The 260,400-nt window shown below is 43.5% G+C and overlaps 1 protein-coding gene, 1 long non-coding RNA gene and 1 pseudogene across 4 annotated transcripts; 2 read left to right on the top strand and 1 right to left on the bottom strand.

Annotated features, from left to right (window-relative positions):
* Positions 1-16,979: 16,979 nt before the first annotated feature.
* FAM120A (family with sequence similarity 120 member A) lies at positions 16,980-136,915 on the bottom strand. Of its 3 annotated transcripts, XM_048858011.2 has the most exons (18): positions 135,900-136,911; positions 127,859-128,105; positions 114,881-114,963; positions 97,454-97,582; positions 96,820-96,916; positions 94,926-95,023; positions 94,335-94,618; positions 88,772-88,859; positions 80,719-80,943; positions 66,101-66,275; positions 50,289-50,538; positions 44,195-44,309; positions 36,325-36,534; positions 35,076-35,259; positions 33,181-33,318; positions 31,206-31,347; positions 22,650-22,746; positions 16,980-18,878 (listed from the first exon to the last, which is right to left on the bottom strand). In XM_048858011.2, the coding sequence occupies exons 1-18, from the start codon at positions 136,371-136,373 to the stop codon at positions 18,567-18,569; spliced, it is 3,348 nt and encodes a 1,115-aa protein (XP_048713968.2). In that variant the 5' UTR covers positions 136,374-136,911; the 3' UTR covers positions 16,980-18,566. The 3 variants fall into 3 exon arrangements, with proteins under 3 accessions (XP_048713968.2, XP_048713969.1, XP_048713970.2); XM_048858012.2 differs by lacking the exon at positions 33,181-33,318 and having other exon boundaries at positions 135,900-136,915; XM_048858013.2 differs by lacking the exon at positions 22,650-22,746 and having other exon boundaries at positions 18,618-18,878; positions 135,900-136,914.
* Positions 136,916-137,105: 190 nt separating this feature from the next.
* On the top strand, positions 137,106-139,043 carry LOC142072731 (uncharacterized). Its single transcript, XR_012669270.1, has 2 exons — positions 137,106-137,956; positions 138,891-139,043. It is a non-coding gene; the product is annotated as an uncharacterized LOC142072731 (long non-coding RNA).
* A 108,683-nt stretch (positions 139,044-247,726) lies between these two features.
* Positions 247,727-247,844, top strand: LOC125640705 (U2 spliceosomal RNA; annotated as a pseudogene).
* Positions 247,845-260,400: the final 12,556 nt, after the last annotated feature.

Raw genomic sequence — 260,400 nt, 5'->3', positions numbered from 1 at the left:
ACCTTCCTCACCACATCTTCCTAGGCTTCTTGGCTGGAGCCATGGAAGGAAACCGGTGCCAGCTTGTGGACGGTACCGTTGGGGCACTGTGCACTGAGGTCACGATGCTAGGAGCCAAATCGGAGCACTAATCCGGCATCGGAGTAAGGGCAGACTCCATCAGGAGTGCCTTCAAATGAATGTCACTGTCATAAAAATAAAGGGGAGGGTAACCACTTGTCTGTATACAGTACTATAAAATCCCTCCTGGCCAGAGGCACAAAAATCTCTTACCTGTGAAGGGTTAAGAAGCTCAAGTAACCTGGCTGGCACCTGACCAAAAGGACCACTAAGGGGACAAGATACTTTCAAATCCAGCCGGGGGGCTGGGCGGGGAAGGTTTTCTCTGTTCTGTGTGGCTTTTGCCAGAGACAGAACAAGAAAGCAAGCACTCCAATTCCTTAGTAAGTATTTAGCAAGGAAATGTGTTAGATTATCCATTGTTTTGGCTTGTGATTTTCTCTGTGCTGAGAGGAAGGTGTATTCCTGTTTTTTCTTTTTGTAGCTTTAAGGTTTTGCCTAGAGGGAAATTCTCTGTGTTTTGAATCTAATTGCCCTGTGAGATTATCTCCCATTCTAATTTCACAGAGGTGCTTCTTTTACTGTTTTTCTTTCTAATAAAGTTCTGAGTTTTTTAAGAATCTGATTGGTTTTTTTAGTGTCCTAAAAATCCCAAGGCTGGTCTGTGCTCATCTTGTTTATTCTCAAGCCTCTCCAGGAAAGGGGGGTGTAGGGCTTGGGGGGATATTTTGGGGGAATAGGACTCCAAGTGGTCCCTTCCCAGATTCTTTGTTAAACCACTTGGTGGTGGCAGCGTTTAACTAATCCACAGTACAAGGGAGAATTTGTGCCTTGGGGAAGGTTTAACCTAAGCTGGTAGAAATAATCTTAGGGGGTCTTTCATGTGGGTCCCCACATCTGTACCCTAAAGTTCAGAGTGGGGAGGGAACCCTGACAGTCACATTCCTTCTTTGTCCTGGGCTTGAAGGACTTACAGATTTTGCACTTATCACTAATGTGACCTTCCCCCAAGCACCGTAAACAACTATTATGTGGATCGCTAATGGGCATGGGCCTTTCACACCGATTGAAGGATTTAAAGCCTGGGGACTGGGGCATGCCCCATCCCAAGGCAAAGTCCCTTTAGGGACCGACTAAGTCTCTAACTTAACAAAGAGGTTGAACAAAACTAGAGGGAAACTATATACAGTAATATTTGCAAGAGGCAAATGAGTTTGAACAAACAAAAAGCAACAGCTCTAGCTGAAGCAGCACCAGTTCCATGCACTGTCGCTGCGGCAAGAAGGAACTGAGGGTGGAGGGGGCCGGCGGCACCCTATATGCTGTGGCATACATGTGCCATTCCAGGGGGTGCCAGAGCCGGTCTCCTATGGATACTGCTGAGGGAAAAACTTCCGGCACCGGTGCATGTGGCGAGCACACACATGTAGGTTGAATGGACATGAGCAATCACTCGAAGAAGAATCATGGCTGAATTGTCCTAGGTGCAATGACATTTATTTCAGCAGTAGAAATAGTTCCAGATTATTGTTTTGTGGAGAATATCATGCTGGCTGCATGCCATTTGCCAAGGCAACTCACACATATTCTAGATCTCAAAGGAAACTGAAATGCAGAATCCAGATTTTCTGCCCAGGGTGGGGCTGGGGGATCTGGGTGATTGCTTCCACTCCAACTAAAGCCAAGACCCAGGCTTTCTGCTGAGTGGTCTAAAGGTCTGGGTACTTAGAGCCGTTCAGGCTAGGACGTGAATAGCACGGGAGGCTGCTGGTTTGAATGTTCAGGCTACAAAGGGATAGCACCTCCAGTTCTCAATGCATATAATGGAAGAAAACCCTAGTTAATTTTAGCTCAGAACATATCATTACAACTCCGTATAAGTTTAGTTCAGTATTCTTGTATACTGAAGCAAATGATTCAGGGTGTGTTCTTACAGGGCTCTCTCATGACGATTATGATATTCTTTCAAGCCTGGCTCACCTTTCCTTTTCTATGTGTGTATTTAACCCATTGTTTTTGTTAGATTATGTGAATCATTTTGTATCAGATTTCCTCTACCTTGAGGAGATTACATAAAGAAATCCAGTGCGTGCAGGAGACAGACAGACTAGGGTCTAGTCTTGTAGCATGCTATTTAGGATTGAGAGGGCTTCGGAGACATGACCTTTACCCTGGAAAATGTAAACACCTACAACAGGTTTTTCCAGCCACCAGATTCTGACTGTGCAGGTTGCCCTGATGGCATCTGGGAATTTTCAGAAATACACACAACAGCTACCCCAGTGCAAGACTAGATTTCCTTTACAGAATTCTCATCCTCCAGTTAGAAACATATTTCTACATGCTAAAAAACTGTTTATTTTCATGCTATTTGAAAGGTGAAAGTGAACAGCAGCCATGTCAGAGGCTGGTTAACATAGCTGGATTTCAGTCTCCCATGAAAAGCTATTAATCTCCACAGATGCCTTGTCAGTAGCTCCCACAGTGCTCTCCATGAATTTCTGGTAGTGCATGGGCCAACGTGTTGATCGTCCACGGATGGGTGGTTGGTGTCACGGTGCTGGTTTCCTTCATGCATTGACCCTACCTGCCTGAGATCACTTCTCTCTCTGTATACTTGACCTACCATGATAGCTGTGTTCCACTGGAGTAATACAACGGTCGGCCCCAGAGGCAGGCTCAGGAATGAAGGAGACAGGACTTTCACCGGAGGTGGACCTAGACTCTGGAACTCATGCCCGAAAGAGACAAAAAGGGACCAGGGACCTCACTACCATCAGAACTAAAGTTAAAAATCCATCAGTTTGGCTTAGCTTTCCCTCAATGTTCCTTTGCACAGACACCCAACCCACACAACTCACTCTCACACAGACAAGCAAGCAGGCAATCTACAAACTAATCAAGTTACTTCTCCTAGGAAGACAGAGAGATTGTTATATTCATTTTTAAATACTTGGAAGGGACTCCAATGCTAGAGCGATGGGGACCAGAGAAGTATCTAAGCCAGTGGTGACCAAACTTTTCCTGCCACACCTCCCCTTACCAGTAATGGAATTTGTCCATGTCCCTCCTTCCTCCATACTGCACATTTGGCTCAGCAGAGGAGTTTAGGCTGAAAGTGGAGCTGGGGGCAGAACTGGGGATGGGGAGGAGCTTGGGGCAGAGAGGGAATGAGGGCAGAGCTGAGCTGGGGGTGGAGTGGGGCTTGGCTGGGGACAGAGCAGGGGGTGGAGTGGAGCTGGGGGCAGAGCTGGTCTGGGGCAGAGTGGGGTGCTCCTTCCCCACTCCCTGTGGGTGCTGGTCTAGGCCCCACTGCGCACCCCTGGAACGTTGCTTGGTGCCCCACTAAGCGGGAGCACTCCACAGTTTGTGGACCACTGATCTCAATGGACGGTTTCCAGCTGCAAATTTCGCTGGAAGCAAAAATGCTCAGATGGAAAAATAATAATAGGACAGTAATTACTGTAGGCCCCACAAGGATGTTATGTGCTCATGATTTGGAGGGAAGGGGACCTGCCCAGTGGAGGCCCCCATAATTTACCAGAGGGGTCATCACAGAGTTAAGCTTGCACAGAAGGTATAACCATGCTGAGTTCCTTCTTTCCTATCTTTTAGGCCTGGCCTTTTTACAACCCGTTTCCAGGCTGCGTTACTATTAACTGACTGAAGTAATTGTCATCAAGTGGGAAACAGTCAGTCATACCATAAGCAATCATGAGAATCACGTTCACAAAAGCATAGTTCCTTTGCTTCATCTATATCCTATGCACCCCTTTCCCAGGCAATGTGAAGTGTTCACATACCACAGTTACCATAAACAGTCTCAAAGTGGGTAGTTGTGTCATTTCATAACAACTGCATCATGCCACTCATATAACATATTCAACGTCTGAGTCTGACTCTTATTAAAATAGCCACCGTGCTTGGGAAATGCTCCTAAGAGCAGCTACAGTTGTGGTGGAACGAAGGGTTTGTCTGCGTGATCCCTTTTCCGCAATAGTTTCTTCGTCACCGAGATTCTCTTTGTCAGCATTAATGCCAATAACGCGTCCTTGTAAAACAATCCAGTTGTGCTAGGCAGCCCTCTTCAGGCTTTGCAAGCAAATGTAACATCTAAAGGACCGTTTTTCAAGATTCACTTTGCTTTGAATATTAAAACCTAAGGCTCAACATTCCAGCATATCCCTTCTCTTTCCTCCTTCCCCGACCTCATGCATCACCTCTTTTGGTAAGTGCCCGTCAGACTGGGGTTCTATCTTCTATAGCAACAGCCAGCCCAGACAAAAGACACATAACATCTGAGAGTCCAGATTAGCAGATACAATAACCCCCTTGGGAAAACATAATGACCTCCCCTACAACCGTGAGTGAGCTCACACGAAGCGAAGCGAGGAAAGCTGCAGCATTCCCTCAAACAACAATAGCCAGTGAAATACAGTTAGGGTTGCCACCTACATAGAGGTGGAAACAGCACAAACCAGAGGATCTCCCTCAGAATTAATCTGCTAGATGAAAGAGAGAAATCCGTTCTCCTCTTTCATCTCCTTTCCCACAAAGATCTCACATGATCTGCTACACAGTACAGGGCAATGCCATCCCCTAGCCACATCTACAGTCATTCATGAGCCTGGTGAACAATGACCTAAATAGAGGAAAGCGTAAATGCAGTTTGAAAAATAGAACAAGCCCACTATTACTGAACAAATATCCAGGAGAATGATACAGGTAGAAACCATCAATTATGTGCACAAGGAAAGGAGAATTGAGTGGAGAAATACACTTCTCCTCAATAACCCTCTGTTGTTGCTGTTGTCGATCCTGGAACCACAAGGATAGAATCTGCCTATTCCACTCATCATGGGCTCGGTAGATGCTGAACTGCAGAAGTGATAGAGAAGGAAAGCTCTCCTGAGATGTACTGGAGCAGGAACTAGTGAGTACAGAAGCTTCTGGACTCAACCCCATTTCTGGAAAGGAAACCATAATCCCAAAAGGTTATTTTCCAGAATCTTATGTTTCCAGTGAGAATCTGCCCCACTTCCAGACTGCGCTGCCCTCAACAGCACACAGACGGATTTCCTCTGGCATATGCTTTGTCTGATGGCTACCTCAACATGCGAGTCTCCATCTTGGTTTGGCCATTAAGGCTCTCTCTGCACCCCAGAGATGGCCATGGCAGGGAACCGTTCAGGAAAATGCTTTTTTAAAAATGATTCCCATTAAAAGGCTTGCGCAATCAGCATAGACAGAGTGGAATTTGTGGAAAGCCGTTTATATAAACGGCATTTTAAACCATTAGCAAACTGCATTTCCTAACACAGCAGTCCCAGGGTTTCATTTTTGCTAAAAGCACAGTGCAATAAGAGCTTCCTGTCTGTTCCCTTCAGGAACATTAGCAGGGAGATCACAGTTGAAGAACTGAAGCTATTTTTCTATGCTTTGCTTCGGTATTTTTCACCTCTCTTTGTAAAGCCCAACCACTTGGGACAGCTCACATGGAGTAGACAGGATGTGTCCATTTTCTGAGAAGCCATTGCCTTCTGCTGGAACTATTCTGCACAGATGACGATCCAGGTTTACTGGTAGATCCATACATCTGTTTATTTGTTAGATGACAGCACGCTAGCCTCATTCAGATCACAACCTTCTCTGCTACCCAGAAATATAAGGCACCAGGAGGACAACCTCCTCAGGAAAGCACTTCCCGTATCTCTGAAACATGTCTGCATTGCCTCACGAGAGCTTGTAAGGCTTTTCAGAAAGCTGGGAGAACAAGATGGTTTTGTTACATAATCTGTCTTTGCAGAGAAACAAATCTAAATGGAGGGTGCAGAGAAGAAGAGAAACATCACGAACACAAGCTGGCAGCCTTAGTGACATTCTTGCCTTATGCAAAGACGCCAAGTAGTGAATGGCCATAGAAATGAAACTACCCTCCCAGCCATGGAGATGCTTGTCAGGATCAGGACTGAGCTGCATTGGAGAGGCAGTGGCGGGGATGTCTTCGCTGCTACTGTTGCTGTACCTGGTCTTTGGATAAACAGACGACTTCTGTTTCCAGTGCTATTCATGCCTACCACGTTCCCATATACACTATTCTCTGAGAATATAATGCAACAGGGCTCCAGAAACGAATCTTTCCAGGACCTCCTTGGGCCTCAGAGAAGTACTTCAGCCGGGGTTAGCAATTCACCCCATTTATCTAATGCAATAACCAATATGGCCAATTCCAAGTGTTTTTTAAACACAAGTCAGGGCTACCAAAAATGAGATTGGCAAAAGTGTAACATTTTGAGCCTTGGGGTTCTTTTTTCCTCCATTGGTTTTGGATCTTTTCAGGTTCACATTTTCAAGCTTTTCTCGGCAGCCATGAGGGCTAGAAACGGGGCTTTCCTTATAAAAGGGAACATTTTTGCATAACAACGTGACTGTAGGAACTGGGGCTTTGAACACCAAAATATCACAAGAATCCTGATGGAACTGGAGTAACTGCTGTTTCATAGGTCTTATCAGTAACTGTCTCCCCCAAGCAGGCGTGAAGTAACAAATCTAGCTAGCTGGGTAAAAAGTGGAACGCTAGACTTAATCTAATGGCTAGATTACAAGAAACAAATCAGAACTTCCTAAACACGTCAGATGGGTTATTCTGAAAATGAACTGAACTGGGACCAGGATCCTTTACATTCCTTGTCGCTTGCAACTTAACAATGGGGGAGGAGGCAGAAAGAGGGTGGGAGTCAGCCTCTGCCATTAGTCTAACTGGTATTCATTTAACCTCCTCCTGTTTTTATTAGGGGTTCCTGTGAAGCAATGAGAGGCTCCTTCCCTACAAAGCAAAGGAAGCCAGAAGTTCACCTTAAAGAGGTTTCAAAGTGTTGGAAGTTCCACTATTATAACGTGTTTGTTTTCCTCTTTGCTGAGTGCACACAACTTACATACAGGATTGCTAAATGAATACTGGTTTGTACACCAAAGCAAAACAACACCCCTCCCCTTCCCCCACTTAAATCACTATTTATGGGAACAGGATATAGGGATATACCTGTTAAAAGAAAAAGCTGCTGGGGGGGGAATCCTGGCTCCACTGAAATCAATGGCAAATCTCCCACTGATTGATGCTGGTGGAATCAGGATTTCACCTTGATACACAAGGTAAACCTGCAAAGGACGCTGATCTATTGGAAAACTAGGTTTGTGCCACCCCCCGACACCATGCTTAGTCAAGTGGTCTGAACAGGGGAGTGGGAACCAGGAGCTCCTGTCTAGCTCTATTTCAGACACTGAGGTGAGGCAACTTACCCAGGTCACCCAGCAGGTCATTTGCAGCGTGAGGCACTGAACGCAGGCCTCCTGAGTCCCTTTCCAGGGCTCTATCCACTGGATCAGGCTGCCTCTCCTGACACTCTTAATTTGGAATAAGGTGTTTGTCCACTTTCACAAATCAAGAAAAGTCAGCCCTAGCAGCAGAGACGCTTAGTGGGAGCAGGATCACCTCCTACGCACAAACCCGTCAAAGGTGGCACCACTTTACAAATGTATTTAGACAGCCATAGCTGCTCCCCTTCCATTTTAGAGGCGATCTGGAGTAAGAGGCATAAGAACATAAGAACAGCCATAATGAGTCAGACCAAAGGTCCATTTAGCCCAGTGTCCTGTCTTCCGACAGTCGCCAATGCCATGTGCCCCAGAGGGAATGACTAGAACAGTGATCCATCCTGTGTCACCCATTCCCAGCTTCTGGCAAACAGAGGTTAGGGACGCCATTGATGGACCTATCCTCCATGAATTTAACTAGCTCTTTTTTGAACCGTTATAGTCTTGGCCTTCACAACATCCTCTGGCAAAGAGTTCCACAGATTGACTGTGCGTTGTGTGAAAAATATACTTCCTTTTGTTTTAAACCTGCTGCCCATTAATTTCCTTTGGTACCCCCTAGTTCTTGTGTTATGAGGAGTAAATAACACTTCCTTATTTACTTTCTCCACACCAGTCATGATTTCATAGACCGCAATCATATCCCTCTTAGTCGTCTCTTTTCCAAGCTGAAAAGTCCCAGTCTTATTAATCTCTCCTCATACGGAAGCTGTTCTATACCCCTAATAATTTTTGTGGGCCTTTTCTGAACCTTTTTCAATTCCAATATATGGTTTTTGAGATGGGGCGACCACACCTGCATGCAGTATTCAAGATGTGGGCATACCATCGATTTATAAAGAGGCAATATGATATTTTCTGTCTGAGAAATGGCACCAATGCAACGTCACGGGAGTGGGGGGAGACGTTCCATATTTGTTGTTCCTCAGTCTATTAAGGCCATCTAGATTTCAATGCTAAGTAACCTAAACTTCTTCAGTGAGATCCAGCAGGTTGTCTGGACAGTCGGAAAGACTTAGGAGTGAAAAGAAAAGGAGTACTTGTGGCACCTTAGAGACTAACCAATTTATTTGAGCATGAGCAGTGAGCTGTAGCTCACGAAAGCTCATGCTCAAATAAATTGGTTAGTCTCTAAGGTGCCACAAGTACTCCTTTTCTTTTTGCGAATACAGACTAACACGGCTTACACTCTGAAACTTAGGAGTGACTGTCATTTAAGGAGATTTCCTTGAAAAGAGAGACCTGCATGTATAATTAGGTGGAAATGCAAGTCTGAAGCCTTAACTCTCCTCCAATCCTGGCTGGCATGAGCTAGGCAAGTTCCAGAGGCACTCTACTTAGTCCAGTGGGAGAGGTGAGGGGAATCCATCTATCCTCAGCTGGAAAGATGGTTGCCCCAGAGGAAATAACATATAAATGGGAAAGTGGTGGCAGAATCCTCTGGGGGACTTCCAAAAGGAACTTAAAGGACCCCTTGTAGGGCAAAGAAAAAAGATCTGTTCTAGAAATATATTTTTTCTATGCCCAAATCTATTCCCCTAAAATAGCAATGCCCACCTAAACAAATGGGAACATTGACAACTAACATGTAGGTTATGAATCTCTTACTCCTCCAACAGGTTTTTGCTACACTTGAACATTTGACTGCAACGGAGCTGATGGCTGAACTGCTGTACGTCATTCAGTGCCAGTTTTGATCAGTGGAGTTACCCAAGGCAGCAAATCCTCTAGCCAGGGTCTACTCACTGTGGGGAACAGAATCATCATGAAGCCTCCCACAACCCTTAGGACTGCAGAGATCACTGCAGAAGGCACGGGAGGCAGGGCTAGCACAAAGGGGCCAAATATTGGCATAATGCTTAAGGGTGTGAGTGAGACTTTAGCCCAAGGCCATCGCCCCTGCCGAAGCCAATCATTTCCTAGGCCTGGACATCAGTGCAACCTCTTGGGAGTTGCCTCTGTTTTTACAGAGCTGTCCTGGAAGAAGGCCAAGATTATCACTCCCTCTCCACAGAGATCTGCAGGAGAAACTCCTCTTTGGTATGCAAGGTTGGGTCCCAGGGACAGGCAAGCAGGGCAGGCAGGATGGTCTGGAGGGCGAGCTCTGTCCTTCAGGATAATCATAGAGAGGTTGGGTCATTGCCTGCCATGACTGTAGTGGGGCTACGAGGTTCAGGTCCCAGGATGTTCCCACCAATTCCTCTAACCCCAGAGCTATTTCCTGGACGGGGGCAAGTGTAGGGCATGCCACAAGAGGAGCCAGTGAATCATCTGAAATTTTAATGAAGCCAGCTACTGCTGCGGTGCTAAACCTGTGAGAGAGTAATAAATGCACAGACACCATCCCGGCTAATCTGCTGCTTCACTGAGGAGCATGTAAGCTGGCTGTGCCCATATACACATACAGGCACTGCGGCTTGTTACACAATGGCAGCCCAGATGGGTCCTGACCTTCTGTGCATCTCAGGCAAGTCTGTCCAAACAGGGAAGGGACCAACATTTACTCCCCAGCAACAAACTTCTCCCAGCGTGCTGAGGTCTGCAGGCTGCTAGGCCTTGGGGATCTGTGGGAGCCGTTTAATGGATTTTAGGCAGTTCTATGAATGTCTGAAATAACTCTTCAGTCCCCAGAACAGAGATGGTTTCCAAGTTGTTCTGAATCCCATCCTCCAGAAAGCTACCGTGCCTTTCAGTCTGTACCCCATACACTGCATCAGGATGTAAAGAGGCTTCATCACTGCAAACGGCACGGACAACCTACCACATTCACAACCACTGACTAGTGACAGAAGAACACCAAGAGGGCTGGAATTAGGGGATCTGATCAGATCCACCTCCCATCTCTGCAGCCACCGCCCTCCTCAAAGGCACTCTTCTAGAGTACAAAGTTCACTTGGCGTAGGCAACCTTGTGGGAGTGTTGCTGAGTTACCCCTACAAGCCAGCCAGCACTCACCCTCCCCTCCACTCTCCTCTCATTTCTGCCACGTGACTCAGCCAAAGCACTGCTGGTTCTGGGTTCTCTGGGGTCAGGCTCACCTATGGAAAAGCAAAAACGAAATGAACTCCATGTGCTGAGTTCAGCACAGAAGTGTCTCAATCCCCTTCCCTCCTCAGCCTGCACCCTTATCTCATCTGAATTCTTTCCCCATGTCACTGAGACTCTGGACTCTAACATTCCATCCTGCAGCGTCCCAGAGACACAGATCCATCCTTTTGCCCCCTTTAGCTTTTTCACACTGGCAGTGAATGAAGGGGCAAAGGACACGTGGCCATTCAGAAATTCTGCACAGAAGCCCATGTAAGTGCTCTCCATCTACCAGATTGCAAGGCAGACTTTGATGGCATCTATTTAGTGCCATAAGGAGTCAGATTTTTATCATAAAATATCTATACAATGACATAATTAAAATGTTGACAGTTTAATATGTCCGTTTTCTACAGTATATTCACTGGCCTTTGCTTAACCGTTGTATCATTCTTTCACCACTCCTGAACTGGGCTGCAAAACCCCACATGTACTGTAAGTATTTCATATGACAAGTGGGCCTACACATTCACCACCTTTATCATCTTATACAGGATTTAGCTGGGTCTCTAGAAACAAGCCCAAAACGATTTCTGATCTTGCTGGTTAACATCCTGTAGTATTATCTTCAGAACCAGACACCTTTGCTCGTCACTTACTCTTTTCCTTATCAGGACTATAGAAATCCCCAGTGAACTGGCATTAAAGGAGACTTCAAAACAAACCTCTCTATCTGCACATGTCTGTTAACAACAACAAAAATGCTTACCTCTTGTGTATCCATCCAATGTGCCTTCTCAGTTTGCCATAGAGTGGTTGCTTCCACCCTCTCCACTTCATTGTAAATTCTCTCCTGTGAAGTAGTCAGAAATAATTGATTTCTTTGCAGAGACAGGGGTTTTAAAGTTAAAAATCAATAAAGGGTGCCTCTGTTCAGTGAAAAGTGGCAACTGAAATATACTATCCAGTGAAACCTACTGACGTGTACTTATTCCTTCTGCTCCTGACATCTAATCTAAGCTAGGCTGTCACACTACTGTCAGCATGGGAAGCAGTTCCTCTGCACCAGTCATCTCTCTCAGTATCTTCAGACACCCCCTCTCCTCTTGTGCCAAACTTCATTCCATCATCCCTCTAGTTCCTGGACAGTCAGCCAATATAGGCTGCCCAAGTCCTGTTCTAGCAGAATCTCTCTACTTCTAATGCACTGTAATCTGTCAGAGGTCTTCCATGAAGCACCAGTTAGTAAAGCTTGATCCTTTTGTTTCTTTCTTGTTTAAGCCACATTTTCACTGCCCCAGTGTTTCAGAGTTAGCTAGACACATCTGTGTCCAACATGGATGGAGAGCAGGGCAATCTATCCACCCAAAGAGGTTTTACTGTCGTCGTGTTCTCAGGTTGGTGAAGCAAACTGCTTTGCTGCTAGGTTTCAGCTGAACTCAGCAACAAAGTGACATCTCCACAGTAATCAAACAAGAAGGTTTCTTCCTGTGAGGTTCTTAAGATCAAAACAAAGATGCTCCGATTTCAGGACGACAAGGCAGCAAAGAGGGAAGTGGGTTCTGTGGACTCCATGAGCAGAATGTTTCCTTGCTGATGGGAACAAAAGGCTGCCTCTGGTAGAAAAGCTCTCTCTTTCCCTTCCGTCTCATTAAACTCTCCTGTCAACTTTTTTCTTTAACTTCCCTTCCAGCTGTCATACCTTCTGCAACTATACATCACCACACTGATTTAATAAGGATTTAGCCCTCAGAACAGATTAAGTAGCATCATGTATCAGATAAGGAGGACAAAAAAAGGGGGCGGGGGCATAGAAACCTCTTGGGAGCAACACTGCATCCAGAAGGGAGAAGAGCAACGCACACAATAAAAAAACCAAGAAAAAGAAAGAATTAAGCAAACATAGTTACCAGTAAAAAGAAAAGGAATACTTGTGGCACCTTAGGGACTAACAAATTTATTTGAGCATAAGCTTTCGTGAGCTACAGCCTACTTCTGAGTTTATGCTCAAATAAATTTGTTAGTCCCTAAGGTGCCACAAGTACTCCTTTTCTTTTTGGGAATACAGACTAACACGGCTGCTACTCTGAAACCAATAGTTACCAGTGAGCATATCAAAGGCACCAGGCAGACTTAACCAATATCTATTATTTGAGGAACTGTCTTTTAAGGATGTATAGTGCACATTTAATGCAAAAAGCTCTTCCTTTCTCTAATTATTAATTCACATTACAGTAGCACCTAGAGGCCACAGCCACAACTGGGGTCCCATTACACTAGCTGCTGTACAAAAACACGGAATGAGGCAGTCCCTGTCACAATCTGACAATCTACATGCACAAAACAGACAAAGGTCAGAAGGGAGAGACAGGCACCAAGAGGGGAAGAGGCTTGCCCTAGGTCACACAGCAGGTCAGTGACAGAGTCCGGAACAGAATCCAGGGCCTTACTGAAATCAATAGCAAAATGCCCATTGACTTCAATAGGGCCAAGATTTCACCGCGGGCCTCCCGATTCCCAGTCCAGGGACCGGTTCCCTACACCTTGCTCCTCTCCGTCTTCCATCAGCAAAGCACCAGCAGTGGAGCTCAAGGGTTCTGTCACAGCAAACGCATCATGAAGTACTATCAACTCCTTTTACCCCAAGAGCTGGGATTTAGCTTATGCCTTAGTAACCATGATCACTAGCAGTGGAAAAACTTGCATACAATTTTCTCACTGTACTTATCAAGAAGGCCATATGGATATACATACAGGTATGTGTAAAACAGTGCCCATCACTACAGCAGCAAGACTTCCCTGCTTCTCCAAAAAGTTTATCACCCACATCGCACATATTAAATGAAACTAAAATACACCCATGAGACTCTTTACTACGACCTTGGAGAGCGAACAAACCCTGCCCACCAGGGAAAGTATGTTCTACAGCCAAGGGCTCTCTGCCGACAGAATTCTAGGAACAGTTGCAGAGCGTTATCTGATGAACTGATAACGGAAGCATCCCCCAAGCTGATCACTGCGTTAGCACTACAATGACCCTATAATATATTGCAAACCATTACAGAAATCCACTTTTATTATAAGGGGGCAGGGGCAGTAGTACAATATAGCTAAGGCTGAGACAAGCTAATATCTTCATAATCTAATCAAATGATGTAATTTAAAACACAACTATGAGCAGTGGGAGAAAAGAGAGGATTTTCCTGAATACCCTAGTGCATTAGACTGGGAGTCAGATGGGGTAGAGACTACTCACAGCTCTGCCACTCACTCTCTGCATCACGTGCCAAGTCACTTAGCCTCTCTGTTCCTGAGTTTTGCCATCTGTAAAATGGAAATAATAAAGCTTACCTTGTACTGTACGAGCTCTATGGATGAAAACTGCCATGATATACAAGTGGTAGGTATCAGTATTATCCTTCCTGAATCAGCTCTCTCTACAAATTTGTGACTCCCGCAAACTCGCCCATTTAAGCCTCTGAGCCCTTCAGTACACAACGCAGTTTACAGAAGGCCCTAAATCTGCCCGATTGTCAGTAATTATCCACGTGGCTCATGAAACATTGGATAGAACAATGCATTAACCGGAACCTGGACAGATCATTATTAGAAAATTAACATCACAGTTAAAATGATTAGCAACTAATTCTACAAATAAAGAACAGACAGACAGAGGGGCAGCTAAGGCAACAAAGTTCATTCCAGTCATTTAAGGACCCCTGTTGCTTTATTGCTTCTTATAGACAGGCTCCATCACTTGCTACAGCTTAACACTTCCAAGAGAAACATTTTACATGCTAGCAGTAGTGTTGTTGCAGCCATGGTGATCCCAGGATATTAGGACCAACTTCTGTTGAACAAGACAAAGTGACCTGAAGAAGAGCTCTCTCTAGCTCCAAAGCTGGTCTCTTTCACCCACAGTTGTTCTAATAACAGGTATTACCTCACCCACCTTGTCTCATTTTATGTTAGTTGCTTGAAAAGTAGAGTCGTTAGGGCTCTGACCTTACTGAAAGAATAAAATCAAAGGTGTGTTTTAAAAATGGAGTTAGCTACATGAGCGTATAATCTGTAGTTTCTTCCTCAACTTTGCCTTTGAAGTCAACCCCAGGCAGGAATTACAGGGGGTTCACCTCGACCAGCTCTTTCAAGGTAGAAGCTACGTGTGCCTTGTCTCCACTAGGATTGTGCATTGGGAGAGCTAATTCAGGACAGTTATCTCTGTGTATAAATCTCTGTGTATAAATCACACTGTTGTGCAGGGAAGACACAGCCTAGAACTCTCTCACTTTGACTCCCATTCTGAAGGGGGATAATGTCTTAATTTTGCCCTTAAAAACAAGATGGGTTACACAGACAGAGCACACACACACACTAAAGAACATCTATTCCTGCTTTTGGACAGGGACAGTCTTCATCTTCCTAATCTCACCACTCACCATGGAGAAGAAAGAAAATCTCCAGCCTGACCACACACCCCACAAGCCCTTCCATTGTCCATGGACACATTCCCATTGGGTTTTTTCTGCTCTCTGCTGGGACTTGACTGGTTACTCACCAACGACAGCCACACATGGCAAGGAGCTGGCTTCAGCCCCTTCACTCTGAGACACGGGGTGGCCTATATTTTTGGTTAAGATAGCGCACCTTTACCCAGGGTGCAGTATTCTGGTTGCAGTACAGATTGCTAGCAGAGAGAAATAAGGAGGGACAGGACAATGGAGAAGGGAGGATTGCCAATAAAATCCAACAGTCAGTACTTGAGCTCAGAGCAGAGCTGCTGGGAAGAGTTGTTTGCGGTAGTACAGATACGGCACAACATGCCTATGATACAGTTCCAGGTCTGACATAGACCCTGTCTAGACTAGGAAAATGGCTGACATTTTAAAACTGTTAGCTAAGTGCTTTAATTAACACAGTTTAAAAACATCACTTAGGCTTTGTCTACATGAGCACTTCTGCTGGCAAAATTTGTCGGGGGTGTGAAAAAAACCCACACCGCCAACCGACATGTTTCATTGACAGAAGCACCGGTGTGGACAGCCCTATGTTGGCGGGAGATGCTCTCCTGTCGACATCGCTACCGCCGCTCGTTGGGGATGGTTGAATTATGCCTGGCAGAAGAGAGCTCTCCGGCCAGTAGAGCGGCTACACGGGAGACCTTACAGCGATGCAGCTGCAGCAGTACAGCTGTGCCGCTACAAGGTCCGTAGTGTAGACATAGCCTTAGTTTTAAGACCGGATTTAACACCTATGTGTGTGTAAGCTAGGCATGGTCACCTCTAAACCTGGGGGAATACTTCCCTTCTCTCACCCTGCATAAAAGTGTTGTCTATTCCGACTGTGAACTCAAGGCAGGGCCTGTCACCTACAATGTGTATCGAGCTCTATCAGGGCCTCTAAGCGCTCATATAAGACAATAAAACAATAGATATGTTTTGGACAAAAGCAGCAGCCACTAAGGGTTTGTCTATGCTGGAAAATTTTCGTGGTATAAGTTAAGGCGTCAATTTATGGTTATACCAGTGTAAGCCCATGTAGATGTTCTTATTCCAGAATTAGGGTGCCTTTTTTGGGTTAGTTTATGTTGCTTGGTCAGGGGGTTAAGCTAAACCAAGAAGAGCCTCTCATTCTGGAATATAAGTACCTGCACAGGGAGTTATAGTGGTATAACTATACCACGTAACTGGAAACATTTCCTGTGTAGGCAAGCCCTAACAAGCACTTGGCGAATATCCAGGGTAGTGCTTTCACCCTAACATTGGCTTGGCAGTGGCTGCTGCTCATCGTGAGCCTCTCCATAAGGCAATAACCACAGCTAGTGAGGCATCCTAAAGGTCAAGAAACCCAGAATCTGTTCTGAGGACTGAGAGAAGGGATTATGTGTGCCAGAGAAGCCACATTAATTTGTTTTTCCTTGGTTATTTGTTCAATTTGCAGAGAACCAGAACAGGGCACAGGGTACCATTTCTTTTGGGAATAAAAGCTTCTCCTTAGGAAGATTCTAGCATCTTAGCTTCTGAAATTCTGCTTTTCAGTGTTTCATCCAGTTTTGCTAATACAAAAATACGGTAGTTTCTGAAGTAACCACAACAATAATTATTTTGCTTCTCAATTTGCTATTTACTGCATTTTTAATTCTCTCTGCCAGCAGGGCCTTGAATTGGAGGCTTTGGTGACTAACTTATGTCATATTTCAGAAAAAATATACCTTCCCCCACTCAAATTTCAGACCAATTATATTTTGTAGCAGCCCTCAAGAGTTAAGTTGAACACTTGCAACTTACTAACCAAGTCAAGAAACCTGCGTTATTCAACAAAATGAATAGGACTGAGCATTATTCTCATCAAGGGCAACATCCCCCTACATAAGGATGATGACAAAGTGCTTTGCTTCCGTTCTCTACATGCCAGTAGGAGATCATGTCATTCACTAACAACCAGCTTATTTGTGCACAGGAAAACTTATTCACAGTATGTTTAATTAAAGGTCTACATGACAATAAAAAAGGCATACATTATTTTATACTAAAAGAATAAAGATTTTTATTAAGCATTGTAAGTTGCATTCAATAGCCTTCAAATACACCACACCACAATCCATCTACAACCAATCAAACCCAACAGTAGTTCATTCTTGCACAATCCATGAGTTGGGGCAGAACTCCCTTCAACTTACATTAAGATACCTACTTAGCTCTTGCGGGCAGGGAATGGGGAATTACACCTCATTTCTGATCACTAATGTGTGATGAAGAGCATCAGGAGAATTATATGAAAACGAATATAAAGAAATGATTCTGATTTTGAAGTACATTAAGTTTGGAAACACTAACAAAAACATCAAAATGATACAGGTATATTTGCTTATACTAAATTCTTGATGGGAAAGTTCTCAAGAACAAGCCATTTGTTTCCTGCTACAGAAGGGGGTATTTTTTGAAGATCAAAGCTTTTTTTGTTTTTTTTGTTTTTCACAGAATTTCATATTTGCTAATATGAAGGCATAAAACAGCAACAGAGAACAATAATGCATACAGCAATGAGTACACCAGGGTAACGTTGATATTCAAAAAACGGCTAGATAATTTTTTTTAAAGTTTTAGAATAAATGCAACAGAGGTCAATAATCACAAAATTTTAAGGTTAGAGCAAGATCAGTCAATGACTAAACATAGTTAACATCTTTTATAGGACTATTACTGATTATTAGCTTTTTGTTTTGCAAATGGGCACAGTACTTGTAAGAATGGAAGAAAGAGGACAATAACATGCATAATATTAACTACACACTTTAAAAATCATGAACCATGCAGAAGTTTAGCTCAAATAGTAGTACTAATGGTCTACGTCTGATTCAAAACCACATAGTTCATTGATCACGGATGCATGGTATTAGTCACAAAAAGTTTCAGAACACATTGTGTTTATTTTGAAAGGTCATTTGTATCTTCTATGATTTCAAGTTTATCTCCATTTAACTTTCTTGTAAAGTATGTATGATGTATATTTAAAATCAGCAGAACTGCAATATTACTCTATAATTTTTAGTTTCGATAGTTTGCACATTTTAAACACAAAAGAACCACATCAACAGTGATGAAATTTGAGAAAGAAAAACTGTGGTTGTGCCTTTTTTCCCCCAAAATCATGAAATCAAAGCCTTAAAGAAAGCTTTATTGTGACACAGTAATGCAAAATCAAATATAATGGCATACATATGGTGCCAAGTACTAAAAATTATATTTTAAGCTATATATACTTAAAGACTGCCAAAATTTGTTTTCCTTATATTTCAAGAAACAAAACTACAAGCTTTTGTCATAACCAGTTTAAACTTTATGTATACTTCATTTTAAGTGCGGGAGTCAAATGCTCTTCATTCTCTTTCTTTTTTGTTTTATTGTAGCATTTTGACTACAACTGGTTAAAACTAAAAATGTGTTGTTTAAATCTCTGACATCAAAGAGGGATCCGAATTTCCAAAGTCCTCATTTTTCTCTTACGGAAAGGAAAAAATGTACGTAACTGTAGGCTCTCTTTCTTTCCAGATATTCCTAATCCTGACCCTTCCCAACATCCTTCACCCTCTATAAAAAATAAGTTTACTCTTCTTTTTTTAAGACAGCAGCCTCAAGAGTATCATCTTTATGGCAAACACTGTCTGCATTTAGTGCATTTAAGTGAGGATTTGTATTGCACATTTTAGAGTCATTACTCAAGGCACTTTCAGACTGGTTGGAACCCCGGACGTCTCCTGTATTCCCATTCATCTGGGAAGCTGGCTTCTCCTCATTCACTACTCCATTTTCAGCCAGGGATCCATCTGAAGACACAATTGAGGATTTAGATTCCTCTGATTTTGACTTAAGTTCTTTGGCCACTTCTTCTGCTGAAGCAGCATAAGGAGGTTTGCCCTATTTTAAAAAAAGAGAAGACATTATTAAAGAAGCTACCATTGTATATTTGTAACTGATTATCTTGACATCACTTCCGATAGCGTGCTGCAGAACACAGACAGAAGTATTACATGTTAACTTGGAATATTCCAAACATGATCTACTGTTGTAAGAAGAGTTTGCATACCATACTAAATTCCCAGATTAGCACGGATTTAAAGACTGAACATATCAATCTACAGACATGGAAAATTTACCTCACTGTGGAAGGGGTGCACAAGGTCAAACAAAGCATCTAATGCCAATTTCATCTTTGGGGAACAACAGACAATATATCTGGGCTTCCCCTGGCTTATGCAGTCAAGAAACCAACTTTTTTTTTTTTTCCTTCAGTTAACCAGTTACAGAATTAGCTTTTTATGACCAAGAGCCAAAAATGGCAGAGCTGGCTACCATAATTATGATTACCATAATTCAAAGAATTTCAGTCCTTAAAGGAAAATTAATGTGAACACCTTTTAGCTCAGCCCAGTTTTCTGACATGCCCGTGGGAAGTTGCACTTTGCACCAGGTGCAATAATTACACTGTTTAGACTGTACAATTAAGTAAACAAGAGTCAGGAAATGCCAAAATTAAGATTCAGCACATGATGTTAACTCTGTGTCCTCATTTGCACGCAGTGTAGTCTAATGATATGATTACATACTGTTTCTCAGATACAATATAAAACATTTTTTAACAAAGGTACAAGTAGTGTCATGTAATACCATGTACTGTGCATATGTAAGAGACAGCCCATGAAAGTGACTTATATTCAAAATGCACAATAAATACTCAGAAAACATACCACAGATGAAATAAAGCCATAAAGCTAATATTGAAAATGTAGACTTACAGGGCTTGAGAATTAAAACTACATTTAACTTTTCATCAGTTGCAATAATAAATCATACAATTCCAAAACACACAACAATCAACATCGTTGTTTCTTTTTAATTTAGATTGCTAAGTGACAACTTATCACATTGTTACAAACACAAAACACTTAAGGCTTGTATACATGTACATGCTCCAGCTTGTGGCAAGATGGAGCATAAATCTACCCTTAGTAGTTTTAGTAGCTTGCCAGGCACTAAATGTCCATGTGGACCCTGCTAAAGCACACTAGCTGTTCTCCCCAGTGTCCTCAGATAAAGGAGTAGATTAAAGCAAAAAAGCAAAGAAATGAATACATTAAGGACATGGTGTAAATCTTACAATTTCACAACAACAATCTTAACTGTAACCATGGGAAATATTAGTTAAGGTATTTCTGAATTGCTGGGTTTTTTTGTTTTGGTAAAATATTCAAATTGCTGTCCCTTTGTATTAGTGTTGCATAGGTGGCTTGCTAGGAAAGTGTATAATATCAATATGAAGCATTTGAGGCTGATCAATATTGTGGCACCAGTGCTCACATATTCTTTTTAGGTGTCCTATTCAGGTTGTTTTTTGCTGTGTTAATATTTTGAAACTACTAAGAAAGCACAGCATATATTCTGAGTCAGAGTTAAGGGTGTTATCCTGTGACAAAATATATATTTCTTTATACGTCGTAAGAACATATTAATTATAGACCAGCCACTTGTCCCCTCCACTCCTGCTGAGTAGCACCTTACTTTACAAGTCGTCTCAATGAAGTCATTGAAACTCTTTGAGGGTTAAGATGCTACTTATTCTGGGTACTTGCTCTGCTTTGTGCTGTCTGTTTGCTCTAACCTTCCCCCTCCTCTCTTAGGGCTTGTCTACACTACCTGAAGCATCAGCAGGCAGCGATCGATCCAGCAGGGGTCGATTTATCATGTCTAGTACAGACGCGATAATCGACCGCTGAGCGCTCTCCCACCGACTCAGTTCTCCACCAGAATGAGACACGCAAGCGGAGTCGATGGGAGTGCGTCAGCTGTCAACTTACTGCAGTGAAGACACCATGGAAAGTAGATCTAAGTACATCGACTTCAGCTATGCTATTCATGTAGCGGAAGTTGTGTATCTTAGATCGACCCCAAGCGGTAGTGTACACAAGCCCGCAGTCTTCACATCTCAGCTTCACTGCACACCTGCCCCCTTACCCTCTGCTCCCCTGCCCTGTTCCTATCCCCTTTTTCCTTTTTCTTTTCATTTAGCTGAACCCCTCCTAACTATACCTACCCCTCAAAAAATAACTGGAACTAACATGACATTTGCAGCCATCACATTGTTCATTCTGCTTGCGTGTGCTACCTCTTTCCCCATCCTGTGTCTGTCTTGTCTACTTAGACTGTAAAGTCTTAGGGGTAGGGATCACCTACTACAGTATTTGTGTGGTGCCTAGTACAATGCGGCTCCATTCTTGGTTGGCCCTTACACACTACCATAATAAACATAATTAATGACAAGAAAGGGTATCAAAATCTGGCCGTGTATCTGCAGTGGAAGAGTTACAATATTCATTTCCTTACGATATCCATTTCCTTGCTTTTAAGTGCTGTCTGATACCCAAAGACTGAAATACCATGGAGACTGGTCTACCCTCTCAATCTCAAAGGTACTCCCTGTGAAAGAGACTTATGACTCTAGCAAACTTGGACTGCTGTGCACATACTATATTGGTTCTATGGGTAAACAGAGGCCCCCTGTTTCCAGGCCTGTGAATTCAATACAGAATTCCAGCAGAATACTTTACACTGGGGTGCTGGTAATGAGAATTAAAGCTTTAAAAATACAGAAATTAACACCAGATACACATACACACTGAAATTTAGATCCATTTCCACAGACGTTGACAAGGAAGATAGGATGCAATAACTACAAAGAAGTAAATAGAACAAGCTTGAATTTTTACATCCAGAAAACATTGAGTTTTACTTGAAATTAAGAGTTCCCTCATCTCTCACAAGAGAGCACTCCTCTCGCTGTTAGCACCCCACCCCGCCAACTCCTATCTGCTACTATCCATGTGACACAATGCAGAGCCACATGATACATTTATCATGTACTTTTATCCACATCGTCTACTAGCTGCCCACTAATCCATCTCCCCCGGGACTCATTTAACTTGCAAAAGTGCTGAGTAGCTGGAATAAAAGACTGAACAAAACTGGGGGAAATGTGAAGCTGAAACAAATATGCTTCAGTTACACGGTTTCAAAGAACCATGGAAAAGGTAGAAGCTATGATTTATGGACTCTTTGTACCATTACCAAAAGATGGGACTGTGTAACCACATGGCACAGAGGTTGTTCCATAATTTCCTATTAATATTTACAGTGAGTACTCTAGAGGTAGAATCCTAGCACTACCTGTTGGTTTTTTGTTTTTTTTAAAGGAATTGGGGGGCCAGAATGAAAGTGAACAAAAACTGGGGGAGTTGGCCGTGGGGAATATAAAATACCAATTTGTTTCAACTTCATATTTCTCCTTAGTGTTTGCTCACTGATTTCAGTTAAGGTCCCACATCCCTCCCCTACAGCTGATCAGGATTGTCCATATGGGACCCATATTCTTCATTGCAGGGTGCATTTTTCTCCTCTAATCAGATAACTAAAGCTTGCTTCTGAATGAGATGGAACAACACTGGGAGAACTGTCATCACTGTCCATATGGTTTACTGTTTCAGTGACCAGTATATACTGTGGTAGCTACAAGAAGCACTCTATCCTGCCCTTCTCCCACGAGCTGTCAGCAGCAAGTCCTACTGGCCTAGGGAGCCTGTGACCACACTAGCCTGTAAACCAGAGTTATGGAAGTAAATCACACCACTTTATTACCTGAATTGCTCCCTGGTTTTTATAACCTCTCCCATAGTACCTTCCACCTCTTCCAAATGTTCTTATCACTGGAGTGGAAATAACTCCTCTAGGACGCCTATGTGTATTAAAGAAAAACAAACAACAAATGCATTTAAATTTTGTTTAAAAATACCTTAAACTAAATAGAATAAAGGGTTTTTTTGCTAATGCCATCTAATTATTATAGAAAAGTTTCACTCCCTCCCCATCCCAAGAAACAACCTGATTAATCATTCAGTGTTTTAAGATTTTTACTACTTGTGAGAGTGCAAAGTCTATGATTTGTGTTTCTAAAATCTTGTTTTCCTAGCAATAAAATGGCTATTTCACAATTTCACTTCAGAACAAGCAATGGAGAAGTACTTTCAAACTCTATGGAAATGCTTTAAATTCTTATCTAGTTATCCTTAAAATTCCTTTAAAATACGTATCAAATTTTCCATCAGTGGCTAGCATACATACTAAAAGCCTGGCAAAAGACAGCCATTCTGGACTATTTATTTATATTCATAAGACCATTCTTTCCACTGAATAATACTTCCCACCCACAATGTGCAAATATGATTCAACAATGCAAAGCTACTGCAATATTAAAGCTGGTCAGTGATTTAAGTGCTTATGAAATGGAAGGAGTGGCTTGAACCATGCCTAGTCCAGGCAGACACCGTACAAGCTTATCAACACAGTTCTGCTACACTCTCTTAATTATGACTTATCGTTTTGGAACACTCTTGAGCAGAGCTCCAGTCACACCAAATCATATAGCAGGGTTTCAAGTTATCTAAATGAGGATTAGATGAGAGCCCACAGATTTTAATTTGCCCTTCATTACAAATTTTGAACCCAGGTTCCAAGGGTGGAAGACCCACCTACAACCCACATTTATGCTTTACAGTAAGCAATTACATAAAAAAACCTTAATGTACTCTACCGCGATGTCAGGACTTTCATTTTCAGTATTGGATCTAACAGCAACAGGACTGCTCTGACTTTACTCCAAGTACATATATCAAAACCAATGGGCCAGAGCCTTAGGCCTGGCCCAGAACAGGAATGAGAAATAGGATAGCCAAGTCAGGTCCACAGGAGCAACTTAGAATCAAAGAATTATAGGGTTAGAAGGGACCACAAGGGTCATCTTGTCAAACCCCCTGCCAAGATGCAGCATCTGTTGGGTCTAACTCATCTAAGACAGATGGCTTTCTAAGCCTCCTTTAGAAAACCTCCAGCGAAGGAGCTTCCACAATGTCCCTAGTAGGTTAGAGCAGTCTCAGGGCTGTTCTATGCTGTGCTGGCTGCACCAGCCCCCACTGAGCCATTCCAGCAACTAGTGATTTCTGCAGCTCGGCATCCATGCCTCCTTTCCCGCATAGCTGGCTCTACACAACCTGAGGATTCCCCTATGCCAGGAGGGTCTCAAAGTAGCTGATTTTGCTAGCTTTAAGGCTGCTTTGCGCTGCCAGACTGGGACAAAGCAGTCAAAGGAGGAGCCAAGTTCCGATCCAATGTTTCCACTTATTCCACTCCTACAATTTGTTGTCATCTTTGCTGTGTTATGTCTAATTTAGATTGAATCACCTCAAGTGCCAACCCCAGTCTCTGTATGCACATCCACAATGCAATAAGAAGTAATAAATAATGAAATTAGAAGGAAACCGAAAGAGGAAATGAATACTTTACACATCTGACCACTCTTATTTTAATCTGGTATGCATTTTTAAACCAATTTACAAAGAAAACAAGACAGACCCATCCCATTTACTAATTATATTTAGGATGAAGTGACTGTGACCTCTAGATAGTTCAAAAATAGGTTTTTGCAATTCAGATTTCACATCTCACTGGATACTGATGGATCAAAGTTAATGAAAGTGAGTTGGTCACACTTAACGGTATGGAGAAGACTGAAAATCAGTAGATTGCGTAGATAAGCCATTTGAGAATTAAGTTGCAAGGAGTCAAGAGAGAACAATGAAGGTAAGCCTGGACTTGAACTGCCCTCTGTTAAGAGGGAGGAGATGAGAAAGTGAGGTGAATTAAGTGACAAAGCATGGACAATGTTGTCCCTGTCCCCTGTTTTCAGTGCAGAGTAACTTTTCCTCTTTGGTACCAAATCAAATCCACAGATGAAGTCCTCAATCATTCACACACCTGTTTTGAGAGGACTCTGACACCAGGGTGTATTTCCTGTCAGCCTTTATGTGGACTGCCACTTTCCGGTGAATGACAGTTTTCCCCCCCTCTGAATGATCCATTTTTAGTAGCTCTACATACAGAGAGGTGAGCTTCCATTATGATTTGGCTGGAAAAGAGCGCGTCTGACATTGCAAAGAATTTTGGTTTTTGGAGGTGGTAACAAGTCTCCCAAAATAAACTGCCTACCCAAACATAGCATCTTTAGTTCATCCTCTCTCTGGCAAGCTATTACCAGAGAGTGTCTTTACATCTCTTTTCCATCTAGGTACTGCTGGAAATGACTACATCCTTGCAGCAATTCGACTGCTCCCCCCGACACAGTGAGATCCCTATTAAGGATGTCAGTTTAGCATCCTGATTATAGGTGTCTGGGTGCTAGTGATTGTGCATTTGCTTTGCTTCTTCTAGTACCCAGAATATGGAAGGGCTCCTCTCCAATGCAAACGAGTGAAGTGAATTACTTAGACGAGCAGACGCACAGTGGGTATGTGAGGGTGCCTTCAAAGAACTAATGGTAATGCCCTAGCCACTACATATCATAATTATATGCACAGATATTCTGATCTTGGACCCCGCCACCTTGACTGTGGCAATATACATCACCAGAACTCTTCCACAAGCAGTGTTGTCATCAAAAGTACTATATTTAGCTTACACCAGGGTATTGAACTCATTCTATGGATAGGGCCAGATTCCCCTTTTAATTAATGCCCATTATTGCCTGCACTAGCCAAGAAACGGGGAAACACCCAGGGAACCATTTACAACGGACAAGAGAAGCCTGGAATATAAGATGAGGGAAAAAGTAAATTGTACATGGACAGTGCATGATCAGAGGATGGTGTACAGGGATTGGTTCCTACAACATAACCAAGCCAATCCCAAAACATGTGATACAGTGTATAGTAAATGCAACATAACATATAAATGTATACAAAGAAAGAGGTTTTCTGTGTAACTTTGGATATGTAGTATGCCCTATACCTACTCCTTATGCCTGAGTCTGATCAACTCAGTATTGCTTTGCTGCATGAAAAATAAAAATACCTAAGTGATAAAATCTGGAGTCAAATGGCGTTCTTGGGAAGCCAAGTGGAAAGAAGTCTCAGGGGAAATCTCAACATATAAAGTTGGATGACACTTGTCTGGAATAGGTAAAACTAACCTCAGCGACAAGACTGAAATAAACCCAAAATCCATACTTCTGGAGTAGATTAAGTAGATATCCCTAACTGTAAGGGTCACTATCTAACCGTAAGGAAAATAATATTTAAACCCTTTTAATGCCAAGTATGAAATTAAGTCAATGTATTCTAAAAAAGTGTGTAGTATGTAAAAGAATACATGCTATACCAAGTAAAAGCAGCCTTATGTGATACGGAGCAAGAAAACCTGCTCTCCTATCACCACAAAAAAGTGATATATTTAGTGCAGAAAAGGTAACACCAGAGGGTGCAGGCTAAAAAAATTAACAAGGGTCCAATAACAAAGATAAATGTAAAAGCATTGCAACCCACGCAATGTTTTTCCTACTCAAATACTGCTTCAAGGCAATACAAGGTCTGAAAAGTCCCAAATGTGTAGGGCTCTTTGCACCTGGGGGACACTTACATGGGTAGGTGTAAGATCTTACAGACAAAGTTGCCAGCATCTGGGTTCACTCTGGGGGAATAGTATCCAAATTGCACAGTACGACTGAAATACTGAGACTTTGATAAAGTAAAAACTGCCTATGCTGGTAATAACAAGTATTGTGTAACAGCTGAAATGGATTACTTCTGGTAGGACCCAGGGAATGTTATTTAAATTGGACTATGTTCTGTTTCACATCTAAATTTCCTGTGGTAATAAATGAAAAAAAAATATATTTTGTACCAGTTTTTTATAATGTAATTAAAATAAAAGCAAAGTTAAAATTACAAAAGAATGTTTTAAAGGCAGAGCAAGCTTATAATGTAAAATTACACCCTGATAGGCTATACTATAAAAGGGAAGCTTGCACTCACTCCCTGGTTCATACTTTAGTTTAATGATAGTCCAAATAATTACAACTACTCTGGTCTTAATATGTTGCTGAGTAATAAACTTACAAAAAAGCACAAAAAACAGGAATATAATGCAAATAAAACAAAGAAGAAAAGGAAAAGAAGTGGAATATACACCTAGCCTGACATGAGTAACTGGACATAGATGAGGCCTTATTTCTTGGGAGACAGTATTAGGGAGGTAAATGGCTCAGCAGGCTGGAAACTGAATGTCTGTGCTAACTATACTCCTGGGGGAATTCTGCGCCACTGTGCACGCACAGCATTTATGTCCCCTGCAGATTTTTTTGCTTCCCTACGGAAAAATGACTTTCTGACAGGGAAGCAAAGGGAAGCCACAAGAGCAGTCATGTAACCCTCCCCAGCAGTATATTTTGGGTGCCTGGGGCAGACGGCGGAGAGGTAAATCACTGTGGGGCAGGACCGGGGAAGACCCGGCTAGTGGCTCCTACCCTGCGCCAGGATCAGCTGCTAGTCTCGGCTAGGCTGGAGAGGACGGGACTTCCTCTTCTCCTGTATGGCATCCTGGGCCAGGTCAGACTCACCCCCAGATTTCTCCCCCAGCTGCAGTAATCTCTGCGAACTCCTTCCCCCCAAATACCCTTCCTGCACCCCTCACTCCTCAGCTGCAGGGGGAGGGATCTCGGTACTGAATCATAGAATATCAGGGTTGGAAGGGACCCCAGAAGGTCATCTAGTCCAACCCCCTGCTCAAAGCAGGACCAATTCCCAGTTAAATCATCCCAGCCAGGGCTTTGTCAAGCCTGACCTTAAAAACCTCTAAGGAAGGAGATTCTACCACCTCCCTAGGTAACGCATTCCAGTGTTTCACCACCCTCTTAGTGAAAAAGTTTTTCCTAATATCCAATCTAAACCTCCCCCACTGCAACTTGAGACCATTACTCCTCGTTCTGTCATCTGCTACCATTGAGAACAGTCTAGAGCCATCCTCTTTGGAACCCCCTTTCAGGTAGTTGAAAGCAGCTATCAAATCCCCCCTCATTCTTCTCTTCTGCAGGCTAAACAATCCCAGCTCCCTCAGCCTCTCCTCATAACTCATGTGTTCCAGTCCCCTAATCATTTTTGTTGCCCTTTGCTGGACTCTCTCCAATTTATCCACATCCTTCTTGAAGTGTGGGGCCCAAAACTGGACACAGTACTCCAGATGAGGCCTCACCAATGTCGAATAGAGGGGAACGATCACGTCCCTCGATCTGCTCGCTATGCCCCTACTTATACATCCCAAAATGCCATTGGCCTTCTTGGCAACAAGGGCACACTGCTGACTCATATCCAGTTTCTCGTCCACTGTCACCCCTAGGTCCTTTTCCGCAGAACTGCTGCCTAGCCATTCGGTCCCTAGTCTGTAGCTGTGCATTGGGTTCTTCCGTCCTAAGTGCAGGACCCTGCACTTATCCTTATTGAACCTCATCAGATTTCTTTTGGCCCAATCCTCCAATTTGTCTAGGTCTTTCTGTATCCTATCCCTCCCCTCCAGCATATCTACCACTCCTCCCAGTTTAGTATCAACTGGGAGGAGTGTATACTGAGTATACTGGGAGCTGCTCCCCCATCTGCCCAACCCCTGGGCATCCAGACCCCCTCATATCCAGACCCTCCCGCCAAGCCTCACCTCCTCCCCCAATGAGCCCCACTCCCTATTTGCCTGGACCATTCCGACGAGTCACATGCACCCGGATCCGACCCCCACTGAGCTCCATTCCCCCAGCATATGGACCCCCCACACCCAGACCTCCCTGCCAAGCTCTATCCCCCCCACACCCAGGTCGTAACCCCCGTGCTGAGCCCCAACCAACTTGACTTGGACCTCCATTACTGTTGCACCCAGAACTCCCCAATAAGCCCCTGTGCATCCAGATCCCCACTGAGACGCCTGCACCCAGATTGCCCCACACAGAACACTCTCAACCCACACCTGAATCCCCCCGCACTAAGTCCCTCCACACTCGGATCCTGACTTGCTGAGCCTGCCTGCCTGCACCTGGCACAGAGGGGCTGGGCCCTGGGTGTTTCTGGGGCAGGTCCGGTCCTTGCGCAGTGTAAGGGTTGGGTGCAGCCTCACTGCTGAATCCGTGTCCCAGGGTGAGAGAGCTGCACAGGGATCTCCCACTTCTGTGCAGCCAGTGGCCTGTGCTCCCCAATGCCATGCTGGAGCCTCCACATTTATTTGACAAATAAAATTTGCAGAATTTTAAAATATTGTCTGCAGAATTTTAAATTTTTTGGCACGACATTTTTTAATTTTTGGCACAGATTGTATAGGAGTATAACTAAGACAGGTAAATGGGTCAATAAACTAAGAGACAGAAAGCCTCCACTAGCCAACAAAGGGGGAACACCCAGGGAACCATTTACGATGGACAAGATAGGCCTGGAATGTAAGATAAGGTAAAAAGTAAGTAGTGTGCGGACAGAGCATGGTGTACAGGGATTAATTCCTACAAAGTAACCCAGCCAATCTCAAAACATGATGCAGTGTATAGTAAATGTAATGTGTAAATGTATATAAAGGAAGAGGTTTTCTGTGCAACTTCGGATGTGTGGTACGCTCTACGCTTGAGTCTGGTCAACTCAGCATCACTTTGCTGCATGCCACATAAAAATACCTGAAGTGTCAATACCCAGCGTTGAACTGAGTTCTTGGGAAGCCACGTGGAAAGAGGTGTCGGAGGGAGTCTCAATTACTGTGAGATAAATTTATATCTACATACTGTCCTCATTTTAAAGCTCAACTCCCACTGAAGCCCATGGGATTGTTTGTACAAAGAAGCAGCGTAGAACACATCTTTATGTATATCTAAATCTGCTCCCTTTAGTACCACTATTATTTCTGCCCTTTATTTTTCTTCCTTCCTTCCCCAACTTCTTTTCTGTTTGCCTCCCTCTTGCCTGTCACTGTTTCTCTTCTTGTCTTCCCCTCTGCATTTCCCTCCCTGCATCAACTTCCAGTTCTTTCTTTATCTATTCAAGGGCTTCACTTCCACCCACTTCCCTATTCTGGCCAATAAAATGATCAGCAATGAAATAGTCAATGATGACATTAAAAAGTTAGCATTGAGATTTATAGCTTATATCGCAACTAGATTAATGCGGAGGAAATCATGGGAAATCATGCCTCCCAGACTCATTGTTTCTGGCTACCCGCAGACCCAGGAAGACATGGCAGTATTTTCATTCACTTCACATTTGGGGGGCTACCTTCAAAACCTATGAGGCTATGAACTTTTCTTTAAAAATGAAAGCTTAGATTTTGCATGATCTAATAACGTCATGCAGGCCACAAACACATCAAGTGAGGCCAGATGTGTCCTACATGCTAGGTGTTTGATATTGTTTTGTAAACGGTGGAGAAGAGTGAGGATGAGGTTACTATATAAGAAATATATTAATACACCTATTTTACTCTGCTCCTTTGAAGCTACACCTGATTGCAAGTAATTATAGACACAAAATATATTAATTTCCTGTTAACTTTTGGGGTTTAAAGTGTTTGTGTAGTGCCTAGCACAATGGAGCTGAATCCCAATTAAGTTTGCTAAACGCTACTATAACACAAACAATGATCATAAATCTCTGGGAACAAATATCAGCCTTTTTTTTTTTCAAATCAAGCCATATCAAGCCTATTTTGCAAAGGTCCTGGTTTTCAGAACTGCAGCATATCCATAGCACCAGATGAAATCAATAGGAACTGAGGGTGCTTAATGTTCTCTTAACCTAGTTTTTTGTGTGTAATAATCATGTATTTTCCCACATCACCGTAGTGTCTGGGCATCATTAAGCCTTTTAAACTCCACATTGAGGTGTTTCCCCCTCCTCCTCTAGTACTACATAATAAAATTACTCATCAATTTATCAGACCAGTAAGTAAATATTTTACTATTATAAAAAAATATAGAATGCGGGAATGGATTTGGTTGGCTCAAATAAGTTCCTCATGTTCTTCTAACTGAAATGCTATTGAGTCATATCCTGGTACAGTACCCGTGAAATGTATGTAATTAGATTCAGAATGAGAGATTTTTGTGCACAGAAACGTTTTAATTTATCTGAACTACTGAGAAAGAACATGTTAAAATTAACATACAAGTGCTCTTGAACTCCTGAGTAATGGCATTACTGTTACCTAGTCCACTCCACACACAAGTCCGAAAGAAATGTAATCATAATACTTTATGCAAGGTCTCTGTCACCTCATTTCCCCATCCTGGATTCTCTAGTGCATTGAATCACTGAATTATGTTAAGAACAGTTTCTGCAGTATTGCACTTACCCTCTTGCTGGTCCTCCAACAGAAACCACCTGTAGAGGAAATGGCCCTCTACCGCCACGTCCACGTCTGCTTCCAGCCCAATGGCCGACGACAGTGCCAGCTATTTCAAGTTTCCCTCCCTGAGAAGGAATAGGTTGGACTCCTGCACATAAACGCAAAACCAAAAATTGTTCTTTACAGTCATAAAATCTAAGTTATTAGTGAATGGAAAAATACGCTCCGTCAATCTTCATTACACAAAGAACTTCCTTTTCTGATACTGTGAAACTAATTTTCATGATGATGTGAACGTTTAAAGAAATTAGAGCTAAAATTGGAATCTAGAAGTCCTTTATTAAAATAAACGAATTATGAATTAAAAAATAAATACTCTTATGTGACTTCTTCAGTTTCAGTAATTTAAAACAATGTTTAGATAGATACTGAGAGTCTGAAGAGAAATTTTGAAAAATATGTAAGGATTTTTTTTAAACAAGGTAGTAACATGAGTAACAGAGAAGGAATTATTTTTAGATTCTCTTGACCTAGATTTACTACTGTACTTTCATCAGCATGATACACAAGAAAGGGCATTAAAAAATTACTAACGTTGGACTATGTTATAGAAATAGCATTTGAGTTGACTTAATTGTAAACACTACTTTTACCCTCCTTTTACAGAAGCAAAAACCTTAGTATCCAAACAACAGAGAATATCAGTGTCACTGACATTCAAAATTTGCATTTTTATACCTAATGGCCTTAAAAATTAATGCTAGATCAGGGCATAACATATTTCCAGAAATCAAGGTAAGCACACTAGAGCTAGATGTTACTGGTAAGACCATCAGCAATGAAAGGGTTAAAAATGATGGCACTTATGCAGATGATGTTTGTTTTTAAAAGGTTAATACGCTTAAAAACGACAGCCCTGGTTAATGCAGATGGTTCATACTTCTCTGTACAATTCTCTCAGCTTTAATTGTGTACTGTGTACACTGGCAAGGTTGTTTTTGCCATAGAGTGTTAGAAATATTTGCTTGTTTTTTTTAAATAGAAGCGTAGATGCTAGAGCAGTGGTTCCTGAACTTGTTCCGCCGCTTGTGCAGGGAAAGCCCCTAGCAGGCCACGCCAGTTTGTTTACCTGCCGCGTCCATAGGTTCGGCCGATCCCGGCTCCCAGTGGCTGCAGTTCAATGCTCCAGGCCAATAGGAGCTGCTGGAAGTGGCGACCAGTACGTCCCTCAGCCTGCGCCGCTTCCAGCGGCTCCCATTGGCCTGGAGCAGCGAACCGCGGCCACTGGGAAACGCGATCAGCCGAACCTGTGGATGTGGCAGGTAAACAAACCGACGCAGTCAGCCAGAGGCTTTCCCTGCACAAGCGGAGGAACAAGTTTGGGAACCACAGTGCTAGAGAATACAGCTAGGTATATAGGAAACCTGTAGCCCAAGTAACTGGAATTCATGGATTTCTACTGTCACCTTTTACAGAAGAGAAAAACAATGGACAAAGAAATCTAACACTTTTATTAACTTAGGCCAGAAATCCAGACTTTGACATGAGGCACCAATGAAGGATGGATTAACAGTAACACAAATACAAGAACTTCTACTGTGTCACTTTTTCAAGATGCCTTTTTGCTCTCCAATTTTAGAAAATCTTTAACGTATCCAAGCAAAGCTGAGTTTGTTATAACATATCCTAACATTATGAAGCACAAAAGACAGAATTTCTACTTAAATGTTAAAGCATTTTTATATTTGAACAAGAATGTAACAGGCAGACTGGCACAGAGACCAGGTTGCCACAGGGTCTTAGGGAAAAGATTGCAGTAGAGTACAGCAGTCAATGAGTGAGTTCACATCAACCTAGAAAAGTGACAGCTGGAGACAGTTAGGGAGACAGGAAAATTGCAGCCAGTGGAAAGCCCGAGACCAGACTGTGAAGTGAAAAGCTGTTGCCAGAAGCTCTAAGAAAAGGGGTTTGGTATAATTACCGCCCTGAAACTTGCTAGTCCTGTTGTTGTCATTGCCAGAGAAGGCTCCGGAGTGTCCTGTTGCTGCTGCCACCCGGAAGGCCCGGTAAGCGCCTGTTGCTACTGTTTCCCCATAAGGGCCTCCAAAGCCACAGACTCCTGTTAGACCCAGGGTAAAGAAAGACAGGGGAAAAGCTGTGAGGGGGCCGGGTATATGGGAATTCCCTGAAAGATAAGCTGCTGCCATGTTCCTTTTAGAGCCACAGTGACTACTGCCATTCAACACATAAGGCAGGAGAAAGGCTGCTGCTTCAGCAGCCAGAGGGATTAGAGCCACATGGGAGACCTACTGCGCAGCCAGATCAGAGGCTGATGAAACGCAGGAGCAACTCGCCATCAGTTAGAGCAGAGGTGGGCAAACTGTGGCCCACGGGCCACATCCTGCCCGGCCTTTGAGCTTCCGGCCGGGGAGGCTAGCCCCTGGCCCCTTCTCTGCTGTCCCTCCTTCCCCGCAATCTCAGCTTGCCGTGCTGCCAGCGCTCTGGGTGGGGGCTGCGAGCTCCTGCCAGGCAGCGCAGCGGCGTGGCTGGCTCCAGCCGGGTGGTGCGGCTGCCAGACATGCTGATCTGAGAGGCACGGTAAGGGGGCAGGGAGGTTGGATAAGGGGCGGGGGTCCCTGGGTGCAGTCGGGGGACAGTTGGGTGGGGCGGAGGTTTGGGGGGGAGGGATGGATAGGTGTGGGAGTCCCGGGGGGCCTGTCAGGGGACAGAGGTGTGGCTAGGGGTCGGGGCAGTCAGGGGACAGGGAGGGTTGGATAGGGGGTGGGGTCCGGGGGGGCAGTTAGGGGCAGGGGGTTCCGGGAGGGGGTGGTCAGGGGACAAGGAGCAGGGGGGGTTGGATGGGTCAGGGGTTCTGAGGGGGGCAGTCAGGGGGCGAGAACTGAGAGGGGGCGGATAGGGGACAGGCTGTTTGGGGAGGCACAGCCTTCCCTACCCGGCCCTCCATTCAGTTTTGGAACCCCAATATGGCTCTCAGGCCAAAAAGTTCACCCACCCCTGAGTTAGAGGGTCCTATCCAGAGTAACTTCAACCTTGGCCTATGTGTCTCCTAGCTACTAAGTATAACCCTTTATTTGGGTAGGAAATATACTTGTGAATCTGGAGGTCTGAACCTCCAGTGCATAAGTTAACATGCTTACAAGTTTTGAGGCAGCAAGCCTTCATGATAACACTTGCCACACACACACACAAAAAAACAAAAAACCCAACAACAAAAAAACCAAAACCTATTAAACTTCCTGACTATTAAATATAAATTTGTATGTAGCCCTTTGTGTGTGGGGCTGCTGCTATGAGGAAGGGAAACAAATCGAGAATGGCGTGATCATTCAGTCATCTCCTGTGCTTACCCTAGGACATGCCTCTGTTTAAATGAAAGTACCAAAAATTAAATTTAAAAAGTGGGTGGAGGTGTGGTCTTCAGCCCTAACAGCTACCTTGTTCCCTTCATAAATTAAGCCATTCATTCATACTCTACACTTACAAATGTGAACATTTTAAAGTAAGGCAGTTTTATCATTTGTACTTTTCCTATCCTCTTATGCTGATTTATTCCTCTTTTTCCCTCCACATACAAACAATAGCCTCTAAGGCATTTTGCACTGGCACAGCTACTTACAATCTTGAAGGAAACAAGTGGTATTACTACAGGCTCCTCAGTTACTAGGGCACAGCCAATAAAAATTATGTTTCCAGCAACAGACATGCTGGACCATAATCTGACCATTTATTTTACTGCACTACTGCTATGAAGTTGGGCTGATGATCAGAACACAATCTTGGAATGTGAATGACATGGCAGTATTTATTTCATACCAGTTTGAATCCATGTACATGTACTGTCAACTACTCACTTACCAGAAAAGCCTCTCCCCCTGCCCTGAGGTGGTGGGACTGGCCCAAAGTGCCGAGGATACATAGAAGCTGGATAGAAAGGCATGGCAGGTGGAGGTGGGAAAGGGAGTGGATGATTCTGCCTGGAGAAATTTAATCCTTCTAGGATGCTCTGACGCATCTTTTCAACCTTGGCAGCCTGCTCAGCCTGCAAGTAAACAAAAGTGCACAAAATAAATGTTAAAATCTTGTATTTGTGCTATGCAAATTCTGCTTATCAACCTGACTGTAGGAATACTAAATTTAGACTGGTGTTGGGACACACCCATATTTCTTAATAAAGCTAGCTTTTAATGGATAAATCACAATTTGCTATAGTGGGTAACAATCTACTATCACATTTCACTGATTCACAAGAAATCCCCATATTCAAGTTAATACAGTAGTGTAGAATCAATTTTCCAAGTGTCAGAAACAAATACAGCCAAATGGTAGTCTTACCAACTCTTCCCTCTCAGGATCGCCCAGGAAGTCAAAAAAGGGGATGAGCATTTATTATACTATGCACTCTACTGCAATATTTCCTCTTCCTAGAAAAGGAAATACTGAAGTAAAATTAACAACCATGAGCAGTCACTTGGTGATATTTTGTAATACTCATATATTGTTTATTTTTTAAACTTCTGTTTTCTGTAAGAAATTAAGGGTTTTTGAAAGTAGGCGTTGTAAGCCCAACTTCACTCTTTTCAATTCTGTGTCAAATAAATCAGGTACTGGATTTTGTTTGTTTGCAAAAGCAGTGTTAGCATAGCCCTTTTTGACAGCATTGCCATCTTGATGCAAAACAAGATGCTACCGCTGAGAAGAAACAAGAGATAGCTGCCAGCTCTGCTTGATTTGCTCATTACCTGGAGAATGTACAAGATTTCAATTTCCGGATATGTATCTTACATATGTATGCATAATAGTCTTTTGATAATTTGAATTCATGTACATCCTCAAAGTAACTAGTGAATCCTTGAGTTTGTTTACTGAGATTACAGGACAGAGGAAAAATGAAGTCATTCTACTTCCTTCAAAGTCTATTAAAATAAAAATGCCATTTCTCCCCAAGAGAAGCCCTAATAATTAAGGTCCATTTCCCATCCCCAAAGATATCTACAGTCCAGATAGAAAGACCACTCTCTTAAAACAACAACTGCCAGATAAACTGCATTAGACACTAAAGAAAACTCAGAACACATGAAAAAACTGCATTTCAGAAACTACCTACCTGACCATCACAGAGGTCAATGAGAGGAACTTTCTCCCGGCTTGCTTTGATGAGCTTGGTCTGAAACAGTTTCCCATCAAAATACATCCATGGACAGCAGTGCTCCCATGGGATTGGCTGTCCACAAGCATCATTTGCAAAGAGTGCCATATCCACACCACTCATAAACAAAGCGGACAGCTGAATTCCTCGGGGATCCAGATTCTCAATCTTTAAGGAAAATGAAATTTCAGTTGAACATAGGGAAAGTACCAGATAGAATTCCAGGTTATTAATTTATGCCAATTATTTTCACGTCTACTTTGACAAGAGACTTGTTAAGAGCCTGATTTTCAATAAGTGGACTTATTTGTGAGCAACTTTGTGTATAAAACCATCTGTGTGTGCAGGTACTGGAGTCTGCTACCTGTACATCCAAATTAACAATGCTCAAGGAGGCTGGGTTGTCACCCCTATAAAAATAAAGACACAAAGGCATACAAACACAAGCAAAGAAAGGAATTAAAATTATTAGATTTTTTTGGTTATGGACCAGTGCCAAATCTCACTACGAAGTCAGGGAGCCAGTGAAAATTTAAAGGAAATCATATGAATCACCCTAGAAACTAACGTGTACTGCTGGGAATCTTTTACCTTTCTAACTATATATAGCAAGTGACTCCAGATCTAGGAGCTCATGAGCTACTAAACCTTAAATTCACATCATTCTGATTAACAGCTTGCTTTCCTATCACACGAACTTAAAATATGACATGATTTTTTGCAGCCATTGCGTTAAGCACTCCTAGAGAACTGCTTTAAAATCCACGCAAAACCATTTAGTTGTAAGCTTGGCATTCGGCTTCCAAATGGCATAAAGCAGTGGTTTTCAACCTTTTTTTTTTGAGACCTCCTACAAATTTTTGAATGCAAGTGTGGACCCCTTTGGAAATCCTAGACATAATCTGCAGACCCCAAGGGTCCACGGAGCCCAGGTAAAAAATCACTGGCATAAAGCACAAAATCTTCAGCTCTAGTGATTACTGAGATATTTCTCACTAAAATCATGCTGGAAACAGCCAGGAAGAAAAACAAGAATAGCAAGAACAACAGTTTTCATGTCCAATGACCTGCCAGTTCCAAAGCTAGAAATACTTTGACAGACCGCTACAAATGTTCCAGAACAAGTAAGGATTGCTTCCAGATCAGCACTCCAAAAGAAAACATGTGATCTCAAATAATGCAAGTTTATATTTCATATTTTAATATTTATTCATGAGTCATGACAAGTACATGAGCTACAGAAATGGCATTTAACGAAGAGAAGAATAAAAACTCATGTTTGTTGTAGTGTGATAGCTGTGTTGGTCCCAGGATATGAGATACACAAGGTAGGTGAAGGTTAACCAATAAAAGATATTACATCACCTACCTTATGTCTCTAATAAAATTCATGCCAAAGTAAAACCCAAATCTTGGTGGGAGAGGGAAGGGGTCATGTGACTGAAATTAGAAGAAGGCAGCCTTAAATATGCTCTGTGCTGATTTAATGATTGGTAGCAATCATATAATTTTTTATTTTTTTTCACAGTAGGACAAAGACAGCACTGTTCACTTATGCTGTCAAGGAAGGATCTCCACTGTGAGATTTAAAGTAATGTTTCCATGCTACCGACAACTGAGAAGCTGCTCTCTGAATTCACCACATCCCTGGGAGAAAAGTTACATCTTCAAATAGCGTTGGGCTTGCTTAACTAGAAGTATTTAAAAGAGCTAGAAGTCAAGCACAGGTTAAGAAATATCAGTGCTATTCTCCTATCTTCTCCCAAAATGAGAAGAAATTAACAATGATTTTTTAAATTTCCTATGGTGATTGTAATTATTTGGACAGTCATGTAGGAGACCTCCCCCGACCCCACATACACACTAAAGAAACGTTTTTGTTTAAAGAACTGAATTTTGAAGTGAGCACATAGATCAGAATCCAGCTTCCATTTACCTACTCTTCGTGCTCTGGTGTTAAAAGAAGTTGACAGTTAAGTCGACAACAAAAGCGAATGTACTGAACTCTACCATAATTTCCTGTTTAACAAAGTATGTCATTTGGTGATTGTGATTATCCATGTGTGATCAAGCCCCATACCACTTACATGTAGTGTAATTCTAAACCCATTTTGACAGAAGTTATGGTAGTTTGAATTAGATTACAGTGGTTTCTAATGAAACTCTGAAAATACTCATACTGCTATAAATTGCACCGGAGCTGAACTAGCCAATGGATTGAGGAAAGAGGAATAAAACCATCCGTGTCTCCCTCACCTCCCCAGATCCTGTGCTAAGAGCATCTCAGCTGAACCCCTAGGTTTGGGGCTTAAGTGTATAAATCTTACAAGGCACACACTACAGTTTACTGCTGCGTTAAGAGCACCCAAAACAACATGCATTATGCAGCCAATTACATAAATTTTTCAGACAGTCTTGGAACATGTTACAACAAACAAAGGTTAAGAGATTTTCCTGACATTCTCTGCTCTGATTATGTTTGCACTTAATATTGTTTAAACTGTAGATAGCAAAAAAATATTTTGATGTTTTCGGTGTATCTTCTGTGGTTTACTGCTGGAAACTCTCAGGAGTGCTCAACTTTTAAGATTTCATTTTTTAATGTTTCGGTTCTGAAACATTGCATTTTTCCCCCTCTGTCCTACTTCCATTGCAAAAGAATTTCTATTAGCTCTAGGTTGCCATCTTAGAAAAATTGTGTCAGCATCTGTAGCATTTGGAAAAGCAGTCTTGTATCATTAGAAAAACAAATTTTATTAATGAAGAGTTGGAGCTATAATGGGTTTCTGACAGTGAAATAACAGACTGGTTGAGGGATAAGAGGAGATAATGGAAAGAAAATAAGGAGCATTTATTTTCAGTATGTAAACAAGAGAACTCTTACTCCTGGGAGAATTCTGTGCCACTGCGCGTGCATGGAATTCATGTCCCCTGCAGATTTCTTCGCTTCCCTGCAGAAAAATGACTTTCTAACATGGATGCAAAGGGAAGCTGCAAGAGTAACTATGCACCACTCCCTAGCTGTGCAGGTACATCATTTCAGACACCCAGAGCAACCAGCAGAGAGGTAAATCACTGCAGGGCTGGGGACACCCCAGCCAGTGGCTCCTCCCCTGAGCTGGGATCAGCTGCTAGTCCTGGCTGGACTAGAAGCAGGAGAGGACGGGACTTCCTCTTCCCCTGCAAGGAGTGGCTGGCGCTGTGTCAGATCCACCCCCAGAAACCTCCCCCAGCTGCAGGAAGCTCAGCGTCCTCCCCGCTTCCTGCCCCCATCGCTCCTCAGCTACAAGGGAAGGGGTCTCTGCACAGGGAGCTGCTCCCCCATCTGCCCAACCCCTGTGCATCCGGACCTCCGATACCCCGACGCCCCTGCCAAGCCTCACCCTGTACACCCAACCCCGCCCCATCCCTCCATACCCAAACCCCACCCCATGGAACTTCAACCCCTGCATCAGAAGCCCCCCTGCACCCAGACCCCTGCCTTTGGACCCCCACCCCTGCACCCAGGCCACCCCCCACTGAGCTCCCTGTACTCAAACCCCAACCCTGACAAGCCCCACTCCCTTGAGCCCCCCAGATCTAGACCCTCACGCCACTGATCCCCAACTAGCTGCACCCTGACCCCCATCAAGCCCCACTCCCTCCACCCAGACCCCTCTGCTGAGCCCCAACCATTCACCTGGAAGCCCCTACAGAGTCCCATTGTCCCTGCACCTGGAACCCCCCCACACTCCAAATGAGACTTGGTGCATCCAGATCCATCCACACTTACACCCCCCACTGAGAGTTGCCTGCACACAGATTGTCCCACACAGAATCCTCTCACCCCACACCTGGATCCCCCGACACCAAGCCCCTCCATACTTGGATCCTGCCTGGTTGAGCCTGCCTGCCCCTGGCACAGAGGGACAGGGCCCCAGGGTGCTTCTGAGGTAGGCCCAGGCCTTGTGCTGTGTCAGGGTCGGGTGCAGCCTCACCACTGAATCCGTGCCTTGGGGCTGGGGAGGCTGCAGGGTGATTTCCCATTTTCGTGCAGCCAGTGGCTTGTGCCATGCTGGAGCCTCTGCATTTATTTATTGACAAATAAAGCTTGCAGAATTTTGCAGAATTTAAAAATACTGTGTGCAGAATTTTTAATTTTTTGGCACAGAATGCCCTCAGGAGTAAACTCTGTCTGTTCAGTTGACACGTGAAGATGTCAATCCTTTCCTGGAAATATTTGCCTGGTCTCTGCCAATCATTTTTCTCAGACATGAAAAAATGTATTCTCTTCTGGAATTCTTTTGCTGAAACCTTTGTGTCCTTCACAGTGTGGTTTCCTCCTCTACCCACTGAAATTGGAGACAACAGCAAGACTGTTTACTTTGTTAACACACGCAAAACAAAATCTGCAGAGGACTTTATGTCTACATTGTTGGGTTATGAGAATGTGAGGAATGAAGACCAAGTTATTGCCTTGCAGATTTCCTCATATGCCACATCCCACCTTTTGGCCATAAAGTTGCCTTTTGAGTTTTCATCAATACCTACAAGTAAGGTTGCCCAGTTAGCTTTGTGAGACCCCTGATCCATCCTACCACTGAGACTTTGTATAGCTTTCCCCCCGCAGCCTGCTGCAGGATAAAGTACTTGTGTTGACTTCTGTAGGCCTCAGACATGTGCAAATATATTTTGACCGTACTTCTAAACATGTAGGGTTTCTCGCTCAAGGGATGTTCTTGATTTGGACAAAAGCTATCTATGTGTTTTCCTGGAGAGATGTGTACTGCCTCTCTGATGTTGCAAAAGATAGTTATCCTTTGGTCTGACTACTGAGTCAGCACCGTTAACCACCTTATCCTGAAGGAAGGTGACATACTATACTTGAATGGTTAAAGCATTTATTTAAAAACTTTCCTTAAAAAGACGACAACCACAACTGAATGTGAGAAAATACAGAGACACTGATCTCAGCAACAGTCCTGAATTAATCAGTTCAGGCTCCACATGGGCAACTGTGAATGATAGGAGGACTTAGTGATGCTGCTTTCAGGAATCTAGTATGTTGCTTTTTAGCAATCAGTGAAGAACTTCTGCAAATGATCCCATTTGCAATGGCTGAAACAGGATTCTTGAGAACTTGTGCTTTGAGAGCGACCGATGAGCTGTCCTGTAAGAACCCAGCATGTGCTCATTTTGGCTGACTGCATTCTGTCCTAGGTCTCATTATCTCCTTTCTTCTGGTAATTAAAAGTTTACGAGAAAAATGACAATGAAGAATCTCTCTTCCTCATTTCCTTTTGGATATATATACACTATATATATTTTTAGTCTAGGCTTTTCAGGCATCCTTGGGCTGCAAGGATCCTGGAAAGTGATTTATTCTCTCCATCTGCTGAATAACAATCCAAATAAGATTCTGATCTAGACTCAGGATTATTTTCTTCCACATTATCGTTTATGGGATTTATTAGCTCTTTTATGCTTAAAATGTGGGATTCACTGGGGTCAACTGATTTGGTTTTCTTGTATGCATCTCCTTAAGCAACTTCTTTTTACGGCTGGATGATAGCTAGAGGATCCTTCCTGAAACGAGTGGGAGAAATAGGAGATGTCATCTTTAAGATGACATCTGACTTGCTTAAAGGATCGGACAGAGAGAATACACAGCTGGGGGCTACCAGTAAACACAGGCAGGTAAGGCTGTAGCAAGATATAGCCTGCTTGACACCATAGGAAAACATACAGACAATGCATGATCTCTGCAGCACTCCCACTGGCTGGATCCTGGTGGCAGGAGGAAACACGATGCATCTACCTTTCTGAGCCTAGACAGTTGAAATCTAGGTGAGCTGCATCTGCTCCAGCTACTAGGGAGAGCAATGCCACAGGCTGCTGCTTCTCCCTGCTCTCTGCAGTGTCTTCTTCTAACTGTGGATCTCAGCTTGGGAAAAATAGATGTTTTTGCTGTCTGTCCATTCAGTTCAGTACAGCACATGCTCACACACTGGCTTGGAGCAATCATCTTCAAGTAGGAAGACACAGTCCTCTCTGGCTTGGTTGGGCTCTACTTCTTATACGGGGACTCTGGAAGACTACATACAACTATTACTTTAGTGTGAGGCCGCAGAAGTGGAACCCTTCCTGTTCCTTCTCCCCATCGGCCATCTTCCAACAACATAAAGAAGACTAAGTGAGTTGCTTCAGGTCACCAACTCCCTGCCCCATGCTAAAGTTTTCTTTCGTTTTCATTAAGCAGAGTGCTGGATGGGCTCAGGATCCAGCTGTCTGTTATGAATACAGGACTAAACCCTGCCATTTTCTCCATTCTGGGGCACAGAATTCTGGAGAGGGGTTCTAGGAGGGTGCCACTGTGAAGACAGACGGACTTACAAAGGTCTCTCCCACGCCTTAACTCCCTCCCCACACCCACACCTGCACCCCAACTCCCTGCCCCAGGTCAGAACCCCCTCCTTCACCCAAACTCCCTCCCGGAGGCCGCACCCCAAACCTCCTCCCGCACTCCAACCCCCTGCCTCAGCCCTGAGCCTGCTCCCGCACTCCAAATCCCTTGACCCCATCCTGGATCCCTCTTTTGCATCCCAAACCCCCCAGCCCCTCCCAGAGCCTGCACCCCCAGCTGGAGCCCTCAACCCCTCCCACACCCCAACCCCCGGCCCCAGTCTGGAGCCCTCTCCCGCACCCTGAACCCCTCATTTCTGGCCGCACCCTGGAGCCTAGAGGAAGCCATGAGCCTCCGTGCCCCCTGCGGGGCTGGAGCTGCGAGTGCCGGCTCGCCTTGCTGCGGGGTAAAGCCCCAAGCCTCCACACTCCCCCACAGGGCTGTGTGTGGCCTGCGACTGACTGATTTTTCTGTGGGTCAGTGGCCCCTGACAGAAAAAAGGCTTCCCACCCCTGGGATAGTTAGCTATGTTTACTTCATAATATATAATTGTATCTAGAAAGATAAGCATCTTTGCTAAAGTCTTTTAAAAGTATGCAAGTTAATATTTATGGAACACAATCAATGCTGGAAGACTGCTTCCCCCACCTCTTTATTTATGCTTTTAAGTCTAATTAAACTTCTTTGTGTTTCTCCACTCAAAATAAATGCTACAAGGATCTTTTGGCCCTAAACAAAGAAATCCATTTATTTAAATCAACAAGATGATGATTCAAGAGCAACCTCACCAGAAGGAAAATAGGTCTGTTCAGAAATAGATTTGTGGTTTAAGCTTTCAAAGGGCTATCATAAAATAGTAAGAATAAAATCTCACCAAAAAAAACCCCTCTAAAATTTTATTTTCATAACATAAACAATACACTATAACTGAGCGAGTACCAGTCTTTGCTGCACTTAAAAAGTTTGCATTTCACAGACTACGTGACCTATATACATTGAATGGACATCCCAGATTTTTAAAGATATTTAGGCATTACGGTGCTCAGTGTTGCAACACCTGTTTTAGGAGCCTAAAATCCCACTGACTTTCAGGTGCCTAAATCCTTTTTGAAAATGAGAAATAGGCTCCTAAATCGGTTAGACATTGTCACTTCCCAGTGCCTTTTTCTTCTTCATCTTTCTATCAAGATATTTGCTACTTCTAAGAACTGAATAAGCGATGGAAAGAATACTTTAAAGAGCCGTACAATATTCAGAACACAGTAGATGAAATGATCCTGGAGAAGCTTCCCAGCACAAACAAGGCACAGTGGATACCTAAATCACTTTTTAAAAAGTGGGCCTTAATGCTTAATGTCTTTAGAGACAAACATCACTTGCTCAACGTTAATATTATGGATCAGTTGGGTAGATTTCTCTAATGAAGGAAGTTGGATTAAGAATTACCTTAAGTTCCTGTAGCTGGTCAGGTTCATAGAGTTTTGGAGACAACGCTTGAGAAAGGAACGCATCAAGTTCCTGGCGACGAAGTATACGGATCCCTGGCCACTGCACCATATACCTACAGCAAAGGCAAACAAAGAACAGTTAATAACCTTTCTGTAACTGCTGTTCTTCACAATATGTTGCATATGTCCATTCCATGTAGGTGTCTGTGGACTCCAATGCACAGTTGGAGAGTTTTTATCCTTTTATCCTGAGTGCCCTCTGCTGTCTTGTGCACATTACACAGGCATAAAGGACTGAGCCATCCCAAGATCCCCTCAACTCCTTCCTACCGGAATGACTCTGATAGAAATGGGAATGAACAAGTGCAAGGCATCTTAAAGAACTACTGAAAGATTAGTAATCTTTTTTCCTTCTTTGAGGGATTGCACATGTCCACTCCACTGTAGGTGGGATCAGAATCCATTTGAACAAAAAGACTGGTGGAGCACTTGTCCAAATTTAGCTTTGCCTCTAGATTGCTAAGATTGTATAGTGAGAGGCAAACATGTGACACTCTGACCAGGTTGCTGCCTTGCAAATGTCCAATATTGGCACGAGCCAGAAGAAATGCCTCAAAGGCCACTTGGGATCTAGTTGAATGACCCAATACTCTATCCAGCAGCTCTGCATTAACCCATTGCTAACATAAGCGAATACAACTGGATATCCATGCCTAAATCCTCTGTGTAGAAACTCTGTCTGCAAATGCAACAAACAATTGAGATGAAAATCTAAATGGCTTAGTCCACTCCACATAAAGCACTAATCTCTTCTGCCTTCTGGAGTGAGCAGTGACTTCTCTCTCTCATTACTGTGAGGCTTTGGGAAGAAGGACGGCAAGTAAAACTGCCTAGTTGATGTGAAAAGAGGAGACCACTTGTGCAAGGAACCTTGGATAGGGATGAAAGTAGACATTCTCTGCATAAAAAAATCATATATAGAAGATGTGATACTAACACCCTCAACTCCCCTACTCTCCTGGCCAACGTAATGGCTACTCAAAATGCTACTTTCACTGAAAGGTGTAATATAGACTAGCAGGTCACTAAAGGCTGAAAGTGGGGATCCATCAACTTCAAGACTAAATTCAGGCTTCACGGCGGAATAGGGCTCTGTACATGTGGAAACATCCTGTCCAAGCCCTTTAAAAATCTTACAACCATCGGTCTGGAAAAAAGAGAACGGTTATCCACAGGAGAGTGAAACACAGATACAGCTGCTAGGTGTACCCTAATTGAGCTAATCCTTGATGTTTCAGATACAAAAGACAATCCAGCACTTGCTGAATAGAAGCAAGAACTGGGGAGACTCCTTTCAGCCTCAACCAGACAGAAAACCTCTTCTACTTAGCTAGTTGTCATCCTCGATGGTTTTCTACTATTCAGCAGTACCTCCTGCACCTCTCTGGAGCAGGACTCCTTGGCTGACATTGGTAGAGAAGTCTCCAGACCATCACGTGAAGATCCTGGAGGTTGGGGTGAAGGAGGCAACCACAATTCTGCAAGGCTAGGGCAGCATGAAGCGGGAGTAACGGACGGGGACTGACAGAGGTCCGAGAGCTGTGAAAGCCAGTGTTGACAGGACCACACTAACACAATGAGTGTAAGACTGGCCTTGTCCTGTTTCACCTTGCACAGAACTCTGGCAGAACAGGGACGGGGCAAAAGCATATAACAGACCATCTGACCACAGCAGCGGAAAAGCATCAGTCAGTGAACGTGGGGTTCGACCTGCTCTGGTGACATTTTGTGTTGCCCTTTGTTGCAAACAGATCCACTTAAGGAGTTCCCCAGACCTGGAAAATGGACCTTGCTATGTCTGGGCGAAGGGACCACTGCTGGTGATTGATGAACAACCTGCTTAGGCAGCCTGCCAGTGTGTTCTGAGCCTCTTGGAGGTGGGCCTCCTTCAGAAGTAGAGAGTTGCTGACACAGAAGTCCCAGAGTAGTAGACAGCTCTCAACCTGCCCATGAAAAATTAGTTCTTGGAAGATGCTGCCTGCCTTGAACCAGTGGCTGCAGACACAAAGGGCAGTGATGGGCGTCACCATTTGTAATCTCTGCTCCTTCTCTATGGTAGGTCTTGGACTTAAGGAGTAAATCACTGAAAACGCTGAGACTGATGAAGACAGCCTGTAGAGCTGTTCTGGCAACCAACTTGCCCTATCCAAGTGAGGAATTCCTGTTTTGCCTCACATGAGCGCTTGTCTTTCAATTTCAAACCTGTCCCCCTCAGAGTGAAATCAAAGCATCGCAGCACAGCTTGCTGGTTCACAGTGTGAAGCTGTAATCCACCTGTGGAATAAAGCTGCCTCCCAAGTAAGTCCAACTTCTTGTCCTCTTTATTCTTTGGTGCTGAAGTCTGGTATCCCTATCGTTCCTTTTCACTGGCTGCTGCAACTTCAAGGGACATTGGAGGAGGATGGTTATACAGTGCTCAAACCCCTGGGGAGAGGAGGTAGTACCTTCTCTCTACTCTTTCAACAGTCAAAGGCAGGGAAGTTGGGGTCTGCCAGAGAATCTTGGTGGGCTCTAAGCCTCATATATTCGCAGAGCTATTCTAGCTGGGGCTAGATTAGAACTTCCACTAGCTTGTGGAGTTTTTCCCACTCCTTCGGGTGGATATCATGCGCCATAATCATCCTCCTCATAGCTCCTGATGAGTCTTAAAATAAATCACCCAGAAGTGGAGATTTAGGCTCCATCATGACTGCCTCATCAGGAGAGGCGGAAGAGGATACTAATGGTTCCGTTCCTACAGTTGCTCGTGTGAGAGATCCCAAGCCTGCTCAGTACCAAGATGTTTGGGGGGACAATGCTCCTGGCACACAGCAGATGGAGCCAGCTGAGATGGCTGTAGGGATGCTCTTGACTGGGGTGGGGAACCTACGGGTCCCAAAAGGGCCACTACTATGTCCCTGGACTCCAGCTTTACACTGCCCAAGGACCCCTCCTGTAAACTCCCTGCTGGTATTGTGGCAGAAACCCGGGTGGGCAGGTGGCATCTCTCCCCCAGTGGGACCAGCTAGGTTGGGAAACATAGGAACCCACTTCAGAGTCTGATAAGGATGAAACTTTTTCTTGAGACCAAGATGGTACTGTACCCATTGATACTGCAGAGGAAGGCTGACTCTGAAGCGGAGACAGAGATATCATCTGTGCCTTTCCCTTAGATGATACCGGCCTCACTGGTACCCTGATGCCACATCTGGTGGAGCTGCTTAGTTGGAGGGGAAGGCCCTGGAGGTGGTGCCAGCAGCACTGGTGCCAGGTGAGACTCTTGAACCGCTGGTGGAAAGGTTCCACAACCCTTTCGCAGCCTCCAACACCTCAGGAGTAGGCGGGGTGCCAGAAAGATACTGTGTGGTACAATGTGGCAAGGAGATGCCAATGAAGATGCTTAGAGAACCAGTCTTGACAGGCCCACATTGGCCTCTGGAGTCAATGAACTTCCCTGTTTAGAGGTGTGCTCTGGGAATTGCTTCCTTTTTGATCATCCTCCTGAGTTTTTATTAGAGCTCATCCTCTTTGATTTCTTTGAGGTCCTCATACGGAGTCCAATTTCTTATGCCTCTTGGTACCAGTAGCATGGCAGGTGTACTCCTGACCAAGACAAGGTGCTCTGTACCCAGAGCAACGTAGAGGGCTCAGATGGAGGCCACAGAGGCAATTCGATGACCAGATATTTTAACCTTACTGCCCTGTCTTTTTTCTGAAGAGGATTAAAGCCCTTACAAATGCTGCACTTGTCCCTCACATGAGCTTCCTCCAGGCACTTAAGGCCGCCGGGGTGAGGGTCCCTATTCAGCATAGCCTTGCCACAACAGTGGCAGGGCTTGAAATCCAGAGTATGTGGGGGATACCTCCGGTACTGGGGGTGGTTCATGCTCAAACAATAAAAACAATTTTTTTAAACTAGCGAATTGAGTAACTACTAGACTACACTAACTACACATAGGTACAATATATAGGTATTGAGAAAGACTTGCAGAAGCAAGAACAGGGAGCTTCAATGACTGTAACAGGTGGTAGAAAGTTACTGAGGTGGGTGTGGGGCGCTCAGCCCTTTATGCCTTTCCAATGTGTATGAGACAGCAGAGGGTGCTCAGGCTGCCCTGACAGGTACGACCAAGGGAAAAACTCTTCAACAACCGTGCACCGGAGAGCACAAATACCTACAGTGGAATGGACATGTGCAATCACTCAAAGAAGATTTACTCAGAGTCCTCACTTTAACAGCTAAAGTAAAAGGTATTATTGTGTGAACAGAAAAGCCACCAGAACGAAGCCAAAAACTTTTTGTTCAGCTTCAAATTAAAGATAAGACATAGCGAAAAAAATAGAAGTGATTTCTTAGGGTTTAATGCCAGACTAATATTTTGGTAATGCTGCTAATTATAAATGACAAATTAATTATTGTCTGCAGTACTGTTACAGCCCTGTTGATCCCATGAGAGAGACACGGTAGGTGAGTTCTGTATAGTTTGATAGCTTGTCTCTTTCGCCAACAGAAGTCGGTCCAATAAAAGATTACCACACCCACCTTGTCTAAATTAATTATTGTAGTTTGTGCTGATCCAAATACTTTTGCATAGCATAAAAATATGTATTTGGTCAAAAGTTACTCAAAGAAAACCAGTAATGTTGTTTGACAATATTTTTACATTATACCCCTTGAGCTGGCTCCTCAGAGTAGATGAATTAGGAAAATATCCATTATTTGATGCAAATGTCCAAGCAAAACATACTGATAAGACACTGCCTGTGAACTCACCCCACAGCACACATGATCATCAGAACCCCACGCTGCTGTCAATAACAAAAAGAGTAGGATAGGCCATAAAAATATTACCTAAAGCAGAAGTGCGTGATGATACACATAAAAGTAATGGTGTAGTATAAAGGTTTCATCAACATGAGTCTGAGATGAACACATTACTCAGAAGTGAAGTCACAGCAAGTTTTATGCATTCCAAACAAGTGTCAATAAAATTTTATACCTCACATAAACTATTCATGTCACATCACAGAAAAACTATTTTACAAATGTGTTACGGGTTTTAATAAAATATTATTGGAACTATTTGTATTCTACTCCTACAAAGCCAAGTGCCTTATTTATAATTCCGCCCCGCCCTTTATCGCCTTGGTCGAAACCATGAGGCAGTAACAAGGGCGCGTGCGCGGACCAACAGACACTACTACTTTTAAAAGCTCCAGGTGCATGCTCACTACTCTCAGTGGAATACAATAAGGACCACTGCTTGAAGAAAAACTATACGTGGCTCAAAAGGCAAGAGAAATTAATATTAAATTGGAGGCAAACTTACATTTATCATCTCAAAAATTTACCCAAGACCTCTCTCCCATTCATACAAATCTCTCCTTTCAACCTGAGATCTTGGGTCCTGCCAGATCAAGAAGCAAGAGCTGGGTCTTACTAGGTGACTAGGGATTCCCCGCCCCCCCAAGGTACAGGAGCACTCATTCCTAATTCAGTTCTGAAACTGAAGGTTAGTCTCTTCCTTCTTAATTCTGCACCTCTCATGTGGGCCAGTCAAATCAAGTAAGGGAACCAGCAAGCCTAGTACTAGTACTAGTACCTAGTAAATGGGAAATCAATCCCAAAAAGCTACTAAGCAATTATTTTCTGCAGCACCTTTTGGTTTTTCTTTGGGAATATACAGTGCCAGTTTCTGTGACCCAAAAGGCAATGTTTGTGTCTGGCTACTTAGAAGCCTTAAATATAACAAGTCTAAATCACAGTTCAAATATAACAATTCAAATGCAAAGAAGCAACTGTGACAAAAAAGCCAATTTTTCTTCTTTCAACTCTCTATGGAATTAGCTGAAAAACGGACAAGTAGCGAGCATACTTTTAAGAATCACAGAAGTGAGGAAGTCATTTCTTCCAAAAATACTTGCAATGTGAATTATTAATATTCAAAGTCATGGTTTAATGCAGGATTAGAGAAAGACTTGATAGAGCAATATATTATACAACGTAGTAACACATTTCTTTCATGCTATTTTAACTTATGATAAACCCTCACCTTAATACACAACAGAGCACCATAAGATGAGTGGGCACATTAGCTGGATTGAGCATTGCTGGTGTATCTGATCTCATACAGGCCAAAAACGCCCTCATTCTTCGGTTCTTGTCCTCTACTGCTTTTCCCAGCCAAAGCTTCTTCAGATTGGGACAGGTCCATTCCCTGAACGCAAGCGCTTCCACCAGTTCAGGAGTCTGGGGAGATTTTCCTTTGTAAGCAGCCCATTCTTTAATTATCACTGGGGAAACTATGGAACAAAAACAATTGAGAAAAAAAATTCAAAGTCTTGTATATTTTAAACTTCATATCCAGATAGCCTCCCCATTTAAATCAATAGGTCATTTTAACCCAGGTGGTGTTTAGATATTATATTGGCTGTACTGATTCTGTATCATGTATGCTAATTTGCATGACTAGTAACCAACCAGCAAGGTCCTGAAGGACTATTTGTTTCACATGCACTCACTTCAACACATTCTCTAATATGCAAGAGTATTCATCAAAACACAAATATATTGCAGGAACATTACTGTCAATTTATTTTTAACTTAATTAGTTTATTATCCAAAGTATTTTTCTCTATCATAATGGAAGATAAGCTACTTAATTTCTCTTTTTACCCAGATATTCTCCTAATTAGGTTTTACATGTTTGATTAAAGAGTTGGAGGGATGTAAAATGAATATTTCCCAAAACAGCACATAAATACTAAATACTTCCTAAGCGTCAGCTGCTTTCACCTCTACAACTTTCTTTGTGCAGCTAATGGTGATGAACAGGTGGCACAACTTTACAAACAAAAAAGGAGGACTGGAAAGGAGAGATGCATCGGGAGTGGAAATGTAAAAGGAAGCCTTGGGCAGTAATGTCTAATGTTCATTTGTCAGCTGTGACAGCCACGTAGGCCTGGTGGAAAGGGGCAAGGTGGTCCCTGGACATGGGGGCAGGCTTCCGATCAGCAGTGATATGACAAACTGATGTAACTCTTCACTTTCCTGTCAAATCTGTTCTCTGCGAAGACACCGGGTTGGTTAAGGAGGCAGAAGACTGGTGTCCCCCGCAATACCTGGGTTTTGCTTTGTGGGCTGTCTGCCCTGGGAGTAGGAAAACATCCTCTGCCTTTGCTGGCGGGTACTTGTATGGCTTTTTGTAGGGAGACTGTGTGTAAACTCCGACGTACCACAGTGTGACCCTTGAGTCCTTGAGGGAATAGAGTACTTGATCTGTCCTTTTATTGAAGAGCTCCATCTCCTGAAAGGGTAGGTCCTTTATCATGAACTGTATTTGGTATGCTCGATGTCAGAAGCCACAAGGCTCATCTGATTGTGACCGCCATGGCCACTGACCTTGCAGATGTATCAGATGTGACCATGGCTGCCTGCAGCCATGTCTTTGTATCCATCTGGCCCTCCTTAACAATCTCCTTCATTTCATCACTGTAGGATTTTTGAAAGGAAAGAAGTGACCCTCCCATATGTGAAGCAACTGTATCTGGTGACTAATGCCTGGCAGTTCTCTACCTAAAGATGCAGTGAGGCTGATGAATATGCCTTGCATCCAAAAAGGTCTAATTTCTTCGGATCCTTGTCCATATGAGTATGTTTAGTGAACTTCAATTTTTCTTGTACTTGTGTTCGGATGGGCATAGAAACACTGTAAGCCCTTCTAGAGCATATAATACTTATTTTCTTTCCACCTCCAAGTGAGCGGAGAAGTGGCCAGGATCTACCATAGTCCTTCCAGTTCCTCTAGCCACTCATTAATGAGGAGGACGATGAACCTGGCCAGTGCTTTCACACTCAAAAATATCAAAAAACTTAAAACTTTTCTTGTAAGGAATTTGGTCTCAATATCGAGGGTCTCCAGTTCTGGACTAGAGGCCCTGGAAGGCTTTAAAGTCACTGATCACGGCAGTGGAGGCTAGGCTGGGGTCACTGCTTCATCCAGAGACAAGAATGTTTCCTTGGATGGAGACAGGGATCATTGTGATAGCCCCTTTGTCATCTCCTGCAGCCCCACATCTGTTTCCAATGTGGGTGACCTAACCAATGATAGTGCCAGAGAGTGGGATCTCCTCCTCCTGCTAGAAGCACAAGAGGTTGATTTCTTTCACACAAAGGACAAAGGTCCTCAGTAATGCCAATATGGCCAAGCTGAAATGCCACACTGATGCTGGTGTGGTTCAAACTGGCCAACCCAGTCCCACTTTCAGACCATTTTGGGCAGTGATCTGAAGCCCTTATGCTCTCCTTGGGGTCATTCTCCAATGGCATAGGAGATGGATCTCTGCTTGTTGTTGTCAAGGAGTGCTGGTGATAGCGAGGAGAAGTATTTCTCTTCTTCAGAAAGTGGTTCCATGGGGAAATATGGAGCTGGTTCCAGTTCCAGTCACTTCTTCAGTACTAGGAATATGCCTCCAGGGCATATCTCGAGCCCTTACTCGGCTCTGTCAGGGGTATCAGTGCCATATCGGTGCTGGATCTTTGATTGCTTAGGGCCTTTGTCTTTGGAAGAGCGATGTTCCATGAGCTCCTTCAATTTAAGAGCTATCTATAAGATCAATCTTGTTGTGCGAGTCTATGTCCCCTTTGAGTGGGAATAGATGCCAGCTTTACTACCTGCCATGCACACCTACAGCGATAGACATGACACATACTTGAAGCATTATATATTCACGCATATTCTTTTAAAGAATATTATATAACATGAATACACAGCTGCTCAAGTTGCCACAATTGGTAATTGAGAAGAATAGTAAAAAGAGAGTCACAATAACTAGAAGCCTTAGATCTCCCTAGCCCCCATCAATCTGGTTACAGAGCTGGATATTGCACAGAAACCATCCTTGTCACACTGGACAACAATTTCATCCCAGTGATCAGGTGTCTACGCTGATATTAGATTTATCAGCTGCCTTCAGTTCCAGTGAATATGAAGTACTGTTGACTTGCCTGAAGTTATTTCTTTGTGACAGTGGGATGGGGCTCCTTGAGCAGCTTTGTTCCCTGTAGGCTGAAGCCCCAGAAGATGTATTTGTATCATCAATTCTAAGGACATTCCTGTGCAGGCTGCTGCAGGGTTCCATCTTGCTACCATTCTCGTTCAGTATATGCACAAGGCCAGGACTGAGTATTTTTGTGTACTTTTTAACTGTATGATCTCAGTGTTGTAGTGGACATTTCAATTAGAAAACTTGACTCCTTTGCACAAAAGAAAAAGTAATGGTTGAAATTCAAATTATAGCTCCCTCCATCTAATGTTTCACCAACAGAAGATAAGCCGTGGTCTCATTCCATTTCATATATGCCAGGAAGACAACTTAAGTTCTTATGTATAATTAGACTTAAGCTGGTATACAATGGGAAGAACTGGTGGTACTTAACACCTTGCCCTAGACAGAACCCCAAGGGCACTCTGAAATCAAATCTGTAAAGTACAAAACAGCTTTGTTTAGGTCTGAACAATGAAGAAACATCTTGGCAGAAGACTAAATGATTGCAGTGTACCTCTACCCTTACTCAAGGGATAAGTAGGCAATACTATCATCTTGGTAACTTTAATGTTGGATGAATTAGTCACTATAATTGGAAATTCCATATGAACAAATTTAAGTTAATTGCCAGGAGGAAAATAACTACATATAGTTTTTCATCCTAATTTCCAAGAAGATTTTGTTTGTGCAACAGGCTGCTTCTTCCTGAAAAAAATACATGCTTTTCTCTGCATCAGCTCAACAATAAATGTTACTATTTACTGCAAAGGAATAATACATCTCTCAGAGCTTTTTAAAATGATACAATCAACTAAAAAATACTTGTGGAAAAAAGAAAGAAAGAAAGAAAGAAAGAAAGAAAGAAAGAAAGAAAGAAAGAAAGAAAGAAAGAAAGAAAGAAAGAAAGAAAGAAAGAAAGAAAGAAAGAAAGAAAGAAAGAAAGAAAGAAAGAAAGAAAGAAAGAAAGAAAGAAAGAAAGAAAGAAAGAAAGAAAGAAAGAAAGAAAGAAAGAAAGAAAGAAAGAAAGAAAGAAAGAAAGAAAGAAAGAAAGAAAGAAAGAAAGAAAGAAAGAAAGAAAGAAAGAAAGAAAGAAAGAAAGAAAGAAAGAAAGAAAGAAAGAAAGAAAGAAAGAAAGAAAGAAAGAAAGAAAGAAAGAAAGAAAGAAAGAAAGAAAGAAAGAAAGAAAGAAAGAAAGAAACCCCTCTACTTCCCCTTCTCCCCAATGCCAAACTTCCTATTACTGTAAATGAAATCTGGGGAAAAAAATAGATTTTTTCCCCAATAGTTTGTTCACTTTCTGTATATTGTTTAACCATAATCAAGATTTCCCTGTTTGTGTGGGTCTTTCACACAGCAAAAGAGGAGGGGAAAAACCTTAAAGGAAAGCATGGGTGAAAAAAACAAAAACTTTAAAGAAGATTCAAAGACAGATATACTTATCCTTATAAAAATGAATAGACAGTGTCCAAGTAAATTATTTTTTGCCAACCAAATCTTATTTCCATGTAATACTGTGTAAGGAGGGTTAGCCATGAGCCCTTGGAGTTCGCTGACCCTTCTCGCTGATATAATGGTGACTAAAAAGGCTGTCTTCAGAGTAAGGTGATATAAAGAGCATTTAGAAAGAGGCTCAAAGGGGGGCTCCATGTGATTTGTAAGAATAACATTAAGATCCCACCTTAGAGGGCATTCTGTTGATTGGTAAGAATGCAGCAACACCTTTAGAAATCTGGATCCCGGAGGGTGAGAAAAAACTGAGCATGACTTGATGGTAGTGTGGCAAGACTGCATCCAGGTGGACTTTGATAAAACCGAGTGTCCAGGGTGTTTCAAATATAAAATAAAGTTGAGGATTTTTGGTACAGAAGCCTTCAGTGGGCTGAGGTTGTGCTGGGCTGCCCAAATTGAAAATCTTTTCATTTAAAGGAGTAAGTCTTCCCTGGGAAGAGCCTTCTACTTTGCAGCAGGATCTCTTGTACTTGTAGTGAGCAGCCTCTGTTGGTAGCACTCAGGTGACCAACATCCATTCTATCAAATATTGTGACTTTGGGCACGGATGAAGTACCTGACCTTGTTTCTGTGATATTATGCATGGACTGTCTTGCAGTGGTACAGAAGCCTAGACAGACATTTTAAGGAGATATGTTAGCTAGAACTGTCCTGAAGATATCCGTAACAGTGTGATTGCAGCCTGTTTGATTTTGCACATCACTCTTGGAATCAAGAAAATCGGCACAACTGCATACATGAGACCTCCATCCCAGTCTATGAGGAAGGTGTCTTGCAATGATTGAGGGCTCATGCCTCCCTAGAACAAAATGGTTGGGCATTTCTTATGGTCTTTAGTGGTAAACAAAGTCTATAACAGAATTTCCCATTATACTGATTTAAGGATGGAACTGTTCAGAGACCATTTGTGGCTGGCGATGGATTACTTGTTTAGGAAGTATTTTAGGTTGTTCCTGGCTCCTGGAAGATGAAAAGTGACGGGTTATCCCATGTTCATAAACACCCTATCTATAACTTCTTGATATGGGGTGATAAGAAGCACTTCCTTGCTTGTTCATACAGTACAGTGCAGATATGTTGTGGGCGAGAATTTGGGGAGTTTAGAAGAACAGGCTGGAATGCTATGCAAGCTAATCTGATTGCTCATAATTCTCGTATGTTTATGTGAAGAGTCATGTCTTTTTGAGACCAAGTCCCTTGTATGCGGACACAATCCAGATGTGCTTCCCAACCTGTACTTGATGCATCTGTGACCAACATCTTTCTAGGGGAGATATGGAGAAGTGGGCTCTGAGCATTCTTGTGGTCTACCCACCAGTTCTGAGCTGATAGGATGGGCACTGGGACCACCATTTGCATGCTCACTATATGCTGTGGCAAGGCACCTCCTTCATCTCACCAGATTTAGTGCTTCCCGCCTCTGGCGATGGAGGGCCTGGGGTAATCAGCCCCCCTCATGGCAGGGTTTGCCTTCCCCCTTCTGTGCTCCTTTGGTCGTACTTTAAGTGTAGGCCTGAAGGTTGGCCGAAGGATTCATCCGCCACCAAACAAAAAGAAAAATAGTCTCAAACAAAGAAAAGCCAGTGGGGTACCTTTCTCTGCCTCCTCCCACGTGCAGGGTGTTGCCCTGTTGGTTGCCCTGGGGTGCCAGTCCTTCCTGCAGCAGGCCTCCGGTTTGGCAGCTTCCCCTGTGGGAAGGAGCCCAGCCTCCCACCCTGGAAAAACTTATTTCCCAACTGCCACAAGCCTGGCAGCAGCGTGCCTCTCTCTTCCCATTTTCTCTCACCAAAGGAGGGGTTATTAAAGGCCTCAGGCAGGCCCTAATTGGAATCAGATGTCCCTCATTGACCTGAGGTAACCGCTTCTCAGCTAGTAGGGAAGAAGACCTTTAACATTCTGGGGCTAATGTATCTGCCTTCTAGCACCCTCTTGCAGCCTTCCAGCCTGTCACAATGCCTTGACCTTAACCAGCCTTGTAATGGACACAGGTGAGGTCTGACTAGGGGCATCATGTGGGCGAGTAAACATGTGACCTAGAAGTTTGAGGCAATTTGTTATTGTAGTTGCTGGATTAGATTTTATACCAGTGATTACTGTATGAAGAGAAAAATCCTTCCTCAGGAAGATATGCTTTTGCTAATTTGGAGTTGATTAGGGCTGCTATATAAATCCATGGCATGCCCACACCTTGAATACTGCATATAGTTCTGGTCACCCTATCTCAAAGAGATAAATTAGAATTGGAAAAAGTTCAGAGAAGGGCAACAAAAATGGTTAGAGGCACAGAACAGTTTTCATATGAGGAGTTTAAAAAGACTGGGACTGTTCAGTTTTTAAAAAGAGATCACTTGGAGGGGGAGGAGGGAAGAACAGAGGTCTATAAAATCATGAAGGATGGAGAATGTGAAGAAGGAAGTGTTATTTATCCCTTCACAACACCAGAACCAATGGTCACCCAATGGTATTAATAGGCAGTAGGTTTGAAAACCAAACGTAAGGAAGTACTTATTCACACAATGCATAGCAAACCTGTGGAACTCACTGCCAGAGGATGTTGTGAAAGTCAAAAGTATAACTCAATTCAAAAAAGAATTAGGTAAGTTTATGAAGGATAGGTCCATCAATCGCTATTAGCCACGATGGTCAGGAACACAACCCCATGTTCTGGATATCCCTAAATCTCTGCCAGAAGCTGGGACTGGACGATGGGGGATGGATCACTTGATAAATTGCCCTGTTCTGTTCGTTCCCTCTGAAGCATCTGGCAACAGCAACTGTCAAAGACAGAATACTGGGTTAGATGGACCATTGGCCATTTTTATGTTCTTATGTTTTCCTACAAATCGTATTATCTGTGATGGGCTCAGAGATGATTTCCCATAATTCACCATGAATTTCAGCTGTTTGCATAGGTGAAAAACCATACGTCAGGGCTGTGGCAACTTCCTGATGAGATCTGTCTTTGATCAGGGATAAATGTGGGATAAAAGTAAATGACATCACCTCAGATATGTCACCACTATAGACAGACATTTTGTAAAGACTCTTGGTTCTATGGAGAGACTGAATGGTATCACTTTGTATTGGTAGCGACTGGACCCCACTGTGAATTGCAAGTACTTTCTGCAGGTAGGATGGATGGTGATATGGAAGTATGCATCTTGTAAACAGCCATGAAACAATCTTGAGCCTGAAGGGCAAGGATGATGGAGGCTAGAGTTACCATCCTGTATCTGAGATGGTAGATATATTTGTTCAGTCTTCTCAGGTCTAGAATAGGACAAAATCCCTTTCTTTCTTTGGAATAAGAAAATATCAGAATTAGAAGCCTCTTCCCCTATACTCCAGAGGCAATTTCTTCTATGGTTCCTAGGCAAAGTAGGAAAGCCACTTATTTGAGCTGATTTTCATGAGAAAGGTCCTGAAGAGGAGCAGGGAATGGTGTCAGCAGGGGGTGAGGACCAAAATTGGATGAGAGAGCTATGGGTGATACTTTCAGCACCCACCTGTCTGTTCTCACATTCAGATCATCTGTATTGCTGTTAGAAGTCTTCTGCCTAGTTTGCCCCAGCACCTAACAGGCTTACAGTTTGTGGTATGTGCCCACAGAGTGGAATGTCCTGGAATCTTTGAGGGACTGTCATCTGTACGAGTGCTAAATAATTCTGTGTCCTTGAAGGGCAAATCCTCAGCTGTGCTTTGCGCCTCTTTTGGATCACCAGAGGCTTGCGGACACAAAGCTCTGCAAATAGTCACAGAAGTGGCCGCAGATCAAGCTGGTGTTCCCTATGCATCCATGGCTGCCTGTTAGCAACATTTTAGCTGTTTGCTGTCCTTCCACAATAATGCTTTTCAAATTCTGCTCTGGAGTCTTATATTCACCTTCACAGCTAAACTTCCACACTACCCCAAATTGTATCTTACAAATAAGGCCTCGTAACTGACAATTCATAGCTGCAATGATGCTGATTCACTGTCCTTTATTCCAAGTAATTTTTTAGAGCTGTGTCTTTTGGGGTGCTTGTAATCTGCTTAGTCTGTTCATGGGTCAAAGAGACCAGCAAGGAAGGTGAGTGAGGAGTCAGCACAGAATGGAATTGGATGGTGTAACCAGATGTTATAACTTCCGACATCCAACAGGTGGATGTCATCTTTTCCCAAAACACCCAGATTGGTCAGATAGTTTCTAAATAACAGGAAAAGAGGAGGAGAGTGGAACTTTGAATCTGAATGGTAGCATGGTTTTCAGCTCTCAACCTGCATATCAAAATGAATACTTGCCAGATGAAGTCTGCTATGTAGTCTTGTTTGCAGAGGTCAAGGTCTCTTGTTCTGGAATCTTGGCCATTTCCGAGTGGCTTAGACATTCTTTGCTCAAACTATCTATGCAGAACAAAACTCTGAAATGACTGAGGCCTGTTATATTTTCTTCTGTTAGCAGGAGTATAGATGCCAAGAGAACAGAGGATCACTCTGGAATGTTAAGTGAACTAAGCAACTCAGCTGTCCTCTCACTGAATAGTTTTGATTCCCCAAATGAGAGTGTTTGGACCTCTTTTGGATGGAACCAGGATGCATGAAGCATGACTACTGCAGTAGCCATGAATCAGGACACCATATCTGCTACATCCAAAACAGCCTGTTGAGGTGGCTTGGCTGTAAGATTACCCTCAGAGATGATAAACTGAAATTGTTCCATGCTCTTATGGTAGTTGCTCAATAAAGTAAGCAAGCTTATTATAATTGATGTTGTCGTATTTTGCCATAAGAACTTGATAGGGTACTTTGCTACTCTGAATTGCAAAGTGGTGAATAAGTAGATCTTACAACCAAAGAGATCCAAATGATTTTGATTTTTCATCATGATGTTGTTTTAGAAAGCTGTTGGTTACGTTCATTTGCTACATCACCACTAAAGAATTAGGTACTGATTGGGGAAAAAAGGGTCCTCAGATCCTTGTGACGGTATATAATATTTCATGTGAGTTCTTTTACATGTTGGAGCTAAAGTTAGAGTTTATCAGACTGCCTGAGCTGGCTCCAGCGGGGCATCATTAATTGGCAGGCCTACTCACCATGTGGCTGAAGTGTGGAAGTTCCATGAAATTGTGTGGAGCTTCTTGGATTTCTTCCAAAGGGATCTGTAGTGATTCAGCTACCTGTTTCATCAAGTCCTGAAACTGCTTAGAATTGCCAGCATATAATGGTGGTGGAGGAATCACAGCCTCATCGGGCTGGTACTAAAGTTCCCTCTTCAGTATGTTGTTCCTCCTCATATGGCTGTTGAAACTGATGCAGAGGATCTTATGGTAGAGCTGGCTGCCGCCACAACTTCACTTTCTCAGAATCCCTCGTTATTCTGAGATAATACTCATTATCTCATGAGTTCCACAAACAGCCTGATGTGCCCCATACTGATATGGCTAAGGACCCCAAGCTGACTGGTACCAGGTCATTTGAGGGTGGTATTATGTATCTGTCCTGTCTAGATCTTGTAAATCCCTATCTGAGTGGAACTTTGTGGAGGAAGCCATGAAAGAGTAATCTGGTGAGTTCTTCACATACAGGTAAGAATCTGATGAACAATAAACATCTGATTCAAATGAGAGAGCCAAAGATGGTAGAGTGACTGGAGACAGAACTCTAGACCTGGACAGTAATGCAGAGTAAGATGGTACTGGAGACAATCTTGTGTCCAGTACCAAAATATCTATACACTCTGCTAGTAGAGATGACTCTGGTACTTCTGAAATTACTAAGTCTTTAGACAACATTAATCTACTCAGTACAGGTGACAAAAAGGGAGACAGCAACTTGGAAGCTACTTCCCTACGAGCCACTGTCGGTACCAGAGGAGCCATAGACTTACTTGGCACCAAATGGCCCTCCACAGCCTTATCAGCACTGCACACTTATTTAGAGAAGTCACAGCCAGTACCACTTACTTGCTAGGCATTGCAGATGCACTCAGTACCATAGGCTTAGCAGAGGCAGTGAGTCTACTCTTTGTTAAAAGTTTACTCAGTACTAAGCTAACAGAGCCAGGCTTCAATGTCAGTACCATCTCAGCCTGTGCACTGACGGATTTTTCACACTTGGTGCTAAAGTAGTGATTTTCCTGATCAGTAACAAAGCACCAGTACTGAAATCTCCTAGAGCCTCAGCAATGTCCTTATCAGGACATGAAGTCTCCATAGCAGTGACTCCCTCAGGCAATTTCAGCCTCTTATTATCAACTTCTTTTTGAAGTGATCTAAGTTGGCTCCTGTGTTTAGAAGGTATTGTAACACCACTTTCAGTGTGATCTCCTTGCACTGTCCTACTGGTTGCATGGGTCCTGGGAGTCACAGAAACCAAACCTGACAGGGTACTCTGAATTTCTGCATTTCCTTATACAAATGGGGTCCGAGGCTCTGGACCTGAAGAGGCCCACACAGATCAATCTATGAGAAACATTTCTAATTTGGTTTCTCTGATCTTTTTAGTTATCCTGCCAAATGATCTACAAATATTAAACTTAGAAGAACATGAACTTCTGCTAAACAATAGAGAAAACGTATGTGGTTGTCATTCAAGGGAATAGCATCCCTGCAGACATCACATGACTTAAAGCAAGGAGATTTAGGCATTCCCATCAAGAACACAGTAAACCTAGAAAACTAAACTCCCCCTTCTGACTAGAGAATTGAGACGACATGGGGGAAATAAACCCTATGTCCTAATAAACTCTCTCTAAAGCTATTTTCACTAACTATACAAACAAAACTAATCACTGCACTAAGCACTAAACTAACACTACCTATTCATCTAAGTATTTACCATGTCAGTAAACAAGCTACCTAAAGTGGACACTGCAGGACACTAAAGCCCCGTTTAAAGCTTAAGTGGTGAGGCACTGCCCCTAGATACCCTCAGTAAGGGGTACAAGGATAATCAGGCTGCACGTGTGGACCAGACACTGCTGACAAAAATCTCCAAAGGCACATATGCCCCTGAAGTAGAGTACCCATACTGTAAGGAACCAGGTTATAGGCAGTCTGGCCTAGCAATCACAGCTGGGCTGAGGTCTGCACACTAGGGATGGTAGTCACCGAGCAGGAGCTGGAGGAATTGCAAGAGCCGGGTCCCATAAGCAAGAGTCAGGATCAGAGTCGGGCTGGAGTTGGAGACTGGAGATCAGAGGCTGTACCAGGTTGGATCAGGGTCAGAGTCAGGCTGGAGTTGGAGACCAGAGGCAGTTCCAAGCTGGAATCAGGATCAGAGTCAGGCTGGAGTCAGAGACCGGAAATCAGAGGCAGTACCAGGCTAGAATCAGGAGGCAGGAATGAGGGTCACAATCAGGCTGGGATTGGAGACCGGAGATCAAGCAAAGTCTGGCACTGCAGCAGGCTGAAATCTGTGCCATTGCCCAGGCAACTTTCTAGGGCAACTCCTGGGGTTAAATAGGGTGCTTGGCCAATCAGAGGGCTGCAAGGTATGTCACTCTGGGCCTCTTGGGCGGTACTTCCTGCGATGCCTACTCTCCACAGTACTCCCCAGCTGTGCCTTTGCATGGCTTCCTTATGGCACTGTGGTAACATCAGCTGTCCCAAGCTCTGCAGATCCAGGTTCTAGACCCCAGATCCTTACACACCGCAACAATCACTCCAAGAAGTCGTAAGGGACTGGTGCAGGTGTTCTCGTTCTGCTCTTTATGCCCTCACACAGGTGAGTGGGAGCACAAGGACATGAATGGTACAGGCACAGCATAGTAGCTGCTGCTATTCAAAAGATTTCAACCTTGGGTGCATGCACACAGACCCATTTGTGAAGAACACCATTTGGTTTTGTTTGGCCTTCTGAAAAAAAAAATAAGTTCACTAATTGCATCTTCTAACAGAATTTTTTTGTGTGACTTTGATAATTACATACAAAGAACATCACAATATAAAAGTATGGCAGTGGTCAGTTAGTTTATATAAACGTTTCATTACCCTACAGTTTGCATATTCAACGACAACACTGACACAGTTTACCATGTGTATTTCACAAACCTAACTCCGACTCATGACAGTTACACACTCTTAAACACACACACATTACTTACTATACATATTAGAATATGCAATATATATATATAACAAGTGAAGCTCGTGTTGACAGATTTCAACAATGAGTATTGTAGATCAGAGTTAAGGTTTGTATAACAAAGATGGCAGTTTTTTAGGCATCAGTACAGCCATTAAATGAATATATAAACTGTAATAGTAATGAATAATTTAGACACACTGCCTTAGCTGTTTCCATACTTTTTAACAGTTCATTTTCGAATGCTGCATGTTTTAGATGTATAGGGCATCTTAAATATAATGTAACTAACTCTCTGTGGTCTCCTTGATCTCTGTCCCTTCCCTCCTTCTCCTCACCTTCCGCTTTCTGCTAAAATGGCTTGATTTTCTTTACTCATCCCATTTTGCCATACCCCTGGCCACCATAATAAAAAATAAAGAAATAAAAATACTTTAAATTGAAAAATCCCACATGAAATTAGCATGTAACCATCAAAACCCTGAGCACTTCATTTGTATGTTTTATCTCTTGCCTCTACCCTTTAATTTTTGTCTTTTTAGATTCTGCAGAAACTGCATGTTCTTATTAACATTACTGTAAATTCTACTTATTAACAATCTTTCAGTTCCCAGCAAAAAGAACCTATTATCTGGAGGCTGCAGATAAGTGGAAGGCAGGTTTGCAGGGCTGCAGCCAAGGAAGAGAACGCTGGGATGTGCCGGTACCTCTCCCTGCAACCACACAAACCTGTCTGCAGTTGATGCTCAGCACTTCTCAGCTCTTCCTCCCCTGGGTGCAGCCCCACAAGCAGGTTTATGGGGCTGCAGCCAGGGAAAGAAGCACTGGGACATGCTGAGATCAGGCCCCTCGTGCCAGAGTAGGGCACAGCCCGGAGAGCACAGAGGTACCATGCAGTCCTGCAGGGCCCCAGCATCCCTACTCCCCAAGGAAAGCCACCAGTATCCAGGCTGCAGCCCGCCCCTTCCTGCTGCTGCCCTGTCCAGATCCTCCCCTCCCAGCTGCTGGCAGGTTTGCAGTGTTGCAGGCAAGGAACGCATGTCAAAAAGTTGTCATACGCGACAACCTGTTGCCAATATCCAAATATTATTAAAGTAAATGGGACAGAACTGGCTCCTGGAAAAATGCTATTAACCGGAAGTCATTAATATCAGGATTACTATTAAGTGGAACCCACTGTATTTCTTACTTGTAATCCTTATTTGCACCAACATGCTTGGGCAGAGTTGAAAACTGAACTTCTCTTGAGCTCAAGTTCTGTGTCTTAATTACAGGTACTGCACCCTAGCACAATAAGAACCACAACCACAACTGGGGCGCTGGCATACTACTGCAATAAACACACAACAACACTGCACAAGAATTTCCTACATTAAAAGAAAAAGAGAGCCTCTGCTAGGAGTTTTCTACTCACAGAAGCAAATGACTATAGCCAACAGAAGTGATTCAGAAATTTAAGGCAAGTCAATAAATGTTGAACTGGCTGAAATAAGAGACATTTTACTTCTAGTAACATAAAAGTTTAAGGAGACCGAAAGTGAGAGTTGGTACCCCTATTTCCTTGTTACCAGCGCCACCCTTACTAGGAACACCAGAGGATAGTGAGAGCTAAGTCAGCAGCAACTTCTGCCTCCACAGACTAAGGAAACTCTGAAGGGCAGCGTAAACTAAGGGAGTGAAGAGGGGGACCCAGCCAAGTAGCTCAAAAACTCTAGGGAACTCTGTGCAGTTTTTCAAGAGAAAAAAGGAAACCTGCATAAAGCTAAGATAGTTAAGGGCTTCAGCACTTACAGCTTTAAGCACTTTAGCTATTTAGGTGCATAAAGTAAATGCGTAAGTAAATCTATACAGCAGCTTCAAGACAGTAATCCAAGTCAGCAACAATGAACATTGCACAGAACTTTATTTCAAAGCCAATCTCCTAAAACTCTGTTAACACAAGTGTGTCTAGAATCTACATGTGTGAACTTGTGAGTTTGGAAATTATTCTGTTTGAGAAAGAGGTGGATTTAAAAAAAAAAAGACTCAGAAAAGGGATAATTTGACTACTTATTTCAAAACTATTTCTTACTTTATGACTTTTGAATCTCAGTGAAACTAGAGATTGAATCTCCTGCCTATAAGGGTCACAAAATATTTCACAATAGTTTGTTCCAATTAAAAATTGGTGGGAGGGAGGGGTGTAAATGAAAATAAGGCATACAAATGATTACTGTATGTAGCCTTAGACAAAGATTGCAAATGACATCTTCACAACAAACAAATCTAAATATTTGCTTTTTAAATTTGGTCTACTGACAGCAGAATCCTACAAATAAATATGTTACCTTTTCTCCTGTTGACAATCATCTATTTAATACTTTGCTTTTCCCTAACCTTCCCAAGATCTTGTTACAGAGGTTTAACCACTTTTTGGTATGTGTTTGACATTAAGAAAACCTTTCCATATATAAACTGAGGTTTTCTCAAATGAAATGAATCACTGGCAACTACAGATCTGAAAATGTGTACAGCTGATTAATGTCAGCACTAGCACTCATGCTTTTGACTGCATTAGCAAATGGCCTCTGTAACAAATCTGCTCACAAAAAAGTGCAGTTTTTAAATTGTTAGTTGGTTTATGACTAAGTTGCTATACCTGAAGCCTAAGTAAACTACAGTGTAATAAAAATAAAATTTTCATGTGTCGATGTTTGAAAGCTAAAAAGAGAAACAAAACTAAATTCCACTGAAATACACTAGACAGAGTATTTTGGAAACGCAGAGGAAAAAACAGAGAAAACTGACATATGCATTTAACATTTCTGTGAAAACTATGTTAATATTTGTGTGAGAAAGGAAAAGAAATTTCTTACATTCAATTCCTAACATAATACTTTGAATCTAAAGAGCACACCAGGACCAAAAATGACAGACTATTCAGGAAAAGTCAGGCAGTAGCAGCCAGACTATACATTTTCTTTCATGTTAGTGTTCCAGCTATAAACCTCCAATTTTGCTTATTGACTCCTTTTTTAGTCATTAAACAATTACAGAGAATAAATATAGTAAGAAAAAAGATTATAAAGTAATTTATTTATAAGGACCCATAAAATCTGCCACTTTTGTCCTGACAGAACATTAAAATTTTATCTCAGTGACATTCATGAAAGCCTAATAATTACTCTCATTTTTGATCATGCTGAAAATGTGCATAAGATTATGGAGTTTTGAAGAGAAAAACGATGGCTAGAGTACATACATTCTGGTGGAAGTCTGTTCTTTCTAAAAGCAAGCCTTTCAGTTTTCTTTCTGCTTTCTGCCAAACTAAACAGGACTCCGTAAACATACTGACGAACTGGCCTATAAAGCAGAGCAGCAGGAGGCAGGTCTTTGTTGGCTTCGTCTTCAATAGAAACGGCAATTTTGATTTCACCCTTTGCATGGAAGAAAGCAGAATAATATTGCACATATGTATATATATATATATTTTCCATTCAACATAAAAGTAAGTATGCTAACGCAATCCTGCTTTAAAACCATTTCAGTCATATATTTAATCAATACAAAAGATATATTTGAAGAACAGATGCCTAGAGTTAAGCTAGAATTTAGGGACTACTTTCAAAATCGCAAGTGACTTAGCAGCACATGCCTCACTGATTGTATGCTCCTAAATACCTTAGAGATTTTGAAAATCTTCCCCGTAGTTCCCCCCAGTCTGAAACAGGTTTTTGCTTCTCAGTCACTGCTACACACAATTATGCAGGTGACGCAAAGCCTTTTAAATAGCCAAGAAATATATTAATAAAGCAAAAATATTCAAAATTGAGCATTTTACCAGTAAAGAAACAATTAGCGATATGATGAATCTGTTTTTTTTAAATGGATCCCAAACACTAGTCAAATTGCATTCAAAGACTTAAACAGGAAAAGTCAGATATGACAATATTTTGAAAATTGGTAAAAGCTGCTTTAGAAATTTAGAAGTGTATTTGTAATTAAAATATGCCTTAAGTAAAGCTATATAGCTATCCATTTAATGCCTTGCATGGCTTGTACTAAGTTTTGACTACTAAGTGAACAATTTAATTTAAAATGCTGTATAAACTGAAAAGATACATAAGGTGAATATACAACAATTTTAAAATAAAAATAAGTGCATAGCTTACTTTTGTGTTCACTATGAAAAAGGATTAATACAATTACGTAAGTATAGCGCTTCTTGTAGATAAAAACTTTTGGGAAAGGGCAGCATTGAGTACAGGGCTGAGGGCCAGGGCTGTCTGACTTATCGCAACTCTAGTCCCTGGTTGTACTGGCTTGGGGCAGGTTGCTTAACTCTGTCTCAATCTGCTCTCTGTAATGTGGGAAATAAATACTATCTACCTTACAAGGATGTCATAATGTTAGTATCTGTTCTCCCCCTGGTTCAATGTGGCTCTTGACAGGGCAGAACTCTGCAAGTATAGAACTCTGCAAGTGGTCCAACCTGACTGCTTTCTACAAGCCCTAACCTGGAAGAATTTTTGCAGCTATTTTCTAATGAGGTACAAATGGGCCCAGATGTATCACTTATTAACCTAGACATGGACTATTTTCTTTACTCTAATTGTCTCAGTCTATCACTAACCTCTTCCTATCGTAGAGACATTCGGGGGCTCTTGGAGAACACAAAAGTAGATCAGTGTCTCTCCAACCTTTTCAGGTCAGGCTTTTTACAGGGTTTGACACTTCAACTCCCTATTAAAGCCCCCCATGTCTTGGAGTCTTTGTGGAGTAATAAGCAGATTTAAAAAATGCCCATTTTGAACCACTGTATACCAGATATCTCAATACTTTCTCTTGTGTGAAGTCATTGCTCAATGAGCGAGTGTAAGAAGTCCATTCAACTTTCTAGTTTCATTGGATATCAGTGCCCTAATCAAGATTCCCCCACAAAGATCACATCTGTGTGGCTGTCTGACTACATATTAGAATGACCTGATTAGTGTGAAGCTAGAGAATCACAAAGTACATTCATTTCTTGGGATGCATCCTACAAGCCATTAAGTGGTCATATTTGATGTTTTCTAGAATATGCTTTTTTCTCCCCTGCTCTTTTCTCCACTCTTCGTAATTCTGATTTTTTGAGGATTGTATCTTACTGGACACTCACCCATATGTCCCCCCTCAAGAGTTTGGTGGTTTTTTAATAGAAAGGAATATGTTTACCCTCTGTATGAGTGCTTACTCATTTGCCCCTTTCTGAGCTTTAATGTTGGTCACTTTGAAGAAATATTTTTTGCAATCTTTGTGTAATTAGAAGGTTAGGGCAGAGCTCTTGCTTCCTGCTCTTAAAAGATATGGGGAAAATGTTCTGGAACCCCTGAAATATTTATTGTTAGACCATGCTGAGTAGGGCAGAGAACACATGCCAGACTATATATGCTTTTTGAGGCTAAAAATCGTAAGAACTTGGGGAGTTTTCTACATGACAAATGCTGCTGAGATCTTCAGAGAATTACAAGGTGAGTACTTTTCCAATCAAGGCAGGTTTGTATTTTCTGACCATATCCTGAACAAATAATCTATAGACAATCCTATATCCCTCCATTTGTTATAGATTTTGGAGGGTGTAATGCAACCACCAAACTTGTACTGATCAGTTTTCAATAAATCATCATCATGAATGCACAGCTGCAGGGTGTGTACAAACAGCTCACCCTATAAATATTACAAATGCTGAAAGCTTTTTTTGTTTTTGTTTTAATGTTAACAGTGTTTCCATAATGAACAAGATTGCCATTTTGGGCCATCTACAAAGCCTTTAGCATGTTTTTTAAGTTATCAAAATAGTAGTGCCTGTGTGCTTGCCGTCAAAACATTCCAGTGTCACATAAAGGCTCATCTGTAAATTTACTAGCAATACAAGTAGAAGTTAGGCTGAGGAACACCCGAGTTATACTACTCTAGGTCCACGTATCAGCTGCAATGTCCTTGGACTGTGGCGATTCAGACTTACTCTGTTCTGTAGATCAATGTTTGATTCATTCATATTTTAAGATGTCTGGATTTGTATTTAGATCAAAGATTCATACATCCCTACTTATAAATATACCGTATCAATAAGCGTTTGAACACTTGGAATTAGAAAATCAGTCTTGTCTTCCATTTCAAGGACAGTGGTGTGATTTTTTGAGGGTAATTTACACAAGGCAGCATCTTAAATTAGTCCACACATGTTATCTTGTCTTCAGATTCTGAAATTAGGGAAACTGTACTGAACATACAGAAGGATGAAGATCACTAGACTGTGTTAAATTTATGGGGAAAATAATAAGGACATAACCTATCAAATAAGCTTCTATAAACCTTTTCAACCACAAAAATTACTCCTCCCTTCTAAAAGGACAAACATAAGTTAAATTTAGCAAAAGTAGATTTTAAATGTATGTTTTGACAGAGGCTCAACTGCAAACTTCTCTCTGCTTACCACAAATTATACCACCCCCATGGCTTTAAAGGCTGATTGTGTTTAGTTTTACTGAGAGAGACATGGTAGATGAGGTAATATCTTATTACCAACTTCTGCTGGTGGAAGGTACAAGCTTTCAAGCTTCATAGAGCTCTTCTTCAGGTCTGGTGAATGTAACCAGAGTGTCTAAACTGGTACAAACTGTTAAGCATAAGGGGTTCACACATGCAGTAAGAGATCACTTAAAATTAAATGGGCAATTAAGAGTTACTAGGCAAACAACTAACATCACTTTCTATCTGTTAATTTTAAATCTTAACTATTCCTTATTCCTATTCTATTCTGACAAACTCTGCACCAATAATTTCTGTAGGGTCATAGACTATTGTCTATCACGTACACACAGAAATGCCACCAATACCAATGTGAACTGCACAAGTGGATCAAGAGTAGTATATGTCCCTAGTAAGATTCCAGCAGGGTCAACCAACCTGTACCCTCCCCAATTTTTTTATTTTAAATAGGCCTCTTAGGAAAATTAAAAGCATTCACTACTAACTTACCTTTCTCCTCAGAGTCTCAATTTAAGATGTTAAAATCCCAATTTTCTCTATAGTATTACATATTATACAAACATCAATGAGTACAAGTATTCAATATTTTGTTTATAAACTCATGTACTTTACCCACAATTAAAACTTTATTTTGTCTTTTTCTTTTGAATTAAATTCCTTACAAGCTGTATTCCAATCAGCAACAACAGCTCTGAAGTCACATGGGAAGGTAGCCAACATGACAATACTGTTACATCAATCCCCTTCCTCTCAGATTTTAGGTTTTCAGTGTGCTGCAGAATGTTGTACTGATGTAGAAACTGGCAGGGAAATGCAGATTTTTGGAAGCTCGGGAGGGGGTCATTGAGGCTTTTGGTATCCATGAAGGTATGAAAGTCGTGTTTGATACCCAGGAAGTAGTCAAGGCTTTTGGTACTTGGAAGGGGATGAACTGTGTATCCTCCCCTCCATTTAGGGGAAGGGTAGAGGTGTTTTTAATTTTTGAAATGGGAGAGTAATAATCCTTGGTAGCAACTAGCTGCTCCACTGCATCCTTCCCCAATATTTACCACTACCATCCAGCAATGACAAATAAGCATATTAGTTAACGGTTTCTGATAAAATGGTCATTTAAACTGTCATCAGACTTCAGTGTTCACACCCAAGAGAGGAACAATGAAGTTCATACCTCTCAGACCTTTGTTTTAGGCTCTGGGCAAACTCAGAAAACATTGCATCAGTTACACTCAGTTTATGTTTTTAAGGTTTCCCCATAAACATGAGCGCTAGAGACAAATGAAAGCTTTAGATTCTGGAAAACAATTATGTGGCCATTTAAAAATAATCCACAATTATGTAACAATTTACTTGGCAATGTAATCATATAATAGATTGGACCCTGCCTACAGATGTCAAATAGCATTTCTTTTCACTGAAAAAACAGATCAGTCTTTAAATATTGATTGTCCTACTGTATTCAATGCAAGAGTCCCTAAGTTTATTTATTTATTTATTGCTGGAACAGATTCCTCACAATTTAGGACAGGGGTGGCCCCGGAGCTGCATGTGGCTCTTCATAAGTTAATATGCAGCTCCTTGCATAGGCACTGACTCCGGGGCTGGAGCTATAGATGCTAACTTTCCAACGTGCCAAGGAGTGCTCAGTGCTCAACCCCCTACCCTGCCCCCCCTCCGCCCCTTCCCCTGAGCCTGCCGTGCCCTCACTCTCCCCACCAGACCCTCCTGCGCACCGCATAACAGCTGATCGCAGTGGGCAGAAGGCGTGGGGAGGGAGCCGAAGGCACAGATTGATGGGGCTGCCAGCGGGCTGGAGGCGCTGCAGGTTGGAGAGGGGGGAGCTAATGGGGGGCTGCTGACATATTAGTGTGGCTCTTTGGCAATGTACATTGGTAAACTTTGGCTCCTTCTCAGGCTCAGGTTGGCCACCCCTGATTTAGGATAATTCTTCTTTTGATGTTTAATTGCTTGGATACTTTTCTGCATTCTATGATTACATATTCAGATAGTACGTTTAATCAACAACAACATCAAATATAGCATTTGACTATTGGCATAAAGAATTAATTAGACATTTGTCCCACCCACCTTCGCTTCTGTGCTTTCCTTTTACGGATAAGGAAATGAAATGGAGAAAACGTGTATCAAAAGTGTATGTTATAGTTGAGAATTGAAATACAATGAAATGCAAAACTAAACTCTGATGCAGGTACACTTACACATTTCAATTCTCAATTATTACACTGCATTAATGTCTATTTTTGTACTGAAATAGATTGCTAAACAAATATTTGGAAAAACAGAGCTCCATGACAAAAAATAAGCTATGCAAAGATTAACAGAAAATTTAGAAGCTCAAAATTAAGTGTCTGATTTGCCAATTTTGGTAGACTTATAGAAATTATTATATTTATGTTGTTGCCAGGGTAATTAATAGATTTGTTTAGTGTATTTTTAAAAGATTATCAAGGGTGCTCAAAGCTTTAGATGGGAGATATTTTGCTACCAAGTAGTTAAAATCCAAATTAACATATATATAGTAAATACCTGAAGCCAGCATAGAAATTTGTGTTAAACTTCACTGTGCATTGTTCATATAATTTAGAAACGGAGGTAAACTCACAAGCAGGAATCCTAGTTTACCATGATAACCCCCCCAAAATTCTCCAATAAAAAAAAAATCAAAAATCCACAGTTTTCCGCAATTAAAATGAAACGTTGAACTTTAGTTTCCCTAGTCATAATATATATATAAATATCAGATGAACAAAATGTTTTACTGATATACAGTAGAACCCTGTTTATCCAAGCTTCAGTTATCCGGCTCTCCGTATTAACCAAATCAGCAGCCACCCAGGGCTGACCACCCAACCTCCCCACCCCATCTTAAATTAAGGGATACAAAGGTCTTTGCCAATCCTCATGATTATTCCAATTTTTGACTATCCGAACTGGCTCTGGTCGATCAGATAAATCAGATCCACTATAAATTTAAAGCGCATTGAAAAAAAAAACAACCACAAGAGGAAGAGGTTATGCACACTGATAAGTGACACTGGTACTTTCAGTAAAATTTAATTAACATTTAGCATATATTTTTATTTTTTCACAAAATGTAAAACCTAAAAATTCTCTGTAAAAATGCATATTCCGCATTTTTCCACGACAAATGGATTTCTAGGATCCATGCTCACAAGGTAAGAGAAATGTATACAGTTTTAGTTTTAGTTTTTGATATGCAATGTGGTTAACCACAAGTCCTCTGTGAATTTAAAAAAAAAAAAAAAAAAGTCACTGCTAAGCATTTTTGTGTGTAAATCAAGTACAGTAAAAGCTTTTTTATCCGGCATGTTAGGGAAATGGGGGGTGCTGGTAAATGAAAAATTCCAGTTAACTAAGGGGGGGGAGGATTTGGGTGCAGGAGGGGGTGCTGGGCACGGGCTCCGGGAGTTTGGGTGTGGAAGTGGGCTTAGGGTAAGGGGTTGGGGTGCGGGAGGGGGTGCTGGATCCGGGTAGCACTCACCTTGGGCGGCTCCCTGGAAGTGGTGACCTGTTCCTGCTGCTCCTAGTGAGAGGTGCGGCTAGGCGGCTCTGCGCACTGCTTCTGTCCACATGCACCGCCCCTGCAGCTCCCACTGGCTGCAGTTCCCAGCCAATGGGAGCTGTGGAGCCAGCACTTGGGGTGGGGGCAGCGCGCAGAGCCACCTAGCCACACCTCCGCCTAGGAGTAGCAGGGACAGGTCACCGCCTGCGGGGAGCTGCCTAAGGTGAGAGCCACCCGGATCCGGTACCCCGAAACCCTTCCCACACCCCAACCCCCGCCCTGAGCCCCCTCCCGCACCCAATCTCCCTCCCAGAGCCCACGCCCTGCACCACCTCCCGCACCCCAATCCCCAGGCCCTCAACCCCTCCCACACACCGAACCCCTCATGGCCATTCGTCCACCTAGGAGCAGCAGGGACATGTTGCCATTTTGAGGGAGCCATGCACAGAGCCTACCGGCCTCATGCCAACCGGACTATAAACTGGACTTTCAATGAAGATCAGAAATGCCAGTTTATAGAGCTTTCTGGTTGGTAAAGTGCCAGATAACGCAGCTTTTACTGTATTAGGTTTTACTTATACGCTTTATATTTAATGTGTGGGGGAAGGGCAAGTTTACATAATTTTCTCCAACCCCCCATTCAAACAGTAGAGCATGATGCACATTTTTGTAAAAGTGATTTTCAGTATCTACTTTGTTGGGAAATCAAGCCTTTAGAAATGGGGCAGTGTAGCAAAGGGGTGTGGCCTCCCTCAGAGACTGACAGTGAGGGAGAGCCAGATGCCCCTTGGTGGGTGGAACCCGGAAGGCCTAGTCCGCCACACCGGATGCAGAAGGGCAGGACAGGAACAGGAAGTATAAGAAGCGGGCCCTGTGCTCAGTTGAGCAGGAGCTGCCAACAGAAGCAGATGCTTCCAGAACGCTGCTGGAGCTGGAACCTGCGGAAGACTATGGCCAAGGAGACCGTCAGGTACCAGGACTGCGTGACATGCCCGATGCTGAGGAGTTGCTGGGACTGCCGCTCGCAGTGTACCCCAGGGAGACCAAGGACAACCAGAGTTGCCAGCTGTCTGGTTTTCAACCGGAACGCCCGGTCATAATGGGACCCTGGTGGCTTCAGTCAGTACTGCTGACCAGGACGTTAAAAGTCCGGTTGGCAGTGCAGACCGGCTCCCTACCTGGCTCCACGCAACTCCTGGGAAGCTGCCGGCATCTCCCTTTGGCTCCTAGGTGAATGAAGGGTCACAGGGGTTTGCGCACTGCCCCCGCCCCCAGTTCAGCAGTTCCCATTTGCCAGGAGCCATGGCCAATGGGAGCTGAGGGAGTGGCAGGTGTGGGCAGCACCCAGAGCCACATGGTCGCACCTCCACTTAGGAACCAGAGGGAGATGTTGCTGCTTCCCGGGAGCCGCCTGAGATAAGTGCCGCCTGGAGCTCGCACCCCGAACCTTCTCCCACGCCCCAACCCCTTACCTCAGCCCAGATCCCCTTCTCGCACCCTGAACCCCTCACCCCCTCCCGCACCCCAACCCCCTGCTCCAGCCCAGAGCCCTCTCCTGCACCCCAAACCCCTCATCTCTGGCCCCACCCCAGAGCACACCCCCCCAGCTGGAGCCCTCACCCCCTCTCACACCCCAACCCCCGGTCCCAGCCTCGTGAAAATGAGCAAGCGAGGGTGAGGGAGAGTGTGCGACGGAGAGAGGGGGGATGGAGTCAACTGAATGAGACAGATGTCCACTTCCACTTGAGCTCTAGATCAGCCCTTGACTAGCTAGTCGTCGAGGTATGGAAATACATGGACCTCCTTTCTTCTGAGAGAGGCTGCCACTACTGCCATGCATTTGGTGAAGACTTGCGGGGCAGCTAACAGGCTGAATGGAATCGCCACAAACTGGTAGTGAGTTTGGTTCACTACAAATCTTAGGAAACGTCTGTGGCCATGGAAAAATCGAATTGTAGAAGTAAGTGTCCTTCAGACTGAGGGCAGCATATTAGTCCCCTGGATCCAGTGAGGGAATGACAGAAGCCAAGGAAACAATGCGAAACACTAAGTTCTGGAGACAGCAGTTGAGATGACAGTGTCTAAAATGAGTCTGAAACCACCTTTGGCTTTCAGAATTAGCAGGAATAGAACCCCTTTCCTCTTAGGTGAAACAGAATCTCTTCCATGGCTCACAACCGAAGGAGGGATTGGACTTCTTGTTTCAACAGATGTTCCTGAGAAGTGTCCCTGAAGAGAGAGGGGGAAGGAGGGGGGAAGGGGAAGTAGACAGAAATTGGATGGTTTAACCCAGTTTTACTGTGCTGAGAACCCAACCGTCTGAAGTGATCAGAGTCCAGACATCAAGCTAGTGGGAAAGGCAGTTGGAGAACAAGGGGGTACCTGGATCCTATATCAAGGGGATTGCAATGCTGACCTCAAGCATCTTGTCAAAATGAGCACTCTGAAGATCCCAAGTGTCTGGGGCTGGACTGCGCAGGACCTGCTGAGGAAGATGGGGCAAGAGATCTGCACCTGAACCCCCTGCTCTTTCTCCTCAGCTGATCCTGTCTGAGTGGCCAAGAAAAGTAATGGCCCATCTGCTGTGGCCTGTACTGTTTCCTTGACCCTGCTGGTACACAGAGTCCCAGGGATTTCAAGGCTGCCTTCAAGTCCTTAAGACTGTGTAGCCCAACGTCTGTTTGCTCTGAAAAGAACCATGATCCTTCAAATGGGAGGTCCCACATAGTTTGCTGCACCTCATGGGGTAGCCCAGAGGACTGCAAGCATGAGCTCCAATGCGTTGTTACCGCTGTAACCATTGATTTGGTCGTGGAATCAATGGCCCCAAGGGGAGGCACCTGCCACAGTTTCCCCTACTCAACTAGGGAAGAAAACTCCTGTCTAGAGCCTGAGGGAGCAGGTCCTTGAATTCTGACATAAGACTCCCACATATTAAAATCACAGCAACCCAGCAAAGCTTGCTGATTTGCTATGCGGAGCTGTAGGCCCCCTGTGGAATATGCCTTCCGACTGAACAAGCCCAATTTCGTTGGGTCCTTTGCCTTGGGCGTAGAACTTGCCTATGTTTGGCGATCCCTTTTGTTGGTGGCCACTATACCCAGGGAAGCGTGTGAGAAAAGGAATTCGTATTCTTTGTCCAGTACAAAATATTTTCACTCTGTGCACTTTGCTGTCAGGAAGGAGAGAGGCAAGGGTGTGCAATAGGGCCTTGATCAGATCCATGACGGCTTCATGTAGTGGTAGTGCTAGAGGGGCAGCCTAAGAGACTATGTGTTGCCTCCTTGACCATTTCCACTTGGACCCCCAAGTTTGAGGCTACACACTTTAACAAGTCCTGGTATGCCTTGTGGTAGTCTTCTGGCGGGGAGACACCCAGTGTCAATATAGCCTTGTCCAGAAAGGAGGATGAGGCATCTAAAAACAGGCTGAGACGCCTCCGTTGGTTTACCAGCATGCACAAGAGCCTGCAGGGCTTCCTTTTGAGGCTCTGTGCCATGCTCGGTACCAGAGTCTGGATCCAGAGTCTCTCGGTGCAGTACTGGGGGAGCCCTAGCCTCCAAGACAACGGAATATGAGCACTTTGAGGGAGTGCCCTGTGGTGGGGGAAACCAAAACAGTTCCAAAAGGGCCACTGCAAAGCTGCCGGTCCCCAGTGGCCAAGCATTTGGAGGTACCACTGAACTTGGGGCTGTGTTGGAATGGAAACGGCTTAGGGGAGCAGCAAGGTCACCCGTGCTGATGAGGGGAATACAATCCCACCTCTGAGAACAACAAGCTGTAATGCAGAGACCAGGGGGGTGCCATACCTCTCGGTACTGGAGAAGGTCACCGAGGTTAGATCTTGAGGCTGTCAACGAGGGTTTTCCCCTAGATGGCAGCCTCGGCACTGGGCGAGGTCCTGCTGATAATACTCTGCTGCTCGGTGGCACCAGCGGTGCCGAATCTTGACCCTCGGGGGCCACCAGTACCAGTAGGGTAAGAAGGTCCCTGGCTGCTACAAAAGCCTTGGGGGTCGACGTCACCGCAAACAGACGGGAACACTGTCAGCCTTGAGGATGCGGCTCCTATGCAGGTGTCAGAGGAGCTTGCAGTAGCACCAGAGTTGCAGGCACCTGATGATGTGGTGCCAGGGCTGAAGAGCAGCCCAACACTGGTCTTGTTCTCTTTCTCTCTCTCTCTCCTTTTACTTTTGGCACCGGGGACTGGCTCTTCCCAGGTGCCAAAGAAGAAGCACCACAAGCAACAAGAGAAGAGGATCGGTGCTGAGAGTCACGAGCTGTTGGAGGAGTGCTCTGTACCAAGGCTGGGGTGCTTGGTGCCGAGTACAAGTCTTAAGGTTGCCCTCACGAGGAGGGCCTTCAGTCATGCAACTTAGTCCTTCTTGGTTTGGGGTCTAAAATCCCTGCAGATTTGGCAGCAGTCTTTCCTATGAGCATCCCCTAAGCACTTGAGACAGCTCAAATGTGGGTTGCTCAAAGGCACAGACTTACTACATGAGGTGCAGGGCTAGAAACCTGGCGACTGAAGCATGCCCCAGCACCGGGGAAGCGGACAACCCCGCTAAACTAAGCTTGGAGGTGTCAAACTACCTAAGGACTAAAAACTACTAAAAAACTACTCAATAACTAATTCCTAAGTACTAAACAACAACTATTTACACTAAAAACTGGAGAAAACCACCAGAAGATAAACTGTCTGAGCAATGAAGGGTTCCAGCGACCATCATGGGTGGTGAGAAGGAACTGAAGGGGGAGTGGGGTCAGCAGGGTCCTTTATACCGGCGCTATGAGAATATGGCACCAGAAGGCGCTGGAGCTGATCCAACGGATACCGCTGGAGAGAAAAATTCCAGCAACTGTGCTCGGCACATGCACACACCTACATTGGAATAGACATGTGCAGGCACTTGAAGAATAAAGAACCATTTGCAAATTCTTCAAGGAGATGGTCTCAGACATCCTGATTAACAAGAAGTATCGCTGTAGGAGATCTGGGCAGGAAGCAGGTAGCTGCTTTTTCCTCTCCCTATATCACTCATCCAGACAACAAGAGTTGTTGCAATTGTGTCAGACCAAAAACTAACAAAAAGTGCATCAAAAGTACAAAATCACAGACATCAAAAGCCTCAAATGAAGTCACTGTAGGTAAATAATGTCATCAGTCAATATATTATTATTCCTGGGGGAATTCGGTGCTGCTGCACAATGCAGAATTTTGCAGAAATTAACACTGTGCACGTAGAATGGCTCACGAAAGCTCATGCTCAAATAAATTGGTTAGTCTCTAAGGTGCCACAAGTACTCCTTTTCTCTTTCCTGCACAGAAATGGGCTGCAGTGCTGCCAGCCACCACTAGGGGCCCCTGGGCCCAGCAGAGCCCAGCTAGCACAATGAAGACACTGCTGGGGGTAGGGAGCGGGAGCTAGAGCAGTGGTTCCCAAACTGGGGTTCGCAAACCCCTGGGGGTTCGCAGAACGTTACAGGGGTTCACCAGAAAAATTTCACTAATGGCAGCCAAAGGACCCCGGGCATTGGAGGCAGCAGGTGGGACCCGGTTGCAGGGCAGACCGCCCAAGTCCCAGGGAGAGCGAGGCAGGGCAGTTGGGGCCGGCAGCTCGAGCCCTGCCCCTGTCATCAGGGGAGCCGGCAGCCCAAACCCCAGTGCTCTGTGTGGGGCTGGCTCCCCGAGCCCCAAGGAGAGCAGGGCTGGGCAGTTGGGGCCGGCAGCTCGAGCCCTGCCCCTGTCATCAGGGGAGCCGGCAGCCCAAACCCCAGCGCTCTGCATGGGGCTGGCTGCCCGAGCCCCAGGGAGAGTGGGACAGGGCAGCTGGGGCCAGCAGCCCAAGCCCTGGTGGTCAGCGGGACCTGCAGCCCAAGCTCAGTGGAGCTCAGTTTACCGGGGCAGTCAACAGGGTCCAGAAGCAGGAGTCCCACGGAGTGCGGAGTAAATTTAAACTTAAATCCCTGGAAATATTCATTTTTAGGAGGGGGTTCACAAGATTTCACAATTTAGTGAAAGGGGTTCGAGGGCTGTTAAAGTTTGGGAACCACTGAGCTGGAGGGTTCCTGGCAGCTGCAGTTCCCAGCATGCCCTGAGGGAAGGAGAGGGCGGTGCACAGGAAACTCCGTGCAAGCCTTGGACCGAGCATCAGGCTGTTTCCCCCTCTGGATCCATGGGCTCAGGAGGGAAGGGGGAGCAGGTATCTGGGGTTGGGGGGAGGGGAGGGTACAGCTGCGCTCTGTGGGTGGGGGCACGGGTATCTGGACTAGGGAGGCTCGGGGGGGGGGGGGTTGTAGGTGTCTGGCTCCGCGGCTTGGCTGGGGGGTGGGAGTGGACTAAGGGGCAGAGAAACAGAAACTGGGTTGTCATAGGGGTTTCTTTAACTCTCTATTCCTGGGGGAATTTTTGTGTCTGTATTGTTACAGACATACTTGCTGACAAGTATTTAATTATAAATTACCAAAATAATTGAAACTGTGTGATTATGTAGTGTTATTTTGACAAATAAAATTTGCAGAATTTTAAAATATTGTGCACAGATTTTTTAATATTGTGTGCAGAATGTTTAATTTTTTGGCACAGACTTAAATTTTTTTAGCGCAGAATGCCCCCCAAGAATAATATTATCTATATTGCTATTGCACAGAGGAATCCCAGCCCCATTGGGCTAGGCACTGTATAAACATACCAAAGAGTCTGTCCAGGCCTCAAAGAGAGCATGGCATGTACATCTGCAAATTAAATAACATTTTGGCTTTAAGGATATCAATGAGAATAATATAATATGGTTTAACGATCCAGTGACTGGACTTATTGCTGCCACAACTGTTGTGGATGGAACTACAAGAGGCATTAAGCTGCTCTGAGGAGGAGTTATGAGAAGATGAGACAGGGTCAGAAGAATCAAGTTGTAGGATCTTCTCAGCCTGCACTTAGAGGGAGGTTTGGATTGAATCTTGTCCTCTGAATCTATACTAAGCAAAACCAAAGACTTGTGCCAAGGGCATCATTGCATCCTAATGACTGAGAGATAGTGCTGACCTCTGATAGTTGCAAAACACACAGCTTTGGGAAATCCCATTAAAACTACACTGAATCAACTGGCATTGACACAGCCTCTTTGTAGTAAGATGAGGAACTCTCCTCCATTGCCATGGAAGATTTGCTCTCCAAGGCCATCCAGAGAGATTTCTGTTGGACTTAGTGAGCAGAGCAGGGATGTTCAAGTGATCTCCCTAAGACCTGTCTGCTTGCCATGTATTTGCTGGGCATTCAAGATAGCAATCATGTTAATCCATAATGAAAATTTTATGGCCACACCTGGAGGAATTTCTTAAAGCTGCTGGGCTGTTTCTCTTCAGATACACCAAGAGAAACAGAAACAGTGAGTGGAACAAGAGAGCCAGACAACAAACACATCAATATAAATATCTAAACGATTCTGAAACAGGTAATGTCAGAGAAAGACTGGCAGAGGTGCCAAAGCCTCAAGAAGCACCACACACACCAAACTTTTTTAAAATAGAAAAGGAAAAAAATAGAGAAAATTCAGGGGGAAAAAATCAGCTATTTTGTGAGTAAGCAGTTTTAACAATGAGAGTCAGACACCTGTTGTGCAATTCACTCCCAGAGCTACTGTCTGGAGCTTCTTTTTCACCAATGGTTAGAAGTGTTAATAGGCCAGAGCTTAGATCTAAGCAGGAGCAAGTATGCATCACCCCTGATGATACTGTCTGGTCAGGTGTTTAGGTATGGATACTTTTACAGAATCACTGTTTCACAATACATGAGTTTTAGAGTCATACCTTGGTTAGGACATGAAAGATGTAGGGATACATTAATCCCTTCTTGTGCCTGTGTTCTGCCACTCTTAATACTTCAGGTGCTACAGGAGGCAATGGAGGGGTGGTAATATCCATATGGTTCCTGGTGGGCATTGACAACAGACATGGGATTTGTGGACTACTGGTTTGATTCCCTTTGACTTCGGCTGCCTGGCTTCCTGAAGAGGCAGTCGAGGAACCTTCTGCCTGTAATACATCATACGAAAGAAAATATTCTTTTATTGGTTACATAGAAAAATAAACTTGTACATTAACAGAAAAAAAGGCACGTTACACATCTCTCCCTGCACCCACAATGGGAACTTAAAATTCATAACTTTGTTAGACACTAAAAATAATGGCCTTAATAAAGGCAACAGATTAATGGCTTATTACAACAAGCTGTAACCCTTTTTTGGCCTATGACTGCAGAGGTATTAACAGGCCACTTTACCTTGAATGGTCTCGCAGAATGTGTTAACTATTCACGCTAAACCATCTGTTTCACCTCTAATTTAGCTGTGACACTCTGGGTATGTCAACATAGCAGTGTAACTCAGTCTCAAGGGGTTATTCCATTGCTGTGTAAACTTCCAAGCTCCAAGGTCTTAGACTCCAGACCCCAGCCCAGAAGTCTACAAAGCAATGAAATAGCCCTGCGAGCCCAAGTCGGCTGACACGGGCCAGCCTCAGGTTTTTCTTTGCTGTGTAGACATACTCTCTGGGGCCTGATCTACACTTGAAAATTAAGTCTGTTTAACTACATTGGTCAAGTGTGTGAAACATCCATACCCGAGCGATATAGGTAAGGTGACTCAAGTCCCTGTAAAAGCAACGAAGAGTCCTTGTGGCACCTTAGAGACTAACAAATTTATTTGGGCATAAGCTTTCGTGGGCTAGAACCCATTTCATCAGAGGCATGGAGTGGAAGGTGTCAGTATTCCATCTGTCCCACTGCCCCTTGTGTCGTACCATGCCGTGCACCTTCTCTCATACGGGCATACCACGCTTATTCCAATTATTGTTCCAGACTTCCCATTACAGTGGGCCCAAGAAGGTTGGGTCGTGGTTGTCTAGTACACTGAGGGGGAGGGCTTACCACATTACTTATAGGTTATAATTAGTGGCTGTTCTCTAGGGGGTTGTGCCCCCCGTGATCATTTCCATATGCAACGTAACACAAATACAGTTAACAATACACCAGCTGCTATGATAATCCACAGCAACACAGAGTCCTGACCACTGCAGTATGGTCCAACATCCTGGCCAACACCAAAACCACTGCTTCTCCTCCTTTGTTAGGGTTAAAATTTTGTCAGCGCCATCCTGTAGTGTGTATTGTAAGTGTGTCCAACTGTTGGTGCTTGCAGCAAGTTGCTCTTGTAATCATTGTGTACTCTTGTACATATTGTGCGTCCACTGAACATCCACAGTGAAATCTGGTATTGTCTAAACCAATTCAACTATTTGGTAATGCATAGGGTAGTAGGTGCTGGTTCGATTGTTTACAACAATTAAGTCCACTGATCCATTGGTGTACCATAGTCCAGGTGGCAGTGTATAGAAGTTCATAATTTCGCCTCCCAGTGTTATGTTGCAGGATTACACACATTCCCAACAGAATATACCGTACTCCATATACACTACCCTTAAATGCCCCCCTTTGCAATAGGCCATTGATCCTGCTCCTCCATAGTCATAGGAGAGGGGCACATCCATATTCCTCCTCTGGATATATAACTGATGAAGTGGGTTCTAGCCCACAAAAGCTTATGCCCAAATAAATCTGTTAGTCTCTAAGGTGCCACAAGGACTCCTCATTGTTTTTGCTGATACAGACTAACATGGCTACCACTCTAAGTCCCTGTGTCGACAGTGCTAGGTTGACAGAAGAAACCTAGTTACCTCCTGGTGGGGAGGTGGATTACCTTTGCCAACAGGAGAACCCCTCCTGTTGGTATAGGTGGTGTCTACACTGAAGCACAGCAGCAGTGCAGCTGTGCCACTGTAGCATTTTAAGTGTAGACAAGCCCTGAGTACCTTTCCCAGACCTGACGAAGAGCTCTGTGTAGCTTGAAAACTTTGGCTTGTCTACATTTGAAATGCTATAGCTGTCTCTTTCTCCAACAGAAGTCAGTCCAATAGAATATATTACATCACCCACCTTGTCCAACAAATGAAAACATTCATTTTTTTTTGACTATATAAAAGTGTGAACATGTAGAATGGATTACCCAAAGGCAGCTACAGAAGCTGCAAACATGAGCAGTGTAAAGTACCACACTTATGATACATCTACACTTACAGCCATATGTAGAGTACAGACAACACATGCCAAGCTAGCATGGGTACGAACAGCAGTGTAGACAGTGAGGCATGGCTTAGGCAGGTAGAGTAGAGCACCCTACATGCCTGAACCCCCAAGACACTATTTTTAGCAGTATAGTGTTCCGCTGCCTCTCTTCTGCCAGAGCCTTTCCCTGCCACAGTGAAAGGCTCCTGGAGCAGGGAGTTACCAGAGCTTTTCCCTGCTGCCTGAGCCTTTCACTGCGACACCTAGCTATATGTGTAGTGCATGTATTGTAACTGCTGCCACAAGTGTAGACACAGCCTTCGGAAGAAATAAACACACAACTACAAAATGAGGAATAATTGTCTAGACAGTACTGTTGAAAAGAATCTAGGAGTTATAGTTGACTCACATCCACAACATGATGCAATTGCGAAAAAGGCTAATATCATTCTGGGGTGTATTAACAGAAGTATCATATGTAAACTTCAGGAGGTAATTGCTCTGCTGTCCTTGGTACTGGTGAGGCCTCAGCTGGAGTACTGTGTCCAATTCTGAGCACCACACTTTTAAGAAAGATGTGGACAAATTTGAGAGAGTCCAGAGGAGAGCAACAAAAGTGATAAACGGTTTAGAAAACCTGACCTATGGAGAAAGGTAAAACAACTGGGCATATTTAGTCCTGAGAAAATAGGACTGAAGGGGAACCTGATAAAAGTCTTCAAATATGTTAAGAGCTGTTAAAAAGAGGGCTGAAATCAATGTCACTTAAGGCAGGACATGAAGTAATGGACTCAGCTAGGGAGATTTAGGTTGGATATTAGGAAATATTTTCTAACTATAAAAATAGTTAAGTTCTGGAATAGGCTGCCAAGGGAGGTTATGGAATCCATATCATTGGAGGTTTTTAAGAACAGCTTAGGTAAAGACGTGCCAGGGATCGTCCACATATAACTTGGTCCTGTCTCAGTGCAGGGGGCTGGACTGGATGACCTCTTGAGGTCCCTTCCACCCTACTTTTCTAGCATTTTATATTCACAAGTGAATCAAAATTATAACCGTAACAGAATGCTGAAAATAAAATCTTCCTATTCTGTGGTTACTCTAGATGTTGTTTCCCTGCAAATAACCATTATTAAAAACAAAATATCATATTCAAGTCATCGTGCAGTTTAAATTTTTAACTGTTCATCATATTAAAAAAGTAGTAATTTCTCTTTACATTAATATTTTCTCAGTATAGGAATAACAACCTCTGATAAACATTTCTGGGGAGTTACTGACTAGTTGGGCAAAGGCAAAACAAAGGGCCTTCAACTCCAGCCTGGGAAAAAAAACTAGGGGGGAGGGGGAAGGAAAATAAAAACAAAACCGTCCCCTGTTCATTTCTTGAACAAAATGGGGAAACATACAAGCATCAGACACATACGGTGATTTGATCTTGAGGGGCCTATGTTTTTTTCCCCATTATGAATGAAATTATGTTCTTTGTGTTAAGAGGACTGCACAAGATTTTTGCTACCTCTTCTGGTTAAGAGTTGCTAGTATAGCATTCAATTTTGTTACTAGAAATTCAATTCAATATTATGATTTACAGCCAAAAGTGACATACTGTTGGACTTATCCAACAATGAAAAAGTACTTGGATAACTGCTTTCAGAGATACTTAAAAGTAAAAGCAGAGAAACCCACAAAAATCTCACTAACAACAATCTGGTCATCTCTCAATTTAGGAGGACACCGTAAATCATATTTTCATCTGAATTTGATTACTACTACTATTACAAGTAATTCCTATGTTGCTGTAACTGAAAGACTAAAGTTTGTTAACTTTGTGCTTGTGACAGCATTTTATTATTAATCAGTTTCACGGTTTTGCAGATGTGAGCATCCCTTCACACATAGAAAGGTGTGCAGGGCCCCCACCATGTTTGAGGTAATTCCAGGTACACCCATCAGATCTTTCTAAATATCAAAAGGGAAGCAGACAAATCCTTATTTAAAAAATTAAGGATTTTTTATTTTAAAGAAGTCAAAGCACACTATTCAAAAAGGGGTTCTCTCAGAACATGGCATTTCAAAAAAAAAAATCAAGTGGGCATTACCCCTTTCAGATTACTTTATACCACTTGTAATCCAGATTTAGATTTATTTATTTATTCAAAACAGAGGTTAGATACAAAAGGAATGGTTAGAACAAAACAGTCTGTGATAGCAAAACATTTTATATCTGACAGCTATTGCTTGAAAAAAGTACTAAGTACACTTAGCACCAAAGTGTCATATTTATGGTATATTTTTATTTAGATTTAATTATTGTAAACAGATTCCTATCCCCAATTCTAGTGGCTCTAAGAATGAATTTAAAAGATGCTGAAAAGGCACTATAAATAAGAATTTACAAAACACTGTGCTGCTATTAAAGGAGGAAAAATCTAGTTTAAAAAGTGTACCACCACAAGACTCTCATGTAGTTGCACTATCTAGATTATTTCCAGGCTGAATAAAAATTGGATTAGAAAATTTTAAAAATCTGATTTTTTTGAAGTTAAATACAGATTTTTTTAAAAATAAATTTGACACTGACAACCTATGTTAACGCCTAAACTTAGAATTTATTAAAAACATTTCCATTAAATACAAAAATATTGAGTACATATTTGCTGATAAGTTCCAAAGAAAGTAACACCACTGAACTGGTGGAAGTCAGTGGCTTACAACTGGAACCAGAGTTTGTTGAAGTATTAAACCAGCTTTTGACAGCTGTAGTCTCTCTGCACCTGCAGAAGAGACTATCTTCTTCATTTCAGCTTATTCAGCTAGTTCAGCTCAATGACCAGTTCGATCAAAGTTTAGAAACCAATTGGAAATAGAAAAAGAAGGAAAGTTGATTTTCCTCTCCCCATCTATGAATAAAAACTAGGTGTGAAAGGATTAAATCTACTAGTTCTAAAGTCTTGATGACATTGTTACCAGAAATAATCAGTTCAATTCAATACCTAGAGATAATACTTCCTCTTTTAATGAATCAGTTTTAAATGCAAGACATGTTTTTGATAAACACTTTTCCCCTCTGTGTCCAGCAGTTAAGGTAGTTTTATTTAATACAAATATTAAAATGTGGTTTTGTCCATTTTTAACTGAATATGAATGTCCATCCAGGTAGAGCTTGACAAACATCACAAGTAAAAAATTAATCTAATAAATAAGAAATGCGTCATTCCCCATTTTCTAACATAGTAAGCAATGTAAAAATTAAGAATCTGAATACATGTAAATTAAGCTACAGAGTTGCTTAAATAAATGTGTATAGACATAATATGTCCTCCTGGTTACCAAAAAGCAGCACCAAATTAAGCATACAGGCTATATTTAGTTGCAAGCCAATATGTTTTAATGGTTACCAACCTCTCTCAGGAAAATAACTAAAAAGTACAATTGCAATACATGATTAAAATCAGTGATTTAAATCAATCCACCTACATAATGCACCCAGCACTGCACACAACAAAATAGTATCCAAGAGACCACTAGTATCTCCACAGTTAGGAGGAGTATTATTGTTCGTATTTATTTGTATTACTGTATAACTAAAAGGCCTAACTGAGATGTGAAGCCCATTGTCCCAGGCACTGTACAAATGCATTGCGAGACAGTCCTCACTCCAACAGCTTGCAATTTAACTATATGAAACAAAGGATAAGAGAAAGGAATTATCATCATCAGGGTTGGTGCTAGCTTTCTGTTACAGGCCAGATTTTGAACTCCCTAAATGATCTACCTTAAACTTCACATACCACATCTGATTCCAATGTGAAACTCTTCTGGAAAGTTTGAACACACACAAAGTTTCAGAGGAACTAGACTTTAAAAATATATTTTCACCTTTCAAAGATTTTTCCAATATTTTGGCTACCTCTCTGTGAAATAAATATACCTACAAACTCCAGACTTGGCTTTTTCTATAGTGCTTAACAAATACAATTGCTTTTAACTGGTTTAAGGGTGGGTAAGGAAGCAATTACACATTTAAAATGGTTATCACAGAAACACGAAGTATACACTTTAAAATGTACATCGATATTATTGGCAAAAAGAAAAGGAGTACTTGTGGCACCTTAGAGACTAACCAATTTATTTGAGCATGAGCTTTCGTGAGCTACAGCTCACTTCATCAGATGCATACCGTGGAAACTGCAGCAGACTTTATATATACACAGAGAATATGAAACAATACCTCCTCCCACCCCACTGTCCTGCTGGTAATAGCTTATCTAAAGTGATCAACAGGTGGGCCATTTCCAGCACAAATCCAGGTTTTCTCACCCTCCACCCCCCCACACAAATTCACTCTCCTGCTGGTGCTAGCCCATCCAAAGTGACAACTCTTTACATAATCAAGTCGGGCTATTTCCTGCATAGATCCAGGTTTTCTCACATCCCCCCCACCCCCATACACACACAAACTCACTTTCCTGCTGGTAATAGCTCATCTAAACTGACCACTCTCCAAGTTTAAATCCAAGTTAAACCAGAACATCTGGGGGAGGGGGGGGGTAGGAAAAAACAAGAGGAAACAGGCTACCTGGAAACCTGTCATCGAGATTATTATATACATGTGTCCATTTGATTATCTACACACCAGTTTTCTGCATACTTTGCAAACTGTATGGCTTTATGGCCAAAATTGCAAATTGTGAATGGTCCACATGCAGATTGCTATCACATCAGGAGTGGCTTGCAGGGATAAGTATGGATGGGTGAGGTCTGTTTCTAGCTGTTATCAGGTTAGCACTATAAGGACACTATAAGGACACTATAAGGACTATAAGGTGTTATCTTACTGGAATTTCCAGATTAAGAACTTTTATTTTATTTTTTTGGGGGGAGGAGGGGAACTAACACATTCTCATAAGGATTTATAGCTAAGAAAATAGGGTCTTTCCACCATAACTCCAGACTTTGGTTTGGCTTTATTTTTATTATATTTTTTGCCTGAGAATAAATTAATGGCTAGCCTTCATCTCTATTATAACTTGGGTTTATACTGGAGGTATAAAACGTGTGCATTTTCACTGAAATGTAGTTGAAACTTGGCATGTCTGGCATGATGTCCTTCACATTGACATCGTTTTGGAATTTGCTTTTTACTAGCTCAATTTTAAATCAATGTTGAATTCTTAAAGTATTAACTGTACCATCCTTACATTAAGTAGTACTTTACTTTGAATAGTCCCATTCAAACTCATAGAACTATTTTACTATTCATTGTGAAATTCATCCCAGCCATTTGTAAAAGTAGAATCTCTAACTGGTAAGTAATAGTATTTTTTCCATCTTTGAATTCTCATACATAAATTGATAATAATGACTACACAGCTCTGAGTTGTGCATTTATGCCCTACCTTCAAACATCCATAATGGAACTGCTCTCAACAGATAAATATCCTGTAGATGCTACATTAAGACTACTAAAGGTATTCTTTCTGAAATCAACCCAGTATATTATCATGTATACGAAATGTGCAAAAATATCCAAGAACGACAGGGTAAGATAGTCTACTGAGTGTACAATTTTGTATGCATATAACATATTTTAAGCCATTTCTCACTGTAATTACAGTTTGCCTCTTTTTTTTCTTTTTTCTTTTTTTTTTTAAGTTCTCACAGGTGCTTTTGAAAGTTTTACCATATGCTTGTAAGGCTGTAGCAATAAATGTGGAGGTTTGGAACTTAAGATACTACCTTTGTTTGGTCTCCTGGATCTCCATGTGCTTGGTTTTCTGACTGGGTTCTTGTTTTTTCCCAACTCATTTTGTTCCCACTGACATGGCTGAATAAATACACAAAAAGAAAAACTACAGTATTTAGTGCAAAACGTAAGATGCATCTTAATAGCTTTATTAATAGTCAATGAGAATTTTTGTCAGTGAATGCTCTAATGTTAAAAGACACCACCTAAATTAGAAATGCCAATATACAGGAGTGTCTAGAAAGCAGTATAAAATTCCCATATTTATTAATGTTTGGATTGTAATTTTAAAAAAAACAACTTAAGATTCCTTTATAATTACAAGGACTAAATATTATCTCAACCATCCTTTACCTGCTCCTAAAAAACCTTCAATGACGGAGCTCCCACAACCTTCCAAAAGCTTTTCTAAAGATATCTATTGCTTCCCCCCTCTCCACAAGGCTTGTTACCCTGTCAAAGAAAGCTATAGGTTGATTTGACATCATTTGTTCTTGACAAATCCATGCTGTTACTGATCACCTTATCTTCTATTAACGTAGAAAACATCCTGAATCAAGTTCCAATGTCTGTCAATTTACCAATTAGCTTCCCACTTAAGAGACTGTCTCTAAACACAGTGATATCAGTGATATTGTCTTGACGCCAATTTCTAAATTCGTTCAGAATGTACTGCATAAAATAGCATTATTTTGAAAAACTAAAAAAAAAAAAAAGTCTAGTGTATGTATCTTGTTAACATAGATGTACCAATTTTATAAATTGAAAATTTTAATTGTGGATAATTCAGTAATTGTACATAATTCATTAAGCAAAGAAAGCATAATGTGGTTTACATATCCCCAGTGTGTGCCAACTACACCACAAAAAATAAAATTTAGAGTTCTTGCCATTAATTGCAGACATTCTCAGAATTTACTGCCATGAAGAGATGCATTCACAATTGTGTACTTAGCAACACAGATCTGAACTTCTAAAGGCATCTTTAGACTGAGGGTATGTCTACACTATGAAATTAGGTCGAATTTATAGAAGTGGATTTTTAGAAAGCAATTTTATACAGTCGATTGTGTGTGTCCCCACGAAGCGCATTAAGTCGGCGGAGTGAAGAGTCGGCAGAGTGCGTCCACAGTACCGACTTCCAAAGCCTTGCACTGTGGGTAGCTATCCCACAGTTCCTGCAGTCTCCGCCGCCACTGGAATTCTGGGTTAAGCTCCCAATGCCTGATGGGGCAAAAACATTGTCGCGGGTAGCTTTGGGTACTGTCATCAGTCACCCCTCCCGCCGTGAAAGCAACGGCAGACAATCATTTTGTGCCCTTTTTCCGTGCAGGCGCCATACTGCTTTCAGCAGACAGTGCAGTAGGTCTGCAAACTGTTGTCATCAAACGACCACTTCCGCTGCCATTCTGCTCTCCTGGTGGTCTCGCAGGGCTGCTTCCGCTGCAATGCTGCTCTTGTCTCGCCATACCACAGCAAGCGTGCAGCCCGCTCAGCTGTTGTGTCCTGGCAGCAGACAGTGCAGTAGGTCTGCAAAACTGGTCATCCAACCACCTACAACTCTGCTCCCCTGCAGACGCCATACCACGGCAAGTATGGAGCCAGCTCAGATCACCGCGGCAGTTACGAGCATTGTAAACACCTTGCGCATTATCATGCAGTATATGCAGAACCAGAACCTGCAAAACCAGGCAAGGAGGCGACGGCAGCACGGTGATGAGAGCGACGAGGACATGAACACAGACTTCTCTCAAAGCACGGGCCCCGGTAATTTGGCCATCCTGGTGGCAATGGGGCAGGCTCATGCCATGGAACGCCAATCCTAGGCCCGGGAAACAAGCACTGGTGGGACCGCACAGTGTTGTGGGTCTGGGACGATTCCCAATGGCTGCGAAACTTTCCCATGCAGAAGGGCACTTTCATGGAACTTTGTGACTTGCTTTCCCCTGCCCTGAAGGGCAAGAATACCAAGATGAGAGCAGCCCACACAGTTCACAAGAAGTGGCAATAGCCCTCTGGAAGCTTGCAATGCCAGACAGCTACCTGTCAGTTGGGAATCAATTTGGAGTGGGCAAATCTACTGTGGAGGCTGCAGTGATCCAAGTAGCCAATGCAATCACTGAGCTGCTGCTATCAAGGGTAGTGACTCTGGGAAACGTGCAGGTCACAGTGGATGGCTTTGCTGCAATGGGATTCCCTAACTGTGGTGGGGCGATAGATGGAACACATATCCCTATCTTGGGACTGGACCACCAGGGCAGCTGGTACATAAACCAAAAGGGGTACTTTTCAATGGTGCTGCAACCACTGGTGGATCACAAGGGACGTTTCACCAACATCAACGTGGGATGGCCGGGAAAGGTACATGAGGCTCGCATCTTCAGGAACTCTGGTCTGTATGAACAGCTGCAGCAAGGGACTTACTTTCCAGACCAGAAAATAACCGTTGGGGATGTTGAAATGCCTATAGTTATCCTTGGGGACCCAGCCTACCCTTTAATGCCATGGCTCATGAAGCCATACACAGGCACCCTGGACAGTAGTCAGGAGCTGTTCAACTATAGGCTGAGCAAGTGCAGAATGGTGGCAGAATGTGCATTTGAACATTTAAAAGGGCACTGGAGCAGTTTACTGACTCGGTTAGACCTCAGTGAAACCAATATTCCCATTGTAATTACTGCTTGATGTGTGCTCCACAATATCTGTGAGAGTAAGGAGGAGACGTTTATGGCTGGGTGGGAAGTTGAGGCAAATCGCCTGGCCGCTGATTACACGCAGCCAGACACCAGGGTGGTTAGAAGAACATAGCAGGGCACGCTGTGCATCAAAGAAGCTTTGAAAACCAATTTCATGGCTGACCAAGCTATGGTGTGACAGGTCTGTTTGTTTCTCCTCGATGAAAATCCGCCCCCTTGGTTCATTCTACTTCCCTGTAAGCCAACCGCCCTCCGCTCTCCCCTTCGATCACCGCTTGCAGAGGCAATCAAGTCACTGTTGTTTCAAATTCATGCATTCTTTATTAATTTGTCACACAAACAGGGGGGTAACTGCCAAGGTAGCCCGGGAGGGGTGTGGGAGGAGGGAAGCACCAGGTGGGGTGGGGGAGGACAAGGCCACACTGCCCTTCAAAACTTATTGAATGCCAACGTTCTGTTCCTTAGGCAGTCCTCTGGGGTGGAGTGGTTGCGTGCCCAGAGCCTCCCCCCTTCCCCCCCATGCGTTCTTGGGTGTCTGGGTGAGAAGGCTATGGAACCTGGGGAGGAGGGTGGTTGATTACAAACACCGGGACCACATGCTGCCATGCTTTCTTATGCAATGATTCCAGACTATGTGCTACTGGCCTACCGTGGTAAACTGTCCTACCATGGAGAACGTAATAAGGCTGCCCTCCCCAGAAACCTTTTGCAAAGGTTTCATTGAGATGTCCCTGGAGGATTTCCGCTCCATCCCCAGACATGTTAACAGACTTTTCCAGTAGCTGTACTGGCCGTGAATGCATCCCAAGTCTTCAGGGCAAATTAATCATTAAACACGCTTGCTTTTAAACTGTGTATTATATTTACAAAGGTACACTCACCAGAGGTGCCTTCTCCGCCTTCAAGGTCCGGGAGCCTGGGTTGGGAGGGTACTGTCTCCAGGGTGATAAACAGTTCCTGGCTGTCGGGGAGAACGGTTTCTCCATTTGCCTGGTGTGCACTATCGTCTTCCTCGTCCCCAAAATCCTCATCCCTGTTGCATGAGACTCCCTTGCAGGAGTCCATGTACAGGTGTGGGGTAGTTGTAGGGGCACCCCTTAGAATGGCATGCAGCTCATCATAGAAGCGGCATGTCTGGGGCTCTGACCCCGAGTGGGCATTTGCCTCTTGGGTTTTTTGGTAGGTTTGCCTGAGCTCCTTAAGTTTCATACAGTACTGCTGTGGGTCCTTGTTATAGCCTCTGTCCTTCATGCCCTTGGAGATTTTTCAAACATTTTGGCATTTCGTCTTTTGGAATGGAGTTCTGATTTGTCTCCCCACACAGCGATCAGATCCAGTACCTCCCACTGGGTCCATGCTGGAGCTCTTTTGCGATTCTGGGACTCCATGGTCACCTCTGCTGTTGAGATCTGCACGATCACCTGTGCTGATCAGCTTGCCACGCTGGCCAAACAGGAAATGAAATTCAAAAGTTCCCAGGGCTTTTCCTGTCTACCTGACTAGTGAATCCGAGTTGAGAGTGCTATCCAGAGCGGTCACAATGGAGCACTGTGGGATAGCTCCCGGAGGCCAATACTGTTGAATTGCGTCCACACTAACCCAAATTCAACCCAGCGATGTCGATTTCAGTGCTAATCCCCTCCTCGGGGAGGAGTACAGAAATCGATTTTAAGAGCCCATTAAGTCGACAAAAATGGCTTCGTTGTGTGGACGGGTGCAGGGTTAAATCAATCTAATGCTGTAAATTCGACCTAAACTCATAGTGTAGACCAGGGCTGAGTAGGGTCATGTGCCATGGTGCACGCAACAGGTCTACATCTATTTAAGGTTACATGCAGATAGTCCCCCATCAAATCTCCTGTTGGAAATCAGTAAGCAGTAATGACAAATACTCCACAACTCTCTTACCAAAATGGACATATGATCCAGTACAGTGGTTCTCTACCTTTTTCTTTCTGAGGCTCCCTCCGCCCATGCTATAAAACCTCCACAGCCCACCTGTGGCACAACAACTGATGTTCTGCATATAAAAGCCAGGGCCAGTGTTAGGGGGTAGCGAACAGGGCAATTGTTTGGGGCCCCATGAAGCTAAGCTGCTCAGGCTTCGGTCCCAGATGGTGGGGCGCAGAGCCTCAGGCTTCAGCCCTATGCAGTGGAGCTTCAGCTTTCTGCCCTGGACTGCAGTGAGTCTGATGCTGGCCCTGCTTGACGGACCCCTTGAAACCTGCTCGCGGCCCAGATGAGAACCAACGATCTAGTATAAACCTGAACGTATGAATTATTCTGAATTACCTTTTCACTCCAAGAAAGGGGTAAGGCAGAATGGTAGGGCAGAACAAGGAAGTTTTTAGCGCTACTCTCTGTGCTGTATCTGTTCTGTTGATGAGGGCCATCAGTCACTTTCTAGAATTGTTAATCCTTGCATAAACACTAAACTTCACTGCATGACTACATTTTCCCAAAGTTATAAAAGTGCAAAAACTGCAAGTTGAGCAGGTTTTATATTTTTATCTATTAGAACTCTAATATATAATGCTGTGGAGTGTTTTTCCACTGTGGAGTTGAAGAGAGGAGGTTCTCATTTATCAAGATCTCACAATGCATCATTCTTCTTAGGGAACAATGAAAAAGCGTAGGGTAAAAAAAACCTGCTGGTAGTGTGGGGTTTGTTTTGTTTTGTTTTTTTCTTTTTAGAAAAATGGCTAGAGTACATAGATGTATTGGCAGCCACAGTGACCCAGCAAAGTACAACTTTTCTGTCAGTAACCTGTACTCACAGGATATTGAAAAAGGTTCTGCTCATGAATAAGTATTTCAAAATATGTACGGTGTTACTGAAATTATCTCATCCATTACTTACTTCACAGCACCTCCATTGCCTTCATCATTGTCAGAGGAAGATGATGTAGAAGAAGCAGGAAAATAGGTTGAATCCACATGATTGGGGCTCCCACTCTGAGCTGGGTTTATTGGAGAGGACCGTTCATACAATGGAGTATGTTTTCCTTCATGAGGAATGTTACTGTAGTTGTTCTGCTCAGAAAGACTTTTCCCACCTGCTTCCAAGGTGATGGCTGGCTCAGAGAGATTATATGGGTATGGACCCGGACCTTGGGCTCCACCCTGACTGGACATCTGTGGGGCCTAATGTAATTTTTTTTTAAAACAAAGGTAACAACAAAAAGATTGATGTTATAATATGAATTTGGTTATTTAAATAGACTTTTTTTTTTTTTTTTTAAACATATGAGTTCAGCCTTCCAGACCCTTCATGAGAAATGCTTTCATTGGAGTCTGCCGAGTCACTGTAGTTACAAGATGAGTTTGATCAATCAACTCTGGTTGTGGAAAGCAGGCTAGGTTTTTAATCTTCTTACCTAGATTTTCATGCATCTAGCAGACCACATTTCTAATAGTTATTAAGTCAAGAAAAGCAGAAGAAAATACTTGCCACAGGTTTTGCTTGTAGAGAGGTCTGTGGAATGTTGAGCATCTGAGAAGGAACATATGGTGGCACTATCCCAGGCATCCCAAACTGATTTGGTCTGGCTGTTTAATTAGCAAATTGGGAAAAGGGGTGGAAATAAAAATGGGAAAAAACACGATAGTACTCATTTTATATACTCATCCCCACACATGCAATCTGGTCAAAACGCAGTTGTCCAATGTGTATTTTAAGTAACTAATCTATATGTTAAAAAAATCAAACCTCACTGAGTTTTACACCTGACCTTGTTATTTTATTTATTTATATATTTTGCCCTTACAGTTTATTTGTTCTTGTTTTATTCCCGTGTCTATTTTTACCATCCTGAGCTCATTTCTGTTTTTTTACTATATAATTCTCTCTGCAACTCTGCAGTTTGTCAAGTCAATTTTAACTTGTTTTGGTTTCTCTCCATTTTGATTCCATTTCTCTCTCTTCATTATTCTGCCTACTTTTATTCTCCAAATCCCATCATATCTAGAACTTAATCCACATGACCCTTCAGTGAAAGTGGCTTGACATTCTCAACATATTGCATTTCCACTAGAATACAGCAGAAGTAGTGGAACTTCAAGTTTTAAGTTTCTAGACACTAACTGTAAGAATATTGGTTGTCCAACAAGCATTCAAAAGAGCAAAAACACTGTCGGCCCGTAGCAGCATGCTGTCTCTGTCAAGAAGAAACAATCTTATTTACATCTTCCTCAAAAGGATGCAAGGTAGATTAGTATACTGTAATATGAAAACTATCTGGAGATCACCTGCTTCCTCTCCTTAGAGCTTCCCTTACTCTCACTACCTTCCCTCCATACCAACCTGGGCTTGCAACCTACCCAACGTGCATTGGTTAATTAGGGTTAGCAGAACAGGGAAATCAGTGATAATAACTGTAATTGTGAGTAGAGATGGCACCAACTGACAGACTGAAAAACACTCGGCTATTTTAACCCTAATGCAGGTCTCGGAGGACTTAAAATAGGGTCCGTTTCAAATGAGTTACTGCTCAGGAGCCCAACAGTGGCAAACAATAGGAGCCTAAAGGGGAGAGAAGTCCAAAAGTAATGGCAACCCAGAGAGCTGGATGGAGACCACAGTGCCAGGGTGTTAACTGCACAGGGAAGAAGGAATAAAGGTAGATAAATGGGGACAGAGCCAAGTCAGGGTTGCAAGGAAGAGTTGTAGTAGCATGTGACTGCCAACGCCACTCAACCTGCAGCACCAAGAGATAAAAAATGCACAACATATCTGAGCTCAAGTAACCTTCTGAGTACCTGACTCTGCAACCTTAACATACTTTTAATCTAGCCCTTTATTTATTACAAAGGATATACAGTAAGCTGGGAGGAAAATGTTTTCCAAGTTACTTCAATAGTTTGGTCACATTTAGTACTTGCATATTCAAGTTTTGGTGGTAACAGTTAACTTAAACTATGAACACCACATCTGTGAAACATGTAATTTCAGTGTTTTTATTTCCTCATGTATACAAAGGAAAAATCTCTCAGATAAAACTGGGGAGAAGCAAGAACTCTGTTTTGTGAAAAAAGTATAGTACACCTATTTTCCTGCTGAAGTTGCTGACCAGTTTTCACTTGTTAACTGTTTAAGTATCCTGAATTAGACACTGTTTAGGATGAAAGATAATTAGTGTTGTTGCTGTAATCAAAACTCAATTTGGGGAATGAGCTCAACCTATTTTAAAAGAAATGAAACCACTGCAGTGAATACTGGGTTTTTAAAGGTAATCTGATAAAAAAAAATAGAGGTAATGAATATAAAGACAACTTCCTCAACATCGCTATCTTTTATTTAGGATTATCTCAGTCAGTTTTCTTATAAACAGGCTTTTGTTACTTACCTAGGTAATGTGGTAGATGAAATGGCATAGGTTTATTAGTCGCTGAATAATATGCAACTGCTCTCTTAAATCGAGTAACTTTGTCTTCTGTTCTAGACTAAAATAAAAAGTAAAACAGGCTTCGTAAACAAATATACCCATGTGACCTATACATCATGGCATAATATTGTAACATGCTTATCTATGCTACATCATACAATAATAAATATAATATCTATGGATCAACAAATTAACATCTTACTATGGCACATTGGTACAGAGAATTATTTTTAATAAGCATCATGGTGATTGAGTGGATACAAGATCCACTTTTATTAACAATCACCATAGGAACAAAGCCTATTTAGAGCTTAGAAAAGCAAACTTTGTAAGTGTGGGCTCTTAATGACAATGAACGTAAATAAAGCTAAAAGGTAAGGTGGAAAGAATGTAGTGTCATCTCAGTAATCATGTACCCAACGATTAAGTGCAGACAGGAAAGTGGATTTCTTTTTAAAACTGCTGAAAACTAAGTTTTGGCAATCAAGACATATACACACACAAGAAATATGAACTTTATTTGTTTTCAACAAAGATCCACAACACAATTTTAGGTGAACCAAACCCATGTATTTTTGTGTTAGCCCTACTTTACCTGTGAATGTTGAAAAACATCTTTTGCTATGGCATCCAAATCTGTGGTGTCCTGAATATTACGGACGTACTCAGCTACAGCCTTGATCACTACATCACAAGGTGGTAAAACTAACTGGTGTGCACGTACCTATAAAAACACATATTTGTTAACATCTAATAGGCTTAAGTAACTCCAGAAAAGCTCCAAGACATTTTAGCTTTGTAATTGAGGACTAGTCTGACGGACCATTATAAATATATAAAACACAAATTCCATGCTACAGGGCAGATTCAGAGTGTGTGGATTTCTTGTATTTCAACTTTTCTGCAGACTTTTTTTTTCCCCTTTGTGTTGCAAGGATAACCTTTAAAATTTGAAGTGATACAACAATACTTCTAGGCGGGTATTAATTGTCCCATACAATTCCATTAAATATTAGCTCTAAAACAATGATAGACATGTAAAATGTCAACAATTTCTAACTATTTTACTGCTTAACATTTTACTACTTAACATTTTAGAACAAATGCCCAGCTAGTGTGTTTTACACATTATAGTTACATTCATTTGAAGGATCTCTCCAAGGAACGTGGGTTCAAGTCTTTAAAAAATGCTCATTTAATTTTGACAAGGTTTGGTACTCAATTTACGAGTTTAAGAGGGACAAGCAGGAAAAAGCCTCGAGGGATAGGAAGATCTCCTTGGATACAGGAACTAAAACTCAGGAAGAGAAAAAAAAGATATCTTAGGGGGTGTATTTCTTCTTAATACCAAGACTGTGAAATAAATCCATATTTTATTTAAAGCTGCTTGAAAATGTCTTACTATTTGGGGGGGGGGAGAATAAGTAAGTTAGTAGAGACTTTTCCCTGAAATCTTCAAAACGTTTAATCAAATCTGGAGAGAAGTCCACAGAATTTCATAAAATTCCCCATTGATTTCAAGTGGTCTTTCTGACTGCCTAGAATATATGGTAATCAGAAATATGACCATTCACATCTAATTTCTGAAGACTTTATTCTTTTTTATTATTATTATTTTTGTTTACACTGTGTACACCACAGTGAGCCTCCAAAGGTGGCTGGGATCCTGTAAGTGCTACTGTAATACAAATAATCAAAAAACCGCAATCACCAAAAGTTTAGGCTTAGTACACAAATGTCTGGATGGGATAAAGGACTTCACTATTCGTAAAGGCAAAAGGAATTTTATTTCTTAATTACTAGGAGTGAAAATTCATGTTACCAGTTCTTAAAAATACAGGTGTGAGGCAAGAGATGATGACTAATTCAGAATTCAAGAAACAAGGTGAAACACTAAATAATAAATTGTGAACCACCCATTTACAACTGGTCGATGTGCCTAAGATTGTTCTGAAGAATTCTTCAGGCAATGCTAAGGCCTTGATCCTGTAAAGACTTTACTCATGTGCTTGACTTTAAGAATGTGTGTAAGGTTCTGCAAGTGGGGGGGGGGGGGCTAAGTGATTTATTAGCCCAGTATATTTCAGCAGTCAGTTTCTCTCTTAGAAACTACAGATTTACCTTTAAAAAAAAAAAAAAAAAGATTCTGACAGCACACAGAGAAAATTTTAAAAGCAGCCAGGCTCTTACGATCCTTAATATTAAGGGTCCTGTATTGCAATATATCTGAACTATACTCTTCACATGCAGCTTGTTATAACAAACTGGATTCCAGGTGATGGTAAAGACAAAGGATTTTTAAGCAAGTTATGTTGTACATAAAAATGAGTAAAGAGATGTGTTTGGCTGTCTAAAGTTCTCTCTCTCAGATGCGCGCACATGCAGTCCGAAGGGGAGCACAGGATCTAGTCCAAGAGGCGAGTATAGCTGAACCACTCAGAAATAGTTGTCATAATGTACTTCAATGTAACATCTTTGTAGGGTGGAAATACCAAAGAAACCCACCATAGTAGCATTTAACTTCAAAAAGGGAACACAAAAATGAAGCTAGTTAAACAGAAATTAAAAAGAACAGTCACAAGAGTGACAGGCCTGCAAGCTGCCAGGAAACTATTTAAAAACACCATAAGGGGTGTATACCACAAACAAAAAAACCCAGAAAGATGACCAAAAAATATCACCGTGGCTAAACAGAAGAGTAATAGAGGTGGTTAGAGGCAAAAAGGCATCCCTTACAAATTGGAAGTCAAATTCTATTAAGGATAAAAGAAACAAGCATAAACTCTTGCAAGTCAATGTATACATTATATTTAAATTATAATTATTAAAAATTATAAAAAGTATAATTAGGTGGGCCAAAAAAAGAATTTGAAGAGCAACTAGCAAAAAAAAATTAAGTATATCAGAAGCATGAAGCCTACCAAACAGTAAGTGAGACAACTGGATGATTGAGGTGCTAAAGAAGCAATCAGGGAAGACAAGGCCATTGCAGAGAAGCTAAATGAATTTTTTGCATAGGTCTTCACTGCAGAGGATGTAAGGGAGATTCCCAAATCAGACCAATTATTTTTAGACAAATCTGAGGAACTGTCTCAGATTGAGGTATCACAAGGAGGTGGTTTTGGAACAAACTGATAAATTAAACAGTAATACCAGGACCTGATGATATTCACTGAAGAGCTCTGAAGGAATTCAAATATGAAACTGCAGAACTTACAACTATGATATGTAACCTATCAGTTAAATCTGCCTTTGTATGAGATGACTGGAAGACCGCTAATGTAATGCCAATTTTTTAAAAAGGCTCCAGAGGTGATCCTGGCAATTACAGGACTGTAAGAATAACTTCAGTACAGGAGAAACTGCTCAAAAGAACAGAATCATCACACACACAGATTAACATGATACACTGGAGAAGAGTCAACACAACGTTTGTAAACAAAAATCATGCCTCACACATTGTTTCAATTCTTTGAGGGTGCCAACAAATATATGGACAAGGGATATATGTACTAGAACTTTCAGAAAGCCTTCGGCGGGGTCCCTCACCAAAGGCTGTTAAGCAAAGTAAGGAGTTATGCAATAAAAGGGAAGGTCCTCTCATGGATCAGCAACTAGCTAAAAGATAGGAAAAAAGGATAGGAATAAACTCTTTTTTCACAATGCAAAGTGATAAATAGCAGGGTCCACCAATCATCTGTATAGGGCCCAATGCTGTTCAACTTTTTCATAAATTATCCAGAAAGGCGGTTAACAGTGAGGTGGCAACATTAGCAGATGAGATTAAATTATACAAGATAGTTAAGTCCAAAGCTGACTGCAAAGAGTTTCAAAGGGACTGCGGAAAACTGAGCGACTGGGCAACAAAATGGCAGATGAAATTCAATGTTGATAAGTGCAAAATACTGCACATTGGAAAGCATAATCCCAACTACACATGCAAAATGATGGGGTCTAAATTAGCTGTTGCCACTCAAGGAAGATCTTGGAGTATTGTGGAGAGTTCTCTGAAAACATCTGCTCACTGTGCAGCAGCAGTCAAAAAAGCAAACAGAATATTAGGAACCATTAGGTAAGGGATAGACAATAAGACAGAAAATATTATAATGCCATTATATAAACCCGTAGTATGCCCACACCTTGAATACTGTGTGCAGTTATGATTGCCGTATCTCAAAAAAGATATTAGAATTAGAACAAAGAAGGGCAACAAAAATCAATAGGAGTATGGAACAGCTTCCATATGAGGAGAGAATAAAAAGACTTGGACTGTTCATCTTACAAAAGAGAAGATTACAGTGGGGGGAGGATATGATAGAAGTTTCTAAAATCATTAATAGTTTGGAGAAAGCAACTATGGAAGTGTTACTTATCTCTTCACACAACACACGAACTAGGGATCACCCAATGAAATTAATAGGCTGCAAGTTTAAAATGAACAGAAGGAAGTACTTCAAACAACGCACAGTGTGAACCTGTGGAACTCATTGCCAGGGATGTTGTGAAGGCCCAAAGTATAATAGGGTTTAAAAAACAATTGGATAAGTTCATGGAGCATAGATCCATCAAAGGCTATTAGTCAAGATGGTCAGTGACATGACCCCATGCTCTAGGCACCTCTAAACCTCTGGCTGCCAAAAGCTCAGACTGAATGACAGGGGATGGATCACTCTGCAATTGCCCTGTTCATTCCCTCTGATGCATCTGGCACTGGCAACTGTTGCAAGACAGGACACTGGACTAGATTGACCATTCTTCTGACCCCAATATGGCTAGTCTTATGTTATCATCATATACTCTCACACATATGTATGGGAACCTGACATTGTTCATAGATTCATAGACTTTAAGGCCAGAAGGGACCATCATGATCATCTAGTCTGACCTACTGCACATTGCAGGCCACAGAACCTCACCCATCCACTCCTGTAAGAGACTCCTAACCGCTGGCTGAGTTACTGAAGTCCTCAAATCATGGTTTAAAGACTTCAAATTACAGAGAATTCACCATTTACACTAGTTGCAACCTGCAAGTGACCCGTGCCCTATGCTGCAAAGGAAGGCAAAAATCCCTCAAGGTCTCTGGCAAAATTCCTTCCCTACCCCAAATATGGCGATCAGTTAGAGCCTGAGCATGTGGGCAAAACCCACATTGCTGAACCATACTAGACTAATACATCACTTTGGCTCCAATTTTGCAAGGATTTAGGTGCTTAAAGTTAAAACCTGGATAGAGAGGAGGGTGCTTTGAATTAACAATTGCCACTATCTCATTTGCAAACTGGTGTGGTTTCTTTCTACTCCATTTAGACATCTCAGTGCAAACACAACAGGCTGCTCTTCCTGCACATTTAGTTGTCCCAATGTGTTCTGAAGAACATGCTTGGGCACTTGACTAAACGATTCAGAACTGGAGAATTTGTGATCTGTTTTTTCACTGTTTGAATGCCTCCCTATGTCTGTGATCCTAATGCCTGGGAATGTTATTTTCAACCATTCCTTTGAAAAAAAATGTGCACGACTCCTGTATCCTAGGGCTTTTTGATTAGGTAAGGGACATTTGCTCAACGGATGGTCCCTCTCTCTGAAGTTTGCTACTTGGGTAATAAGGACCATAGATTTGTCTCTGGCCCATGCTGATGAAAGCTGTTCATGGAACTTGAAAGGATAGAGTAGGAGACTGCTCCAAGCCTTCTCATCAAAAGGAAAGACTCCCCACTGACTTCAATGGGCACTGGATCAGGCCCTCAGGGCATACTGAAATCCAGTTCCATGAGAACTTTGGTTCCAAGAAGGTCTGAGAAGCCAAGAGTAGCTTCAGACTGTGCAGCAAAAGATCCTCTCTCTGTATGAAAAAAACAAAGAAGAGATGGTATCACCACCACCCCCTGTGGCTCCTCCTCCACAATATCTAAGGGTAGCAATAATGTCAGAGTTCAGTGGAAACAGGGCAGAAAGCTTCTGTTGCTCTGTCATACTAAGGGAAAAGTTTCTGGGCTGTATTGGTCTGCTCATCTCCTTTGCATCATTCAGGTGTCACAAAGTGAGAAAACCAGCAAAGCTTCTCAGCTGGTGAGTCCCCTGACATAGAGGAGCCACAAACAGGTGTAGAATTTGGATAGTTGGCTCCTACATCAACCCTCACAGGGATAAGGCCATGGGTTAAGTAGACTGCACTCTGGAAATTCCCAGGGGCAAGCCTCTGGGAAACTCTGTTACCACACATACCTATACATATGTATGTGGGAGAACTTTAGGACAACCAACCCTTGGGGACCAGTACAAGCTGGTAGAGTTTAGAGCAGACATTAGTCTGCTCCAAAATCTGCAAAGATCCTGTCCAGAAAATCAGTGAGTTATGATCAACTCTCTACTGGTCCCCCACCTCCACTGCACCTTGCAGAGACTCTGTGTAGCAGAGAATGAACTTTCATCTCTGGTTAGGGCTGGGTAATCACCCTTAATATAGAGTGGAAGATCATCTTCTCTGGCAAAATTACTCTGCTTGGTTCCAGTCTCAGTTCCACCCTTGGAGTCAAAGAGAGAACCCCTGCCCGCCTCCCGCCTCTCCCAGCTCCATCTTCAATTCATCCAAGTAAAATCAGTGTTGAGGATTAAAATCCTTAAATAATAAACGCATGGTTGTCGCTCTTATGGCTTCTGAATAACCCTCCTGGACTAACCAAATTAAATTAGGAGGCAGTTACAGCCAGCTAGTCAAAGCATATTAATGCTTTCTAATTAAAAAAATATGGAAGCGAACATCAATGAGATAGATAGATGTTGTCGCCATTTCAGATTAAACAACAAGGTAACAATTACTAACACACCCATGTCAACATCTGTAGTACTAGGAGTCACTGAACAGTAAGTACTACTAACCTTGAAAGGATTTGTCCCAGAATTTTGCACTTTTTTTTTTTAAAGGACCATTACAGCAAAACTAATGCACATTCACCAACCTGTATACTCAAACAAAAAGGTTGGAAGTATCTGTGAATTGAATCCCCCTCTATTCTGTGTATTTCACTCTAGTGTAAGCACAAACATGGTGAAGAGTGGTTAAATATTTGATATACACAAGGGTAAACTTGGAACACAAACTGTATATGGGAGTCTGATACTGGAATCAGAATGGCACCTCTGCGGACAAAAAATGGATTCAGAAGCATTCGTAGTACATTGATGCCATCTATTGGATACCAGAGGAAAAGCAGTTCTGAACCTAAGAACTAAAATCGGACACCGGAAAAACAGATCTGGTAACAGAACCAATCAAAAAGAAAATATGTAACCCTTCTCCAACACCCACAACAAAAACCTGAGAAAAGATCTATTAACCATGTTCTCCAGCTGAGCCCATGTCATAAATATAAAGGGAAGGGTAAACCCCTTTGAAATCCCTCCTGGCCAGGGGAAAGCTCCTCTCACCTGTAAAGGGTTAAGAAGCTAAAGGTAACCTCGCTGGCACCTGACCAAAATGACCAATGAGGAGACAAGATACTTTCAAAAGCTGGGAGGAGGGAGAGGAGTTTGTGTCTGTCTGTGTGCTGCTCTTGCCAGAGACAGAACAGGAATGGAGTCTTAGAACTTTTAGTAAGTAATCTAGCTAGGTATGTGTTAGATTATGGTTTCTTTAAATGGCTGAGAAAAGAATTGTGCTGAATAGAATAACTATTTCTGTCTGTGTATCTTTTTTGTAACTTAAGGTTTTGCCTAGAGGGGTTCTCTATGTTTTTGAATCTAATTACCCTGTAAGATATCTACCATCCTGATTTTACAGGGGGGATTTCTTTATTTCTATTTACTGCTATTTTTATTAAAAGTCTTCTTGTAAAACACTGAATGCTTTTTCATTGTTCTCAGATCCAAGGGTTTGGGTCTGTGGTCACCTATGCAAATTGGTGAGGCTTTTTATCCAACATTTCCCAGGAAAGGGGGGGTGCAAGTGTTGGGAGGATTGTTCATTGTTCTTAAGATCCAAGGGTCTGGGTCTGTAGTCACCTAGGCAAATTGGTGAGGCTTCTTACCAAACCTTGTCCAGGAAGTGGGGTGCAAGGTTTTGGGAAGTATTTTGGGGGGACAGACGCGTCCAAACAGCTCTTCCCCAGTAACCAGTAATTGTTTGGTGGTGGTAGCGGCCATTCCAAGGATAACGGGTGTAATATTTTGTACCTTGGGGAAGTTTTGACCTAAGCTGGTGAAGATAAGCTTAGGAGGTTTTTCATGCAGCTCCCCACATCTGTACCCTAGAGTTCAGAGTGGGGGAGGAACCTTGACAGCCCAGTAGAGGGGGGTTGCTGTGATTGGAAAAAGCTACATAAGCTGCTAAGAGCTTTCCAAACATAGTTCACTCCAGACCCAAAAACCTGTGAACCAACCAGAGTTATTGTAGTCCTTTATGGCACCAACTGTGCTAATCAGTAAATTGAACACTTTTTATTTTATGCTAATTACTTGAGTTCAGCACATCTGTTGTCCTCGTTCCTATGAGAAAGGAGGGATAGGGAGGAGTGTGTTTTAAATAGTTGCCCACACTTTAAGTGTTCTCTGCAACCCTCCTAGTAATGAGAAAAAATTCAAATTATTGCTTAAACTGACATCCATTTTTCTGCAATGCTTTCTTACAAATCTATTAGGCTGAGTGAAAGCAAGTGATCCATCTTTAATTCTATATAACTTCCAAAACACAGTAATATTTAATAAACTTCAAGTAGCCAGATTCGAGAAAAGAGGGCACAGAATGTAAGTATACAAGCACCCTGTTCAGACTCCAGAAATATTTAGTTCACAACACTGAGCATGCTCAGAAGCTTAATACAAGTACCTCAGCTGTGTAGTCATTCTGATGAGTAATTTGTTAACAAGTACTGAGAACTGGAGGACAGTTACTGTACGTCACAAACAGCTCACATGAGCATTTTTAACTGTCAAAATGAGAGCCCTTTATAAATACATACTGCAAATTTAGAGATGCCTGCAGATATCTGGATTTTATTTGAACAACCATCCAGTCTATATAAGGGGACAGGAAACAGTTACTTATACACAGTGCATCTAATATTTCAACAGCTTTTCAGAAAGAAATTTGAGAACAAAAAGTCAGATCTCTCTCAAAATATAAATATAAATAAAAGCGGTTTCCCAATCTTAGCAAAAAAGGTCAAGTTGCTTTGTTATGTACACCAAGAACCTTTTAAAACATCAATGTCATTTTCATTAGAATTCAAACTCTGAAATTTTATATTTTTAGATAAATTGTAAGACTTCTAAATACAAAGTTTATTAATAAAGTACATTTAAAGAATACACTAGTTGAGAAGTTAGTAAACAGTAGAAGCAAAGAAAAATTAGGAAACGGTCTCAGCAGCAAAAAAATTAAAAATTTTAAATGGTTTAATACAAACCTATTTTTTATGATACTCTGAAAGTGTTTCAAAACAAAGGCATAAGCCTTGAAATCATAATCTACTAAATATTCATCAAGTGGTTTCTCCTCACCCAGATAAGGCCTCCTAAACAGGAGATATAGGGGAAAGAGGTTTTAAATGGAAAATATTTGGGAAGGGTCCTAGTTTCTTTTCCCATTGAAAACATAAAAGTTCACATAAGACCGGCCAGACCAAAGGTCCATCTAGCCCAGTGTCCTGTCTTCCAACAGTGGCCAGCGCCAGGTGTCCCAGCAGGAATGAACTGGTCATCATCAAGTGATCTATCCTGTCGCCCATTCTCAGCTTCTGGCAAACAGACGATAGGGATACCATCCCTGGCCATCCTGGCTAATAGCCATTGAACTTCATGAACTTATCTAGTTCTTTTTTGAACCCTGTTATAGTTTTGGCCTTCACAACATCCTCTGGCAAGGAGTTTCACAGGCTGACTGGGCGTTCTGAGAAAAAATACTTTCTTTTGTTTGTTTTAAACCTTCTGACTATTAATTTCATTTGGTGACTCATAGTTCTTGTGTTATGAGAAGGAGTAAATAACACTTTATTTATTTTCTCCACGCAAGTCATGATTTTATAGACCTCTATCGTATCCCTCCTTATCATCTCTTTTCCAAGGAGAAAAGTCCCAGTCTTATTAATCTCTCCTCATCTCCTCTTCACATTCCAGATTTGAAGAGAAAAGGAAAGTGCTCTTTTGGTACATTTTGGAAAGATTAAGAAGGGCGAGGAAACTAATTCTACATACACATTTTGTCAGAAATTGAGCCAGAATTCATCACCCCAAGTCCTGCAGCCATGAGATAAAAATGCATTACATCAGCATAATACACTTTATCCAAAAACAGTACCACAATATTTCCAATGTAACTACAGTACTATGATAATATTGTGGAAGCCAGTAACATCACACCTGGAGACTTGTAGTTTAGAAGCAGAACTGTAATCCTGGAACAGGTTTAATTTTCACCCTCTATCTGAAATCCATAAAAGTCCACAAAGGAAAGTTTCAGCATTTACTCTGTTGCTGCTGCCGGAGACAGGTATTCAACTTAATTTTATTCTAAAACTATTGGATGAAAGGAACTCGAACACTTGCCAGGACAAATGGTACAAGAAAATAATAAAACCACAAACTAAACCTGAATTTAATGTTAATGGGAATTATTTGTGGTAAATAACGGTATAGTACAGCAAAAATTCAGTGTTATAGGAAGTAATGCAGAGCAAATAATATTCCACAAAACATAAGGTCCGGATACAAGATTCTGTGATAAAGAAGAAGTTAATAAGCCATCTTTTGGAGGGGCTGAAAAACCGAAATCCTAACTACTTGTAGTAATTAATGATTCATTGAACTTTTGTAAGACTAGGGATGTTAATCTGTGTCTAGGCCTGAATTCATATTCTACCTATTTAAGTCCTCATATCATTTCAACTGGATTCAGGAGTCTTCACCTCCTGAACTACTGTTCGGTGTTCATGTGTTATGTTTCACTACAGCAATCCATTTGAATGGAGGGTGAGCAATGTATATCCACTTTATTTTTTAAGCCTAAAAATAAAAATTCTTTGCTCGTGTTTACAACCAAGTGGGTCCCAGAACATGTTCTAGGTACATGTTGAGCACCCATGAAGCACGTGTATGCTACTACTACCCCATGTCTTCAGCACCATGCTCTAAAGGTACGTCTACACTGTAGGGACTATACAAGCATCGTTACAGCATGGTAGCTAGGACAGCATAACCCTGTAGCGCAGATACAGCTCACACCAATTAAAGGGTTTTCTCCATCCATGTAGGAGCTCCACTTCCCAAAGTGACAGTAGCTATGTTGACGGAATTATTCTCCTGTGGACCTAGCTGCATCTACACTGGGGTTTAGGTCAGCATAGCTACATTGCTCAAGGGCATGGAGTTTTCACACCCATCACTGATGTAACTATATCAGCCTAAAATTTAAGTTTCAGAGTAGCAGCCGTGTTAGTCTGTATTCGCAAAAAGAAAAGGAGTACTTGTGGCACCTTAGAGACGAACAAATTTATTTGCGCATAAGCTTTCGTGAGCTACAGCTCACTTCATCGGATGCATTCAGTGGAAAATACAGTGGGGAGATTTGTTTCATGTTCTCTATGTATATAAATCTCCTCACTGTATTTTCCACTGAATGCATCCGATGAAGTGAGCTGTAGCTCATGAAAGCTTATGCGCAAATAAATTTGTTAATCTCTGAGGTGCCACAAGTACTCTTTTTTTTTTAAATTTAAGTGTAGACCAGGCCTAACTGGCAGGAAGTTTACTCAGCCTGATTTCAGAGGTGAGAATAAGGGCTTGGGTACACTTACATTTTATAACACTCTAACTTGCTGGCTCAGGGGCATGAAAAATCACACCCCTGAGCACAGCAAGTCCGAGCGCTTTAAAGCGCTAGTGTAAACAGGCTCCCAGTGCTCGGAGCTAATTCCCTCGTGGAGGTGGATTACCAGGAGCTCTCGCATGCGACCACACTTGCACTTCAAAGCACTGCCGTGGGAGCGCTCCCGCGACAGTGCTTTGAAGTTTCCAGTGTAGCCATGCCCTAAGTGTCCTTTCCCTGAAGAGGAGGAAAAGGATTGAGAAGAGCATCTTTTCCATCAGTAGAAAATGAAATCGGGAAATGAAGACCTCCCTCCAGTAGTTGAAAGAAAACCCTTGCTAGCGCCTATGGGGCGGGAAGAAGGCAGAGAAAAAAGAGATGGGAAAAAACACTTCTACCAGAGAGAACTCTAAGAAGCTGTATGGAAAGCAATGCATGAGAAAGATCTTGTCGTGTTGCTAAAAATGAACTATGAGATGGAAGCAGAAAGGCAGATTAAGAAGACAGTGTCCTTTTTAAAATTGGTAGCCTTTAAAGTAAAGTGTTCCACAGGGGGGGTGAGAGGGAAAGAGTGCTTTACATCCTTCAGCAACAATCCTGTGGTTGCTCCAAAGGTAAAATGAGAAGGTAAACAAAAGTACCCAAAGTACAAAAACAATGAGGTATTCATATGGAATTTAAAAGGTATTTAAATATGATACAAAGAAAACATTTTCCCCCAAACATATGCTACACAATTTACCTACGAAACTCACTGACAAAAGATACCAAGACCAAAAATTCAGGCGGTTTCAAAAAAAAAAAAAAAAAAAAAAATTAGACACTGATATGAATCAGGAGAAAGTTTAGTTTGATTTTTTCCCACACAGGAAATAAACCCACGTTTTAGTCACGTTTTTGGAGCTGTGCTCTGGCTCCGCTCCAGCTTCAGGCAAAAACCTGCAGCTCCACTGCTCCAGAGCTGCTCCGCACTCCAGCTCCGGGCTCTGCTCCAAAGCCCTAGTTTTAGTGCCTAAGCCAAACTCAAACTTACAGTGCATAAAAGAAATTTCCCCTATGGCTGGTTATTCCATATGTATGTGGTACTTGCCACTTTTAGAAATAGGATACTGCATTAGATAGAACAGTGTTCTGATCAGACATGGCAATACCCATGTTCCCAATCAAACAGGATAGGTCCATCAATGGCTATTAGCCAGGATGGGCAGGATTGGTGTCCCTAGCCTCTGTTTGCCAGAAGCTGGGAATGAGCAACAGGGGATGGATCACTTGATGATTACCTGTTCTGTTCATTCCCTCTGGGGCACCTGGCACTGGCCACTGTCGGAAGACAGAATACTGGGCTAGATGGACCTTTGGTCAGACTAGTCTTATGTTCAGCAGGGAGGTTTCTGGTCAGTTGAAGTTTGTTTGATTTTTCCTTTTTCTTTGGGGTGCAATTTCCCCCCAATCCTGATAGGTTTAGTTTAATGCTTGCTGCAAGTGAGAGGTACATCCTCTCCCTCACACTTCTCCATTCCATTAGAGCACTCCATGGAGAAACAAGCTACCAGGTTGTGAGCTCTCTCATTCTCTAGTTAGCAGGGAATAAGAAAGGGTTAAGGGTTCCCTTTTCAACACTTGGAGTGTTGGATGCTCAGGTTAAGGATAACTGAATTAAGATGCAACACACATGACCCTTGGTTTTCATGCATCTTTAATCTTTCCTGTCATCAAAGGGTGCAGTCAGAAATAGTCTACTTTGTCAGCTCTGTCATTTAGTGATTTTTAGATCACAAAATACCCCCTGAGAGGCCTTAATCCTAGCTCGTTGGAACCTGTCTGAAACTGAATCTACCAATCTTGGAGGCTGGAAGTGCATAACACCCATGGGTTCAGCTTTCTGAAGAGATATGACCAATTTACAGGATGATATGGAATATGTCAACCCAAGTAAGAAGAGTTGGGATTCCATGGAGATAAGGTTGTTTAAGAGAGACTCTTTTTACCCTAATTGAACATCTGACCAGGACCCTTAATCTGAAAGATGGAGATCTTGGAGAACCAAAAGGAGCTGTACCTTAGGAGCTCAATGCCCTTGTGTAGGACTTTATTTTTTTTTTTTTTTTTAAATCGTCGTTATTCCAAAATAGAATCCAACATCTCCAGGTAGATGAGACCACTCTCAAAATAGATTTCCAATGACCCATAAAGATTCAAATGGACTGTAAAGCAGGGATTATGCTCAGATAGTCATTTAGGCTGAACAAACAGCTATGGCTCTATTAAGGTAGTTACAGAAATTGTCATCAGGGAATATGTTTCATTTAGATTTCTTTTAGGTAAGGATATAACCTTTGTAATCAGTCTCTCTGCCTACTGAGCCCTGTGGCTGCAGACAGTTTGGTGAGCTGATCTCTAGAATTGCTTTAACTGGAGGACAATTTACCTCAGATTAGGATGGCAGATCTAGTATCGTTTTGCCAGATCCTCCCCTGGGGTCAATCCCTTCAGAAGCAAAGTAACAATGGGGCTAGGTTCTAGAACTACATTCCTTACAGACCTACAAGGAAACTGCCCTTCACTGGTGCCAAATTCTCCTGTATTGCCCAGTCCAGCTCATTCCAGGACAAAAAGATCAGTCAAGTGGAGGAAAAGGTGTCAATTCCCCTAATCCCAACTCAACATGAAGAGATGTGGATCTATATGCTCCATCCTCTAATCAAGTGATCATTCCGGCCTTTGCACAAAAAGGGCCCTTATTATGACTGATCACCGGGTGGTATAAATGTGTCTGAGGTACTCAGTAGTATTTGCATAGATAATGACAGGTTTCAGAGGAACAGCCGTGTTAGTCTGTATTCGCAAAAAGAAAAGGAGTACTTGTGGCACCTTAGAGACTAACCGATTTATTTGAGCATGAGCTTTCGTGAGCTACAGCTCACTTCATCAGATGTATACTGCAGTTTCCACGGTATACATCTGATGAAGTGAGCTGTAGCTCACGAAAGCTCATGCTCAAATAAATCGGTTAGTCTCTAAGGTGCCACAAGTACTCCTTTTCTTTTTGCATAGATAATAGCTCTTTTCTTCTCTATTTCCCCTGAAAGCTCTGTTCAAAAAGAAGTCTGTACCCAGTACTGTACCCAGTATATGCTAGATTACTCAATTTAAAAACATGTAGTAGTATGATTCCAGCCTTCTTAGGCAGGCACTGTGGCTGAACTCTCTCTCACCACGTCTAGCGGTTTCTGTCCCTTCTCAACCTAAAATCAGTTTCCTGCTCCAGGTGCCATTAAGGAAGTCATTGCTCTCTATCGATTAGCAGGATGCTTAATCTCATTCATTCCAAACTTGATTATTTATCCGTAGCACTGAAAGCGTGCCAGGCACTTTACAAACACTAACAGCCAAAGCTCTTGCCCTGAAGGGCTTATGGTCTAAATAGTTCCTTTGTGGCAGCAATAGCAGTTCAGATCTCTTCCCTTTAAACGAACCACAACACTCCACACCTTTTCCAAAGGGGAAGGTGGTTCTTGCTGTGGCCCTCTGCAGGGCAAGGCTTTTTGTTCACTTGCCTCTAGCTGACTGAATGAGGGCAAAGTCAGAACAGCAAGGTTCAAACCTTCTAGAAGTGAACAGCTAGCAACAGAGCCAAGAGAAGTTGGGGGCTCTCTTTTCTGAGAATTTTACTGCTTGGAGTTTTGATTCCTCTCCTTTGTCTCCACAAATTATTGCTCAAGACACTTCTAATTGAGTTGGTTTAGCCAGTTAACCCTTTGAAAAAGGGCAAAAAGTTTATTCTACTTTTGCTTTTCCCCACCTCACCCTGCTAATTCTTGGGCACACTGAAAAGTGCAATTATTAAATGTTATCCAACAACATTGGTGCTTGTTTTGCCTCCATTCCATGCTTCTGTGTGGGCTGATAAGTAAAGCTTCATTTTTTATAGCACTATTACTTTGCTACTGCATAATAAAAAGGGCAGAGAATGTCACAAAGAAAACAACTCAAGGGACCCTAATTTATCAAGTCTCTGTTTTTCTTGATAAAAAACCCAGTCCTAGTTTTCTGAAGTGCTGAGGCACTCCAACTTAAGTCAAAGGAAGTCAAGGTAACCAGCACCTCAAAAAAAAAAAAAAAAAAAATCACCATACAGTTTTCACATTGTTAAAATGATGGGAAATTTTCTAAATCCCAAATTTTCTTGGGAGGGAATGAGAAGTCCCTACTTCTTGCAGCTATAGGGGGTGCAAAATAATCAAATTCCTAGTGACCATAAACTGATGCCAAAAAAACCTGAGCTCCCAAGCTGAATCCAGATATAGTGATCTGATTTGGAATCACAGCACCTTCCAACTTCCAGCATCGGACAGAGAGACCAGGCTTTTCACCAAGGTCATTGCTCCAAGACCTAGACAGTGCCTAGCCCCTCTCCCCACTCATTTTATTAAGTCTATGGCTTGTAGATGTGCCTGGCAGGGCTGGTTGGTTGGTTTTTGTAGTGTCTGGAAAAAAATAAATTCTGTGTTTTGTTTTTGCGACACCTGCAGTTAACCAAAAACCCACTACTCCCAGCGCTGCAATGACATCACTGGTGCTACTATGTCAAATGGAACTAAAGATGTTAAGCCATGTTAAGTTAGTTCTCTTGGAAACTCAGGAAGGCAATATCTGTCAAATGGAAAAGCAAAAAAGCAGTTGAGAGAAACTGAAGAGTAAAAAAGTTGTTGGTTTTTTTAGGAAGTATCTGACTGGGGTCTTTTAAATAAAGAATAAAGTGAATTTAAAAACAAACAAGGCAGAATACATCTTAATTAAAATATTTTGTTTTCATAATAATCAAGTGAAATTTAGCATATATTTGGCAAGTATCTTAAGGAACATGACTGTGGTCATATTGTTCAAAGCCATATTCTGAATTGGCTATTTTGATCTTTGAGTAATGTTATACCTGTAAACCAGCTCCCACTGGTGGATATCTGGGATCTCAAACAAAAAGGAAAATCCCTATGCCTCTTTAAATAAGAAAACAAAGATGTATTTATACAACTCTGAGGATTTCTCTTCCACTAAACTAACTACCGATTCCACTTTTTTCCATTCTCTGGACTCCATCACAGAATGATCCTTTCATGGATGAATAACCGTCCCTAATAATCTATCTAAAGAGATGGAGAAGGGTTTTGTGGGTCTCTGATGGTTTCCCAAGAACGGTTTAAGAACCAGCGGACTAAAAGATTATTCTGAAGAGACAGGAATCCCTCTCTTCCTCCCCTAAACTTTTCAGCTTAATACCTGAATTGGGAGCCTTAAATCTGTCTCCAAATTTAAATTTCTAAATTAAGCTTTAGCTTGAAAAGTGCTCCACCACCTCCACATTTAGCTGGGATGGCAAAGAAAATGACTGTTTCCCTTACAAGTGCCACTGCTACCTCTCTTGCAGTGGCATGTCAAAAGTATTACTTTATCACCCGGCCCCAGTTTTCAAGAGACAAAAAGCAACTTTTTTGGTGTGATTTTTTTTTAATGGATTTTCATTAAAAGTTGCCTGGCTCTTTTTTTCAGGCTATACTTGATGCAAAAAAAGCCAGGCAATTTTTAACGGAAAATGTAGGTCAGAAAGTTGAGTGCTTAAGCTGTAAAGTTCAGGACAGGGGAAAAGTTAAGTAAACTGGGGTAAAGAGGAGGAAAGAGTGACAGTTCTGAACTACTGCCATGATTCCATCTCCCAGTGAACCCAGCTGCCCTTTCAGCAGCAGTTTTTGGCTTACTACTACTTTTAACTCTCAGAAGAAAAAGGTTCTTAAGTTAGTATTTAACAGAAAGTAAGCATTAAACCGGTCACTGAGCCATGAATTGCTACAGACAGGACAGCCAAACTCATGGGAAATCAGAGGGATTAGACATCTAAAGAAATTTTAAAAGGTTTTTTAAAATTACATACAAAATTTTAAATATACTGTATTACAGATAAGGGGCCAATTTTAGCATTGAGGTAAATGACAGTGAAAGTAGGTAATTAAAAGGTGTGCAGACTAAAGTACCATACCTTGCACCAAATTGTCATTAGAAAGCTATTGCTGTATTTCTCAGGAGCTGAAAGTACCTGGTCTTCATTATTGTACCTCAAAAAGCACCTAAGGTGTGAATCAGCTGCCTATGAAGCATATACTGCTGTGGTTTGTTGCTATAATGGACTATAATGTTTAATTGCTAAAAATCAGATTAGGTTTGTACCTTAAGTGAGGCTAGTGGATGTTCTGGACCAAGTAAACTCCAATGAAAGGAAGCCAAATCTTCATCAGGAAGAATGTGATTACCTAGAATATACAACATGCAGAACTTTAAAAAAAAAAAAAAAAGTACACCTTTAAAAACCAAACACTTTGTATAAACTGATTCTGCAGCAAAACTGATTGATGCAGCAAAGCAGATTTGCAGTCAAACCCAAATACACGTAGGTTTATCCTAGGGAGCAGGGGAGGAATTAAGTTTGTAAACAAAAATCTATTATTTCATAAAGCCTAATTAAAAAAACGGTTACCTACCTTTCGTAACTGTTGTTCTTTGAGATGTGTTGCTCATGTCCATTCCATTCTAGGTGTGCATGCGCCCATGCGTGCAGTCGGAGATTTTTGCCTTAGTGGTATCCCTAAGGCCAGTTGTGGCGCCCCCTTGAGTGCCACACTCATGCAGCGGTATATCAGGCGTCGTTGGCCTTACACCCGCTCACTCAGTTCCTTCTTGCCAGCAACAGAGGGGTAGGAGAGTGAGTAATGGAATAGACATGAGCAACACATCTCAAAGAGCAACAGTTACAAAACGTAGGTAAACATTTTGTCTTCTTTGAGTGCTTGCTCATGTTAATTCCATTCTAGGTGACTCATAATGTACCAATGGAGTACCAATGGAGGTGGGCTCAGAGTTCACGGTCTTGCAGCTTTCAGCACTGCTCTGCCAAAGCCAGCGTTGTCTCGATCTTGTTGGGTAAACACGATCACCAACAGAGACACCCTCACCACCTTATAGCAGTAGCAGATGCAAGCCGTGACCCAGGATGAAATCCTCTGAGCAGACAGTGGGCGACCTTTCATTCGGTCTGCCACCGCAATGAACAACAGCGTTGACTTACGGAATGGCTTTGTTCTATCTATGTAGAAAGCCAGCGCCCTCCTGACGTCCAGGGAGTATAGCCTGCGCTCCTCATCTGATGCATGAGGCTTTGGAAAGAAGACAGGTAAAATATATGTCCTGGCCCGTATGAAACTGGGAAATTACCTTGGGCAGAAACACTGGGTGCAGTCGCAGCTGGACCTTATCTTTGTAGAAGACTATAGGGCAGCTCCGAAGTAAGCACTCTAATCTCAGACACCCTGCAGGCCGATGTTATCATGACCAGGAATAATACCTTCCAGGAGAGAAGCAGGAGAGAGCAGGAAGCCAACGGCTCAAAGGGAGGCCCCATGAGCCTTGACAGCATGACATTCAGGTCCCGGGAGGGGACGGGATCCTGGATGTGCGGGCAGAGACGCTCCAGACCTTTCAAAAACCTTTGTAACCAGGTTGCTGTCATGTCGTGAACGAAGATTGACCTGCCTTGGAACAGAGGAAGGAAAGCCGAGATAGCAGCCAGGTGGACCTTGATCAATGACAGGGACAAACCTTGGAGTTTGAGGTGCAGCAGATAATCCAGGATCTCTTGCAGAGGGGCCTGCTTGGTCCGAATACACAGTTATAAGGCCCAGCACGTGAACCTTTTTCATTTGACCAGGTAAGTCACTCTGGTAAAAGGCTTCCTGCTACCAGACAAGTCCTGCTGGACATGTGCCGAGCGAGCCCATCTGACTGCACTTAGCCATGCAGTAGCCAAGCCATCAAGTGCAGCGCCACCTGGTTCGGATGCAAAAGGCTACCGTGGTTCTGGGACAGCACATCTGGACAGAGGGGAAGCTGCAGCACAGCAGCTACTGAAAGGCTCAGCAACATGGCGAACCAAGGCTTGCAAGGCTACGTAGGGGCTTTTAGGATAATTCCTACCCTGTCTTGCTTGATCTTCACAAGGACCCTGTGAATCAATGGCACTGGCAGGAAGGCATACATCAGCACCCCCGACCAAGGAATGAGAAAGGCATCTGACAATTAGCCCCGGTCCATCCCTCAGACTGAACAGAACATGTGGCATTTTTTGTACTGCCTGGACACGAACAGGTCCACCTAGGGAGTCCCCATCTCTGGAAGATTATGCTGACCACCTCTAGATGGAGGGACCACTCGTGGCAAGATAAGAAAGTCCTGCTGAGGTGATCCGCCAGGACATTCCTGGTTCCAGGCAGGTGCGCAGCTATCAGATGAATGGCATGCTGCACATAAAAATCCCAAAGGCAGAGAGCTTCTTAACAAAGGGCCAAAGACCTGGCACCGTCCTACCTGTTGATGTAATACATCACGGCAATGTTGTCCATCAGGACCTGCACTACCTTGTCCTTCAGATGGACCAAGAAAGCCTGGCAGGCCAGGTGAACCGCTCTAAGCTTCCTGACGTTGATGTGGCGGGCCAGATCTTCCTGCAACCAGCAGCCCTGGGTGCTCAGCTCGTCCAGGTGGGCTCCCCAGCCCAGGTCCGAAGCATCGGAGACCAGGGTCAGAGACAGGGATGGGATTGTTAAGGGAACTCCCTCCAACACCAACTCAGGGTCCAAACACCAATCCAGGGACGTAGATGGACTCTAGGCACGTTTTCAGAGCCAGATGGAGCCAAGCATGGCTGACCACGTACATACATGTGACCTAACAGCCGCAGGCAGGTGTGAGCCATGGTGAGCGGGTGGTTCTTACCATGGGAGATCAGGTCCAACATGGCCTAAAGATGCATTTCCGAAGTAAAGCTCTGGCTCGCGTGGAGTCAAGAACCACCCCAATGAACTGGACAGGCTACTGGAATGAACTATTCGCTGGACAGGCATTAAGGAGGATTTTTTCTCGTTTATTAACAGGACCAGGTTGCGGCAGGTGGAAGGTACCAGATCGAGGCTCCTCTACACTTGCTCACAAGACTTGCCCTTGATGAGCCAGTTGTCGAGGTACAGGAACACCTGGACCCCTCGATGTCTCAGGTAAGCAGCCACTGGCGCCATACACTTTGTGAACACCCTTGGGGCTGATGAGAGGCCAAAGGGCAGCGCCATGAATTGAAAACGGCGTCCGCCCACTACGAAATGCAGGAAATATCTGTGACCTTGGAATATGGAAATATGCAACCTTCCAGCCGAGGGCGGTGTACCAGTCTCCCAGATCCAGGGAGGGGAAGATGGAGGCCAGGGAGACCATGCAAAACTTCAACTTTCTAAGAGAACTGTTGAGGCGACGCAGGTCCAGAATGGGTCTGAGGCCCCCTTTTGCTTTCGGAATTAGGAAGTAGAGGGAACAGAACCCTTTCCCTTCATGTCCCGAGACACCTCCTCCACCGCCCCAAGGTGCAGGAGGTTCTTGATCTCTTGGATGTGGAGTTGCTCATGAGAAGGGTCCCTGAAGAGGGACGGAGAAAAGGGGGGTTGGGAGGGAGAGGCAGTCGAAAATTGTAGGGTAAAGCCCCAAGATACTATGTCCAGCACCCAGTAGTCAGAGGTGACCTGCGACCAGGCCAAATGGTAGGGATGAAGACGATCGAGGAAAGAATGAGGTGAATCCGGGGAATTGACTAGGGCATCACTCTTGAGCGCACCTTCAAAACGAGCGCTTCTGGTCCCCGGGATGCTTCGCCGGACTGGGCTGTGCAGGTGAGCGGGAGGAGGAAGGGCAGTGACGACTAAAGCTTGTGTCTCTATCCCTTCTCCTTGCAGGCCCCTGATGAGGCTTCCACGGCCTTGGCAATGGGGTGGGGGTGGAGGAACTGCTTCTGTGCAGACTGCGGCATATGCATGCTCGGCGAGTGAAGGGTGGCCCAAGTGTCCTTTAACCCATGCAGCCTCCCATCAGTCTGCTCCGAAAAGAGACCATTCCCATCTAATGGGAGGTCCTGGATAGAGGTCTGCATCTCTTGCGACAGGACGGCGGTCTGAAGCCAGGAGCTGTGCCTCATGACCACCACAACCATCCTAGCCGCTGAGTCCACCATGTCCCATGCCATCTGGAGAGAGCACCTAGCCGCCACAGTGCCCTCCTCCACCAGGGTGCCAGAGGGAGGGACTCCTTGAACTTACGGAGGGAGTCCCACAAGTTAAAATTGTATCTGCCCAAGAGTGCCTGATGGTTCACCACCCAGAATTGCAGGCTGGCTGTTGAATACATTTTTCTCCCAAAAAGGTACAGTCGTTGGCCTCTATTTTTAGGAGCTGAACTAGTGTGCCCCTGCTTGTCCTATTCGGTGGCTGCCGAGATAACCAGCGAGCCCAAAGGTGGGGGGTATAAAAATACTCAAACTCCTTGGCCGGGACAAAGTACCTCTTTTCGGCCCTTTTGGAGGTGGGAGAGATGGACAATGGGGTTTGCCAGAGGGATCCTGGCAATGCTCAGAACCCAGTCATGCACTGGTAGGGCAACACGTGCCAGGATGAAGGCTGAGAGGACACTGAACAAGATGTCCACCTGCTCAGCCATCTCTTCCACCTGTAGGCCCAAATTCTCGGCCACCTGTCGAAGCAGGGCCCGGTATTCCTTAAAATCGTCCGGGAGGCTGGCCCTCAAGGGTCCCATGACTGCCTTGTGTGGGGATGAGGACGAAGACTGTACCACCGGGGGAGGCTCAAGTGCATTATCCCCCATGGGAAGGGGGATTTTGGGGTGGGTGTTGTCTCCACTACCCCGACCTCAAGCGGGTCTCATGCACCAAGCCCGGTGCAGTCAGTGCTGCCAGCTGTTGCTCCAAGGCAGCGGCAGATGAGCGGTGCGAAGGGGGCATCGTCATCACTAGCATGCCCCAAGCACTCCAATAAGGTCACTGGCCGTGCTGCCAAGGCAGCACTGTAGACTTTGATGCGGCCTCAGGTGCCCATTCACACCGACGGGGTCTTGGTGAAGGGCTGAACTGCCCTTCTGTGCTGGAGGAATCCCTTTCCAGTGACCACTGTGGAGCTGTCAACCCGTGTCTGCCCGCTGACCATCGCCACCGGAGACCAGTGTTTGGAGTGAGGATTGGTGCCAGTATCAAGGGGACCGGTGCCAGGTGGACTGTGGCAAGCTCCAGAGGATCTGGGTCACGACACTAGAGATCTGCGGTGCAGAGATGGAGAATGCTGCCTTGTCTTGTGGGATCGGTGGTGCTCCACTGCCCCCAAAGGGCTCTTAGCAGTTGCTTGCTATCTTAGGGAGCCTTTCCCACTTCCTGCAGCACGCATGGTGCCAGGGGAAGCTTCTGCTCTCTCAGTGCCAGGAGAGCTTGGGAAGGCATCGATGACTTCAGAAGTTTCGATTCCCTTCTGCTCCCAGGTGTCGGTTGTGGATCCTTGAAGGGGCTAAGAGTGGCCCAAACTGAGTCTTTTGCCTGATGCCCTAAGGCCTTTCTTGCCTGGTGCCAGCGAGCTGTGCTTCTTCATTTTCTTTCTGGGCACTAGTGATGCGGAGCGGTGCTGGAGGTGCACTGAGGCCGAGGTACTAGCCGAGTCTCGGCGGGATGACTCAGAAACCAGACAAAGGGCAGCCTCCATGAGGAGAGCCCGCAAACAAATATCCCGCTCTCTCTCAGTCCTGGGTCGAAAATTTTTTACAAATACGATCTCTGTCCTTCCCATGTGATTGCCCCAAGCTTTAGGCAGCTGCTGTGGGGGGTCATTTACAGGCATAAGCCTGTTTAAGCCCTCCGAGGACTGTAACTCCAGAGATCAGGGCATGTCCCGCCTGGGACAAAATCCCCGCTGGGACTCTAACTTCTAACTACACTTAACTACAGTAACTCCTCACTTAAAGTGCTCCCGGTTAATATTGTTTCGTTGCTGATCAATTAGGGAACATGCTTGTTTAAAGTTGTGCAATGCTCCCTTATAGCGCTGTTTGGCAGCTGCCTGCTTTGTCCACGGCTTGCGGGAAGGGCAGCCCGTTGCAGCTAGCTACTGGGGACTTGGAACCAGGGTGGACCGGCAGCCACCCTATCAGCTCCCCACTGCCCTAAGGTCCCTGTGCAGCAGCAACCGCCCAGCACACTACCAACTGTCAGCAGTTCAGCTGTCCCTCTCCTCTCTGCCATGTGCTGTTCCTGCCCTCTGCCTTGGAGCTGCTCTCCAGAGCCTCCAGCTTGCTGTGCACAGGAGATAGGGGGGCTAATGTCATGGTGTCCCCCTCCACCCTGCTCTTGCACCCTGCTTACCCCATCTTCCATAGAGCAGGGGGGGATACACAACAGGACTCAGGAGGGAGGGAGCTTCCTGGCAGCAGCAGCTGCGGTCTCAGCTTGCTGATCTACTTAACAAGGCAGTGTACTTAAGAGTGGGGTCCCCTTACCTAATGGAGAAATGTGCCTGCCTCTCTCTCTCACACACACACAAACACACGGTGTGTGTCTGTCTGTCATGCTGTCTCCCCTCCCTCCATTTGTGCTGCCTTGTAGAGTGTGAGGCTACATTAACAATGAGTTAACTCTGGAGGGCTCAGCCAGTTGCTAGTTCATCATTTAGCAGTAAAGCATTCCCTGGGAAATATCCCACCCTCTGACTTCACCACCTCAACCAAGCTTCACAATCATCATCGCCGTGTACCAGTATTAGTTTGTTTAAAACTTATACTGCGTGTGTGTATGTATGTATGTATGTATGTATGTATACATACACACACCATACATAATCTGATAAAAAAATGTCCCTGGAACTTAATTTCTCCTCCCCCACCCCATTTACATTAATTCTCATGGGGAAACTGGACTCGCTTAACATCGTTTCACTTAAAGTCGCATTTTTCAGGAACATAACTACAAGGTTAAGTGAGGAGTTACTATACTTAACACTAACTACTATAAACAACTATTTACAAAGCCCTAAGGCTCAAAGTCAGAAGAGAGGAAACCTCTAGCCCTTCCTATGCAAGGAAAGGTGCTCTGAGTAACCATCAAGGGTAGTAAGAAGGAACTGAGAGGGTGTAGGCTCGGCAGTGCCTGTTATACCAACACATGAGCGCGGCACTCAAGAGAATGCCACAGCTGGCCCTACTGATACCGCTAAGGAAAAACTCTCCGATGACCAGGCACATGGGCATGTACACTCCAAGAATGGAATCGACATGAGCAAGCACTTGAAGAAAATGTTGTTACAGAAGGACAATTATTTCAAAGCCTGAAGGTCCTATATTAAGAGCAAAATATTAACTCTGCATTTCCATATTTTTCAAGTCCAACCTTAACTTTGAATTTTCAGATTAATGTAATTATATTATCTAAATTTTAATAGCTGAAGTGTTCTAATTTTTTTCAGAAATAATCTGTATATACTATTCTAAATCTGTCTAAGTTTTATATCTGGAGTCACAACAATTCAGAATACAGAAAGAGCTAGGGTTCATGTGGGAGATGCAGCCTCTACAGAAGTTAATAAGATATCTTCTTAAAGCTTCAACTGAAGACACTTAACTCTGTCTCCCATCCTGGCTGATCCTTTCTGAACTCCATGTGATTCACTTGGATATCTAACAAACTCTACAGCTATCTTCTAATTTAGTTAATACTCCTCATATGACTTCAAGCTAAAACAGACACTTTCCAAAAATAATAGAATACCTATTCATTGTTGCCAATAGAAAAAAACAAATCTGAAGTAACTGGACAAAGCCATTTTGAGATAAGGTTGCTAAAAACTGTTAGGAAACTTTTGTAATACTGAGGACTGTTCTTTTTAAAGGCTCTCATGTTTTCCAAGTGGCCTATCCAATTAGCTTTGAAAACCTTTCCAACAGAAGTCTGCCCTCAGCAAACAATACACATGAGAAATATCAGGCAAATTTGCTTAGTCTGGCAATGCTGGGTGAACAAGAGGTTAACATAAAGAAAAGGAGTACTTGTGGCACCTTAGAGACTAACCAATCTATTTGAGCATAAGCTTTTGTGAGCTACAGCTCACTTCATCGGATGCATACTGTGGAAAATACAGAAGATGTTTTTATACACACAAACCATGAAAAAATGGGTGTTTATCACTACAAAGAGGTTAACATAAAATCCTACTTTCAAAAATGTAACTAAGCCACCATCTGAAACTATTCTCTCCCCATATTTTCACTATATTTGCTAATTTTAATATGGGCTAATTTTAAGATAGTTTATTAAGCAATGCAGTTCTACTAATTATTTAGTAAATACTACCCCCAGTCAACTGGTTAGCCTGGGAATGAAAAAGGCTGGCAAGTTAATGACCAAGCTACATGGTCATTTACCAGCTAAACCACTTTAGCAAAGTGGAAAGTTATTTAAATAATTTTGATCTTCCAAAGCACAGTACATTGCAATCAGAAAAAAAGGTTTGAAGAAATGGGAGGAAACAACTTGAATAAAGCAAGAACATGATTCACTGATGACAAAGCAATAGATTACAGCATCTGAAAATGGATTTTACAAAGCATGAGAAGAAATCCTTACAGACTCAATTAAATTTAACTATCATAAATGTAGCAACAAAGTATTTTTCCATATTTACTAAGTTTGTAGAAAGCTACAGGCTTAGTCTCTAGTGCTTTCAATATATTTAAAGCAGGATTTTTCAAACTTTTTCACCACTTCTGCTGCTGTGGAAACTGTCGAGCTACAGCACTATTGCTATGCCTCTGAAATGCCATAACGTAGACCGCTTCTTACACTGACGGAAGGGGTTTTCCACTACCACCACTCTGAGTGGTGGTAGTTAGGTCAACGGAAGAATTCTTCTATCAACCTAACTGTATCTACACTGGGTGTTCGGTCAACCTAACTATGGTGCTGAATTTCTCAGAGCCCTGAGCGATACAGCTAGGTCAAACTAATTTTTCAGTATAGATCAGCCCTTAGCCTTTCTTTCCCATTCACAAATCACATATTGCTGTGGCAACCACAGCAACTATTTACAAGGAAAATTAATATTAGGAAAGTAATGTATTTTAGCTGACTTGAGGGAAACCAGTATCTTGCTGTTAGTCACCCTCTCCATACCACGAGAGGATACCCTCTGGATCACAGTTTGAGGACTGCAAACTTTAACAACAACTGCAGAGAAAAAAGCAGTTCAAAATTCTTCAAACTAATCGAACGGAATATCTCACTCCTTACCTGAATGGACAAACTATTTAGTCAACATGCCCATTCAAATCCTTCACTTCCTGCTGAGACTACCATCAAGGAGAGAAATGATATTGTGTGTCCTCACGTGGCCATTAAGAACAACAAGAATATCAAACAGTTTTCATAGAGCAATTACTTCATCGCTACAGACCTCTAGGTCACTGGAGCCAAATTTAAGTCAGGATTAGTAAACCTCAACTCAAGGCTGAAAAATCCACTCAACGTGGACATGTAGGAAGCTTTCCTGGGTGATTCCCATTAACTTCAGCAGGATCGAAGATTTCATTTTAAATAATTATGTTTCTAGCCCTTGGGCCTGATACTCAACCGTCATGCCTCCTTGTGTCAATCTGCTTAACTCTGTCCACTTGTAATCAAACTGCTATAATAAATATATGCACATGATCATTTCTCAAGTATAGGATTTTTAAATAAAATTTAAGATATCTAGTAGAAGATGCAGCTGCACTTAAGTACTATGTCTGATATATCACACATAGAAGACAGTACAAATTATGAAATGTACCTGAAGTTCTTTTACCAAAACAAAAAACAAAAACAATAAAACAACCCTGTTGTTTGAGAAATAGCATGTGAATGAGTAATTAGATTTCTTATACTGCATACGCACAATGGGGAAGAGATTAAGGTTACACAAGCAACCTTAGCTCCGCTGTTTCCTGATCTGGGTGCTTAACTATGCAACCTCAATTTTTTTTCCCATTTTTATGACATCTACTACTTTTTTTTTTTTTAAATAAAAAGGTTAGACATCAATTAAAAACATTGTCCAATACAAGGAGTGCACTAAATAAGAGCCCCTTACCTCACATTGTGCTTAGTTTTCCGCTGACCAAGGTTCACACAAGGTTTTCAAGTATACAAGTCAACACTTACTGAGTAGGTCCAAACTCCCACTGTTTTCGAGTTGGATCAGACGTCGTTAAGTGCACACACTACCCAAAACAGGATGTCCCTGGCAGCATCTTAACTACCCAATATCTGAGGCACTCTCCTTCCTACAATAAGCAGCTAAATTAAACCTGAACAATACAAACTGTGCTCCCTAATTAAGAGAAAACTTCAGGAGGAGATTGCAAAAAATCATACCCACACACCCATCACAAAGTCTGATTTTTAAACCCCCAAAATTGATCCAAACACTTTGCTGAAATACTCAAAAGCACTTCCCTGCCAAGTTTCAACTTTTTAACCCCAGCCATTTTGTCTTTTTTTTTTTTTTTTTTTTTTTAATAAGAAAGGTCACCATTTGTCTTCACTGTGTTCATACTCAGTAATGGTGGAGCCTCTCTCACCCTCAAAGTTTTAAGAGCTATTCACCTTTGGGTAGCACCGGGTATAGAAACCTTCAGCCCAAAAGGTGAACTTTAACAGGGAACTAGCAACACAGACTAAAAACAGAAACACTAAGGGCTTGTCTAAACATGGAAATTGACTAGCATAACTATATAGTGAAATTATTCCACTGTGGCTATGCTGGTATAACTCTCCTATTCTGACACACTACTCTGAAATAAGTGACTTTATTCTGATATAACAGTAATTTATTCTGGAATAATTATAATTGCTGTTTAAGATACTATCTTAATTGTAATTATTCCAGAATAGAGTGTTCTCACAGGGGAGTTATACTAGCATAGCCACAGTAGAATAATTATACCACTACAGCAGAGCCGGTTATTTTCTCTGTGTAGACAAGCCCTTAGGCATCCTTAACACTAAGTGATGCCTTCAACCCATCTATGAGGTTTAGAGGACACCTGCAGAGCCAAGCCTGAGACATTTGTCAAGACATGCAGCCCACCTATAGTTTTATTCAGGTTACGTAAGATGTGCTGCTTTTAAACATTTACCAGATTACATACAACTTTAACTGTATTTAAGATTGATTAAAATTACACACTATCTTTCAAGAACAAGTAGTATCTCAAAATACTGAGATGACTTTAGTGACACTATGACCAAATAAACGAACAACCCTTCCTATAAATCTTTATAAAAGTTTAATTATTTATAGTACTGCAGTGCCTAAATTCAGTAACATGAATTACAATATTCAATGACAAACAGCATAGTACTGATAAGCCTGAAGAATCCTACAGTTCAAGTGCCCAGAGTTCATATAGAATCTTTTCTACAGCTACATCACTCAGACTCCAAAAAATAAGAAAACAATAAAATCAGTCAGGATGTTAGCTCAATGGTTATTCAAGGTCTGAACCAATACGAAGCAAGCCACAAAAATACCTGGTAACTTTTTTTGTTTCAACAGGCTTGTTTTATAAATACGCTTCAGTGGAATATACTTCAAAAAGCTTACAAGCCATTCAAAACATTAAATCACAGAAAGACAAGGTTTTCTCTGCTAAAAACAAATTTTAAGGACTATTTTGTTATTTAAAGTGTCAGTTTAGACAGATTCTAGCAACAGCAATACCAACCACCGCCCACATAAAACTCCTAGCATCACTAGTTGTTTTACCAGTACTTCATATTAATAACAATTTATCAATTTGGGGAGTGGTGGTGATAACTATTCTTGACACGGAAAGAAAACACGAACTAACATGACCAGAAATCTTATCTATTTCCTGCATGATCCCACTGCAAGTCTTTTTTGAATCACTCACTGCTGTATGGTCTTTCCATTCTTATGTAAAAGGATTTCACTTTTTAGTAGGGAAAATATTAGCCTTGACAAAGTGTGTGTGTGTCTGTGTATGAATTTTAGTGTTTACTAGAGCACTGGCATGTCAAGGGAGTAATACATAGCCCTTTTCATCCACAGATTTCAAAGCACTTGAAGTATTATACTCATTTTACAGTGAGAAAGAACTAAAGTAAAGAGGTTATGCGATTCGTCCAAGGTCACTCAGCAAGTCAATGGGAAAGGTGGAAATAGAATCCAAGTCTCTCAGCCTAGTCTGGTGCTCTATCCAACATACCATGATGGAAAACATGTATTCAATAGTTTTTTGCCCAGACAGAATTTAGGATACCAGTCTATGTAAGTTTTATTCTTTGGAGGTCGCCCATAGAAAACCTCAGTGCTGCAATGGTACTAGTGATACAGTAATTGGCAAATCTGTAATAGAACAAAGTGCTAGAATGGTGTGGGCAGTACTGTGCTGCTAAAAGTGACATCTTTCAGATGAGACATGGAACTGAGGTCTTCACTAGTTGGGCTCATTAAAGATCTCATGGCATGTATCATCAGAGGCAGGAGAGTGTACTAGCCAAACTCTAGCTGAGATAGTTACATACTGCATACTAATACTTCTCTGCAGTTTCAATTAAATACAATACTTTTCAGTTCTGGACATAAATTGTCCTGTAGTGAAACGGTTGCTCGGACCCACCTCAGTGACAAAGAAGTGATCCAGGCAGCTGAGGCACTAATGCTTGTACAACACTCATATCTGAGATAAAAAGTACACTGGAAGTGCAAGATACCTACACAGTTCAACATTTTTAGCATGAATGGATAGACTACACAAGTACATCTATCTGAAAACTTACTAAGACAAACCATGGTTATTAAAATAGAGCTTAAATACAGTGTATTTATATGACTGAAGCTGTCTAAAAACTTTGTTCCCATTCATGAAGTAAAATGCTTTGGCTAGTGAGAGCTTTTGCAGAACTCCTACTTTATTTCCATAAGAGATTTGCATTACTCTTTTCACAATCTTTTTAGCTATTCACAGAGCATTTCTCTCAACTCAAAAGTTGATTGCATTCACAGACATGCACAAGTTAGTGCCACAAGGAACCTAAAGCTGCAGTGAGTATGGAGTGACAGAATATAATAGCTCAAAAACAATGGAAAGGGAAACAGGTCACACAAGGAAAGAGCTTTGTTAAAGATATTATACACATACATCTTTTACAAATCATTTATTGTAAATATAAATATAAGTTGTACATTTCACAAGTCACAATATGTAAAATTCTCTTACTTAACCTACCTAACAGAGCAGCAAAAATAGGAAAACGGTTCGGATTCAGGTCCAGTTGCTTGGCAACTTCATGCATCAGATATTGGCTTGTTGTGAGACTTTTCCCATTACGGCTCAGTTTTAGGGCATGGGCACTGAAATAGTAAGGGATGTTGCACAATGCATAATCGGAGTCATATGCAACCAAACCATGGAAACCTTTTTCTCTGCAGAAAGCGATTACTTCTTGATGGTGATCCTCAATGCTCTGTGCAACCTATAAAAGAAGAGAAAAAAGCATTAACAGTCTTTTTCATATTTAGCATGATACACTGAGATCCATAAAGAAGAACCTGAACATTTGGAGTTAAGTGTAGAATAAAACAGAGATCCAAAGAACGCATTTTGAGCAGAGATTTCAAACACTGCTATAGGTAGCATGTTGCGAAAACACTAAGATCTGAAAGGTATTCAGACAGAAGTGATACTACTTAAAGATAGCTCAGTATTATTGTATTATATTACATTTTAACATTTTTTCATAATACACACATACACTACACCACCAGTCAATATTAGTCAACTTACGGAAAAAAGATTCTCAAGGATGTACTTTCCTAGCCACTGAAAGAACTAGAACAGATTGGTCCCAACAGAGGCCAACCTAATTACAGAAGGTTCAAGTAAGTCAAATAAAGACCAACTTCTGACATTGGAAATAAGTAAACTTCCTGATCAGACGACAAGGGTCTTGTGTAATAATAATTTTAAAAATAGTCAGATAAGAATCCAACACTCCACAGTCTGCCCTTCCACACACTGAACTTCCAATGACGGCAACAAGTTATAGGAACCACAACTGCAATATCAAGCCCCCAAAAAAATAAAAAAAAATAAAACACTGTGTTTATGAAAACTTACTCCTTTGTCCTCTGCTGCTACCTACATCCCAAACTATTAGTCAGTGATTTTGAAAAATGCCGAAAGCTTTCATGCTGGTACAACTTGGCCCCACAAGCATCTGAATTTAAAAGTAAAACGCCTTGACCCAAGAAAAATAGCAAACATGAGGGTAAAACAACAGTTCAATTCACCACAATACATATGTTTATATAGTTATAAACTTAGACTTAGTGATAAATTAACCAAATTTACGAGTTAGTTTGTAAGATGTTTGGGACACAGGAAGTCTTTTTGTTCTGTGTTTCTACAGCACCTAGCACAATAGGGTCCTGGTCCATGACCAGGTCTCCTATGCAGTATGATAACACATAAAATAAATAATCATAATAGTTCTATCACTCTTCGGTCAAATCAGAATAGTTTAAACTAACACTTGATTACTTAGTAAAAAAGAAGCTTTAGTTCTAAAAGCAAATTTAAAAAGTTGTTTGAACAAAGCCCTTGTGCTCTGAATATTATTCCATATTATCTGCATGTAATACAGACACATTGTATTGATCTTCTATTGATTTTCAAGCTTCTGGTAAGGATACCCCAGTATAAGTTCAGATTTCCACATGTAACTTCATGATTGACTCATATTTAGGAACCATGACTTGAGTTACTGGACAGTCAACATCTCACTCAGTATTTTGTTGAAATAGCCAATTTAAAGTTTGCTAAAACGTACAATTTTCTTAAAACTTTTACCTAGTTTTTTCGGGAAACTGTTTGGTATATTTGTTAAGTATCAAGGGAAGAGGAAAAAGTTATTCTCTTCTATGTCTCACTTTCTATCTTCATCTTTTAACTCCATGTCAAAGTTATCCTGATTGCAACAATCTGCATTTAAGGTCAAAGGTGCACAAAGCTTCTCAATGCATTCCCTTGCTTCTCAAAGTACCAATCACAAAGGTAACATCTTAAGAGTAATTTCATAAGTATCTAATTAGTTACATCACCATCCGGTGTGATATGCGTGGCTGTTTTGTTCATGTCCAAGATAAGTTTGAAAAACTCTCTGTGGCAGGTTATCAAGTTGTCAGAGATGACTGTGGTCACTCCAAAAAATAAATAAATAAATAAATAAAGCAAACAAGAGTTCAAAAATCAGATCTATAAAATGTTTTAAATTGGGAAGGTTACTAGCACAATTTTTATGACAAATTTAATAGAGTTAATCTTAAATCCTAGCATTGTGCACATGGGCTCATATTACTGAACAACTGTGTTTAAGTAACACAAATAATTGAGCTGTTATACGATGAAGAGCTGCAATGGCTGCCTGTCAAGGTACAGCGAACTTCCAACTTTACCAAAATCCAAACCAGATACAAGGGCCACAAAATGGTATAAAAAGCTAGAGATAAACAGTCTAAAAGTTGTACAAATCAAACTAGTTGAAACATGCATGTTATGCCAAAAAAAGCACAAAGGTGAAAATCAGAAATAATCTGGGGGAAAAAAAAAGCAATGCAACTTGAAACAATTTTCAGTGCTTAAAAAGGCAAAAAATTAAGTTTAAATCTAAGTCATGTGTAAATGATGCCAGAACAGAAAAAGAGAAAATAAATAGTAAATCTTAAATTGACACACAGGGAAAAGAAAATGAGGTTCTGCCAAAGCACTAACAATGCTAGGTCCGTGCACTGCTTAATCATTTAAATTCTAACAAACGTGCTTGGCATAAAAACAAGTTTCTGTTTCATGAATTACACTTCTTTCAATGGACAACAAAGAAAAGCTCATGACGAAAATAAGGATCTGTAGACCATTTAATATCTCAGAGAAACCTATTTTAGCTTATGTTGTGCTGCAGTAATCTACAAAGCTTTTAAAACTGCTCTGGATGGGAAGTATTTACATTTTTCTTAACACAATAAACTGAGCTAATGGACAGTCTGTAAGAGTTCAGAGAGGCCTAACATCAAATGTTTCAAATAAGATTACTGAAGATGAGTTCATATTTAAAACTTGTTACCAATATTCTCAAAACTAGTCTTCTTGAAACACCAAAATAAAATAAGACATTCCATTCTGCAGTGAGATTTTATTGCATTATGCACAGGCAAAAAAAATTAAACATGCAAGTTCAATTTACTCTTGCCCACCCAGAACGTTGCCAGAAACTGTGGGGGTAAGTAGAAGGTGAAGGGGTTTGGGATAAGGGTTAAAGAGGAGAAAAGTACATTTGAGAACTATAAAATAGAACACCTGAACTATGATCAATAAAAGAAAATAATATATGAGAACAAAAAAGAAGCTAATTTTGAATTAAAAAAAATATATTCTTGAAAATAAATTATTAATAAAAGCAGGAAGTTTATGGTCTAATCTTAAAATTATCTATATATACTATCTACACAGCATCCTAGTTGGTTATATAAACTGATCATCTATTTGGATTACTAACAAATTCTCCCCATTTCACAGTTTAAAGAAACAGAGCAATACAGAGCTGCCTTCCATCTCTAGGTCAGCAATTTGAATCTCTCCAACATTGGCAGTGACTAAAAAAGGATTGTTCTTTGATAACTTCCAAGTGCTTTGGTGAGGTAAATCCAGCTCCCCAAGGGACATGTGTCCACAAAACACACCACAACTGATCCCTTAGTCACAATCTCAGCAAAAAGGCCAAGGATTCAATAAGTATGAACTGTACTCTCCCCACTAAAGTTGGTTCCTCCAGGACAAGTTGTAGGCATATTGGCAGGGCACTACAGAGAAACTCATGCCACAGTTCTTCTTTTTTGTGAACAGCCACAAAGCTGTCAAATTCAGCAACTTCACATACATTAAATGTACTCAAAAAAATAGAAACAACACACAAATCCAGTTTACATATTGCTTAAGTGACTATCGTTATGTCTACATTAGAGATCCTACAGCAGCACCGCTGCACCGCTGTAAAGTCTACTGTGTAGCTGCTCTAAGCTGACAGGAGAGAGCTCTCCCATCAACATAATTAAACCACCCCCAACAACAGGCAGTAGCTATGTTGGCAGGAGAGCATCTTCTGCCAACATAATGCTGTCCACACCAGCGCTTGTCCATGAAACTTATGTCAGTCAGTGGTGTGTTTTTTCACACCCCTGACCAACAAAAGTGATAGTGTAGATATAGTCAGCTACTAACAGCTAGTTAAAACTTATTACTAATTTGCTGCATGTTAATCAATGGCAAAACTATCCATTTCATCTATAAAAAAAGGCAGGAAAAAACCTTTATTTTACTGCGGGAAATCCTCAAGTCTCTGGGGCTAAGAGGCAAAAAATATTCTTCAGAACCGAGAATTTGTACATTATACACCCTGACATCAGATCAGAGTATCCATTTAAACAATAGCAAAAGCATCATGAAGGAGTTCCAGAAATTAAGGAGTTAAACAAAAAAACCTCTTAATATCTATTTCATGGAAAGACAACAGGACATATTACACTATAACAATAATTTCACATCAGACTTGATACTTCCACAAGGTGATCTTTAATGTCCTTTTATTTAGAAAGCATTAAAAATATTTTTTCAAGCTGCAAAAACAGATTAATATAATCACATTACATAACCAGACTTGAACTAATCATTCAAGTTCTTAGAGAAATCATACAAAAATCAAACTATTTCATGCTGGCCAGGTACAGCATAAGAAAAAGAATAGCTGCCATCATGACAAAAGTAACCAATGACTAAAAAAGGACTTTAACTTTATATAAATGTCAGGCCTCAGTGTTTTGCAGTACATAACAGACTCTTGTGAAAGAGAGAGTTTCTACCCTGAGGGATTTCTAGTTATATGCCACATCTGACTAACACAGGAAGGCAAAATCTCACTTCTCCTGTTAGTCGCAAGCTCTCATACAAAAAAAATTAAATGTACATACATGCAAGAACACGACAATCATTCACACTAACCTGTCAGTAATAGTAACACATTGTATGTCTGTCATTCCTGTTAACCAATCACTACACTAGATACATTAACCCAGAGAGTTATAAAATTTCTTACCAGCTACAATGGGATCAAGGGGTGGGACTTCCACTATCAGCTTAGGCTGAGCTGTAGCTGCCTCTAAAATGTAGGATATTTTTTAACACTGAGCCTTTCAACCTTAAGTGCCAGATGGAAAATAAAATGGTAAGTTTTCCTTTGTGACGAAGGTCTCACTGAACCTCACAAAATTCCAGAAAATAAGTTATTTTGTTGTTTCTCCCTTTTGCTGAACACTGAAAAACTTAACCAAAAGATCGCTTCTTCAAAACCCTGTCAAGAAAGCAATCTATACAGAAACTTGCCCTGACCTCAAAGTTATCCTTTGGCCCAGTTACAGCTGTGGTGTAATCTGCCAAAACGGACAGTACAAAAGCCGAATAATGTTAAGCTCCAATTACTGATCAGTGGCACAACTCTGAAGGTCACATAATATTTACTATGCTACAGAAGTAATAGACAAAGTTGGCAACTAGTTAGTATGTATTCCAACTTCTGCTCTTTTCTCCTTAGTGGACGTTTAAAGAAATAATTCCTGGAATTTTCATTCCAGGCTTCAGCTACAAAATTTTCTTTTGCAATATCCATTAAATATGTGTCAAAAATAAATTACTGCAAGATTACTACAAATCTGGAAAGCAGGATAAAAGTATATAAAATGTTTTGCAAACTTTATCTCTTGGATGCTAGAGTACAAAGATTATAATGAAGCCTCAAAGACATTCCCTCCTGCAGTCAAAACTATCAGCAAATTTACACTTGTTTGAAATAAAAACAGTTGTAAACTACAGCTGCATAACTATATGTTAAGCAGTTCTAGTTTACAAGAAAAATAGGTTATGACACTACTTTGTGTTAATCAATTATTTTAGAATAATGGATTAATTAGTTTAAACTACTTGAAACCCCTTTATGGAAGTATTCTGGGCCTCTTTATATTTGACAAGTTATTTTTAGCTTTTTACCATAGATTCTGAACATCTACATTTTAGCCTCTGATAATGCACTTCATTTAGTCAAAACATCTTCAGTTTAAATGCAAATTAACATCTTGCCTCATGGTAGAACTTGTTGCTGGCCTATCAGGTACAATACAACTTTATAGACTTTTTAGTAACTGTTGTTTTATAATGCCCATTTAAACTCTTGGCAAAAAATATGTAATACTGCACATTAGTCTCTAAGGTGCCACAAGTACTCCTTTTCTTTTTGCAAAAATTTAGAGTATATTGTTACCTGTGGAGAAAATTAGCTAAGTGTGTTTCTAAGAAGAGGGAACTCAGGGCAGGAAGGGACATTTTACAAGTCAGATACATGAATGGAACAATGGCCCCCAAAAGAACATGGAGGCAGAGGATCTAGCACAGAATACTGCACCCAGTTTTAAAGCAAAAGACACTACCCAAATGTATATATAAACAAGACTGTCAGCTAATCAGCATTTGGAGGATGATACCTGCAAATTCACTGTCACCCTACAAAACACTATCATCAGCCACATTTGATGGGTGAGTAGGACTCTCTGGTTTCTACCCCAAGACAACATGAAGGGGAGTAGGGAAAGAAGAGTGGAGAAGAGAATATACAAATGAAGGGGTAGAGACTACAACAGAAAGGGGAAATAAGGACAGACACCCCCAGCCATAAAAATAAAATAAAAGGAAGAAAGATGGGAAGAAGGACAAATAATATAAAATGCACCGAAAGAAGTGAAAACGGGTAAAAGGAAAACCGGGGAAAGCAACATAACTAGTCCTGTCTTTGAAACCATTAAGTCGTTTCTATACCCCATTCTGAAGACATGCTGAAACTGTAATTTTCCTCTCTGTAGCCCATTTGGGCAGTTCGCCTGGGAAGGGACTCTCCCCGGATGCTGTAAATCACCCTCATTTTGCTTCCACAGGCTGACAGGTACGTATAAATAGAAAATCCCAGCGGAGATTGAGGACACCCGGGTGCTCACTACACCCTCCCCTCTGCCTGCTAAGGGCACCCTGCAGCTCCCAGGCGGCAGCGAGGCTAGTTAGTTTTGCTCCAGCCTCAGGGAGTCCTCGGAGAAGGCAGCGGCAGCAGCATAAACTTTGGCCGCGTTCAGTTGTGCAGCTGCCGCTGGACAGTGGAGGCCGCTCCCAGGGAGCTCGCCGAACCTCCTCTCCCCGCCCGAGCCGCCAGGTTTCGACGACATTTTGCGGATATGGGAATACATGATTCTCCCTCCCCTCTCTGAACCCGGTACGGACATTACCGGGAGGGCAATTCTGCTGCCATCTTAGAGCCCTACCCCTCCCCAACCTCTCCAGGCCGTAGCGCCGGGAATTGGCCAGAGGGACTGGAGACAGCGGCAAGAGGGGGCGCTGGTGCCATGGTGGGGGTCCAAGGGGCGCAGCGAGAGGGGGCGCTGGTGCCATGGTGGAGATGGGGGGGGGCAGGGGGCGCAGCGAGAGGGGGCGCTGGTGCCATGGTGGAGATGGGGGGGCAAGGGGCGCAGCGAGAGGGGGCGCTGGTGCCATGGTGGAGATGGGGGGGGCAGGGGGCGCAGCGAGAGGGGGCGCTGGTGCCATGGTGGAGATGGGGGGGCAGGGGGCGCAGCGAGAGGGGGCGCTGGTGCCATGGTGGAGATGGGGGGGCAGGGGGCGCAGCGAGAGGGGGCGCTGGTGCCATGGTGGAGATGGGGGGGCAGGGGGCGCAGCGAGAGGGGGCGCTGGTGCCATGGTGGAGATGGGGGGGCAGGGGGCGCAGCGAGAGGGGGCGCTGGTGCCATGGTGGAGATGGGGGGGCAAGGGGCGCAGCGAGAGGGGGCGCTGGTGCCATGGTGGAGATGGGGGGGCAAGGGGCGCAGCGAGAGGGGGCGCTGGTGCCCTGGTGGAGATGGGGGGGGCAAGGGGCGCAGCGAGAGGGGGCGCTGGTGCCATGGTGGAGATGGGGGGGCAAGGGGCGCAGCGAGAGGGGGCGCTGGTGCCATGGTGGAGATGGGGGGGCAAGGGGCGCAGCGAGAGGGGGCGCTGGTGCCCTGGTGGAGAACGGGGGAAAAGGGGCGCAGCGAGAGGGGGCGCTGGTGCCCTGGTGGGAGAGGCCGAGGAGCGCGGCGGGCGGGGGCGCTGGCACCCTGGCCGGGGGAGGCCGCTGGGCCCCGCTGCTCACCTTGATGTGGAAGCGGATGAGGGCCAGGCGGATGCAGTGCGCCATGCAGACGGGCGGCAGGAACCAGACTTTGGGCGGCGGGGTGCCCTTGTTCTGGACGTGGCTGACGATCTGCTGCGCGGTCTGGCGCTCGTTGCCCTGGCGCTTCACCCACTCGTGGAGCCGGGCCTTCTCCAGGGCCCCGTTGAAGAAGACGAAGAGCTCGATGTTGCCGTTGAAGCAGGCCTTGGCCAACGCCGCCAGGTAGCCCAGCATGTGGTTCCATTGCCCGCCGCTCACCCAGTCCGTGTAGAAGCCGCCGTAGAGCCGGTGCAGGCAGTTGTCGGCGTCGATGAGGAGGCGCAGCGGGGTCTGAGGGGGCCGTTGGCGGCCCCCACCCACGAGGCTGCCCCGGGCCAGTTTCTGCAGCTCCACGGGCACCACGGCGCTGGGGCAGTGCTTCTCGATGTAGTCCTGGAATCCCTGCACTCCCATGGCGAGGACGGGCGGGCGGCGGCGGCGGCGGGTGAGCGCAGGCCCGGCGGCGGGGTCTGGGTGCTGGCCGGGCGATGGGCTGTGGCTGGAGTTGCGGGCGGGGTGGGAGCGGTGGAGCCGGTGGGGGCGCTGCTGCTGGAGGTGGCCGTTCAGGGGGGAGTTGTGTGGATTAGTTGGGGGCTCATGGCAGCTGCGGCCGCCATGTGCTGCTCTCACAGAGCCATGGCTCAGGGACCCGGGCTGCTGCCGCTGCGGCTCCTACTGCCGGGGGGAGGGGGAGCGGCACCGCGCGCAGGAAGCCACCCCGCCGCCGCCGCCGCCTGCAGCAGGGAGAGCGGAACAGGCGGGACTTGGCGGCGGCCCCCGCTGCCACTCACGGGCCCGGCGCGCCGCGCACACAGTGGCCTCAGGGGCAGCACCCGGGGGGCCGGGCCGCGAGCGCGCCCCACCGACCCGGCCTCTTCCAGCGAGACGGCAGCCTTGGTCTGCGGCCGCGGCACTCAGGCAGCGCGGCCTGGGCGGCCAGGCAGGGCTGTTGCATAACCCAAGCATGCGCCCTACGGACGAGCGAGAGAGCAGGCGGGCGGGGGCCACTACGCAGAGGGGCTTGGAAGTTGCTGGGGGGCGGCAGACGAACCGCGTGACGTGGGCGGGGGGCTGGAAGAGAGAGCAGGAGAGGGGCTCTGTAGAGGGAGGCTGGAAAGGGGCGGGGGTGTGGAGGACTCGGGGGGGGGGGAGAAGGAGAATGGCGGGGCGTGCTACAAAGCCGCCTCCAAGCAGAAGCTCTGCCCCGCTGGGCACGATGGCAGCGCTTGGGCAGCAGGCCGTGCCAGTGAAATGTGGTCGGGCGAGTTCAGGACGGGAGGAGCCAACCCTCCGTGCAGGAGCCCACTGGGTGCTGTTGCAGCCCCAGAGCTGGGCGGGGGGAGGTGCTGGGTGAGAGGCATCCAGCCCGCTGGCCTCCCCCTCGGGCTTGGCTCCAGCGTTGCAGGAAGCCTTACACATTTACACCCGCCCAGAAGAGCGGGCTCCATGTGGGAGCTCCACGGCGCTGTTCCCGCTCCCGTGTCTGCGCAGCAGTGTATATCTCAAGCTGTACAAGTGCTGGGCCGGAAAGACCGCTTGCTGCACGGAGATCAGCCAATGAGAGAAGCGACCTGAATAGTGTCAACATCCCGGGCTGAGAGGTCGCTAACTGCCCCTGTGAGTGAGCTGGCTGGGCCCCTTGCTCCCCGCGATTCGATTTCAGGCAAAGACAGAAATAATGCCCGGCCCAAGGGGAGAGGAAGTCGTGCTCGTCCTCTAGGGAACTCGCACTCGCTCCTGCTTTGGAGAACGTTGGCATTTATCTGAATTAAAAAGCTAGTTTTGCTTTGTGCTGTGCACACACTATACTGTACAGCGATATAAATGCTAACCTGGAGCAGTGGTTTTCAACCTTTTTTCATTTGTGGACCTTAAATGTCAGGTGGAACTACAGATCCCTTTGGAAATCTTAGACCTAATTTGTGAACTCCCAGGGGTCTGTGGACCAGAGGTTGAAGACCACTTACCTCAAGCACTAAGAATAAGGGACATAACAGGTAAAGTATTCTATACTTTTAGAAGTGCCTTTTTTTTTTTACTTTTATTTGAAATAAAAATAAAAACTGCTTAGTTTTTTGAACATTGATCAGATAGAAGGAAAACAAATCTTTAAAAACAAATGCCTCTGAGAAGATGGACCGTCCTCCCCTCTTGCTTGGATTTTGCTGGTTTGGGAGGTTTCAGACTACAAAATACAAGTCCATTGAGATATGAGATACCATCAAGCAATACTTTGCTTCACACTGTGCCAACAGACTTGGGTGATGTCCAAACCTGACAATATAAAACTGGCATAGTCTTTGTTTTTCTAAAATTGGCACAGATTAGAAGGATTTAAAATTTGCACTCTCCACACAAATACAATAATAGCAATTATTTAAAAAGAAACGCAGTAGTAGGAAATTAACCTCAACTCACCAACAGCTAAAGATTTAACACTACCAGAAAACCTTCCAAAATGTTATTGGTGGCCTGTTCGACAAGAGTATATATAAAGCTAACTCTATTCACATAGGCCTGACAAGCACAACTGGTTACTGATCTGGGCATGAATTTAAAGGCACGGCAACATGCAGTCAGTGGTATAGGAACTGCTAGAATAAGATCTATTGTCCTCTTCTAAACTGCTTCCAGTATTATGGTGATGATTTGCTCACTCCAGTTTCAGCTAGTGAAACTGTTTAAAGAGGCCCAGATTTGGCCTTTGATGTTTCCTGGCAGAGCATACATATTATCTTTGAAATATCTGCATAGTGTCTGAGTATTCCTCGGTGCTGGGCAACTGGCAAATACTGCAGATGCCTTATACCACGTTTAGTATTTTATTGGTAAAGATACATTTCATTTTTAATGAGATTTCAGTTGTTTGGCCAGATTGGCACCTAAAATAAAAATTCTCTTGTGACTCACTTGGTGGTGACTGTTTCCTAGGGAGTTGGTTGATTCCTTCCTGAGCGATGCTAACTCAACCCTGATTGGAAGACATTTGTATCCAACAGTGACTGATGTAGCCCATAAGGATGGTAAAATAAAGTATACAGAAAACTTTGTGGAAGTCCTTAATAAAAAAAGTTTCCTGAAAAATTGGGGTTTGTTTTTTTTTTAAATCAGTGGAGAAAATATGCAGCACCTTTTCAGATAACTTTCTCCAAAGGTATTCATGAGTATCTGGTAAGAGCTTTTTCTTAATTTAGCCTTCATCCCAAGGCTCAAATGGATTCTCCCTTCAAAGTGCAATCACTAAGTTCTGTTATAACATTTAGGATGCTACAACAAAACACCTTGGAATAGTTTACAGTAGTACAAATTATGACACTAAATAAACATTGCAATTAATTGGGGATTTGACAGAGGAGAGAGGATTTCAGGTGGTTTTTAAAAGTATCCAAAGATTCAGCAGTGCTTGACCAACTGAACAATTAATGCCACAGATGCAGAGCATAAAAAAATAAAAACAAATGGTCAGTAGAGTCTGCACCCGAGGTCCAGCCAAGAAAGAACAGAGTTTGATCAGGAACACCTAAAAGATAGTTAATGTAACTTTATGATAGATCATTCAGACTCTTAAACAACTAATGAAAAGATTACAAATCAATCTAATCTCAGGCCAGAAACCAATGAAAGTCTGTCAGGACTGGTGAAGAATTGGGGATGCCATCAGCATTCTGAACAAACTTGAACAATTTAGGTTCAACAGAACCAATTAGTAGGGGTGGGGGGTGGAAAGAGGAAGAGTCTTTGGAACAGATCTTTAGCTGGTGTAAATTTCATAGCTCCATTGACTTCAATGTACTTCCTGGCTGAGGATCTGCCACACTGTATCCTGCTCAATGCTGCCATAATTTAGAACTATTCCATATGTGGCTCCGACTCCAGCAGAGCAAGATTTCTGTATCTTCTTTGTATGGAACAATATCAAGAGGTCAAAACATCCAAGAGACACGCTGGATGCAATCAGCAGTAATTCCATCTTAACATGTAACTAAAGATGACTGATCCAGAATACCATATTGCAGTAGTAATGGCTGCAACACTAAAACCCTGCCCAGCATTACATAATTATCTCAATGCCAATGTCACCATAGACCAGGAAGGACAATCATAATCATCTAGTCTGTCCTCCTGTACATTGCAGGCCACAGAACCTCACTCACCCACTCCTGTAATAGGCTCACAACCTGTGGCTGAGTTATTCTAAATCCTCAAATCTTGATTTAAAGACTTCAAGTTACAGAGAATCTACCATTTACTCTAATTCAAACCAGCAAGTGATCCATGCCCCACAATGCAGAAAGTGGTGAAAAACTCCTAAAGTCAATCTGACCTAGGACCCTATGGTAATCAATTAGACCCGAGCATGTGGGTGAGACCTATCAGACAGATACTTGGGAAAGAATTCTCTGTAGTAACTCAAGAGCCCTCCCTATCTAGTGTCCCATCTCCAGCCATTGGAGATATTTGCTAATAGCAGATGGGCCATATGCCATTGTAGGCAACCTCATCATATCATCCCCTCCAAAAACTTATCAACCTCAGTCTTTAACCATGAGGTTTTTTGCCCACACTACTTCCCTTGGAAGGCTCTTCCAGAACTTCACTCCTCTGATAGTTAGAAACCTTCATCTAATTTCAAGCCTAAACTTGTCGATGGCCATTTTATAGCCATTTGTTCTTATCCCAACATTGGCCCTTAAATAACTCCTGTCCCCCTCCTCTCATAATTGCCTGAAACTCTGTACTCTACACATTCAGAAGTTACATAAGTTGAAATACCTTTGAAGATATAGGACCTAGTGTCAAAAAGGGTCAGACTGCCCTTGCTCAAAGCTTTTTAGCCCTCTAAGGTAAAGGTAATTTCACTGAAAACTTTACACTACTGATCTTATGCTGCCATTTGCTACTTCATGCATTGCTTCAGTCTCTAGAACATTCCAACCAGTTCCCTGAAATGCACACAAAGCAAGAGCTCCCCATTCAAATCAGTTTCAAAAATAAAGCATGATTATGGTTATACCATTTAAAAAAAAATAAATACACAAAAGCCATGAACCAAAATGAATTCACTACACATTCCAAGAAAAAGAGAAACTACTTAAAAGCAGCTTCCCATGGAATGAGGCTAGGTAGATGGGTGGGAGTAAGAATACCGTGAAACTGATAGCTGTAAAAAAAAATTTAAAAAATTACAGGAGATCTGGGTGCTGATTTGGAAATGGTGGTCTTTAAATCTGCAGTAAAGCTGATGTAGAGCAAGGTGCACCAAGCTATGTTCTCTCACAAGCTCCCCAATAGTTTCATGTAGATCAGCGGTTCTCAAACTGGGGGGCAAGAGGTTATTACATGGGGGGTCGCGAGCTGTCAGCCTCCACCCCAAACCCCACTTTGCCTCCAGCATTTATAATGGTGCTAAATATATAAAAAAGTGTTTTTAATTCATATGGGGGGGTCGCACTCAGAGGCTGGCTGTGTGAAAGGGGTCACAAGTACAAAAGTTTGAGAACCACTGATGTAGACTTTGAATAAGAGAGAACAGGACTGAGCCCCAGCAGAGGGTATTATTCAAGCCAAACATATTTTTGAAGAAATGGGAAATCTGGCCCAAGTGAAGCCAATAGAAAAGGAGCATAGATTATGGCAAGCACAAATAAGATGGAAATCAGGAAGACTAAAAAGGATTTGAGAACAAATAGCCAAAGACACTAAAACAAATACAACATCCTTTAAGTATTTCAGAAACAGAAAGCCTGTGAAAGAATCAGTGGGTGACCTGAAGTGCAAGAGAGTTAAGGCACCAATTAAGGAGGAGAAGTCATTGAACCTAAATGATTTATTTGCCCTCTTCTTCACCACTGAGGATAAAATGGGGACACCTTCCCTGACCTACAATTTATGTAATTAGGATGAAGCACTTTGAGACCAAACTGTCAAAAGAGGAATGACCATAGAAGATCAGATCAGTGGGTCAAGATGCTTCAAAGAAAGGTGCAAGAAATTTCATTATAGACAGATATGAAATAACTTGTTTGTACAAATTGGCAGTGTTACCCTGTTAACAGGTATCAATCTGGGGAAAGGCAAAATTGATTCATTACGATCAGTGACTCATTCAATCTGAATATAAGAGAATTGGGAGTGGCTTCCTGGAAGGAAGGAATTGAACTGTGATGAGAGAGGATTCTTTATAAGCAGCTAAGCCAGTGCCGAAGGTTTGAGATGAATGTTATCATTTTATCATTGATTTCCTTGTTAAAGACAAACTTGAAAAAGAGAGTGAATTTGGAGTTTGTGCACAGTGTCTGTAGGGTAGACTAGGAAGGGTATATCTGCATTGCCCTTAGGGGACACTTCATATAGTCCACATGCTTTATCTGGCTACCTTTAACTTCTCTTCCCCATTTCTCTCCTATGTGTGGGGAGCAGTGCCTGTTGCTCACTGTACTTTCTTCAAACCTCCCCAACTGCCCCAGACGTTCTGTCCCTTCCCAAGGAAAATCTCCCAAACCTTCCTGTTTATGTCTGTACCCAAACCAAATGGGGTAAGCACTGCTCTGTGGATAGATTCTCTTTTAAAATTTTTCCCATTTATCTCACTGTTGAAAGTGAAGCCTTTCGTTTTTCTATTATATTGTTTCTTTCTACACTAATTTAAATGCACAAACTCTCAAACAAAGACCTTAAAATTGTAACCATAACCTCCAGCCCTTGGTCATAAATTGAACTGTTCTCTAGCCACTGATTACCACAGTTTCTCTCTCTCTCTCCTCATGGCCCTCCCATTTGTAATCTGAGGTATTTGCCTCTCAAACTGATATGAAAGTACAACATGTAGAGGGAATCTTTAAGGGTCTGTATGGCAGTCCCCTTCCGATTCCTAGCGACCCTTGCTTTCTGCTGTAGTTGACTTGGATGAGGACTTTGTGTATACCCTTTTGCCTAGTCTTTAGAGTATTCTGTTAAATAAACAAGTTTTCGGTGAGTTCCTGTGTTGTGTTCTTGTCCATCTCTGGTCTGCCCACAACTGGAGTGTCTGAGTTTGACTCTTAACTGCTCTATAAGTTTTGCATCCTATTTATTGTTCTTGGTGTCATTGTTCTCGCCTAGTGCTAATACCATGTCAACAGGTAGCGGTGAAAGTAGGCTTTGATTTCGCATTAGATTGTTTGTTCCCTTTGCCTCTGTGGTAGTATCTTTCCATAATTCCAAATGATGATTATTTCAACACCAGCAGTGTTTTAGTTTGGTTTAGAAGCCTTGGTATGGTTAAAATCAAAACCAAACATTGTACTTGAGCTCCTCTTCCAGTAGCTTATCCCAGTTCTCAATAGGCACGTTATTTGAAGTCCTTTTCTTTGTTATAACAAGTACCCACTCTTTGTTTGCTGGACTTAATTTATGTTCTTCCTAATTTTCTCTTGTTTTGTCTCTAGTCTTCCACTGAAGTTTTGTCAGTTCTTATAGCTTTTGATGCTAACTGTGCCGCAGCTGTTGCTATTTGATGAACAATACCTTCCTCATAATTTAAATTCTTTTCTTAATTTTATACAACTAAATTTTGTGTGTGTGTGTGTATTAAACATTTATTTATTTTATTTATATATATATATATATATATATATATATATATATAAAATAACAGAAGAAAGTTACACAACTAAAGGACTTCTTAGGAAGAAATCTAAATACATTTCCAATTAAATTCTATTAGTATTATATACAGCAACTTCTTCCAAATATCTCCAGTAACTTATGATTGAATATTTTCCTCTTAAAAAGGAAAAGATTTTCATATGATGGGATATTCAACTAAGTCATCTTAATGCTTATCAGTCTCTCCAGCAGTATTATCTCCCAGATAAGTTTCATTATTCTATTTTTGGATCTGCTTGCTTTTTCCAGCTTGCTGCAAGAAGTAAGACTGCAACAACTGATAGATTACTAGTCAACTTAAATGGATTTATATGAGCTAAATGTTAAATATTTCCACAGTATAAAGGAGGAATGCTATACCAACAATCTTTATGCAGTTATTTATGGTCTCTTTTGTAATATTCACTTTTTCTTGTAGTGCATCTTGCTGAAGTTTCCATTTTCTACTTATCTACCCTTGCCTACCAATCATTCCTGCACTCCAGCTCTCTTCATTTTGATTTGCAACTGTGGAAGATCTGACTGCACCATTGTCTGATGAAACTAGCTGGTGTTCTGGGGGTACAGAGTTGCATCTTCTTACTGGTCATGATTCACTCCTGCTCAACAGCTTGCAGTCTTTCTGTTTCACTACAACTCTGAGTTTCTGGTAGGAGACAGTTCTGCCTCTCTAGCATATTATTTTGCAATTTCTCATTTACTCTGACAGCGTTATCCGTTTGAACCTTGATCACTTTGCTTTGGAGTCTTGGCCGTCCTCTTGTTGGGCTAGCAGTGCTGAATCTGCACCTCACTCAAGTTCTCCATCTTTTTTTCAGTCTCAGGCATTTGTTTTTGCTCTAAGGCTTATTAGTGAAGTCTGCAGAGAATCCACAATATATTCGTGACCCCTCTTAGGATAACCTTATCTCCTCATTCTCCTCTGACAACTCATAATAGTGCTTTTGTATTTCACAAGTCATGTTTCCTGGCAATAAGTCCTACCTCATCCATACTTATGACAAATTATGATTCCATCTTGACTATCAGGAGGTCTGCTTTCCTTTCAGTTATCTCTTACACAAGAGTGAAGAGAGATGGTCTCACAGAAGGAAGTCACTACTTTGTTAATTTTCTCCTGTTTGCATTCAATGTTTCTATTAATCTTAAAAGAAGGGAGCTGTATCTAAAGCTTTATCCCATGCCATATTTTCTACTCTTTGTCAACAACCCCTTTTTTTAAACAGGTGATCAGTCATTTTTTTCAGAGTAACAACCGTGTTAGTCTGTATTTGCAAAAAGAAAAGGAGTACTTGTGACACCTTAGAGACTAACCAATTTATTTGAGCATAAGCTTTCATGAGCTACAGCTCACTTCATCGGATGCATACTGTGGAAAGTACAGAAGACGTTTTTATACACACAAACCATGAAAAAATGGGTGATTATCACTACAAAAGGTTTTCTCTCCCCCCACCCCGCTCTCCTGCTGGTAATAGCTTATGTAAAGTGATCACTCTCCTTACAATGTGTATGATAATCCAGGTGGGCCATTTCCAGCACAAATCCAGGTTTTCTCCCCCCCCCCCCCCCCCCCAGCACCACCCCCTCCAAAAAAAACCACTCTCCTGTTGGTAATAGCTTATCTAAAGTGATGATTATCATACACATTGTAAGGAGAGTCAAGGTGGGCCATTTCCAGCACAAATCCAGGGTTTAACAAGAACGTCTGAGGAAGGGGGGGGGAGGTAAAAACAAGGGGAAATAGGTTACCTTGCATAATGCCTTAGCCACTCCCAGTCTCTATTCAAGCCTAAGTTAATTGTATCCAATTTGCAAATGAATTCCAATTCAACAGTCTCTCGCTGGAGTCTGGATTTGAAGTTTTTCTGTTGTAATATCGCAACTTCCATGTCTGTAATCACGTGACCAGAGAGATTGAAGTGTTCTCCGACTGGTTTATGAATGTTATAATTCTTGACATCTGATTTGTGTCCATTTATTCTTTTACGTAGAGACTGTCCAGTTTGACCAATGTACATGGCAGAGGGGCATTGCTGGCACATGATGGCATATATCACATTGGTAGATGTGCAGGTGAACGAGCCTCTGATAGTGTGGCTGATGTGATTAGGCCCTGTGATGGTGTCCCCTGAATAGATATGTGGGCACAGTTGGCAACGGGCTTTGTTGCAAGGATAGGTTCCTGGGTTAGTGGTTCTGTTGTGTGGTATGTGGTTGCTGGTGAGTATTCGCTTCAGGTTGGGGGGCTGTCTGTAGGCAAGGACTGGCCTGTCTCCCAAGATTTGTGAGAGTGTTGGGTCATCCTTCAGGATAGGTTGTAGATCCTTAATAATGCGTTGGAGGGGTTTTAGTTGGGGGCTGAAGGTGACGGATAGTGGCGTTCTGTTATTTTCTTTGTTAGGCCTGTCCTGTAGTAGGTAACTTCTGAGAACTCTTCTGGCTCTATCAATCTGTTTCTTCACTTCCGCAGGTGGGTATTGTAGTTGTAAGAATGTTTGATAGAGATCTTGTAGGTGTTTGTCTCTGTCTGAGGGGTTGGAGCAAATGCGGTTGTATCGCAGAGCTTGGCTGTAGACAATGGATCGTGTGGTGTGGTCAGGGTGAAAGCTGGAGGCATGTAGGTAGGAATAGCGGTCAGTAGGTTTCCGGTATAGGGTGGTGTTTATGTGACCATCGTTTATTAGCACTGTAGTGTCCAGGAAGTGGATCTCTTGTGTGGACTGGACCAGGCTGAGGTGGATGGTGGGATGGAAATTGTTGAAATCATGGTGGAATTCCTCAAGGGCTTCTTTTCCATGGGTCCAGATGATGAAGATGTCATCAATATAGCGCAAGTAGAGTAGGGGCGTTAGGGAAAGAGAGCTGAGGAAGCGTTGTTCTAAGTCAGCCATAAAAATGTTGGCATACTGTGGGGCCATGCGGGTACCCATAGCAGTGCCGCTGATTTGAAGGTATACATTGTTCCCAAATGTAAAATAGTTATGGGTAAGGACAAAGTTCAGCCACCAGGTTAGCCGTGACATTATTGGGGATAGTGTTCTTGACGGCTTGTAGTCCATCTTTGTGTGGAATGTTGGTGTAGAGGGCTTCTACATCCATAGTGGCCAGGATGGTGTTATCAGGAAGATCACCGATGGATTGTAGTTTCCTCAGGAAGTCAGTGGTGTCTCGAAGGTAGCTGGGAGTGCTGGTAGTGTAGGGCACAATCCTGCTGTCAGGGTGCCAATGCCTGAGATGATGGCACGCCCAGGATTTCCAGGTTTATGGATCTTGGGTAGTAGATAGAATATTCCAGGTCGGGGTTCCAGGGGTGTGTCTGTGCGGATTTGATCTTGTGCTTTTTCAGGGAGTTTCTTTTGGTAACTCTCAGTGGGATCAGAGGGTAATGGCTTGTAGAAAGTGGTGTTGGAGAGCTGATGAGCAGCCTCTTGTTCATATTCCAACGTATTCATGATGACAACAGCACCTCCTTTGTCAGCCTTTTTGATTATGATGTCAGTTGTTTCTGAGGCTGTGGATGGCATTGTGTTCTGCACGGCTGAGGTTGTGGGGCAAGTGATGCTGCTTTTCCACAATTTCAGCCCATGCACGTCGGCAGAAGCACTCTATGTAGAAGTCCAGTCTGCTGTCTCGACCTTCAGGAGAAGTCCACCTACTCATCTTTTTGCTTCTTATTGCCTCTGCTTTTATCACCACAAAGCATAAATGAAGGTTGCTTCTTACCTAGTTTAAGGAATTCTCTGATTTCTGTCCCTTAACCCTGCAATACATTACTCACCTAATAATTTGTCAATCACTGCCAAAGCTACTAAATTCTCTTCAGTTCTTGTGGATTCAGAACATTTTTCCATATGCTGTCCTGTTTTATCTTCACCTATGTAGCTAACCAAAATGGATGGATCCCAATAACAATAGTGTTATAGAATGAAGATCTTTGCCCAGCTTCTCCCTCAAGGTTACAGTCGGGTGGGTGGGTGTGTGTGTGTGTGTCATTTGGGAATCCATCTTCCTATTCTTCATAAAGATAACAGGTGCCTAAAAGGCTTGACATCCCAATGACGTTTCCCTTGGGTTCCCTGAGAGGGGAGAAGCCTCTGATTCATACTCCTTCATTTCAGTCTATGAATATTATTGCTAGGGTACATGCTCTCATGGCTGCCTAGATGTATCTAAGCATAGATGACCTGGAGCACCTATTCTGAGAGAAATGGCTGTGACGAATCCCCCTGCCATGTTTTGTGGTACTTCAATAATAAATTTCATAATTGCCTGGGGCAATATGCACCAATTGTGTTAGGGGAAAAAAAACTTTCAAATGTTTGTTTGGGGAGCTTGTAACTTTATTTTTAACAAGTGGCATCAAAGAGCAACTTATATTTCTTATATACCCTCAGTGAGGGTCATAGATAAAGAGGGACTGGAGGAGATAGCAAGGAAAGAGACTACAAGGAGCTCCAACTTTTCCAGGTGGATTTTTTTCATTCTTTGTTGGCTCTCACTGTCCCTCTACTTCATCATTTTCTTTCCTTCAGTTCACTTTCAGGACAGCCTCCTGCCTATTAACTTCCCCTTCCTACCAATTCCCTCAAGGGCACCTCATGCTGCCACCCACATTTTCTTCAGGCCACCCAATTTGCCAAAATGTCATGGAACCATTGGGGTCCAACAATGTAACCATTTGCCTGTAAAAGGGACATCACCCAGAAGATTCTGCTTGCTAGTTGAATGGCAGAAGACCGGGAAAGAACTTCACTCTGTATATGCAGCTGTATGGTCAGTGTTGCATTTAGTTGGGAAAACTCCCTTCAAGCAATTAGTCAAATATCTAGTCTTACTATTTAGCATTTTCACTGTGCTGACACACCAGGCTGTTCAGGTCCTTGCTGTGCTAGGCACTGTACAGATACCTCAGAAATGGCAGTCTCTGCCCCAAGAACTGAGTCAGGGCCAAAGGAGCCCTAATGTGTACTCTGCTTTGTCCCTGGGGAAAAACCATCCTTTTGGGGGTAAAAATGATACTGTCTAAAAGAATGATTGACTCCTTCTAGAGAACAGTCACTGCTTTCACAGCAAGAAAAAACTCAGGCAGGGCACATGGTTCACAAGCTACATCAGGTCACTTTTGCCGCCTTTAAAGAATATTTAATGTTTTTGTGAAGTTAAGTACCAGTTAACTTCCAAATAACTCAATTTTCCAAGAGCAGAGAGTAAATACAGGTATGTATTATGAAATAAATAACAGGAGCTCTTAGAAAGCAATATCACTAATTCTTATAATGGAGGAAATATCAAACAGCAGCACACGGATCCATTGGTATTTATTAATAACCTGTGACACACAAAAAGGCTATATTGTAGAACATGGTATATACACTAAAAGTGCTTTGCAGCAGCACTAATTAACATAAGCCATGAGACCACTTCTATAGGACTAACAGATATTGATACATATCTATATACTTATTGACAAGCACAGTCCTTTCCAGAACTTGAAAATGCCCTAAACACTGCCTTTATTAAGAAGGTTGAATGCTGTGGTCAGTGACATTTACAACCAAGTGTGACAAAGACCGTTAGTGTGTTCTATCTTTACAATATCAGAGCTGATAGATGAGGAAAGGTTAAAAATAACTGGGCTGTTTAGTCCTGAGAAAAGATAAGTCTTCACAGATGTTAAGGATTGTTACAAAGGACAGTGATCAATTGTTCTTCATGTACCCTGAAGGAAAGACAAGAAGTAGTTGTCTTAAATCAGCAGCAAGGGAGATTAGATATTAGGAAAAACTTTCTAACTATAAGGGTAGTTAAGCTCTAGAATAGGCTGCCAAGGAATGTTGTGGTATCCCCCTTATTGGAGGTTATCAGACAGGTTGGACAAACACCTGTCCGAGATAGGACCAGGTAAACCTCTATCTCCGTGCAGGAAGCAGTTTGACTTTGTGAAGTCCCTTCCAGCTCTACACTGCTGGATCATAGACTTGTAACAGTGTGTCACCTCCTGTAGCAAAACACATGGACAGTTCTAGCACCCAAAGTACAGGTATTTGACCTACCAACTGTCATAAATAACTCAAGGCAAGGCCCATATACTCCATAATTTCATGGCTGTAGCAAGTTCTATGAGATGGTGTTGTTCACACCTATCCATGTGCTACTAACTTTGTATCTTAAATGACAATTTAAGTATTAGCATTAGCTGTCTTACTGCCCACCATTTCAAACAGGCATAGCTAATGTTAATTGCTAACAATCTGCATAGTGCTGTGAACGTACAGAGCATTATTAAAAAGCTCAGTATTATTACCTGTATCCAAAACTGCCTTGTACACCTTCCCAGATATCAACAGTATTGCCTCCTTTACTTAGTTGTCAAAACCTCCAGTTTCCCTAACTATTTCTACAATCTAGTTACCCAGTTACAGTAAAAAAAAAAAAAAAAAAAATTCTGCAGCATACTGAAACCCAAAACTTTGGTCACAGCAAAAATAATATTTAATTTGTGGATTGGATTCAATTTAACTAATACTTAGTAAAAGCCTCAATATTTTATCTGAAGCTGCCAATGTCTGACATCAGCTGCATTCTTTCCTTTCACGATCTCGTATTGTCAAGAGTTCCTGACCTTCCCTCATTCCACCCAACACCGGGGATGCATTTGTTTTCACTTTTTTTAGACTTCCCTTGTTTTAGCAGTGGCCAGATAATCTTACCACCCGAACGCAGTCTGGTTGGGCCTGTACTATCTTTTTTTAAAGGAAAGTCTAATTTGGCCTGTTAACCCATACACCATAAAGGCTAGCTGGCAGGGACTCCCTCTAGCAACAGGACCCAGAAACTCTTCCACTGAGTGCTGCTCCTGGGCAAGAGTACGCAGCCAAGCTGCCCACTAAAGGAAGTTGAAGCAAGTCTCACCGGCTACCCTCTGAAGATATCAGAAGTAATAAGAGGACACTGTGATGGGTTCGGTCATAGAGATCCCCTTGGGACTGTCACCTGATGTGTTGAGACGACCTCTGAGCCCATTTTCTCTGCCAGTTTGGGCCTCCAGAACCCTGCCTTGTTGAGCCAGACACAACAGTCTGCTCCGACACAGACCCAGGGTCTGAACCAAGTGCCCCAAAGCTGCAGACTTAACTGAAAACAGCTTAAGAAGTGCTCCCAACTCCAGCACCCAGACACCCAACTCCCAATGGGATCCAAACCCCAAATAAATCTGTTTTACTCTGTATAAAGCTTGTACAGGGTAAACTCATAAATTGTCTGCCTTCTATAACACAGAGAGATGCACAGCTGTTTGCTCCCTCAGGTATTAATTACTTACTCTGGGTTAATAAGCAAAAAGTGATTTTATTAAGTACAAAAAGTAGGATTTAAGTGATTCCAAGTAATAACAGACAGAACAAAGTAAGTTACCAAGCAAAACACAACAAAAACACGCAAGTCTAAGCCTAACACATTAAGAAACTGATTACAGATGAAATCTCACCCCCAGAGATGTCACAGTAAACTTCTTTCACAGACTGGACTCCTTCCTAGTCTGGATCCAGCAATCACTCACACCCCAGTAGGTTACTATCCTTTGTTCCAGTATCTTTCAGGCATCTCTTTGGGGTGGAGAGCCTCTCTCTTAAGATGGCTGAAGACAAAATAGAGCTTCTAGGGCCTTTTATATTCTCTCTTGTGAGTGGAAACCCCTTTGTTGTTCTGTACAAAATCACAGCAACAAGATGGAGTTTGTAGCCACCTGGAAAAGTCATGTCCATGAATGATTCAGATTTTTCCAGGCCGACACCATTGTTTACATGTTAGTTTGAATGTTCCTAGGAAAGCTCAGATGTGGATTGGTGTCTCCAAAAGTCTATTAGTTAAGTACTCCCAATTACTTGAATGGCCCCTTCACAATATATTGGCCAAACCTCCCTTATGTGTTTCCTACAGCAAACACTTTAAATATGAACGTTGGTTCTATGCTTATAACTTCAGATATAAAAATGATATGCATTCAAATAGGATGAATATATTCAGTAGATCATAACCTTTTCAAAGATGTTACATGGCATATCTAGCACAAAGCATAGTCCAGTTTGCTTATATTTACACTTATAAGCATATTTCCATGAACCTATAGAGTGCCACGTCACACACTGGCCTCTCTCTCCAAGATCAGCTTCCCCAGCAGGTAAGAGGGAAAGCATGAGTGATCAAGATCAATTTCAGGAAGACTTGAGCGGGATCTTTAACCAAGCATTTCAGAAATGAACCAAGTATGGTTGTAGGTCCGTGTTTCTAACTGGTCCATGCATTCTTATTGAAGGGACAATTGTTGTGGGGGGAGGGAAGGGGCAGAGTATTGCAGCACAGCCTGTGCAGTGCTGGTTATGTGGATCACAAAATATTTCAGTCTCCAGGCCTGGCAAGTCAATACTTTACAGAAGCATTAAATTTACTTTTAGAATGTTGCCTTGTATTTTTTGTAAGGGATGTCCATAGACAATTGTGGAATCTGTTCTCCGATGGGGGGGGAATACTTGGAATGCAAGTCACAGATCTTCACCCTCAGAAATTCAGCCAAAGACTAGAGCCGTTAACCACAGATGACTCAGTTGCAGTCCAGATTATATACATAAACACACACCACATGGCCATGTAGTATATGAAATACACTATTCAGCCACGTTCATACACCACTCAGCAATATATCAGATACTTAGCTAGCTTTTCCATCATTTACTAAGCCGCTGCGTCTTTCAATACATACTTTTATTTTATTTCAGTTCAAGAATACACTTTAAGTGTAGCACAATAGCTCAACCTAAACACGGAACATAAATAATAAAATTGTGAAGAGTTGGTTTTGTTGTTTTACTAATCTGTTAGATCTAACTTAAGATGTGTGCTTGCTTTCTCATTGAAAGAAGGGATGAGCATTAGTAAATACCATCCTTTTGTTGGTGTTGCATTTTGTGTAGATTTATGTATGTGGGAATAAAACCTTTAAAATCTTAGAGTATATTAGGAGTTAATCAAAAATATTATTGTAATTTGCAATCTACCCTCTGTTTTGAATGCAGAATCACTTCACTGAAAGGCATGCTAAAAGCAACCACTAGGCACTGGAAAAAAAAAAAGAACATGGCACATGATCAAAAATGTAAACTTCACACTTGGGGCCAATTTTTCTAAAGAGAGCTTTGAATTTGTATCTGTAGGACAGCAAAAGCACTGGTTCTCACGAACCAAACCAGAATCTGCTCACAAGGAAATTCAGTAGTTGATCACACAACTGCTAAATCTGCATATGCAACTTTGGGTGCAGTTTCACCAGCCAGTTTGCCAGTGAGATTTGTGTTCCACTTAAATGGTCTGTTTCTGTTGTCTGGCTACTGCTTTAGCTATGTGCTTAGTGTCCTCTTCTTTTTTCCTTAGGGATTTGAAAAGATGATAATCTCCAAGGTCTTCCACCTGTGAAAATCTTCTTTACTATCATTGTCTCTTTCTTTTTAACTGATGGGGTTGTGAACTGAGTAAATATGAGAGAGTAAATAATTCTCACCTTTCATGAAGTGCTGACTTTTCCTGCCAGCACACTCTTGAAAAAAAATCTCACAATTTGTACTGAAAAGTAAGTTTGAACAGATGCCAGAGAAGGACTGGCATGGTGAGAGAACCCTTCTTTAAGCTCAAATATTCCCCTGTGACTTAAGTTTTATATTTTTCAGTCCTTTCACATGGGTATTAATTTCTCTTTTTCAACTGAGGACTGCTAAAATCCGATATTAAAGTCCATATTAATCTATAATAATAAAATGAAGGTGAAAAAGATGACATGTCACACAGTGTGGTGTTGGAACAATTTTAATAGTGGGGGTGCTGAAAGCCATTGAACCAAAGTGTAAACCCTGTTTATGATGGAAACCACTTCAAGCCAAGGGGTACTGCAGCACCCTTGTTTCCAGCAGCCCTGATGTCACATGGTGATTACCTTGTGATTTATTTGCTTTCCTCTTAGTCAGTATAAGAGGGTAGTTATAGTTTAGGAAATAGTCTTTCCCAATGGTGGTGGTGGGTTTTGGGTTTTTTTGCAACAGGTGGAAGGAGTTTAAAAAAATTGTTATTGGCTGGTGGAACAATGCTGTGGTTGCCTCTGACAGGCAGCATAAATGTACATTAGCTTACGATACAGGCCTGCATTTAATTTGATAGCATGAAACTAACTAGCATAACAATGACACTTACTGAAAAAGAGACTTAAAGATGTACATATTACATGTTTAATAATCAAAGCACTTTTTTTTTTTTTAGAGCACAACTTAATTTTCCTGACACTTCCAGCAGATAGGCCAACTTTTGATCTCCCCCAAAAGTAATACAACATGGGAGAGTGTCTCTTTAAATTAATTTATAAAATAAGTCAGATCTGTGGGTGTCTTTGATCTGCTCCTCTCTGGCAGAGAAGAAATTTCAGAAGAGAAGAACATGTTGCTAGGCAACAGTGTGCAGCAGAATGGAACTTGTGGAAATCGGGGAAGTGTGAGGGGGGAGGCGAAGGGGATGAATGGTCCAAAATTACAAAAGGGAGAGAAGCAGCAATGTATGGAAAAAAAAAATAAAAAATCAAATAAAGCTCTAGAAAACTTATCTGGAAAAACAGATAAATGGAAGGGTTTAGAGGATTACACAATCTCACTTTTATTGCTTTTCCACTGAAAGAATTTAAAATTAGGGGGAAAAAACCTGAGACAGACAAAACATGTTAAAGTGGCTTCAGTACAGGTTTGCACTAGAAGGGAACCCATAGTTTTATTTTTAAACTGGGCGAATGTAGTCAAGACTAATCTAATCACAATTAACTTGATTCATATTGCACTTTTCATCCACAGATCTCAAATAACTTTAAAAAGAGAGAGAAGTGCAGCCATTTTACAGACTGTGAAACTGAAGTACAGGGAGGTTAAATGATTTACCCAAAGTTGGATAGTGTGTCAGGACAGAGTTGTCAATAAAACCCAGATTTTCTAACTGATGTCCTGTATGTTTAGATGCAAAACATCATTGGTAACGTGAGTAAAGATATGAATTAGGAAAAGTATTAACTATAGAGTAACTGACATCTCCATAATAAATCCAACTATGCCACATGTAATCTATGCTAAGAGTGTGCCTCTCTGTCCCCCATTAGTAGCTAGTCCCCAGAGGTTTGAATCTGCTACAATGTTTGAGATTGGTGCTTTTAGATCTAGAGGTCTTGGGTTCAGTAGTTGCCACCACTGCCCCTATCTAGGGGCATTATGTTGCACGTGCAAGGGACAAGAAGGTAATGAAAATACAGTCTAAGACCAACAGTGAACATTGGCCAATATTTCCTGATTATAAGGAGCCAGATTCTCCGGGATAATCAAACTGGACAGTCAGTACATGGAATGCAAAAGTGACTTGAAGCTCTCACCTGGATTGCTCTGATCTTGGTGCTGCTTTGCACACACCATGGCCCCTGTGTTGTGTTAGAGCAGCCTTACAACTGCTCTAGCTTACTTTAGCCTTTAATGACTAAAGGACACTAAAAACCACAGCCCAAGACTGGCAAAGGTTGAGGGGCATATTGACCATGCCTCCTTTTCTATAGCCACTTGTGTGCTCCTTTTATGTCATCAGTGAGGAGGGTGTGTGGTATGCAAGTCCCTATATGGGCTCAACACCTCTGCACAATCATCCTCTTACGAGGGTGATCCTCACGTGGCCTGCTAAGCCAGGTTTACAGCCAAGTTATGCCAGCAGTGTAGGGTAGACCATCTACACTGTACCTAAGCATAGGGCTAAATCCTTAAAGAAGGAAACTGCTGTAAAAATTGTATATAGGGAGGATGAGAGCTAGAAATGGCTTAAGTACCGCTCATTTAAATAATGTCTTGCTACTGAGGGAAAATATGATTTCCTATGTTCTGTTTATTTTGTACTATTGATCTTAAGATGATTACATTGACATTTCTTAATATGTTTCTTTAATGTCCTATTTGTCTGTGATTTAGGACTCAATATATTCAGAAGGATCCTGAACTGCTTTATAAAGGATACATATTTCACCCAGCACTGCTGTACAGCTCATTCTGGGGTGGAATGCTGCAACTGATTCGAGCACTTAACTACCTTATATGCACAAGTTAAAGAATCACCTCTACTTTCAGTAATTCATTGCCTATCTCATTTCCTCTCTGTGTTCCAATTATTACTAACATTAGCCTATGATTAAAAACTGGCAGACCATCCTTTGAAAGGAGTGCTCGTTTCTGCTTATACAGTAGCAGAAATAAGAATTGTCACTGTGAAACCTGATTAAAGCCAAGTTTCTTGGGACACTGCACTTCAGGAATATTGCATGAACACTAATGACTAAGGCTAGGTATACACTACTGCCCTTATAGTGGTATAGCTGCACTGCTGTAAACTCTCCCACCGGCATAATTAAACCACCCCCAATGAGCAGTGGTAGCTATGTTGGTGGGAGACGCTCTCCTGCCAACTTAGTACCGGCCACACTGGTGCTTTTGTTGGTGAAACTTATGTCAGTCAGGGGTGTGATTAAAAACCACACCCCTGACCAAAAGGTTTGCTGACAAAAGTGCTAGTGTACACAACGCTTAATACTTGGGTACGAGAAGGGTTTCTCATCATGGAAAAAGTTATGGAGTGAAATCCTGTCCCCACTTAAGTCAGTGGGGCTTGGATTTCACCCCTGATCTTTGACCGTTTTCCATATTTTCAATGGCGTTATGACATGTAATATTTTAGGGATATTTAATTCAAATGTAATACATGTCACACTTGTATAGTATTAAGTGTTCTAAGTTTGTAAACACACACATCAAAATTAGAGGGCTGAGCCTAAATTCTCAGAGGCAAATCATTTCAATGGTTCTAATCATCCTATTTCATGATTTATGTTTATGGGCACGAAATATAAGTTACGGAGAGGAGAAAACAGAACCAATACCCCGTTTACAGCATTGACCGTCCTTAACTCAATAAAGCAGTGGAAAGATTTTACTTCCATCAACAGATCAGAGGGAAAAGACTATTGTACTATTGTCATAACTATATATTGTTTTATAATTTTTTCCCCTTTCATTTAACTTTGGTTTGTATAGTGTACCAAAGAAACTTTTTACATTATAAAGAAAAGGGTAGATAAAAATATCCAAGCAAATCTGATAGGTCCACAATTAACTCAATAGTAATTATTACAATAAAAACTGTTATATGGAAGAAGATTGAGTAACAAAGTTTACACAATTTTTTTGTTTGTTTTGCATCTTTTAAATCAGATTTTATGATGCAGCTAGAAGCACAGGACTTGTTTGAAGTGTTGCTAGTTGAGACACGCTCTATTGACTCTAATATATCTTAGCTCTCAAAGACACAATACCATCAACTGTAGCATTTAACACCAAATAAGCAGTTTTGCTGACTGCTGAAATCTAGAGCAAAAATGAGTCTTGCAACACAGCCATGTAGAAAAGAAGTCTTTCCTGTGCCTGCATTTACAGGACTTTTTACATATGGAGTGATTTTTGATTGTTAGATGAGATGATCATCATAACCTTAATGATGCTTGTCATTAAAAAAATAAAGTTACTTTACTCCCATCAAAGAAAAGCAAGTTAAAATATCCTTGTCTGTTCAAGCAGGCAAAGGGAATTTTGCAAGGCTGACAGTTTCAAATATAGCTGGATCATGTGAGATTTACATTGTTCTGGCTGTGCTGGAATATACTAATATAGATTGGAGGATATTATGATATGGTACTTGGATAAAAGTGGTAATCAAGTCACTTAAGAGGATACCTGGAAAAAAATTTGGAGCCGGTGTCATGTACCCAAACTTCTTACCATAAAAATCACTGCCTAGAGATAGGTCTGAAGATGGAAAATGAAAATACAGAAGCATAAGAAGCACCACTCACCTAAGAGCTAGGATTACCATAAACACACTTGGATGTGATGTGGACTTTCCTCATATCTCCCTGCCCTAGTTCAACTGATATAAGGTGCTCATCTAATGGTTCAAAGCATCCTTCATGCCACCTAGTTCTTTATTTGGCACACCAGTGCTTGAGTATTTATTTGCTGGAGAGCCAGCAGCTAGTGTCAATATCAGGGTCACCCCACAGAGAGAGCATTTTCCATGTCCTCTGGCATTAGTTATAATGATTACCTCAACGACGCAATCTGTTATGGAGTAAGGTTGAGTTTCTCTAATCTATTCTAAAGAAGATGAGACTCCTCTATTATAATCTTATCTTAAATAAACATAAGATTAGTCAGCCTCCTTCACTACTGCCTTGAAAAGTTTAATTTCCATTCAGAGATAAAATTGCTTTTGCTGGCCGTCCCTCACTGTCCTCCAAAACCCTTCCATAGTAAGTGGAGATTTGTTATAACCAGAAAGCACTCTTATCTTTACCCGTGATGTGTAAGCAGGACCAGCCTGCCTTTGTCCTATCACCACAGAGGAAATGCCAGCAGAAGGTTCTTCTGATATCCAAGACCCTGTCCTCAGTAGGAAAAACAGATAACTCGCCATGGATGCACTCCACTAGCAGTCTCAAGCTGCATCAGTGAAAGCTGTAGCAAAAAGACAGGGATCAGGCATCTTAACCACTAGCAGAACATTGTGCACCTGAAATCTGGCACAACCCACACATGAGTTCACTGACGTGCTCTAAAGCAATGTTCTGAGTTTGAAAAGATGGAGTCTGTTTACCTTAGAGAGGAAACACATAAGAGAGGACCAGATAAAAGCATACAAAATAAATGGGATAGAGAACGTAGATCAGGAATTTGTAGACACCCTTCTTGCAATACAAGGACAAGGGGGTATTCTCAGGAATGGTCAAGGGAGACCTACCCACTTCAAGAACCAAAGGGAGTCCATTCCCCATTTGACTTAAGTCCACAACTAGAAGTCTGCCACCTGACCAACCACCCCAACTTCAAAAATTGCCAGACAGACAGCCTGCCCCTTATCACCACCTCCACTAATGTGAGAAACACCTGCCAAGCAGGAGAGCCACTCAGAGAAGCCTCCATGAGGTACTGTGGTATTGGAGACATGCTGGGTGAAAGGGGCTGGGTGGATGGATTTTGGGCAAATTAATTTATTAATTGGGGACGGAGGTTGGATGGGGAGGATACTGTAGAATTAATGGATTTTATTTGATTTATTTTTTTGTGGAGGGAAAGAGTATTGGAATGATGGCGTTTCTTTTGGAGGGAATAGTATTTTACTTGAGGAATTCACATGTATCTTTGACTGAGGCAGAACATTTTTGAGGGAGCCTCTGGTTAACATTTTGGCAGCCTATCCTTGTTTCTTCCCAATTGCAAATGTCACTCCATCTGCCACAGAACATTGGGTTCCAACATTCTGTCCTAGCTCCTGTTAAAGGGACATCACCCAAAACATTATGCTTTCTGTTTGAATATCAGTCGAGGAAAGCAATATCAGTCAATGTGTAGCCCATTACAGTAGCATGCCCTGTTTAAGATTTGATTTGTTATCCAGAAGAACCCACGGAAAACTGAAGAAATTTCTCCCGCCCTCCAGATAGTGACTGAAGTTTTAATTTAATTGTGTTTGACGTATTTTAGGCTAATCTTTGATCCTGTCATTGGCGCTAATCTGAGTCATTGAGATGAGGCTTCATGGATATTGACACAATGTGAAAAATTGAAGCATGACAACCTATTGATAGTTGATTGTTCTTGCAATAGTTTTAGCTGGTTGCACATTGTATTTGAGATATTAATAGGCTGTAGGTGAAGTAAAGCATTCTTTGAAATCAGAAGAGCTCCTCAAATGTGCACCACTCAAAATCATGCCTTAACATGCACTGTGAGAAGGGTTTCTCAGTGCATACCTTTAGTAGATCATTCAATACACAGCAAAGTTAGCCATGCACCATGCTGGGCACTTCAAGAGCTGGGCATTGCCATTCAACATTTACTGAGCATACATAAAATGTTATTTTCAGTGGGTCATGATTCAGTCAAATCAAATCCAGTTTTCACTAGAGCATTCAAAAGGTTCTTCTCCAATAGTCCAACTTTCTACATCTAGTCACTTAGCTGCAAGATCTGCTAACAACATTCTAAATACTTATACTCATGTGCACATGTACATGAATAAGGAAAGTATTTTTCCAAGTTCCCTCACTCCCCAAAAAGGCTGAAAATACATGGCTTAAAGTTATCTGAAAGGAAGGCTGGCTCTGTGCTTAAAGCGCAGGACTGGGGCTCAGATGATTCTGGATTCACTTCGTTCACAGAATTCGTGTTTCATATGAGTGACATGTCACTCAATCTGCCTGTGCCTCAGTTCCCCAGCCTTGTCTAGTTAGACTGTAAATTCTTTAGGGTGGGTACTGTCTTAGTACGCTGTGTGTACATCTCCTAGCACAAATGGGGCCGAACTGGTTGGGGCAGCTGTTACAGATACGAATCTTCAGGGAGTGAGCACTTAAAAAAAACAAAAAACACCACCACCACTCTGCCTGAAATGGTTAATGTTTCAGAAAGACTGAGCACCTGAAGACAGGGGATCAGAATAGACATGATCAGGCAACTCTAGAGGTTTGCACTGCATATTTGGAATGAAAATAGCAGACAGCTGCACCAAGACACTATAGAATGGTAACCAGAGACAGCAGTATCTCTAAAGAAATAGAACAAAAGATAGACAGCAAGAGATTCTAGGAGAGCCAAACATCTGAGTGTTCTAAAGTGGTAATAATATTACAGTGAGGGTAACTGGAATACAGTTTAATGGAGATTATAGCCAGAGTACAGTAATCTTATCAGAGAGCAGTTACTACAAGCATTATAATGAGGGTGGAGCATACTTGGTTCATTAAATCACGAACAAGCAACCCATATGAACAACAAAACTATGTTCCAGGAAAGACAAATTCAAAGATGACTCGTAGTCTGTGCACTTCCAACCTCTTGATACTACCCAGCTTAGTATTAAGATCTAAAAAAAGAAAAGTGAGAAAATTATTCCTTTGATATGCATTAAATTATTCAGTCAGTAAATTAGTGAATCATATTCTCTGTGTTATTAGCTATTAGCATGTTACACTTCTTGATGCTGCTCATGAAGAATGCATGTGAGAGTGAGGAATAAAGGTTCCCCTTTGAAATCGCTGCCACTGAGTTGTTGACATTTCTTCTAATTGGCAGCTGTCCTGATCTTGAATGCAGTGTTCTACTGTCTATTTCTATGAGAGAGTCCTGATTTTATTTTAATTAATTCTCCCATCTCTTAGACTTTTTTTTTTCTTACTTTGGCAAAGGAAACTCTCAAAACAACATGCGTTTCAGAGGAACCATGTCCCTCTAAAACAGTTATTAATGTGTATGTTCTCCATTCACTAGGTTTAGCCTGCATTTGCATTAGAGGAATTATAAGCTTGCATCACTGTTACTAGAGCCAGATTCTTCTACTATTGAAGTCAGTGGGAATCTTGCCATGGACTTCTATAGAAGTAAGATCAGGTTCCCAAGTGTGAAGAAAAAGTGAAATGCAAATTCTATTACTAAGATGGCTCTTCTCTGTGCAATTATAAAAGTTCTAAGAATTTCTGTCAGTTTCCTGTGTTTCTCTGGTGCTTTACTGGGATTAATGAGGGAATAAAAACACTTTTAAAGCTGGGTAAACCAGGAACAGTGTATTCCCATCCAAACCAGGATCTCTCCGAAGACAAGTCAGTAGCAACCCTAACTACAGGATTAACCTGTCTCAATTTGCACTATTCATCCCACCAAGTGAGGAGTTGAGAATGTATAGCCCCTCTTCATTCTAAACCCATATAATGGTTACTTGCAAAACAATTTTGCTATTAAAAATGACAAGCATATTGTTAGATTCTGTGTATGATGAAGTTCTCACTGAAGAGCTGAGTAGCCTCTGGGAAAAAAACACCTAGACCTCAGCAATTATCACGTCTAATGTGTTCACTGTTCAAGGACAGCTAATACACATTGGATCATAAATATTAGAAGATGTTACAGCATGAAGAACTTTACTTCCTCCACTACAAATTTGTTCTCTCCTCCTTCCTAGTTAAACAATTCTACTTCAATTTAATTGAATCCCATCAACCTTTTCTCAAAGGGGTAGCGAGTTAGTCTGTATCCACAAAAACGAGGAGTCCGGTGACACCTTACAGACTAACAGATTTATTTGGGCATGAGCTTTCGTGGATAAAAAAACCTCACTTCTTCAGATGCATGGGGTGAAAATTACAGAAACAGGCATAAATATACCGACACATGAAGAGAAGGGAGTTACCTTACAAGTGGAGAACCAGCACTGACAAGGCCAATTCAGTCAGGGTGGATGTGGTCCATTCCCAATAATTGATGAGGAGGTGTCAATACCAAGAGAGGGAAAATTGCTTTTGTAGTGAGCCAGCCACTCCCAGTCACTATTCAAGCCCAAATTAATGTTAAGTTTGCAAATGAATTGTAGCTCTGCAGTTTCTCTTTGAAGTCTGTTTTTGAAGTTTTTCTGTTGAAGGATGGCTACTTTTAAATCTGTTATAGAATGTCCAAGGAGATTGAAGTGTTCTCCTACTGGCTTTTGTATGTTGCCATTCCTGATGTCTGATTTGTTTCCATTTATTCTTTTACATAGAGACTGTAGGGTTTGGCCAACGTACATGGCAGAGGGGCATTGCTGACACATGATGGCATATATCACATTGGTAGATGTGCAGGTGAATGAGCCCCTGATGGTCTGACTGATGTGTTTGGGTCCTCTGATGGTGTCGCTAGAGTAGATATGGGGACAGAGTAGGCAACGGGGTTTGTTATCGGAATTGGTTCCTGGGTTAGCGCTTTTGACTCACCCTCAAACCCTTCCCCTCCTCCAACTTCCACTTTTCTCTCTACATAGCATCTCACTGATTTCTTCCAAGCGAGCTGGAGGAATAATTGATTTTTCAGTTCAGTGGCCAAACAAAGATTTGGGTTGACATGAAACAAAATAATTTAAATTTGTTCTTGCTAAAATTTAAAAAAAAATAATTTTCACATTGACCTGAAATTAAAAATGTTGTTTAGTTTTCAGAGGAGGCGGCTTACTCTTTTTGGGGGTGTTTTGATTAAATCTAAATTTCTAAACAAAATATTTTAAAACCAAAAGTCAAAATATTTAATTTAGAAAATGTCAAAATATTTTTACTTTTTGTAATTCTCTTCCCCCACCCTCTTTGACCAAAAAAAAAATTATTCACAGAATTTGACCTGAATTCACAAACAGTTTTGGTCAGCCTACAACTGAATTTTGGGACAAACTATTCACTGAGAAAATGTCCCCTAGCTCTACTTCCAAGAGAAAATTGTCAATGTACAATGTGAACTTCTCTCCCCCTTTCCACTCCTACAATTTTCTCTTCCTTTTCCTGTGTCACAGATGCCGAAGTTTCTCAGCTGCTCTCTTCCTCTAGCCCCTCTAACATGCCCCAGTGATCCCTTCCCATCCCATTTCCTGATCACCCCTCTCATCTACTTCCTTACTTTTCTGCTTAACTGCTCACTATGCTCTGGCTCCTTCCCCTCATAATACAACCATTCTTTAGATTCTCCTATCTTAAAAAATATCGTCTTTACCCCACTTGCCTGTCCAATTACCATCCATCACCCTTCTCCCTTTCATCTCTAAGATCACTGAACACTTTACAATCACTGTCTGGAGTTCTCCTCCAACTCCATCCTAGACCTCTCCAGTCTGGCTTCTGCCCCTTGCACTCCACTAAAAATGCTCTTGCAAAAGTCTCTAATGACCTCTTCCTAGCCAAATCTTAGAACCAGTACTCCATCTTCATCATCCTCAACCTGCCAGCCACCTTCAACACCATCAGCCTTACTTTTCTTTTTGATATCTCATCCTCCTTTGGTTTCCATGACTCTGTCCTCTCCTGGTTCTCCTCCAACCTCTCTAATCACTCCTTCAGTGTGCCCTTCAGAGGATCCTCCTCATCTCCCCTCCAACTTTCGGGGCGGATTCCACAGGGCTCTGTCCTTGGTCCCCTTCTAAATCTCATCTCTGGGTAATGTCATCAACAAGTTTAAATTACCATCTCTATGCTGATGGCTCACAAATCTCTTTACTCCAGACCTGTCTCTTTCTGTCTGAACGAAAATCTCAGCCTCTGTCTCCGATATCTCCTTGTGGATGTCTAGCCATCAGCTCAAGCTCAACAGGACTAAAACAGAATTCTTAATCTTCCCTCCCAAACCATCCCTGTTAACACCTTTCTTAATGACCGTGGACAACACCATCTCCTGCCTGTCACTCAGGCCTGTAATCTGGCTGTTCATCTTCAACTCAGACCTCTCTTTAGGACCTCATATCCAGGCTAAGTCCAAAACTTGCTGATTCTTTCTGCATAACATCTCTAAGATGTGGCCTTTCCTATCCAACCACACAGCTAAAACTCATCCAGGCTCTTACCATCTCACATCTCAATTACTGCAACCTTCTTTTCTCTGGCTTTGACAAATGCCATCTTGCCCTGCTCATACCCATTCAGAATGCATTTTCCTAACCTGTCACTTTGCAATGCCACCCCTCTCTTTCCATCACTTCACTGTCTCACTTTGTTATCACATCAAATATAAGCTATTTGTCCTCACTTTAAAAGCCCTTCACAGCCTATCCCCACGCTATCATCTGTCATTCACGATGAAGAAGTCAACACCTGTCTCCAATCAGCCCATGATGCCAGCCTCCATCATCCACTTGTAAAGTTTTCAAACACATGCCTTCACGCTTTCTCCCATGTGGCCTCTTGCACTTGTGAGCACTCCCTGTAAACATCCGCAAAGATACCTCACTAGCCTTCTTCAAATCTCTCCTTTTCCATGATGCCTACAAAAAACTAGACTATTGTTCACAATATTGGGGCACTGATACCACAGCCTATCATGCTGGCCCAGAATGTCTCATTGTTTCCTGTTATGCTCCCATCTGTCTTGTCCTTAGATTGCAAGCTCTTTGGGGCACGCACCATCTCTTTGCTCTGTCTTTGTACAGTATGTAGCATAATGGCTTCCTCATCCGTGACTATAGCTCCTAGGCACTATGATGAAACAAATAATAAATAAGAAGAAATGTTATTTAAAACCTCAAGCTGTAAGCGGCCTACCATTCCTATCAGTATTGAAAACTTAATATATTGAGACACTAAAATTTTCAGTGAAAAGGAAATTTCTTCCTTGCAATAGGTTAATATAAAATAGGTCTTTAAAAAGTCTGTTACTGTTAAATCAGCTGGTGGATGGTTTAAAGCTTAAATTCTGTGGCATAAATAACCCAAAACTTTAGTATCTGTTGCCAAGGAGGAGATTAATTCTGAATAATCTCTCAAATTTGAAGCAGCAGTTTTACCCATCAACAGCCCTTTGCAGGTTCAACATGGACTCATGAATGTAATGAAATAGGAAAAGAGAAACAGTCATGGAGTTCAAGCATTAGCCTTATACCAGAGGACAAGCCAGCCAACCATTACAAAATCATAGCTCAGAAGAAAGATTCACCTTGGGGAGAGCAAATTTCTCTAGGTTAAACAAATACCATTAAAACATTAAATTATAAAGTATAGTCTACAAATGGAGGAATAAGTATAACTCTGGCCACAGAGTAGAGTTGAGGTGGGCTACCTGATATACTTATACCTCTTTGTCTATTTCTGTGTAAATGAATATAGGCGGTTTAAAGAACTGCTTGATAGTCAACTTCATGGGTGAAATGCTAGCGTCATTGAAGTCAATGAGACCATGATTTCTTCCTGTGAGCCTGCATAATTGAATCTTGTGTCAGAAAAGGGTAGTCTCATTGCATAGGTGTGAATGATTTCCAAGATGATATTTTCATAAGATGACTAATAGAGTTTTCAAACTGAGATAGGTACATTCGTTAGAAGGAGTTTGCTGAACTTCTCCAGACCTCCACGTAGAAATTTCAAGTAGCTTTGCATCTCAAGCATACCACAAAGACATGACTAGAGATACCCAATAAGGTAGCTGCACTGAATCTCTGGTGGTTTGGGGGGAAATAAGTGGACTATGTCCCTTCCCCATTCCAGTGGACAATGGATAAAAAACAATGCAGCTGTATGAACTACTTTATTATACAGGTTTCTAAAGTTAGGATCCCTCAAACAGCTAAAAGCTGCAAGTTCCATGGTAATTTATCTTTGAACTACTTGGTAACAAAGCATAATTAACAAGTAAGCTGCAGAAACATGCAGTTACTATGTATTTACGTGGTATTTACCATGTGGTTATAGTATAATTACAGAGATTATATCTGCCCCATAGAATAAGGATACGTGGTGTACAGTGTACTTTATTTGGCACTAAGTCACATCACTTGATCCAGTGAAGCACAGCACAGTGCAATGCAATTTAACAAACAGCTCCTTTTTGTGATAGGTAGATGTGAGCCACAGGTAGGAAACAGCATATGAATTTGCAGACAATGCTGTTACTTAAATTATATCCATGGATTCTGACTAATCAAGCTGGAAACACTGCTTTTTGAGTCTATGCTGTTTCTATTTTGGATTGCAGCCCTCAGAGAGGTATAAATGCAATTCGATATGCAGTTTCTGAGTATGAACACTATGACAGAATCATGTACAGTAGATTTAATTTATTTTTTCAATCCAAGTGCTTTTCCTCTCTTGTGTTGAAAGAAAATAGGCTACTTATATTTTATTCCCCTGGACTCATGATATGTTTCACATTGCTAGATTACTACTCTTCACATATGCTATTCTTTAACAATTAGATTAAACACTTTTTAAAAATGTTTATATAACAGAGGCAAGCGGGTGGCGTGAGAGAAGGAGAGAAGCAATTCTCTAGCTGATTCTTAAAATACTGTACATACCACCGTATCATAATTTCTGCCATCTATAAATTCCTAAGTATCAGTCAGTCAAATAAGACGTTTAATTTAATCATGAGGGGAAGTGGAAATCCAGCTAAACATGGGAAGTACAAGATGAATCTATTGCTTTGCTCCTTTGAATTAATTGCCCTTTTATTTAATTAGGTGTTAAGAACAATGAGCAAAGCGCAACTATAACATGCTATTATGTTTGAAGTCCACTTCTAGTGGAATTTTTTTTTTAAATTAGCTTCTGGGCCAATTTTCCAAAGTGGCCATATCTCAGCCTTTTACTTTGTGTAGACAGAATTACCCATGCCAAAAAGATTACAAAGCCTGGACATTGCAGCATTGAGGGTATAAATTCAGAGATGCTGTTTTTAAAATCTTGACCTAGAAACCCATGTATACTATTTTTTTTAAATAATTGGTTATTCATACTTTAAAGTTTTCTATATTTTTATTTAAATACAGACTTGGTTTATAAAACTAACCCGACCACCACCCTTAGTAGGAATGTGCTATCTGGTACCTTTACCTTGCTGTGTGTATATTCAGTGTGGGCTATAGAATTCTCTAATACTTTAAAGTATGCATTATCAGCACCAATGGAAATGCGGGTAGATAGGAACATGGGGACACATACCAACATATGGTAAGTATGTAGGCCCAGATCCTCAAAAATATTTAGGTGACTAGCTCCCATCAATTTCAAACCTGTTGGTCTGGAGCGTAGAGGGGATATACTCCTAAAGAAGTCTTACAGTGGACATGGGGCTGGAACCAAAGCCAGACACAGTTAATGGAAAGACCCCACACTGGTTGCAGCGGGCTTTGGATCAGGCCCATAGACTTTCTTTTAGCTATGTGGAATGACTGAATTTGACATTTAGGTATTTGTAAAATGAAACCTGCTCAATGTAGGTATAAAGATTTGTCCTTACTATTGGAGTTCAGCCCTTTATGCATAGTACTAATAGTTCTTAGAAGATGGATACAAGTACAACATTGCTTTGGGAAACTAAATAATTGAATAGAAGTGTTGATTTAATTTGTCACTGCCAAACATAAAACATTTTAACACCAGAATAGAGGAGAATAGTCCCAGCTTGATCTGCTTAATGTGGAGGAAAAGGTGGGCAGTCCTCTGAAATGTAAGCTATTATTATTCTGCTTCATAATAATTTTCCTGTCTAGAGGGACTAGATTTATGAGCAAAGTGATAAAAAAATCTCACTCAGAAAGACCAGCAATATGACATGATAGGGCATGAATTGTATTTTATTAATTCCTACTTAGAGTGTTGGCAGAGTGCTACCCCACCAAAATTAGATGCAAATACAATATAGTTCTCACATTAGAATGCCTTATTGTGATTTTACACATATCTATTACAAATTACTCAGGGATTTTCAGGCCTAACTGTACTGTATCACAGCCAACAGAGAATTCTTATGAGCTAATCAGATCATTTGGCTTCACCTGCTGGCCTTATGCTAATTGATGAGACTCAAATCTTGAGCCCCAAGCAATTCTGCTTCCATGCAGTCATTGAATTTGAAATTATTACTGTTAAATGGTGAACTTACAATCCAAGCCATGAAATGGATGGTGTTTGTTAACTGTGTTATGGCTCAGTGTTGCTACCTGATAACTCATTTGGGGATGCCAGTTTTATAACTTTTTCTTATCAGCTGAGAACCCGTTCTGGCTGGAGGTCACTCAGGAACATACCTTAGCTGGGAAAGTAGAAAAATGTGGCTCACCAATTTAAGTTAAATTAATATTCAGACTTTCTGGCTGTGCAGTGGCACACACATCCTGTGCACATGGAGACTTTTTTTTAAATTTGGGCACTAAATATAGGTGCTCAAATTTGGCACAGAGGTGCCTAAAATGGGTATGTGGAAATTGGCTTCAATGAACGGTTGAGAACCAAATGGAGAAAACAATGGCTGGTGACCTAAACAAAAAGAGAAAATAAATTAATAAAGACTTGTAAAGGTCTGAAAAGCAGAAATTAAATTGCCCGAGCAAATGCCTATTGCGACAGATCATTCAAACAAGCACTCACCTTTGCAGGCTATGGAGGAATTTTCAGTTTGGGGTGAAGGTTCTGGTTCTGTGGATGAAGGGAAAGCAGTGGATGTATTGTTTCTTGACTTTAGCAAAGCTTTTGACACGGTCTCCCACAGTATTCTTGTCAGCAAGTTAAGGAAGTATGGGCTGGATGAATGCACTATAAGGTGGGTAGAAAGCTGGCTAGATTGTCGGGCTCAACGGGTAGTGATCAATGGCTCCATGTCTAGTTGGCAGCCGGTATCAAGTGGAGTGCCCCAGGGGTCGGTCCTGGGGCCGGTTTTGTTCAATATCTTCATAAATGATCTGGAGGATGGTGTGGATTGCACTCTCAGCAAATTTGCGGATGATACTAAACTGGGAGGAGTGGTAGATACGCTGGAGGGCAGGGCTAGGATACAGAGGGACTTAGACAAATTGGAGGATTGGGCCAAAAGAAATCTGATGAGGTTCAATAAGGATAAGTGCAGGGTCCTGCACTTAGGACGGAAGAACCCAATGCACAGCTACAGACTAGGGACCGAATGGCTAGGCAGCAGTTCTGCGGAAAAGGACCTAGGGGTGACAGTGGACGAGAAGCTGGATATGAGTCAGCAGTGTGCCCTTGTTGCCAAGAAGGCCAATGGCATTTTGGGATGTATAAGTAGGGGCATAGCGAGCAGATCGAGGGACGTGATCGTTCCCCTCTATTCGACATTGGTGAGGCCTCATCTGGAGTACTGTGTCCAGTTTTGGGCCCCACACTTCAAGAAGGATGTGGATAAATTGGAGAGAGTCCAGCGAAGGGCAACAAAAATGATTAGGGGACTGGAACACATGAGTTATGAGGAAAGGCTGAGGGAGCTGGGATTGTTTAGCCTGCAGAAGAGAAGAATGAGGGGGGATTTGATAGCTGCTTTCAACTACCTGAAAGGGGGTTCCAAAGAGGATGGCTCTAGACTGTTCTCAATGGTAGCAGATGACAGAACGAGGAGTAATGGTCTCAAGTTGCAGTGGGGGAGGTTTAGATTGGATATTAGGAAAAACTTTTTCACTAAGAGGGTGGTGAAACACTGGAATGCGTTACCTAGGGAGGTGGTAGAATCTCCTTCCTTAGAGGTTTTTAAGGTCAGGCTTGACAAAGCCCTGGCTGGGATGATTTAACTGGGAATTGGTCCTGCTTCGAGCAGGGGGTTGGACTAGATGACCTTCTGGGGTCCCTTCCAACCCTGATATTCTATGATTCTATGATTCTAAGGGTGTAAAATCCACACGTATATAGAATAAAAAGAAAAGGAGTACTTGTGGCACCTTAGAGACGAACCAATTTATTGGAGCATAAGCTTTTGTGAGCTACAGCTCACTTCATGAAGTGAGCTGTAGCTCACGAAAGCTTACGCTCCAATAAATTGGTTCATCTCTAAGGTGCCACAAGTACTCCTTTTCTTTTTGCGAATACAGACTAACACAGCTGCTACTCTGAAACCTATGTATATAAAATAGTAATTTCTCAGAAGTAGCTTTTCTTTAGCCTCTGGCATACACCTGGTCGAACATTGACAATGGTCACATTTGCAGAAAAAAATTATTATAGAACAAGACAAATTGCATCTCTCTTAAAATCTGAGTTCCTTTAAAGTGTACTCCCTTCCCCACCCCAACCATATCCCAGAACAGGAGCGCAATAGAAGATACTGTTCTGAACTCCTGGCTGTTTGTGTGCCTTTAATAAATAGGAGCTACCATCAAGAATAACTGGTAATGTCTAGTGATCATTAGCACCAATATTTCCTTTATATAATAGACTTGCTGTGTGTGAGTGAGAGTGTGAGTGTGAGAGCGAGAGAGAGATTTCACCTCTCAGTTCGTCTCAGAAGAGTTTACTGGAGTAGTAGCAGAAGTTACTAGAAAGGCGATTGCCTGGGGCACATGAGTGAAGTGCATTAAGTCTGTTCTCCTGCACTGATTCACGTAACATTCAGAACAGATTAGTTAAATGGTCTTGCTAAAAGTTTCACAAATCTTTTGATTGAAGCTGAACTAACTTCTGGTTTGCATAGATACCTTGTTGAAATTAGAGGTTTTGCATGGGTATGATGCAAAGATGCAAAACCAGGCAACTCTCAGTTACAGCTGATTGAACACCAGAACTTTTCTTGAATTTCTTGCAAAAAATCTTTGATTTTTTTATACCAGTCCTAACACTATTAAAAAAAATGGGGGGGGGGGAAGGGTGTCAAACCAAGGTTTGGAAAATTTTCACCAGTTCTAAACTCAGTAATTTTAACTGTTTAGATTTAGATATTTGACCCCAATATCTCAAAGTGAAAATCAGTTTGCAAAAACCCACACAGACTGAACCTACATTATGAAATTTGTCTGTTTCAAAGATCTCAGATTCATTGCTGAGATTTGCCCAGGTTCTCTGAAATCATAGTGTGGACACCATGTAAATAGAGAGATGGTCTCTCACACCTTCCCTCCCACTCATGATCCCAAAAAAACACCTCCTCGCCAATGCATGAGCATGTGGACCACCGCCTCTCCCCTTCAGAATCACAGAAAATCTCTGTGGCAGTTACAGCAATTTCTTACTTTGAAAAATAAGGTGTGTAGTGAATTTGTAATTTTCTAATGCAGATTAGCAGCCAGAAAAAAGGATGGGGAACCAGCTCCATATGATCAGCCCGTTCTCTGCACAACAATTATCCGTGGATTTCAGTTTGAGAATTTATGCCTTAAATGACTTAAGAAAGGCAAATCCTTATATCTGAAATCCTCCCTATGATCTGAATATTGGTTATGGTTGCATTGTGTATTTGGGATGGCTTCTTAATTACATTTCCACATTGTATACCCATTCCAATACCCTCTTTCAAAGGGGTCTCATGATGAAGCATTCAAACCCCTGTAGACGTTACAATCACTGTTTTAAACTGCTCTCAAAGAGGTAAATACTTTATCTTTAGATGGAAAGAACTTCGGGATAATCAATTTCTGCAGTTAGAGCCTGACTGAGCTGCTGCTGAATACAATGGGAATCTTTCCATTGACTTCAACAGGAACTGGATCTAGCCCCTAAGAAATTACATAAAATTAAAACTACAAAACTTTCATTAAGATTTAGCAATAGTCAGTGGGGTCCTGGAAATATTTCTAGAGACTAAATAGCCCCCTATGCTGAAAGTGTACATAGCTTTGGTCATCATTTGGAACCTGACCACCTTGTGTCTCATATTTCCTGCAAGTCACATCAACTCTTGTAAGACTCTGAAATTATAGTTAATTGAGATGAGACAGAAGAAGCTATGATTGCAAACAGATTCAAGATGTGAATTGTCTAGATAATCTCTTTAGACGTGGGAAGATATATGTGGCGGGGTGGGGTTGGGGTAACTATACCTGGATGAAGACTGCAAAAAAGTTTCGGTTGATATTTGAGGTTTTAAACAACTTGAAGTGCGTTCAAGTGCGTTCAAACCCTTTTTGTATTAGTTTTCCATAAATCTTTTAGCAAAATGAGTTTACTCATGGAAGTGTTCTCAGAAACATCTGCTTAAGTGAGTACTGAATTCTAGAGAGTTCTGCTCACACAAGTAGGAAGCAGAAATATACCACGAGATGAAAGTCCAATCCAAACTAACATATGCAGCACAAATGTCAAATACTGAATTCAGACAACAAATTGCTCCAAATGATCTACAGACAGAACAACTTGCTGAAATTATTCTGCACATATTTTCAAACATAAATTCAAGAAAATCAATCTGTTCATGGACAAATAATGAACAGAGGAAGAGGGGAAATATCTCAAACAAATATGAAACTGCAAATTATTCACTCAGCTCTGCTGGCAAAAACCAATTTTTGTGGTAGTGGAAGCCTGTAGAGTGGGAGGGAACAGCACAAAAAATTATTCACTCCATACCCTATATTGCAATACTGCAAAGGATTCAACATCTAATTTAAAGGCTGAAAATGAGAAGGAAGACAATGAGATTGCAATGACAAGGTCCCACACCAAAGGCTCTTAAGGAAACTAAGCAGTCATGGGATAAGAGTGAAGGTCCTCTCATGGATCAGTAACTGGTTAAAACAAAGAGTAGGAATAAATGGTCAGTTTTCACAGTGGAGAGAGGTAAATAGCAGTGTCCCCAGGGATCTGTACTGACCAGTGCGGTTTAACATATTCATAAATGATCCGGAAAATGGGGTAAACAGTGAGGTGGCAAAATTTGCAAACAATACAAAATTGCTCAAGATAGTTAAATTCAAGCAGACTGCAAAGAGTTACTGTGATACTGGCAGTCCAAGTGCCAGCTCATGCCATGGTCCCTAGGTATCACTGAACACTTACAAATGCATAGTTGGAAACCAGTCTGGCTTGTGTGTGTTAACATTAGCAAAAATAGATACTAGAGTTATAACAGTATATTTAATGGTTAGTAGGGCTGTCGATTAATCACAGTTAACTCATGCGATTAACTCAAAAAAATTACAATTTAAAAAAATCTATTATGCTTAATGGCAGTTTTAATTGTGCTGTTAAACAATAGAATACCAATTGTAATTTATAAAATATTTTGGATGGTTTTATACATTTTCATATATATTGTATTCTGCATTGTAACTGAAATCAAAGTGAATATTTTTGATTAAATATTTGCACTGTAAAAATAGTATTTTTCTCAATTCACCTCATACAAGTACTGTATTACAATCTGTTGTGAAAATGCAACTTACAAATGTAGATTTTTTTTGTTACATACCTGCACTCAAAAACAAAACAATGTAAAACTTCAGAGCCTACAAGTCCACTCAGTCCTACTTCTTTTTCAGCAAATCACTAAGAGACAAATTTGTTTACATTTACAGGAGATTATGCTGCCCTCTTCTTATTTACAATGTCACCAGAAAGTGAGAACAGGCATTTGCTTGTCACTTTTGTAACCGGCACTGCAAGGTATTTATGTGCCAGATGTGCTAAACAGACATCTTAAAAGAGCAACACTCTGATGCGGAAACTACAGAACCCGAACCACCAAAAAAGAAAAACATTCTGCTGCTAGTGGCATCTGACTCAGATAAAGAAAATGAACATACATCAGTCCATACTGCTTTGGATTCTTATCAAACAGAACCCATCATCAGCATGGACCCATGTGCCCTGGAATGGTGGTTGAAGCACGAAGGGACATATGAATCTTTAGGACATCTGGCATGTAAATATCTTGCAACACTGGCTACAACAGTGTTTCTCTTAGTGATTGGCTGAACAAGCAGGACTGAGTGGACTTGCAGCCTCTAAAATTTTAGATTGCATTCAAAAAAATCAGTTTTTTTCTACACATTCTACATTTGTAAGTTCAACTTTCATGGTAAAGTGATTGCATTACAGTACTTGTATTGGGTGAATTGAAAATTACTTTTTGGTTTTTTACAGTGCAAATACTGGTAATCAAAAATAAATATAAAGTGAGCACTGTACACTTTGTATTCTGTGTTGTAATTGAAATAAATATATTTGAAAATGTAGAAAACATCCAAAAATATTTAAACAGTATTCTATTGATGTTTAACAGTGCAATTAATTTAATAGTTTGACAGCCCTAGTGTTTAGACTTAATACATGCTGCATCCTACAGGCATTCCATAAATCCTATTTATAATATTTATATCCCATGTTATAAGGTAATGTGTAAATGTTTGCTCTGTAACTATAAAAGTGTTTGTTAAGACTGTAAATTCCCCCCAGTCAGGGGAGAAGCATTACCAAATGTGAAATATTAGCACGTCTTAGGGTGACTTACCTCCTGCCAATCAGGAAGGAATATTGAATCCAAGTGGGCCATTGTGGAATAAAGATTTTGTCCATTGCCGCACACACACAGGTTACATGTAGCACTTGTCCCATCAGCTTGGATTCAAGGGTGATAAAAATCTCTGACAAGGAGAAACTGGGTCTCTTTATGCTGTCTGAACTCTGAGGGGAAAAGATTCCTAGACAAAAGCAAGAGATCCTGCAAGCTGCTTGGCTTGGCCCCAAAGGACAGAAGCAAGTTTTTATTATAGAAGCTTCTATTGGCTTTTGAATTTAAGATTGTATGTGTATGCTCAGTTGTGTGTATGCTTACCTGCTTCAATCTTGTAAATAACTCTGATCTCTTTTCTTAGTTAAGAAACCTTTAGTTAATTACAGGATTGGCTACAGGCATTGTCTTTGGTTTGAGATCTGAGCACATTTGACCTGGGTAAGTGACTGCTCCTTTGGGACTGGGAGTAACCTGAATATTGTTGTGATTTTTGGTGTAAGTGATTCATCTATCACATAGTCCAACTTGCCTAAGTGGCAAGGTAGATGGAATGTCTAAAGGGGCTCCCTGACACCATGGTAAGACTGTTGGAGTGCTTTAGGAGTTCACACTTGTTACTGGGTTGGTGAAATCTAATTCTAGAACATACAACCAATCTGGGGTTTCTTCCCTGCCTTTTGACAGTCTGCCCTGAGGTTGGCACTCACAGTCATGAGCCACTCCAGGCAGTGTGACAGTTACAAAAGGATCTGAAAAGGTGGGTTGCTGGGCAACAAAATGCCAGCTGAAATTTAGTGTTGATCAGTGCATTACTTTTCACTTGAGAACATAATCCCAACTACACATAGCTGTTACCACTTAAGAAAGATCTTGGAGTCATTGTGGATAGTTCTCTGAAAACATCCACTCAATGTGCAGCAGCAGTAAAAAAAACAAAAAGCTAGCAGTGTTAAGAACCATTAGGTAAAGGATAGATAAGACGACGGAAAATATAATGCCACTACATAAATCCACAGTATGCCCACACCTTGAATACTGTGTGCAGTTATGATTGCCCTATCTCAAAAAAGATATTAGAATTAGAACAAAGCATGAAAACAAAAATCATTAAGGGTATGGAACAGCTTCCATATGAGGGAAGATTAAAAAAACGGGGACTGTTCAGTTTATGAAAGAGATGGCGAAGGGGGATATGATAGAGGTCTATACAATCATGATTGGTGTGAAGAAATTAAATACGAATGTGTTATGTGCCACTTCACATAACACATGAACCAGGGGTCACCCAAAGAAATGAACAGGCATCAGGTTAAAACATAAGGAAGTACGTCTTCACACAGTGCACAATGAACTTGTGGAACTTGTTGCCAGGGGATGTTGTGACGGCCAAAAGTCTAACTGGGTTCAAGAGCAATTAGATAAGTTCATGGAGGATAGGTCCATCAATGGCTGTTAGCCAAGGTGGTCAGGGATGCAACCCCATGCTCTGGGTGTACCTTAACATCGGACTGCCAGAAACTGGGACTACATGACAGGGATGAATCACTCAATAATTGCCCTGTTCTGTTCATTCCCCCTGAAGCATCTCACAATGGCCACTGTCAGAAGACAGGATACTGGGTTAGATGGACCATTGGTCTGACCCAGTATGGCTGTTCTTATGTAAGTTCTTTGGGGCAGGAAGTCTCTGCTTTGCGTCTAGCACAGAGATCATTGTCCAAGCCAAATAATGGATGCCCCAGAGTACCCCTCCCATGGAAAAACATATGGGATGGGGCTGTAGAGGAGGCTTTCTACACCTCTTTCCACTCAGGAGAGGGACTTGTCCCTATGGTGGAAAAAGCCATGTAGTTGCCCCTAAACTTATGTCTCTGATGGTTCCTCCCCCAGGTCTAAACTGCACCAGCTAGGACTCCCCCTGGCCAAACCTGCTTTATGGACCTCTGTGTGGAGAGTCTCTCCTCCAGGATTCTGTATGGAGCTGGGAGGTGGACAAAATACACCCTGGCTTGGCCACCCCATGCCACTTCCTAGGCCTATCCAGTCTCCACCCTGTTCCTGCTCAGACCCCAAAGAAAGGCCTTCTCCTTGTCTGGGGGGAGCCACACAGGGTGGTACCACAGAGGTGACCACATCCCCTTCAACTCAAAATGGAGAGATCCATCTGTGGATGGTCCCCTCTGTGCCCAGTTCACAAGGAGGATACTCCGGTATGACAAAGGTGTTACTCAGATTTCTTAACTTGCTTAAGATAAAAGTCTATTAATGCAATGCTTGGGTTATTATGAAGAATGAACAGAGACGCTCTGGGCTGGTGGAGGGATGACAGGCTCAGGACAAGACTTAATAAGGGCCAACACCTGATTGGTCAGTTGCAGAATGCCCTTTCAGATGCTACCACTGTTCAGCACAAGTGACTTACAAGCCTAATGATGTAAATAAGCACCCCCAAAAATCACTAGGACAAGTTATGTCCAACCCTGTTAAATCTTTTATTCATATTAAAACCAGAGAGACTCTATAAGTTGCTTTGATGCTAATTAAGGAATATAACCATTTGAAATGAAAGATGTGTGAATCCCCATTAATGCCGATTGCCACAGATCTATTATCCCCTCTTGGCTTGATATTGAGCCAAATGAGTTCATTATGACTAACACTACAACAGTGAATACAAATGAATTAGTGATTACCATATTATAGCATTACTGTGGCCAATATTTTTCCCTGGACTCTGAAAGGGAAGAGGAGAGATGCCTGGTTCCCTATCATGAGACTATTTTAGGAAATCATGTCAAGAAAGGAAAGACACTTCTGACCTTGAAAATGAAGAAGAAAACTTTTGGCAAGAGAAGATATTTGCCTAGAGCAAGGGTTCTCATAAGAAATTTTTTGATGCCCTGAGAGTGTGGCTACCAACTCTTCCTTGGGGCCACTCTGACAATTTTTCCTAAAATACTTAATTAACTTTAGGAGAAACAAATAAATATGCACAGATACATAAATAAATTACAATGATTTGAGCATGTAGGTTTTTTTGCAGACTCAATAAAAATAATGTACAGTTTTCTATTCTTTACGGGACCTAAACAGAATAGAAACAAAATAAGGTGCTTTGCACATTCTTCTCTATTTTGTTGTTGTTTCTTTTGCCTTTTTGTCTGCCTTTTTTTTATTATTAATTATTATTATTATTAAAGACATGCTAACTAGTAAGGTTACTGCTGTGAAAACTGATATATGTATATTTGTATGTATCACTTTTCACAGCAGACTTACCAGCTAGCTGGGAGGCAGTGAAGAGTGACATTAACAAACAAACAAACATCACTTTTCATAGCAGACTTACACAGCCCTGGCAAGCCAGGGGACAAATTGAGCAATGGATGGAGGGGTGGGTAGGGTAGGGAGGCAGGGCGGGTAGGGGTGATGGGGGGCGGGGAGGGGTAAGCCCAGGCTGCGGATGGAGCATGAAGCCCTGCAGCCAGAGCCTGGCACCTGTCACCCCAGGGCTGAAGCTGGAAGCCCAAGCCCCACCATTCCGGGAAGGTGGGGAACTCACACCAGCTGCTGCTCCTCTGGCATTCGTGGCTGCAGAGGAGGGCAGGGCCCAACCCCTGCTGGCAGCCCCAGGGTAGGAGCCACTGCTTCCCCACCCCAATCACTGCCCAGGAGGCTGTGGCCACAAGAAAAGCCTCTGGTGGCCGCATTTCAGAAACACTGACCTGGAGTCATGATCTGCCCCTTTCTGGGCACAAACCTTGTTTACCACAAGTGCCTCTGGGTCACTAGTACAGCTCTTTTCCCCGCTCTAAATTTTGTCTTAGGACACTTGCCTGTGCATATCAGGTGATCCTGGCTGCTTTCCTAAATCTATTAGAAGGGCTTTGCAGATTTCTACAATATCTTACCTCTGGGTTTGAAAAGCCACTAAAAAGGTATTTAGCCAGATTAAACATAAAGACATTCAGTAACCCTTCTACTCTCACTCCCAGAGGGAAAGTCTAAACTGATTAGAGCCTAGCTGAGGTTCCCTTTCTGACCACACCGGAGGGCCCCCACCCCCTCTGTGATCCTTCTCCCTCTCGCCTCAGGAGGCGGGCAACAACTATTTAAATTAAACCCCCCACAGTTTCAAAGGAGCAGGCTTGGTGGAATCAAAGTCTCTGTGTCTTGGTCTTCATCCCATAACATACCCGGACAATTCCACCTGACACTTATACAAACAGCTGATAGCATACAATTTCCATTTAACATAGTCCCTTCTCCTCACCCTCACAGGCCATTTAACAGACAGGTCCTTGGGGGTTACAGGCCGTGAGCTGGGTCCAGCTGAGTAGTGCTGATGTATCGCCGACAGACCCTGGTCGTGGACAGGCGGTATTGAACCTGGGGTCTCTGGAGCTTAGTTCATGAGCCTCTAGAGCATGAGCTAAAAGCCAACTGGCTATTAGCTAAGGCTGTAGAGCAGACTCCCCCACCCCCCCTTGGTGGCACGAGGTGGGACAGAACATCACACCCAGAAGGTGTGTGGGTTACACTGACACTGCTGAATCACCCCACAACACCCATCCCTGGGGCTAGCCAGGCACTGGCTCACCTCCTGGTGCAATTTCAAGTAACCTCAGAGCTGCTTTAACTTGTGCCAGGGTAAAAGTGGATGAGCCTGGCCCCTCCACTTGTCACCACAGGCCCCGGCCCTGCCCCTTCTCTTCCTCCCCCCGAGGTCCCATCCCCCCTCTGACCAGGCTGGAAGCGGTAGATAGCCTGGGCCCCCTCACCTGCGCAAGGTGCCCCCCCCCAAAAAAAAGCAGTCCCAGCTTATGTCCCCACCCATCAGACCTCTGCCCAGGGCAGGTGGAGGGTCCATGGCTCCCCACAGCTGCCCGGGCAACTCTTACCATGGCTGGGTTGCGGCTCTGAGGCCCCACCCCCCAGCTGGAGTCAGGTTGGGGTAAGAGCCACGCGAGCAGCTGTGGGGAGCCACAGACCCTTCATATGCCCTGGGCGTGAGGTCTGGGGATGGGGTGGGGGTCAGGGATATGGGCCAGAGGCTGCTCTCATGCTCCCCCCACCCCAGGCAGGTGATGGGGCCCGGGCTCCCCGGCCCTGGTCAGGCTTGGCCAGGCTTAAGGAGAAAGAGGAGGGGTAGGGATGAGGCCATGGAGCGGGCAGAAACCCTTGCCCTCCCCCAACACACACACTTTTTGGATAGCTCTGCTGCCCCTGACTTGTGCCGGCTGATAGTGGCCCCTGCCCAGGTAAGCACAAACTCTCTAGCCATACTGTTTCTCCAGACATGTCCCCAAAACACCTATACCAGCAGCTGCCAGGGGGTTGTGTAGAGCTGGATACACTGGCCCTCTGCAACCTGAAATTTGTCCACACAGTCCTCACCTGCCCTTCTCAGCCCATTTGCACCTCTGGAGCAGCAGAAAGGGGCTATGTCAAGGCCCAGGACCTAAGCTGTGGGCTGTGCTGGTTCTGGCACAGATCCCTCCCAACATTGTTCACTGCTTGCTGTTGACAACTCCATTTTCAAACTGTAAATGGATCAAAAGGCCAGCTGCAATTAAAAAGACACCCTTTGAAAAGACTCCCTGTTCTATATATTCCTCCAGTAGATCTGGCTGAAAGGGAATACAGAAGACAAAATGCTTTTTTAAAAAATGTTTCCATTTAGTGTTGAAATTTTCTTTTCATCTAATTTTTCCAACCAGCTCTAACCTTCAGTGCCATCTTTCTTTAGAAAGTATAAACAGAGACCACTTCATAACATGCTGTGATCAGCAGAGAAAGAAACAGCTTGTCCTTTTCAGAAGTGAGTGAATTTCATTGGTGTCATGCAAGAATCATGTTGACGCAGTCTTTTCTTGGAAACTGCAGTAATGGCTGCAGACATAAATTCTGACGTAGTTAATTTCTGTTGCCTTCAAAACACTGTCAGCTACATGTGCCTGGGGGACACACTACCAGCTCATCACCTGCCAAGAGGTCATTTTCAGAGTAGCTCCAATTTTTTCCAAAAGGCTCCCATGCTTTTCCTTCAGTGATTTATCTGCTGCAAAAGTGGTAGGCCAGTAGTTGCTGGGGCACCGTTGGCATTGCATAGCCAGCTTTAGACAGAGAAGCTCTTAGCTCACAAATTAATATCAGATTCCTTGTTCTGCCTCATTTATATTTTACTTTTTAATCCAGTGTAGATACAGGCATGGATTGTCTGATCCAGGAACAAAGCTTGATCCATTATGTGGAACTTAAGAAACTGACAAAAGGTAACAGAGGCCCCAAAACTGCTCATACTTTTGCACATGTTTAGCTTGACACACAAGTAGTCTCATTGAGCTCACTCTTTGGGAGAGCTATGCCCAAAAATGTTCTGTAGAAATGCCATTTCTTTATACCTTGCATCACTGATGAAAGCAAAAATAGTATTCTGCCCCTAATAGTCAATATTTTCCAAGGAGTGGGTTGCTCTCAGCACACAGACCCCAATTTACGGGTATGGTACAGAACTCAGAATAGCATCTCCAGTTTCTTGCTTTTCGATGACCTTTCTCATGGGAATTCTAAAAATCTGATCTGTGCTACACATGCCTTTCACATATAGTTTGCGTATTGCTGGTATGAGTCTCACACCAGTGTGAAAGAGGAGTAACTCCATTGATGTCAATGTGGTTACTGATGTAAAAGTGAATGTGAGATCAGCATCGGGCCAGAAAAATCTAATTTATATGATTTTCTAAGTGATGCTTTGCTGCCAAAAAAGTGAAATAACTTCATAATTAGATGTACCCACTTCAGTTTGTCTCAACATGCGTTTCTCAGCTGCCTGCACATTCTCTGTTATTCCAGCCAGTGTGCCTGCTGTATCCAATCTTTCCTCAGTTTTGCAGACTCTCTCAGGTCACTTCTAACTTTGCCTCCTTATCTAGGGGTTTAAGCACAGAACCGAGAACCAGAGACACCCAACTTCTAATCTGCTCTGTATATTGACTCCCTCAGTGACTCAAGTCACTAATCTCATGCTGTAAAACAGGGGCGATACCTGTATCAGAGTGACATTATGATGATCAATGTTTGCACTGTACTGTAATCTGACAAGCACTAAACAGTTCCTGTTTTTCTTTGCTGGAAGAACCTTCCAAATTACCAGAGATCCAAGAGATTATCCTTTTGCCTCAAATGTGGCTATTGCTTTAATGACCTGGTATCAGGTTACCTCCTTAAATATTAGTTAAAGTTTCCTGATACCTCAAAAGGGTGTTGAGAACAAGGATTTTCCCTGCTGCTATGCAGGCGAGGTATCTTCATTATCTCACAGCTAAGCTCCGGTGTTGTTTTGTTTATTTTATTTTTTTCTTCTTTTTGTCTCCATCCTCTGTCTGGTTTGCACACCTACGAGCAAGTATCCTCTGGCCCACTGAATAACTAGTGTTTATTAGCATCACTGATAGCACTACTGAAAATTGCTCTTTTTTCTGTTTTAACTAATGAAGTTTTAACCTTAGAAGGTCATCGCTCCCTGTTGACTAATTACTTCTTTAAGGAACGCAGGATGGCCTTTATTAGGACCATGCCTAACAAGTGAAACAATGTCTCAATCACAAGTATCAGTTCTAGCATTCAAAGTGGGCCACAGAATTTCAGATTCACATTAAAATATTAGATGTCTTTGAATAAATGAATAAAAGAAGAAACTGCTTTGATTCATATCATATCCCAGTCACCTTCTAGTAATCTTTGCTACAAGGCGGCTTGATTCTGTTCTTGTTCGAATCATCATTAGACCTGTTAGAGCTTGTTTTTAACATAGAAAATGAATCCACACCCCAGAAAAGTTCACACCTCTCTGAGCCAGCTAGGTCTCCTGGGAGTAGAAAGTCTTGGCCTTATTACTCCCTCTTTGCCCTACTTTACTTCCTAAGGTCCATTCACTCTCTTCACCTCCTTGCACACCCCAATACCAGGATTATCCCTTGTAACACTACCTCTGCAAGTACTTTTTCTGCTAGCAGCCTCCCTTCCTCTTACCCCATTTCCACAATCATTACCAAAGAACTAGTATGTTTGGATCCCTACTGCTTCCATCCCCTTTCTCCTTCAAGGCAGCACTCCATCCAGCTGTTATCTACTCCCCCATCCCCCTGTTCTTGGACCTTAACCCAGGCCTTACCCTCTTACTCTCATCATTATAATCTCAGTTTAACTAACGCTGAGGTTTCTTGCCTGCGATTTACTAACCAATCCACCTGTTCCTGTAACCTCATCCCTTCCTACCTACTCATCTCTCACCCACACTGTCTCCTTTATTCACTCTTTTAAACCTCTCTTCTGACACCTTCTCTGAAGTTGAGACACAGCTGTGGGTAGCCTATATACCTTACTAAAAACTATGTATTGCAACATGGCCAGCCATCGCCAGACCCACTTTATTTGTAAGTTGTACCCCTTTCTGCAAAGAAGTCTGTTAGTCTTACTAGAGGGTGAGCAATTCAGGGCATGGACTGTTCTTTCCTTTGTGCTTGTACAGCACCTACCACATTGGTGACACAACCAGTAAAATAAAATCATTCATCTTGGGTTCCAGGGACACAGTTGCTGGGATCCAAACAATTGTAGCTTTCCATCTGCCAGGCCCTCACTTCCACTGCTGCAGTTGTTCCATCTCTCCTCTCCATTTAGACATCCTGCTCCTTGATTTTTCCCTATACCGTTAAACCACAGCATTCTGAACAAGACAGATATTGCTACTACAGTCTGTCTGTTACTTCCTTTCCTTCAGGGCTGCTGAGCCAAACACCATAATCTGATTATCTGGCTGATGAGACACTAAGCAAACAGCCAAATACTTCTCCATACCAACCAGCCTGAAAGGGAATATTCTTTTACATAAACTGAGACCCACAATATTTAAATGGGATGGAAGTTTCATAAGTGGGCTTTTAATCACCCCTGAAAAGAAGAGCCAGAAAGGCAAATTACAGGACTTTACAGAAGTAGGGTGAATTTATAAAGAGTTGTCAAATTCAACAGAAATAGGGGGTAGGAAATCTTGTTTTACAGCTTCTCTTCAAATATTTCACTTTTCCCATTAAAATAAAAGGCTTGTGAAAGGGCTTTTCACAAGAGAAAACTGGAAGTGGAGCATTTGTTAGGACAAAAACCATTTCCATAGATATGAAAATTTTGTTCTTACTGGACAAATTGGCCCAAGGCAAAAAGGAAAGCAAAACAGAATTTAGAAAACAGATCTTGTGCAAAACTGTGAAATTCTAAGGAGCTGTGGAGAGTATTAATTACCATGAAATGTAGAAAATGAAATCTAGCCATTTACATGAAGTTTCTCACTTCCTCACGCTTTTCAAATATCTGATGCCATTTCTGAGTTTTCAAATTGAAAATGGGGATGTTACTTCTGAAGCATCCTAACTGCAGCAGGCTCCTGCCTTTCAAAGAACTTTTGCCCTCATGAAAAATACTCCAACAAAGGAATTTAGCATTACACAAAAATGTTTGCATAGGAAGTATTGCAAGGGGAAACAGTGTAGTTTGGCACAGGTTTTTAAACATATGATCTTCCTAAGATACCATTGTCTCAGCCAATATAGAAACACCCTCAAAACAGAGATTTCCTCCAAACTAAACAGCTATGGCCTTGCTGTTGGAGGATGAAATTAGATAGTCTTTATGACGTCCCATAAATTCCTTTAGCTCTTACCAAGATGTTATATCTTCCCCATGTCTGAGCAGCAAGAATTTTTTTGATCTATGCTATTTAACAAAGTGATTAATTAAATTTATGTTCTACGATCAAGAATGTAGGTCTCACAAGTGACTAATGATTTTGAGTGCCCAACTTCAGACACTTTAAAGAAGACTGACTGTCTGAGGGCAGGTACCCAGCAGTTCTGAAAATCTGACTCCAGGGGGTCTCTCAAGTTGGACAACTTAAAGTTGTGACCCCCCCCCAAAAAATCACTACTCACTTTTTTGAAAATTTAGGCTGAACTTATTGTTGTGCGTTTCTATACTTCCCATCTCTGCAATATTATTCTAAGCACACTTACCATAAGTTCCCCCACTGCTAATAACTATCAGCCTCTAGACACCCAACAGGATCCCCTCCACTGCTAAGCTCAAAATTAGGCAGGTGTCCAAATATGGATTTAGGAACCTAACTGTCAGATGCCAGTGTCTGTAGCATAGTCAGTTTGTAGGATATTTTATTTAGTTTAAATGGCTACCATCCCCCTGAGCCCATTACTAAATGGAATCCACTACAAATCTAAATCCTTTTACAGAACAGGAATCAAAATACCCTGATCATCAAGCCAAGTAAGAGATTTACCATTTATGAGTGTTGAGTTGAGTTATCCAGGGCTAAGGTAGCAATTACTCAACTATGGGGAAATTTCATCCTTCGATCCCCTTCTATGATACTTTTTCTTAACTGAAGAGCAGGGCCCCCATCATGTGATGCACTGTACAAACAGAGTACTAGACAGTCCCTGGCCCGAACAGCTTACCATCCAAATAATGTACGTTTATCTCCTGCCACTTGACCCTTGAAGTTAATTATCATTTGTCATCACTAACTCACAGAATGGTGCTAAGTGCTCTAAGAAGAACTGCATCTTCTATTTAAATAATTAACAGTATTAACTTGCATATTCTGAGAGTACCACCAATCTCAGCCTTCCCAGGGGTCTTTAAATCTATTAGACAACCTCATACTCACTAAAATGAACAAGATTCTCTACCACATTCCTCTCCAGTTCAAAGTGGGCCAGATCCTTAGCTGGTGTAAACTGGCATAGCTCCATTGAAGACAATGGAATTACACCAATTTACAAAATTGAGGATCTGGCCCATATCTTGCTGCTCTTTTTGGTGGGGGACAGATGGTGGGGGCCGAAGATAAAGTTGACCTCCTTGACAACTTTCTAGCCTGCAAATGATACTCTAGGGTGGCTAGAATCATTTGAAGTAATGCAGTAAATATGCTTGTGGGAGAAGTCATAACACACCAAGGAAGCAACACAGTTTGAAAAGACAAAATGGCTACGTGAGAGTGTCCACCGAAGACTATCCATTACATCATCATCACAGGAAAGATTTTAACCAGCACCTAAGGAGATGCTAGAGAACTTGGTTCATCAATGAGATGAAACTAGAACAGAGGTGGGTAAAATACAGCCCGCAGGCCACATCCAGCCCCTGAGTTCCCGACTGGGGAGGCTAGCCTTCAACCCCTCCCCTGCTGTTCTCCCTCCCTTGCAGCCTCAGTGCTGCCAGCGCTTTGGTCCACCGCTCCTGCCGGGCAGCGCGGCATGGTAAGGGGGCAGGAAGTTCCGGGGGGGCAGTCAGGGGAAGGGGGTTGGGGGGTTTGGATAAGCATGGGAGTCCGAGGGGGCCTGTCAGGGGGCGGGGGTGTGGATAGGGGTTGGGGCAGTCAGGGGACAGGGAGAAGGGGCAGTTGGATAGGGGGTGGAGTCCTGGGGGGCGGTTAGGGCTGGGGGTCCCAGGAGGGGGCGGTCGGATGGGTCAGAGGTTCTGAGGAGGGCAATCAGGGGACAGGAAGTGGGAGGGGCGCAGAGAGGGGGTGGGGGCCAGGCTGTTTGGGGAGACACAGCCTTCCCTACCCAGCCCTCCATATAGTTTTGCAACCCCGATGTGGCTCTCAAGCCAAAAAGTTTGTCTACCCCTCAGCTAGAAGGTTGGCACTTGGGACTTTTCTTTACTGGGGAAATACACACATCTAAGTGAGTGACAACAATGAGCTGTGATTCAGCCTTCCACATGGCAAAAAGAAAAATTTGTCCAAGCCTCCATTTGAATTTTTTAAATTTATTTGGCTCCTCCAAATGTTTTCCACATGCCCGTGTACAACATACCCTTGGAAGGTTTCAATTTATTCATTAACATAGTGTGCACTCTGGCATCCCCATACAAATCTGCCGCAAAGCTTGTCAAGCCAGTGGCCAGGATACTAAGCTATACTTATAGGTCAGACATGAGGGCACATGAGGCCCCAGGGAACATTAAGACCAGGTTTCCTTGCACCTCTGCCCCCAAGTTATTAGAAAGCATACCTACTATGAATCAACCTTCCATTGAGGGATCGCTGAAAGTTGGGGTCATCTGTCACAGGTACCCAGATCATTAAAGGTATTTAGGCACCTAACTCCCATTGAAGTCAATGGGCGTATCACAGGGTCCTCTCACTGCAGTGGCACCTCCTGCTGGCCATCCTGGGAATTAGCTCTCCCAGTCTTGTACTCCCCCTTCAGTGGTGTCTTCCCCCATTCTGTCTTACTGTGCAGCCCCTCTCACTCCAGTAACTACAGTCTCCTCTTCGTGGCTTGGCCCTCTGGCCAGGTCACTTGAGTCCTCCCCTTCCAGGGAATTCAGTCTTTCCAGACCCACTGGCTAGCTGGCTGGCTGGCATCTTCAACATCCTTGCCCCTTCCCAGTGGTTGGTAGGGGATTCCAGCCCAGGTACCCTATAACAAGCAGCCAAGGTCTCTGTGTCATCTTCTCTCTTATTGCTGTTTCCCTGGGCTTCTTCCTACCCATCTGGCTTCTCCCCTTTTCTGGGTTTGCCAGCTTACTAACTCCCTCCATTCAGGGAATGACTGCAGCCTACTTCCCTGCAGCCAGCCACTTGGCTTTATAGGCCCTGCCTGTTGTTGCACAGGTGGGCCTGCTTGCAATCACTCAGTTCTCTGCTCCCTGGCTCCTCCTTCAGTTGCAGCCTAGGCAGTTACTCAGCCTACCCAGCCACCTTAACCACGCTCAGTCCAGAGTGGGGTGGACACTCCATCATAGGGAGATAAGCACCTAAATACCTCTGACAATCTGGGCCAGGGTCCACAGGTGCTTGAGGGCTGGTGATGTAATGCAATGAGCATATACATGCATGTGAAGCTCATAAGCTCATATTTATTATTAATGGGAGGCAGGGACGTTCCACGGACATTGATAGTGAAATATGCTCCTTATCCTGCAGACACATATTTTAATGGAAATACATATTGCAGAGAATGGCTTGATTGTCGGGCTCAACGGGTAGTGATCAATGGCTCCGTGTCTAGTTGGCAGCTGGTATCAAGTGGAGTGCCCCAAGGGTCGGTCCTGGGGCCGGTTTTATTCAATATCTTCATAAATGATCTGGAGGATGGTGTGGATTGCACTCTCAGCAAATTTGCGGATGATACTAAACTGGGAGGAGTGGTAGATACGCTGGAGGGGAGGGATAGGATACAGAAGGACCTAGACAAATTGGAGGATTGGGCCAAAAGAAATCTGATGAGGTTCAACAAGGATAAGTGCAGGGTCCTGCACTTAGGACGGAAGAACCCAATGCACCGCTACAGACTAGGGACCGAATGGCTAGGCAGCAGTTCTGCGGAAAAGGACCTAGGGGTGACAGTGGACAAGAAGCTGGATATGAGTCAGCAGTGTGCCCTTGTTGCCAAGAAGGCCAATGGCATTTTGGGATGTATAAGTAGGGGCATAGCGAGCAGATTGAGGGATGTGATCGTTCCCCTCTATTCGACATTGGTGAGGCCTCATCTGGAGTCCTGTGTCCAGTTTTGGGCCCCACACTACAAGAAGGATGTGGATAAATTGGAGAGAGTCCAGCGAAGGGCAACAAAAATGATTAGGAGTCTAGAACACATGACTTATGAGGAGAGGCTGAGGGAGCTGGGATTGTTTAGCCTGCAGAAGAGAAGAATGAGGGGGGATTTGATAGCTGCTTTCAACTACCTGAAAGGGGGTTCCAAAGAGGATGGCTCTAGACTGTTCTCAATGGTAGCAGATGACAGAACGAGGAGTAATGGTCTCAAGTTGCAGTGGGGGAGGTTTAGATTGGATATTAGGAAAAACTTTTTCACTAAGAGGGTGGTGAAACACTGGAATGCGTTACCTAGGGAGGTGGTAGAATCTCCTTCCTTAGAGGTTTTTAAGGTCAGGCTTGACAAAGCCCTGGCTGGGATGATTTAACTGGGAATTGGTCCTGCTTCAAGCAGGGGGTTGGACTAGATGACCTTCAGGGGTCCCTTCCAACCCTGATATTCTATGATTCTATGAAAGTTTTAGCAGTAAGAAAAGAAAGTAACACTCACCTGCAACTGACAAATGATATTATTTAATCAAGACTGCATTGTTTATTGTGCAGTTACTTATCAATTAGAGTCTAGCTTTTCCAGGCAGTAGGCAGCATTCCTTCCTGCAGACTATTTTTGTGGGGCCTAGGAAGCCAAAAAATCCATTCAATTACCTTTAAATGCAGTTACAAGGCAATAACAGTGGGCCTGCCTTGTAAGTTGCTATAATTCTTTTAATTGCTAGGCTCTCCGGGCCTGCTGAGCCTGAGGACCACAATAACGATCTGCACAATGTGATTAATTAGGATGATGGAGGAGATGTCATGCTCTAATGTGGTGACATTCTACAGGCTTGTTACTGCTGCTGCTTTAGAATAAATACTGACCAATAGGTGATCCACCTGGTAGATTATTTCTTCTTGAATTATCCTTGACCAAAACAAGTACTGGAAATCTTTCTTACAAGGCATCTGAACTCTTCTCCCACAATCTCTATTCTCTCCAAACTTTTTCCCCACTAAAAAACGTTACAGCTTTGTAAAGGTCATTGCATACACGTCTCAAAACATAAAACTGCTTTTGATTCTTCGCTACACATGCGCAATGTAATATGAAATGCCACTGACACCTGTGGACACTTATTTAACGTCCTGGAAAGAACAGAGTCTGGAAGGTGACATTTGAATAGTAGAGTGGACCTTTCAGAATCAATTCCCCCTAGCACAAAAAAAGTGCCTTTTGGCAGAATTAGACAACAAACAAGAGAGCAAAGTATCTCCATCTTTTTTAACCTGGGAGTGATGGCATGGTCTCACTTCACCTCCTACAGTTGTAGTACACTTTGAAACCAGGCCATGGTGGGGCCTCTGCCCTGCCATATGGCCTTGGGGAAAAACTGCAGAGAGAAAGCAGCCAGTAGGACCAGCCGCCAAAGCAGACAAAACAGGGCTCTGGACATTCAAAGGACTCTCTACAGTTTTAATAACAATAGCAGCGAAGCCGCAGCAGCCTGGACAGCATCTCTGGCTAGCCACTCCAGTATGCACACAGGCAGGGCCGGCTCCAGGCCCCAGTGTTCCAAGCAGGTGCTTGGGGCGGCAGTTGGAAAGGGGCGGCAGTTCCTCTGGCCGCCGCAGCAATTCAGCGGCAGCTTCTCTGTTCCGCCCGCCTTTGCCAGCCGCAAATCGGCAGCAGCTTCTTCCTTTTGCCGTCTGCAGCAGCAGTTTTTTTCACTGCTTGGGGCGGCAAAAAATGTAGAGCCGGCGCTGCACACAGGTTTCTGGGCAGGGAGGTAGCCTGTGCCACCACCCCTGCTACCCTGACGACACTGCTATTGTTATTTGAGCTAGACCAGAGCTGTCTCTGGTACACCTACACCAGGAGCAATCACGTCTCCTGATTGCAGTGTAGACATACCCGGTCTCCATCTCAGCATCACTCCACACCTGCCCCTCTTACCCTCTACCCTGTCCTCTTCATGCCCCATCCCTTCAATGTCTCCTCTCTCTTCACTTCCCCTCCTCCTCCCCCCACACACAATTTGCTTATCCCTTCCTCACTAAACCCCACCTTAAAAAATCATGGAACTAATATACATGGCATCCCATTGTTCACTCAATATGTGTTTTACCCCTGCTCCCTGCCCTGTGTCTGACCTGTCTATTTAGACTGTAAGATCTTCAGGGCAGGGACTGTTACTCCGTGTTTGCATGGTGCCTAGCACAGTGAGGCCCCACTTTTGGTTTGCTCTCAAGCACTGCCATAATAAACATGATTAATAAATAATAGTAAAGTTGTATTCTCACTCATAATAGGAAGCAGCTGGAGCAAGATGGACCCCTCTTCTGTCCCTGCTCCTGATTAGAGCAGCTGCAGCAAATCAAAAGCAGGGATTCCTCATTCCCACTGAGCAATGGCAATTTTTCTCCTCTTCCCATCTCACCTCTGTTCAAACAGCACAGAAGAAAAAAAGCACTTAATACATATCTGGTAGATGGAATGCAGCATTGTATACTGCATTCCAAGGGAAGAAGTGTTAAACTTCACTGTGAGTGAAATGGATTTTCACAGTTAGAGAATTCAAAGTCCACAGACGTGAACTGAAGAAATTCTGGACTTTCACTCCTTTTCAACATATTAGAATTAAGGTCACTAATAGTGGGTTCCACTACATACACAACAGAGATAAGGAAGTGCCTAAAACACTGTGGCTTTATGCAGAGGCATCTATTAGAAAATGGAACAGCCTCACTATCTAAGAGGATGATCTCCTTGATTATAGGAGGGAACATCCATGTAACGTTATAATTAGATATAATACCGCCTTAGGCTGCGAGTGAGCTTGGCGGCTCTCAAAAGCAGGGTTTAACTGTACTTGGATGGTTAAAACCCAGTGTTCTTTAAAAAGTAGTTTGAGATTCAGTAGGTGGCACTCTTCCTCTCAGAGTCAGTGCTGACTCCATTGCATAGCGGTATGGGGTACTCTGCTTTTGGAGAGGCTGTCTTCTCTCAAATGAAAAATACAAGAGCTAAAGGCAGGCCTGTTGGCCCCAGGCTTCTCTCCAAATACCGATGTAACTACATTCTGCCTATATGAGTTCCCCCTGCAGTTTCAGATAGGTAGAGTATTCTTCCCTCCCTAAACTGATGTAACAGTATTCTGTGCTGTTAAGAGATTGTACTGTTAAACCCAGATGTGGCTGCATTTGGAAAAGATAGCTAAAGTTTTCAGATGTAGGTGTCTAAAGTGAGGTACTAAATGAAATTACCTTGTTTTCATAGATGCTGTGCACCCGTAACTCCCATAGAAGTCAAAGGAAACCACAAATGGTCAGGACCTTGGCAGGTTTTTTTTGTTGTTTTTTGTTTTCACCTAACTTGTGGCACTTTCATTTGACAATTGGGGACTTATACAGTTAATTTTTATGGCTGCCCTGGAGCGGGTGGTGGGTCATTGAAATAACAATGCAAATTGGTTGGCAAATTGATTTGTGGTCAAAGTTTAAATAATGAAGTTATTTCACATATAACTACAAGGCTCTTGCTTTGTCTCATTGTGCTGACAGTACAAGAATATTAAACATTAGTTATCCACTGCATAGCCAGAGTATTCATAAACACCACAAGCAAGGAAACAGTTTTCCTATGCACTCGTTTTTAATGATCACTTTGTATTCCCAGACATTTCACCCTGACAAATGAGTTACGTTAGCAGGACACAGTCTCTCATTGTGATTATTGCTATGCATAGGCCTTTGCTGTGCTTTATCTGAGAGGCTCTTGCAGCATGAGTCCCTACAAACTGTATAGAGAAGCATAGAACAACAATGCTGCTTCTATCAGTGCTGTTTCCAAAGAGGGTTCTTTTTTCAGTACACACAATCCTCTCCATACAAATATTCAAACACAAAACCACACTTGTACTGTGGACAAAAAAATTAAAATTAAGTCAGAGTTAGACAGCGACTTACATTTTTGCAAATGGACATTTCATACCAGCAGGTCACTATAACAGTGGGAAATTTCTGACCAAAAAATTCCTTAAGTGCATACTTAAGGAAACGCACTGTGTACGTGGGGGTAACAGATTCCTAAGTGGCTAGCCCACATCTCTCAAACGTCTAAACAGAAGAAGACTGCCTGAGCGTCCGAGGGCACAGCAGTTTGAATCCCACATGAACCTCCCTTTCGTGAGATGGACCCCATCTCCTGGAGGTAACAGGGATTGAACCAAGAGCTCTGCAACTTGAGCTAAAGGATTAAGTGCTATAATTGGCAGCTGTAACTGATCCCCAATTGTGTATCAGGGATGCGTAACATAGATGTAATCCCAGTGCCCATGTGTGTCGCCTTTTGTGTTTATTTTTCAAACAAATTCTAGCAAAATGAGCTTAGTGGCAAGAACACTTGCTGAAAAAGCAAACAAAGCAACATTCCAGAATATTTATAGAAAGCAAATTTCAGAAATGTAATTGTAAATATTTGCTCCAGAAATCTGATTCTAGGAGTTACGATGCTCAATTTAGGGAACAGAAACTTACCAACAGTCCTGCGTCTCCCTCCTTTTTCGGTTATTGAATACTTGCAACCAGACATCTCCAAAAATTATTCAGCAAATAATTTCAAATAAACACAATTAGAGAAAATTGCTGTCTATTCTTGGACAGAGGCGACGTTTGTTGTGAATTTTTCACCCACCTCTATTTACCTATCACCCCAGAGATATTTGGAGGTAATTAATGTTTGTAATGTGTTTTACAGTTCTCAGGTAAGCATTGCTATACTGTTACCGTGTAAAGCATTAATATTTAACTATTTTATACTAGTACAAAATCTCACATACCCTGAAACTGTAATGCCCCTTTGATACTGAGGTTATTCTTCTGAATCTCTTCTTTCCGTATCTAGTGACACAAGGTAATAGGCCTGATTTTTAAAATGGTTCTAAGCTGGCATTTTCACATTCACAATCAATTGCAAGCATAAAACTGAGTGAAAAACTGGAGGCTGCATTTCTCAAGTCAGTCCCTGTATTTCATTGAGTAATTTTTCTTGCAAATGTGCAGTTATAAAGTAGAATGTAAATAGACTCCTCCTAAAGAAAACAAACTATTGAACATTGTGTCAGGAAGTAAGGTAAGGCTAAGTATTTCTAAAATTTAGGACATTTCTTCAAAAGAAAATTGCTTTTAGAGTTTATGGAATCTTTTCGGAGAACCAGCTCTAGGCACCAGCAAAGCAAGCACGTGCTTGGGGAGGCATAATTCCAGGGGAGACATTCCGGCCACCCTTTTTTTTTTTTTTTTTTTTGGCTTGAAATTTTTTGCTTGGGGTGGCAAAAAACCTAGAGCCAGCCATGGTCTGCTGTCAAGTAAAGGTAACAAAAACTCGTATGTAACCCTACTTGAGGGGTGGGAAGAGAAAGCTTTCTACAAGTACGTCTCCACATAATTACACTATTTAAATTGGGGGTATTCAGCACCTTTCAAACGCTTAGTGCTAAATGCTATCTGGAAATCGGCTTTAAAAAGGTGAGGTTACAGTAAGTTATCCTATTCTAGCTTTCAAAATTAACTCAAGTAGATGACAGCACTGAAAATATTACTACAATCTAAACAGACATTTCTAATATTTTGTGTTTGATTGCAAAACAAACTCAGTTGGTGATAACAGGATATGAAATGTCATTTCAAGTATGTCTTAGTAGCAAATGTGCAACAACATCTACCTCTAAAGGTAAGCCACCCCACACACTCTGCTGTAGTCAGATCTGCAGCTGGTGTTGGCAACCCAGTTCCTGTCCAAGTGGAGGAAACTGATCACTCTGGTTGTCAAAGAGAAACGGTTTCATTTTGCAGAATAAACTGATGCTCCCAGCAGACATGCAGCTCTACAAAAACAAATATAATTAAGAGACTGAAATAGCTTTCTGCCAAATTTGGGTGTAACAAAAAAAACCAAAAAAAAAAAAACCAACCCAGCATTAAGGTGGAAAACACGGATTGCTTTTTTACTCAATTAACTCTAATTAAGCCTCGACTGGATTGTTCTTAGTTTAATAATGGCATTCCTCAAAATTACAGCAATTTACCAGGAACTTTTGACTCTGTATAACTACCTTCTTCTAGAATAGCCATAATTTCTTTTAAAAAATAGATTCTCTTCAGATGGGAAACCTGCCTCTGATCCAGCAACTTCATGGCCGAGCGCAATGGAAGGTGTCAGTTTTGTCTTGATTTTTGGTTAATGCCATATACCATGGCTGAACAAGAAATGCTATGGTAATATGACTTGGCAAATCATCCAGACTTAGAAAAATATATCTGGCTACTCCTTTTAATCCAGGTGGTTCTTTGTTATTGGCCTATTAGTATTGATTTAGTAACAGATAGTGGGATTCATGAAAACTGTTCCAATTGTAGAAGTAGGGCCTTCTATTTGGCTGAGATACTCTGGTGTTCATTACTTGCTGCAGAACATCTAAATGGAGCTTATTTGCTGTACATTACTGAAGGAGACTGAATTTTAAAAAGCAGGGCACAGCATCTTTCTTGGACATCCTGTTGCTCAAGCATCTGATGTCAGCATTGATTAGAACTCAGCATCACACTGGCATTCAGGCCCTGCCACATCATGCATTCAGATCACCACCATCAGCACAACAAAGACATTTAATGTCTCGTTCCCAGTGGGACAGTCCCAGATTTCCATTCTCAGCCTTGTGTCCTGCTGTAGTACTGTGGCACAGGAGAGAGAAAGGCCCACATTTACAGTATTATTGTTAGTAATTGCATCAAAGTTTTGGCAGTCTCCTCAGTGACCTGGTTCTCATTCCAGCACTGCAGAAGAACCTGCCAAACACTCTTACCTTCACCTATGAGCAGGGAAGGAAAGAGGCAGAAGTAGTTTATTTTTTAATTCATGGCCCATAAGCACCAAGAATCCCTGGAGAGCAGTCACAGCAAGCATTTAATAGGGCTTCACAGATCACTTCATTGTGTTCAAATGTAGCTAGGGAGATTAAAAAGAGAAGCAGGCAACTATCAATTCATTCCCCCAAAAAAGTGACAACCCAGTACCAATAAGCAGAGAGTCTTCCCATTAGTGTCCAAGACCTATGATATTTAATGGAAAAGGAGTACTTGTGGCACCTTAGAGACTAACCAATTTATCTGAGCATGAGCTTTCGTGAGCTACAGCTCATCTGATGAAGTGAGCTGTAGCTCACGAAAGCTCATGCTCAAATAAATTGGTTAGTCTCTAAGGTGCCACAAGTACTCCTTTTCTTTTTGCGAATACAGACTAACATGGCTGTTCCTCTGAAACCTGATATTTAATGGCTTAATCTGTTTACAAGGCCACTCAGTTGTCAGGACTCTCAGCCCCCTTACTGTCACCCCTTTTTGACCCGAGTGGCTAGTCAAAGTTTGGGGCCCCAGGAAAGTTCCAGCTGGGAGCAGAAATTGATGATGGAGTCTGGTATTTTCTTCAATGCAATCTTGTTTATTTGCAAGGGATATAAAAGGTCCTGCTTCTCTGAATGCAGGAGGAACCAGAAACAAAGGAATAGTTGCTTAGCTTACAGCTCCAAGTGTTTTTAGCCAATATAAGACCCAAAAGCTCTCTCTCTCTCTCTCTCTCACACACACACACAAACACACACTTTTTCCAGAGATCCATAGGCCAGGTCTACACTACAAACGTACATTGGTAGAACTACCTTGCTCAGGGGTGTGAAAAATCCACACCTCGAGTGACATAACTATCCCGACTAAAACCCTGGTGTAGACAGTACTATGTCCATGGGAGAGCTTCCCCTGTCAATGTAGCTACCACCTCTCATGGAGGTGGACTAACTACACAGATGCAAGAAGCTCTCCCGTTGGCGTAGTAGCGTCTTCACGCTGCAGCGCTGTATGTGTAGACAAGCCCATACTCCGTGCTCATAGGCTATTGCTCGACTTTTAGCTTTTTGCCTCTGACTCTCTGACCTTCTGTGTCTTTTAACCCAGCTTGACTTTTTTCACACACAAGCCTACATGGGCAGTCAAATCCTCTGCCTTCACGGTTCTAGTTTCTGGGCGGATTAGTAGGCCTTGTTTTAGGTGTGGCCTCTTAATTGTCTCACAACTATCCGAACTGAAGAACATGTTCACACATCAGTTTTAACTCAACCTATAACAAGGTTTAACCCAGCTCACAACATTATTTATTTGGCAGATAATCATGTATCACAATCTCTTCAAGGCCAGATTAATGAAAATGACCCAGGGCCTAAGCGTGTGGAAGGAGGCACCTCAGCTTCCAAAATCATCACCTAACAGTGCCCCAAACACGGGCTGTTCAGCAGTGATATTAGGGGCGTGATTTTCAAGAGAAGCTAATTGATTTTTAGGAGCACAGAAGTCCCATTGAAAATTCAACCTAGAACCCCACCCAATTTCTACAGCCACAGGGCAATAATATATATGGCCCAAATTCCCTTTACATGCTGGACAATGATAAAAAGGTAAAATCTCTATATTAGTCAAACCAGGTAAGGATGCTGAATATTGAAAGCCAGTTAAAGGAGGCATCAGCAGAACAGTAGAAAGCTAAGGGTTTGCCACAGTTATAACCCTGGGAATGCCAGCAGCAGCTATGCTAATCACACTTCCACTTGAAAAGAGTACAGTTCCCCCCCCCTCTCGCTGTCACACAAAACTTAACATGCAGATGTATGCCATTTCTCAGAGTAATTTTAAAAAGGGCATGCCTACACTTAAAATGCTACAGTGACAGCTGTGCTACTGTGGCGTTTTAAGTGTAGACAATCCCTAAGAATGACAGAAGGGATTCTCTTGGTATAAATAATACAGCTCCCCAAAAGGTGGTAGCATGGTCAACAGAAGAATTCTTTGGGTCAACCGAGCACTGTCTATCCGGGGGCTTAAAGTGGCTTAACTACACCACTCAGAGCTGTAGATTTTTCACACCCCTGACCAAACTAGTTAGACCAACCTGATTTTCTAGTGTAGACCAGGCTAAATTCAAAATCCTTCTTCCAACTGTCCAGACTCCGCTCTTTTCTCATCTCTCCTCTCCACAATTCCAGATCAGTGCACTTCATATAGGATCAGAGCTCCTAGGCATGCTTCCTCTTCATATCTTTCCAGTCGGTGGCTGAGCTAAAGAAAACACACCATGGCAAATATCAAGCCTCGGTCACCATAGTTAAGGACTCCAGCAACTGTTGGAAACCACAACTGTAGATGCACATCATTGTGAAGAACACTACAGAAGGAAAACCAGGATATTCACTATAAGTAACAAATGCAACAGGACACCAATTTCCAAAGTAAACTGCGTAGGCATGATCTTGGGAATTATAGACTGATAAATGTTAGGGAGTGCAGCCTAATGGATAGAGCACTCAGCTAGGACTGGGGAGACCTGTGTTCCATTCCCAGCTTGGCCACTGGCTTGCTAAGTAGCCAAGTCACTTCCCCGCTCTGTGCCTCTGTTTCCCCACCTGTGCATTGGAGATAATTATACTGACCTCCTTTGTAAAAAGCTTAGAGCTCTACTGATGAAAAGTGCTATATAAGAAATAGGATTATTATTATTTCATTACTAGATTAATTAGCAATTCAGACAATTTAATAGAGTTCTAAAACACCCAGATCAATTTGGGAGGATAAAAGCACAGCTTCTTCAAAGGAAAAACATACTTCTCTAATCTACTAGAATTCTGAGCATGTCAACAGAGTAGGGGATAAAGGAACCCCAGTAGACAAAAGTAGTTAAACTTTCATGAAAACTTTGACAAAGTCACTCACAAGAGATCATGGAGTAAAATCCGTTGAGCAGTCCTAGGGTGTGACAAAGTGCTGTCATGGATTAGAAACTGGATAAAAACAAAAGTACAAATGAACAGTCAGTTTTCAATATAACAAAAAGGTAACACTGAGGTATTCCAAGAATCCATGCTAGGTCCTGTGCTTAACAGATTTATCAGTGACCTGGACAACGGACAGAACAGTGAGGTGGCAACATTTGTCGAGAATGCAGAAATATTTAGGTTAGTCAAGACTGGGCAAGGGACTCCAGAAAGACCTGTTAAAACTTAAATGCTGAAAAATGCAAGGTAGCAAACATTGGAGAAATAATTTGACCACCACCCAAGCACTGCTGGGTTCTATCTTAATTGTAAATCATTCAGGTAAAAGATCTGAGCGTCACAGCTGAACAACGTGCAGTGACAGTCAAAAAGCAAACAAAGTGTTATGACGTTTAAAGACTGGGTTAGGGAGTTACACTGAAAATATTATAATGCCATTATATAAATCAGTGGTACACCCTCATCTGGAGCACTGTGTCCAGGTCTGGTCACCACAATCTTATGAGATATATAAGAAATAGAGGGGGGGTCAGAGACAGAAAAAGAAAAGAACTGTTAGCATGGAAAGATTTCTGTGTGAGGAGAGAACAGGATTCTTTAATTTAAAAATGAAATAAAGCAAGAGGGGGCATGATATGGATATATAACATAATGCAGAGCATAGAAAAGATATTGGACATTCCTATTTACCCTCTCATTATAATACAAAAACAAGAGGAGCATTCACAGAAATCGGAAGCCAACAAGTGTAAAACTGATAGGACTTTTTTTGTTCAGCCTACATTTTTATTAACTTGTGGAACTCATTGCCACAAGGCATCATTAAGGTCAAGAGCCTAACAGGTTTCAGAAAAGAATCATATATTTATATGGATGTTTAGAGACAGGACACTAGACCAGATGCCCTACCAGTACACTGCTAGCTTTGCTCTAGGAGCGTATTAACAGATGCAGGTACAGGGGACAAGCACACTGCACAAACCCAGATCTTAAATGATGTATGTCTTTACAGAGTATTGAATGCACTTTTTATAGAATGAGGCTTTCAGTAATATTTCAAAAGGGCTTAAGTGACTTAGGATGCTTAAACCTATTTTCAAAAGTGACCTAGGACCCTAAACGACCTAGCAAAATGCTGGTCGTGCAACTGAGACCTATTCCACATACTCCATTCCCTTCTCTAGTGCTGTTTACAAGTGAAGAGAGAGAAGAGGAAGTGACTGACTCCACGGAGCACTGCTTAACTCCAGACTGGAGTGCAGATAAGCTGCATCAAGCTTAGGGTGATATCAGTAGAAACTCATTAAGATGTTCACCTTATTTCAGCAGGAAATACACATTTAAAGAAAGGACAAAGCTAGATAGTTTACGTATCACCAATAGTGCACCAGGCTAACAGCCACATGCATTTGGAAGGGGGGGGGGGGGTGTCAGCCCATAGGACACTTTGAATTGACTATTTTTTTTAAATCATTGTTGCTGATTGGACTCCACCCCAAAGACATACATTTCCTTACCATACAGGTAAGCAAAAAGCACTGTGTCAGTATTGCCCCTTACTGACCTGTATATAGCTTCAGTTCAAATACAGCTGTAGCATTCATTCAGTATTTGCAAAGACAAAAATTCATGCTTCCATCAAAATTCTGTTGCATGCCATAACTATCACGATCACACACCCCAACTGCTGGTCCCTCCCCATGTTATCAGGGTATCCATTTGGTGTGGTTTATTTTAATGCTAATTTTTAAATAGAAAATAAATTTGCACATCACACCGTGAAATCAGTTGACCCTGTCCAGATTTAGGAGAACATTTTGTGCACGCTACTTTCAAGCTGGTATTTTTGGCTGTTTATTAGAACCCTGATCACTTCTTGCTCCCAGACCTTTTTGCTTGTTGGGGGAGTGACATGCCTGGGATAAGACTCTCTCTGTATCATTTTGCCACTATTTTTACAAAGCAAAGCATGAACTCAGAAACCAAACATTTTGATTGGGTGCCTGCCATGAGCAGAGCAGCAATAAGGAATGCAACTCAGTTGAAATGCATGGACTAGCAGCTTTATTTTAGCTCTTCAAAAGATTCTCCAGAAGCCTTTGCGATTCCAAGAGGACCTCTCTCAGGCACTCAAATAATCAGCGAACTTTGTGCAGTTTTAGGACGCTAGAATTACCCAAGGAGACGCGGGCATTGCAGGATTTTGATCTTTTAGGATGATGGTCAAAAATAGTGTGATTCTGAAATGGAGAATTACAAAAACAAGGCCTAGAAAATAGACTGCTGCCGTTAGTTTACTTAATTAGTTTATACACTCAAACGATGAATAAAAACAGCGCTGCAACTGTGATGGCTTTAGTTGTAAGCCTGCAACCATGACAACAGTAAAGTATTACTGAATCACCATGACAAGGAACCAGAGACTATTGCTGCTGCTACATAAAAGCCAGCTTGAGCCAATCAAAAATTGTGCACAAATGGGGGCGGGAGGACCACTACAATTGTTTTACTTTATTTTTATGCAACACAAAAAATTGGGCATTTAAATATTTTTGTTTTGCATCGTTGTGCAGAGCTCTCATGACCATGTCGTTTTTCTTTGATCGCTATTGACCATAATTGCGTGATGAGAACAAAATCTTGTAATGACAGGATAATTACATAACTATTTAGACAGACAGACAGAAAAGAGGGACCTGAAAATGGACAGAGCAAGGAAGGCAACTCCTGGTGTGACTAGCACAGAATCTGCAGAAGGCTTCGTTACTGTGTAATAATGACGGACAGTGATTGGTGGCCTGTATAACAGCAATACTTTTCAATCCTAGCTTCAGGACATCTTCACAAAAATAGAGCTTTCATGGTAACAGATAAGAATTTTGGTGTCACTTGGGTAATTCACATGTTAGGGCTCTGCACTCCACAGCTGATTGTTCTGATGCCATTTTTCTCCAGAACATCAAAACTGCAGCTACCAGCAAGTCCAGATTGGAGCCAGCCCAGGATTCCCTTAGTGGTGTTGAGCTGGCATAGCAGCTCTGTGCCACCCAGCCCTCCTAATGCCGTGAGGGTATGGCCAGAGTGCTGCTGTGCTCCAGCAATTCCCAGTTAGTATATCATGGTCCCAGCCAGTACTACCAGCTCCAGGACTGAGGGCCACAAAAGACCCCTTCCCAAGCAGTACCCAGGGTATAGTGGGCTTAGCTGAAGATTCACCCCTAGGATTTTTACTTCGACTAAATCTAAGTACAGTAAGAGTTCATTCCAGTCCCGGTATAGCACACTCAAAACATATAGACATTAGTATACAATTTCAATCTGTTACAGCACTTTCATATTCTCATAACATCTAGGCCTGCATGGGCCTGACCACAGTGCATTAATACAAAGAAAACAACAACATAATGACACGGATGTGCCCGAGAAGCAGATCTTCAGCATCACAATATACTGTGTGCTTTAGTCAGACATGTTCTCAGGATGGCTTGTGAGTAATATTTTAAATAGAAAAGCAAGCTTGTTCTTTTTCCAGTCATAAGGGTCTCTCCATCCAGTTGGTATTTCACTCATTCTTTTAAGGTGAGCTCCTCTAATATTTATCTTCAGAAAGCAAAGTTTACTCACAAATAATTGTTGTCTCTCCACATCAGTAAGGAAACAGTCATAACAAGTCAGCTGTCATGTGTTATATGACATATACATTGTTATGCTGGGAGTTGGGTGAAACCTCAGAAAAGCTGGTGGGAGTAATAACTACCCTTCATTCAGGATAAATGTAAGAAGCATTTCAGTGCCTTTTGGTGTAAAATAGTTGTAACAATAGGTATCATCACCCAACACATGGGCCACATGCAAGATTGGTGGAGCTATGTGGGCGAAGAAGCATCACTGCCGGTTGAATGCAAACACTGAAGGCTTGGTAGTATTCTGATGGTGGGGTGTGTGTCTCAGAGCAGAAGCAGCCAGAAACACTACAAAAGCAGACAGAGAAGGCAACAGAAAGCTATGAACAGCCAGAGACGCACTTGTAAGGAGAAAGAGCTGAGAGAGAGCTGTAACAGTTTTAGGCTAACCTGTATTTCCCACTCCATGGTCCATCGAAGGCACCCACTTAAAGGATTCCAACTCCCAGCTGTCACCTCTCTTGGGCAGAGACCCAATGATTTTAAGGCTACATAGCTCCCTGGATTATACTGCAATATTCCCAGCAAGTCAGTCTGCATAAAAAGGCCAGGCCCTGTGCTTTGCTTTCTCTCTGAGGGCTATGACCAGTGCACTTGCCGGCAGTTACAACTTACCACACAGCTCTTTCTAAGCAAGCACATCTTCAGGTACAAGTATTATAGAGAAAATATATCAAAAACAATAAATGCACCTATACGCATGCTCACAGCTTACCAGAGGTCACCATCAGTCTTATGGGGCCCCACTAGGCCAAAACCTTTCCAACCCTTCCACAAGGAGGTCCTATCTGTTTGCTGGATCAGGAAGAAAGCCCCGAATCAGTTTAAGCCCCGGCTATTTATCCCAAAGTCCTTTGTGTCTGTTAGTCTCTGGAGAATCCAGTCTGAACCAGAATACATGAACCTCCCCAGGAGATGCTACTTCTCTGGAGGTGTTATAACCTGAGTGATTTGCTACAAACATCCCCTACTGTTTTTACTTCTTGGAGTAGCTGTGGTAACCCTCCCCCAGTGGAGTGCATATAATTCCTGTTTTTACAATGACACAAACCATTCATATACTTCATATAACATGGTCTTCCAAAGATATTGCAGGGAGCTGTTTGGGCAGAGTGCTGGCTGGAAAGAAGCTTGGAATACTAAACAAGGAAACTGTTTCCAATTGCTTGCTTCCTACTGTGTTCAGGGGAAAAGGACTTTGGGTAAATTCTTTGTAAAGAAACAGGATTGTAGCAAATAAATATCTGAGTACCATTAATTTCTCCTCCTAACAAGAACAACCCACAAGACCCTGAATATTGGCTAACCACTGGTCTAAAAGGGGTTATAGTGATCTCTCAGAAGTGACACTGTTTTAAAGAAACTATGGAAAATGAAGTCCTTGGATCTGAGATGGTCCTGTCTTGGAAAAAAAAGCAGCAAAGATTATTGTACTATCTGTAATTCACTGGAGTGTAAACTGCCCTGTGAGCCCTCCCACACACACACCCATGCTTTCCCTTGCTCCCACTCTCCAACAATGTCTGTAAAGGTCTAAATTGGAGGATTATGAAGCCTGACTAATTGCCAAAGCATGTTGCAAGGTTCTCTGGTGCTTAGGTGTGAATAGCTAGACTAGGGTTTTACTTTGTGGAAACAGAAAGCTGTTTTTAGGATGGCAGAATGCCTGAGTGAGTAAGTAATGAACTGCGAGCCAGGATGTTCCTTAGTTTTTTGGTGAGAATCTGACTCATGTTTTTGACCTTGGGCAGTTAACTAAAGCATGTGGAAGTTATCTTAGTTCAAACTAATAGGCTAAAAACAGAGCCTCACTGAAAAACAGATGCTGTGAACAATTTTCCCGGGTAAATATATGACAAATTACAGTACTATTATGAAGTGGTGCAACAGAAACCAGTTTGGATGGTACCGTGGGACACCGCAGTCAACCACTGCAGTTGTTCTGTATTTTCCACCCATCCCCACTCTCTTCCCATGTTTCCAAATGTACTAGAAATCAAGTATTACTTCCTGTGAATTGTTCCTGATGGAGTTTGACAATACATAGGAAATCTTTTAATGACATCTTTTTTCCAGAGTGGGTTCATCTGATCTTTAATAGTTGATTGGACAAGAGCTCTTTTAAAAAAATACTATGTATTTCTATGAATAAGCTGTTTTATGATTAGTTATTTTGATTTTAAAATTTCAGGGCATATTGCATCCGATGAAATGAGCTGTAGCTCACAAAAGCTCATGCTCAAATAAATTGGTTAGTCTCTAAGGTGCCACAAGTACTCCTTTTTTTCTTGAATTGCTAGAAAGTGGACCCATTCCAATTGGTACAATAAGATATTTTACAAAGACATCAACATCACTAGGGATGCGTAAACCTTCCAAGGTATGTTTTGGATTCACAGAGTTATTTGGAGTTCACAAATCCCTGAACCACAGAACTTAGAAACAGGTTGGATTTGATTTAAATCAATTTGATTTAAATCATTATTTAAATCACTAGTCAAAAAAACTATTTAATAATGGATTTCTACATAAAAGTGCATTCTTGTTGGTTGCTAGAACCTTAAAATATATTCTTCACAACTCAGAGATAGACGTAGGTTTCATTTTTAGAAGGTACACACTATAAGTTTTTTAAGTGATTTATTTTGAAAAAACTTTTCAGATTAGTTTTACAGCTATATCAGAAAATGAATGACTGCCTGTTTGATTATTTCCTTTACCAAAGGTAATTGAAGCAGATATTTATGAAGTCATTGGAAGGTGACCTATCTCCAATTCAACGGGTTAATCATTAATATTTGGAAGATTTTCTTGCCAGGCTGTATTAGGAGGAGAACATCACCAGACAGACATTTAAATTGTTTTATTTAACTAAAACAAAAACGTTACGAATTCTGGATTTTTTTCTTCAACAGCAAACATATTTTAACAAAACAAGCATATTCATTTTTGAATTTAGTTAAACATTCAAGTTTTTAAAATCAGGTTTGTTTGTTAAAATAGTTTCACACTTAAATGAAATATTAAAATAATTAAAATCAACTAGGTCAGCCACGTCAACATGAGAAACTTAAAATATTGGCTTCTGCAGCTAACTCAGTCGTCTTCACCTTCATTTTCCTGTTTGTTCATCATCTGGAAAAGAAAAAACAAGCTTTCCTGCTTTTTCAGGTCCCAAACAATCTCTCAAATTTGGAATGAATTCGTCCAAAGGAAGAAAATATTCTTTCTACACCGGCAGAAGAAGCTACTGCTGTTAAAAGTGAGATTATCACTTCAGTCTCTGAATCCAAGTGTTTAAGTGACTTCTACCAGTTCACTCGTGTAACTTTCTTGTTTCATGTCGAGGCACAGAAATCCCCAAAAATTCTTTTCAGAAATGCCCAACTATTTCGTTTCAATATTTTTCATCGAAGTGAAACATTCAACTTGAACTGAAACTAAACCTTTAAGTTTTGGAAATCAAACTGATCCAAAATTCTTGGTTTCAAATCACTTCAACATTAAAATGCATTTTCCCATAGTGACACATTGCCTTATTGGAGTTGTAGTTCTGGACCATGATGCCCCATTCCTTCCTATGTGCAAGGCTCCCTGGCTGGACTACATCTCCCATACTTCATTTAGGTCATGTGACAAAAAGCTCTGTGACAGCTCAAAAGCTTGTCTCTTTCACCAACAGAAGTTGGTCCAATAAAACGTATTACCTTCCCTACCTTGTCTCTAATATCCAGGGACCAAGACAACTACAACACATCAAAAATAAAATCTTGATAGTCTAGACGTTTACAGACAATGAGTACAAACATGAGGATTATTTTGACAGTCCAATTTAAGTGTGTGTGCGCGCCTGCCAGCAACCCGTGCAGTAATTGTTAAACATGTACCTTTCCATGGCTGTATCTTCAGATTCTTCCCCAGATTCCTACTCATGCCACAGCAAATTTACCACCTTTCCTCTCTTTCCATTTTGGCAGAACAGCCCTGATTCAGCAACACATTTACACACACGTACCATTTAAATTCAAAAGGGGCTTGAAACCTTTATTTTCCTGGTTTTGAGTAAATATTTTCTTACATCTGTGGGATTTACTCCTGTGCTTAAATGCTTTGCTGAATCAGGGCCTTGCAGCAGGAAGAGAGCCTGTGTTTATTAAGATTTTTAAATAATTTCTCCTCTTAACTGCCACAAAAATAAGTTTGCTCTCAAATTCATATGGTGGGTCTTCCCTGTACAGTCCTCCTCTGCTGTTCTGGAATTACAGTGCTCTCACTCGCTGTTTCAACAATGAAGAGAACCACATAATTCCAAAGAGACAGGCAAGAAACTCCTCTTAAATAACAATGCATCCTTCCATTTGAGAGCTCCCTATGAAACATATCAGCAAACATATCTTTGCTCCTCAGTCAAGAACAGCTGCAATGTTCTTAAACCAGCACAAGTACCAATGGACACTATAAACAAAGGCCAAAAGAGACAGGGTGCTCCTGAGAAGCAATGGATCAGGCATCAGCAACAGGCCATTCGGCCCTTTTATATATATCAAGCAGCCCCCTACTCCACACTATTGCCCATAGCTATGGAACCTTTAGGGCTTGATTTTCTTAAGTGCACAAGCAATCAGACAGCACATTTGAGCTTCCTATACCAGCTTGCATGTCCACACAATGTGTGTTTGCGAATTAGACATGCAGTTATGAAAGCCAAACCCTTAAAGTTTGTGGTCATATGACGAGTTCCCAAAGCAGCTGGGGGCAGAGATTTAACCATAGGTCCATTCCAGTCCATCCCTTGGCTTCTTACATGCTTTTTAGGGCAACACATTAAAGGCCTGATTCAGTGCCCATTGAAGCCAATAGGCATCTTTCCCGGCTCCAAATAGACATTAATTCTTGCCTTAAAGTCACTAATATTACCTAGTTCTACTGTTACATTTAGTATAAACTTATCAGGACTGCAAGAGAGACACAATGGAATCAGCCTCTGAAGTCCAAGCTGCTCTCTCCCATGGTATCTCTCACAAGTATTTAGGTACTTACTATATATACACACTGGGAGTAGTTTTGCTCTTGGTCCCTTGCCCCTCCCTCTCAAGGTGGAACATGGTTGTGTTTTGTCAGTCTCCTCCTCAGACAGACCAAACTAATCCCCTCAAGTAAGTCCCATTGCCCTCATCTCTTCCTTTGTTGAGCCCATCTGTATGTAATATTCCAAATATGCCCTCGCAAGCCTTAGCAGCAAAAAACAATCTATCTTGAGGGCTAACAAGTAAATGAGGTGCCTGTGTCTGATAAGCTGCTGTCAGTTGTGGACCCGGAGTGCCCAGACTGAGCATTTCTGAATCGATTATGCGGATTGTTAAAAACACTGGACTCCAAAGCAACATAATACACCAGGATTGCTTCAATTTAGGGCTATGAATTCTAGAATGGGAGCATGTTCGGGAATTAAGAGGTAGTTTTTCCAGCCACAGGAGGTTGGTGAGCCTGCCTGCAACTCAGAGCAGACTCTTGAGTGGAGCTGGCAAGATAACCTAACTTCTAAAGAGTTCCCCCGGTGCAAAAGACCCTAGAAGAGACCTCCTTTAAGTGTCCATTTGTCAAGTAACGGAATTGTATTTGACGACTCTAGCGAACAGTGAGCTGGTAGAAGAAGGTTAATTTTTAAGATGTCTACAGTAAGGAAATTAGCAGGTTTTGTCGATGGCTGTCAGATGTGGTTCTCCCTCTCCTGCCTCTTCCAAGCCATGTTGAAAACATTTGCCCCTCAGGGGAACAGGGTCATAGCAAAGCACGCTAGGCATGTGTTCTTTGCTAGCGTTCATTAAGACTTGACATAAGCACAGAACTATTTATGCAATGATCTAACTACTTAACTAAGTGAGGTAGTCATTAGCCCCATGTTATGAAAGGAGGCATGTCAAGGGTATGTCTACACAGGAGCTAGAAGGTAGAATTTCCAGCTCTAGGAGACATACATGCACTAGCTGTGATCAAACTAGCATGCTAAACATAGAAATGTAGCCACAGTGGCATCAGTGGCTAGCAGCCCTGAGTATAAGCCCATCCAAGACCGTAGGTTCATATTCGGGGTGACTAGCCCCTCCAACCATTTGCACCACATTTCTATTTTCAGTGCATTAGCATCAGAGTTAGCACAGGTATGTCTCCTCAAACTGGGAATTATACCGACTAGCTCCATTGCAGACATATCCTAATTGACTTGCTCAGTGTCAAACAACAAGTCAAAGGTATAGTTGGGACTAGAACGCATTACATGTCCAGCCCAATGCTCTAACCACTACCCCATACTGTCCGTGATTTGCATAAACAGGAGGATACTCAATTCAACCTCACTTCTGTGTAATCTGGAAGAAAACACTCTTTGACTGACTTTACCCGGGCAGGGACTAAGCTGTGCATTTTAGTGCTGAGTTTGTACTCAGTGCCTCTGACTGTTTCTCTTTCATGCATCTGCTTGTTATGTTAAACCATGTAATGTCTATTCTCAGGTGCACAAGTTTTGCTTATATCTGTGTGACTCAGTGAGCATTACCCAGGAGAAACGTATGGAAAAGCACATTCATCCTAGTACTCGGCTACTCACAGGAAAAGCCATCGAACTCTGGGAAACTAACACAAGTACTGGTGTCAGCGAAACAAAACAAAACAAACCCCACACATTCCATTTGGACCTCACCAGAAGAGCGTGGGAATGGGTTGCTACATCAAACACCTACTTGTTAATACACCTCATGAAGCTGGGGGAATGTGACAAGGCTGTTCAAAGGGCCCTGCTTCTGAATCTAGTTATTGATGCAGAGCATTTTAACTGCTGGAGTTGGGTCCTTAGCAGCCCAGAAGCTGAGTAGCCAAAGTTTGCTGGAGTCCACTGTGGGCAACAGGAAATGTTTCAGATGAAACTCTAAACCAAGTATGTCCTCTTCACATCTAACCTATGGGAGAACATGGGTCTGCAAAGGACAGAGAAACTTAGGACAATGGGTCCTATAGGAAGGGATCACACAGGGTGGAGGGGGGAAAAACAAAAAAAAACAAACACATACCACACCACACACAGTTCTTCCTTCTCAGTGAATCCCATGCAATGAATCAGATGGCATGAACTCAGCTATTCATCTCCATTTGGCACTTTTTAATAACATCTCATTTCATACCGTAATAAAAACAGTGTGTTTGTGAGCTACACTGAAAAGCTATAGGCATATTAATGACCTGTCTCTAGCAATGCTCCTACTCTCCCAGCTAGGCTGTAGAGACCCAGGGGCTCCCCCTAGCTTGTTACAGAGAAGCCCTGCTTAGCTCAGTGGGGCCAGGAAAGTGTGCCTAAAGAGGCTAAAAGAAAAGGAGTACTTGTGGCACCTTACAGACTAACAAATTTATTTGAGCATAAGCTTTTGTGAGCTACAGCTCACTTCATCAGATGCATTCAGTGGAAAATACAGTGGGGAGATTTATATACATAGAGAACATGAAACAATGGGTGTTACCATACACACTGTAAGGAGAGTGATCACTTAAGGTGAAAAGAAAAGGAGTACTTGTGGCACCTTAGAGACTAACTCTAAGGTGCCACAAGTACTTCTTTTCTTTTTGCAAATACAGACTAACACGGCTGCTACTCTGAAACCTAAAGAGGCTAGTGAGGGACGAAAGAAGGTCATACTTCAGGAAACATGCTGCAGTGGAAGGACAACAAGGTCTGTCCTACTGTGGGGAAGCCCCGTTCCTGGTAGTGAAGCCATTGGGAGAGGGCCTATTAAAACTGTAAGAGAGTAAACATACCTAGCCAGGCTACTGTGAAGTGATTTGTTGCCACGCTCACTGGAAAGCTGAGTCACTGCTGGAAGAGTGTGTCAGTGATATGACATACACTCATCCTTGGTGTGGAGGATGCTGGTTACTCCCACAGCTACTTGAGAGAACTGCAGTGCAGGGAATTGCTTATTCCCTGTGCTTGATGGAAGGAAAGAGAAAGAAGCAAGCGGCCAAAATCAGAAGTGAGGTATAGAATGTATAAGTTAGACCCCCTTTACTATTCAGTGAGACACAGACTTATTTATACCTGCCACCCATGTGTAAGGGAATCAAAGCTGGTATACCTTACATGCAGAAGCAAATAAAATACGTGTCATTTAGAACAGTAGTTCTGAGCCAGAGGTATGTGTACCCCTGAGGGAGCACATAAGTCTTCCAAGGGGTACATCAACTCATCTAGATATTTGCCTAGTTTTACAACAAGCTACATAAAAAGCACTAGCTAAGTCACTACAAACTAAAATTTCATACAATGGCGTGTTTATACTGCACTATACACTGAAATGTACAATATTTATATTCCAATCGGTTTATTTTATGGTAAAAATGAGAAAGTAGCAATGTTTCCGTAATAGTGAGCTTGTTGAATCATATTAAAGAAGTTCTGTATTAAAATCACAAATGAGTTTGATTCCCTATAGTTTAAATTCCAGGGTATTACTAGTTAAGAGGTCTCTTGGTTTTTGGTACTGTTTCTCTCCCTCTGTGTGTGAAACTTGCAAGCTGCTAATTGTGTTAGTACATTCTAAGACAGTGTCTGTTCTCAAAGCGATTCTTTGTAACAACTACTGACAGAGAGAGACTCAAAGCAATACTCTGTAACAACAGAAACAGCACCCAGAGACTCCCCGCCCTTTTGTTGATTCATCTTGCTTTGTTAACAATTGTGATTAAAATAGAGATAGAGGATGTATGTGGATGGATGCTTGGTGTGGATAATAACTGAATGATCAGGGAGGTGCCAGCCTAAGAATCCAGTGTCCATCGGCTGAAGAAGGCATCAAGTGGAAATAACTAGAGGACCCCCGGAGGGCAGACTGGAATCCACCCAACAGCCTCAAGAATGGGAGACCAAAGAACAAGATAACATCTGGCAGCACGGAGCCATCAGGAATGTGCCATCTGCTCACTGATTCAGCAACAGCATGATGAAGCAATTCCCATAGACTGACATAGGAAGAAATTCCTATAAAAATGGACTCTAGAAAGTGAGAACTTTGGGGGTCTGATTCTGTAAACCAACTTCCAGGAGCATCAGATGAGCATCTGACAAGGCCCTGCTCCCTCCTCATGTCCAGGCCACCTGGCCAGTGGCTTGGCATGAGCAACTCTAAGGCTGGTAACTTGATAACAACCTTGCAGAACCTCTGTGTGTGTGTGTGTGTGTGTATGAATGAATGTGTGAATAAATATGAAATTGAATGGAATGTTATAGCTATAACTGCTTACTATGATTCTTTCTGTATTCACAATAAATGTGGCATTTTGCCTTTTCCCCTTTAATAAGATCCTGCAGGTTTTTTATTTTATTGGTATAGCAAGCGGTGATACAAAAATCAAAACAAAAAATACAAAAGCAAGAAGGTCGTTAAGTGAGGTGAAACTTGGGGTATGCAAGACAAATCAGACTCCTGCAAGGGGTACAGTAATCTGGAAAGGTTGAGAACCACTGATGTAGAAGTAGACCCCAGCCTCTCACAGCTCCTTGATGTGTGTTAGACCAGCTTCAATTTCCTTACACCTGGGTAGAATGGGTGGCGCAATAGCTAAGTATCAGGAGCACACAGTCCATCATGTAGCTATTTTTCAATTCCAGCTTAGTCTACGAAGTGGTTATTTGTGACCCTGCTTCTGTGTAGACTTTTACTGCATGTACGGCATGGCGTTTGGCTGCCATGATTTATTGAGTCAGGATATTCAGTGCAGGTTGATTAAAATGTCTGGCTTAAATTTTCTGCATTCCTGCACTATCCCTATTCCATATACACATGTGCAGGAAGCAAAAGAATCTAACTTATTATAGCTTTGAGTGTAGGGAAGTAGTGACTTGGTGAACAATGGCACTTACATAAGATGTTATTGTTTACAACAGAGGTTTGGAAGAGAGATATGGCAGGCAAACAATGCTTCACAAAACATTGTGCCATGTTCCAGCCTTGGGAGGAGGAGATAATGAGAATAAAAGGTTTGTGGAGAAACAGGACTTCTTACTGTCATGGTATCATAAGGTACATCTACACTGAACACTCCTGTTGGTAACAAGTAGTATACCTACACTGCACGCCCCCACAGCATGAATACGAATTGCAGTGTAGATGAGGAGGCACTGCTCAGGTGAGTAAAGACACACCTGAACTCTGAGGGTATGTACCTGAGTATAGACCAGGGATGGGCAAACTTTTCGGCCTGAGGGCCACATGTGGGTATGGAAATTGTATGGCGGGCCATGAATGCTCACAAAATTGGGGGTTGGGGTGCGGGAGGGCAAGAGGGCTCTGGCTGGAGGTGCAGACTCTCGGGATGAGGGGTTGGGGGTACAGGAGGGTGCTCTGGGCTGGGACTGAGGGCGTGAGGAGGATTAGGGCTGGGGCAGAGGCATGGGAGGGGACCAGGGGGGTAGACTCCAGGTAGCGCTTACCTCAAGCAGCTTCCAGAAACAGTGGCATGTCCCCGCTCCAGCTCCTACGCGGAGGTGCGGCCAGGTGGCTCTGCGCACTGCCCTGTCCACAGGCGCCGCCCCTGCAGCTCCCATTAGCTGCAGTTCCCAGTCAATGGGAGCTGCGGGGGCAGTGCTTAGGGGGGGCAAGCTGAAGTTCCCAGCCAATGGGAGCTGCGGGGGCAGTGCTTGGGGGGGCAGCGTGCAGAGCCCCCTGCCTGCCCCTACGCATAGGAGCCAGAGGAGGGACATGCCACTGCTTCCAGGAACCATGCACCGTGGGGCAAGACCTTGACCCCACTCCCTGGCTGGAGCAGGGCAAGCCCCAGACCCCACTTCCCAGCGGTAGCCCGAGGGCCAGATTAAAATGTCTGGAGGGCCAGATGTGGCCCCCAGGCTGTAGTTTGCCCAGCCCCAGTATAGACCCTACACAACTCTCTACAGCTGAAGCTGTGCCTCTCCAATCTACACCGCTGTTTTCCCTGCCATAGTCACTGACTCCAGCAGCAGGGACAGGCGCTGTCAGGCTCCCCAGTGGCAAAGCCTTTCACCGACACATGGAGCTCCACACCACAGTATGGATGCAGCCTGTTTTTACCAAGGCAGGTAGCTACACAGCCTACACACTGCTGCAAGTGCGGTGCAGTCTAGATGTAGCCATAGAAGCAGAAGTGAAAGATCCTGGGTCTCTAGTTAGAACCTGGATAGAAGGAAAGCAACTGAATCTTTGGCTGCACAACAGCTGGAGACTGGAAGAGTTTGAGACACAGGGATAGTGGCCACTCTTTCCCCTTTCACCAATGACAGCACTAAAAAAAAAAAAAAGCTACCCACTCCCAAGCACTCAAATGGTTACCTGCAGTGAATGATCACTCACAAGATTACTGCTACAAACTCATTTCTACATCATCTCAACCCAGGGGACAGTCAAAAGCTGTCTTCAGTGAATCAAGAAAAATCACCCACCATGTAATTTTAACTTGTCCCCTATTGAAGACACTTTTAAAATGTCTTCAAAGAATTGCTCCAATTACTAACTCTCCCACAGAATATTTTTAGACTTAAAAGTGGAAGAGACCTGACAACAGTATTTAACTCTGGCAAGAAAACGTGGCTAGTCTGTAAAAGCAAATGCCAAGTAACGAGCTTACTATCCAGTGAAGTTCTCTGTAGGTTTCCTGGATTTAAGCAGATTTTTAAAAGAAAACTACCCTTAATGAATTTCTTTATGACTGGGAGAAAATTAAATGGAACTGGAACTTTGTCATTCTACTAACATTTGGATATATAGCCCTAGTTTTGCTCTTTGTAGGCTACTTAAATTATGATTGTATGGAAGAACTTGAAGTTTAGGTGTAAGATACATCTGTGACAGGATGTACCAGGCATTTGCTGCCCCCTGCAGGAGGCACCACCACTTTGGTGCACCCCACCCAAAGGTGTTCTTTTGGGGAAAAAAGCGCAGCAAGTTTAGACATTCAGGAGCTGCCTAGGGAGGCCACCCAGGATCAGCTGCAGGCAGAACAACAAGAATTAGTCCTCCAGCAGCTAGCAGGGCTGGGAGCGAACAGAAGCTAAACAGAGACCAAGAGACACAGTAAAAAAGGCGTGTTGTTCCTCCAACAGGGCAGTTCTGGGTGAAGCTGGGACAGGGGAGGAAGGATGTCCCTGTCTTAAAACCTAAAAGCCTGGCCTGCGGGTAGAGGCCTAATCCAGGCTGCACCTTTTTAATGAGTCAGCAAAAGGCTGTTTTTGTTTACAGCATAGAACCTAAAGCCTGGGTGGCCACTGAGCATCCATTTGACTGCTGCAAAATTACAAGGAGTTTGTTTGCAAAATACTCCACTGGTTAAGATAAACACAAGGCAGTCTCCCATCCCCTCTTCTCTGCAAGCTGCTCACAAGAGCTCAGCTCTTAAGTCCATAGCAGAAGGGAACATTTTTTTTTAAAATAATATCTGCCCCCACCCCTCAAAAAATATTTTGCCTTTAAATTTTGCATAACATTTTTGTGTTTCCAACTATAAATAAAAATGCTTAGAAAGAAATTACAAAATTGTGTAGAGTGGATCAGAATTTCTCACACAGTATGTCATTTCACATCTTCCTCTTCCAATGAATCAGCGACAAATCAAATATAGAATCCAAGTCTCCAGATTCCTTTACTAACTAACTATTCCACATCCCCAAGAATACCTCTAAAATTTTGAAGCCAGCCAGCAATCTCTACAGTACGGAGACTGAGACCTCAGCATCTGACTATGTCCCTATTAACTGCATAAAGGAATACAGGAAAAAGCATTAAACACAAAACCTTGTTCTCAGTGGGGGAGGGGGAAATCAAGAGAAACTGATTTTATTTCACACAATATCCAATTGCCACTGACAGTCTGGATGAAAAAGAGTAAACAGTGAAAGGGGATAATAGACTGTTTCTTAAAGAAGCTGTCAGCCCTGCAAAATAAAAAATCCCAATAGCAAGCTAAATGATTTTTTATAACATGTGTGTCCTGCTCAACATATATTGATCTTCACTAACATCTTAACTTCCTGTCTGGATACCCTATTGCAGAGTGGTCTTTTCCACATTTCCCATGTGTTTGGTTGGCAGACAATAGTATTCTGGTACAGCCCTTATGAACTGCACTAAGGCTGCACTTAAAATTTTAGGTGGCTAGAGCTATGTCGCTTGGGGATGTGAAAATCCACACGCATTAGTGGCATAGCTATGCCGACCTAACCCCCCAGTGTAGACGTTAGTCGTTTGATGGAAGAATGCTTCAGTTGACCTAGTTACTGTTGCTCAGGGAGGCGGTGTTCCTACAGCAATGGAAAAACCCCTTCCATTGGTGTAGGCTGTGTCTATGCTACGGGGTTATGCTGGTATAGCTATGGCGCCATAGTTATGCTGGCATAGTCCCCGTAGTGTAGACCTGGGGTTAGATTCACTGATGTGTTGCAGTTGGGTACAATATAAAACAGCCTTCTGTTCATGAGCCAGTATATTTATGCCTGTTTCTGTAATTTTCACTCCATGCAGCTGAAGTGGGTTTTTTACCCACGAAAGCTTATGCCCAAATAAACGTTAGTCTTTAAGGTGCCACCGGACTCCTCGTTGTTTTTGTGGATACAAACTAATATGGCTACCCCCGATACTTGACACCATAAAGTTTATCAGACTCATTTAGTTCTGTAGCAGAAAATACTAAGCAAGTTACTCAAATACAGACTGTTTTACCATTTTTGTATTAGCAGGGAGGCTTGCAAATCTTCTCTAGCAAAAGTGCCATTCAGCAGTTAAATTTGTTGAGCCATTAAGGTTCAAAAGTCGCCGAAAGTTGAGCCCAGCCTCAGTGCTCTGAGTAACAAAGACAGAACCACAAAGGCCCAGCACTGAGGTGCTAAAGGCACAATGCCTGTGTTGTAAGTTTCTTCATGTCTATCAACAACCCCAGTGGATGATGTGCAGTAGTCAAAAATCCTCAGTATGACCCTCCATTCATAGGCTGAAGGAGCTGTTTTGCTAACAGTCAACATTACAGGTCTGATCCTGGGGCTGGAAGTAAGACCCTAATGCTGGAGAGCAGACCATGATGATTTGCTCTTCTCACAGGGTGAGAATCTACCCTGGTGATTAAATCCCATGATATCACTCCAGCATATGGCCCTTTCTAATCTGCGACTTCACTAACGTGCAGTAAAGCCATCAGCAGGCAGTGTATCAGAATAAATGAATCCAAGTTCCCCTCACTTTCCAGGCATTGAAGTCACCAAGGAGGACTCTCAGAAATTCCATTGTTACAGCAGAGATTAACCCAATTCTTCTAGAAGCTTCCCTGGCATGCACAGTGTCTGCATATTCTTCAAGAAAAACCTAAAACTTGCTGATGCTTTGCATATAGAAGACCCAAACGCTTAAAATACACAGGCCTCGAGACTCCTAGTCTGGAAATCATTCCAGGGGAAAAGTTCTACACCGAGCACTGGTTCTAGAAATGAATAGCCACTGCACCTCTGTTACATTACAACTGGCACTCTGAAGAAAAACCAAGAGAGACCAGTTAATACATCAAATGAAACCAAGTTATTATCCAGCCAGGTCTCTAATGTTGTACATGCCAGATCTGTTGGGACTATCTAAGATTAAACCCTAGATTTATTTACCAAGAGCATGTGAAGCAGTTTTGGAGCACTCCAAATCCCTTCAAGCAGCAAGTTCTTTCATTACAAGTAAATTTGTAAACCTTGACACCAATCTTTTCCAGTTAATAAGGGCTAGCACTTCTTTAACTTATTTGCAGTAAGACAAAGAACAAGATCTGGACTTAGAACCTGATCTCCTTGAACAGAAGAGATTTTTATTAGTCTCTGCACACAAAGAAGTAAATCAAGAAGTACGCTAGAGGTAACTGCTCATCTAGAAATCCCCCCTCCCCCCCAAATTATACATCTGAGGTAATCAGGAGTCTAGGCTGGAAAGTCATTTTAGCTGCCTCAGATCCATTCAAGAGCAATGCTACAAGACCCAGAACTGCCAAGGACCTTATACCAGTGTTCAGACAGAGCCCAGTCTGTACGCTGTTCCCTCCTATGCAGAGAGACTGCCACCCACCCACCTCAATGGATGGGAAACTTTATTGTCCCAATCGCGGTTGGCCCTGCCACAGGTGAACTGGGTAGAACACATGCTGAGGGAAAGCAAAGGTGCCCCTCCCCTTCAAAGTTTCTAGCCACCTATTGGCTATCTTGGGGAGGAAGGGAGCTGATTGGTCCCTCACCCTCCTTTTTCACTAATTTAAACCACAGCCCAGGCCATGTGTAGCTTCTTTTTGCTCTGTAGATTCCAGCAACCCCACCCTCTAGTGGTAGCCTGAGAGCTGTTCTTTGCTGTTGCTGGAGGTCTACCCGATTGCTTTTTTTGCGGTTGGAAAGGAATTTTTCTTCCCATTTCCAAATTGGCAGAGGCCTAGGAAGTTCTTCACCTTCCTCAGAGCATCCTGGAGGCACAGTTAAGTTAAACAGAAATAGGCTTTAATAATGAGTGATAGCACTTCGTAAGAACGTTAATTCATTTGAACTCACAGACGGTTTCCAGTGCAGTTAAAAGGAACAGTTCCTGGGATTTTACTGATGGACCTTGTGCCCAAGGGACAGGGAATAACCTTGTGGCCTTTGCAGACCAACATCCCCACTTTTAGTATCCATTGCCCCCTCACAGGGGTAGGGTGGTTAGTAGGACTCAGAAAAGAGAGCCGAGTCCCAGTGGTAGACTGAGGAGAGGCTACCCCAAATTAAGGGTTATATGGTAGAAACCTTGTAACCCCTGCACTGGAGCCATTTACCTGATTGGTAAGAGTATGGGTGACAAGGTGGGCAGACCCTCTCCCCTGTGTTAATTTTAATAAAGTTGTGGCGTGCCACTTAAACCTCATCCCTGTGTTTGTCCTCATTCGTCGCTGTTTACACATCTATCACTACACAATCCATCTCCAGCCAGGGAACGCACTGCTCCAGCACCTAGCATCATCTTCTACAAATATATCAATAAGTCTAGGACTGAAGAGGGAAAAAAAGGAGTCAAACTGAGGATGCAAGAAACCTTACAAGTTATCATTTGGGACCCTGCATTGAACTATTTAATTTGTAACCCCTCCCTCAAAGCTAATCATCTGAACAAGCTGCACCTAACTGACCTCAGGTGGCAGTCAGCTGCCAATGACCCTGGGACTGAGCAGATTTTTGCCATATTTCTTAGTGTACAAATGGCTTCTGAACCCTGCTGGACAAGACCTGAATCCCTGCTTATTTTGAAAAGAAAATGTCACACCGGACTCAAAAAAGCTTCCAAGTAGAGACATCCGATTAAAAGATTTCCAGGGGCCACTTTCAAAGAATTTGGAAGGATGGTCGCTAACTGTATTAAAGCTGTATTTGAGGATTTCGTTGTAAGTCAGTGGGGCTTGTTTTGTAGGTTTAATACACATGATTGTTTTTCAAATTCAGAATACAAGAATACTGCACTGGAGAATCTTTAGCTTGATGAGACCAGGACTTTGAACTCTCCAGTTTGAAAAGAATCAGTGACCATCTTTCAAAAAAAATCTCAAAGTGGAACAGCCTACAGCTCAATTATTTCATGTATTATCCACATTCTTCATTTACTTGAGTCAAATACTATTTGTAATACAGTATTACTGACTCTTCTTGGATGCACAGTAGACAACAGTAATACAGCAACTGCTCGTTCTTTCACGTGTGTTGTGGTTTCTGGAAACAAGAGACTGGGGCTAGCTAGAGTATTGTGATTTATATTTAAAAACTTTTAAAAGAATTGAATTCAGGAGCATGTAGGCCCTAAGGGCTCCATCCTTGGATACATAGGAAAGTTGAATAATTTAAATAAAAGCACTTGTCAGCCCTACAGTTACTGTCATTCCATCTCTACAATACCATCTGTGAGAGTCAGAGAGTCTTCCAAGGGTGCCCATGGCGCACACAGTTACTATCCAAACATCAGGGCTGAGTTTCATCTGTATATTTGTCACATTTAAGTAATTGCGGGGCTGAGTTACAAGGGGAGCTTTGATACTTCATCACAGGAGAGTCACTCAAATGCAAGTGTCTTCCCACCACCTAACTAGCTTTGGCAGCTTATCAGTTTTCAGTAGTGTTGCCTGTGGTACAATTCACTTAAGACAACCAACTGGAAGTTCCAGGGGAGTCTGTTTCACAGCCTATGGGTAATATAGCACGAGAAACACTGAGACAAGTATGACTGAAGAGGTGGGCACTGTGCAGACTCCTTGCACACAGTCTCTCTTCCACTGCTGCATACCCTGGGACAGTAGCAGTTAGAGAAAGTAGCTGAGAACTAGAGAAGGCAGCATCTGATCCTTAAAAAGCAACAAAAGGAACAGAGGACTGGGAGGGTGGAAGAGGGTTGTCTAGCGCAATTAGAGACCAACACATTTCAAAGAATCAGGAAAACACCAGGTTTTTCCACAGTTTTCAGGCACATATTATTCCTTTTTTAATATACACACAGTCTCTGCAGGTTTAGTGCCACTGACTTGGTCAGTGCACAAGAGATGGTCTATACAACAGGCAATAGAGAAAGTAAGATTCACTTATTCGTTTTTCTGTTTGCTTATGAAGCTTGCAGGCATTAATCTAAAAAAACAAAAAACAAATTAAAAGGTACATGTTTCAGAACAGAAATTTCTTACGACACTAAGTATTTTGCCCAGCCAGAAGACTCTGAATAATTGCAATAAAATTCAAGTCTAGCTGAATTGATGGAATATATTCAAAGGGGTCAAACAAAATATTTTAGACAGTTATAATAGTGAAAATACAATAGAACTATACTCCAATTCACAGCTTGGCAGCACAAAACATCTCCACCCTTCATTGCAGTAAAGAGATATTAAGCAATGTGCTTTCAAGTTTGACCATGTAATATGTTGTTACTTGTGCCATAATGATTTCCCTTACTACTTTCTTTTTAAGTTAATCTTATCATCCCCAAGTCAGTTTGAGTAGTTAACTCAGTCTAAATGCACAAGGTGACAATGCAGAGCTACATATAGTAAAATAGACAAAAATCAACTTTCAAAACATGGTAAGAGGTGATCATGCTACTTACAGTGCAAATTTAGGAAAAAAACCCACAAACAAGATGTGGACAAATACTAAAACTGAATGACTCATTGGTCATATAAGAGCTTTACATTTAATTCCCTTGCAGTGTGAATTCCGTTAGCACTTCAGAGACAAAATACCAGTCTTAACCAACATTGCTACAGAACTGAAGGCAGAGTACATGCAAGTATTGTACTTACATAGTTCTTATAGAAACCCAGAGGAGGGTTCTCCTATAATCAAGATTTCAGTTGGATTTGTCACTTATGAAACATGCATTCATGTGTAATTTACCTGAATTACACAAGCCCACTAAAGGAAAGAAAGTCTACTCAATCTGAACTTTCATTGCTCCTGTTTTTAAAATTATAACCGTATATATTTCACTATTTAGATCAGTGTCACAAAACAAATCTCATCTTGCAAACTTTTAGAAAGTCTTAAAAATTTAAGTACAACTAAACAATTAAAATAAAAGCACTTGCAGAAGAAAATGGAACAAAAACTACCGAGTGCTTCAATTGTAAGCCTTGGGTATTTTTCAAAATTAAAAATTTTAACTCACAAGCAGGTTGAAAATAAAATACACCTATCAAAATATTTTTACATCCCTTTCCAGCTGGAATTATAAAGCTTAAATTCAAGGCACTGTACTCCTGCCAGGGTTAATATGATTTTCTAGTCATCAGTTCAAGTACATTAACTTTAAAGACTGCAAGTGTAAAATAGAATGAAGTGTCATTAGCAATGAAATGTGAACAAATATTTCCATAAACAAACTCTTTTGTGAAAATGTGTCAGTGATTGCTTGATGCAGCGTGTGGCTCTGCATGCTATTAGGCCTGAACTTGGTGCCAGCAATAGAACCATAACTCTTCAAACACATATGGCATCTATAGGGTCTCACACACACACATACACACACACCCCATTACAATCTATCCAAAGGCAACAAAGATGTGTTATTCTTATGTTCAGGTCAGGTGGATTGGCAGCAGGTTGCCCTCGTGAAACTGGATTGCCAAGAGCTGGGAAGTATGCATTGCTTTGACCCCCACCAATCCCCGGTTGTGCCCACCCACTGTATTCCATAAAGTGGTGGAGGGGAAACTCCTCTGTATTGACCAAGAGGCATCACACAAGGTGTTGCTATGTCAGAAAGAGCAGTACCTGGTATGGAAGGTGAAACTCCAGGAGTTAAATGCAGTGGACAAAGAATAAGACACTGGAACAATGTACTTTCCCCACTTCTGGTCTTAGAGAATTAATCTACAAAAAAAAAAGAGAGAGAAAAAAGCAATAGCTGTCAAACTTATGTTATCTTAACTGAAGAATGAGAATTATTTATTTCGTTAAATTATGAATGTATTGCAGAACTGGTCATTTTCAACCCAACAGTGGCAAATGATTCAGCTCTTATGTTAGTCTCACTCCCTCCAGTGGCTAAGGCTTTGAATGACAGGGTGAACACCACCTCCTCCTTTCGGCACTGACTAATCTAAACCCTTCTAGGTGAGGCATAGATGGGAAATGAGTGTAAAGAATAAACTCACAGCAAAGTCCTTGGCCTCTCCACTATTAAATAGCTAATACTGGAATCTTCTGGTAGCCTCCAAGCCCTTTAAAGTTACTCACTGGACATGCAAGAAGGGGGTACATACTAATTCACCCTCAGACTTTATTTTCCCTAGGGACAGGATCAATTTGGGAAATTGAAAACCTTTTGATGTAGAAATGTGGATGCCTGTACACATAATAGGTAGTTTTCTACCTACTGTAAAGGGCCAGGCAGTCCAGGATATGCCACTGAACAGATGAAAGAAATTAACACATTAATGCCACCAAAGCAGTTTCTCGTAAAAAGTTATCTGCAAGATCCCCTACTCCTGCTAACACTTGTGCCTGACTAACACAAACAGAACCTTATCCCAATCCCATTTTAAACTTCTTTCACCCCTCCAAAAGAAGGTTTTTTTAAAGTTGCCGCACAACTGGGAAAAAAAAAAAAAGAAGAAGAAGAAGAAGAGAGTTTGCACAAAGTAACTCAATCAGGTTGCTTACTGAAGATATCTGGAGTTTGCACAGTGGGGTGAGGGAAAAGGACTTTCTTTTCTAAACACAAGACAGCTGGCTTCCCGAGAATTAAGAGCTCAATAGTAGCGCAAATACCACAGACCAATTACAGTACAAGACACTGTCTAGTTTCCCTGTGGACTGGTATGACTGGGCCCATTCACCTCCTGGGAGTGCCTCCTGTCAGTTGGGTGTGAAGCTCCACTTCCTCTGCTCATGTTGCCCCCTATCGGTTGTTGCCCTCATCAGGCGTAGGGTTGCCAGGTGTCCAGTTTTTGACTAGAAAATCCAGTCAAAAAGGGGACCTGGCAGTGTCCTGTTAGATGTTCTGACCAGACATCAGAAGTCTGGTTATCTGGGTGGAGAAGAGGTGCTGGGTCATCAACTTGCATGAGCTCCTGCTCAGTTGGGGCTACCTGCACCTCGTAGGCAGGCAGGCTTCGTGTCAAGCTGCAGCTCCTGTCCCAGCCCCAAAGCAGAGGGAGTCCAGCTAGGAGATGGGGGAAGAGGATCGAGCAACAAAGTAGGGGGAGAAGGGAGAGCAGTAAGTGATGGGGGGGCAGAGCCTCAAGGGAAGAGGCAGAGCAGGGTGGGGTCTGGTTTTATGCAATTAAAATTGGCAGGTCTTCAGTGACTCAATCATCCAGCTATGTGTCAGTCAAATGCGTGACTGAACAAACAGACCCTTTCTGGGCTAAAAAGGTCCAACAGGGCTTGTCCCTGGGCCCTCAGTATTGTCTTTAGCCTTGTCTCTGGGCTCAGCCCTCAGCCCCTTCTGGACTTGTTTAAGTCCATGTCTGCCCTGATATAGAGCAGTTAGGGCTGCCAATTTTAGTTGGATGTATTCCTGGAGGTTTCATCAAATGACAATCTTTAATTAAAGATCTATCTTTAATTCCTGAAGACTCCAGGACAATCCTGGAGGGACTCAATGCATCTGAAGAAGTGGGTTTTTTTACCCACAAAAGCCTATGCCCAAATAAATCTGTTAGTCTTTAACGGTGCCACTGGACTCCTTGTTGTTTTCCTGGAGGGTTGGCAAACTCTAAGAGCAGTGCCCCCAGGGCTTCCTCCCTGGATACTCTAAGTCTTGCCCTTTACTTGAGCCTCTAAACAAGCCTTATCCACTTCTCAGGACTTACACCACACTGCAAGTGACTGATGGGGGGACCTGGGCCTGGCCACTACTGCAGGTCCCAACCTAGGGACTCTATAAATAGTGGTCACATGCTGCTTCCTACAACTGCTGCTGCTGCTATTCTTCACTGCCATTTTTCTAGGCAGGCCTGGACAACCCACCTTTACTGATCCTTTTCTAGGGCTGAGTAGGGAAGGGCCACGAGGCCTCCAGCTGGGGACCTCAAAGGGCCTGATACACCCATCACTCCTGGGTTAGCAGGATTTTTATTCCCCCTCCCCCCCCCGCACCACACACACACACACAATGTACAACTTCCTGCTGTGATTTCACCAAATCAGCACCTATTCCTGAAAGGTAGATACTGGTGTGTTTTAGTTTGGAAGTCTCAGTCTACATAGACTAGGTCAATCTGAAAAGGTTGGTTCAAGTGGGGAACTAAGGGCAAAAAGCAAGTGTGAATGTGTGCACTGGAGATTTGTGTCTGGCGGGGGATCTGGGTTCAGCTCTTTTTTATTTAAAGAAAATCAGGGACGTTGTAAGGTCTGAGGCCTTTTTTTGCAGCCATAGGAGGAGAGCAGCAGCCATGATCCAAGAAGCAGAAAGTCACGTCCTCACGTCCCATCTAAACGATATCAAAACAATGTCACATGGGGCTGTTAAGGTTCCCCTCCCAATAGTATGCACCATCACTAGATAATCAAGGAGTCTCTTAAGATGTTTAAAGAAAACTTTGTTTAATAGCATTCTGCCTGTCAAGGAATCACTTAACAGTTGTGGGTGTGAAATCTATTTTATTGTTTTACCTTTACAGTCCCTAACTTCTCTATTGTTTATCTGTATGGTTCCTTTCTGGTTCTTTGATTAATTATGCAACAGACAGAAACAGTTTTACAAAATTTAAATCAATTAAGGTGGGGATATGATTAAAGAATTGTTTCAAAATGGGCTAAGATTGATTAAAATTACAGTGTCGTAGTACTTTAGTTTAAAATGATTGGTTAAGGTACAGCTAAGCAGGACTCAAGTTTCACCATATAAATAAACTGGGATCCAAAAGGAAGGTCTTTGGAACCAAATCCAGGACACAGCCGCAAGATCAGAACTGCCAGACCTCAACACCCTGCCAATCTCACCATGCAGAAGCTGAAGTCCCCAGATGACCAGATCCTGACTGACCATCAGGAAAAGTTCATCTGCCTTTTGGGGAGTTGTGAGCACTGTATGCTTAGTGTGTGCATTCTGTTTTGGTAACTGTTAATACCTAGAGGTTAAGGACATTACTATGCAAGGCTCTTTCACTGGTAAAAGATCCTGCAAACTGCAGAAGAGTACACCCTGAGCCCAGGATGGGTAAAGGTGGGTGCCTTTCCAGCTTGAAAAAGAGGAGACTAAGGGGAGATATGATAGAAGTATATAAAATCATGAGTGGTGTGGAGAAAGTGAATAAGGAAAAGTTATTTACTTGTTCCCATAATATAAGAACTGGGGCCACCAAATGAAATTAATGGATAGCAGGTTTAAAATAAGTATAAGGAAGTTCTTCTTCACTCAGCACACAGTCAACCTGTGGAACTCCTTGCCTGAGGAGGTTGTGAAGGCTAGGACTATAACAGGGTTTAAAAGAGAACTGGATAAATTCATGGAGGTTAAGTCCATTAATGGCTATTAGCCAGGATGGGTAAGGAATGGTGTCCCTAGCCTCTGTTTGTCACAGGGTGGAAATGGATGGCAGGAGAGAGATCCCATGGTAGGGAAAGGATGAAGGAGCCTAAATCAATCAGGTTACACCTTGAGCCCACAAAAGTGTAAAGGTGGGGTGTCCTACAGTATGCAGATAACAAAGTCACAGGGACTCTCTGCTTTTGGGAATGGATCCTTTGACTCTCAAAACGTTAATTTGTAAACAGTATATTAATATATACGATCTCAGTATGGTGGGTTTTAAGAGCAGTGATGCAGAAAAAGAGCCACAAAAAAAAAAGAGCCATGAACCAGGTGTGACGGGTTTGGTCACAGAGACCCCCTTGGGACTGTCACCTGACGTGCTGAGATTACCTCTGAGTCCATTTTCCCTCCCAGCTTGGGCTTCCAGAACCCTGCCTTGTTGAGCCAGACACGCTAGCCTGCTGCAACACAGACCCAGGTCTGGTCCACGCCCCCAAAGCTGCAGACCTTTAACTAAAAACTGCTCAGCAAGTTTCCTATCTCCAGCACCCAGACGCCCAGTTCCCAATGGGATCCAAACCCCAAATAAATCCGTTTTACTCTGAATAAAGTTTATACAGGGTAAACTCAAATTATCCGCCCTCTATAACATGGATAGAAATATATGCACAGCTGTTTGCTCCCCCGGGTTGATTAATAAACTTACTCTGGGTTCGTTAATAAACAAAAGTGATTTTATTAAATATAAAAAGTAGGATTTAAGTGGTTTCAAGTAATGACAGAACAAAGTCAGTCACCAAGCAAAATAAAGCAAAAACACACAAATCTAAGCTTAATACATTAAGAAACTGTTTACAGGTAAAATCTCACCCTCACAGATGTTTGAATAAGCTTCTTTCACAGACTAGACTCCTTCCTTGTCTGGGCCCAATCCTTTCCCCTGGTACAGTCCTTGTTAGCAGACATCTTAAGTAGAAACTAGGGGTTCTCTCATGACTGGCAGCCCCCTCTCTCCTGCTCTACCCCTTTTTATAGCTTTGGCACAAGACAGGAATCTTTTGTCTCTCTGGGTCCCCAACCCGCCTTCTAAAAATGGAAGAGTGCCAGATTTAAGATGGACTTCAGTATCAGGTGACATGATCACATGTCCTGTGAGACCCCAGCCTCCATTCTTCCTGGGCTGGCCCACACATACCCAGGAAGGTTTGCAAGTAAACAGAGCCATCTACAACTAATTGTCCTAGTCAATGGGAGCCATCAATATTCTCAACCACCATTAATGGCCCGCACTTTGCAGAATTACAAGAGGACCTCAGAGTTATATTTCATATTTCTAGCTTGAGATACAAGAATGATACATGCATACAAATAGGATGAACACTCAGTAGATTATAAGCTTTGTAATGATACCTTACAAGAGACCTTTTGCATAAAGCATATTCCAGTTACATCATATAAGCATATTTCCATAAAGCATATGGAGTGCAACATCATCCCAGGATTCTTTCAACTTTTTTACACTGATATTTTTGCCCAAATGATTCATGTTTTATAGCAAAGAGACTAAAGTAAACTGAAAAGCAAAAACAAAAAATAATAATCATCACATGAACGGAGGAGTGTGTCTAAAACAGGATACATTTTCAAAATTGTTATTTAAGCTCATATTTTAAGATTCTAAAAGTGGTGCTTTCAAGCAAATTACTCTTCTACGTAACTGACAACTGATTTACTGTTTACATACTTCACTCCAATCTACAGTTTATGGTACTGCCACAAAAAGCAATAGACTACATAACACTACTGGAAGTCACTAGATGACACTATTGCAAAGTCTTCCTAGCTCTTTATCTGAACATAATAAGCATTTCTCCACATTCTAATTCTTCTGTCAGCTGTGATCCAGCTTTTTTAGATGCTACGAAAAATCACTGGTAAAGTCTGGTTTTACCTTGGTGTGTCTCTCTACTAAATCACTCTTAGTTATAGCTGTTTCTTACCAGTTATACCCATGCAGCTGGACATATTGTCTGGTACCCAAAAAATACACACACATACAGCCTCTATCTTATAAGTCACAACAGATTCATGTTAGCATTTTGGGATTTCTCTGCTGCCTTCATTGTGCAACCTAAAACAAAATGACCAAATTAACATGCTGTGAAGTATGGCTGCCTTCCAGCTACTGCATCCTTTTACTTGCAGAGAAGGTTAACTGTCAAACTACTTCTCAATTACGTTTGTGTCACTTTCCAACCATACTGAATGAAGACTGAATGACATGATTTTAGTAAATATCTTTAAAGACAATCTCAGAGGTTTTCAGCAGATTATTAGCACTCCTGCCTCAGCATCTGAGTGTTGTATCACAGCCTGGGCCTTCAAAACAGTACAAGGGACACTGGATTCACTAATTTCAGTGAAACTGAATTTAAGTCTCTCTACCCACTTAGTTCATAAAGTTCAAGGCAGAACATAGCCGGATCGGAAATTCTTGTCCAAACAAAGATCAGTTTGAATAGCTATATCAGGATCAAAGTTAGGGCTGTAAACAAGATCAGCTGGGTATTTCATTCAGCCTGAGGATCCGATGGGTATTTCACTAAGTCTTTCTGATGTTCCAGTAGGTATTTCAATTGAAGCACACTTGAAGAATTGTGCCAGACTCAAGACATAGCAAAGCACGAGTGGAATTTTATCAGATAAGCTCCGCCCTTCTCCTCCCCTCGCCCCCGGTAAACTGTAAAACTACACCAAATAGTTCCACATAAGAGTTGAAGGATCCTGTAATTTACTGTCCAGGAGTTGATTTCAGGAATAAATTCACAGCTGAGGCTGAATTATGTCACTATTTCACTTTCACCTTAATTCCCTGCTGACAGAATGAGTTGTTTTTGATCATTAGACGCTTGCTAGACCAGATGTCCTAGTCTGTTGGCTAACTTCTTGTCACCTTTGCTGACAGCCATGTCCATTAGGGAAAATTCCTCATTTGGAATGAAGTTCTGGCACAGGCTCACTTTACCATATCCTAATAACTTCTGGATACGGAGCACTCACCAGTTACGAGTGTGATACACAGTACCTTTTGTTTTAGCAATAATAGGGAGTCTGTTTCAACTGCAATAGCTTTTCCTGATATCAGAATACGCAACACACACCTTTAAAGTATTCTCCATATACATGTCAAGGGGGGCCCTGACATCCACTCCCACCAGCTGGGGAACTGGAAAGACCCACAAAATCCCTGGGACTCATTGTTCAGGTGAGGTGCCCCCCCCAGCACCTACACAGGTATCCAGGCAGCCCCCCCGATACACACAAACACATGCACACACCCCTCCGTAGGCATCCGGCTCTACTGGAGGAATCAGAGGCTGGAGTACTGCTGGTCTTGAAGGCCAAATGGTACAACACCAGAACCTTGAGTCTATTATCTGTTAATGTTTGGGTGTAGAAACCACAACAGTTTTACTGAACAATGTGGAGACATGTCTTCCAGCCACTTAATAATGCTTCTGAAAAAGCTACGTTCTCTATGAGGATAAAGGGGGAAGCAGAACTGTCCTTATACACTGGAACAACATTACAAGTGATGAGTGGTATTGAATCACATGGCTTATCCAATTTTGAATGATTTTACATCATTCAAAGTGTTTGCCTATTAGCTTCCTTTTATGTTTCTGCTATTTGTTGTAAACATTTATTTTTGAAGCTAGCCAGGGCATACATATTCTGGATAAACACACAGGCCTCACAGTGAATGGATGTGTTGCACAATTGCACCTAAAGTCACATGGTGTACAAAGAGCTTGCCTGTCTGAGAACTTTAATGAAGTTTTAGACATGCTAAAACTATTTTATAAATAAAATATTGAGAGGGAAGGAGGTGATCAAGTTATTTTCTTTCCTTCCTTCTCTCCCCATTAATAATCATTCCCCATCACACACACTATACTTCTCATTTTAAGCACATTCCTAACCACACAAACAATGCATAATTACATATTAGGAGAGGCCTTTTAATGGAGTCAACATCAATTACATTTATATACAGTATATAAAGCTATCTCATCTACACGAGCTGAAGTAAACATGGAACAAACCTTATTGCAACGACCAATGCAACCAAATTACAGAGAACAGAGTTGGTGGGGGGAATAGGCTCACTTTCAAATTTCACTCATTCTGCCAGAATGTTTCCTGTTATGGTTCTCTTATCTCTCCTCATGTCCAGGCCACCTGGCCAGTGGCTTGGCATGAGCAACTCTAAGGCTGGTAAGTATGATAACAACCTTGCAGAACCTGTGTGTGTGTGTGTGTATGAATGAATGTGTGAATAAATATGAAATTGAATGGAATGTTATAGCTATAACTAACTGCTTACTATGATTCTTTCTGTATTCACAATAAATGTGGCATTTTGCCTTTTCCCCTTTAATAAGATCCTGCTGGTTTTTATTTTATTGGTATAACAGACAAACAAGGGATGAGGTTTAAGTGGCACGCCACAACTTTATTAAAATTAACACGGGGAGAGGGTCTGCCCACCTTGTCACCCATACTCTCACTAATCAGGTAAGTGGCTCCAGTGCAGGGGTTACAAGGTTTCTACCATATAACCCTTAATTTGGGGTAGCCTCTCCTCAGCCTACCACTAGGACTCGGCTCTCCTTTCTGAGTCCTACTATCCACCCTACCCCTGTGAGGGGGCAATGGATACTAAACGTGGGGACGTTGGTCTGCAAAGGCCACTAGGTTATTCCCTGCTCCTTGAGAACAAGGTTCATCAGTAAAATCCCAGGAACTGTTCCTTTTAACTGCACTGGAAACCGTCTGTGAGTTCAAATGAATTAACATTCTTACGAAGTGCTATCATTCATTATTAAAGCCTATTCCTGTTTAACTTAACTGTGCCTCCAGGATGCTCTGAGGAAGGTGAAGAACTCCCTAGGCCTCTGCCAATTTGGAAATGGGAAGAAAAATTCCTTTCCAACCACAAAATAAGCAATAGGGTAAACCTCCAGCAACTGCAAAGAACAGCTCTCAGGCTACCACTACAGGGTGGGGAGGGTGGGGTTGCTGGAGTGTACAGAGCAAACAGAAGCTACACATGGCGGGTGAGGGACCAATCAGCTCCCTTCCTCCCCAAGATAGCCAATAGGTGGCTAGAAACTTTGAAGGGGAGGGGCACCTTTGCAACCCCTCAGCATGTGCTCTACCCATGGACAATGAATTTGGTAGGATCTTACACATAATTATGGAAATATTTGTCCCATATATTTGCTGAAATGCCACTTCCGGGCAGTTTAATATTATGTCAAAATTAGCACTGAAAAGCAAGTGAAGGTACAGATGTCAATCTCAATGGAAAGCATTAAGAAAGTGAAGTGAAATAGCTTTAACAAATGGATTTGAAAATATTTAAAATATAATTTTAGGTCAAGCTCATTTCTTCCACAGAGAATTGGAGTGCAATGATTTCACTTACAAACAGTAGTCTTTTCATTGGTAACATGGATTTTCTAGTCAGTAAAGTGTATTGTGTGTAAACTTACTAATATTCCTCTCGTCACACAAGAGACGGGCATCCCCCTCTTTTAAGTGATCATGCATTCAGTCTGTAATATGGTTTCTGTGTGAGTCCTGCCACATTCTTGGTGAAAAGGACCAGTGAGAAGATATGTATTTTGATGATCGAGCTCTTTAAATAGTGTTCAATATTTCATGCACCTCAAGAGGAATGAGGTAGAGTTAAGCTATAAGTTCAGCCAACAGCAAAACAGCAGTTTTATAAAAGCTGGCCAGATAAGATTAGATACACACCACGGTTATCTTGCAGCCTGAATGCTCCGCAAAGCACCACAGGATGTGCATTGTTACTGAAGAGATACCTGCTCACAATTCATATGCAGCCTAGTTTAATGTCAGCAGAGCTGCAACAGCTGCTCTTCAGGAAACAACTCAATATTAGTCAAAAGTAAAAAACATCCCATGCTATGAAGGAAATGCTGAGAAGCAAAAATTGTGTAGTTACTACTGCTGTGATCTTTGCCTGCACCTAATCATTTCAGGGTGGATCCTACAAGATAAAACAAGGCAAGACACAAGAGTTAGAGGCCAGACTAAATATGACAAGTCTGATGGACAAGAGTCTTATGTTTAAGCACTCAAAAACTAATCATTATGCAAGGAGAAGCAGACAGAAAGTCTGCAGTTTCAAGTGAGAAAAGGTAATGTTCAGCCACAGAACAATGTTAAAAGGCATCATGGTTTGCCAAGAGCGAGATTCAGTAACTTGAAGATGCTTTTTTTAAAAAATCACCTTGGCTTCCAAAGAGGGGGCTTTGATTCCTACTCGATTTAAGCAGGAAATGTTAATGCACTTCATGATCAGATGCCAGCCATTCTTTCAGGAACAAGTAAAGCTAGCCTGGCTGCAAAGACCAACTGTAAAACAACCTCAAAAGTCTTGTTCTACGAGTCTAAAAATATATATTGTTCTGCAGGCCCCAGATCCATTTTTAAGTTAGTTTCTTAATAGGATTTGTGTCTGAATGCAAAAGTCTGAACTGAAAAAAGTGACTAACTAGTTTCCCTTTTGTGTCATTTCAAGGTGCACAAAGACAGTCCAGCAGAATAGCAGTTCTCATTTACTCACAAGATGTATTTTTCAGTATCACCTTATTATTATATTCTCCTTCACTACTGTTACATGTTCGGCTGACTATACCTCAGATAATATCAGACATGTACAGATAACCCTATTTGAGTAGTAGATTTTGCTAAACATGAGCATGATTTCCTATCTGAGTGTCAAGGTCCCTCAAAGGTATCTTGGATTTTGGCCTGAGGAAAAATCTCATTATGGTATGCAAGGGGCTGAAACTGGGCAAGGGGCATGTGAAAACTTACTGCTTGGGAGGATTTCAATATACAGTATAAGCAAGTCAAGGGCAGAGCTGAAACTGAGACACAATGTAATTCTCCTGCCTGGTGACATGGTGTCAACACTATGGTATTGTGAATGAGTCCCAGGCTGAAGCTCAGAGTTCTTGGTTCCAAGATAATGGCAATTCTGAGTCCGAAAAACAGATAGGAGACAAAGCCAGAGGACTGACTGTTTTCACTGCCCAGACATTATTAGCCCGAGACAAAGCGTGGCTTTTGTAGCAACGGACATTAGAAAGCCAGCCACTCAACTGCATTTGGAGCTCAATAAAGGCTCTTCTAACGATAAAGGTTGAATCTAACTGAGGGAAGGAGGGTGTTTGGGTTCCAAGGGGGAGTTATTACATTTATTCAGGGGATAACTGGAATATTATGTTCTTAGACAAAAGATCATTGGCTGGGGGTGCAGATGCCCTACATACCGTCTACTATAAGTAACTATAAAGACACTGCAGCATTTTCCCCTCACCGGCACAGCTGGTGTCACGCACCTCATTTTTCAAAACCTGGAAGAGTCAGGGATGAGTGGAAGGCCACGGTTACTCCAATATTTTGTTTATATCCCCCTATCCCTCCTAAAGGAGAAAGAGAGACTAAAATAAAACCTCTTTGAAGCAAAGGCTGCCTCTCATTCTGTGTCTATGCTGTGCTGAGCACAACGGAGCCGTACCCTCAACTGAGGTCACTACGTGCTACTGTGGTATAAATAATAAAAATAAATAGTCCAACTCCCTAACTCTGCTCTCCTACCTTTTCCCTGCTCCCAAACTGGAGGCCTTGGTGCCACAGAGCTCATTAGTGCAGCTGCGCCGATGCAGCATGTTAAGTGTAGACCTGCCATAAGCGACTGCTGCCCAGGTTGAGACTGAGAAAGAGGGTCTTGGCTCAGAAGTTTCCATTTGTAGGGGGGTGATATGTATTTTTTTTTTAAATTATTTCCTGCTGTGACCCCCCCTCCCCAGAGTTCTAATAGCCTCATCTGTTCCTGTCCCATTTTATGCCCTTCAGCTGATCATAGAATCATAGAATATCAGGGTTGGAAGGGACCTCAAGAGGTCATCTAGTCCAACTCCCTGCTCAAAGCAGGACCAATCTCCAATTAAATCATCCCAGCCAGGGCTTTGTCAAGCCTGACCTTAAAAACTTCTAAGGAAGGAGATTCTACCACCTCCCTAGGTAACGCATTCCAGTGTTTCACCACCCTCCTAGTGAAAAAGTTTTTCCTAATATCCAACCTAAACCTCCCCCACTGCAACTTGAGACCATTACTCCTTGTCCTGTCCTCTTCTACCACTGAGAATAGTCTAGAACCATCCTCTTTGGAACCACCTCTCAGGTAGTTGAAAGCAGCTATCAAATCCCCCCTCATTCTTCTCTTCTGCAGACTAAACAATCCCAGTTCCCTCAGCCTCTCCTCATAAGTCATGTGTTCCAGACCCCTAATCATTTTTGTTGCCCTTCGCTGGACTCTCTCCAATTTATCCACATCCTTCTTGTAGTGTGGGGCCCAAAACTGGACACAGGACTCCAGATGAGGCCTCACAATGTCAAATAGAGGGGAACGATCATGTCCCTCGATCTGCTCGCTATGCCCCTACTTATACATCCCAAAATGCCATTGGCCTTCTTGGCAACAAGGGCACACTGCTGACTCATATCCAGCTTCTCGTCCACTGTCACCCCTAGGTCCTTTTCCGCAGAACTGCTGCCTAGCCATTCGGTCCCTAGTCTGTAGCTGTGCATTGGGTTCTTCCGTCCTAAGTGCAGGACCCTGCACTTATCCTTATTGAACCTCATCAGATTTCTTTTGGCCCAATCCTCCAATTTGTCTAGGTCCCTCTGTATCCTATCCCTGCCCTCCAGCGTATCTACCACTCCTCCCAGTTTAGTATCATCTGCAAATTTGCTGAGAGTGCAATCCACACCATCCTCCAGATCATTTATGAAGATATTGAACAAAACCGGCCCCAGGACCGACCCCTGGGGCACTCCACTTGACACCGGCTGCCAACTAGACATGGAGCCATTGATCACTACCCGTTGAGCCCGACAATCTAGCCAACTTTCTACCCACCTTATAGTGCATTCATCCAGCCCATACTTCTTTAACTTGCTGACAAGAATACTGTGGGAGACCGTGTCAAAAGCTTTGCTAAAGTCAAGAAACAATACATCCACTGCTTTCCCTTCATCCACAGAACCAGTAATCTCATCATAGAAGGCGATTAGATTAGTCAGGCATGACCTTCCCTTGGTGAATCCATGCTGACTGTTCCTGATCACTTTCCTCTCATGTAAGAGCTTCAGGACTGATTCCTTGAGGACCTGCTCCATGATTTTTCCGGGGACTGAGGTGAGGCTGACTGGCCTGTAGTTCCCAGGATCCTCCTTCTTCCCTTTTTTAAAGATTGGCACTACATTAGCCTTTTTCCAGTCATCTGGGACTTCCCCCGTTCACCATGAGTTTTCAAAGATAATGGCCAATGGCTCTGCAATCACAGCTGCCAATTCCTTTAGCACTCTCGGATGCAACTCGTCCGGCCCCATGGACTTGTGCACATCCAGCTTTTCTAAATAGTCCCTAACCACCTCTTTCTCCACAGAGGGCTGGCCATCTACTCCCCAAGTTGTGATGCCCAGCGCAGCAGTCTGGGAGCTGTCCTTGTTAGTGAAGACAGAGGCAAAAAAAGCATTGAGCACATTAGCTTTTTCCACATCCTCTGTCACTAGGTTGCCTCCCTCATTCAGTAAGGGGCCCACACTTTCCTTGGCTTTCTTCTTGTTGCCAACATACCTGAAGAAAACCCTTCTTGTTACTCTTGACATCTCTTGCTAGCTGCAGCTCCAGGTGCGATTTGTCATGTCTGTATGTGATACACGCAGGGCTGTCCTTAGGCATACACAGCATACGCAGCTGCATAGGGCACGCCAGAATTTGGGGCACCACCGGGACCATAGATGCCACCTTCTCATCTTGCCGGGGGGTGCTTAATCCCCGCCCCCACTCCACCCCTTCCCCTAAACCCTGCTCCCCCGCTCCCCCTCCCCCTAGTACGCCCGTCCCCGCTCCTCCCCCTCCCTCCAGGAACTTGAACGCCACAAACCAGCTGTTTGCGGCGCTCCAGAAGCACTGGGAGGGAGCGGGAGGAGTTGATAAGCACGGGGCTGCAGTGTTCCGCACTCATTAAATTTTCCCCATGGGTGCTCCAGCCCTAGAGCACCCACCCACGGGGTCTGCGCCTATGACCGGGACAGCAGGTAAAAGCGGGTCGGCTCCCGCACACCCAGCGTGTGCTACAATCTCCTTACTCGGCAGAAGACAGGGGCCTTATTCACAGAGCCGAATGCACCGGCGTAGGAGCACCAGTTGCACTGGCATAGGGGCACCAGTTGAATAATACTGCATAGGGCCCCACATATCCTAGAAGCAGGGAAACGTCAAAGTCTGTTACATTGAGATATGCCAGATGCTACAGGTAGACCGGATATTCTTAGACGACCATATCAATACGCAGTGTATCTATTTTTGTGTTCCTGGCTTGCTGAATGGGTTTCCTGTGGAATCTGGAATCATTAGAAGTTAGTTAGTCCAAATCCCTAGAACAAGTAAACAAGTCAGTAGAAGTACCAGTTGTGTGGGGGAGTGCATACTGTAGTTTTCACCTATATAGCGTCAAAGTTAAGTGTCAGCCTAAATTGACTTAGAAGTGAGGCATTCTGGCATAAAGGACTGACAATTTATGTATGGACTTACCAGGATCCCATGAGGCTGAGGGGTAATACCTGGTAACGTTAGCATGTGTGTACACTCTTTATTCTTTTATGGAATGTTTTCTCCGTAATGTTTTTGTCCTAAATGCTCTGTGCTTTCTGAAAGATGCCTGGTCCTGGGTAAACCCTGTCATAGCCCCTGGGAGACGACAGAACTGCAGGCGCTGGACTGAAGTCAGATGTGCTGGGATAAGTATAGCGAATTACAGCTTAAACCTTTGGTCTGGGAGGAGAGGGACTGGAGTTCCCACCCCAAGGAAGATGATGCCTAGTCCTGAGACCAGGGTGCAGGTGCCCACAAAGAGGCTAGGTAGGAGCCAGAAGAGGTGCAGTTACACAGGAACTGAGACAATACACAGTTAGAGTGTGCTTTCCATTATCTGTTGCAATGTTTCTGTATGCCTGCTTCCAGCGGTACAGAGTTGTGCCCAACAGAAGAAGAGGAACCTGGTAGAGATGGAGCAGCTGTTGGCTCAGCATGGCTGAGTTTCCAGTGACGATCTTAATGCTCATGACCCTGCCTTTTGCAGAGAGAAGTTCCTGTTTTATGTGGAAGGGGCTAGGTCTTGGAAAGAAGGCTCCAGCTCATGGTTTGGGGTGGGGAAGCCCTCACATTAGGGTACTAGCAGAGCTGGGGAGGAAGAGAGTGTTCCCAGGAAGGGGAACTGACTCCATGGAGGGTTGTTTCATTTCTGAGCTTTCTTTCCAACTGCCTCTTAAAGCATTAGTGAGACAAGGGTGAGATAATATCTTGTATTGGACCAACCTCTGTTGGTGGGAGACACAAGCTTTTGAGCGTACACAGAGCTGCTGTTGTGTCACTGCTAAGTAAAAGTGGAAAAGATTGTTTAGCGTAGTTAACACATTTCAAGGGACCATTCAAGGTAAAGTGGCCTGTTAACACCCCTTCACTCACAGGCAAGAAAATAAAGGAACGGAGGAGCAGAGGTAAACGTGGGCCAGTACAGCATACTGGTAAGAAGTGGCCGCCAGCACGGGCCCATACACAACCTATGGCAGCGCTTTAACATCGCTACCCCTTTTGTGCCCCCCGCCCCTGGAGATCTACCCCAGGCACCATCTCAATCAAGATTTGCAGGCCTATAATTCTATGAATACTTGTGGCACCTTAGAGACTAACCAATTTATTTGAGCATAAGCTTTCGTGAGCTACAGCTCACTTCATCGGATGCATGAAGTGAGCTGTAGCTCACGAAAGCTTATGCTCAAATAAATTGGTTAGTCTCTAAGGTGCCACAAGTACTCCTTTTCTAGTTGCGAATACAGACTAACACAGCTGTTACTCTGAAACCTGTCAATTCTATGAATGTTTCCCATCTTCCAAGCAATATTCTGTTTAAAAAAAAAACAAAAAACTCACAGGCCATATTTTTGGTGGTTCACGTTTCTAATGTTGGTGTTTAAATATCCCTCTTTCTTGTAGATACTTAGGTATGTGAGTAACTTTAAAATTCAATGGCCTAGATAAGGGGTCAGCAACCTTTCAGAAGTGGTGTGCCTAGTCTTCATTTACTCACTTTAATTTAGGGTTTTGCGTGCCAGTAATACTTGTTAACGTTTTTTAGAAGGTCTCTCTCTATAAGTCTCTATATTATATAACTAAACTATTGTCATATGTAAAGTAAACAAGGTTTTCAAAATGTTTAAGAAGCTTCATTTAAAATTAAATTAAAATGCTCATCTTATGCCACCGGCCCGCTCAGCCCACTGCCAGCCTGGGGTTCCGTTCACCTAGACCGGCAGGGGGCTGAGCAGGGCCTGCGGCCAGGACCCCAGCTGGCAAGGGGCCGGCAGCCAGAACCCCAGACCGGCAGTGGGCTGAGCGGCTCAGCCCGCTGCCGCTCAGCCCACTGCCGGTCTGGAGTTCCGTTCGCCAGCTCCTGCCAGCCAGGGTCCCAGGTGCTGGCCCCGCTCAGCCCGCTTCCGGTCTGGGCTCCTGGCCCTGCCCACACAGAATGAGTACCTACCTTCTCCCTGGTTCAAGCCCATTCTCTTCCTCTCTCTCTGCACTGAGCTGAGGGCGGGAGTGCACTGAGCACAGGCAGGGCTGGGGGTGAAGGAGGCGGCTGGGGGTTGGGGTGTAGGGTCTGGCCAGGAGCTAGAATGAGGGAGGGGGCTCAGGGTTGGGGCAGGAGGTTTGGGTGTGGAGTGCTCACCTGGGCAGCTCCCATTTGGTGCGAGGGGTGCAAGTGGGAATGTGGGGGGGGGGGTACAGGAGCTCCCATTTGGTGGTGGGGGTGGAAATGTGGGGGGTGCAGAAGTCAGGGCAGAGGGCTGGGGGCATGTGAGGAGGGTGCAGGAGTCAGGACGGGAGGGCTGGGTATGTGTGCAGGGTGCTGGAGTCAGGGCTGGGGTCGTGGGGGGGTGCAGAGGTCAGAGCAGAGGGCTGGGGGCATGGGCTAGGGTCACGGGGGTGCTCCCAGCCCCCTGCCCAGAGGGCTCATGGCAGGGGGCTGGAGGGGGTATGCCCTGATTCCAACCCCCCTTCCCCAAGGCCCGGTCCCCGACTCTTCACCGCCTCCTCCCCGGAGCCGGGAGCGCGCTGCGGCTCCCCCTCCCTGGCAAGGGTCATCTGCTGATCGTTGGCCAGGAGGGAGGGGAGGCGGGGGAGGTGGGAGCTTGCCTGCCCTGCCACAGCAGCCGGCAGGACCGAGCTTGTTTGCCCTGCCGCGGCAGGGGACTGGGTGGGGGGCGGAAAAGAGCGGGCCGGGGCGGGCAGGAGTTTTAAGGGCAGGCTCCAGCCCACCGCTCCTGAGCCACAACAAAGAACAGCGATTGTGCAAGCTGCCGTCACCAGACCAGCACAACAGGGTGCTGCGATCGAGAAGGTGCCTGCTGCTGCGGGGAACGCCACCCAGGTCCTCGCCAGCAGGAGGCCCGTCTCACCTTCCCACGTCGCCAGGCAAATCTCCATACTGAGACGACTCAGTACTACCTTGCCCCCTGCCCAGCACGTCCCCGTCCCCAGAAGGATCAGTGCCCCCTCGCACATAGCTGCTCGAGATCCTGTCGCTGGAAGAGTCAGTGCCGCCCCTCAGACCACCCCACGAACTCCAACCACCAGAGGAGCCAGAACCCCACCTCAGACCGCCCTGCGAACCCCAACCGCCGGAGGAGCCAGAGCCACGCCTCAGTTTGCCCTGCAAACTCCAGCAGCCGAGGGAGCCAGTGCCGAGCCACAGGCCGCTCTGCACGCTCCACATATTGCTGAAGGAACCAACCCCGCAGCCATAGAAAACCACCGGGCCCTCATCACCGGACGGCACAGCACATCCCCCGAGTCCATCCTGCGGGACGCTGCCAACAGCGGATCTCACGTTCCAGCAACAACCGCCCAGGCAGCAGCCACCCCTAGAAGGACCAGCAGTGTCCCAGCAACCCCCGAGCCGGACCGCGTCCCTCCGACCACTAGTAATGCCAGCATCCCGCCAGAGATCCCGCCCCAGCTCCCAACCAAAGGGAACGGTGACTCACGGGATAGATGGCAGGTCGACTGTGCAGGCGTTGAGTCTGCTCCAGACGAGGTCGAGGACCATGACGGCCAGCAGCCGGTGGAGAGGGCTGCCACTCCGTGGCAAACTGCCTGGACCAAGGAGCTAAGAGCGACAGCTTCCTTTGACGACTTTGATCTCCTCACAGACAGACTCACCCAAGAACCGTCTGCAGAAACCGCTCCCAGAAGACGTCGCACCCAGGAGAACGCCCAGCCTGCCCACAGAACTCCTGCTCCAAACCCCAACACCACCACCAGGGGAACCAGAAGGAGAGGCGCCAACCACCGCTACAATCCAGCAGCGACTTCAAGGATCCAGAAGCTGTATCGGGCAAACCGCTCCAAAGCCACGAGAGAGATCCTCGACGGGCCCTCGCCCTACTGCACAATCCCATCTGAGCACCTCTACAGCTACTTCAAGGATGTATTCGACCGCTCAGCCCAGAATGACGCGCAGCGCCCAGAGTGCCTCCGCCCCCTGCCCCGTGTCGACGAAGCGGGCGCCCTGAAAGCTGACTTCACGCCCAAAGAAGTGTTGGCCAGGCTCTCAAAAACAAAAAACACAGCTCCTGGGAAAGACGGCATCCGCTACAGTCTCCTGAAAAAGCGAGATCCCGGCTGCCTGGTCCTCGCCACACTCTTCAACCAGTGCAAGCGATTCTGCCGGACTCCCAGCTCTTGGAAGAAGGCCATGACGGTTCTGGTGTACAAGAAGGGTGAGCGGGATGACCCCAGCAACTGGAGGCCCATCTCCCTCTGCTCCATGATGTACAAGCTCTATGCCAGCTGCCTGGCGTCGAGGATCACGGAGTGGTCGGTGAGTGGGGGGGCCATCAGCTCCACCCAGAAAGGCTTCATGTCCTGCAAGGGCTGCTATGAACACAACTTCGTCCTCCAAACCATCATCGAAACGACCAGAAGGGCGCGGAGGCAGTGTACGGTAGCATGGCTCGACCTGGCCAACGCCTTTGGGTCCATGCCCCACCACCACATCTTTGCCACGCTCCAGGAGTTTGGGATACCAGAGAACTTCCTCCGTGCGATCCAAGAGATGTACGAGGGATGCAGCACCACCATTCGCTCGGTCGAAGGAGAGACCACCGAGATCCCGATCCGGAGTGGAGTTAAGCAGGGCTGTCCCCTCAGCCCCATCATCTTTAACCTCGCCATGGAGCCGTTGCTGTGAGCGATCTCCAAGGGCGCAGACGGCTTCAGCCTCCACGGTGAGAGGGTGAGCGTCCTGGCTTACGCGGATGACCTGGTCCTGACCGCAGACGACCCAGAGAACCTCCAGCATATGCTAGATGCCACCAGTCAAGTTGCCGACTGGATGGGGCTCCGCTTCAATGCAAAGAAGTGCACATCCCTCCACATAGATGGCAGTAAAAGGGACTCCGTGCAGGAGACAGAATTCCAGATCCAGGGCGAGCCCGTCATCCCCCTGGCAGAGGGGCAGGCCTACCGACACCTCGGCACAACGACGCGTTTCCGTGTCCGACAGACACCCGAGGACACCATCCAAGAGATCCTGTAGGATGCCGCCAAGTTCGACACCTCACTGCTAGCACTGTGGCAAAAGATAAACGCCCTGAACACCTTCCTGATCCCCCGCATCTCGTTCGTCCTGAGGGGATCCACCGTGGCAAAGGTACCCCTCAACAAGGCGGACAAGATCATCCGGCAGCTGGTGAAGAAGTGGTTATTCCTTCCCCAGAGAGCCAGCAACGAGCTGGTCTATAATCACCCACAGGCATGGCGGTGCCAATGTCCCCCGCATGAGTGATCTGTGTGACATCGTGGTGATCACCCACGCCTTCCGCCTGCTGACGTGTCCCGACGCCATGGTGAGGAGCATCACAGCAAAAGCCCTCCACGATGCAACACAAAAGCGGATCGGTAGAGCCCCCTTCAGCCAAGACACCGCCAGCTTCCTGAGCAGTTCCCTGGATGGCAAATTCGGCCGAGACGGGGGCGACATCGCTTCACTGTGGTCCCGCGCCCGCAATGCCACGCGCCGCCTGGGGAAGCGCATCGGCTGCCGCTGGGAGTGGTGCGAGGAGCGCCAGGAGCTGGGAGTCCTGGTGCCGCAGATCAGGTCCGAGGGCAACACCATCATCACCCCGAGCGCCAGGGGCCTGCTGGAGAGGACCCTGAAGGCAGCCACCCACTCGCTGTACGTAGAAGCCCTGAAGCGCAAGCCGGACCAGGGAAAAGCCTTCGAACTGACCAGCAAGTGGGATGCCAGCAACCACTTCCTCGCCAGGGGCAGCTTCACCCGCTTCGCCGACTGGCGGTTCATCCACCGCGCCCGGCTCAACTGCGTCCCGCTCAACAGAACCGAGACAAGCGTTGCAGGAAGTGCGGCTACTCCAACGAGACCCTGCCCCACGTTCTGTGCAGCTGCAAGCCCCACTCCAGAGCCTGGCAGCTGCGCCACAACGCCATCCAGAACCGCCTGGTGAAAACCATCTCACTGTGCCTGGGGGAGGTCACCGTGAACTGCGCCGTCCCCGGTACCGACAGCCCGCTGCAACCCGACGTGGTTGTCACCAACGAAACCCAGAAAAAGATCATCCTCGTCGACATCACGGTCCCTTTCGAGAACAGGACCCCGGCCTTCCGAGAAGCCCGAGCTCGGAAACTGGAAAAATACGCCCCTCTGGCCGACACCCTGAGAGCGAAGGGCTACGAGGTGCAGCTGGACGCCCTGATCGTCGGAGCCCTGGGCGCTTGGGACCCCTGCAACGAGTGTGTGCTGCAGACCTGCGGGATCGGTAGACGCTACGCACGGCTCATGCGGCACCTCATGGTCTCGGACCCCATCCAATGGTCCAGGGACATCTATGTCGAGCACATCACCGGCCACCGACAGTACCAGGAGGAGTGAGCCGGTACGACATTGTGCACACACTGTGGGAAAGAGACTGAGAGGCCTTCCCCATCGGACCGTATGAACTGGAACTGTAAACCCACTGAACATTAAACCCCACCAAATGAGGGTAGACCCATCCCCACCCCTGTATTCACTCACTATACCCAGCATACTGAACATAGCCGTTGCCCTGGTCTACACTAGGACTTTAGGTCGAATTTAGCAGCATTAAATCGATGTAAACCTGCACCCGTCCACACGATGAAGCCCTTTATTTCGACTTAAAGGGCTCTTAAAATCGATTTCCTTACTCCACCCCTGACAAGTGGATTAGTGCTTAAATCGGCCTTGACGGCTCGAATTTGGGGTACTGTGGACACAATTCAACGGTATTGGCCTCCGGGAGCTATCCCAGAGTGCTCCATTGTGACCGCTCTGGACAGCACTCTCAACTCAGATGCACTGGCCAGGTAGACAGGAAAAGAACCGCAAACTTTTGAATCTCATTTCCTGTTTGGCCAGCGTGGCAAGCTGCAGGTGACCATGCAGAGCTCATCAGCAGAGGTGACCATGATGGAGTCCCAGAATCGTAAAAGAGCTCCAGCATGGACTGAACGGGAGGTACGGGATCTGATCGCTGTATGGGGAGAGGAATCCGTACTATCAGAACTCCGTTCCAGTTTTCGAAATGCCAAAACCTTTGTCAAAATCTCCCAGGGCATGAAGGACAGAGGCCATAACAGGGACCCGAAGCAGTGCCGCGTGAAACTGAAGGAGCTGAGGCAAGCCTACCAGAAAACCAGAGAGGCGAACGGCCGCTCCGGGTCAGAGCCCCAAACATGCCGCTTCTATGATGAGCTGCATGCCATTTTAGGGGGTTCAGCCACCACTACCCCAGCCGTGTTGTTTGACTCCTTCAATGGAGATGGAGGCAATACAGAAGCAGGTTTTGGGGACGAAGAAGATGATGATGATGAGGTTGTAGATAGCTCACAGCAAGCAAGCGGAGAAACCAGTTTTCCCGACAGCCAGGAACTGTTTCTCACCCTGGACCTGGAGCCAGTACCCCCCGAACCCACCCAAGGCTGCCTCCTGGACCCAGCAGCCGGAGAAAGGACCTCCGGTGAGTGTACCTTTTAAAATACTATACATGGTTTAAAAGCAAGCATGTGAAAGGATTACTTTGCCCTGGCATTCGCGGCTCTCCTGGATGTACTCCCAAAGCCATTGCAAAAGGTTTCTGGGGAGGGCAGCCTTATTGTGTCCTTCATGGTAGGACACTTTACCACTCCAGGCCAGTAACACGTACTCGGGAATCATTGTACAACAAAGCATTGCAGTGTATGTTTGCTGGCGTTCAAACAACATCCGTTCTTTATCTCTCTGTGTTATCCTCAGGAGAGTGAGATATAATTCATGGTCACCTGGTTGAAATAGAGTGCTTTTCTTCAGGGGACACTCAGAGGAGCCCATTCCTGCTGGGCTGTTTGCCTGTGGCTAAACAGAAATGTTCCCCGCTGTTAGCCACAGGGAGGGGGGAGGGTTGAGGGGGTAGCCACACGGTGGGGGGAGGCAAAATGCGACCTTGGAATGAAAGCACATGTGCTATGTATGTAATGTTAACAGCAAGGTTTACCCTGAAAGAGTGTACCACTGTTTTATAAAATGCATCTTTTTAAATACCGCTGTCCCTTTTTTTTTCTCCACCAGCTGCATGTGTTTCAATGATCACAGGATCTTCTCCTTCCCACAGGCTAGTGAAGCTTAGAAAGAAAAAAAAACGCACTTGAGATGAAATGTTCTCCGAGCTCATGCTGTCCTCCCACACTGAGAGAGCACAGACAAATGCGTGGAGGCAAATAATGTCAGAGTGCAGGAAAGCACAAAATGACAGGTAGGAGAGGTGGCGGGCTGAGGAGAGTAAGTGGCGGGCTGAAGAGAGGGCTGAAGCTCAAATGTGGCGGCAGCGTGATGAGAGGAGGCAGGATTCAATGCTGAGGCTGCTGGAGGACCAAACCAGTATGCTCCAGTGTATGGTTGAGCTGCAGCAAAGGCAGCTGGAGCACAGACCGCCACTACAGCCCCTGTGTAACCAACTGCCCTCCTCCCCAAGTTCCATAGCCTCCACACCCAGACGCCCAAGAACACTGTGGGGGGGCCATCGGCCAACCAGCCACTCCGCCACAGAGGATTGCCCAAAAAACAGAAGGCTGGCATTCAATAAATTTTAAAGTTGTAAACTTTTAAAGTGCTGTGTGGCATTTTCCTTCCCTCCTCCACCACCCCTCCTGGACTACCTTGGTAGTCATCCCCCTATTTGTGTGATGAATGAATAAAGAATGCATGAATGTGAAGCAACAATGACTTTATTGGCTCTGCAAGCGGTGAGAAGGGAGGAGGGGAGAGTGGTTAGCTTACAGGGAAGTAGAGTGAACCAAGGGGCGGGGGGATTCATCAAGGAGAAACAAACAGAACTTTCACACCGTAGCCTGGCCAGTCATGAAACTGGTTTTCAAAGCTTCTCTGATGCGTACCGCGCTCTCCTGTGCTCTTCTAACCGCCCTGGTGTCTGGCTGCGCGTAACCAGCAGCCAGGCAATTTGCCTCAACCTCCCACCCCGCCATAAACGTCTCCCCCTTACTCTCACAGATATTGTGGAGCACACAGCGAGCAGTAATAACAGTGGGAATATTGGTTTGGCTGAGGTCTAAGCGAGTCAGTAAACTGCGCCAGCGCGCCCTTAAACGTCCAAATGCACATTCTACCACCATTCTGCACTTGCTCAGCCTGTAGTTGAACAGCTCCTGACTACTGTCCAGGCTGCCTGTGTACGGCTTCATGAGCCATGGCATTAAGGGGTAGGCTGGGTCTCCAAGGATACATATAGGCATTTCAACATCCCCAAGAGTTATTTTCTGGTCTGGGAATAAAGTCTCTTCCTGCAGCTTTTGAAACAGACCAGAGTTCCTGAAGATGCGACCGTCATGTACCTTTCCTGGCCATCCCACGTTGATGTTGGTGAAACGTCCCTTGTGATCCACCAGAGCCTGCAGCACTATTGAAAAGTACCCTTTGCGGTTTATGTACTCGGCGGCTTGGTGCTCCGGTGCCAAGATAGGGATATGGGTTCCGTCTATGGCCCCACCACAGTTAGGGAATCCCATTGCAGCAAAGCCATCCACTATGACCTGCACATTTCCCAGGGTCACTACCCTTGATATCAGCAGATCTTTGATTGCGTGGGCTACTTGTATCACAGCAGCCCCAACAGTAGATTTGCCCACTCCAAATTGATTCCCAACTGACCGGTAGCTGTCTGGCGTTGCAAGCTTCCACAGGGCTATCGCCACTCGCTTCTCAACTGTGAGGGCTGCTCTCATCTTGGTATTCATGCGCCTCAGGGCAGGGGAAAGGAAGTCACAAAGTTCCATGAAAGTGCCCTTACGCATGCGAAAGTTTCGCAGCCACTGGGAATTGTCCCAGACCCGCAACACTATGCGGTCCCACCAGTCTGTGCTCGTTTCCCGAGCCCAGAATCGGCGTTCCACAGCATGAACCTGCCCCATTAGCACCATGAGGCATGCATTGGCAGGGCCCATGCTTTCAGAGAAATCTGTGTCCATGTCCTGATCACTCACGTGACCACGCTGACGTCACCTTCTCGCCCGGTATCGCTTTGCCAGGTTCTGGTGCTGCATATACTGCTGGATAATGCGTGTGGTGTTTAATGTGCTCCTAATTGCCAAAGTGAGCTGAGCGGCCTCCATGCTTGCCTTGGTATGGCGTCCACACAGAAAAAAGGTGCGGAACGATTGTCTGCCGTTGCTCTGACGGAGGGAGGGGTGACTAACGACATGGCTTACAGGGTTGGCTTCAGGGAGCTAAAATCAACAAAGGGGGTGGCTTTACATCAAGGAGTATTTCAGGCAGGACTTCACAGAGGGTTCCAATAAGAAATGGTGCACCCAAGTTATTGTTCTTATTGGAAGAAGGAGGTTAGCCTGGCCTCTGATTGATACATGGCTAGATTTACCTCGCTGCACCTTCTCTGTGAGTGACTGCACTGTGACCTAGAGGAATGAGTCCCCTACACAGGGGAGGGAGGGAAACAAATGAGTACAAAACAAATCTGGTCTATTTCTTGTTTTGATCCACTCCATCTATCTTTTACATCTTTGGCTGGCAGCAGACGGTGCAGAAGGACTGCATGCCATCCACATCTCATGGCTGCTCAGCAGAAGATGGTACAGTACGACTGCTAGCCATCCTCATCTCTTGCCTGCCCGGCAGAAGATGGTACAGTACGACTGCTAGCAATCCGTATCGCCTGCCTGCTCACCATAAGACGGTTCAATAGGACTGACTGCAGGACTAAAGAGAATGACCTGGTCAAGTCACTCCAAATTTAGTCCCTGCGCCCATGTCTGCCCAGGCGCTCCCAGCCAACGTGGCCAGGAGCACCTCGGACACGACGAGGATGCCTACCAGTCGTACTGCACCGTCTGCTGCCAGAAGGCAATGGGTTGCTGCTACTGTGTAGCAATGCCGTACCGTGCCTGCCAGCACTCAGGAGACATACGGTGATGGTTACCTGAGCGGGCTCCATGCTTGCCGTGCTATGGCGTCTGCACAGGTAACTCAGGAAAAAAGGCGCGAAATGATTGTCTGCCCTTGTTTTCACGGAGGGAGGGAGGGAAGGGGGGCCTGACGATATGTACCCAGAACCACCCGCGACAATGTTTTAGCCCCATCAGGCATTGGGATCTCAACCCAGAATTCCAATGGGCAGCAGAGACTGTGGGAACTGTGGGATACCTATCCACAGTGCAACGCTCCGGAAGTCGACTCTAGCCTCAGTACTGTGGAAGCACTCCGCCGAGTTAATGCACTTAGAGCATTTTCTGTGGGGACACACACACACTTGAATATATAAAACCGATTTCTAAAAAACCAACTTCTATAAATTCGACCTTATTCCGTAGTGTAGACATACCCGTTGTGTGGATAACTTACCCCATATCTCGATGTCTATACTCTGACCGGTTAAACTTTTCCCCCAGTCGGGGAGATTGCAGATTATTATGTGATCCTTGCTCCACCAGCTCCTAAATCGAATTTTGCATCCCTTGATAATCTGTACCTTATCCCCGGACAACCAGAAACTTCTATGCTTGAACGCTGTATCGTTTCTCATTTCAACATTATCTTAATAAAATTATTAAATCTGTTCTTATCAGATATTAAACTGATATGGCCTCTGTGACGAAGTGGGACTGTTCTTAATGTTTCCTCTGAATAGTGTGGGGGTGCCTCAGTTTCCCCTAGGCAGTTCTTAAGTATCTAGGGGGTGGAGTAAGGGTGTATGATCATTGCAGAGCCCTAGAGGGCAGGTATGTGCAGGAGTCTGGACACAGAGAATGGCCAACACCCTGTTTCCTGGCAACTGATGGCCTGGGCCCTTCCCCCCCTGCAAGGTGAGAGCTGAAGGGTTGGAGAACAAAGGAATCGGGTGACCACCTGGCCCGGGAAAGGAACAAAGCCCAGAGGAGGAGGGGCTGGAGGGGGTTTTCAGTTTGGGGCTGGCTGGGACATGGAGTGAAGTGCAGACATGGTTGTCTGGCTCACTGCCCCCCAAAATGGACCCAGATGAGGGGTCCCGTTCTCTGCACCTGCAAGCTCTGTTTTAGACCATGTTCCTGTCGTCTAATAAACCTTCTGTTTTACTGGCTGGCTGAGAGTCACGTCTGACTGCGAAGTTGGGGTGCAGGACCCTCTGGCTTCCCCAGGAGCCCCGCCTGAGCGGACTCGCTGGGGGGAAGCGCACGGAGGGGCAGAGGATGCTGAATACTCCGAGGTCAGACCCAGGAAGGTGGAAGCTGTGTGAGCTGTGTGTCCTGAAGACAGGCTGCTCACAGAAAGGCGACTGCCCCAGAGTCCTGACTGGCTTCATGGGGAGCAGTTCCAGAGCATCGCCCAGGGACTCCGTGACAGCCTCTATCTCAGGACTGGTATTAAATGGATTTTTGGAACAGGGAGATGGAATAGGAGCTTGCTCCATCCACTCCACGCATCGACCTGGTATTGCAGTACCTCCAGGAATGGTGCACCTCCCCCCTGGGGAGACTATTGTGGTTGAAAAACAGACTCAGTTGAAACTGCCGTTTAAACCGGTCTTTACAACAGTTTTATTCTCAAGCATTCAATCTTTTGGCTTATTTATCAAAGTTTCTGTTGTGAGTCCGGAGAGGTGTACTAGAGAATAAAAAGCTGGGACTCTACTTTGCGCAGTGAGTACTTTCAACAGGAGGAGGCATGAATAAGGGTTTATCAGGGAGATACTTCTTTATATACATGTGACCTTCAATATTATAAAAAAAAAAAAATTGCATTATGATTATATAGACAGGTCCTATTCTTCTCCCCACCCAACAGATGGTCTATGTGTTTTGGTTTGTAAGCTCAAGTGAAGGCAGTAGGTGTGGTACTGCACCCAGGGGCCCCCATCCTCTGTAATAGACGTTCAAAACACTCATATTTAACTTCTGGTTCCTATGATGTGGCTTGGGACAGGACACTTCAGGTGGCTGCCCCTTTCAAATTGCTCTGCAGACCGAAGATTAAACTATTTACCTCCTCTCCGAGGAGTGTATATTATGCAGTGTTTATGATGTGCTTTACAGCTGTGAAGGGCTCAGTTACTCTTCTATGAAAGGTTTCAGAGGGGTAGCCCTGTGAGTCTGTATCAGCAAAACAACGAGGAGTCAACGAGAAACTGCAGCACGGGAATTAATTTGCAAACTTGACACCATCAAATTAGGCCTGAATAAAGACTGGGAGGGGCTGGGTCACTACAAGAAGTAATTTCCCCTCTGTTGATATTCACACCTGCTTGTCAACTGTTGGGAATTGGCCTCATTAGCCCTGCCTCCCCCCCACCCCCCCATCTTTTCATGTGCTGTATATTTATACCTGCCTACTGTATTTTTCACTCCTTGCATCTGATGAAGTGAGCCCAAATAAATGTTTTGGTCTCTAAGGTGCCACAAGGACTCCTCGTTGTTTCTTCTGGGAAAGGCTGGTTTGTGGCAATTGATTTATCCCAGGCAGGTGCTCACACTTACAGCGCTGCAGCTGGGCCCCTGAAGCATTTAGTGGAGCGGCTACCTGTGCCACTGAAAAAGCTTCTCCCGTCAGCATAGGTGCTTCCCCTCCCAGAGAGGCGATAGCTCTCTCCCTAGGAGAAACCAGTCTACACCGGGGGGGTTAGGTCGATATAATGCGTCGCTCAGAGAATGCATTTTATAGCAACATACGCTGGAAGCCTAGACCAGAGCTCAGTGAGAGAGTTGTTTCCCCCTCCCTTGCAGTTTTTTGTTTTTCCACCAAGCTTTGAAATCAGAACCAGCAGGTGGCGCCAGAGCTCCACAGCACCAACCCGGGGGTGGGGGTGGGGGGAGAGGAGAGAGAGAGAGAGCACGCACGCTGCCAAAATGAAGTGAGCTCTGGAGACTGAGCAGAGCTGGCTGTTGGGACCCACAAAACCTGCAGTCTAAAAGCTTGTCTACATGGGGGAATTGACTGGCCACCTAGAAGCAGAGTAAGCACTGCGCTGTAGCTCTTCCAGTATAACGCCTGGACACGGGGACACTGTTCCAAATAAAAACAACTTTATTCCCAAAAATTACTACTCCGCTTCCAAAGCTATTCCACTATAGCCATGGCAGGAACTATTCCCATGTAGACAAGCACCTAAAGCTGCAGGGCTCCCACGTGATGGAGTTGATAGCTTTGGCATGTTCACTGGTGCCCCACTGGAAGAAACTGCTGAAGGCAGTGTTGTATTCTCCCTCTCTCCAACCATCAGGCCTGCATGCCAACATAGTCCAACACGTTATTTGGCTCCGTACAGGGGAAAATGGATGAAATTCTATGGCCTGCGTTACACAGGCGGTCAGATCAAATGATCCCATTGTCCCTGCTGCCCTTAAAATCTAGGAATCCATTGTTGCAGCTTTACCTTGTCGGAGAGGCAGCAAAAGGAAGGGAGGGAAAGGCAAAGGAACCTTTGAGATGACAGCCCCTCCCCAATAAATTGCACATTTTCAATACTTAAATATCAAACTGGGAACCCCCAGAGTCTTAACAGTCTCGGTCTCTTCTCCACAGAGCTAGAGCAGACCTGCCCCTCAGAAGCTCTTTGGATTCTAATCTCCTCAGAGACAGATTTATATTCAGAGCGCATGCCGCGCAGGAACAGGGATAAGCAGCTCTCCAGCACATCACACGATAAGGCAGTGGAAACGGAACCTGACTTCTCTTTTCTGTTATGGGGATCTTCTCCTGCATGCGCCACAGAAAGTCACAGGGTGGTAGATTCAGGAGATAGGAACAAACAACTGGAACAAATGCCATTGTGCAAAATATGCACCTTTCCGGATGTACTGAGCTCTGCTCTGCCAGGGAGACGGAATAGGAGCTTGCTCCATCCACGCCACACATCGACCTGGTACTGCAGTACCTCCAGGAACGGTGTACCTCTCCTCCGGGAAACTACCAGTGGGGAAGGGGGGGAGGGGCGGGGGGAGAGAGAAAAGAGAAAAAAAAAATTGAGCTGTGTGTTGGCTTAGGGTGTGGTGTCCCTCTTTGTAAGATGCAGAGCTGCGGTGGGGCACCGGCCTGTGATTTAGGAGATCTGGGTACAATTCCCTGCTCCACCACAGACTCCCTTTGTTACCTTCGGTAAGTCGCTTAGCTTCCCTGTGCCTCAGTTCCCCACCTGTACAGAGGGAACAACAGCCACGCCCTGCAGATTGTGAGGGGCTCAAATACTATTGTAATGGGGATCCACTAAGTACCGAAGACAGGAGCTAGATCCTGTTCCATCTCAAGGAACCGGACTGATACCACATGACTGGTTGAAAAGCACTATTGATAAGGGAAGTATTCTCACACTTGCAGAGTCTGAAAGACCAGCGTTGTTCTAAGTGCATATATTAATTTTAGATTTCTGCATCTTCCCCTCCCAGAGTCAGTGGGGGACAAGGAGCTCCGGGGCACCAAGGATTCAAGTTCTACAACAAAGACTACAGGCAGGAAAGAGGTAGACGAGCAGAGTTACGGGGTTGGAGTCTTTATTATTATTAATAGCACAGTAGCACCTGGGAACCCAGTTGAGGTTACGGATCCATTGTGTCAGGCACAGCACAGACATAGCTTGAGAAGCAGCCTTTGCTCCACAGACCTTAGTCTGTTCCCCTCGCTCCTTTGAGAGGGGCAGGGGACATAAAACTAGATATCAGACTTTTCCAGGTTAGAAAAATTAGGTGAGTAGCACCTTCTGCACTAGTAGGGGGGGCAAATGCTGTGGTGATCTTCTTGTATAGTTACGCAAGGCACCGGCACCCGCCAGTCACTGATCTTTTACCTAAGAACAAAATAGTTCAGTTGTCCCCTAAACAGAACAACCCCTCTGAAACCCAAACATGTGGTCCCGCTCCCACTTAGGTTCAGAGAACAACTAGGAGAGTCTTTATTGAGCTTTGCATGCAGTTGAGTGGCTTTCAAACATTCCTTGCTACCTGCTAATAACTTCTGAGAAGTGAAACCAGTCAGTCCACTGGCTTCTCTGCAGCCGAATAGCCACAGAGGGCTCTCAGGTCCCTTTCCTCCAAGCTGCTTCTTTGACTTTACACAAAAACAATACAAAGGAGTTCCCTGCAATTCCACTAGCCCTGTCTCCAACTGTGGCCAGTACCAGCTGTCGACAGAAAGGTGGGAGAAGCCCCAGAATGGGCAACAGTGGAATAAGTTGCCCACAGGTAAGTTTCTCCCCCTCCCCCCAACCCCATTACTCAGGTCTACACAGAAGTGTGTTCCATTTGATAACCTGCAGAAATGTCCCTCTGACCAACAAGAACGCTCTCCTTACATTACAAATACACTCAAAGGCCTTGATCCTGCAAGATGCCAAGAGCCCCACACACCGGATATTCTCTGAACTCCGAAACCCACTGGTGCCACCCCACCCACTCCCCTTTGGACAAGCAAGTATACACAGAGGACAGTGTTTGCCAATGCTTGGAACCCTACAGACAACTACAGAGAGGAAACCCACGGACCACCACACCTATCTTCACAGATCCGGAAATCACCCCAAAACACACCAAGCAATCTGTTGTCTACTGGCAGGCACTCAGATACCACAGAATACGCTCTGAGGAGACAGTCCGGGACAGGCACCTTAACACACGCAAAACCGCCTTCGCCAAAGGGGGACACCCCACCAGAGAAGTACATCGCATCATGGAATGGGCCACCCAGATACACCAAGGAAATGTGCTTCAATACAGAAATAAAACCCCCACCGACCGCACACCCCTAGTGGTCACCTACTACACCCTACACTGCAACCCATATGGGGTAACAAACAACTAAAACCCATACTTGATAGAAACCCCATCCTGAAAGAAATCTTTCCTGAACCCCCTCTTCTGGCCTTCAAAACAACCCCTAATCTCTCCAAGCTCATCATCAGAAGCAAGCTCCCCACAGACCAGGACACACCAACTCACAGCAGCACCAGACGCAAAACCTGCAGACACATCTCCACTGCTACAATGATCAACACACTCCACAACACACCTTTCAAGATCCATGGGTCCTACACATGCCAATTCCAATCACAACATGTGGTTTACCTCATCCAGTGCACTAAATGCCCCAACAACAACTATGTGGGTGAAACCAGAGAATCACTATGCTCACAAATGAACAGGAAAATGAAAGGACAAGAACTCCACATCATCTGTGGGTGAGCACTTCTCACAGAACAATCACTCTTGTATGTGATCTATCAGCCCTCATCCTCAAAGGAAACCTGCACAACATTTTCAAAAAGACGGGCCTGGGAGTTGAAATTCATAACTTTGCTAGACACTAAAAATCATGGACTGAATAAAGATACTGGGTTGATGGTTTATTTACAACAATCTGTAAACCACTAACAGCCTCCCCCAACTGCTTTCTCCTCCACCCCTTTACTTTCTTTCCTGTGACCAGAGGAGTGTTAACAGGCCACTTCACCTTGAAGGGGCCCTTGAAATGCGCTAGCTACGCTAAACAATCTATTCCACCTTGTACTTAGCAAGCAGTGAAACTCCGAGGCTTTGTCTACTCTGGAACTTGTCTTTCTGGGGTGTTAACAAAACAAAAACAAAAAAAAACCACCCACGTTCCGGAAAAACAGAAGTTTAACTATGAAAAGCACCTGTGTGAACAGCGGGGTGTGTGCAGGAGCTGCTGCTGCTCCTTGGGGGTGGAATTGCTGGGTCTGCGGGAGAGCTCTCTCCTGCAGACAAACAGCAGCTACGCTGCGCGGCTGTTGGTGCCATGGCTGCAGCGGATTTTTCACATCCCTGAGCAACGCAGTTATGCCGATGTAAGTCTGTAGCGTGCACCTGGCCCTACTCTTGTTTACTTTTGCCAATGCGAAATACACTGTTGACACTAACTATTTATTCTTGGCTCACTTCTCTCTGTCCGCCCCTCCCCCCAAAAAGGAAACCTAAATCACCCAAAGAGAAGGGCTAAAATTAGCCATAAATGAGACAGACACAGGAGCTTAACAAACAATAGACACGTCCCACCAACTACAGCCAGAATAGTCCCCTTTCCACACATCTCTGTGGGCACTCACCAGGATCGTTGTCTTTCAGAGCTCCTGCCGCTACTCCCCTGCTGCCAGAGACTGAATTACCTCATCCCCATAGGGAGAATCCCAACTTAAATAATACCCCAGGCGCCTCCCCTTTCCCCACCAGCTTTTGGGAGGCCACAACAGCCATAAAGTAGAGGTAGCAGGGACAGATCAGCTCATTTCCAGGACACCACCAATACAAGGAGGAACTGGGACCTGTATCCTTGGGTAGTTTATGCCTGTAGTTAAGCAGAACAGGTCTTGGCTGTGGATTTAAATCACACCCATGAAACATGTGCGACTGGAAAAACATGCACATGTATAAAAGTTAGCCCCGGGGAGGCCCGGTGTAACTGCTGGCTTCATTTCAAGTGGGAGAAAAGGAAGGTCTAGTAGGTAGGGTACTGAACTGAGCCTGGGAAGTCATTGGTTCTATTCCTAACTCAACCACAGAGGCCCAGATCGGACCTCAAAGGTGTTTAGATGCTTAACTCCCACTGATTTCAATGCGAGTTAAGTGCCTAAATATTACCTTTAAGAATCTGGGCCAAGTTCCCTAGGTGACCCTGGGCTCGTCATTTAATTTCCCAGGGCCCCTATCAAGGAAGAACAACACTTCCCGACCTCACAAGCAGTGCAGGGATAGAATCACGAGGTGCACAGAGACTGCGGCGGCGGGGGCCGGATAAGTACCTCGACCGATTGCGGTTTACCTGGATTCCTTATGGCAGTCCCAGGATTACAGACAACCCAGGAGCTGTGATCAGGTAACAGGGTTTCGTTCCTTATTCGCCTTCACATCGGAAGGAAAACAGAGCGAATTCTGAGCCCCTCAAGTCACACCGGAGTCAGGTCCGGCCTCCCCGATCTCGACACGGAGCCGCTGCAGCTGCCCCGCGGCAGCACTTCAGCCTGGCCACTCAGCGGGGCGGCAGGGGCGGCTCTCCCGCCGCTGCCCTTCATCCACCTCCCCGAGCGATGCCAGCAGAGGCGATGGGGGACGAGTTACGGTCAGGTGCCCCCCCCCACAGATTTCTGCCAGGGTTTGCTGGCACCGCTCGGCCACATGCTCGCCCCCCCCTGGCCGGGGGGAGGGGGCTCAGAGGGCGGGTAGCCCGGGCTCAGTCACCTGGCCGGGGGGGGGGAGGGGGCTCAGAGGGCGGGTAGCCCGGGCTCAGCCACCTGGCGCGGAGGGGGGGAGGGGGCTCAGAGGGCGGGTAGCCCGGGCTCAGCCATCTGGCCGGGGGGGGGGGGGGGGGGGGAGGGGGCTCAGAGGGCGGGTAGCCCGGGCTCAGCCACCTGGCGCGGAGGGGGGGCGGGCTCAGAGGGCGGGTAGCCCGGGCTCAGCCACCTGGCGCGGAGGGGGGGCGGGCTCAGAGGGCGGGTAGCCCGGGCTCAGCCACCTGGCCGGGGGGGGGGGAGGGGGCTCAGAGGGCGGGTAGCCCGGGCTCAGTCACCTGGCCGGGGGGGGGGAGGGGGCTCAGAGGGCGGGTAGCCCGGGCTCAGCCACCTGGCGCGGAGGGGGGGCGGGGTCAGAGGGCGGGTAGCCCGGGCTCAGCCACCTGGCCGGGGGGGGCGGGCTCAGAGGGCGGGTAGCCCGGGCTCAGCCACCTGGCCGGGGGGGGGAGGGGGCTCAGAGGGCGGGTAGCCCGGGCTCAGTCACCTGGCCGGGGGGGGGGGATTCAGAGGGCGGGTAGCCCGGGCTCAGCCATCTGGCCGGGGGGGCTCAGAGGGCGGGTAGCCCGGGCTCAGCCACCTGGCGCGGGGGGGGGGAGGGGGCTCAGAGGGCGGGTAGCCCGGGCTCAGCCACCTGGCGCGGAGGGGGGGCGGGCTCAGAGGGCGGGTAGCCCGGGCTCAGCCACCTGGCGGGGGGGAGCTCAGAGGGGGGTACCCCGGGGAGCGCATCAATTGGTCTGACCCCTCCCAGCGCGCCTCTCCCCTCGCTCCGTAGCGAGCCCCGCAGGAGGCCCACTCGCACCCGCCTCACCCTGCTTCTAAACGCACGGCCGCGTTCGCGACTGGTGTGTTCTGCTCCGCCCCTCCGCCGCCCGGACCAATAGGCGCTCAGCATGCCTCTGGCTCGACAAGGGGGTGGGGATGCCGCCGGGTATCGCCGGGGTCGCGCCTGTGAAGGGGCTGTGGGAACTTACTGCGCGTGCGCGTCTCCCGCCAGGTGGCCAGCCGGTGGCAGCAAAGGGACTCTAGAGACCCCTGTTTCGGGGGCTGCGCAGGGGATATTGGTGGGCACCAGGGGGCTCTATGCAGGGTGATCCTTTAGCTCGGAAAAACTAAGGACCCCACCCTCCCTCTGCGGGGAAGCAGGGGGACTCTACAGGTACTCGTGTGTAGGGACTGGGGAGGGCTGAGAATCCCTCTCTAGGGGAAAGCATGGATGCTTCAGGCCCACCTATACTGTCCTAGAGGATTCTGAGCAAGGGCATCGGCAAGTGCACAGGAATAGTGGGACTGGGGTGGGTGAGAATCCATCTATGGGATGGGGGAAGAGACCTCTCCCTAGGGTCAACGTAAGAGATCCTTGCATAGGACAAGAGGCCCCCATTCACTGTTTATTTTCCCCCATACTATCTCTCACCCAGAGTCCAGTCTCCCTCCGCTGCCATGCAGCATCCTGTCCTGCACTGTCCAGCCTTCAGCCAAGGGGCTCAGAACATCCTGGCTTCTTTCTCCACCATGCAGGAGGGTTTCCTCTTCCTTGGGCCAGCACCGCTCTGCCCTGTCTGGGGCAACTGCAATCATTCCATAGAGACCAGTTACTAAGGGATCCCTTCTGCCAGGTGTTGTCAGTAGCAGCAAGGACCCAGTAGAAATATCTAGAGGCTCCTCTTGAAATTAACAAACACACTCAAGAAGCCTGGGGAAAACTAAATCCCCCTCCTTAGGTACCCTTAACAGGCAAATCTTCTCTCGCAAGCCCTCAGTAACTGTGTATGAAACAAAGAAAACTAATACAAGAAAAGGAACAGCATTAATGTGGGAAACAATAAACCAACTGCAGGGTGAATGAATACTCAGCAAAACCCCCACTTCCACAGTACCTTGGGCAATGTCCTTTGCCTCAGTTTCCCCACCTGCAGATCTGACAGTCCTGTGAACAAATATTCCTTTAGCACACCACTTCCCTCCTTTTCCTGCTACTGTCCTCCACTCTTGGTTTGCAGTCAGAAGTTAGTACTGCTCCCAGGACAGCATCTCTCACAGCCACTACTGTCTTCAGCCATAATATAAAGGTTGAGTTCTGAGGCTCTATTACATAACCAAGCTCTCAGTGATTCCAGGTCCTGTCGCTGCGAGGTAGGAGAAGACTCGCTATGGAGTGTGCTCAGCTATATTATTATACTATTCAGCCTTAACAGAGAAAGGCTCAAGCAATCTGCATGAAGCGAGCCCCTTCACTGCAACGTGATGATGACATTAGACCGTTAACCCTGTATCTACAGTAGAACCTCATAGTTAGGAGCACCAAACTGATCAGTCAACCACACACCATATTTGGAACTAGAAGTATGCAATCAAGCAGCAGCAGTGACAAAAAAAAGCGGGGGGTGGGGTGGGGTGGAAATTGCAATTACAGTACAGTAGTACTGTGTTAAATGTAAACTACTAAAAATAAGAGGGAAAGTTTTCAAAAAAGATTTGACAAAGGTAAGAAAACTGTTTCTGTGCTTGTTTCATTTAAATTAAGATGTTAAAAGCAGAATCTTCTCCACAGAAAAGTTTCAAAGCTGTATTAAATCAATGTTCAGTTGTAAACTTTTGAAAGAACACCCGTCACGTTTTGTTCAGTGTTACAAACACTTCAGAGTTACAAACAACCTCCATTTCCCAAGGCGCATTTCTAACTTTGAGTTTCTACCATATTGTGTTCCCGGGACCAGTGGGAGACCTCCCCCGAGACTAAGGGGACGAGCTACTGGACCCAGGGTCAAATAAATACAGGGGGGCAACAAAAGAGAAAACAGGAACAAGAGTGAGGTCATAGGGTCAAAAGCAGGGATCCAGAAGGGAACTGTCAACCCTGTGAATTGCAAATTTACACTGTCCCACTATGGCACACATCATTTTCTTCCCTGTATCAAGGAATGAATATCTGTATTCAAGGGCCTGATCTCATACTCCTGACACAATCAAGTCCCTTGAGCCAAGACTTGTCAGTTGAAAGGAGAATTGGAAATACTCCATTTCACAAAGCACAGACAGAAGAATGCCCAGCCAAATCCCTCCCCTTCCCATTCTTGCTAGCAGAGCAGAGCAGAGTACACCAGAGTCAGAAAGGCACATATTCTGCATGCTGATACCTGTTCCAGATGTTTGTTCCTATCTCCTGAATCTATCACCATGTGGCTGTTTCCAGAGCATTAACAAGCACATCCCCATCACTGACCCAAGAGTCAGGTTCAGTTTCCACACCCTGATCATGTGATGTGTTGGAGGGTCCCTTATCCCTGTTCCTGGGCTGCATGGGATCTGAATGGAGATCTGCCTCTGAGGAGATTAGAATCCAGGTGTTTCTGAGGGGCAGGTCTGCTCTACCTCAGCGGAGAAGAGACAGACCCAGTGTTAAGATTCTGGGGATTCCCAGTTTAATTACTTAAGTGCTGAAAATGTGCCATTTATTGGGGAGGGACTGTCATCTCAAACTTTCCTTTGCCTTCCTTTCTCTAGGCAAAGCTGCAACAATGGCTTCCTAGAGTTTAAGGGCAGAAGGGACAATGGGATCTTTTGATCTGACCGCCTGTGTAACACAGGCCATAGAATTTCATCCGTTTGCCCCTGTACTGAGCCAAATAACATATGTGGGACTAAGTCTATCTCCCAGAAAGGCCTGCAGGCTTGAAGACATCCAGAGATGGAGATCCACCGCTGCCCTCGGTAATTTGTTCCAATGGAGCACCAATGAACATGTTACAGATCTCACTCCCATCAACTTGGATCACTGTATATCTACAAAAAGAAAAGGAGTACTTGTGGCACCTTAGAGACTAACCAATTTATTTGAGCATGAGCTTTCGTGAGCTGTAGCTCACGGAAGCTCACGCTCAAATAAATTGGTTAGTCTCTAAGGTGCCACAAGTACTCCTTTTCTTTTTGCGAATACAGACTAACACGGCTGTTCCTCTGAAACCTGTATATCTACAGGAGCCTCAGGGCCTGTCTACATGGGGAAACTGACCAGCATGGCTGTAGGAGAAAAACTTTGGAAGTGGAGTAAGTAGTTGGGAATAGAACTGCTTTTATTTAGAACAGGGGGAGTTATACTGAAATAGCTACAGCACAATAAAATGGTCCCTTAGATTATGTGCGAACTACTTATGCTAAACTCTCTGTTCAATCGTGTATTTTGCTGTGACACCAAGTACCTTTCTCAGGCTATGTCTACACTAGCACTTTTGTTGGTAAAACTTTTGTCGGTCAGGGGCGTGAAATAAACACAGGCCTGACTGACATAAGTTTCACTGACAGAAGCACCGGTCTGGACAGCACTATGTTGGTGGGAGATGTCCTCCCGCCGACATAGCTACTGCTACTCATGGGGATGGTTTTATTATGCTGGTGGGAGAGAGCTCTCCCGCCAGTATAGAGCAGCTACACGGGAGACCTTACAGTGGCGCAGCTTCAGTGGTGCAGCTGTAAGGTCTCTAATGTAGACATAGCCCCAGACCTGGGGAAGAGCTCTGTGTAGCTTGAAAGCTTGTTTCTTTCCCCAACAGAAGTTGGTCCACTAAAAGATATAACTGCACCCACCTTTGTCTCGCTAAGGCCCTTCAGTCTGGCAAGTAGTTGTTAACCAGCCTATTGAAAGTATTTACAGCACAGAGTGGAATCCCACATTCTTACTTTAGCCAGCTTTTTAAAAATCCACCAGTACCAGACAAAGAAGTTCATTTTTATCCACACAAACATCCCCCGGGATGTTAAATTTTATGTTATAGTCACTGTTACCAAGCAGTCCAGATCCTGTGTTCCACTTAGGAGTAAATCAAGAATTGCCTCTCCTCTTAGGGTTCCAGGACAAGCTGCTCCAAGAAGTAGTCATTTACGGTGTTAAGAAACTTTCTCTCTGCATCCCATCCTGAGATGACAGATCCCCATCCAGTCAATATGGGGATAGTTGAAATCCCCCATTATTACTGAGGTTTTTATTTTTATAGCCTCTTTAATCTCCCCGAGCATTTCACAGTCACGATCACTATCCTGGTCAGGTGATCCGCAATATGTCTCTACCTCTATATTCTTTTTATCCAAGCACGGGATTACTATCCATAGAGATTCTACGGTACAGTTTGGTTCATTTAAGATTTTTACTTCATTTGACTCCATGCTTTCTTTCACATATAGTGCCGCTCTCCCACCAGCACGACCAGTTCTGTCCTTCCGATATACTTTGTACCCTGGTATTACTGTGTCCCATTGATTATCCTCATTCCCCCAAGTTTCTGTGATGCCTGTTGTCATAAATATAAAGGGAAAGGTAACCATCTTTCTGTATACAGTGCTATAAAATCCCTCTTGGCCAGAGGTAAAACCCTTTCACCTGTAAAGGGTTAAGAAGCTAAAGTAACCTCACTGGCACCTGACCAAAATGACCAATGAGGAGACAAGATACTTTCAAATCTGGAGGGGGGGGAGAGGGGGAACAAAGTGTTCGTCTGTCTGTGTGATGCTTTTGCCAGGAACAGATCAGGAATGCAGCCTTACAACTGTTAGTTAGTAAGTAATCTAGCTAGTAATCGTTTTACAAAGGGGGGACACCAAAGCGTTAGATTTCCTTTTGTTTAATAGCTGGTAAAATAAGCTGTGCTGGATGGAATGTATATTCCTGTTTTTGTGTCTTTTTGTAACTTAAGGTTTTGCCTAGAGGGATTCTCTATGTTTTGAATCTGATTTCCCTGTAAGGTATTTACCATCCTGATTTTACAGAGGTGATTCTTTTACCTTTTCTTTTATTAAAATT

The sequence above is a fragment of the Caretta caretta genome, chromosome 7, assembly GCF_965140235.1.
Source record: "Caretta caretta isolate rCarCar2 chromosome 7, rCarCar1.hap1, whole genome shotgun sequence".
Lineage (NCBI taxonomy): Eukaryota > Metazoa > Chordata > Testudines > Cheloniidae > Caretta > Caretta caretta.
This window is presented reverse-complemented; position numbering and strand designations above follow the sequence as displayed.

What these genes read in the sequence shown, in the direction of transcription:
- FAM120A (XM_048858011.2), bottom strand. Translation starts at nt 136,373, where the DNA reads ATGGGAGTGCAGGGATTCCAGGACTACATCGAGAAGCACTGCCCCAGC. An exon ending in TCATCTACCACATTACCTAG is followed by an intron (nt 95,024 to 96,819) that starts GTAAGTAACAAA and finishes CTAATTAAACAG; the next exon opens with CCAGACCAAATCAGTTTGGG. An exon ending in GGCAATGGAGGTGCTGTGAA is followed by an intron (nt 88,860 to 94,334) that starts GTAAGTAATGGA and finishes GTATTTATTCAG; the next exon opens with CCATGTCAGTGGGAACAAAA.